Below are 288358 nucleotides of genomic sequence, written 5' to 3'. Positions count from 1 at the left end.
CCCAAGATGGCCACCAGACATAAAAGAGCCTAAATGCAGCACAAATATCACCCAGATGTAGCCCACATGTAGCCCAATGACAGAAGTGTGCAAAACACTTAATTTTTGTGTATTTGCAGTTTTATATAGTGCAGACTAGTCAGGTATTGGAATGCTTTACATGAGCATTGGTTACATCACACAAGATCAAATTCATTTTGGTTGTAGACATGGGGAGATTAAGTGATTTGACCACAATCACAGAATGTTGAGCTGAAGCAGAAACTCCAACCTGGTTCCCCAGTTGCAACGTCTGCAGCTCTGGAAGTAACACCCCATCCTCTCGCCAAGGTGCAACATTTAATCAAGTGGTCAACTGGATAAAAAAACATAAAGATTACAAATAATTTAAAAGTTCTTTGTCGCTATTTGAAAACTCAGAAAATATGTCCTCATTTTAGTTTTTTAGAGCACTAACCATAATTTTTATGCAAATAAGACCCTCTCATATATGTAATTTCTAAAGGAAATACTCTAGGTATTACAGTTTTGATTACATCAAGATGACGTCAGGCGTTCCACACTTTTGTAATAAATATAGAATGTTAGCAATCTAGTTGTTCATTGGGATACTGTTGAGAGGCAGAGGCCAGGGGCACGGACTCTGAAAATTGAAGGCAGGTAGGAGAGTGCAGAGGCAACAATTTGACCACACTGGGCAGGCAGGAAGGGCAGTGGCAGCACAACAGACTATGGAGGGCAGTGGAAAGGGGGGCGGGGGCAACAAACCAACAATACAGGACTGGCAAGAGAGGCTGTGGCAATATAATAGACCATTGTGGGCAGAAGGAAGAGGCAGTGGTAGTACAACCATACATGCCAACAGACCCTTTTTAGCCAGGAAACGTCCAATATTTTTAAGCTCAAACGGGCTTTATTTGATCTGTCTCCTGTCTACAATCTCCTCTTTTTCAATGTTTGACCGTGCACTTTGAAAACATGAGAATCAAGCAATCAGTCTATTCTTACTTTACTTTGCTGCATACTGTTGTTACATGTGATGCACTCTACTACCAATATGGCAATCATGCTAAATAAAAATCTGTAAAGATATATTTGTATGTGAAATAAAAATGTTTGTTCCTCACAAATAAGAACAATGCCTGCTGCTTCAGTGGTGCAATAAGACTCTTATGAAGCTGTTTGTTCTCTTGAAACCCTTGGCAAATCCTTGACTACTGATTGGGAGGATAGGACACAGTATTTACCCTAGAATGCAACATGGTCAGAGCCATTACAGGAATGTTAGTTTCTCTAAAATTGGATGCTGAAAATTCACTAATCCTTGATTACCAGACATTCTTTCTCTTAATGATCAATCAAGAGTGAAGTCAACATCCTTGCAAAAGATTTGATATTTATAGTCAATAGAGGGCCCCAATGGATTTGTTTACACTGTAAGAACATGCAAATTTGTTTGCCAATATTTGTGATGTGCTGCAGCGCTCTGTTTCTAATACTAATATTGATTGCATGTTGATTGAGAATGATCCTGTAAATGTATATTCAAGAACAGCTAAACGATAATAATCATTGCCCACTGAAAATCTGAAAGCGTTATATTTTAGGTTCTGGCTGATCAGCGTTAAATATCTACTAGACTTCCTTTGTACAATATACAGAGAGTGAACTTTTGCTCATCCCCCTTCAGCCATTGACTGGATTGAGTTATCCTTGATAAACCAGTGCTTTGAGAGGCTGTCAATCACATCCTGAATCAGCTCTGAGGAGTAGTTATCTCTCATCATCATACTCTTGACTGTTGAGAGTATTATTCTGCCCACAGAGAATGCTTCCATTGCAATGTAGGAGGTCAATTATTTTCAGGGGAAGTATTAGACTAAGGGCCAGATGTATCAAGTGTTTTCCCATTCGCAAACGGGCTGATTCTAATCGTCCTGTTTGTGAACGGGAAAGAGCCTTTTGGGATGTATCATACCCAAAGGCATTTGCAAAATAGGTCATCACAATGTTTGTGATTACCCATTTTACGAATGCATTTAGGGAATTACAATTAGCAATTCCTTAAATGCAATGCAGGAAGCAAGAAAAAATTGCGACCTGGCTTTAGGGAATCACAAATTACCACAAACTTCTAGTTGGTGGTAATTGCAAATTCCTTTAAAAATGTACTTTTGAGCATTTTTCTAAGTGGCATGTGGTGCACATACATTCCCTTACGGCATGTATGTGCACCACATGTGCACACATGCATATTTCAGGGGTGCAACAGGGTGTCCTTTTGGCGCCCTTGAAATTGCATGCGCAAATTGCAAGTACCTATTTGGTACTCGCGAATTGCGAATGCAATCCTATTCATTCCTATGTGCCTCGAGGCCCATAGGAATGAATGAGGGGTCTTTCCTTAATAGCGAATTGCAATTTGCGATTAGCTATTAAGGAATATGTAGGATTCGCAATTTGTTTTGCAAATCTTACATACATTGCATTTTGCAATTCTTAAATAGCGAATCGGTAAAATTTGCTATTTAAGAATCGCAAAAGCAATTCTTGATACATCTGGCCCTAAGTCTTTTTGGTGAATTAAAAAGTAATCTTAGAAAGAAGGCTTCCTCGGCTATAGCAACACATTTACTAGATGAATGTGTTATTTAACTCTTGCTAAACAACTGATATTCCTCCCTCCTGGTCTACCTCTACGGTTGTGCCAATATTCAAAAAGGGTGATCGCCTGTCTCCAAAGTGCTATCGCCCTTTCTCTCTTATCGATAGCACAATCAAAGTTATTGGTAGAGTTATATACAATTGTTTAGGCCTTTGATTCAGTGAACAGAACCAAGTTGCTGGATCAAGGAGTGGACCCCCCGGTGATTTTTCTGTATTCTTTACTTGCAGATCTCTCAGATACAGTCAACTTAAATGGTCACGGCGAGCTCTCATCTGACTTCCCTTTGTAGAGTGGAGTGCGTCAGGGGTGCATATTGGCACCCCTGCTTTTCATTCTTTATATAAATTGGCTAACAGCCCTCCTGACTCCCCCTCAAGCAGACATCCCCAGAATAGCAGGCGCTTTGGTGCCTGCTTTACACGGACGATGCAGTCCTTTTAGCTCTTACCCCAAATGCACTGAGGCAGCAGGTGGACCGCTTTGCTCTTTTGATAACTTATGACTTAAAAACAATTAGACTAAGTTGCATAGTATGTCCTGTGAATCTGGTAAATCAAGGCTAAATAAAATCATCATTAAGGGGCAAGCACTTACGAGTGCTGATACTTTTGTTATCTGGGCCTGACCATTAGTTCCTCAGGATCTTGGAATTCCCAGCTCACTAACTCTAGTCTTAAACTTAGCAGCATTGCAGGGACAGTTTGCAACCTTATTAGACCAGGCCTTAGAGGGACTGTCTTGCTATGACTGAAGGTGTACAATTCTCAATGTATTAGTGCTGCTGCCTATGGTGCAGGTTTGTGGGGTTTTAATAAATGCTGCTCCCTACATTCAGTGGAAAATGGTTTTGTCTGTCAGTTGTTGAAATTACCACTTAATACCTCTAGTTTTACTATTAAACCAGGGTTTTATTTCTGACAAGGTCCTTTTGGCGACTCTTGTGCTATGGATTAGCATCTGGGCAAACCCGGCAGCTTCGCTATGTAGGGACATTATCCTTGATTGTCTCAACCTGGATAAGGCTTTTTCTATTCCATGGCTGAGATACATTCGGGACACTCTAGTAACCCTGGGATTGTCTTCTTTGTTAACTGAGCCTGGAAGCATCTCTAAAGCTGACAAGATAGAGGTGAAAGCAACTTTCCTGGAACACCATAAAGATCTAAGAACGAAAAACGATCTAGTAAAACCGTCACTGAATTATTATAGATCTCTAGTTACAGGTGAACCCCCTATGTATTTATCTTTAGGTCTTTTTAAATGCGAGCGTTCACTTCTTTTCCACTTCAGGGCTGGTTCAATACACTGGTCTCTGTGTTTTAAAAGTGTGCCAGATCTAGAGGGAAACACAGTATCATCTTGCCCATGTGACAATCTATCTGCACAATCACTTTTGCACTGTATGATTTTTTGCAATTTGCACAGTCAGCCACGCAAGCACTTTTTGAAACCCTTGTTATGCAAATTAGGATTCCAATGGTGTAGAGTAGCCTTGCTCTATTTACAGTTTTTAAGTTCACCTAAAATCTGTTATTACATTTGTGCCTTTTTGAAAGCCGCTATTCGAGCAAGAAAAACAATATTAGAGGAATTGCACTTTGGTCTCTTTACTTCTTTACATCTCTCTATTTGTAATTCTGAGCTGAATGTACACCTTAGGTTGTAGGAAGACTCTAATATAAACTTGTATTCATTGCAGAAGAGTGACTTTTTTGTGACAGAAATTATTTCCCTTTGTTTGCGTTCACCTTTAGGAAGTTACAACTCGACAGAGCTTGCCTTCCATAAGTGATGCTTGGCGGAGGCACTCTTTAACATGTAGCAGAACATAGCGGACCTTTTTAGGTCTCGCCTAGGCAGCGCATGCGCTGTCTCGTTGAGAGATGCTGTATACAGTATAGCGGGGAAGCTCCGCCCACTTTACGGCCCTAAATTTGATTGACTTCAATAATAAATTCTGCATTTTGATTGGTTTTGGGCTTCTTAGTCCCGCCTCCTTACTGCCATGGCGCCATTTTTGCTCTTCCGTGGCTATCAGCCCCTTTACTTGGAAAACCGTTTTGTTTCCCTGTTTCTTCCCATTCCCTCCCGCAGTCCATAACTTCTTGTACCACAACCACCCCCCACCCCCTCCCGTTTGTGCCATCTTTCATGCCAGCACTTCCATTTAAAATGCAATAGGTCCCAGGTAAATCCAAGTCCTATTGCATTTTCTATGCTTGTTTGCGGTGTGATTGGTGGGTGAAATCGCACTCTTTGTGTCGCATGCGCGCGATACCTTACATCGTACGCATGCACAACAAAACAGTGGCGTTCCTAATTCACGGCGAGAGGCAGAGACAGCACAAGCAACGAAGCAGGACAAGGTGAAGCGCGGCTGGTTCCACTCCATCCTCCCCACCCACAGATCACCCGCCTGACTACACAATGCTTGTTTTCATATCATTGTCAGGTTAGGGAACATTCTGTTTGTTCAGAGGGTTTGTGTCAGTTTTAGCAATTTCGGGAAATTTCTGAGCAAGTGTCCTAGATTCCTACCTCTTTACTGACATGTTCAAACCCTTCTGTGTTGGCCGCACGTCTTTTATGACACTCATACAGCCTGCTCGTTAAATTAATGAAATAAAACATTGCCACCCAATACAGTGAGGGGTTGGGACACTATACCTGCAACATATCATCCCTGGACCTAGACTTCGGTCCATGATGGGAACCTTGGAGCTCTGTGAAAGGCATCCCAGAGAGCCGAGAGCGCTATGAGGCACTCGAATGGAGGGGTTGGGACACTATACCTGCAACATATCATCCCTGGACCTAGACTTCGGTCCATGATGGGAACCTTGGAACTCTGTGAAAGGCATCCCAGAGAGCCGAGAGCGCTATGAGGCACTCGAATGCGAGTCTGTGCGCTACACAAATGCCAGGATCATAACTGAAGATACACTACTCACTAGGGGTAGATTTTAGAAGTGCAAAGTCTGAGTTCCTCGTTACAAGTGGGCTGGATGATTCCCCGTTTGCTCAGGGATTAGAATTATAAATCGTGAAACGTTTACCACCCCTGGTATGTACAAGATGCGATAAAGCCCGCCCCCTGTAATTATCCGCGGGTTGGTACTGGCTGCCCGAACCTGTTGATCTTTCTGGATGGAAAGTGGCCAGTAAATACCGGAGTGCCCAGATTTTGGAGTGGAAAGCACCAACATCGGGATGTTATACCGCATTCTGGCTACATTGCAGGCTGAAGTCTAAACACCAATGGCTGTGCTCCCTGGGGTTTGTACAAGCCTGGGAATTCCAAGCTGTGTGATAATTATTGCCCCCACTGGTGTCTCCTCCTGACAGATTTCAACAGGTCAAACATGCAGAAGTTTATCATGGCCAAAACAATTATCTCGGTGCTTTAAATGCCCATTCTGCATGTTATGCATCAGTTTCAAGTGAAAATCCTGAAACAGGAAGTATGTACTATACCCCGTGAATACCTCACCATATTTAACAATATTTAAGGTAGGATACGAGCCTCAGCCCCTTCCGCCCCCTTGTAACCCGGGCCCTAGAAGTGCAAAATATGTAATTAATTATTGCACTCAATGAATTCCATAAACCGGTATATTGAGTTTCACCAATTGCTTTAATTATCTCACCCTCCGCCTCTCAGCACTAGTAACCAGGCCCTTAGAGATACAGCATGGATCAGGGCGTTCCCTGCTTCTGGGAGTTCTCTGCAACTCACAACATTCCCGCACGTGGGTAGAGGGGCGCGCGCTGCTCTCAATTTCAAGTATCTTAAGTCATTCATCCAGGGTGGCGGATTTATCAAGACGGCGCTGTTGCAAAGTCACAAAGAGTGTCACAAACCAGCACAGACTCTTGATAAAATAGTCACTTTCCAGCAAAAAATCCCAATATTTGTGTTGGAAAGAAGCTTGTTAAATAATGTAAACAATCCTCTGAACTACTGTGCACCACTTTGCGTCTGTAGCACATCCCATGGGTGGTAGGTACATGGGCCTTTCCCGCTACCACCCTTGGTTTTTCACCCAAAGACCTAGCTACTAACAATGGTTGAAGGGCTTTGCAGCAAAGTAAGAACATCTCTAGGTTGGTGTTAAGTTGGTGAAATCTTTTAATTTCTCCTGAGTTTTCGAACACTGCATGTGTGATTTTAACAAATTAAGCACTGGCAGGGGGTGACGGGGAACTGCTTGATGCCAACACTCTCCATGACACAGCACACACAGAGGTGCGAGAGGGAATTCCTTGAGACACAGAGGGGCAGATTTACTACTTCTGGCGCATCTCTGCTAATAAGCAGGGATGAGCCAGAAGAGTTGCGACGCATCTGCCCACCCGTGTGCCACCACTGATGCGCCGCATTTACAATGCGGTGCACCGTGGCGCACGGATGGGCAGATGCGTGTCGCATCCCCCCGCGGAAAGGCGGTGCATTGCTGGAGTTGCGTCGCAAGCGCGATGCAGCTCCACAAAGTCTCGAGGTGCCTCTATCCCAAACATGCTGCGTCAATCCTTACGCCTCAAGCAGGCGCAGGGTTTTGACGCAGCATGGCCGTAAAAGTAACTGAGTGAAATCTTGTAGATAGATTTCACACAGCCACTTTTCGGAGGCGTTCCAGTGCCGGAACGCCCCCCCCCCTGTGCAGAAACGCCCACATGTGGCACAGAGCTTTACAACGTGACACATCTCCCTAGATGCGCCACGTTGTAAATAGCCTGCAGCATGGCGCTGGCTTTGCGCCGCCGCTGCGTCACAAAAGTGACACAACGGCGGCGCAAATCTGGCATAAGGGGCTTGTAAATTTGCCCCAGAGAGTTTACCGTAAGTGGTTACTATGCTACTTTAGGGGTTGGAGGGGGCACCCTACCCAGTGTCCGCCAAAGCTCACTGTCGCTGCATTCAGGCACAAGTGGGAGCTACCTGGTGTGCAGAGTTTACAGTAACTATATTCCTAGAAATGCAGGGAGTGACAGGTGCCCCCTGTCATTACAGTAACAAAGGACATACCACCTCATGATGTGGGGATGGGGTGGCTCGGTCACGTGTTCTCCCTTTCTCTAGCCCCGCCACTACGGTTCCACAGCCGTTCCACTGAAACTGCCACAGGTGGCATGACAAGGGCAGGGAGACCCCCAATCATCACAAGACTTTTCACGCACTATGGAGGTTCCAGAAGGGAGGGACTGTGGGGGCAGCCCCCATGGCCCTGCGTGCACGTGATAGCTCTGGCCAGGTGGATGCCGCACACGTGTCCTGACCACCCTGTGTGTACAGCAGACCACCTGCCTCTCACAGAACAGGCTCCATGTGAATACTAATGTGGGGTAGGAGTGGATACTGGATGTGCCAGGGGCATCTGTGGCACTGAGGGGACAGAAGGTGCCCAGAAGGCCGTCTATCTTTACTCTTCTCACTGGACCTCTAGAGATAGGAGCCAACCATGTGCCAACCAGCCTTAGTCCTGCTAAAAAGGAACTGCCCACTCTGAGATGACAGGCCACGCCCTCTCTGAAGGCAACCCCAGCACATGACCCCAAAGCACTGAGGAGAGAGTGGTGACATCAAAGGAGGGGTAGGGGCTGGAAAAGTGGTGAGAGCTGGACACATGTTGGCAGACATTGATAGAGGGCTACACAGTACTCCTGCGGCTGCGCTATAAGAAAATTGTTTTTGGGAACCTTTCAATAACAATTTGACAAGAACATTCCTCTGCAAAAATGAAGTGCCTTAACTCTCTGACACATGAAGCCTGTGGGCTTGTGTAACTTTTGAGTAAGTTTACACCTTTTAGTTAGTTTACTACTTTTTGATATTCACAAACTGCACCTTTGAGTAAATATACACTTTATAAAAAGGTTAGTACTTTTGGGTGTTCACAAACTGCACTTTTGTAGTAATTTACACTTTTGCAGTAACTTATTATTTTGTAGTAACTTACATTTTTGCAGTAAGTCCATCAGTACACATGGCCAACCACTGATACCGCAACAACCTACATTAGAAAATAATCAAGGTGGGTACTTAAAATAAAACCCCATAGGTAAATAATGTTTAATTAAATTAAATTATTTAAAATAGGTAAAAATATAAATACATATAAACAAATCTTTAAAATATATAAAATAGTATGTACTAATTTAATGTTAAAAGAGATAAAATTCATATTTTCTGTTTTTTGTTATAATTTATTTCTTTACAATACAGTAAAAGTAGTAAACTTACTCATAAGTGTAAACTTACTAAAAAGTGCAGTTTGTTAATTAGGCCCTGAGTTTCGGTGCCTGAATCACAATTATGTCCTGCAAGTGAGTAATAATGGAAGCAAACGTATTTGCACCCATATAATACATGCCATTTTATTATTAGGTCGAGCATTCGAGACGTCTTGTATATACTTTATTATATACTTATATGTGTATGTACTTTGTGTGCTCTGGCGATCAGCCCTAGGACTTGTCTGCTTCCGAATGGGAATTATTTTCTATTCAACTGCCTCTATTTAACTGTTTTGATAGAAAACGACCAGCAGAGGTCAGTAAAATACCAGCATTGCTTTCTGCTGAGGGACTTAATTTTTTGATTTTTCTGGCAACTGCCTCTATTTAACTTTCTTGATAGAAAACGACCAGCTGAGGTCAGTAAAATACCAGAATCCCTTTATTATTCTCTAGATTGCAGTCCATAGAAATTGTCTTCCATGAGCTCCCGTAGACAATAATATTTTTTCCAAATCTTGTATTTTCAGTAATATGACCACGAAGGCCCTGATATTTATATTAAAAACAGAGTTTTGGACTATACCATTTCGCGCTGAAAGGCAATATTTCTCTTCATGTTTTCCCATACCTGGTGTGTCGCGCAGTTTGGTGCTCACTTTTCCTCCATGTTAAAGAACAGTAGATGTTTCAGCACCCAGGCTAATTTGCTGCATAGCTAAATACAGATAAGGTCCCAAAGGCGAGACCGATTGCATTGCAAATGCTTGTTTTTGAGGTTATTATTCTCTTTTGTTAGCCTTGGTTGTTCGAGCAATGAGTATGTTGGTGCCTCAAATTTTGAACATGAATTGCATTCTCGATTGGTTATAAATTTGGTCACTTGTCGAAATATGGAGTTGTTAAGGCACTCTATTTTAATCATTTTAACATTCTAAGGAAGAAAGGAGTGATTGTGCAGGGAGGGGAACACACCTATGGAGGGGTCTGGTAGGGGCCGATACCCTTATCTGTTGGGTTTCTTCTGCCTCCCTACCCAGCCCGCAAACCGCCCTCGTACCTGTGATAGCCACGCTCCTTTGGGAGCGTGGCTGGGCGAAACGTGGTCCCGGTGGCCTCCTGGGTCTCGTGGCGTCTCCACACTTCTTCCGAACCCTCTGGCGCCTGATGTTATTCCCGCTACTCTCGCTTCCTCTCCTTGCTCCGCGTTCTCCGATTCTCCTCGCTCTCCTCACTTCTCCCTCGTCTCTCGTCCTCCGGTGTTGTAACACACTGCCTTCCGGGTCTCGTCAGTTCTTGTTGGCCCGCTCCACTCTGCGTCAGCATTGAGGGTGGAGTCATCCGGTTCTGAGTTCCAGTTAAAGGAACATAACCCCTTATCTGTCGGGCCTCCGAATGATGGGGAAGAGTGGTACATCCAGTCCTCCTGTTGCTGGAAAACAAGAGGTTGTTTTGTTGTTGGTGCATCGTACCATTGCATCGAGTGTCTTTTACCGTCCCCTGGCATGCCTGCCCCGTGACACACCTCCTCCCCTGAATTTTCCTGATCGGGGAAAGGGAACACCCTTGACAGGTAATCCGCACTCCCGTTATCTACCCCTTTACGGTGTTTCACCTCGAAGGTAAAAGGTTGTAGGGAGAGGAACCAACGGAGGACCCTTGGGTTGTTTGCCATGTTACGACTCATCCATATTAGGGGTGCATGGTCGGTGTACAGGGTAAAGGGATAGCCCTCTCAGTAATAACGTAACTCTCTCTCACTGGTAGGGTATTTCGTCTCCCTAGGGAACAACTTTCTACTGATATAAAGGATGGGATGGTCTACCCCATCAGGAGACACTTGAGAGAGGATAGCCCCTATCCCGTAATTTGAGGCATCAGTGTGCAGAAGAAAGGGTTTGGAAAAATCAGGTGAAGCTAACACAGGGCTGGTCATGATGGCTCTTTTTAGGGAATGGAACGCCTCTAGCATTGGCCCAGTGGGGTGCAGTAGGGCTCGAGTACTCAGTTCTTTCTGTAGGGTGCCAGTCAGTGGGGCTGCAACCTCTGAAAACAGGGGGATAAAACTCCTATAGTACCCTATCAGGCCAAGGAATTCTCTCATTTCCCGTTTGGTACTGGGAAAAGGGGTTTTGGTTATGGCTCTGTTCTTCTTGTCTTGAGGGGCAATCGACCCATGGCCCAGAACATACCCCAAGTATTTCTCCTTTTGGTACCCCACTAGGGACTTCTTGGCATTAACGTGCAGTCCGGCTTCTTGCAAGGCCCTCAAAATGGTCTGGAGGTGCTTCAGGTGTGTCTTCCATTCAGGGCTGTAAACGACCATTTCATCGAGATATGCAGAAGAAAATGATTGGTACTCCTGCAGGACAGTGTTCATTAGTCGCTGGAAGGTTGCAGGTGCCCCGTGCAACCCAAACGGGTACACCATGAAGTCATATAAACCGTCTGGGGCTGACAAGGCTGTCTTTTTCCTGTCTTCCTCTCATACTGGCACTTGCCAATACCCTTTGGTTAAGTACAATGCGGTGATGTACCTCGCATTACCAAGTTTTTCTATTAATTCTTCAATGCGTGGAATAGGGAAGGCATTGAAGGTAGAGATCTCATTGAGGGCCCTAAAGTCCATGCAGAATCATCTACTTCCATCGGGCTTAGGCACCACCACAATCCGGATTGACCAGTCACTCCTTGAGGGCCGGATTACTCCTAACTTCAGCATATCGTGTACCTCTTTTTGGATAGCGGCTCTTCTAGCGGCAGGGATCCGAAAGGGTCATTGTTCAATGATCTTCCCTACTGGAGTATCGATTCTATGTTCTGCCAGGGAGGTCCTCCCGGGATTGTCTGAATAGATAGGGGCAAACGGGGTCAGCGTCTGCTCCAAGGAATTCTTTTCTTCGAGTCCTAGCTCATCGTTGATCACTAGGTGTTCTAGAGTGCTGGGGTTTGAAGAAAGAGTGAGTAACATGAGGTGGGCAGTTTTGGGTAGAGGGCCCAACCACTTCTTCAGAAGGTTTATATGGTATAGCTGGCTATGACTGGGTGTTATCTGTACCTTATACGTGGTCTTTCCAATGGTGTCAACTATTTTATAGGGTCCTGTCCCCTCGGCTTGGAATTTCTTCGAGGAGGATGGAAGCAAAACCAATACCCAATCCTGTAGATCAAGCCTCCACCATTTCTTTCCTTTGTCGTAGATGCTTTTTTGTATTTCCTGCTTTCTTTCCAGATTGGAATAGGCCAGGTCCCTGAGTTTCCCTATCTTCGCCTTGAAGGCCTGGGTGTATTCGAGCATGTCCTGGGTCTCTGTTGCCTCCTCTTTCTCCCAGGCTTCCTTGGTTATCTCTAAGAGACTTTGCGGCTGTCGTCCATAAAGCATCTCAAATGCAGAACAGCCTAGACTGCTCTGTACTTGCCCTTGGATCACATAGAGGGCGAGAGACAATATCTGATCCCATTTACGGTCAGCATTTTCTTCAGTGTAGCTTTTAGTGTGCCGTTGTACCATTCAACGAGTCCGTCCGTTTGAGGGTGGTAGACAGAAGTCTTGATATGTCGTAGATCCAGCAGTTGACAGGCTTCCTTCATAAGGTGTGAAACGAATGGGGTACCCTGAAAGTCAGGATTTCTTCGGGAGAACACTTCCAGTAACTTCTCGGAGATGTTGCGAGTCGTGGCTGTCCTCAGGGGAAATGCCTCGGGGTACCGGGTCGAGTAGTCCGCTATCAATAAGGCATACAAATGTCCCTGTTTTGTATGGGGTAGAGGTCCAATCAGGTCCATCCCTATGCGCTCAAAGGGGGATCCAACTATGGGAAGGGGTTGTAAGGGTACTGCTGGGGGTCTGTGCGTGTTTCTTTTCTGGCAGACCTCTTAAGACTGGCAATAGATCTTTACATCCCGATAAATTCCTGGCCCAAAAAAATGCTGTGTCACGTTTTGGGTGGTCTTCTCAGCTCCGGTATGCCCTGCTGTGAGGTGTGAGTGTGAGAAGAAAAGTACTAGTTCTCGGAACGAAAGGGGGACTAATAGCTGTTGTGGTTCGTTGGGGCTGGCCTGTCAGTACAAGAGCCCTTCCTTAATGATAAATCTGGGAAACACTGGAGGGTTGGTGTCTTGGGTGGTATGTGCCTGCTCCCATGCATTAAATAAGGTAGCATCATTGGCCTGGGCGAATTTGAAGCTCCTATACCATAGCCATGGTTCTGCGGTTGTGAGAGCTGGAAGCAAACAATCCGCCTGCTTTCCTGAGTCAGTTTTTCTATCATGGGTTAGGGTAGCCTGATGGAATAGCTCTAAGAACTCAGGGATGTCAGTACCAAGTATCAATTCCTCAGGGAGACCCTCCAACACAACCACTTTGACCTGATAAGACAACCTGTTAGCCATGGTGAGTTTTATGGAGCTAGAGGGTAGGGCTTGACATCGCCGTGCACACACCTAACATGTACTATGGTATCTGGCAGTAACTGACTAGGAGGTAACAGGGCTCTCTGAATGACGGACTGCCTACATCCTGAATCTAATAGGGCTTTGACTTTTCTCCCATTCACCTGTGCACTTACATGAAAGGCGCTCCCCAATTCCGCGGTGCACAAAATGGACTTTGGCATATAACCCACTTCATTGGGCTCCTTCGTTGTTTTCTTCCTGGGGAAGAGGCGGGTAATGTGGCCCCAGTCCCCACAATCGAAGCACTGGGGTCCCTTAACACTTGGTAGGTCAGGTTTTACTGGCCTGTACTTTATGGACTCTGGGATGGGGAGGTATTTTCTTCAGTTTTTCGGTAGGATTACGAGGGTGGTTTTTATGGTGTCCCACATGGAGGGTCGGGGTTGTGCCTGTGAAAAGGAAGTAGCCATCTCAATAGCCTCTTCGGTGGTCAGGTGCGTATGTTGGCGCAGCCCTTTTTGGGTATGAAAAGGAAGGGCGTCCAAGTACTGCTCCAAGTACATTTTATCCATGATTTCTTCCTTGGAGGTCACTGCCGGGGACAACCATTTGTCGGCCGCCATCTTGAGCCTGAAGAACAGAGTTTTGGGGTTCTCCCCTGGCACACCCATCTCTTTACGAAACCGCACCCTGTACGCCTCCGCATCTAAGCCCAAGTGGTCGAGTATGATTGCTTTTATAACCTCATATGGTGTATCTCCGGTGGGGTTTGCCTCCTGGTATGCAGCTTGGGCCTCTCCGGTCAATAGCGGGGCCAGGAAGAATGGCCACTTCTCCATGGGCCACCCAGAAGCCCTGGCCGCCCGTTCAAAGTTTAGTAGGAACGCATCCGGGTCCTCACCGGTCACTTACTTTTGTAGGGATATTCCGGAGGGAGTAGGGGGTACAGTAAGGGGCTCTGGTATCAATGCAGTGGGCCGTTCAGCAATCATTTTCTGCAGACCGTCTATCTGGCCCGCGATGGTGTCTTTAAATATGTCGTGATTTGCCTGGGCTGACTTCATTTGCTGCTCTACAGCTCAGCTAAGTTTCTCCTGTCCCTTCACAATGTGTTGGATTAAGGCATCCATCTCGGTCATGCAGATGGTGTTGGGATATCCCACTTCTGACACCAGTTGTAGAGGGTTTGAAGGAAGGGGTAGGACAACAGGATGTTGCAAACAGGGTTTTATTTAATGCAGAAAGCGTCTCCTCTTAGAAGCCAGAGTTCAGGGTAAGGTCACGATGATATATGACGTTCCTTTTCTTCTAGTTGGGGGTCTGTCTGTAGAGGATGTCTTCGGGGTACCGCTGCCAGGTCTTTAGGGACGCCCGCTTCTTCCCATCTGGAGGTTGCTCTCAAGAGGATAAACAAAATGGGGAGAAAGTGTAACTGCCTTCCGGGTCTTGTCCGTTCTTGTTGGCCCGCTCCACTCTGCGTCAGCATTGAGGGCGGAGTCATCCGGTTCCGCGTTTCAGTTAAAGAAACATAGCCCCTTATCTGCCAGACCTCTGAATGATGGGGAAGAGCAGTAAATCTAGTCCTCCTGCTGCTGGAAAACAAGAGGTTGTTCGGTTGTTGGGGCATCGTACCATTGCATCGAGTGTCTTTTACCATCCCCTGGCACGCCTGCCCCGTGACATGGTTGCAGGACCCCTCTACCGCGAATGCTCCTGGTGATGAAATTCGATGCCTAAAGACACCTCTGAACCTGTCTCCGCTGGAGGAGAGGACAAAAGGCTTCCCCACATCCTCAAGCATTTTGAGGCTTGAGCCCCCTTGTTGGTTCAGGCTGACTGGTCCCCCGATCCAAGCCTGTGGCCTCTTTTCCAACAGACCGATCTGCATAGACTTGACTGGGGCACCCAACGCTGTAAGGCACCTCTGCACGTGGCCTCCCCAGTGCTGCCCCAAGTAAACTATTGGTGCTAGATTGAACCCTGTCCCATACTCACCTTAAGTCAAGAATGTGGTCCTGTAAATCGCTGTTACAAAGTGCTGTAATTACAATTAGAGTAGCAAAATCATCCGATGCTAAAAACACACCTCTGCACCTAAACGCCCCAGTGCCTTCCAAAGTGACCTATTGGTGCCGCCTTAGACTTTGCCCCGTGCTCACCTGAAGACCTGGGCAAAGGTCCCGTAATTCGTTGTTAAGTGACCATATGCAGTGTATGTTTTCTTATTAAGTTAACATTGTCGCGAAGTGCTTCAATTCTGATTTAAAATATCAAAAACCTGTTTTCTTCAAACCTGCTATTTTAAAAAGTGCTTACCTGATTTTGATGATATTGGGGCCTAAAGTTATAAAAAAGATAAGTGTTATTTTTATAAATTGGTGTGGATCTCCTTAGTCAGTGGTGTGTATCATTTATTGGCTGTGTGCATGTAGTGTATGTCTAGCACACCCCTCTAATAAGTCAAAGGCTGCTCAGCCCACACTACCCCTTAGAAGAGCACCTTGGGATTGCTAGAGCAAGCCCCTGTCCACTAGTAAGGGAATACCGGGACTCTGCACAGTATACCTGTTTTTGGTATACCATATAGAGAGCCACCTTCCTACATATATTATATGTTTTACATGTCCTGGCAGGGAAAAACCTCCAAGGTGGTTTTCCACTGGGGCATGGCTGGCTCTCCTATAGGGAAGCACTGTGTTACATTATAAACCTTATAACTTCAGTTTGGGAGTAGTTCGAAAACTGATTTAAGGATTCATTTTAATAATAATTTAAAAATCCAACTTAATTCCGGGTTGAATTTTATATACCTTATGAAAATGCCGTTTCCTGCCTAAGCTAAATGTCCCTTTCTGCCAGTGCTCAGTGTCACCCAGGAGCTGAATGGCTCCTTGATTAGGTGTGAAAAGGCTCCAACAGCTGAGACAAACGGAGATGGGTTTACCTTCCCCTGATAGGTTGGCCATCTGGGCTGTGCCCAGGATCTTAATTAGTTTCAAAGGATGCCACCCTGTCAATGGCAGATGTAGCTCAAACCTTAGCCTGCCTCCTCTATTATCCAGCAGGCTAGCCAGGCCCCACTTCCAGCAGGAGAGGATCTGCCCCCAGAACCAGTTTTAAGTTACCACAGGGGATGGTTTACTCATTTGCCTGGCCGCAGTTCTAGAGTGGTGACAGAAGCTCTGTACAGGGGAAGAATGGTTCTGCTGGACCGGTGGAGGACAGTAAAAGAACTGCACCTACTGTTATGACCTGTGAGGAGAACGTTAAATGCTGGACCTGCTCCTACGTATACTCCAGATAAAGAAGTGGAGTCTAGGGTGAGTTGGCTGACCTTTTGTTAAGCTACTGGGGCACAAATGCTGCAATAACACCACTTCCCTGAAAGAGCCCAGCTGATCATTTTTAACTGGACCTGGCCTGGACCCTGCTGATGGCTTCTGTTGGAGTGAGTGTTGACCCACATGTGCTGTTCATGAAGTCCTGGAACCCTGGCTGGTGTTAAGGTTTATTCCTCGTTCACAAACTGTAAAGCTGATACTCAGAAACTTTTTGCCACTGTCTCTTCTGAAAATCCAGTGGGAGACCGGGACACCTGTTGATCTGAACCTGTTGATGTGGAATTGTGGGTCGGATCCTACTTGCTGATCTCTCCTGCATAAGGAGATCTAACAGCAAAACACACAAGATGATGGACGGAATGTTGCACATTGGCAAAACATTCACCCCCAGTCACAGAACTGGGTTTAATCCATCGTTATTTTGCTCACCACGCCACCCCAGTTCAGACATGGCCATATGCAAATCAGTCTTGACCCTGTGTCTCATGGGAACAGTCCAGCCCGAACTGCCAAGCCATGACTTCCCTGGACCGGAATCAAGCATCCTAGGACCGGTTTCGGGGTTTCGCCCCTTTTCAGCCAGGATAGCTTGACTCCAGAGGCGTAGTGAACACGGGACCCAAGCATCACTCTGCACATGGGCTACAGCCCTACCAGCACAGCAGTAAGCTTCACAACTGTTCTTCTCAAACCTCACATCAGAGGCCCATTTGCCAGGATCTCTCACTGGACCTTGCTCCCTTCAGTGCTCTTCACTCCCTCACAGGACATAATGGTCTTGGAAAGCAGGCAGGCACTAGTGCTCCAGGCGTAGGTGATCTTGATTTCCCTGAGTGATGTCCCCTCACCCAGCTGGGAGACTGGCTGGCCTTGACCTCCAGTCCTGGTCACGAGCAGAAGTCTTGCAGAGCTTCTCCTCGCACAGCCCAACTGACTGCTTGACAGTTAACCATTTTTAGGGGCCTCAAACTCCCCTTCTTTTTCCAAACACCAAATGGGATTTAGAGTTATAGGGCTTTGCTATTCACAAATTATGAATTATTAGTAAGCTTATGACGGTTGAGACTCTGCAGTAGGGGTTGGAGAACTACGCACATACAAATTTAGGACAGGCCATTAGTAAATATACGTGAATACGAAAAGAATGTAAGCCTACAGTGTAAGAATACTTTTGTGAATCAGGCCCGAGTTTTTGAAGCAGTGGCTTACCTAGGGTGGGGGGTGGGGGTCAGTGAGGCAGTTGCCCCCGCAAAAATTCTTTGGGGCATTTTTAGGGGTGCAAAATGTTAAAAGAAAAGTGAAAGGATACTTGCCTGCCCCGGGCGCTGTCAACCCACGCTACGCTGCTGCTTTGAAGTTCATATTGGGAGTTTGCTTCTGTTTGAAATGCCCTCTCCTGTGCCCTGATCTTCCTCCAGAAAGCAGTCTGTCACAGCAGGAGTGACTCCACATTTTTTAGCCCCACTACACAGGCCATGGGATTGACTAGAGGCCTACACCTGGATGTAAGCCACAGTGATATGTGTATCAAAGGTTACCCCAGGGCCTCAGCTGTATAATTCACTTATCAGCCCCATCTCCTTCCTGAGATGTACCCAGGCCCCTTCCCAGTGACCTGTCTTTGAAACAAAGAGCACCATTTGAAGTACACTGGAGAGTATGGCTCCCTTCCTCCAGGGTATCACACCCTTCTCACAGGAATACAGACATCCACAAATATGTCTGGGGGATTCCTCTACCTGCTCATGCTCCTCCAGTTAGCCCTAGGTCTCCCAAAATGGAACCCAGAATCCTCCATATATTGTACCATTCACAGGCAGACATACACCCAGCACATGCATCCAGCATACGCGCACTGCACAGCACTACATATTCCATGTGTTGTACCTTTCACAAGTACACATACATCCAGCAGATGTATATAACACACACACACTGCCCAGTACTGCATCATCCCTGTATTGTTCCATTCAAAGGGACACATACACCGAGTTCATGTATATAACACACACACATGTGCAACACTACACCCCAATCTGATGTAGGTTAAGGGTGAGCTAAGCACACAGCAGCGTAACTTTAAATGACTGAGCCTGTAGGTCTCACTCCAGTGACACAGGTAAAAATGCTCGACCAAAACAATATGTTTGCAAGCACTTTAATTATTCCCAATGTTACTAATGTTTTACATCAGTGCAATATAATGGATTTGAACATCAGTGGATAATGTACTGCGTACCATTAGTGTTTAGGGAAGCCATCTCAACAAAACCATATTATATAATTTCCTTGGAGCCCTCTTATCAATAGCTTTGTGATCAATAGACATAATTTCCCATTAAGACATATATTTGCCAAATTTCCACAATGATACAGTAAAGTTCATATTTCGTATAGTCACCAGGGCTGCAATACAGAACATATTTTTCCAATGACATCAGAAATGTTTGATCTGTATGTCACCCATACTGACCTTCAGATAGGTGTTGCAAGCTGCATGCTTTTCGCGTGAGACAAGGAGGTGTGACAAGAATTGTATGTCTATAGTGACTTGCAGACAGGTTTTACAGGATCTGCATGTCAACTGCAACCCTCACAAGATCCGCACACTTTCAGTTGCCAGCAGAGTTTATATGGAGCTGTATGTCTGTATTCATTTACACATTTTCACAATTCTTCTAGCACTATAGAAGTGACATGTGAAGCACACTGTGATGTGTAATGATCATTATAGTACCCAACCGTCTTGCACACTATAACAGTGACTAATCACTAAAATAGCTGCTGCCCTGCACAATGTGACAGGGATTGTGTCACTAAAGTTGTAACCTGCTTACTGTAACGGACAAGCAACCCGCACTAGTGACTGAAATACTGTGACAGGGCTTATACTTTTAGTCTGTGACTTAATATGATTTCAGTAGTTGTGTAGGACATTCTAATTTTTCCAAGTTGTCTATCACAGGTAACTAGCAACAAAGATATAGGGAACGCTAGGTGGCGCACAGGTGAATGGCGGCTGCCGAGTAGGGCTCCCGCTGGACGGCGCTTCTTATCCGCCTATTTATCCTTGATAGCCTCACCCGGGGGCTGCAACTCAGCGAGGGGCAGCAGCGAGGTGTCCAGTGCATGCTGGCCAAGTCTGGCGGTAAACGGGCAGCAGGCGCCGGAGAACGACGCGCCGTTCGCAGAGGCGCGCGGACGGCGTGACAGAGCTGGGACGCCCTGCCGGATCGCGCTGGTAGGCAACGTCGCGGCTGCATTAACGGCTGCAGGCCGTGGAAGCTGTGACCGGGCCTGGCCAACTGAGGGACGCGGAGACGAAGCAAGGGCAGCGGAGCAAAGTAGATTTCTCATCTGAAGTCGTTGCTGGGGGTGCACTCCCCCCCCCCCCCCCTCTGAAGGTTAGACGAGCGCTGATATCGGTGTCCCCGGCTGGGGATTGGAGGCGAAGCGCTGCGAGGGAGCCAAGTGACATCGGGGCTCCACCGGGGTGAGAGGTGGTGGCCCCCCTGCCCCCCCCCTCATGCCCCCCTCTGCCTGTGGAATATCGACTGATCTGGAGCGGAGGCACCCCCCCACCGGACACCGCGTATAACCGGACCGGCTTGCGAGTGCAGGAGTGAGGAGGCACTGGGCTGGAACACGGGAACTGGGGGACCCGGATGAACCGTGAGTACAGCCGTGAACCCAGAAGGAGCTGCGAGGTGCGAACTGCTTCGCCGGGGACTGAAGAGGAGATCGGGGGAGTAGCGATGGACGGAGGCCCAGTCCCCACGTGGCTGGCGGCTCCGGTATGATGCCGGATGGTCGTGACGATTAATAGGAGTAAGAGGACGGTGTAGCGGGTGTCTGCTGGACTGTCATAAGGCGCTTGAATATAAGGTCAGCCTGGAATTGCGGAGCGCAGGGAGCCAGCAGCTTCTGGGGAGTGCGCAGAGAGTGTGGACGCTGCTGCTGGCCCTAGGGGGTTGTCTGCTGCTGCGGCCAGGTAGGACGGTCCGGAGGCCAGCATGGGCAGGACAGATGCGAAACAGCCCAAACTCTCGTTTGAGGCTAGCAAGAAGCCGCCCAAGGCAGTGGAGGAGACACGTGAACCGCCGGCGACAGCAGGAGGGTCAGCAGATGCGGCGCCCAATCTCCACGATGTCTTGCGCGAAATGCGTCAAGGGTTTGCAACGATTGCTGACAAAGTTGACAGAATGTCGTCCCGAATGGATGCGGTGGTACAAAAATTGGACGCCCAAGAAGAACGGATCACGGGGGCGGAACAGCGTATATCGGACACTGAAGATACTGTGACACGGCACACCTCGCAGCTATCCAGGATGGACAATCTGCTGCGCCTCATTGCTGCTAAGAATGAGGATTTGGAAGCGAGGAGTAGGCGTAACAACGTACGCATTGTAGGTATTCCTGAATCGACGAATGTGGGCAGAATGGAGGAATACGTGGAGAAGATGCTGGTGGCGGCGATCGGTTCGGAGATTTTTTCCCCTCAGTTTATTGTGGAGAGGGCACACCGGGCCCTGGGCCCCAGACCTAAGCCGGGAACGGCGCCCAGGCCGATCATCGCCAGGATACTCAATTATCGCGACCGTGACGCTGCCTTGAGAGCCGCACGCGGCACACGTACATTATCCTACGAGGGCAACTCCTTCACGCTGTACCCGGACTTCACACCAATGGTGCAAGAGGAACGGCGAAAATTTGTGGCAGTCAAAGCGAAACTATGAGACTTACAACTGGACTATGCACTGCTTTACCCGGCGCGCCTGCGGATCACGTATCAGGGGAGGCAGAAGTTTTTCACAAATCCTCAGATGGTGGAGGATTTCATCAAACAGTACAAGCGTTCCCGCAGGTCGGAGGATGGAGCTGAGAACGCTGAGAACCCTGTGCGCGAGGAGCTGGTGGACGGCGAACCGTGAGTGGGGTGCCTATAGATGGCATATTGGACTACATGTGCGGATGGGGGAGTACCCTGTGAACTGATGTTGGGGTAGCTGGCTCTGAGACAATATGATAGGGGATGGTTGGGCCATGTAGATGCAAGCACGGAGGGATGTTGGTGGGGGTGTGGGGAGCTCACACTGCAGAAGATTCCGCCACAGATTACTCACGTTGGGACACAGTACTGGCTACTTTTAAAGGAGGCAGGGATCAGTTTGTTGTGAGACCCGGGTGACATAAGTACTAGCGCCGGACACCTCCTCGTCTCGTTGCGCTGGACTGCACGTTGTGTGGTCGGGCTGGCGTTTCTGGGGGGGGAACTGGTGGAGCCACCTGGACTTGTTTCCTAACGGGAAATACCCTAGTATATGTTGGGAGTTTGGGGAATGTACTTGCCTTGCTGTTTGGGGCAATTGTGGGTGGGCAGGGGGGGGTACAGGACTGGCAGGTTGGGGTTTGCTTCAGTGGGAGGGGGGTGGGCAAGAGGGGTGTTGCGATGGTTTGTATGTTGGAAGTTCCAAAACGGGTGAGAGCGCGTAGGACCAGGAGAGAGTGGGTGGTTTATAGGGGAGTGAATAGGCTGGTTTCCAATACACTGTGGAACGGGTCACTTTTAAATATTCGACCTGCGGGGGTGGAGAGGGCGCTGATATTGGGTGGCACATACCCGGGGTGTGATTGGTGGAAGGATCCTGAGGATTGCCTTGGTGTTTGGGAAATTGACGACGCATGGCGGGTAGGATGAGTAAGTCACGTGTCACTGTTGCCTCCTGGAATGTTCGGGGGTTAAACGACGCCAGGAAATGTAGAAGGGTGGTGGCTTATTTGGAACAACATAAGGTGCAAATTGCATTACTACAGGAGACGCATCTTAGTCCCCGGGCCACTTACACCTTTGCAGGTAAATGGGCGGCGGTCCGGAGTTTCTCCTCGTATTCAGGATATGCCAGGGGTACGGCGATACTGATCAAGAAGGCGGTGCCGTTTGTGCTGCTGGGCGATCTTACGGATAAGGAGGGGAGGTTTGTTTTGTTGTGGGGCAGACTTGGTACGGATACAGTCACAATTGCGAACTGCTACGGGCCGAATGTGGATTCGCCTGCCTTCTTTACCATGCTCGGGGTAAAATACTGAACATTGGTTCCATGCATGTCATATGGGGGGGGGATTTCAATCTCACCATGTCCTCAGGGCTCGACAGATCGGATGGCAGCCCGCAATACCATAAGGGTGCGAGGGACGTCATGGAAGGTATAGTTGTAGAAGGAGGACTTGTGGACAGCTGGAGGTTTGTGCATCCTGGGGTCCGGGAAGGAACACATTTCACGACATACGCTAACTCTTGGGCCAGGCTGGATTACTGCTTTCTGTCTACAGGCTTGGCGGTTGATTTAGGTCGAGTGGCTCACTTACCACGGACGTACTCAGATCACTGTCCGGTAATTGTGGAGGTGGCGCTGCCGGGGCTCAGTGGGTCAGCACCTAGGTGGCGTATGCAACCCACGGCATTATTGGATCCGGTGTTCCAGGCGGAATTAGGAGACGAGATAGCGGAGTTTTTTCCCCGCAATAAGGGGTCAGTGGACAGTGTCGAGACCATTTGGGAGTCGTTTAAGGTGACGGTCCGGGGGTACTACATCTCTAAAAGCTTCGGTGTCCTGAAAACAATACGCGGTTCGCTCTCCAAGTTAGAGGCTGAACTAGCGGAGCTGGAAGCCAGGATGGCCCAGGAACCAATGGGTCCGGTCCATAAGGAATTCCGAGAACGGCTTACTCAGTACGAGCAGGAAGCGGATAGGGAGTCCAAATTTAGGGGCAAATATTGGCAGGCCCGTCGTTACTGTGAAGGAGAAAGACCAGGGCGTGCCTTAGCGGAAATTACTAGACATGCCCGGGGACCCACGCACGTTTTAGAGATCAGAGGGCAGGGTGGGACCCTACAGCAAGATACGAAGGGCATACTAGCTCAATTTACTGCGCATTATGAGGAATTATATGAAGCCCGCAGCGGAGGGGAGGTTGTATTTGGGGACTTTCTGGATGATGTGGCGTTATGTTGGTTAAGTGATGACCATCGGGAATTCCTTGGGGCCCCATTTGAACTTGATGAAATACGGGAAGCGATTATGTCCCTGAGTAATGGTAAGGCGGCGGGGATTGATGGCCTACCGGCGGAATTCTATAAAAGTTATATAGATGTCATGGCGCCGGTGCTGCGGGAGGTGTACGAGGAGTCACTGGAGGTAGGTGTGCTGCCTGGGACAATGCGGGAAGTACTGATCACCTCGCTGTTAAAACCCGGCAAAGACCCGGTAGAGTGTGACTCATATAGGCCGCTATCCCTAATTAATTGTGATGCGAAGATACTGGCAAAGGTATTGGCCACTAGACTTTCCCTGCTTATGACCAAAATTGCACTCCCAGATCAATCTGGGTTTGTCCCGGGCCGCTCAACTGCTTGTAACTTGCGTACGCTCTTCTCCTTGATAAACACGATAGCGCCGGAACTGCCTGTGGCGGCGGTGTTTCTGGATGCCACCAAGGCATTTGACTCGGTTGAGTGGAATTACTTGTTTGCCATCTTGTACAGGATGGGCTTTCCCAAAATATTCGTCGCCTGGATCAAATTGCTCTATACGGCTCCGACAGCGAGAGTGCTCATCAATGGTGAAGTGTCCGAGTCGTTTCTGCTCACTAGAGGTACCAGGCAGGGGTGCCCGCTCTCCCCATTGCTCTTCGCTATCGCGATTGAGCCTCTGGCATGCCGTATCCGGCAATTGCATAAACAAAGTGCTTTCAAATGTTACCAACGGCAGATAGATGTCTCTCTCTATGCTGACGACTTAACGTTGTACGTGGTAGATCCACAGGTTAACCTTAATCCATTACTCCGAGAATTTTTAGTGTTTGGGCGTCTGTCGGGCATTCAAATAAACTGGAAGAAGTCGCAATTTTTTCCCCTGACGCCTGCAGTGGGTCGCTTTCCTCTGGACTACCCGCTGGAATGGTGTGAATCGGATCTTAGATATTTGGGGGTCCAGATCTCCAAGGATCGAGAGGAGACGTTGAGGTTGAATTATGGTACGGCCATGACTCGGCTGACAGAGGATGTGACTCGTTGGGTGTCTCTCCCACTCTCCATGGCGGGCAGGGCTTCGCTTATCAAGATGGTGGTATTACCCCGTTTTTTATATTATTTCCAGAATATCCCGTATTATCCGGGGGCGTACTTCTTTCGCGCATTGCGTACAGAATTACTGCGGCTGTTCTGGGCTGGTAAGCAGCCAAGATTGGCGTGGTCGGTTATCACTCGGCCATACGAATCTGGAGGGTTTGATGTTCCCGATTTTCTCACGTATTATCTGAGCGCGCAGGCTCAATTTGCATACCATTGGTTTGCACCTGCGCCATTCCTACCACAGCTGGCGGTGGAGGACTGGCTATCGCGGCCTCTGCCACTGACGGGGGTCCTTCAGGGCTCCAGTCGCGCCTTTGATACACTATACACTACGGTGCCGTGCACGGTGGATGCGTGGCAGCGTATACTACGTCGCATGGCGCTCAGCTTCATGTATGCTCCGACGCTGCCACTGGTTTATCACCCGGACTTGTCGTTACTGCAGGAAGGAGGGTTTCAGGGGATGTGTGCCAGAATAAAAATACGGCACTGGGGTGATCTCTTCGCTAATGGACGGCTCAAAACGAAAGAACAATTATTTGAGGGCTATCAGCCTACCCCGTTGGATGTTTTTTACTATATCCAGCTGCGGCGGGGGCTGCGGAAGATACTACCAGGCTTCCCGGGGGAACCAGAAGTAGTGCGGCCTTTACAAATGCTGCTTACGTCTTCGGATGGTAGGCACTTAGTCTCCCAATTATACGGCAGTATTCGGGCACACAGTGGCAACATGGAATGTAGGGCACTCCAGCAATGGAGACTTGAGCTAGGCAGAGATATCACAGATAAGCAGTGGACGTATTGTTGCGAGCTCACCTCCCAGATCTCCTCCAGTAGCAGACTGCGTATTATCCATTACAAGTTTTTACAACGTATGTATTATACGCCAGCTAAGAAGTTTAAATTTCGTCTATCAGACAGTGACAGATGTGAGAGGTGTCAGGCGGAAGGGGCTGACTTCATGCACTTGGCATGGCTGTGTCCGAGAGTGGCGGATTTCTGGCTACAGGTACATTCGGCACTGAGGGTCATGTTGGGAGATGTAGTGGAACTAGATCCGCTGGTGATGCTGCTGGGCTACACGGTATCAATACCTAAGTTGACGCGCAAACTGGGGAACATTGCTCTATTGTTAGCGAAGCGGAGAATTGCGTGTCGCTGGGGTAGGGGGAGAGCACCGAAGTTCAAGGAATGGATAGGGGATCTTTTACACTGTCAGGAGCAGAGTGCTATCTACGCTGAGACGCAACCATTAACTAGCAGAGCCAGTGACATTTGGGACCCGTTCAAGGAGTATTTGGCGGCGTATACCGCCTCCACGGAGGGAGAGAACCAGGAATCGGTTGAGGGTGGCCCTGGAGCTGGTGAGTTTACCTAGTAGGGGGCTGCAGGATTGTCATTACTGAATGTCTTGCTGATGGAGTGTGTTGGGGGGTTGTGCTCCGGGATGTCTGCACCTAGGAATTCCAGGTAGCGCACCTAGGAGATACGCCAGAAGGTTGAGTTGCTCCGCAGCTTGCCCAGGGTCCATGGTACAGTGTATAACACTACTGATATATTGGAATGACAGGGATTTGCCGCCGGACCTCCGGGTTGTCGGCCTCAAGGCTGTGTACAGGGTGATGAACCGTAATGAGAAATGTCATCTGGAGCCGGCCCGTGAGGTTGTAGGCGCGTAATGTATGACTGTGTCAAATGCTAATAAAGGTTTTGGAACTTTAAAAAAAAAAAAAGAAAAAAAAAAAAAACTAGCAACAAAGATATAGTCCCAGATTTACAAATTTTTCAGACGATGCAGCCAAACAGACAAATCAGCTGCTCTGCATCACACAAGAGGAAAAACACAGCACAGAGCCTGGTGTGCTCCTGCTGTCACTTTCTGCACTGGGACTTTAACAAGGTAGCTCCTTTAACCGTTGGTGCAGAGGCGAGTGTGCGCTTCCAATACAATTTGAAAAGCCTAAACAAACTCGGAAGTATAATTGTAATTCATCTTTTTGAGGAATGAACACATTACCTGTTCTTTATGTCTACTTCAGGTAGGTTCTAGGTTTGATCAAACACTAGTCTGTCAATCTTGGTAGATTAGGCTTTGCATCAAAACCTATGGATGTTTGTGCTGATCCACCCAGTTACCTTCCCTTGACCAAAGTGAATAGAGGAGAACCGATTCTGTGCAGAGGCGAAAAGAGCACCTTTTCTGCACAACATACCCGCACTACACCCCTTTGTATTGTTGTGCGGTGGCTCAAAACCTTAGTAAATCTGGCCATACTGTAATCAGATGGGATCTTTCAAAATAATATGTAAACAAGATGCTGATGCTTCAGCACTGCAGAAACCACCACTATTTGAATACTGTTGTTCAGAGATATCCAAGCTCCAACAGGGAAATCGGATCTCCCCTGATCAAAACCTGTGTGATAAATGGCCTCATTCTTCAAATTGAAAGTCCAAACTATTTACAGGGAACTGGAATGCTTGGACTCCACTCCTCAAAACCCACTTTTGCGGGATATGGAGGAGGGATCAGTAGCCCCCAATCTCCTGACTAGCTTCTCGCTACTTACACCAGACTCTGTGAATGATCTCATATTGACCACCAAGTCTGGCTTGCCAGAGGACCCGTGCCCACTGAAAATCATTCACTGGGTCTTGGAACTAATCAGCACAATACTCACCCCTCCCTAAACACTACCATAAAGCTTGGGACTTTCCCATCAGTTTGTAAAATAGCGTGAATTAGACCCATTCTAAAGAAACTGTCCTTGGACCCAGGGGACGTCACAAGCTATCCGCCAATCTCCTGCCTGCCGCTAGCGGCTAAGGTGTTGGAGACAGCTATAAATCACAAACTGAATCTTTTTATAAACTCCAATAATGTGCTTGACAGCTAACAACTTGGCTTCCGCTCACACCATTCCGCTGAGTCGGCGCTGATAATAGCCACGGAGGAAGTCCGTTGGCAAATTGACAGAGGTGGCAGGGCTGTCCTGATCCTACTTGACCTATCAGCCACGTTCGACACGGTCGATCACTCAGTTCTTACGCAACGGCTTAAGGCAAGTGGGTTGCAAAACAGCGCACTGGCCCTCCTCACCTCTTTCCTGTTAGGCAGAGAACATAAGGTCAGCTGGGAGAATCTTAAATCGGACACATTTTACCTCCCTTGTGGAGTCCCTCAGTGATCGGTTCTTTCACCCACACTATTCAACATATACGTGACTCCACTAGCCAAACCAGTTAAAAACTATGGCTTCTCACTTGTGTCTTACGCCGACGACACACAAATCATAATTTCCATAGCTTCTAGGGAAGACGCGCTGTCGGCTAGAATCCATAGCTGGCTCGATCACATCATACAATTGATGCACCTTAATTACTTGCAACTAAACACTCAGAAGATGGAAGTCATGGAGTTTGGCACTGTCTCACCCATTTGGAACTCTGCGTGGTGGCCGGAAACAGCAGGAGCCTGTCCAACACCAGCGGTTAAAGTGAGAAACCTGGGCGTTGTTTGTGACACACAGCTCAGCTTCTCAGGTCAGATTAACCAGGTCACTTCAGCCTGCTACTTCACACTAAAGATACTGCAAAAGATTCTACTGTTTCTTCCAATGGAATTGAGGAAAACCATTGTGTTAGCACTCGTGCTGTCCCGGATTGACTACTGTAATGGCCTCTACCTAGGGGTTGACAAACGGCAGTTAACTAAACGGCAATCTCTGCAGAATGCGGCAGCCCATGCCTTATTGAATATCCCTAAATTCAATCGCATATCGGGGGCCACCAGGAACCTTCACTGGTTTTTATTCAAAGAGTGCATAGAATTCAAGGCAGTGTCTGATTCATAAAACCTTGTATGGAGGCAGTCCAACGGAATTCCATACATTTTTCCAATGGTACACCCCTAGACGCTCACTAAGATCAGCCAATCAGGCACTGGTAAATGTCCCTAAAATTAAGAAAGCTAAATGGGGAGGTGGATGCCTCTCTTCTCTAGCTCCCAAACTTTGGAACAAGTTGTCTCCACACATTAAATCCCAGCCAGTTCGGTCAAAATTCTGTGGCCTTCTGAAACCTGGCTCTTTCCCACTTAGTAACAATCTTAATTTCCCGGCTCTACGTCTTCTCCTTTGCTCTCTCCAGAGCCCAGACGCCTCGTCATTCGAGCGCTTTATAAACTTTTACTTACTTACTTACAGATAAATTATAGAATGTATCTCAAGTGAGACCATACTGTGTTTCAATAGTTAATGTAGTCCTGCTTATTTTCTTTGTATTCTGGTATATACCGTCTTGGATTGATGAAAAGAAAAGAAACAAAATGAATATTAGAATGGGGAGAATGTAAAGAAAAAGATCAGATATGGCACACTTCTACGTTGAGCAGTAAATCTATAAAACATACTTTACTGTCATTCAGTCTATGGGAGCAATTGTCAGGGAGAGCAACTGGAGGCAAGGCAAACCAGTGATACAGTCAGCCTGCAGAGTAGACATTCCAGATTAATAGGTATCCTTTCGCCACATCCTGTACTTGATTTGTCATGACACTCAGCAGAAACCCACCTTGTTGGTAGGTATTTTTATTAAAAGTTAAACAGAGATCTACACAGAACTCAAAGAGAACAATGTGATAACAGTGCCTTATGCAGGCAGGTTTATTTTTTGACATTCTAGGAATTGTAGTTTTTCTTTTATAATGGGGACATGAATATTTCAAATGTGCAAATGTGAGAATATAATAATTAATGGAGGCACCAAATCATCAGTTGACATCTAACAAGGAAAACCAAGAGATTTGTAACGGTTTGAAAAAGTGAAAATGAGTTTAGCAGCTCAGGTGAACCAAGCAAATATATTGTTGTAAGTTCATAAGAAAAAACCTGCATATATTTTTGAGGAAAGTCCTTCCATCAGATCAAAAGGTAACAGAGGCAGCTCCAGCCCGCCATGTCCTGCTGACAACTATTTATTTTTGAACATTGGTTTTGAGCAGTGGTGGAATAGTGAGGTATCCAGCTGAATCAAGAATCCAAGGGCTTGGGGGAGGAGCCTAGCGCTTGACCAAGATGGCCGCGTGAGCTTTGAGCTCCCGAGACCCTCGTGCCCTCCGTCGTCTATCCTGTATATAATCCTGTTTGTATGCATGGCATCGTGTAGATGACTTGTCAGGGAGGCGATCGATGCCACCCGAGGTCGAATCGCCCACCGGGAACCGGAGTTATGCATGGCGGAAGATTGAGGCCCATCTCCGAGGGATGCCAGGGGCTCGAGTTGGCTGGATGCCCGACCTCTAATTGAACAACAGCGGCCAGGCGAGTTGTGAACTGCCGGACGGAGGTCCCTATCCTTTCACTTTCACTTTCTCGCCCTTTGTCTGCCCAGCCCAGGGAGTGCTCGCGTCTGCTTTATTATCATTTGGACGCTCTGCATGCCACATTGGCGACCCATCGTAAGACAGAGCACTCCTGCTCTCTCTCGCTGAGAGAGGGCAGTCCTGTTTGACCCGACCTGCTCGAGCCCACCATGTCGGGCAAAGCAGAGGTGGATCGGCCGAAGCCCAAGGCCACCAGGCGGGGAGCCTACACTCAAGCCAATAACATGGACCGCTATGCCCAGCAGAAGGGGTCACCGGGTGCACCGAGCCAGTCCCCGGATACACAGAAGACTGCTTCACCCTTGGCCCCGGAGCTCTCACTGCAGGATGTCATGGGTGCACTTGACGGGCTGCAGACTTCGATTGGGAGACAGTTTGATGCCCTGGCGCACAAAGTGGATACCATCTTGGTGGATGTTAATCTGATCCGCGCGGATTTGGGCAAAACAAATGAACGGGTCAAATCCCTGGACATCAAGACCACGGGCCTCGCCGATGATGTCTCGGACCTGCAGACCGAGGTCCGTAAGTTGCGGACCGAGCATGATCTCGCAGCCCGTCGGCTGGAGGACTTCGAGAGCCGGGCCAGGTGCAACAACGTGCGCATTATCGGGGTCCCGGAGTCCTCGGACGAGATTTCAGTGGACCTGCTCGTGGAGGACTTGGTGCTCAATCATCTGCAGCCTAAGGGTCTAGGAAAGTTCTTTGCAGTTGAGCGGGCCCATAGAGTGCCTGGTGGGCGGCCCAAGGTGGGAGCCACACCGAGGCCGATCGTCGCCCGGCTCTTTCACTTTCGAGACCGGGACGCTATCCTGCAGGCCTCGAGGGTAACGGTCCCGGTCCCCTTCCAGAACGCGTCGGTGAATTTCTATCCTGACTTCACCCAGCAGGTACAGAGGCAGCGGCAGGGCTTCCTGGGGGTGAAGAGGAGGCTTCGGGAGAGGGATCTGAAATACGCCATGCTCTTCCCTGCCAGACTACGTGTGGTGTTTGAAGACCGAACATTCTTCTTTGAGTCACCTGCCATGGCGGATGAATGGCTGGACGCTCTGCCTCGACGACGCACGGAAGAGGACACTGCCGTAGACGGGGACAGTGGCCGGGATGAACAAGGTTGATGTATTCGGAACCGGACTGACTCGGACTGACTTTAGATAATGACTTGCAGTAAACACGGAGGTTGTGGGAGGACGAGGGGAGCTCTTTCCTCCCTTAGGGTACTTTTTGTAGATTTTGGGTTTGGTAGGGCGACAGGCACACTGCAAGTTGGGGGGGCTTTGTAAGCTGCAGCAGGGGTGCAGGGTGGGGGGGGGTTTCCGGGATTTTGGGGTTGTTGTTGGGGGGTTTGTTTCAGCAAGGCATAGTGATTATTTCCAGGACTGTTCCATGGGGGCTCTTCGGGTGTGGGGTGGGCCTCTTTACGTTTGGGGATGGGGGGTAGGGGTTTAAGTGTTATAAGCTGGAATGTGAATGGTTTGGGGGATCGCATTAAGCGTGGGATTGTTTTGCAATTCTTGAAACGGTCATTGCCGGATGTCGCCCTGCTGCAGGAGACGCATCTTATAGGTAATACGTGCTATGCCCTGAATAGGAAGGGTTATAAATTCATAGCTCATTCGGGATTCTCCTCTGGGTCCAGGGGTGTGGGCATCCTAGTCAGAGCCTCGCTACCATTTGAGGTGGACTCCACCATTGTTGATGATAGGGGGAGGTTTGTGGCGGTGGCGGGGCGGTGGGAAGGAAGAACTTTGGTTTTAGTTTCGGTTTATGTCCCGCCGGCCCTGCAGGCCTCCACTTTCACAGATCTGGGTAGGGCCCTGCTGGATCTCCCGGGGGGTATGCTTGTAGTGGGAGGTGATTTCAACGCTGTTGGCTCCGGCCTGCTGGATAGATACCCGCCCAGAGACACGGGGGGGGCTCAGAAGTGGCTTCCAGACTTTCTAGATACGCTTGGCCTGATAGACTGCTGGAGGCTCCGGCACCCCACACAGAGCCAATACACTTTCCACTCCGGGGCGCATGGTAGCCTTTCTAGGATTGACTACCTACTCACTCTGGCTGCGCATGCCTCATTGGTGTCTGAGGCCAGGCACATGGCGCGTGGTATATCTGACCATTCGCCGGTGTGCGTCAGGCTGGATCTGGGTCGAGAGGGAGGGGGAAGGGTGGCCCCTATCAACCCCTGGTATTTCCGAGACCCCAAGATGCGCAGCGCGCTGGTAAAGACAGTAGATCATTTTTTCAAGGACAATCAGGGATCCGTGGACTCGGCAGTGTCGCTGTGGGAAGCATTTAAGACCGTGCTGCGAGGGGAAGCCCTCTCCCTTGTAGTGGCTGCCAAGCGGCGGAGAGATGGCGAGGTTTTGCAGGTTGAGGAGGAGATCGCGGCTTTGGAGGGAGCGCTGGAGGAGGAGGTTACAGAGGCCTCACTGCATGAGCTGTGCTTGAAGCAATCCGAGTATAAGGACCTGGTGACGAATGCCGCTAAGACCCTCGGTAGGGAACAGCAGGGCCGTCTGTATGATGTTGGTGACAAGGCCGGGAAACTCCTGGCTTGGCTGGACAAAAAAGAACGGGTCAATAGAGTAGTGCCGGAGTTGACGGGAGAGGGGGGAGAGGTGATTGTGGAACCTGAGAGGATTGTGCAGTGTTTCTCGGACTATTACCGTATGGTTTATGCCTCAGTGTCGGACAGGCCGCCCGAGGACTCGCATGACCTCCTGCGTGATATTGCATTGCCCTGTCTCTCAGATATAGATAGGGACGATCTAGATGGTGACATAACGGTCGATGAGGTGGCGGGGGCTATCCGCGCGTTGAACTCGGGCAAGGCCTCGGGTCCGAACGGCTTGCCGGTCGACCTATACAAGCTATATCCGGATAGGGTTGCCCCTCACCTGCGCGCCATGTTCGTGGAGGCGCGGGGGAGTGGGGCCCTCCCGTTGGATCAGCGACTGGCGACGATTGTGGTTATACACAAAGAGGGCAAACCCCGAGATAAGTGCGCCTCATATAGGCCTATCTCACTCCTTAACGCAGAGCCGAAAATTCTGGCTAAAATCCTGGCGGCCCGTTTGATCAGGGTACTCGGTGACTTGGTCCATCCGGATCAATCCGGATTCATCCCGCACCGTAACACAGCGTTAAATCTTCGGCGCCTACATGGTGTAATCGCAAGGGCGGGCACGCTGCGTGAACCAGCTATTGTGGCGTCTTTCGATGCCACGATGGCCTTTGACACGGTGGAATGGGCATATTTGTGGGCCGTGTTGACCATGTTCGGCTTTGGCCACGGTTTTGTGAGCTGGGTGAAGTTGCTGTATGAGGGCCCTCTTGCGAGTGTGGTGGTAAATGGCCGGGCGTCGACTCCGTTTCAGCTTGGGAGGGGTACTCGGCAAGGTTGTCCCCTGTCGCCATTGCTGTTCGCCCTCGCCCTTGAGCCGCTGGCTGCGTGGATACGCTGGCACCCGGATATACGGGGACTTAGATGGTCGCCTGAGCACGAGGACCGTATATCGCTCTATGCTGATGACATCCTGTTGTATCTTGCCTCACCCAAAAATCACTTATAGTGGTCTGTGACATACTCACATCTTTCGGTAGGAACTCGGGTCTCGTTATCAACTGGAGTAAATCGTATTTATATGTTCTTAGTGGCGAGGTTCCACCGATCCCTCGAACTTGTTCGATCCAGGTTGCTCAGCAGGGCTTCGTGTATCTGGGGATCTTTATCTCCATGGATTCTGCCGTGCGATATGAGAGGAACCTGCTCCCCCCCCTAGCGCGCCTGAGGCGGGATGTGGAGGGCTGGCGGAGGCTGCCGCTCTCCCTCGTTGGGCGTGCGGCCCTGTTCAAAATGATGTCTCTTCCCCGGTTCCTCTACGCGCTGCAGAATACTTTGGATTGGGTACCGGCCAACTACTTTCGGGAGGTCGAAGGCCTCCAACGAGCTTTGCTGTGGGACGGGCGGCCGCGAATAGCTATTGCAAAGTTGACGCTCCCATGGTACGACGGGGGTATTGCGCTTCCAGACATCCGACGGTACTATTGGGCCACCCAGCTGAGTGCGATTAATCATGGGTTTTATGGCCCGGCCCTCAGCCCTGGGTATGCCATGGACAGGTGGTTGCTGCGTGATGGTAACTATTACAGGGCGTTGTATTCGCGGTCCCTGGACTCGTCCCTCACGGGGCCCACTGGTGTGGCGGTGCGTGTGTGGAAGATGGCAACTGACTCGGGCTGGAAGGATAGGCTCACCCTCGCTACCCCGCTGTTTGATTCTGAGAGATTGGGTAGGCTTTGGCACACAAAAGGCTTTGACAAATGGGACTTGATCGGCATCTCCAGGGTCGGAGATGTCCTGATTAAGGGGAGGGTGAAGTCCTTTGAAGAGTTGCAGAAGGAGTATGAACTGGGGCCATCTGAGTTTTTCCGCTATATTCAGGTGCGTCACGCCCTCCGATCAGTCCTCATAGAGGGTGAGAAGGTGCCTGAGTCCTCTCCTTTGGAGGACCGGGTCCTTGATGGTCATATGCCCGAGAGCACGATCTCGCTCATCTATAAGAAACTGATAAACGTCCGGGCGGATATGCTTCTGGGGTTGAGGGACCAGTGGTCTAGGAATGGCCTCGAGTTGGATGACGAGGATTGGCAGTCTGCTGTTTCCTCTCCTAAGGAGGTTGCGATCCCGTCGCGTCTGAGGCTGGTGCAGCTTAAAATACTGCATCGAGTGTACGTGACGGGGCCAAGGTTGGTTCACATGGGATTCTCGGAGGACGGCCTATGCAGGAGGGGATGTGGTATGGTGGGTACTTTCCTGCATATCATTTGGGAATGTAGTGTCATCACGGAATTCTGGCGGAGAGTCCATGCAGTGATGGGGGAGGTGACGGGCATTGCTATGCAGCCGGAAGCGCGGTGTTGTCTCCTGAATGTCTGGGGGCCCACTGATCACAATGCGGCGCAGACCCAATGGGTGACTCTGGGCAACATGGTCGCTAAGAGAGATATAGCGCGATTGTGGGGATCCGTGGGCCCCCCCACATTGACCGCGTGGAACGAAAATATGGACTGGAGTATGCTAAGGGAGAAGACGGTATATTGCGCTAGAGGCCGCCCTCGGAAGTGGCACGCCATCTGGGGGCGGTGGAACCAATACAGGGGGGGAATTTGTCTTGCCCCTGATCTGGATCCCCCCGAGGAACAGCTTTCCTCCTAACCTTCTTTCCAGCTCAGTATGGTTAATGGACTTCTTTGGCCCCTGCTGTCCCCCTTCTTCCTCTTTTCACGATACTGTAAATGGTAGATGATTGGGGTCCTGCCTCCCCTGGGGGGCTATCACCATGGGCATTCAGTGTTCTTGCCTTGCTGGGGGTTGTTGTGTGTTTTGTGTTTATTTAAAAAATGGAATCTTTGCACTCCTCCTTCACTGTACTGTGGATGCGTCTCTGTTCCTCTTTACCGAAGCTGCCGAACCTCCGGGTTGTCGGCTGAATAGCTGTGTCCAGACTTTTGAAAATAAAGGTTTTTAAAAAAAAAAAAAAAAAAAAAAAAAAAAAAGAATCCGAGGGCTTGTATTGAGCTGGATCTGGGATAGAGACTGCCACTAGTGCTGTGTCCCTGTGAAATTTGGTGCCACTGGGACACAATCAGAGCAACTGTATTGAGTGTGTTGTGTGGTGAAAGCAGAAATTGCAGGGGTAAGAGAGGTCATTTATTTTCAGTTCCAGCTGGGACCAACATGAATATTGTAAGTAATGGGCTTTCACCACTTCTTCTGTTCATGTCTCATCCTGGCTAGAGTCTAACACCTTATTAGAACATTGGAATGTAGAGCAATCCATTTAATTCAATGGAGTGCTCCCTGCTTCTACAGGCCGATAGTACACCCGCAGAGCAATATTCCAATGTTGTTTTTGCTCACAGCTGCTGCTGTGAACAAAGGCCTCTCGGAACCCGAGAGGATTTAAACCTCATCGGGCTCCGAAAGGTCTTTGTTTTTAATACCTAGTACATTCTGCCCTCTGGGGTGGAATGTTCTAATAGTCTTAGAGCCCTCCTTGCAGGCTCTACTGCCATTAAAGGCCTGCTCCCTTGTTAAAGGCCCTTGCCTTCGGCTCCGGCCTTTAACGCTTGAGCAGACCTTTAATGGCTAGTAGAGTCCGCTAGGTCGGGCTCAATGGCTATATTAGAACATTGGAATGCTGAGCACTCCATTGAAGACAATGGAGTGCTCTGGGCTTCTAATGGCTAGTAGAAGCCTGGAGCATCAACATTTCAATCTTTGCTCACAGCAATAGCTGTAAACAAAGGCATTACAGAGCCCAACAGGATTTCAACCCACTCAAGCTCTTTGAGGCCTTTGTTTTGGAAATTAGAACATTCTGCCCTCTAGGGACAAAATGTTCTAATAGCCTTAGAGCCACCCATTGCCAGCTCTTCCGGCCATTAAAGACCCACTCCCTTGTTAAAATCCTTTGCCTTCGGCTCAGGCCTTTAACACTGGAGTGGGCCTTCAATGGCCAGTACGGCCCCCTATAATAACAGTGCCATCAAGGAAACACAGACTATCAGCTTGTGGTCACTTTACAAGTATTTTAGAGGGTAGACAGAGTAGAGCACTTACCTTGTTCACCCTGGCAGGACGAGTGGGTATGGATTGAAACAGGACCAGCAGTGGTCAAAACTAAAAACCTGAAAAGAGAGAAAGCAAAAGTTAAGGGCAGGACATGGACAGGCAGACTGGAAGGACGGTGAAAAGGAAAGGGAAATTTGAGGGGAGGTCTTCAAGTTACAGAAAATAAAAAGAAGTAGAAATGCAGGAGAAGGGGGAAAGAAAGAAGGATAGGATGCCAAAGGCAAAGGGGGTAGAAAAGAAGGAAAGGGTACTTTGAGGGGGAAAAGCAAAATATAGGAAAGTGAGTAAAAGATGAGGATGCCAAAGAGAGGGAACACACTTTCCAGGCGAGGCAAGAAATGCCAAATGCAGAGAAGATGCCAAGGCAAAATGCAAACTGCCTATAGTAACTACAGCAACAAGGCAGCTTCTGACTGTAACACGGACACAGACAGAGACTTGTGGTTTACCACAGGAGAAGCCCAAGGACTTGATACCAAGACCTGAGGACAGTTTGTGGACAGATTCAGAGAGGCTCCTGATGAGCGTGCCCAGATGATCATGGTTGTGCTGTCCAGCTTGGCCAATAGGAATGGCAAGCCAGATTTCAAATGAATGAAAACATATCACAACTTCATTTTCTGTATTTCTATGAGCATACTTGTATTCATGTCTGTATTGTAATCTTCACTACAAAATGGCCAGAGCTTGCAAACATAAATAATAGTGAAAACAGCAATTAGAACAACAGAAAATTCCAAATATAGTTTCTTAGTATAGTACTGGGTGAAAGCTCTAATGACTTGCTTTAATGTGTTTGTTGTTGAATGCACAGTATAATAACTTGTGAGGTAAATTAAAGGGAAATACAGCATATCTCTTGAGCAAGGAATCTTCCATATGTCTTATATGATATGTTTTTTGTAGATACATATTAGGAATTATATCTAACACATATACAAATTCATATCAATTATTTAAAAAGATGACCCAAGGCACATCTTCCCTAAAGACAAGAGTTCCAAGTAAGGTTAGACATAAAATCCACTAAATATGATTTGCAATGCTATACAGCTAAGGAATTATCAAGAGAATTATAATTTTCAGTGTTATGCTGACATATAACTTTCTATTACCATTTTTCTGTTCGTCTGTTGATGGATGAATGCCTTCTCTCTGTCTGAGGGAATTCCTTTTAAAGCAATCTGTCTATCTGACTCTGTTTTGCCTACTTATCCAGGAAGGAGGGCTTTTGAATGCTTTATGATAAGTTAATTCACTCAGAAGGAAAAGAAAATGGGTTAAATAAAACGAGAAATATTATACTGAAGATTTATAAAATTACACAGATATCCCATGCTCTTTTAAATCATAGCACTTCGGTACGACTGATCTAAACATCATGGATGCGCCATATTTATGGTATGGCACACCTTGTCATAAGGTCTGAAGGTGCATCAAAAAAACAGACAAATTCGCAGGATTGGCTGCCACAGAGAAAGGTGCAGACTGTGCACCCAAAGTAGTGCTAGGCTGCTTTTTTCGGGTATTAAAGCAAAGCTTACGCCGCCAAAGCAGCTGTGCCCCGAATTGGAGTGCGTCATGTGCCAAAAATAACCTTTAACAAGTGATGCATTTGAAAAAACTGTTTTACCTATAACTCAAAAGGAAGAGATGGATCAGGTAGCAAGCAGAAGCAGCCAGGGTAACAACCCCAACACCAGACAGGGTGTCCAGACAAAACTCCAGGGGAAGAGAAACAGTAATTTCAGTGAGGAGGAGAGACAAATGACAAAGCATGAACTTGAACTCTTTTTCACCTCAAAACTGCCACAGTGAACTTGATTAACAGTGTAGGGCAAGCTGAATGGACAGTGCCGTAGTTCAAGAAGTGCTGGCATGATTATAAGCATGGGACTAAGGCAAAGCTGGCCAACAACCTGAGGAAAGCCAAGCGGGCTAGAGGAGGAGGATCTGAGGACCAGGAGGAGCTGGATGCCTTGGAGGAGCAGGTGCTATCAGTCATCCCAGCAGAGTTGGTGGCAGGAGTGCCAGGACAGTGCTGTTAGAGGACCAGGAAGATCTACAGGGTAAGTGGCATCAAGGGAGAATATAGGTCAAAACATCATTCTGTGCAGCACAGCAACCTACGTTCCTGTGATACACTGTGCTGTGTGCAAGGAAAAGTACAGGAATCTTTCTTTTATTAAATCATACATCACATAACTGTAAGTCATACTGCCTAGCTACATGTTTCACATCACAATATTGTTAATGAACAAAAATGAAGTGCAATCCATGTTTATGTTTTGCATTATGGATAAAGGTACATCCCAAAATGCAGATGGGGCATACATACATACCGACAGGTCCACCAATCTCATGTAATAGGAAGTAAATCCAGTGGCATAACAAAACTTGTGGGGGGGCCCCTTCAAAATGCATGGAGGGGGCCCCCCATGCTCCCGACCCAGCCAGGAACTCTCAGGCCTGTGCATAGTGTAGGCGGGCCCCCCTGGAGGTTAAGGCCCTCCCGCACTGTGGGGGCTACGGGGGCTATTGTTACACCACTGAGTCAATCACATCGCCTGCTCCTGAGATGGCATTTTGGCATCCTTGCTACAACACAAGCATTCTTGCATCATGGTGCAAGGGTGCCTGTGTTAGGTCTAGTTAGCCAATCCAGACCTGGCACAGGGCAAGAAGCGAAAATAGTAGGTGTTATATTATGCATTTTACATTTCTCGTAATCTGATTGCAAACATAGCTGTGGCTCAGGGAGACTATCTGACCTGCACTGTGTGACCATGACCATTATATGGCCCCCTGCTGAAACTCACAGGACATCATGTAGACTATACTGTCGCCACATATGTAAGACTGAAACCAACATCATAATGTGCAGGACAAACATACAGTCATTGCACACTATTTGGTACTACACTCACTTTGGTCTGTGTCAGAGGGTCTGTAGCTGAACACACTATAGCAGCACACACAATATCTGCAAGTGCACACTGTTACACATTCCTGACTTTCTGTTCTTTATATCTGCACAGGCACACAGGTTTGGCACATGGTGTTATCATGCAAAAAACTTTCTGAAAACATGATGTAGGTCTGGGGTGAGTGTGTCACACACCAATGGACTTGTGGAGGAGGTGAGTGCGCCATTAGTCATAGTCCATTTAACTTGTGATGTTTACTTAACATTATGCTTCCCATTCACACATGATTTCTGTCTTACTCCTATCAAAGTTAGGAGCAATACATCTACTCTAAGGGCAGACCTTTGTGTGTGCCACCTGGTCCAAGCATACTGCATTCCCTGACACAGGTATATGTAATGGCACACACTTAATTTACATTTGACCTTTGGGTGAATACATGATTTGTGATCGGCTCATATGTGCACTTGTACATTCAGGTCAGAGGTACATAACTCTTGCCATGACAGGAAAGTTCACATCACAATCCCTCTATCTGACCATGTGCCAATACAGTTTTGTTCGCCTCAACATCCCAGTATTCTTCAGGTGTTCAGATGTTTGCATATAACCTATTCAATGTCATACTGCTCTGGCTATTTACTCCCTGTATAACATCATCTGCTCATATTGTCTTTTTATAGGCCTTTGTTCCTCATAGCATTGCTGAGCAATGCATGGCAAATGTATACTTTATCTATTGATCGGGTATATGTGACAATGTAACAAGCAAATAGTTCACATGTGCTGTGTATTGTGGTAAGTCACTCATGCATGTATGCATTTTTAACAAGCTACATATTTTATATGTCTGCATTAAACTAGGCCTTTGCCCATGACACATATCACAAATGTTCTATGATGGTATCTTCCAGTACATTACTTACGCCAATATGCTGTCATTCTGCATGGTAACACATTATTGAGATTCAATACAAAGTGGAGTACTTCTCAGGTATGGCAATGGTGGATTGTGCTCCTAACTACACCGAGTACCAGCTGTTGTATTCTTTGCTGCTGCACAATACATCAAGACTGCTAGCTGTGCATTGCTCAAGTGCAAGGGAGAGTAATGAATAATTTGGAATAGCAAATGTGGCATGCCTGCCCTGTATTGTTGGTACAGCACACTGCTTCACATTGCATTTCTATATATGTGCAATTGAAAGGCGAGATACATGGCCCCATGTTGCTCAACAGGTCTGATTATTACAAATTGAGGCCTACTTCTATTTGAGGAGATGTTGGTGAGCTGAAGTATACTGGGACTGTGACATAAACACCAACACCAATAATGGATTCTAATATTTATTTCTATTTTGAACTTTCCTATTATGTTTGTACATTCTGTCCATCAAAGTACGTGTACTTTAAGAGAAGAAATTCCGCACAAAGTGAGTTTGTTGCTGGCTCCCAGCCACTGTATTTTGGATCTCCCCTCCATCCTCATCCTCCTCCTTTGGGTCCTGCTCATCATGGTCCACGTCCCATGGGACATTTGTCCAGTCACAGATGTTGTGAAGATTTGCACTTATTAGGATGATCTTGCTGACCATAGGGGGTGACTATAGCAATTCACCCGACATGTCCAGGAATCAGAACCGTGACTTCAGCACACCAAAGGTTCTCTCCACAATGTTGTGGGTCTTGACCAGTGCCTGGTTGTGGTGTCATTCCGGCTCAGTGTGGGGATGCGCTATTGGGGTCATGACCCATAGCTGGAGACCATTTGGTCAGCTGAAAGTTGAACAGAAATTAACACTTTCAACTCTTTTGTCCATGTGCGGTATGTGTACTGAATGACTCACACACATGTATCATGGTATTTCACAATATGTGTTACTTAGACAGTTGGCCATAGGTTTACACATGTCTCTTCTAGTTCTCTGTGTAATAGCACATGATGGGAAAGGCCTGATACATTGAACACTTTCACATCCTGACTTATCACGCTTCCTACTAAGATAGGTATTTGGATATATTCCTGATCAATCAATGTTATGTGCACACATTACATCTGTGAAGTGACAGATTGTTGATCAGACATTTGTTTAGTTGGTCCTCCCTAGGTAGGTTGAGTCATTGCAAACACATTAAACACTCACACTTACATATATCTATGTTAAACCACTGATTTGGTTTGTGGCCTACATGCGTTTCATAGTTCACTTCCTTTACCATGTGATTTTGATGCATACACTTGGACCAGTTTAAACATGTCAAATGGATTGTTATGCTATATCTTGTCAGCATTTGATGCGGAGATATAAGATATTCAGGCACAATGTAGCTTGTCAATAATACTCATTCAAGCAGATGTAACTGAAATGTTACTGGCTGTGCAATCGAAAAGCATGTAAGCAGATAATTAGTACTGGCTGCCAAATCTGAACACCAAAACACATTCCTATATAAACATTCCTACAAAACTCATTGAAAAAATGACAATAACTGAGACATACTCAGATGAAGGTAGTAAAATGAGTGGGAGCTAGTGGACCTACCCATAGAAAATTTAATGAGGGTCCAGATGAGTAATACCTAGTGTTCATTGGTACCGTAATAAGTCCTTGGTGCATCCTGTAAAAAGTATATCAGAAAACTTTCCTAACTAAGGTGCAACATTTCTTTTGTAAATATGAGTCTGAACTCAAGAATTGATGAGCATTAAATATTACTTGCATATGTTAATCTGGGAAATGACACTCAAAGGCTAAGAAGGAGACTGTGGTCCAAGAATATAAATAAATGACTCATTTTATTTATCCATATGTAACCACGTGCACACTCAAAAGGGATGTGACATGTAGAATGACATGCATTGTTTTCTATATGACAACCATTTATCAAACAGCCACATAAATATAAACAACCCTCTGTATGAGGAACCACAGCCCGGAGTGTTCAGGGGACCCTTGTCTATTGAATTGCATCTAAACCCTTCAGAATGCACTACCACAATCGTTCTATTCCCAAACAGGCCACGTGTTCAATAAAAGTAAATGCCCTTGTAGTTTTATGACTCCAAGTTAGATGTATTTTACGCCAGACATTAGCTGCCTCAACCTATTTAAAAGGCTCATGCAGTCACCAGGTAAATATAATCGTAACCAAAGCATTCCAAAATTGTTTTACATTCCAGCACATTTTGTGTTCTTCAAACATATGAATTCAATAATAGACAGAAAATCTAGTCACATTATGGAAGGTTTGTGTGTTCCACTTATTACAGACCATAGATAGCACATGGCAGTTCTACATTATAGAAAGCCTTTAGATCGTTTGCAGCTGGATATTACAAAATAAATGTGTGATATGTGATCAGAATGAGATTTTACCGATTTGAAAGACCTAATGCAATATATGAGCCACTGGAATCCTATAAATTACATGGAATCTATTAAAAAAGTTTACAACAAAATATGATCTTATCAATTCTTATGAAAAGTGGTTTATTGCCATTTCCACGGTTCTCAGTTTAATAATCTACTACACCCCATTTTTCCTTAATTCAGTACTGTTATTACCAACCCTTGGGTTGGATTTAGTCTGGCTAATTCCCATAAACTTAATTATGGGAGTTGCAGATGTTGAATGAATCTCCCTGATATTTTTCACTAAGAGGGAGGCCGGTTCATTGTTTCTCAATGAACACATGTGCTCTAGTATTCGTCCTTTTAGGGCTCGGATTGTGCTTACTACATAGATAACTCACATGCGTAAATCACCAGATAAACAACATATTTGCTATTACAGTTTATGAAAATCTCATTTGTGTAATTGCTACTTCAATTAAGACTGGAATTATACTTTCTATGCATCACTATATTGCACGTTACAAGTGCTGCATTTGGAATTACCTTGTGGCCTGGTGGATAGCCATGTGTTAGTCGTTTCAGTTATGGGTGGCAGATAGCTAGTGCATACTATGTCTCTACTAATTCTCCCCCTCTTTTGGATCATCTTGTGTTTAGATGCAAATATAAGTGTGAGTGAGTGTGCTGTCTGCGTATAGTATGTCATGATTTTTCAAAAGCATTTTGAAAATAGAAATGCTGTTCTGACCGTAGGGTGTATAGAAATAAATGGAGTTCTGTGCCACTTTCATTCTTGATTTTTTTTTTTTTTTTTAACAAGGATGTTCTGGATATTTTGCAATTCTATTTCTCGCACCTGCTAAGATCTTGTTTGAGTAGCTTCTTTGTAAAAACCTGTTTTGTAGATGGTCCAACTCAGTTTCGTATGATTCTGCTTCACTGCAAGTTATTTTAATCCAGGAAATTGCACCAAAGGGTATGGCCGACAATTGGATGGGTGGATAGGAATTGGTGGCATGTAGCAATGCGTTGCATGATGTGCGCTTACAATAGATCTTGGGCTGTACCCTGCTGTCCTTGATGTATATTTCTATATCAAGGAAATGAATATCCTGTTGGGAGTGCTCAAATGTCATTTGTATATTAAAATCCTTTGGGGCAGATTTACAAGCCCCATGCGTCACTTTTGCACCGTCATTGCGTCACTTTTGTGACGCAGCGGCAGCCTAAAAGTTGCGGCCCATTTACAACGTGACGCATCTAGGGAGATGCATCACGTTGTGAAGCCCTGTGCCACATTAAACCTGCGTCAAGTTTAATGTATGCAGTGTGGGCGTTCCGTCGCAGGAAGCCCCGTAAAAGTGACGCAGTGAAATCTACAAGATTTCACTGAGTCACTTTTACGTCCATGCTGCGTCAAAACCCTGCGCCTGCTTGAAGCAGGCGTAAGAATTGACGCAGCATATTAGGCATAGGGCGGTCCTGAGCATTGCTGGAGTTGCGTCATGCTTACGACACGACTCCAGAAATGCGTGACATTTCCGTCAACAGATGCGTCAGAATTTCTGACGCATCTGTCAATCCTTGCGCCATGGTGCGCCGTATTGTAAATACGGCGCATCCATGGTGACCCAAGGATTTGGCATGTTGGCGCAGGGAAAGTGACGCATCTCTACAGATGCATCACTTACTTGTAAATCTGCCCCTTTGTGTTAAGATAAGTGCAGAATTCAAGCAGCAGTGCTTCTGAAACTGTCCAGATAAACAGAACATCGTCAATAAATCTTCCCATCTTACCGGAAAGAAGATATGTTCAGTCAGATGGGGTGGACCCTTCTGCCATATGTTTTAGACTGAAAAAAAAGGTTTGCATATGATGGCGAAACCATCAGCCCATGGCTACTACCTGGGCTTTTTGAAACCATTACCCCTCATGGGTGAAAACATTATTTTCCAATGTGAAGTCAATCCTGGCAATCGACATGTTTGTGTGTTCTGTGTAGGAGGCTAATCATTTGGAAAGGAAGTGCCGAATCACCTCCAAACCTCTACATCTCGGTATACATGTACATAAAGAACTCATTTTCAGTGAGACCCATGTCCTTTCAGATGTCCACTGTACATCCTCAAATTTATTTAGGACAGCCTTAGTGTCCTGTAAATAGACGGGTATGTATTTTACAAAAGGCTGCAAGAATTTATCTATGTATTCCAACAGTTTTTCAGTCAGCGATCCCATCCAAGATATGATCAGTCTACCAGGAGGTGGTATCTTACTCTTGTGAATTCTCGGTAATGTATGCATACATGGTGATTTAGGATTCAAATTGAGTATATATTTATACTCCAAATCTGAGAATAGACAAAGGGGCATATTTACAAGCCCATATCGCCACAGGAAAGTAACATTTGCTGACATTCCTGTGGTGATAAGGGCTTCCCCTTATTTGCAAGGTGGCGTTAAGCCACTTAACATGGCTTAACGCCACCTTGTAAATAAGGCCACTTTCATGCTCACTTAGCATGAAAGGGGTGGACAATGGGTGTTGCGGTGGGCGTTCCACCACAGCACACATTGATTTTCATGCTGCTCCCTTTTTACAAGGGTGGCGTAAATAGGAGGAAGCCCCAAATTTAAAACCAGGGAAAACCTGGTCTTAACATGGATAAAAGAGAAGAAATGCTAAGTTTCTCCTTGTTTTTGTTGTTTCTATGTGTGCTGCATTGTGCAACACACATAGAAACAGCACAACATCATGAATTATTGTTTATGTGCAGCAAGGTGTCCCTTTCTGCACATAACTAATCATTACTGAAAAATGACGATTTGCAACTTCCATGTGTACTACCCAATGCAGCACACATAGAAATTGCAAATCGCCATTCGTGATTGTTTATGTGCATGAGTGGACACCTTCCTGCACATAAACAATCATTACCTCAACACAGGCACTCTTGCGCTATGGTGCAAGGTTGTCTGCATTGTCGCTAGGCAGCTTAATTTAATGCCAGCACTAGGGAAATTGCAAGGGTGCATGGTATCTTTATAAATATGGCGCATCCCTGCATTTTTGCAATGGCAGAGCTTGGTGTTAGCATTTTGTGATTTACATGGTTAGATTCTCAATCGATGTGTTACAATTTGAAGCAATATTGATAGTTGCACTCCCATCCTGAAGACACATTGTCCCTTGTTGTTCTGATTTTTAGACTTGCGTCTGGTTTGTAGTCTTGTGGGCCCTTTTGGTTCTGTTCTTCTATTGTTTCTTTTTATTCTCTTTGCAATTTTGGGGTGGTTTGTTGATTAAAGTTTATTTTGTTTCCCAAACTGAATCTTTTGGCCTCGTAAATAATGAGGGGATGCAGTTTCATTGACACTAGAGCCTATACTAGCTGTATCACTAAGTGAACCATCATCGCCAGGTTCAACAGATGTCATGGAAAACTCTCAGGTTCAGATCTACACATAGTGGCAACAGGTGTGTTATAGTGCTAGAGCGCCACTGTTGGATTTATATCAATCAATCAATCAAATTCTTTATTTCGGCCAATTAGGCCATAAAAGATACAAAAACAATGTCATTAAAATACATCCACATTAATATAAGAACATGATAAAATACATAAAACCATCATAATGTAAAAAGAATTTCTGATTGCAAGAAGCGTTAAGATTCATAGCCAAAGGGATCAGTCTTTAAGATATTTTGACCTTAACTGCCACATGGCCATTAACAATTTAGCAACTGCAAATACTATGTGGGGTGCCGTGCTCGTTTTCAATATTCTAAGCGAATGGAGATAGCTCCTTAAGCCCAAGTTTCTGCATAGAGGAGCTAACCAGAATTTTCTGAGTCGATTGTATGCAGGACAGAAAAACATAATATGGGATTCTTCCTCATCATGAATGCAACAGCCTGGGCAGATTTTATCCGTCCTTTTTGCCCACTTGTGAGTAAATATTTTAATGGGAAGAGTCCCTAGCCTCCATTGGATGAACAATTTTCTAGCTAGTATGGGGAAAATGATGTCCATAAACCCTTCGAATTGGTATGAATCCTTAAAATCCAAAAATCTAACAGTCAAAATACCTTTATTGGGGGCGGAAACAAGGGAGGCAAAACTTTTCTCCCTATAAATACCCACAAGGCGTTTGCGTAGCACCCTGAAGCAACCTTGTTCAGGGGAATCCCATAGTTCAGGAAGACCTAGTCGGTAAAGTTCTTTCTTTATAAAAACCAGCCACGGGATTTTATCACAGAGATTATAATTCATGACATGGGCGAGCTCTTGCCTGTAATGTTCGAGCTCAGCAGTGGACCAAAGCCTATGCCAGAATCTCAGTGGCATTAATTCCAGGTCTTCTCTTATGGAGGGTAGACCCAAGTCTAATCTTAGGGGGAGAAGGGGTGTGCCACAAGGAAGGGCCAAAAGGCGCCTTATAAAATTGTTCTCTACTTTTACAATTCCTAAACCCGCTTTGTACCCCCAAAGTTCTCCACCATAGGATGCAGCGGCTTTTTCTTGCGTTTTATACATCTCAACTGCCGGACTAATAGGTTTGTATGTAGAAGAATTTGCCACTTTCAGAATTCCCCCTGACAGTTGAGAAAGCTTGAGCCGGCTTCTAGTCACCTGAGGTTCCCAAGATAAATTCTCATGGAGAGTTACCCCCAGATACTGAAAGGTATTCACCCTCTCCAATCTTTCAGTGCTCAGAGAAGGATTAGGTCTGGTTTTAGATGATGGATTAAATATCATGAACTTGGTCTTTCCTGTATTAATTTCTAGACCATGTTGCTTGCAGAAAAGGCCAAATCCATCTAGGATCCGTTGGATCCCCATCGGAGATTTCGACAGCAGGAGGGTGTCATCCGCAAACATAATGGCGGGTACCCTCCTGCTGCCCAAACAGGGGGCATCATTGTCGACAACAGTGTCAAGATGTGCTATGACACTGTTAACGTAAAGACAGAACAGGGTTGGTGCAAGGACACAGCCCTGCCTGACCCCTCTGAGGACCGGGAATTTTGATGACAGTGCTCCCAACCTCCCATGCCTGACCTGTGCATAGTTATTCTCATGGAGCCTGATAATGGCATTTAATATGTGGGTCGGAACGCCTAACTCCTTTAAAGTCTGCCATAATTTTTTCCTGGGAACTAGGTTGAATGCTGACCTCAGGTCCACGAACACCATGTACAGCCTTCCCCTCTCGATGGTTACAGTTTTCCAGTAAAGGAGAACGAGGCGGAAGATCTGGTCCATGGTGGACGTTTTTTTCCTGAAGCCAGCCTGGAGAGGACTAAGAATTTTATTGTCCTCCATCCACTCCGAGAGGTGGTTCAAGAGGAGGCGAGAATATAATTTTTGAGGGACATCTATGAGACTTATTGGCCTGTAGTTGGCTGGGAGAAGAGGAGAGCCCTTTTTAAAAATAGGAACTATCTCCGCCCCCAGCCAAGTACAGGGAATCTCCATCCCACCCAGAATGGAATTAAAAAGTATGAGGAAATAAGGACCCCAAATGTCTGGATGAAGACGAAAAAGGTCGCCAGGCAACCTATCAAGACCCGGTGCCTTGCCCTTCGCCAAACCCCCGATTGCATTAGCCACCTCAACAAGAGTGAATTCCAGTTCAGATGTAGGGTCATGGACAATTGTAGAAGCCACATACCCCTCATCATCGCATCGAAACGGTTCTTGATAAAGCTGTCCAAAGTGGGCCTCCCATATAGATGCTGCAATGTTTGGCTCCACTGCAGCTTTGGGTTCTGCCGTGCCGGCATTTACCAGAGACCAAAATGTTCTCATATCCCTCGTTTCAAGTGCAAATGTGAAATCCTGCCATCTGTTCCAATCCCATTCTGACCGTGCCACTGCCATAACTCTCCTGTAGTTTCGTCTAAGCTCAGAAATTTTAGTTTTATCCAAACCTATTTTGACTGTATTTATTAATTCTGTCTTAATCTTTCTGCAGGATGAATTATACCATGTTGGGGTACGTGTTTTATTTTTCCTCTGCGGTAACACTGGGTAGAAAACCTCACCCAGTGCACCCACTAGGTCATCATGGATTAAGGCCAGCTTCTCGTTAAAATGCAGATCTTTAGGCTGCATAATTAGCAAATCCAGTTCTTGTAGCTTTGGGAGTGCTATCCTGTAGCTGTTACTTATAGACTCCTCTGAGTTCTCCAGTTTCCCCCACTTAACCCTGCGTCTGTTTGAGCTAAGTACCAGGTTCCCAGGATCATGACCAAGCTCAGCAGAGAGAGATCGCGCAGCAGCCACAGGATGCACCATCTCCATTATAAGTGCATTGTGGTCACTGTCCGATCTAACAGTGACTTTAAAGTCCAAGACCTTTGGCCATAGACTAATATCTACAAAAATATAGTCCAACCTGGATTCATGGTTCTTCCTGTTAAACGTGCATGCAGAAGGGGTATCAGAGATAGTGTGTCCGTTACATGCCCTTAGAGAGAAATGTAATGTTAGGGACATGATTTGCACAGCCAAGGGGGACCAGCATTTAACGTACGGGGATTGGCAAGGGGGGACACCCCAGAGATCATCTTCTGCCGTAAGTGCACCTTCCTTTAAGCCTTCCAAAGGCTCAAAGTGGCAATTAAAATCACCGCCCAGCACTATCTTATAGTTGTTAGGAAGGGATTCCAGAAAGCGCGCAAGATCATCTAGTAGTGGGGATTCCATAGTAACACCAATAGGGCGGGAGTACACATTAAGGACTGCTAATTTGGAACCATTAGGCCACTTGAGTAGAACACACTGTATGTCCGGCGAGAGAGTCGGTAGACTCTCCGCATTACACCCAATGTGACTAGCTACCCAAATCGCCAGTCCTCCAGATGGCCTCCCCCTGCCAGACCAAATTGCAGTTACTTCAAAGACTGCATGACCCGCTCTGGACAGAGGTTCCCTAGCCCAAGTCTCCTGAAAGAGACAAATATCACTATTACTTATTAAAGAGTCCCAGTCACTCGTATCTATTTTGTTGGTGATGCCAGCGACATTCCAAGAAAGAACCTTTAAGACGTTATCAGGCACTTCTAATCCATATCCGCCATTTTCCTCCATTATAACATCTATAGTTGGGGATGGAGGTGCATGCGATGATGTTTCAAGGGTCGATGGAGAAATAGTAGAAACATTAGGAGTGGGTGAGGTAATCGGACTTTGGTTATTATTGTTAGGACCCTGTGCACTCTTGGGTGAATGGATTGCTAGACCCTGGGAGTTAGTAGATGACAAAGACTCCCATCGTAATACGCGGGATTCTCGAAGAGTGGTCTCTATTTTGGCACTTACAGGCTCTTGTCGCAAATAGCGTCAATCTACCTGTTCAAGGCAACTATATCTATTGGGATGTATGTAGTTGGCATAATTGGGAGGAACATTGCGACTGGACCTAAGTCTGTGTCTGGGTCCATCAACGTCAGGACCAACCCTAGACCAACCGTCATCATTATTCAAATTTAAATTACTACTATTAGGATAAAAATATGACAGATGGACCACTTCAATAGATGTCAATCCTGTATTACCAGACCAGTTACAAATGTATGGTACAATGTTAGGGCTCCTAAAATTTACAATTATGCAGTCCCCAACATTATTCTTATCAGTATGACCAATCCATGGGACCCTTCTTACCAAGAGAATTTTGCCATCAAGCAAAATAAGTTACCTTATTATGCAGGGAGTCGTACGATTCCACCGCGTTTCCACATAGCATAGGGACCCCCTTCAAGACAACTGAATATACTGCCGCCTCTGGGGGGAGATTTACCACTTTGCACCAATTTTGGGAACTAGCTTGCCTAGCTGGAGGGTGGATTACATTATTTATTACTTTCTCCTCAGCCAGTGTGTATAACGGCCCGGCTGAGCTCAACTTACTAGCGTTTGCTGTCAGAGGTTGTTGTTGGCTGCACAGTGTTGTGGGGGGAGATTTTAGCAAGGGAGCTATAGTAGTATTATCTATTTGGGTAGCTATAGGTAATTGAGAAGACGAGATGACAGGGTTTGTGGGCAAATTGGAGGTACCAACAAAGTTCCCAACTACACCATGTTCGGCCATTCTTCGGCCTAAAGCTAAACCCAAGAGTCCCTTGCGCAGATCCATTAAACAAATTTCCATATTGGCCAAACGTTCTTCCAGGGGAATAAGCAGTTCCCTCAGTAGAGTACGGAGGGCCAAAAGAGTGACCTCCTCCCCCTCAGCTGAATTGTGCTGGCTTGGAAGAGTTTTAGCCGGAATTTGATGATGCAATACACCCGTTCTACATAATGGCTTTGACCCTTTGCTCGCTAATTCCTTTAGGATTCCCTTGGGCCTGGAGCTGGATTTGGCAGCTTTGACGTGTTTGCCCCCCGTTGAGTGGGCCCTTGCTTGATTTTTCGGAATTGCTCCCTCCCTCTCACCCTGGGCGTGTTGTTTCAACTCCCCATTACTACATGCTTTCTGTGTAGGAACCGTCCCTTTGGCAGAGGGCTGGGGTATTGAGGCCTTACAGGGCGGTAGAGGCAATATACTGAGCTCTGCATTTCCTGAATTATCACAATCAACGAAAGAAGTGGCAGAGCAATTTGTTGCAAGTGCAATTGGTATTCCATCCATACCATTTCCCCCCCTACTACTAGAGATGTACAATCTAGAGACTTATCAGGAGTCATAGCACGTGCAAGAGGACCCAAGGAAGATCTCCTCACCCAGTCAATTTCTTGAGAGATTCGCCTTTCCAAGATGGTGATCTTGTCGACAAGGAGGGAACCAGCTTTGGCAAAGTACGTGTCAAGAGTTCCAATGGTCCTCCCTGTCGCTAAGGTGCTCTTACTCCGGGTTTCTCTGGTTGACATGCTTACACACAGGTCCAGGTGTAGCGAGGGCGACAGACAGCTCAAAGGGGCCCAGGCCCTTGGTCGCCCTTGCTCGAACGGCCTTTGGCAACAGCTACAAGCGGCCAATATAATCCCACAGAGCTTTAAATTCCTTCCAGCCGAGTATTTTGTGGGAACATCTTCTCAAAGACCTGGCATACCCTCTTTCTCCCATCTAGTCACATCTCAAGTATGCTGTTTTACTGATGGTGCAGCCACTTTACCTTCATGAGCATGTGGTTCCATTCCCACAGAGCGCCCAGTGTCTCTGGATGGACGCGAGTCCCTGGCGACGCAGAGGAGCTGAAGCCACTGACCAGGGGATGGTGTGAAGGGTCTTCAACCTTTAGTCCCGGCTGAGTTCAGATCTTGACAGTCAGCAACCGGTGTGGGGAAGCTCTCTTCCTCTCTCGGCCCCTCCACAACGCACTCTGGGGTAGCTCCGCTCTGACCTGTCACACCGTGACCCAGAACCGATTTCCCGGCCAGTCCTCTCAGCAGATCAACTGCTGTTGGGCCGGCCGGTCGTCCCTTTGGTGCGGCCCGCCTATTCCTCTTTTCTCCACATTTGGATCGGCTGCTTGCCCCTAGCGCCCCTGCCTGGATGTCTGCACCGGTAATGCCGCTTTATATCACAAAGCTCGACTTGAAATGTATGTGCAACTAAGGAACCAGTGTCGCTATTTTGCTTCAAGACAAACATAGGCACACTTGCACCATGGTGCTGGGGTGCCTGCACTCCATGTGGATTGTCTGTGCAGGAGGAGGCACCCACCTGCACATGATGAACTCAAAAAGTCCTGATCGTCCATGTATGTGTGCCACAGAATGCAGCACACATAGGAAGTGGGAGTGACTTTGGTCACGTCAGTTGTTTTTCCTTGTTACACGTCACCTGGTGAGACCAATTTGTCACATTGCTAAGTTTAACTGGTGTTGGATACATGACATGCCTCATGAAACATGGGAGTTGCATGGACACACTCCAAATATGCCCATGCAACACCCCCTCTGCACATAGTGATGGTACACTGCATTTTGCCCAGTGTTGCATTGCTCTGTACCTTTAGGCCATTCAAAGGGACACAAAGTGGCCTTACATGTCTTCCCATGTGTGACTTTAGTGTTTCCATTACACGTGTTCCATGATGAATGATGCATGTATGAGCCACACCCCTCATACATATAGCCCAATCTCCATCAACAGACACAGAGATGTCTATTTTGTCATACATTACTTACTGCTAGTAGTTCTGTTATGTACTCCAGATTTGCTTACCAACAAGTTTGCCATTCTGAAATCACCAATTTTGGAAGCTCTCTGATGATGTTGTGCTTGAAGATGTAGGCATCATGCACACTTCCTGGGTATTTTGCAAGCACATTGGTGAACATCCCCCAATGGTCCATGATGACCTGGACTTTGATAGACTAGGTGTTCTTTCAGTTCCTATACAGGTGTGATTTGCTGCAGGAGGTACCTAGCACAGGCAGAAGATGGCATCCAGGAGACAAGGTAGGAAGGTAGAAAATGATGGCTGCAATATTCCTGCCACTCTGGCTGTTGTGATCTGGAATTAACCAGATGTCAGCATATGGAGGACAGCCATCATCTTGACCTGTGCAGGGATGTTGGTGGGCCTGGCAGTTGGCGGCAGATGATGGTGGGCCTGGCAGTTGGTGGCTGGAGCCTTGGCACTATTTGGTTCAGCAGTTCTATTATGGACTCCCTCCTGAGTTGGTAGTATGTGATGATCACATCCTCACTGAGGTCAATGAGCTCAACGTGCTCCCTTCTCCTGCACTGCTTACGTAGTGGGGGTGGGGGGGTAGGTGTCGCCTTACAACTCCTAGCTGCAAAATTAGCACCTCCATGGCATAGTTGATCTTGCCAAATGGTTTTATTTGGCTTGGCTTTATGTACCACAGCCAATACGTAATTTCCTATGCCTGGGTTGCCGGTGCCCCTGAATTATATTGCATTTCAAACTCAGCATGATGTATACGATGATGCGTCACACATTGACAATACCATAAATATCACTGTGTGGGGTTTATGGTGGATTTTACAGGGGAACACCTACCTTGAATATTGTAGTCTGCGTTGCGCCACCGGTTCTGGGGCAGGTATTTTCTGACATTAACCTACAAAAACCGATGCATTTGGCCATGTCTCTCTGTTTCTCAGTATGGAGTACTGCCTGCGGCACGTCAAAATTAGTGGCACAACAGCAGCGCAGGCCCTCATAAATAAGCTCCTGTGTGTTTTCCTATGAAAAAGTAGCAATAAATGTTTGGGGAGACTGTGAAACATTAAATTGTTAAAGTAGAAGATTATGTTACGACTGCCCTTAATTACATTTTGAACAGAGGTTCTAATAGTAATTTGAATCAAATATTATAGCCCGCTGCTAAGGGCTGTACCGGTCGACCTGAGGCCTTTAACAACCATTATAACCCAAGGCAGAAGGGCTATAAGGCTATTTCAAAATGCCACCCATTAAGGGTAGAATGTTCCAAATAAAAAAAGGGGGAAACATGAAGACAAACATTGAAATGTTGACGCTTCGGGCTTATACCAGCCATTATAAGCCCGGAGCCACGCTATTGTCTTCAATGGAGTTCACAACATTCCAATGTTCTAATATACCTTTATAAGCTATGTTCTAGCTTAAACTGTCAAAATGTATCTATTTGTTCTACGAAGGCTCTTTGCTACCTTTTAAACATCCTCATGTTCTCTGATGTAGATCAATGCTCCCCTGGCAGAGGTCAGTGGGAACACTGCTGCCTCCAAATCTGAAAGTAGAAGGAAAAGATTTTGGGCATCCGTGAGAAATATTTTGATTTGATTTCGCTCTTCTCCTGATGACTGTGTTTTAGAGAATCATTTGAGTATTAACTTTTGTTTGATCCCCTAATACCTCACAAAACAGTTTGGGGCATATTTACATACATTTCAAACAACACAGTAAGGCCTATTGCTGCGCAGCATTGCATGTAAGAGAGAAAGCAGAAATGTGTCTACTAGCGCTGGTGAACTGTGTCCTGGCGAGCTCGAATGCAGGCACCCTTGCAATAGCATGCAAGGGTGCCTGTATTACAAGCAGGATTGTTTTTGTGCAGGAAGGGATAATGTCTGGCACAAAAACAATCCTTAACAGCATTTGGGAATGCTCGTGATCCACCCATGAAAACCCTTCCCAATGCAAAGTAATGCAATGTAGTACTTTGCGCTGCCTTGCATTTCTTGGTATGTACTAAACCACGCAAAGTGGCTTTTTATGGCTTAGTAAATAAAAAAAGATTTTGTGCCAGCTCTGTGCCACATAAGTAATACAGCCTCAACACAAAATCTTAGTAAATCTTCTCCAATTAATCTATTTTGTAATGTGCGGGTCTTCTGCTTGCAATCACATGGGTGTTCTCTCTCCTCAATTTGGGAGATGGAAATTCCAGACCCAACAGGGAATTAAATTAACTCTTTATCCTTTTTTTTCTGAAAGTATTTGTGCACACACAGACATACACACACACACAGTGAAAACACTACAAAAGGACTCCACAACAGTTTAGAAAAATAGCTAATATATATCTGAATAAAAACAACAAAAAACAACATACAAAAAGCAAGATACACATTTTCAAAGATTAAATGCAGTTATTTTGCTTGGAAACACAATAACTCCAACTGAGGCTACATGATGTGCTTGATGAAGTTGAATCCAAGAGTTCGGTGCTGACCACGATGGAGTGCGAGCCTGCTACGGAGACACACAGAACCCTGTAACAGTACTTTGGAAAAAGATGAGAAACAAAGACGTTGCAATGTGCCGGGGAGGTGAGGTGTCCCTGAAACTGTTGCAATGTCGGTCCCTTACTGCTATTGGGGAGGTATTGCGTCATTTCCTTACTGTTGCAGGGGAGGTGATGTGGAGTTGACGGCAAGCCATCGGATCCTTATGGCAGTGTGTGGTCGATGAAGCTCAGACTGTCAAGCTGCTAGGTGTCGACTTCACGTGTCGATGTCACAGATACTGCAGTGGAGTCTGGTGTCACGGACATCAGTGACATGTCATTTGGGCTCTGGGGTGGCATCAGGGCCTGTGTCATACGTTGCAGTTGTTGCACTTGTGTTTGCGTTGTTGCACTCAGCAGGGACCACTGCTCCGGTGTAGGCAGCGGCGCTGTGTCGAAGAGTGGCGCTGGCTCCTGGGTCACACTTGGAGTCGATGTACCATTTTCTTCTTGATGAACACAACAAACTTACTTCCAAGGGACCAGGAACAGGGTTTGGCACCAGTTGGCAAGTTTGGACTCCCAGTCGAGGAGCCCAGATGCTGCACGTAAAGTCTTTGTTGGTGATCACAATGGATGGTATCAGTTCCTTCAAAGAAAAGGGAATACAGCAAGTAGATAGGCTGTAAATTACAGGGAATGTCTCCAGGGGGCCTCTGAATAAACTATTTAGGCCCTCCTGGCTCATTTTTAACTTGCACTCACTATCACCCACATACCCTCATACACAAATGCGGCAACTCCTGAAAAGATCTCCGCCAGAGAGCCCCTGAACAGGGCCCATGAGGGACTGCAGCGCCACCCCCACGAGGAGTAATTTGCCCAATGATGATGCTATACACTCGCAAGGGTGTGTGAGGGCACCACGAATCATACATAGGAGTACTTTCTCTCCTCTTTGCATACTCACCTATCCTATGGAGACATTCCCTGTAATTTACAGCCTATCTGCTTGCTGTATTCCCTTTTCTTTGAAGGAACTGATACCATCCATTGTGATCATGTGCTACTTTTAGGAGCATTGGTTCAGGACCTTTTTCTAATTAGCTCCTTGTCCCCCCTCTGATCTTTTATTTGAAAATCTTTGTTGGCCCTGAGACATCTTAACAGGAAGCAAGTGGACCTCAAGCCCTTCGAGAACCTTGAAAGCATGATGAAGAAAGCAAAGTCCAGTCCTTTCACTACCAGGAGCAGCAGGTAAGCACATCAAAGCAAACAGAAAAGTGACAGTTTCTCTTAACAGCAATTCAGTTTTTCTTCCTGACAGAATGTCCTCAAACCATAAGTGCTCTGAGTAGGCCTGAGCAGTAAACTCCCCTCCGCTTGCAGAGTTTGCGGAACTTGGACAATCTACACTCCATGGAGGAGCACGGAGTTCCTGAATTCCACCTTCCGTGTGCGAAGCAAAGCTTTCTTCTGTTTGCACACTCAAAATTTGTTTTGGAGCTCGCTCCCAATGCTTTGTCCATCTCCTGGTCACTTTTCATTTGGATTTGAAGCTGGAAGGATCACTCTCATTGTCTGCTGCATATATCCCCTTGGATTTAAGGACTTTCTATTTGGGATTACACAAGTACGTTAAAAAGAACCTCCTTTATAAGGGTGTTGTTTGTTTGATGCATGGTATGCACCAGCATTTATTTGTACTTTTATTCGATTTTTCAGAGTTATTGTGGTGGGTAGCCTGCATTTTCAGTAGGGGCCTAGTTATATATTTGCATTTCTTTTGTAAAGGAACAATGTTGCATAGTTCAGTACATGTTCTCCATGTTTGTTAAATTTTCCCTATTTATTTATTTTACTATGTGGCCTAGTCTGCACAGGGGCCATCTAGGAGGTCCATGTCACTGCTAGTCATGGGTGCATGAAACAACTGTTTACATGGTACATGTTGTTTTAAAACATTATTTAGGGCTGGCAGGGCATTGGGTTAAATACAAAAATGTGGTGCTTCTTTTGACATTTGATATTTCTTTTGTGTACAATAAGTGTATATGTGGAGTAATATTTGATGCTTTAGGAAGATGTGTGCTGTTGTAAAATTTGTATACCTCAGTTATTTTTTGTTTTTTGAATTGCTGAATTAATGTTGTGGTTTCTTCAGTGTTACCATGCCTCCTTTGTCTGTCAAGTGTGTGTGTGTTTGCCATAGCCCACCATTGATTTGTCTTTGTTCTCCATGCAATGTGGCCGGGGGGCATTTTGTGCAGTCTGTGCCCATAGGCTTGAATGTGTTCCCATTTTTTCCCCATGCTGATGAGCAGTGGTATTCAATTGGATGTGTTCCTTTCACAAAGTAGTGCCCAATTGTTGCAGGAAACAAAGCAAAGTGGACAGCAGCCACAGCCTGCAACAGTACATCTTCCTAATGTTGGAGCAGAACTGGAATTAGAGCATCCTGTCAAGCAAGAATTTTAGAATCATTAACTCCCAGACCTCCAGCAAGGAAAAAGGAGGGTAGTTATATCCCATCTTCTTCAAGCATGACTTCTGATGATGATGATAGGGATGTGGCGTGGACCCTGCCAGAGACCAGGAGATGCCAGGAGAGGCAAGGGAAAACAAAAGTTCATGAAGGCATTAGAATTATGGAAGGAGATGATGAGGAGGATGATGACAAGCAACTAGTTATTTTGGAAGGTGATACAGAGGAGTCCGACATTGCTATTGAACCTGCTCCAGTGGATGTGGCACAGGTAGCACCACCAGCTCCAATATTTGCAAAACCCCAGCTGAGACCTGCACTAACCACTATTTCAGGTAAAGTATGCACTGCAAAGGGGCAATCGATGACACTCCCACCTACCTTCAGTTCCTCTTCAGACTCAGACACTGGCCCAGTAAAAAAGCACTACTCTCCAGTTTGGGACTTTTTTATGATCAACAAAGATGAGGAGAACATTGCAATATGCACCATTTGCCACACGAGTTTTCATCTAGGTAAGCCATGTTCAAATGATGGTACTGGAGGCCAAACAACCCATTTGAAAAAACATCATGCAAACCGGAGGGAGGAGCACCTTAAAAAATTAGCTGAAAGTGGTTATTGTGGTAAAAGTGAGGTGAGCAAGGGAACATCAGCTACAAGTCCAATCATGATGGGAGGGGATGTTGAGGTAAAAGAGGGTGACATCCTCACGTCCTGTCCCAAGCAGTGCACCAGCAGAATCAACAGCCTCAGTGACTTCACAATGGCACAAGACTTAGAGTCAGATGGAGTCACCACTGCATACAGTGTCTGCCCCACCACAAGACGCACTGAGTACACCATCACCAACTTCTCAAAAGTCTCCTGCATCAGTGGCCCCAGAAAAGAACAGGTATTAGCATGTTGAGGCAGGAGGAGCCCTAATACCGCAACCATCCAATGGCATGCTTGTACAATGGTAAGCTTGCAAATATGTTAGCGCTGGACTTCCTCCCATTTTCTTTTGTGGAAGGAGTTGGATTCTTAGTATTTGTGACAGTCATCTGCCCGAAACGGAAGGTTCCAAGTTGAACCTATTTTGTCAGAGTTGCTGTTCCAGTGCTGCATCACCATGTGTTGCAATTAGTTGGACAAGGTTTGCAGCAAAGTGTTGTACACTATCCACCTGATGACAGACATGTGGACCAGTTGTCAGACAATTGATAACAAGTGCATCACTGCACAATGGATCTGTTTTGTGCTGGAAAAGCAACAGATATCTACAGGTCTTGGGACTGAAGCAAGTTTTAAGAGCGTTCGGCGGCATGCCACAGTGGTCATGTTCGCCCTGGCAAAATCACATACCGCTGCAAACATCTTGGACAAATGTATTAGCTAGGTGTATGAATGGCTGCAATCCAGATATCTCATAATTGGATTTGTTGCCACAGACAATGACTGTAACATAGTCAAGGCCATGGCAGGCGGTGGCTATTTCAGGGCCCATTGCATCAATCTGGTGGTGCCAGACTTTCTAAAAAAAGAAGGCATAGTTAGCAACATACTGACCACCTGCAGAGGAATCTGCACTAATTCCAGTCATTCTTTTCAAGGCCAGAAGCAGTTGCAGATTATTCAGTGTGCTAATAGAGAACCAGTTAAAGCCCTGATACAGGAGGCGCCAAAACGTTGGAACTCGACCTATTGCATGTTGCACTGTATGTTTGAGCAGTACAAACAGATCAATAACTATGTCATTTAAAAAGAATGGGAGGCAGTTGGGAAGGCTATGACCATGGGTGTGGAGAAATGGGGTCTAGTCAATCATCTGACACAGATGCTCTTGCCTTTTGATGTTTTCACATGGGAAGTTAGTATGGAGGACAGCATCATGGGCCAAGCTATCCCATTTTTGCATTTGCTACAGGACCTGCTAAAGAAGGTGTCCGAAAGGTTCAACCTCACAGGTGTGAACAAAAACAGAGAAGTGCAGGCCTTGGCTGAGAGCTTTCTACTGGCTTCTAATGCATGGCTACAAGTCAACATCATCTCATCCAAACAGTACGTCTGTGCCACAATACTTGACCCACTATGCAAAAGAATTGTGCCCATGTTCATTCCTTTTTCTAAAGGAGATATTTCAAAATACAACAGGTGATTGTTAAGGAGGCCAGAGACCTGGAAGAACAATGGTTAGAAATTAGAATCCCACCCCAAGGTTTTGGGGAACTGCCTTCAACTTCCAAAGATTGCAGTCTTGTCTCACATCTGCCAACCAACAACACCATCAACCAGATCTCTGGTAACAACAACAACAGAAGGACCAGACCCAAACTCTGCATTGTATTGATATTAATCAGCAGGGCTTATGTTCAGTGCATAGGGGAAGGCAAAAGAGGTGCAGCAAATGGCAGCACCAATGACCATCTGGATGATCCAAAAGAGGTCTATGTGGATGAAAACCCATTGATGTTTTGGTAGGGGAAGATGTGCCAATGGCCAGAGCTCAGCAGGCTGGCAATAAAGTATCTGGCTTGTCCTGTGGCCAGGGTGGCTGCTGGGCATGTGTTCAGTGCAGCTGGTGCAGTTGTTACAGTATCAAGGACCAGTCTCACCTCAAAATATGGAGAGATTGACTATGATAAAAATGAACCTAGATTTCATACCACAGAATTATACTGTTCCTGAGCAGCACAGGGGGAGGAGAAGAGGATTGGTCAGAATCAAGTATGTTAGCTGACCAACTTCTGGGTGAACACCCTGCGTTTGAGGACAAACTCTACTTCCCGGAATGAGTATGCTAGTGCCACAATAGAACTTTTTAATTATTTCTTGTTACACTTCTTTCTTTGCAAAAATAAAATAGCTAGTGGAACATTATGTTTGTGTCAGATTTATGCTCCCCCACTAATTTTTTAGTCACATATATTGCCACATTGCAGTTGGACCATTGTGCAGTGAAGAAGCTCCACAATTCGTTCATAACTTTGGAGACATGCCTATCCTTTTTTGAATCACTTAGCAGGGCTGACCCAGAAGATAGTTGATTTACAAGAGTGCCTATACCAAATCCCAATGTGTTGCCTGCATCAAAGATATAAGTGTGTGCCTACTCCATAACCTACCCGTGCTTGGATTGGAACACGTAACTACATATATTTTAACTGTGAGTGAGTGATTGTGAGTGATGATTGATGATTCATGGGGTGGCAGACAGTGAGAGAGTGTGTTCAACTGTAATCTGTAAACTTGTTTGTGATGATTTGCGAAGTTTGGGGCCTGAATAATGGGTGATAATGTTTCCTGGAGGTGATACTCCTTTAGAAATATACTTAGCAAAAATTAACCTGTACGGTCCACTCCTGTGATCCTGGCTTTTTCATCACCTAGAAGGGCTGCCCCAGAAGATCATTTTGTTTACAAGACTGCCAAATTCCAATCTGTTGCTTTCATCCTGAATGATAGGTGATCATTTTTCCTGGAGGTGTTTAGTCTTTACAAACTTACTTAGCAAAAATCAACAAATGAGGTCTACTGCTATTCCTCTTTTTTCATTACTTAGAAGGAATGGCTACCCCAGAAGATCATTTGATTTACAAGACTGCCAAATTCCTATCTGTTGCTTGTATCAGAAAGGAGATACAATTGTGTACCTACCATCATGCTTGGATTGAAAAAGGTAACCATTGAACCAATGAGTGATTGTGAGTGATGATTGATGATTCATGTCGTGGCGGACAGTGAGGGAGGGTGTTCAATAGGCCTGGGCAAAAATTTCGTTCCGTTCGCGGAAATTGCGATAATTTGACATTTTTGCGTTCCGCGGAGAGCGCGAAAATGTCAAAAATTCCGGTTTCCGCAGCTTGGCGATAATTTGTTTCTTGCTCGCGCTGTAAAATGATACATTCTCGCGCGCGCGCGATCGCCTTACCTGAATCCCTGCGTTCGCCGACAAGTTTTCTTGATCCGGTCGCGTTCTCCATGAGATGTTGTATTGTTTTTAGCCATTTGCGCTGTCTCGCGACAGTTCGCGCCCGCAGTGACGTCATGCGTCGCGCGATCACGTCTTTCTTCTCGCGATCATGCACCGCGAGAACAACTCAAAACAAGATGGCCGCGCCCGCAAGCAGCCACATGGGTAAGTTGGCGACCCGCAACCATGCAGAAAATCGCGCGAACATGCCGGAAAAAAACTTCCGCATCTTCGCGATATTTCTGCTTGTTTGCGATAATTTTAAACATTCTCGCGATAATTTGCGAAGGTTAATTCCGCAAATTCCGCCCACCCCTAGTGTTCAACTGTAATTTAGGAAATTGATTTAGATGATGGGTGATCATTTTTCCTGAGGGGGTTGGCCTTTACAAACGTACTTAGCGAAAATAAACTGTGAGGTCCACTACTATCCTTCCTTTTTTGATCACCTAGATGGGCTGCCCCAGGAGATCATTCGATTTACAAGACTGCTAATATCCAATCTGTCATTTGCATCAAAGAGGAGATATAATTGTGTACTGACCACTGTGCTTGGATTGGAACAGATAACCATTGCACCAATGAGTGATATATTATTAAGTGATTGTGAGCGATAGTTGATGACTCATGTGGTGATAGACAATGAGCGAGGACGTTCAAATGTAATTTGGAAAGGTTATTTATATGATTTGCAAAGTCTGGGACCTGAATTTTCCTGACAGTGATTTGCCCTTTCACATATTTACTTCCAGGGTCAACTCCTTTTTTTTCTTGTTCTTGAGAGATCAGACCTGTTACTTTAGTTAACAAACAAAAACCTATAAAAAATACTGCAATTTTGTTTCTGTTCTTGTTTTTCAGAAACAGTGCTCTACACGTCTATCCTGCTTGACTCTTGACTGGGACGGAGTTACTCAGATTCAAGAGGAGAATGGGAAAACTCAGGATGGGACTTCCTCATCAACAGCTAAAAGAAAGACGTTATCGACTTCAAAGGGAAACCATGACTCTCAGGCCTAGTACTCAGCTATGTGGAATGGAGAGAGGTGCCCTGATTTGTGAAATGCCGATGTGTGTGTATGTGTTGTACTGGTGACAAAAAGGAAAGTCTGAGTCCTCTTGTTCTTTGCTCTGCCTCCGAGTCTTCTTGGTACACTCCTCATGAAGCTTACCTTCCTTCTGTCCTTCTCCTTGACTCTACAACATAGTCTCTGTTTTACAATATGCAGGTATTTTCATCTCCTGCTAGAATGAAAGGTGAAAGCTGAGCTCAACACTCCTGCATACCTACCGGACCAGTCCAGACAGGCACCCAAGAGTGATGGACGTTCCAGGGAAGAATGAAAATGCACCACCTAATTTTGAAATACAGTATAATTTTTCTTTAAAAAATCATATTTTTAGAGCTGGGTAAGTTCACACCTTCATAATTTGACAGAACATTTAGATATCTGATAACCTGGGTCTCTGTGGCAGAAGTAGTATTCGCAATGCATTTAATTATACTGTGTCATACTCATTCCTTCATTTCCATCCACAACAGATTCATGACAATGATGTGCTGCTCCTCGCCCAGATGAATATTGTCCTTGTATAGTGTTTGTCTTTCTCATACCTTTCCCCAAATCCCCTTCCCTATATATTCATCAAAACCCTAACCCACATCCCCAAGCGTGTGTGATTTATTGAGGTGTGACTTAATTTATACCATAAATGAATCACACACATGGAGGGTTGATGTGGTGAAAGTGATACCAACTAACTGCAGGATCTTCTATTACCTAAGCAATAGCCCACACTGGCCCCATTTGCCCACACACACATAAAAGTGATCCACAATTTAGATATAAAAGAACATCAATTGCCAGCATCATCATTCAGTTCTTGACTTGCATAAACGCTTACCATTGTCCACTCCAGACTTTGAGTCCCTTTTTCATGACTCACGGATATTGTAATTTTACTTTTAATTAACTAAGAAGAAATTACTCTTAATATTTCTTGTTATTTCATTACTATCAGTTATTCCTTGCTGTGTCATGTAGAAGTCTGGTCTCAATTCTTTGTAAAGCTATGATATAATTTATAACCAAGTGTCAATCCACCTGAGTGGGACCTCACATATGAAGTTTTGATGCATTCCCTGTCATTGCTTCATCTATATTCAGGTAAGAGAACTATGGAGTGAAGTGAACTAGTTAAGTTAGTAAGTAAGCAAGTATCTGCCACTGCATAAATAATTGTGTTTCTAGGTTCTTGTAGGCCATATAGGTCATGGCAACATTCCCCCTAATGGTCAGGGTAGTCACAGAGGTATATAGCCAACTATAACTAATCAGCATACATTTTTATGAGCAGATTAGAAAAAACAGGCTGCCTAACTAAAACGGCCGTAGTGCAAAGTAAAAGTAAAAGACAAATAAACTACTTAATGCATAAAATTGTGAAGAAATAGAATGTTCTACAAAAGCAGCCCGCTCCACTCACAAGAGGACCACGCCTCTCCACATACAAATTGACCCATCTCCAATCCATAACCAATGTCCAAATGTCCAACAAATAACAAAACTCAGTCCCAATTTATTTCCCACCCTCTCAGACCACATGCCCCTTCAACCAAAACCAAAAAATTAAAAAAGGGTTAAAAGAGGGCATTGTCCATTTGAGTCCAGACCTGATCCAAGCTCCACTCTATCCTGTCCAGCCGGCTCTCCATATGCCTCTCCATGCGGTCCAGGCACCGCAGGCTGGGCTGCGGCAATGTCATGTCAGAGTGGAAGGGGGCAGCAGCAGTTCTAGTCAGGGTCCATGACAGCTGGCAGCAGCGCCGGAGATGGAATTGCAAGGAGGCTGAAGGCTGTGGCCACCAGCTGCTGATATTCCAGCTGGATAGTGTCCAGCCTCTGCCACCACCGCTGGGCCACTATCTCCTGCCTGTTGGGTGCTACAGGTGGTCCAGCAGGTAGAGCTATAGCAAGAGAAAGACAAATTGTAAATAATACTCTGTTCAAACAATTGTTTAGAATTAGTGGGTGGCTGTAGTACCATTGGAATTTGATAGGTTGATGTGATTATGATTAGGAGAGTCAAAAGGCCAATTTTATATTTTACCCACTCAGGCTTGTCATGAAAAGCACTGACTGTCTGGCAGAAACATATTAAGGCAGAATAGCACAGGATAAAAAAAATAGTGATATGTTTATTCTTATTTTATAGTCTTTTCTAGAAACTAAACGGCACTTTGAGTGGAATAACAAAAATAAATGACGTCTCATTAATGAGTAAGACATTATGCACTATGGAGTATGAGTTGTGCTATGCTAAATTAATGGAGGCATGCTAGCCAGCGCGTCTGGTACTTCCTACTGTCTGCTTCTGGGGTAGCTGTAGTTGACAATTATTTATCATTAATTCCAATGGCCCTGCTCTTCTCCAAATGCCTTTCACTTTCTACCATTACTCCAAAGAGTCAGATGAATAATAAATACTACGTCACACACTGAAGGAAGCTGGCTCTGTATATACTATAACAAAGTGAGTTATAGTGTGCACAGAGTCCAGTGGAACCCCAAAGGTAGGCAGAGGTAAAAGTAGATAGCACCTATCTCTCTATTTGTGGTAGTGTGGTCGAGCAGTAAGGCTGTATCAGAGGGTAGTGTTAAGCATTTGTTGTACACACTCAATCAGTAAATGCTGTCACACACTCAAAGACTGAACTTCAGACCAATTGGTTTTGTATAAAAATATTATTTTCGTTATTTTATTTTCTAGAACCAAGCAAGACTGGCACAGGTAAGCAATAAACACTTTACAGCGGCAATGCAGTAATGCAGTAATGCAGTTTGTAATTAGTTTGAATTGCAATTGTATATGCACTTTGTATGGATTACAGTATTTAATTATAATGCAATGCTTTTGAGAATACAGTACATATCCATTGTATAGGCTTTTTAGTAGAATGTCAAGTAGATTACTTTACAGATTACCTTTCTTACATAGTGCAGTATACCTGGCTACTGCACTGGGACATTCCCTATAAACAGGTAAATAAAAGCGTTTTTTTGTTATTTAGTTACAGTTTTAAAGGTTTTCATAGATTTCCCAACTCCACACTTATCTTATGGAGGAAAATAGTGTTATTGGTTAACAGGTAAGTCATTTGTTGTGGGAGTTGATATTCTGGGGTTAGACTCGGAGGTCCCCCAGGGTCTCTTCTTGTTACACCCTCAGCAGCGCTAGGGCGGCCGGGTGCAGAGTGCTGAGGCCCAATGTTATCCAATGGGGATAGGGGGCCTCCTGTTGGTGGCTGCTCTCTCTTACATGGTCCTGACAAAAACTGTGTTACCTCTTAGAGTCCTTGATGGCTGAAACATGAAGACCCCACTACGTCCACCACATGCAGGCATAATTTCCAACTGCAAGTGCTCTGTTTGTAACCCTGACATCAGGAACATATTAATAAAGTGTATTTCGCTCCTGTTAGTTTTAAACTTCACATTTCATATCACTATTATCTTTTGATTTGTGCTGAGCCTGTTACCCAACCAGCTTAAGTGACTTCTCATCAAGAGGATTTATTATTTCCTCAAACTTGTAGGAATAAAAAACATCCCTGAGCTCTTCCCTCAATGTGAGGGGGTTGTAGCCCCTGACAGGGCTAGAGTTCCCTGTCAAGAGGAGAATCCCAGATGCTCAAGCATGCCACCTCGGTGGGTGATAGGATTACATCCTAATTAAGGCACCCCTCCAGAGGTACACTGAAATCGGTTTCTTCTGTCTCTCTTTACGGACTAAGCGGTTCTTGGCAGATCCAAGGATTCTGGGTGTTTTTTACAGTATTGGTCAGGGAATAAATCCTTGCAGGTCTCAAAATGTCCCTAGGACCCCCCATAGCTTTTTGTTTTTCATTGGGATACATATCTGCCTCGTTTAACAGATACCGTGAGTCAAAGGAGTAGAACTAAAATACAAAAAATACCCCCCACTTTGAACCATATCTTTGATAACCATAAAACAAAGTAAGCAAAGTAGGTGAGCAGCATGCCCCTTTCCAGAGGAGCTCCTTTGCTTATTCATCCAAGCAATGCCATTATTCATTCACCCTTTCATTCTTCTATATTCACCCATTGCCATCATGATTTAAGTTTTACTTTCTCCCATCCGATCTTTCACCAAAATGTCCAATCTATTATCCATCCATTCACTATCCATCCTTTCTTTCAACCATTCTTTCACCCATCCATACCTTTGTCCAATACCCACCCACGTGCCCTTTCACCTACCCACACATCTTTTCACTCATATACCCTTTCACTAACACTTTCTTTTAACCTTCCGTTCTTTCCTGCTTCCCTCAAGCCATCATTTTTAACATTCATTATGTGAGCTGTTGCTGAGTTGCAGATAGAAGAGGCCATGAAGAAATCCCTGTTGCAGCTGGTAAAGCGAGGGGTTCACCGTCATGAGTAATGGCGCTGCCCTTGTAGCTCATAAGTATAGTAGTGATTGTCAATAAACCCGCAATGTGACTACCATCACCTGTCCCTGCTGCTGCTTCTCCCCCTCCAACTGACTCTCAGCACCACTGGTGGTCGGTGTGGCCAGAAAAAAAATTATACATCCATTAGATGCCAGAAAAGCCTTCCCTTATTTTTTTTAAATACAACTGCAATACATCACCACAGTTCTGTTAGCACTGTAACATGATCTAACGAAAATATCACTCTGGGCAAAGCCAGGTAGAGAAGCCAACGAAAACCTTTTCATAACAGAGGGGCAGAGCTATAGCCTATGATGATCATGATGACTCTGAGTCATCGAAGCACAATCAAGGGATAGAATATTGGTAAATGAAAAAACATATGGTGTTTGTTGGCAAATGCAATAGAACCTCACACTTTTCAACCATGCTGCACTGTCATGGACATTTCTAGTATACTGTATAGAATTACACAGCACAACATTGGGGGGGGGGTGCAGAGTGGTCCATGACCATGGCTGGTGACTCATAAACTGTTAGAGTATTAACTAGAAAAAGCCTCCTCAACAGACATACATGGTGAATATTATTTTTAAGACTAGCTTACTTGTTCATACAGTCTTCACAGTAGACAGTAGAGTACCAAAAACCTTTTTTTAGTGTTACAGTACCACAAGATATATAAAAGAGAGGGAAAGATTACCAACAAAGCAGAAGTTAAGTGAACTAGAGACTAGTACAGACTGAAAAAAGTCAGCTACAAAAAAAAAACATGAAGTACACGAAAAAAGAGAATGCAGGGATAACAGGAATGAAACAAACATTGGATAGGGGAGTTGGAAAAAAGAGGACAGTATAAAAAAATAACTAGGTAAAATGTACAAGCAGCATAGTGGACAGAGAAAAAAGAGCAAATCCATTGTGCTTTGCACGCGTGGGTTCGTATCCCATCCTCGTTGCCACAAAAAAGGAAGACAGCAGTTAAGGGTGTCAGAGCAACTTTATTTCTCTCCAGCAACACCAGACTCCGGGCAGCAGCTCTCATCCTGAAACCCAGCACCAACATTCCATAACCCCAAGATCCTACCCTAAGCCCACAACAATCATAAAACCCAACATTAGGGAAATAATAATAATAAATAATAGGACTTACTAGGCTCAGAGGAGCCCTCAGCGGTGGTGCTGGTGGTCATTGCCTCCTCCCCAGCTCTTCCTGGACCCTCCTCTGCACTGCCCCTCTTCTTGCCCTTGGGTGCTGATGTAAGAAATGAAGAAGATAAAAAAATGATTTGTGGTAGAGTTAATCTGCACAAAATTATTATGACAGGCACATGCAGCCACATAGTGCTTATCTGAAACAGATCACCTATAGTACTAGACTCAAGTTTATCAACTGTTGTTGCGTTGGCCGTGCTAGTCCTAACATCCCTATTCCAAAATTTCTTGATAAAACCTATATTTGGAAATAATGCATTGCAATGAATGATCTTTGTTTCTATTATCATTTCTCAACCCGTTTGATGGACCAACTCAGTCTCCCTTTTTTGCAATGCATAGATGCATACTACACATCACTGTGAAATAGCTCGGGACTGTACGAGCAATATAAAGAAAATCACTGAGAATGCTAACTCACTGATATCTCTGATTCACTATGATGACAGGAGGACAGAAGAACCTGCAATGGCTTCTTAATCAATAAGCCAAAGCAAGCGCCGATGAGTAAGATTAGGTATGTTCAAGCACCTGCCCACCTGAAACTGGGTCACATAATAATATTCTTATTTAAACTAAACATAACTTACCTCTGAATGTGAGCAGCATGCTATTCAGAAAAAAATCTTAGCTTTGTAGAACGCAAACACAACAAATAATTAATGCTCACTGGGTCCTGGAATCTCAACACCAAGCAGGTCCTGCTCCAGGTCAAGGATAGCCACCCAGCAGTGAGTCAGCTGATGGATGGTGCGCCAAACCCGGCTAGTGCATTGCACAAACCAGCGTATCCTCCCCAGTGCAGCCAACGCTACCACTGCCAGGCCTGCCGCCTGCTGCCAGCATGGAGGGAAGGTGGTGTTGCACAAAATAAACAGTACTGTCACCTCCACCTCACTGAAAATAGACCAGACATACACACCTGGGTGCCCGCCATCTATAGGGTAGACGGATGGTCAGGAATCTTGTGCTGCCGCTCCCATGTTCTAACATGGTGCTGGGTGGTGGAGGAAAGAAAAATAGGGGAAGGAAAGAAGGAAGGAAGGAAGGAAGGAAGGAAGGAAGGAAGGAAGGAAGGAAGGAAGGAAGGAAGGAAGGAAGGAAGGAAGGAAGGAAGGAAGGAAGGAAGGAAGGAAGGAAGGAAGGAAGGAAGGAAATGCAAAGGAAGTAAAGGGAAAAAAGTACAAAAAGTCACGCAAAACACGAAAAAAATGACAAAAATTCAAAAAACAACTATAATCATTTAATATTAGGGGTAGATTAATTAGGATGGCGGAGGATTGAATAGATTATCAGGGTATTCAAAAATAGGCCCAGCACCATTAACACAAAAGAGAAAACAAAATGGCCTCACCCATGTGAGCCTGCCATTTGCCTATGACTTCCAATGTGAGGACACACACTGCGTTGCGCTTGATGTGAAAAACACAACGTGAACAGGTGTGCCAGGAAACTATGCCTGATTGAGGAACTCTGCATAGCGCGGTACAATGCTTCGGTCACATCGCGGATTCCACGTTGCGCAACTCTGCGAACTGTGCCCACGCCTAGTTCTGAGTATGTGGTGTCACAGGTCGTGTACTTATACACATTTCAGCCTTTGTAGTGCGCAAAACCCTGCCTTTCCCTACCCTGGCTCCAGACACACTACAGGGGGTGAAGGCTTCTCTGTGTGCAGACAGACACAGCCCTATTCAGGTGTCAATGTCAACTCCTCCCATCGCTCTATCTCATGATGGCCTATCAGCCTGGTGATGGGCCATCAGGATATGCAGATGCAAAAAGAACAATTGATGAACAGAAAGCTGAACAATGTCATGCATTCTCCCCAGTACAGAGATCTGGGCCTAAATCAATCGTTCTTTTGCTCCCAACTCTATTCCAGTTTAGACACAGCCATGTACAGAGCAGTCTTGACCCTGTTCCCCATGGGAACAGTCCAGCCTGAGCTGCCAGACCAAGTCCTCCCTGGATTGGAAACACGCATCCTAGGACCAGTTTTAGGGTATCACCACTCATTTGCCAGGCTAGCTTGACTCCAGTGGCATGGAGAGCACAGGACCCACGTCTGGGCATACCCGCCCCGCTCGGGGTGATAAACGTAAAAAGAACAATTGATGGATAGAATGTTGAACAATTTCATGCATTCACCCCAGGGCAGAGATCTGGGCCTCAATCCATAGTTTTTTTGCTCTTTGTGCTATTCCATTTTAGACCCGGCCATTTGCAATTCAGTCTTGACCCTGTTCCCCATGGGAACAGTCTATTCCAAGCTGCCAGGCCAGGTCCTCCCTGGACAGGCAACATGCATTCTAGGACCAGTTTTGGGGTATCATCACACATCAGCCAGGCTAGCTTGACTCCAGTGGCACAGAGAGCAGGGGACCCATGTCTTGGTATACCCATCCCACTCCGGGTGACAAGTGCAAATAGAACAATTGATGGACTAAATGCTAAACAATGTCATGTATTCACCTCAGTACAGAGGACTGGGTTTAAATCCATATTTTTTTTTGCTCCGCATGCCATTCCAGTTTAGACCCAGCCATATGCAGATCAGTCTTGACCCTGTTCCCCATGGGAACAGTCTAGCCCAAACTGCCAGGCCAGGTCCTCCCTGGACAGGCAAGACACATTCTAGGACCTGTTTCAGGGTATCACCCCTCATCGCTCTTTTAAGGTGCGGGCAGCCGCACTCTGGAACGCTCTCCCTTTGAAACTCCGGACCCTTGGTGACCTGCTCTCCTTCCGCAAGGCCGCTAAAACTCATTTATTTTCTGAGCTTTGTTAAATCCTGCACTCCCCAATTTCTTAATAATTATTTCTGTTCCCCAGTTGTGTTGTGTTCGCCACCTTGTCGGTGCGCCGGGACGCTCCTTCGCTGGAGCAGCCGTGCGCAATACAAATAGCACTAACATAACATAACATAACATCAACCATGCTAGCTTCACTCCAGTAGCATGGAGAGCACAAGGTCCACATCTGAGCCTACCCGTCCTACTCAGGGTGACAAATGCAAAAAGAACAATTGATGGAAAGAATGCTGAATAATGTCATGCATTCACCCCAGTTCAGAGATCTGGGACTAAATTCATTGTTTTTTTGCTCACCATGCCATTCCAGTCTAGACCCAGCCATATTCCGCTGCACTACTCAATGTTCGCTCACTCAGGAAATATCATGTTGACGTCTTTGAGCTACTTGTCGACTGTCCTGTAGACCTTCTGTTTATTACAGAGACTTGGCTCGACTCTACGTCAGATACTATTGTCACTCTAGCCACGCCTGAGGGCTATAAGTTCACCAGAGCTGATCGCCCAGAGGGGAGGGGGGGAGGTGCATCATTCATAAGGATAAGTGGGACTTTCACACTGGTGATGTTACTTCCTGGGGTGATTGTGAGGCTCTCGATTTTAGTATTCATTTCTCAGCTCACTTCACTATGGGAGGCTCCTTGATTTATAGGCCCCCTGGTCCGGTGTGCCCCTTTTTGGAAACGTGGACGATGCTTGTTACTTCTAGAGCCTTGCAAGTCTCCCATTACATTGTGTTAGGAGACCTCAATATTCATTTTGATCAGGCAGATAACAAGGACTCACTTGACTGTCTGCACACCCTGCACCTGGCACAATTGTCTCAGTGGGTTATTCTTCCTACCCACCAGGCAGGTCATTTATTGGACCCTATTTGCGCCAATTTTCCTAGTTTGTTGGAGGATCCACATCCGGACTCATGGTCCGACCACTTCATAACATATTTTTCTTGGGAACTTATCAATGGCGAGCCCTTAGTGTGTTCGTATGGCAAACCAGCCTTTGGTAAAATTAACCCTCTTGTGTTCAGCCAGGCCTTGGAAGCTTCTAGGCCCACCCTTTCGGGGGATCTCGAGGGTCGGCTTGCGGATTTTACTGACTGGGTCTCCAGTGCAGTGGATTCGCTTGCCTTGCCAATCAATTCTCCAAACTGGGAACAAATGGCATTTGCAGTAATAGGCATTACGACCAATACAGACGGGTTGTTAGATACTGAGGAACATTGAATGCAATTTTTGTTCCCAGTTTGTAGAATTGATTTGTACTTATCAGTTGCAAAGAATTAATTTGTATTGACTAGTTGCAAATGATACATTGGCTAATGAATTATGCTGATGTTTTTGTTGTTTTTGTGACAAATGTATGTATATTGTGGTATATTGTGGTAAATGTTGTAAAAATAGGTGAATGGGTGTAAATTATAGAATTGTTTTGATATGTGTTGGATTGGAGAGACTAGAAGTCTTTTTGTATCTACGTTCTTCTTAATGTATATAAAAAGATAACAAAGTTATTAAAAAAGAAAAAAGAAAAAAGGTCAAATAAATTACCTAATCATATGAAGTAATTCATAGTGATTATTGCAGTAAGGAAGTTGCATGAATTATCCAGAATACCAGGTATCCCACCTTTTTTGAACTTCATAAAACTGGCATTTTCAGACCTTCAATTTAATAACGAACTTTACAAAAAGATTTGTTTTTAAACTGTGTGGAGACACCAAACTCCAATTTTCTATCAGCTCTCAATTGCCAGATACACTTGCAACAGGTAACAAGGCAGCTCCAACGCTAACCTAGGGGAGAGATAAGGAAATTAGCAGTATCATTATCAGGACATGTAAAACACAACAGTACATATCCTGCCTTTTAAATACACTGCACCCTTCCCATGGGGCTACCTTGAGCCTACCTGAGGTGTCCTTTACATGTAATAAAAGGGAATGTTCTGGCCTAGCAAGTGGATGCACTTGCCATGGCAGTTTAAAACTTCACAAACAGGCTCTGTAGTGGCTGGTCTGAGATATGTTTGAAGGGCAACTCATGTGGGTGGCACAATCAGTGCTGGAGTCCCTCTAGAAGCATTTGATTTACAAGCCCTGGGCACACATAGTGCACTGTACTAGGTAATTATTAGTAAATCAAATATACCAATAATGGAGAAACCAACCATACCATGGGCATTTTTTACAATCCCCTGACGCCACCGATGCATAGCTTTTTTGCAGCACAATCAGTGTGCCACACTTCGCCATATCAACAAACTGACACATTGGATTCATTTTGTCAGTTTGGAGAAACCTGCCTCACATTATACCTGTGCCAGGTATAATGTATGCAGAGTAGGCATTCTTCTGCTAAAAAAAACACTTAGAACTGGTGCAGTGAAGTTTACAACATATCACTGCATTAAAATCCTTACGCCACCAAGCGTAAGGAATGAAGCAGGGCTTTTACAATGGGACTCGCCTATGTGTCCGTTTTACTACCAACTCCAGCAATGAGTCACATTTTCTCCAACAGATGTGTCAGAATGTCTGACACATCTGTTAATCCTTGTGACATGGAGCCCTGTACTGTAAATACAATGCATCCATGGTGTCGCAAGGACATTTGGCGCAGGCGCAATTAAATTGTTGTATTGATGCTGATGCATCAGTTTCTTGTAAATGAGACCCCATGTTTCAGAGGAGAGAGAATATTCACTTTAATACTGGTTAGCAGTGGTAAAATGCCCAGAGTCCTAAACCAAGAAAATGAAGCTCTGAAAAATAGGAGGATGAAGGCAAAACGTTTGGGGATAACCGTGCAAAATGGGCCAGGTCCAACATATGGGTATATTGTTGTGAATCCTAGAATCATCCTTGAGGCTTTGTGATAATATTGCATGTTAAGGTTACCAAACCATAGCATATAATATTCCACTTTCCTACATTGGTGCTACTAGTAATTTGGAAATGTATTTGCTATTTATAGTACCCCATTTCTGCAGGCCTGTTAAATTCACGCTCCAGACGTAAAACAGCCATTAATCAGCTGTCCCCACCGACCCAGCCTGATTGGATATGTTTCCTCATACAGATTTAGGGGCAGATTTACAAGGCCCTTGCGTCACTGGGGGGTCACAAATACTTACAAAATGGTTTCCCTCCTCATCCATGTAGAAGACCATGCATCTGGCCAAGGTGACTGCAGCTCACAGTCAATGAATTGTCTGCATTTATATGGAGATGAAAATTTGAAGAACGTTTCAAACAATCCACTTCTTGTCATGTGACATTTTTTCTTTGTGACAACAATACAGCCATGACCCAATCACCATTTTAGAGCCTTGCTGACCCAATAGGAAACTGATTACTATTACATTTACCGGATGGCCTTTGAGCATGCAAGCAAGGATCAAAATGCTAAAAACAAAAAGTACAGTATGCCAAAAAACATACAGTATTACCTTGCTTTGTGAGAATAAGAAACAGTAAGCTAGCCTCACTACCCTTTCACCAACCCACGTGTCAGGAACCTGAAGTTAATTTTTGAATCTCATCTGTTCCACAAATGAATGCAAAGGAATCAACTTCCAGCTCTTCCTACTCCACAAAATAGTCCTTAACCCCTTCTGTGCCCATGACGAGCTGGACTCGTCATGGGCCGTGGTTGCGCTGTGCCCATGACGAGTCCAGCTCGTCATGAACCCCGCCCGCTAATGCAACGCCCGGCACAGGGCGGGGAAAGGGCGTGGCACACAAGGGGTTAATACCAAATGACCACGGAGCTCAACTGATTGGAGCTGTCATGTCCTGTCTGAACTACTATTACAACATTGATATTGGCCTCACAAAAATGCCCATATCAAGGCTGTAAAAGTTACAAAACCAAGCAGACAAAATGTGTCCGAGCAGGTGTGACTACAATAAACTTGTCCTAAAAGCACTCCAATGGCTACCTGATAAAGACAGGATCTAGTTCACAACTTTCTGCACTGTCCTCAAAACCTCCTGGGAAATGGATCCTAAATACTTGCAGAACCTGATACCATATTGAATCCTGGTGAGCAATGTATTTTTATTGACCTCTAAATTGATCCAATATCCATTGAAGTGGATGAGACATAGAGAAAGATCCGTAGGAATAGAGGAGCCAAGATTGTCAAATGGCCTCAGCCCCTCACTGACATCTAAAGATCTAAGGGGCATATTATCAAGAAGTTTTCTGCCGCTAAAGCAGCGATAATTGTAACGCCATGCTTGATAATATGCCCCCAAACTTCGTCACATGGGCCCCAGGAAAGTCCTGTTAAATTCACGTTAAATTCAGTAAAACCACACAGAGTAAAACCACACATCTGTTAATCCTTGTGACATTGAGCCCTGTACTGTAAATACAATGCAACCATGGTGTCGCAAGGACATTTGGCGCAGGCGCAATGAAATTGTTGTATTGATGCTGATGCATCAGTTTCTTGTAAATGAGACCCCATGTTTCAGAGGAGAGAAAATATTCACTTTAGTACTGGTTAGCAGTGGTAACATGCCCAGAGTCCAAAACCAAAAAAATGAAGTTCTGGTACCTCAGAGGCCTACCAGGGGCTGCAGAATGTATCATGCCACCCCTGGGAAGCACTCCAAAATGACACCACAGGTCTGCTACTGCAGCCTGGGTAAGGGTGTGCTTGCACCCCTTGCTGTGGTATAGGTAACCTATATCACTACCTTATACAGACACATATAAACCTATAAGCCACTCCTATGGCAGGCCTTGACAATCCTGAAGGCAGAGTGCTTGGTCTTATGTGAGAGGGTGCCCAAGCATGAGCTGAGCCCCTCTGCAGCTTTCAGAAATACTTCCTTATGGCTGTTCTGTGATACATCCATACCATATACTCTTAAGTGCATTATAACCTTGCGGTAAATGGTAACTTTGGGATGGCTGCATCAAAACATGTCGTGTTTGGTGTCAAATGCTTTGGAATGCTACCCCCTGCCAGTCCTGGCGGCGGGGGTAGCATTCCACCCTTCTGGAGGGAGAGACATGGTCACACTGGCTAAACCCGGTGGGACTTTCCTGAGCCCTGGCATCACAAAATGGATGCCTCTGCCACAGACACGGGTCTGGCCTCCTGCGGCTGACCGAAACTCCGGCAGGGGAGGCCTGGACAATAGGTTTCCTGTCGAGGGTAGGTGTCCCCACCTCCCCAGACAGGCTGATGTGTATTGGGGCTGGGCGGGAGCACTCTCTGGTGCTTTGAAGTCCTGCAGTGGGGCCACACTTGGTGTCTGTGTGCATACTCCAATTCAAACCGGTTGCACGGGCTACCTGCCCCTGCTCTGGTGCGAAACTGGACAAAGGAAATGGGAGTAACCACCCCTCATTCCTGGCCCACCAATAGGTGGGAACTTAGAGTTAGTCCATCCCCTAAACTTAGTATAAGTATAGGAATCCAGTCCCTGGGACTTTAGCTTAAACTGGACTAAACTCTGCAACATACATCTTGGACCTTCGACGTTCTATCCTGACTAGAAGAATGAAGAAATCTCCCTTGGGGTTAAGGAGTGACTCCCCTGCTTGGCAGGCACCACAGAAGCAACTGACCGGTCTGCAATTCTGAAGCTCCTGCCAGACGCCGAAGTCTCTGCATCCCCAGAAGAAGATTTCCAGACGTCCCCGAGGCTACCCTGAGACCACAGCAAAGCTGAGGCCCATGGCTATCGTGGATGACGTGGAACTGTGACCCCTGGACACCGTAAAGTTTTGCAGCAACACTATCTTCCTGGTCCTCCTTGAAGTTGTGCTTTGGGCTCCAAGTAGCCCCAGCCTTGAACACCTCCTGCACCAAAGATTGTTGGCCTGCACTCCACGAGTGACCCGTGGGCCAGCTTCAAGTGCGATCGCTCAAGGCTCCTTCGCGATCACTAGCCCGTTGGCTAGCAGGTCCCCACGAAGGCAACTCCTTTTCTGATTGGATTTACCTGGTTGCTCCAGATGTGCCCTGACTTACCCTCACTGGGTAAGGCCCTCAGACCTTGCTGGCATGCACCGCAGTCCTTTCTCTGTTTTACAGTGACTTACCGTTGCCAAGGCTTGTTGGGTCCTTTCTGGTCGCTGACACCGCAGCACTCGACAGACTTCTTGGGACAGCTGTAATCCGGCTCGTGGACTTTGTCAACGCCTCCTGAACTTCGTGGCTGAAGAGTCAAGACACCCATCAACTCACCTGAAGCACCCGACATCGGTGGGCATTGGTCTATCCTGCCCTTGGTCACTGGCTAGTGACCCAGACTCTGTCCCCTCTGCTTTCAGGTTCCTTACATCCCAGATCCAGGCTTTGATCTCTTCGGACACTTCTCCTCTTCACGGCAGCAGCAGTTCTTTGCAGGCTTCCATTGGAATCAACGACGCGACCCGACACCAAAAGACACTTATGCACACGGCTTGCCTGGGTGAGGTAACTCGAGTACTCCAGTGCTCTCATGGGTGCTAGCCCAAGAACTACTTAAGTCCAAAAGGGTTTGGTCCAGACTCGATTAGAAGTGTCCCTAATCTTTAAATTTCCATCCGCGACATTGCCCATAGAAGATAATAGGAACCCGCGGTTGTGTTTTCACACTGCATACAGCTCCCGTGGGTCCCCTGTGTCACTACCTTGGGTGGTTCCTTGGGGTCCCAATGATCCTAGAGGCAATAGGCCTAGTGACTATTCCAGTGGTGGTTCTTATACCACTTTTTTGGTATATGGTTTGGTACGCCCCTAGGGCCCAAACGTGTATTTGTGCTTTTACTGATGCTTAATCACTTGTAAATAAAGTACTTCGAACTCCAGTCTCATAAAGAGACTAGAGGGGTGTATGTTAACCTAAATACATATATTTTAAAAATATACCTGGTGTGGTTGTCCTTTCATTTGATCATTCAAGAGATTATAGACTGGTAAAACAAGCTGCTTTACATTCCTTCAAGACTTAGCCTGAAGGCTGCTCTCCATAGCTACCACTAGGATAGCTTTCATATAAGGTTGTCTTTAACCATTGACCATAAGTAGTTGTGTGGACTGATACAAGGTCCCAGTAGAAGTAGTGGACAGCATATATCAGGCCACCTTCTCACATTGGTGTGCAGCGTGTGGGATTCCAGCTTGCTATTGTTTTACCAGATAATCTCAATTGAATTGATCAACTGAAAACCACTAAAGATACATGAGGTACATATAATATCAAGTTTAGCTACAGTAAGTTCTACTGAACTTAGAGTTGTGTGTTAAGGGATAGCACACCCTTTCTACAACTCAAGAGAGTTTAGTAGGCCACACTAGTGTAGGTAGTGCAATACACCACACCACATTAGTAATGTCTAACCAGCCAGGAACCAGTGGGTCCCTACCAGGAACCAGTGAGCTCCTTCCCTATAAATATGAGGATCTCTCCGTTGCTCAGTTTAGGGCCTTATGTACAATTAGGAAGCTGAAGACAGGCAAAAGTCCATCCACCCAGCATCTCATAAAGATACTGAAACTTGATGATATCACAGGTCCTAGTGGGTCTGATGATGTAGACAGTGTGGGTGGGGCAGCACCTGAGGGTGGGTCCAGGGGTGGAAACTCCCCTGACCCTAACTCTAATGCTGACCAGACTGGTGACAATGACCAGATTCTGGTGAACACAGACCACCAGGATGAGGAGGATAACAATAATGCCACTTCCTTTATTCCTCCTGGTAGGCCTGACAACAGGGCTAGAAGGGATAGATCTCTGTCAAGGCGATCTGTCCAGTCTAACTCCTCTATTGGAACCTCTGTTTCTTCTCACAGAGGAGGAAAACCTTCCAGGAGAGGAGGGAGAGACTGCTGAAGTACGAGCAAGACAAGTTCAACCTCAGAAAGCAGCAGATGGCCTTAGATAGGGAAGCCCTGGAACGCTACAGAGCTACTAAAAAGGAGGGACTAGAGTCCCTTGGTGGCAGCAATTTCCCTAGAGATAGAGAGAGATCTTATGATCATAGAAACCTAAGTAAGATTGTCCCTCCCTACCAGAGTGGGGATGACATCCACAAATGGAGAGGGCCTGTAAAGTACAGAAGGTCCCTCAGAGTCAGTGGGCAGCAATCTTATGGCTCTCCTTTGCAGACATAGGCAGAGACAAGCTTCTCACTGTAAGAGAAGAGGATGCTGATGACTACCAAGTCTTGAAAAGTGCTCTAATAGATTGGTTTGGCCTAACCCACTGAACATTCCAGGTTAAAGTTCAGAGACACCCAAAAAGCACAAAAACAGCCTTGGGTTGACTGTGTTGACTGTGCTGCTATCGCTCTGGAAGGTTGGTTATTGGGCAGTAAAGTTTGTGACTTCATAGGATTGTACAATCTGATAATGAGGGAGCAGATTCTTAATAACTGTCAAAATCAGCTGTTGCACCAGTACTTGGTAGACTCTGATCTGTCCTCTCCCCAAGAATTGGGAAAGAAGGCAGGCAAATGGGTCAGAACCGGGGTGAGGCAGAAAGTACAGAACCAAGGTGGTGACCCTAAGAAGCAAGAGTCCAAAAACTCTTATAAGGGTGGGGACAAGGGTAAAGACCAGAAGTCTTCACAAGGGCCCCCAACATCTTCTTCGGGTGGGGATTCACAGGCTAACAGAGGGAAAGGACAAAAGAAACCGTGGTGCAAAATCTGTAAGCAGAAAACTCACTGGACTAGTGACTTCACCAAGGCCAAAGAGAATACTCCAACCACCACCAATGCCCCTAAGGCATCTGCTCCCCCTAGTGCAGTTACAATTGGCGGTGGGAATACACAGAATAAGGGTGTAGTAGGGTTGACCCTGGGTTCTGAGATGGGCTCTGGCCTAGTCAGAGTACCAACTCAGGCTGTGCTTGTCAGTGATGGGGGCATGGATTTGTCCCCCTTTGTGAGCCCCAGTAACCTGGGCAAATACAGACAGCAGCCTTTAATTAATGAAGTAGAAGCTTGGGCATTCAGGGACACAGGAGCAAGTGTCATAATGGAGACAAAAGATCTTGTGGATCCTGGGCAGATTATACTTGGTGAAATGTACCAAGTGAGCAATGCTAGCAATGTCAGAACAGACCATTCTCTGGCAGTTGTTAACTTCTCCTGGGGAGGGGTAACTGGCCTTAAGAAGGTAAGGTTGTGGTAAGTGTGAACCTACCAGTACAGTGTTTGCTTGGCAATGTTCTGGAAACTTCAGCTTGGGCTGAAGTGGAGTTCAGGACACATGCAGAAATGTTAGGGATCCCTGCACATGTCTTTGCTGTGACTAGGTCACAGGCAAAAATGTCAAAAGCTGGACAGGCCCTGGATTCTGGAATAATGGACCAGGTGCCTCACAAGAGGAGGAGCAGTAGGGTTAAGGCAGAGCCTTCCCACCTGACTCAGAATGCTGATCAGTCTCCTCAGGGAGATGATCTTGAGCCTGAAGAAGGAACTGTCCCAGAGGAGCTTGAACCTGACCAGGTTAAGTTTTTGGGGACAGGGGGCCCTTCCAGGTCTGATCTGAGCCCGGAGCAGAAAACCTGCCCCTCTCTTGAAACCCTCAGACAGTAAGCTGTTGATGAGGCTGCTGGGAATGCTAGTGGCACCCATAAGTTTATTGGGATGATCGACTCCTTTACTCAGAGAATAGAGACCCCAAGCCTGGTGCATCCAAGAGGTTGGTTATACCTCTGAAATTTAGGGGTTTCCTATTGACACTAGCCCATGATATTCCCCTAGCAGGAAACCTAGGCCACAATAAGACTTGGGACAGAATTGTTCCTCACTTTCACTGGCCTCACATGTCTGAAGACACAAAGGAGTTTTGTCGCTCCTGTGTAACCTGCCAAGTCAGTGGCAAAGCAGGTGGCACTACAAAGGCCCCCCTGATACCACTACCTGTGGTGGGGGTTCCCTTTGAGAGGGTTGGGATTGACATTGTTGGTCCCATGGATCCTCAAACAGCATCTGGGCACAGGTTTATACTTGTGGTAGTGGATCATGCCACCAGGTATACAGAAGCAATTCCCCTAAGGACCACTACAGCACCTGTAGTAGCAAGACCTCTCTTGAGTGTGTTTTCAAGAGTAGGCTTTCCTAAGGAGGTAGTATCTGACAGAGTGGCAAACTGTATGTCAAGTTACTTAACTGCTATGTGGAAGAAGTGTGGAGTGAATTACAAATTCACCACACCCTATCACCCACAATGCAATGGTTTAGTTGAGAGATTCAACAAAACCTTAAAGGGCATGATCAAAGGACTCTCAGAGAAGCTTAGGCGAAAATGGGACATGATCTTGCTCTGCCTTTTATTTGCATTCAGGGAGGTGCCTCAGAAGGGGGTTGGCTACAGCCCATTTGAACTTCTGTTTGGTCACCCTATCAGGGGTCCATTGTGTTTGGTGAAGGAAGGATGTGAGTTACCTCTCAAGCCCCCAAGCAAGACATAGTAGACTATGTACTTGGTCTCCGCTCCAGGATGGCCGAGTACATGAAAAAGGCAAACAAAAACCTTGAGGCTATCCAGGAACTGCAAAAAGCCTGGCATGACCAAAAGACTGTACTGACTGTTTACCAGCCAGAACAGAAAGTGTGGGTGTTGGAGCCTGTGGCCCCAGCAGCTCTCCATGACAAGTGAAGTGGACCTCACACTATTGTTGAACACAAGGGAGAGGTTACTTACTTAGTAGACCTAGGAACTCCCAGGAGTCCCCATAGGGTTCTCCATGTCAACAGGCTGAAGCCATATGTGGACAGGGCTGACAAGAGCTTGCTCATGGCAACTGATGAGGGACAGGAGGAAGAGAGTGACCCACTCCCTGACCTCTCACAGAACCCTGATGATGGGTCAGTTGATGGTGTAGCCTTGGCAGGCAGCCTCACTGCCCAGCAGCAAACTGATTGCAGACAGGTTCTCAATCAGTTCAGACACATGTTCTCACTGACTCCAAGTCAGACTACCTGGTGCACTCATGAAGTGGACACTGGGGACAGTCTGCCTATTAAAAATAAGATTTATAGGCATCCTGACCATGTCAGGGACTGTATCTGGACAGAAGTCCAGAAAATGTTGGATTTGGGAGTTATTGAACCCTCAGATAGCCCTTGGGCTAGTCCAGTGGTCCTTGTGCCAAAACCTTACACCAGTGGTGGGAAAAGAGAGATGAGGTTTTGTGTGGACTACAGGGGTCTCAATGCAGTCACTAGGACTGATGCCCATCCATTACCAAGGGCAAATGAGCTCATAGATACTTTGGCCACAGCCAAGTACCTCAGCACATTTGACTTGACAGCTGCCTACTGGCAGATCAGACTAGCTGATGATGCAAAGCCAAAAACAGCATTATCAACCCCTAGTGGGCACTATCAATTTGTGGTAATGCCCTTTAGTCTGAAAAATGCACCTGACACTTTCCAAAGGTTGGTGAATTCAGTTCTCGCAGGCCTGGAAGCCTTTAGTGCAGCATATCTAGATGATATTGCTGTCTTTAGCTCCACCTGGGAGGATCACCTGGTCCACATAAGGAATGTTTTGGAGGCCCTGCAACAAGCAGGCCTAACTATCAAGGCTACTAAGGGCCAGATAGGGCAGAGTCAGGTTGTGTACCTGGGCCACCTTGTAGGTGGAGGCCAGGTTCAACCATTGCAGAGCAAGATCCAGACCATAATGGAATGGACTGCTCCAACTACCCAGACTCAGGTGAGAGCCTTCTTAGGCCTGACTGGGTACTATAGGAGATTTATCAAAGGGTATGAATCAATAGTGACACCCTTGAATGACTTAACTTCCAAGAAAATGCCCAAAAAGGTTCAATGGACAGCTAGCTGTTAAAAGGCATTTGATGACCTGAAGCAGGCCACATGTACTGCTCCCATTCTGCAGAGTCCTGACTACTCCAAAAAGTTCATTGTTCAAACTGAGGCATCTGAATTGGGGGTTGGGGCTGTACTGTCAATGATTGAATGAAGAAGGTCAGGATCAGCCAGTAGCTTTCATAAGCAGAAGGCTGACCCCTAGAGAGAAACGTTGGTCAGCCATTGAGAGGGAGGCCTTTGCTGTGGTTTGGGCTCTGAAGAAGTTGAGGCCATACTTGTTTGGTACTCACTTCCTTGTTCAGACAGACCATAAGCCCCTCTTATGGCTAAAACAAATGAAGGATGAAAATCTCAAATTGCTTAGGTGGTCCATTTCCCTACAGGGGATGGACTTTAAAGTGGAAGTAACCATGCCAATGCAGATGGACTCTCTAGGTTTTTCCACTTAGAACATGAAGACACAACTGGTCAAGGTTAGTTTAATGTCCCTGCGTTTGGGGGGGTTGTGTAGGAGAGTAGGATCTGCTTCACATGGGTACCTCCACTTTTTGCTGGTGTTTCACTGTTGCTCGACCTTAGTCTGGCTGTGGCCCTGCTAATCAGGATCCCAGCCTAGCTGCTTCCTCTCTAAAATGGTTTCCATGTACATTAGGTACATATCTAATTGGATTCTGGAGTGCCTTATAAGCCCCTAGTATATGGTATACTATGTACCTAGGGCATAGGTACCACAGAGGCCTAGCAGGGGCTGCAGCATGTATCATGCCACCCCTGGGAAGCACTCCAAAATGACACCACAGGTCTGCTACTGCAGCCTGGGTAAGGGTGTGCTTGCACCCCTTGCTGTGGTATAGGTTACCTATATCACTAACTTAGACAGACACATATAAACCTATAGCCACTCCTATGGCAGGCCTTGACAATCCTGAAGGCAGAGTGCTTGGTTTTATGTGAGAGGGTACCCAAGCATGAGCTGAGCCCCTCTGCAGCTTTCAGAAATACTTCCTTATGGCTGTTCTGTGATACAGCCATACAATATACTCTTAAGTGCATTATAACCTTGCGGTAAATGCTAACTTTAGGATGGCTACCTCAAAACATGTCATGTTTGGTGTCAAGCGCTTTGGAATACTACCCCCCGCCTGTCCTGGCAGCGGGGGTAGCATTTCACCCTTCCAGAGGGAGAGACATGTTCACACTGGCTAAACCTGGTAGGACTTTCCTGAGCCCTGGCATCACAAAATGGATGCCTCTGCCACAGACACGGGTCTGGCCTCCTGCTGCTGACCGAAACTCCGGCAGGGGAGGCCTGGACAATAGGTTTCTTGTCGAGGGGAGGTGTCCCCACCTCCCCAGACAGGCTGATGTGTATTGGGGCTGGGCAGGAGCACTCTCTGGTGCTTTGAAGTTCTGCACTGGGGGCACACTTGGTGTCCCTGTGCATACTCCAGTTCAAACCAGTTGCAGGGGCTACCTGGACAAAGGAAATGGGTGTAACCACCCCTCTTTCCTGGCCCACCCATAGGTGGGGCCATAGAGTTAGTCCATCCCCTAAACTTAGTATAAGTATAGGAAGCCAGTCCCTAGGACTTTAGATTACCCTGGACGAAACTCTGCAATGTACATCCTGGACCTTCGACGTTCTATCCTGACTAGAAGACTAAAGAAATCTCCCTTGGGGTCAAGGAGTGACTCCCCTGCTTGGCAGGCACCAAAGAAGCAACTGACCTGTCTGCAATTCTGAAGCTCCCGCTCGACGCCGAAGTCTCTGCATCCCCAGAGGTGGATTTCCAGACTTCCCCGAGGCTACCCTGAGTCCACAGCAAAGCTGAGGCCCGTGGTTATCGTGAGTGACGTGGAACTGTGACCCCTGGACACCATGTACTTTTGCAGCAACACTATCTTCCTGGTCCTCCTTGAAGTTGTGCTTTGGGCTCCGAGTAGCCCCACCTTGAGCACTTCCTGTACCGATGATTGTTGGCCTCCACTCCATGAGTGACCCGTGGGCCAGCTTCAAGTGCAATTGCTCAAGGCTCCTTCGCAATCACTAGCCCATTGGCTAGCAGGTCCCCATGAAGGCGACTCCTTTTCTGATTGGGTTTACATGGTTGCTCCAGATGTGCCCTGCCTTATCCTCACTGGGGAGTCCCTCAGACCTTGCTGGCCTGCACCGCAGTCATTTCTTTGATTTCCAGTGACTTGCCGTTGCCAAGGCTTGTTGTGTCCTTTCTGGTCGCTGACACCGTATTACTCGACAGACTTCTTGGTTCAGCTCGAATCCGGCTCATGGACTTTTCAACTCCTCCTGGACCTCGTGGCTGAAGAGTCAAGACACCCATCAACTCACCTGAAGCACCTGACATCTGTGGGCATTGGTCCATCCTGCCCTCGGTCACTGGCTAGTGACCCAGACTCTGTCCCCTCTGCTTTCAGGTTCCTTACATCCAAGATCCAGGCTTGGATCTCCTCGGACACTTCCCCTCTTCACGGCAGCAGCAGTTCTTTGCAGGCTTCCATTGGAATCAACGCGACCCGACACCAAAAGACACCTATGCACCCGGCTTCCCTGGGTGAGGTAACTCGAGTACTCTGGTGCTCTCGTGGGTGCTAGCCCTAGAACTTCTTAAGTCCAAAAGGGTTTGGTCCAGACTCGATTAGAAGTGTCCCTAATCTTTAAATTTCCAACCGCTACATTGCCCATAGAAGATAATAGGAACCCGCTGCTGTGTTTTCACACTGCATACAGCTCCCGTGGGTCCCCTGTGTCACTAACTTGGGTGGTTCCTTGGGGTCCCAGCGATTCTAGAGGCAATAGGCCTAGTGCCTATTCCAGTCGTGGTTCTTATACCACTTTTTTGGTATATGGTTTGGTACGCCCCAGGGCCCATATGTGTATTTGTGCTTTCACTGATGCTTAATCACTTGTAACTAAGTACTTCGAACTCCAGTCTCATAAAGAGACTAGAGGGGTTTGTGTTAACCTAAATACATATATTTTAAATATATACCTGGTGTGGTTGTCCTTTCATTTGATCATTCAAGAGATTATAGACTGGTAAAACAAGCTGCTTTACATTCCTTCAAGACTTAGCCTAAAGGCTGCTCTCCATAGCTACCACTAGGATTGCTTTCATATAAGGTTATCTTTAACCATTCACCATAAGGGGTTGTTTGGACTGGTACAAGGTGCCCACTAGAACTAGTGGACAGCAAATATCAGGCCACCTTCTCACATTCACTTTGATCAGTAATCACTGTCAAAATTCTGAAACTAAGAAAGCATTTTAAAATTAGCATAACATGTGTCTGTGTGCTTTCGAACCATGAGTGCATCACATAACATGCCACCATGACTTAGCCCTTAGAAAGTGCTTTATTACATGTATCTTCCTTCTTCACCTTTGGGCCATAGAACCACTCCTAGAGGATGATGCACTCTCAGCTGTACAGGTAAAGATCCATCTTTGGAAGTGCTTTAAAAAATATTAAGCAAAACTCCTAATTTGTCATGGTTTTCTTAACCCCGCAAATGTAGGATTAGTTTTTAAGAAGTTCTTGAGAGGAGCTGCTGCCCTTCTGCAGCCCCCACCACACTGGCCAAGCTTGATGGTGGTGACCCTGTCTTCCCTTGTCTAAGTTAGACCTTCAGGGCATTATGAAGCGCTCCAGGCAGGAACAGTGCAAATCTAGTGAGCGGCTGTCCCACTGCACTGGTGAGAGACACTGACTGTTCTCTGGGCTTGTGGCCCAGTGCTGCATCTCTCTTTTCTTTTTGTTTTTTCTTTATACCGGGGTGGTACAGTCCCACCCAAGCACCCCTGCATGCCTCCTTCCTTGGGAGCTGCTCAGGGAGCTCACCTGTGGCCGTCCCGTCAGCTTCTGCACAGCAGCCTTTTCTCTGATGAGCCGGGAGCGCTCTTCTTTCTGGGCACTGGTGATGCTGGTGGATGCCTGCTCCCCCCAGACACAGGCATGGGGAGTGGGCAGGACCACCAGTGATGGGGGAGTACACTGGCACTCGCCCATCCTTCTCCTCACAGTTGGGGCCCACAGTTGGGGATCATGGGCCCCGCTCATCATCTTCAGGGAGCATGACAGCACTCTCTGCAGTCCTCCTCATGGTTTGGGTCCAACGTTGGGGTCTTGGGCCCCCCTTTAAATGAAAATCCAGCCCAGAGGTTGGCCCATGACATTGGAGCTCTAGAGAAGGGGCATGTCCCCTCCCAGGGTAAAATAAAGTGAATTCTCTGTGCAGCAAAGCCCGGTCCCTGGCCAACCCCAGTGGTATTTGAAGGGAATGCAGAGGAGCCCCACATGCTCTGTTCTGTGAAAAGGTCGAATGTCGGCAATCTTCAGAAAACCAAAAATCCACGCACACTGAATAGACAGAACCCAACTGCGTCATTGTTCTAATTTTATATACAATATTAATCATGCTTCATATGCACCATGCAATGCATTTTTTTAATCGTAACTAATAGAATTTCATTGAAATGGAGTGTGCAGGAAATTGTATTTGTAACTGTTGTTTTTTCCTGATATTCTCTGGACGTTTGGAATGCCTGAACATTGGGAGAATAGGAAGACCATAGCGGTGAGGGGATTGGAGACGGCTGGGAGGAGGTGCGGAGAGGAGCTGATTACTATCCTGTTGACTAAATATCTTGCCTTGCCTTGGCCTATGCGTCCTTACACTGGCAACGGGCTGCCAGTCAACAGGACCTTCAAGCGTGCGACGAGCGGTGTTCTTTCCTGCACGACTCCTCATCTGAGCCGGGACTTTTCCTTAACTGAGGACAGGGGTTCATCTGCACTGCTTCTGTGGATGTGTATCGGCTGCACTACTGTCAAAAAGGTACTTTACAATTTTATCTGGCTTTTCGCTGCTCTCTGTCTGCGTGCACGAGCCTCCCCTGCATACCGCTACATCACGCAGAAATCATTCTTCACATGCGTGGTTCACGGTGAACCACACACCGCATCACATCACCCCATCATACGTGGTGGCCATCTTTAATCCAGGCAACTTCATGTGCTGATCTCGGTGAGCCGTACACCGTATCATGTCACCGTGTCAATACGTCATACGTGGTGGCCATCTTCAATCCAGGCATCTTCATGGGCTGATCTCGGTGATCCGCTCACCGTTTTTGACTAATGCGTCTTTGTTTTCACCACACTCCACCTACGCATTCATAACGACCATTTCTGTAAATAATATGGCTCAGTTTCATGTGCTAATCTTGGCGATTTGCCCACCGTACTTAAGTTTCACTTTTGGCCTTCATTTCATTGTCACGCATTCCAAGCAATTGAAGCCACAATACCACCCTTGCACTTTTCTGTCATCATTTGGTATAGTGCTGAGCTTGGTGATCTGCTCACCTTTTCTTTACAAATATTACTTCTATGATCTGCACACCACATTCTTCATTGTGCTGATCTCGGTGATTCGCACACCATTATCATCAATTGCCTATTATTCTAGAACTCGACGGTTCATATCAGCAACAACCGGCGATAATTCTCACTAAGCGCACTTAGCGCTAGGATAATTACCGCCGGCTAGCGTGGATTTTTATCGCTGAGATATCGTGCTATTAGCAACGCTTATCTCAAAAGCGATAAAAATCCTAGCGCTAACTGCCAAACGTGTGATTAATTTATCGCTGGAAACCCAGCGATAATCCCATGAAGCTTGGTGATAGCTTGCTGATAGGGCCTCACATACTTCGCCATGATATCCACCTTCCGTAGGATATCATGGCTAAGTCAGTTTCAAAGCAGGCGTAAGGAAAGTAGTGATAGCAGAGGTTATCGCTACTTTTCTTGTCGCTATGCTGCTTTGCGTGAGGCTTGATAATAAGAGAAATGTTGCTTAGCAACATTTCTCCCATTATCCTGGGGAGGAACGCCCACTTTGCGTCTCATTAGAGATGCAAAGATGGGTGTTAGGAATTCAGGTGCTAAGGCAAGGTTTCACACGATAGCGGGACCTTGCTGATATAGCGATAAAATTATCATCGCTTTTCGGCCGAAAACGGCCGCAAAAGCGGCGATAATTTTCTATCGCCGCCTTGTAGATATGCCTCCACATTGCTTAATGTGCTACTCTCAGATTTGCACACCAAAATCAATATTGTCTACATTCCTGTGTGCTGATTTCTTAGTTTTACTGTTCCACTATCACATTATTTCTTATTTCTGCTTAATTACTTCCACATCATCCACCAGGCAATTTCACCACCTACGCCCTTCAGTCTCAATCCAGCGTCTTCTGAAATTGATTGGGAGATATGGAAAGGAGGGTTTGAAGCATACTTGGAAGCTCTTGATGGAGAATTGTTCACTAGCAAGAAGAAGTATGCTATTCTTAGACATTGTTTAGGCAAGGAAGGGTGTAACATATTAAAACACATTCCGAAGAAACCCATTATTTATCATACGTGAGGGAGAAGGTGATGGTGTAGAAGATGAGTATGCAACAGCCATCAAAGCTTTAAATACTCACTTCAAAGCTTGCAAAAACGTTGTTCTGGAAAGACATACATTTTACAAAAGGGTACAATAACAAGGTAAATCTGCGTCAAGTTACGTTGGCGCCTTGCGTATTCTTGCGGCTTCTTGAGAGTATAACGCGTTTGAAGAAGAAATGATTAAGGATCCACTAGTGGAAAAGAGAGTAACAACAAAAAAGTTCAAGAGGCACTTTTGTCTAAACCACATCTCACCATACAAAAAGGATTGGACATTGCCACAAGAATAGAAAGAACTAGTTCATATATGGAGAAGATGTCTCTATTTGATAGTAAATCTCAAGGTGTTCTAACAGTAAAACCTAAATATATGAAAACTAAAAAATACAAGGATCGGCCAAATAAAAGGGACACCAACTATAGCACCAACTAGAGTGTTATCAATCACTTAGCTCACGATAAACCGCGTCCCGCTGTGGACAAAGTATGTGCCAGATGTTCTAAGAGAGGACACTTTGCCAAAGTTTGCAAATCCTCTAGAAGAGAACCACCAAGATAGGTGCATAACATAGAATCTACAATGGAGGAAGCATCTTCAACCAGTGAAGAGGATAACATTTTAACTATTGTGCAAATGAATGACTCTAGTGGCATGTGGGGAGTCAATTCCCAAGGTCTAAGAAGACCCTTTGTATTGTAAAAGTGAATGATATTTGTGTCAAAGTATTAGCTGATTCAGACTCTCCTTTTACCTTGTAAAGTGAATCTGTTTGGAAGGAGATATCTTCCAAGCATATTTTGAAGCAATCCAATATATATCCCATAGGTATTACACTAATACGCCAGAGCACACCTTATCGTGACTGTTATCCAAAACATAGAAAACCAATCTTTAGAAAAAATTATTAATGATTCATCCTTCAGTGTTTCCCCTCTTTTTTTGGGTATAGGACTCTTGAATCAGATTCTTCTTGATAGCTTTATTCCATTTCACAATCAATAGAGAACAGCAGCAGCCGAAGTACGTTTTGCCCCCTCTGGGCTTTCTCAAGGCTGCAGAAAGACATATATATACTCTTTTCTATACACTGTGACCTAATATGGTCATAATAAAATACATAATAAACATGAATGCCCTTTTAGTATATTATTTAGACCTTTCCAAGAAAGGTTATGTTACACGACATATAGAGGCATTTATAATTAAAATCATTGGCGCCCTTATAAATGTCTGCCTTCTATGGTGTCTCATTTGTTTAAACTTTTGTTTATGACATCCATGCCATGGACACCCAATTTTAATAGTTCGCTGGATTTGTGCATTGTATTGAAATGTACTGCTAGTGGATATTGTGTGTTATTATTCCTAATGGCCCGAATGTGTTCTTGGATTCTCTCTTTTAGTGTTCTTATTGTGCTCCCAGTGTAGATTTTCCCACAAATGCATTTAATACAGTACACAACAAATTTAGTGTTACAATTGATGAAACTTCTGATAGTGTAACATCTGTCCGTGTTGTATTGGAATTTCTTGGTTTTGTGTATGTCAAAGCAGCAAATGCTGCAATAACCACACCTAAAAAAAACATTTGGTGCAATTGGTAACCAATTGAAGCTCCTGGGTGGTGGAATGAAACTGGGACATAGATGTTGTCTTAATGTACGCCCTCTTGCATGTACCATCATGGGTTTGGATCCAATTGTACCAATCGGCACTAATGCAGAGTAACTGTTGTATATTTTTCAACATTAATTGCGAAATACATGGGTGACACACTGTTTCAACAATTCATGCAAATAATTTTAAAAATGATTGGGACTTTACAGTAAAGTCCCTTTGTAAACGTAATCAAGGAGCCTTTATACTTCTACAATAATATAGTCATCATTCCAAGATGGCGTCCAAAGATGCATACAACAGATATCACTAATCGGCATAAACAAAAGCATATATTTTATTTTCAGTAATAGGTGAAAATTTGATATTGACGCCTCTAACTTAATGCATACAAAACAATTCATGTATTATCGTAACTTTACAGGTCATATGTCTCTGTTGCTTACGCACACAGACATATGATGAAGCGAACTATAGTCTGCTTTCTATTTTCATATATTCCTAAATCGAGGACCACAATAAAAATGGCGCTCGTGAACGGCCAGTTTGCTGGTGGCGTTCGCAGGAAGCGGTTACCACGACAAGACGGAGGTAAAAGGGGGCATCGGGACCTTTATTTATATTATTTTCCTGCTAGATGGATTTGTTCAGACATATAGGGTAGAAGATAGAGTTCGGTCAGTCACCCTTATTTTTCGTTCGTAACTTTGTTTACAGATAAGACTTATCAAGGTCTAATCCGAAAAGGTGACTCTGTAAAGCACGCATTGGATAAGAATCATACGCGCCTTGAAAGCAGTTCATATTTATGAACAATCGAAGTGACAGAATAACCTGTACATATGTACAGGTAAGATATTTCGTTTTTCTGTGTTTGTATTTCTTGATATGACACAATCCAAATTAAGTCTTGTAGTTCACTATCACTGTAAAAAGAATCTTTAAGACTAATCTATTTACTGGGCGCATCAATTACTTTTTATAGAGAACTTGATTATGGAAGTGATGCAACTACAGGTTGAAGCCTAAAGAATATTCGGCATCTATTCTTTTAAAGGTGAGGCTTGTGATACACGAGTGAGTCAGGTCGCCACACAGCATCTGAGGACTCTTACCGTTCATGGGCCGGGGCTATAAATGGTTAAGGAGGTTGTCATACATACCAACTAAACTAATTTCATATAACTCTTGAAACGACACTAAGAGGAAAATTCAAATATTGGTATTGTGATAGCGATCTGTCACCTTATGCTGGTGTGCTCTTTTCTTCTAACTTGCTCACCCTTTTCACAGTGATTTTTGACATGTACTTGTCACTTAGCTTTGGGCACGAGTGGCGCACTTATGTTTTAAGACACTCAAAATTAACTCACTTAAAAATATAAAAAGATTGAAAATCATAAACAAAAGTGTAAACAAATGAGACACCATAGTAGGCAGACATTTATAAGGGCACCAATGATTTTAATTATAAATGCCTCTATATGTTGTGTAACATAACCTTTCTTGGAAAGGTCTAAATAATATACTAAGAGGGCATTCATGTTTATTATGTATTTTATTATGACCATATTAGGTCACAGTGTATAAAAAAGAGTATATATATATATGTCTTTCTGCAACCTTGAGAAAGCCTAGAGGGAGCGAAACGTACGTCGGCTGCTGCTGTTCTCCATTGATTGTGAAATGGAATAAAGCTATCAAGAAGAATCTGATTCAAGAGTCTTATACCCAAAAAAAGAGGGGAAACACTGAAGGATGAATCATTAATAATTTTTTCTAAAGATTGGCTTTCTATGTTTTGGATAACAGTTACGATAAGGTGTGCTCTGGTGTATTAGTGTAATACATTGTTCTCAGCTGGTGGCCAGCTCTAGTGTAAACACACCCTGGTGGGTGGGTAGTGTAACACCATGGGAGCACCCACAAAATACCATATCTTTATCAACTTTGAGAATATGACTATGAATGGATGTGCTGATCGTAGAGCAGACCAACGAGATTTATGTATACATATATATCCTATAGGTTATGGCGGGAAGGCCATTGATGTTGTTGCTAAATTCAATGCTGATTTTGAGTTCAATGGCAACATGTCTAAAGTAACCCTGGGCGTAGTGGGCGTAGTGGGGCTACGTGGAGCATCGCGTAGTGTGGCCAAATCTACGCACACTCGCGCATTCTGCGTAGCCCCACAAAGCGCCGCCCGCTTCCCGCCCGCCCTCATTTTAAAATAAGTTAAAGTATTTTAAAAGTAAGAGAAAATGCATTACCTACGGTGCGGCGTCCCGGGGCTCCTCTTCCTGGTTGACGGCAACTTCTTCTCACAAATGCGCATGCACGGACGCCGACGCATTTGTGAGAAGAAATTGCCGTCAACCAGGAAGAGGGAGCCCCGGGATGCCGCACCGCAGGTAAGGCATTTTACTTACTTTAAAATTGTTTAAATTATTATAAAATGAGGGCGGGCAGCTCTGCTTTGCCGTGGCGTGTGCGTAGCCCTACCTGCTACGCCTACTTCGTAAACCGCGAAGCAGGCAGCGCTACGTACAATCTGTGGGCGGAGCAGAGCACTACGCCCGGGCTTAGTCTAAAGATATCAAGTATGTAGCTAAAGATGAGGCATTTCTTTTGGGTTGGAGAGGCCAAGGCAACCTTGGTATCATACCCGATCCTAACAATGCTCAACGAGTTGTGTTAAAGAAAGATTTGTTCCATGTACAAGCGATCGGAAGGAATTCATGGGAACAATCGTACCCAGATGTATTCAATAAAGATTTGGGTCTCTTCAAGGGTTTTCAACATAAAATCAAATTAACTAAAGGATCTCTACCTGTTTTACATACGGTCAGGAGAGTGCCCTTGGCATTGCAAGTTGCTTTAAAAAAAGAATTGGACAAAGTATGCTCATGTAATGTCATAGAACCTATTGAGTCCTCCAATTGGGTGTCCCCTGTGGTCCTAGCCAAAAAGTCCAATGGCAATCTGCGCATGTGTGGATTTGCGCTACCTTAATAAAAATATATGGATTGACCAACATCCCTTGCCCAGCATTACTCAGATGACGTCCACTTTCAAGGGTGCTAAATATTTCTGTTTACTTGACATGTCATCTGCGTATCATCAAATTGAGTTCCATGAGGAATCAAGACATCTTACTGCATTTATGACTCCGGAGGGCCTGTTTCAATTTAAGCGCATGCCCTTTGGTCTTGCCTCTGCTTTTTTTTAGAAAGAGAGCGGTGGAGAACATGTTTAAGGGAATGTCCGGGGTCGTGGCCTTCAAGATGATGTTTTGATATATACGGGGAGAACCAAATCCAACATAACGAAAGACTAAATTGTATTTTATCCTTGTTAAAGCAAAAGGGTGTAACTCTGGGTTGAGACAAATGCAGATTGAATGTAAGCACAGTAGACTACCTGGGATACAGGTTATTCTCTTAAGGGGTGCAGCCTAAGTAAAGCCTGGTAAAGGCTATTGAAGATTTCAGTATTCCTACAAACAAATATCAGTTGAGATCATTTATGGGTCTCATTGAATTCTATGCCAGATTTACTCCCAACTGTGTACCTAAAACCTTCCACATCAGCTCATTACTCAAGAAGAATGTTCGGTTCTGTTGGGATGATGAATTCACTAAGGAGTTTGATGCAATCAAACAAGAAGTAGCTCACACTATTCCCCTTAAGGCATTCAGTACTACAGATCAAACTGTAATAATGACTGATGCCAGTCAGAATGGCCTCGGTGCTGTGCTCATGCAACATAGAGATGGCAAGGACAAGGTGATTGTTTTCTCTTCTAGGTGTTTACATGGTGCAGAAGCCTCATATTCCGTGATTGAACGTGAAAGCTTGGCTTGTTGGTGGGGCATTACTCATTTCAAACATTACATGTATTGCTCTAAATTTGTGGTACATGTTGACCACAAACCCTTGGTAGAGTTATTCACCACAAGAGGTGGTGGTAGAGCAACTCCCAATATCGCAAGATGGCAGAATAGACTCATGGATCAGAATTTCAGAGCTGAGTATGTGCCGGGCAAGAGAAATCTCGTGGCTGATTGTTTGTCTCGTCTTTGCTCTAGTGACAATAATGCTATGGTAACAGAAAATGAGCATGATGATTTGGAACTGGTATTCAGTGTTTTGGGTCATTCTGAAGATGCCATATCTGAACAAGAGTGGAGAGAAGTCCCTGAGAGTGATTTAGAGTTTAAGGAGGTAATAAGGACGTTAAGCAAGGGGTGGTCGCTTGAGATTAACGAACTGTATTGTGTCAGCAAGTACAAGCATGTCTTCGACGAACTGTCTGTAGTGAATGGCTTGTTGTATGGATCAACCCAGTTAGTGGTACCGGATGTTATGAGAAACAAAGTACTCACCCTTGCCCACAAGGGTCACATCAGCATGCTTGCCATGAAGAGGAGAATAAGGGAAAAGTTTGGGTGGCCGGCTTTGGACAAGCAGGTGGAGCATTTTGTAAGGGATCGTATGGAGTGTGCTGTTAGTGACAAATTGCAAGTAACTACTCCTTGTCCTGTGGAGGCGAATGAGGTTCATGACAAACCATGGGTCAAATTAGGCATAGACATTATTGGTCTCATGATTATGTCTAGTATTGCGTCTGAATATGGTATAGTCCTCATGGATTTTCACAGTCGCTGGCCAGAAGTCAAATGGGTGAAATCGTCTGATTCCACCTCTGCCATCAAGTTCCTTGAGTCATTATTTGCCAGGGAAGGTGTACCTGAGGAATTACTTACCAACAATGTCCCCCAATTTGTTTCCTTATATTTGAAGAATTTTTACTGTCTTTAGATATTAAACATATCTAAACTTCCCTTTACCACCCTAGGAGTAATGGCCGTGTTGAGCGCTTTAACAGGGTTCTTAAACAAAATGTACAATTGTCAAAAGCAAGTATCTTGAATTGCAAGGCTGACGTGAGTCAACTATTGTGGGAGCGGTCAGCACTACTGTCAATACTGATATCGGTGTTTCCCCATTCGTACTGTTAAGTGTCAGGATCCCTAATGCGAGTTTCAAATTGAAGCGCAAGGGGTTAAACTCAAGTGGTGCTACAGGATTGACCAGGTATCAATGGTCGAGTTGGTGGCATGTCCGCAATTCCAAGATGGCCGCTAAGGCGCTGGGGTCGGCAGTCTAGTTGTTGCAATACGGAGAGGCTGATGTGACGCGCGCACGCCTGAAGTATTGCGCACTTCACTAAAGACTTTCCCTCAGAGAAGACTGTTTTCCGAGTGTTCCCAGTTTGAAGTGAATTACCTTAGAGTACGAAGTTTTCAGTGTCTTACCCTTCGAGACCAATCCCTTAGTCAAAGAAACTATACTTACCTGAAGAGAAAAGAAGACGCTTGGAGTTCGTGTTGAGAGACTTACCTGAGTAGAGATTGAAGACGCCCCGTTTCTTCAGTTCCGAGTGAAGAGTCTGCTACACCTGACAGCGAACAAGCAGAAAGCTAAGTGAATTACTGGAATGGTTTTCAGGCATATAAATGATGTCAAGTAATGCCAAGAGATGCAATACCGCTGAAAGTAATTAAAACTTAACGTATCTGCATTAATAAGATTCCCGGGTCCTGTAAAAGAAAAAAGAGAACTAAAACGATTATAGAGAAGTGAGTTAGAGAGGTGCAGAACCATAGCTAAATAAAAGTGGTAAAACGAGCAGGGAAAAGAGTTGTGAGGAGAAAGATTTTACAGAGCAATTCCACCACAGCATTAACCTGAGGAGAAAACGAGAACAGAGATAAAAGGGTTTAAACTCAGGAAGAAATAATCTAGAAGACAAGAGTTAGAGGATTTTAAGAACAGAAAAAGAAAAGACTACGAGATTAAAGAGAAAGCCCCAGTAAAAACCAACTGCTGGTAGGTTACACATATATATATATATATATATATATATATATATATATATATATATATATATATATATATATATATATATATATATATATATATATATATATATATATATATATATATATATATATATATATATATATATATAAAGGTAATTAGATAAACGCTCAGGAACTAAATAGGATATAATCAAAAGGTAACTGTTTTACAGATAAATAAAGACATCCATAACAACGAACGAAGAAAACAGAGTTGGTCAGGAAGAGAAGCACAGAGTTCAGGATTATGGGTAGGAAGCAAATCACAAGGGAAATGAAGAAACGAGATAGAATAGTGTAGAGGAAGGGAAAGAATAAAATTGTTGTGTGTTTAGTTTTCCTTAGGAGTCTTCGGTAGGCAGTGCGAAGGCTGAAGAAGATATCCAGATAGAAAACCAGAAGGTCCAGAACCAGTCTCTTCTTAAATTTATTATTTTATCCACTTTCCCCCTTCCCCCTCACTAATCAGTTAGCCCCCTAAGTATAACTTGGGGCTGAGTGGTTGGAAGTGGGAGTTGGGAAGCTAGCGACTTCTGTTCCTGTGCAAGACAACAGAAAATCAGCAAGAAGCTGAAGGTGAGCCCTGACAGAGTGAAGTGCCCACGTCCTAATCTTGCACCCGAACAGAAAAGAAATGCTTGAGGGAATTAATTTACAGACTTTAGGGTCGGTACTGGAGGCCATACAAAAGGAACTGGTAGGAGTTAAAGAAGAGAACCAAAGCCTAAGACAAGAGGTCATGAATTCTAGGAAGGAGACGGAAGAATTAGCACAGAGAATAAGACAACCGTATGCTGCTGGAAGGGAGGGTCCCACCACATCTATGGGAGACACAAAACAATTAACAACACAAGTAATACATTCCTTATCTCCAGTGATACCGTTGGCAGCGCCCGAGAGATTTAGTGGGGACCCACAAAAGGCGCAAGTGTTTATTACTCAATGCTCACTTCATTTCATGTGCCGCCCTTCTATTTTTCCTGATGCGCAATCTAAGGTAGCCTTCATTTTGTCATATTTAAGTGGAGATGCCACGGCATGGTCGATGCCGATAGTTTCACGAGATGATCCATTATTGCAGAATTTTTGAGAATATTTGACCGAAGACGGATCTCTCAAGCTGTAGATAACGATCTATTGGAGCTGAAGCAGGGAAATAGAGACTTGGTGGCTTACCTAGCCCAGTTCAACAAGTTAGTAATGGAAACTGATTGGCCGGAGAACAAGAGGACAGCAATATTCTATTGAGGCCTTCGAGATGAACTAAAAGATGGTTTGGCTCAAATACCAAACCGTCCAACTGAAATCTCCGCCCTAATAGATCTGGTTCTAGAATTGGATTTCCGGCAGGGGAGCGAAGAGGAGAGAGAAGACGAGAATTCAGAAGTACGGTCCCACGTTTCGACAGAGCTAAGACAGAAACAGGAAAGGGCACAGAAGGTGTCTCAGGATCTGAACCTATGCAAATAGGAATAATCCAGGGACCGCTCACTAAAGAAGAAAAGGAAAAAAGGCGAGTCAGCAACTTATGTATGTATTACGGGTCTAGTGGGCATTTTGTGCGAAATTGTCCAAAAAAGCCAAAGGATTCATTCAAACCGAAGGAAAACTCGCAGCACCACCTGTAGAAGGAGTTGTGCAGGTGGATGCGAATCCAAAATCAGCTCCCCAGGAACATCGATTGGCGAATACATTACAGTCGTCTTCACCCCATTTGATTTTATCTGTGACAATCCGATTTCGTCAAGAAACAATGAAAGGAGTAGCGGTGATGGTGGACTCAGGAGCCACAGGTAATTTCTGTGATCTGAAAGTCGCGGCAAAAATTGGGCTGCAAGCAATAGCCAAGACAAGAGAAGAACCAGTTAGAGCGATTGATGGTACCAACCTATCCTCAGTGCCTATCACGAGTCACACAGAATTGGTAGAGCTGATTCGAGAAGATGGGCATAGAGAAGCTATACACTTTAATTTAATTGATGCCCCGCAATTTCAACTGATATTGGGACTTCCATGGCTCACGGAGCATAATCCCTCAATTAATTGGAATGACAGAACAATCGAAATGAACTCAGACTATTGTAGAGAGAACTGTTTTGGAGCTCACAAGGAAACAAGTAAACAAAACCCAGTTCACGCCTTATGTTCAGCCGAAGTCTCCGTGTGCGTAATCAATACGCAATCAATACCACCAGAGTATCAGGACTTCGAGGATGTTTTCAACGAACAGGAAGCTGAACAACTGCCGCCTCATCGTGTTTACGACAGCAAGATAGACCTAGATCCAGGGTCGAATTTACCTTGCAGTCGGGTGTATCCCTTGACAGAACAAGAGAATCATCATCTGAAAGAATATATTGACAAATACCTGGCCAATGGATTTATACGTCCTTCCCAATCTCCAGTGTCTTCGCCACTATTTTTTGTGCCTAAGAAGGAGCAGAGCGAGTTGAGAAAATGCATTGATTATAGAGCCATAAATCGAATAACAAAGAAGAACAGGTATCCTCTCCCCCTTATCTCCGTCTTATTGGATCAGATCAAAGGAGCACAGATATTCACAAAGTTGGACTTGAGAGGGGCTTACCACCTTATTCGAGTTAGAGAAGGTGACGAGTGGAAAACGGCTTTCAGGACACGCTTTGGGCTATTTGAATACCAGGTTATGCCCTATTGATTGAGTAATGCGCCTGCAGCATTCCAACATTTTATAAATGATGTACTCAGTGAATTCATTGATCAATGCGCAATTGTATATATTGATGACATACTGATCTACTCTGAAGATACGCAGGAGCATCAGACGCAAGTTAAAGGAGTTTTACAAAAGCTGCGAGAGAATAAATTATTTGTCAAGTTGGAGAAATGCGCTTTTGGAGTTTCGCAGGTAGAATTCTTGGGCTTTGTGATCTCGCCAACAGGAATTCATATGGACAGATGGAAAATTCAGGCTATACTAGAATGGAAGTCACCCACCAGTGTCAAAGAAGTCCAAGCGTTTATTGGGTTTTCAAATTTCTATCGAAGGTTTATTGGAGAATTTTCTCGACGAATACTACCCTTGACGCGATTACTGAAGAAGGGAACACGATTCGAATGGTCAGAAGAAGCAGAGCTAGCCTTTAAGGATTTGAAGATTGAGTTCACCACTGCACCCATCCTCCTTCAGGCCGATCCGATGGAGCCCTTTTATGTTGAGACAGACGCCTCTGACTTTGCGGTAGGAGGAGTTCTTTCTCAGAGGAATAAGAAAACTGGCCAATTACACCCGGTGGCTTATCGATCTAGGAAGTTGACGCCGGCTGAAATTAACTATACAATTACTGAAAAGTAGTTGCTGGCTATTAAAGACGCTTTCAAGGAGTGGAGACATTATTTAATGGGCGCCCACCATGTGGTAACAGTTTACACGGACCATCGTAACTTAAAATTCTTGAAGTCAGCCAGAACTTTGACACCTCGCCAACTTCGTTGGTCATTGTATTTTGCTGATTATGATTTCGTGATAACCTATCGGCCGGGTACACAGAATGGGAAGGCGGATGCCTTGTCGAGGATGGGAACTGGAGAAGAAAGGAATCCGCTAAGTGCTCAAGTGATTATTCCAGATGCCAAGATCATTTGCGCCACAGATATACTGAACTTCAAGGAAAAAGTAATCCAAGTTTTGACCCCAGAAGAAATGCAGAAGTGGGCGCAACTAGAGCCTGGAAGAGAAGTTCGAGATGATCTACCATTTAAAGAAGGTGCATTGTATTTGCCGACTACAGCGTTGCAGAAGCAAGCCTTGCAGGAATGTCATGACCATTTGTTGGCTGGGCACAAAGGAGAGTACAAGACCGCAGATCTGATCAAAACAAAATTTTGGTGGCCACAGATGAGTAAAGATATAGAACAATATGTAAAGACTTGTGAGATATGCGCTCAGGGAAAATCAGAACGGCACGCACCTCAGGGACTGTTGCAGCCCTTGCCCATTCCTCCTCATCCTTGGCACACAATCACTCTAGATTTAATTACAGACTTACCATCCTGTCATGGGACAAATACAATCCTAGTAATAGTAGATGCATACACGAAAATGACACATTTCTTGGCCTTAAAGGGAATCCCTACAGCGAAACAGCTAGAAAGTCATTTTAGTGCACAGATTGTAAGGCTGCACGGAATACCCAAGGTCATAATATCAGACCGGGGAACCCAATTCATATCACATTTCTGGAAGGCATTTATGAAAGGGTTAGGAGTAGAAACTCGTTTTTCCACCAGTTTCCATCCAGAGACGGATGGACAAACGGAAAGAGTGAACCAAGAATTGGAGCAATATTTGCGATTGTTTTCGCTGAAACAGGATGGAGAATGGCCGGACTACTTGTGGACAGCTGAATTCGCTCATAATAACGCGAAGAATGTGTCCACTGGTTACTCTCCGTTCTATTTAAACTATGGTAGACATCCAAATTCCGCAGTACAAGATGTGGAGCTCTCAGTCCCAGCAGTCAAGGATTTGGTGACTCATTTGAATTCTGTACATGAATTAGCATCAAAGAATCTAGAACAGGCTAAGGAAAAGTATAAGAAGTATGCAGATAAGAAAAGAAAGAAACCTCCCCCTTTAGAAATTGGAGATGAAGTCTGGTTAAATACAAAAAATTTAAGACTAAAAGGGAACTGAAAATTCCAACCCCGATTCATTGGTCCTTTTTTTTTTTTTTTTTTTTTTTATTAGTCCTCATTTGGAAGTAGCATGCTCCAAGAAAAAGAAACAAGAAAAGCGAATCTCTAACCCAAGTTGGAGTCTGAAGGAATACACCTGTAATTACCGGCTTAAGGGCACCCCTCCGAAAAACCGAACCTTCAGCTCCTTATGTGGGTTTGCGTCTTTGTCTTGAGTCTACATTGGCCCATAATGCACGTTGCCCATATAAAGAGGCCTGCTCAGCCCATATGCCTGGGCTTTACCTTGGGCATACTGGGTAATCATCGGACCGAGAAAAAAAAAAAAAAAAAAAAAAGAGGGAAGATCAACAAGCTAAACAATTTAGACTCACTTCTCTTTCGAGTCTCCTCACCCCCTTCCCTTTCCCCTTAAGTGTACCTGGTCCCTAACTCTACCGAGTTATCCCATATTTCCCACATTCTGGCTTTTTTCTTATGAGTCCCTACTTGGTCTAACATAGCTATCCTTTGAATGGAATGTACCCAACCTACTTCCGTGGGAGAAGATGGAAGTATCCAGTTAATACATATTTCCCTTCGGGCTAGCAATATCAAAACAAAAAATAACGCTTTATGGTTTCTGGTTAATCTTCGCTCTTCAAACTCACTAGGTATTAGCCCGAAAAGAACCGAGACTATTGACAGCTTTATTTCAAAACCCATAATATTAGAAAGGGTCTTACCAATTTTATCCCAGAAGGGGGTTAAGGCCGGGCAACTCCAAAACATGTGTACCTCATTGGCCAATTCGTCTCCGCACTTGGGGCACTTCTTAATGGCTCGACTTCCCATCTTTGAGATTTTCTGAGGCGTCCAGTACGCCTTATGCACTGTAAAGATGTGATTCTTTTTTAAAGAAGCAGCATTTACATAGGACCATAGGTAGAACATAGATACTTGCCCGATGTTTTCAAGGTCTTCATCCGGAAGATCTTTTTTCCAAATTTCCATAAAGGCAGGCTGGTCATCCTCACCACCTTGAACAAGTAGCCAGTACCAGGCAGCCACTTCTTTTTCTTTACCACTGCGAGTGCATATCTTGTGCGCCAAATTTGAGTTGCCATTCACGTCATTGCCGGCAGATCTTATCCAACTAGACAGCTGATAGTATTTAAACTTAGAAATCGACCTTCCAGTTAAAGATGATAAATGAGGCCAGGAAATTATATCGCCTTCATATAGAATTTGTCCCCAAGTGTTGATCCCCGCTCTTCTTAACGGAACTGCCAAGCTGTCCATTAAGCATTCCGGAGTACCAGGAGAATCCCAAATTGGCGCAGCTTCATTATAGTATGGGATTTTTAGCAAACGTCTTACTTGCGTCCAAATTTTTATTGCCGCGCTTAAAATCTTAAGCTTTACCTTTTTGAAAAATTTGGGGTTCCCAAATTTGAAAAGAAACTTTCCAGCTTTTTTAGAGAAATCTTTTGTAAGGGCTTTAAATAGAGGAGAGAACATACAGTCCTCTAGCATTAGTTGACGAAAATTTTTTAATTGGAATGCACACATGTATAAATAGAGATCAGGACTTGTGATTCCTCCGTACTCCTTTTTTTTCCTAAGTTTGTTTCGTGCAATCCTCGGACATTTATCAGCCCATATAAACCTTGAGAGGAGCCCCTGAACTTTCCCAAACCACTTTTTTGGGAATTCTAGAGGGATAGCGTTGAACAAAAAAGTGAATTTTGGGATTATAGACATTTTTACAATATTGGATTTACCCAAAAAAGAGAGAGAGAGCACTCTCCATGATTGTAGCTGGGAGCCTATTTCTTTAGTTGTTTTATCAAAATTAACTTTTGGTATTTTATTGATGTCTTGCACGATCTGAATTCCTAAGTATCTTATCTCTTTTTTTTCGAAGGGGCTCTCAAAATCCATGTGCCACTTCATAAGTTCTGTTTTTTGTTGATTGAGAAGATAGCCTGAGACCTTTCCGAAGTTCTCTAATTCCTGCCATATCCCTCCGTATGATTTTTCCAGATTGCCGGTGAATATAATTAAGTCGTCCGCATACAGACCCAATCTTTTTTCCCACCCATTACAGTTGAAGGGAATGATGTTCTGAGATAATCTTAGATTGTGGGCTAGCGGTTCGATATACATATTAAAGAGCAACGGAGACAGGGGACAACCCTGTCTCGTTCCTCTCCCAATATGTATTGCTCTAGTCAGGTTCCCATTGATAAATATTTTAGCTGAGGGGTTCTTATATAATGCCTTTATTGCTGTTATACATCTGTCCCCAAGATCAAAACGTTGTAGAGTTTTGAATAGGAATGACCAGTCGACCCGGTCAAAAGCCTTGGCGGCATCGAATGTCATAACCGCCAAGGGAACCTTATATGTCTGCGCCAGGTCGACTGCCCCAATAAGATCATGGGTTAATTGGCTCAGCTGCCTCCCTTTCATGAAGCCCTTTTGGTCCTGATGGATAAGTGGATCTAACACTTTGTTTAATCTTTTTGTGATAATCTGTGAATAAATTTTATGGTCACAGTTTAAAAGTGATATTGGGCGATATGAATCGCACTCACGTGGATTTTTATTCGGTTTTAAAAGGAGTATGATAGTTGCTTCATCCCATGAAGAGGGAGTATTATCACCATTAAAAAAAATTGGTCCTTACCCAATTGTGGAGCAGATTAATCCAGTGACCTATAAATTGACTTTGCCCTCCAAATTCAAGATTCACCCAGTGTTTCACGTTTCTCTCTTGAAGAAGGCAGTTCCCAATTTGAGAAAAGAATCGATTCCAAACCCTATTCAGCTAGACACAGGAGTGGAGTTTGAGGTAAAAGAAATTCTGGACTCAAAATTAGTTAGAGGAAGACTGTATTTTCTGGTTGATTGGAAAGGTCATGGTCCAGTGGAACGGTCCTGGGAATTAGATTCAGATGTTCATGCTCCTCGACTAATAAAACTTTTTTATCAGCGCAATCCAACCAAACCTAGAATGGGAGGACCATCCTTGGTGGGGGGTACTGTTAGGATCCCTAATGCGAGTTTCAAAGTGAAGCGCAAGGGGTTAAACTCAAGTGGTGCTACAGGATTGACCAGGTATCAATGGTCGAGTTGGTGGCATGTCCACAATTCCAAGATGGCCGCTAAGGCGCTGGGGTCGGCGGTCTAGTTGTTGCAATCCGGAGAGGCTGATGTGACGCACGCACGCCTGAAGTATTGCGCACTTCACTAAAGACTTTCCCTCAGAGAAGACTGTTTTCCGAGTGTTTCCAGTTTGAAGTGAATTACCTTAGAGTACGAAGTTTTCAGTGTCTTACCCCTTCGAGACCAATCCCTTAGTCAAAGAAACTATACTTACCTGAAGAAAAAAGAAGACGCTTGGAGTTCATGTTGAGAGACTTACCTGAGTAGAGATTGGAGACGCCCCGTCTCTTCAGTTCCGAGTGAAGAGTCTGCTACACCTGACAGCGAACAAGCAGAAAGCTAAGTGAATTACTGGAATGGTTTTCAGGCATATAAATGATGTCAAGTAATGCCAAGAGATGCAATACCGCTGAAAGTAATTAAAACTTAACGTATCTGCATTAATAAGATTACTGGGTCCTGTAAAAGAAAAAAGAGAACTAAAACGATTATAGAGAAGTGAGTTAGAGAGGTGCAGAACCATAGCTAAATAAAAGTGGTAAAACGAGCAGGGAAAAGAGTTGTGAGGAGAAAGATTTTCAAGAGCAATTCCACCACAGCATTAACCTGAGGAGAAAACGAGAACAGAGATAAAAGGGTTTAAACTCAGGAAGAAATAATCTAGAAGACAAGAGTTAGAGGATTTTAAGAACAGAAAAAGAAAAGACTACGAGATTAAAGAGAAAGCCCCAGTAAAAACCAACTGCTGCTAGGTTACATATATATATATATATATATATATATATCTTGATTACCACATTCACCAGCCTCGATAATCCTTCCGGAGCTTGCGAAGTAAGTACACGAACCAGTTTAAAGTGCAAATTGATTTATTTGCCCAGAGCGACGGCCATAACGTTTCGGCTCCCTAGAGCCTTGCTCACATGACAGCGTTTAACCAATAGCGTCACATATTTAAAGTGTAGGTGCAAATTGCCCATAACGTCACATGGGGGGGTCCATCATAGACATTGAAAAGAATAACTGCAAATATAAACACAGTGTTAACATTTAAAACACACGGATATGCATTTATATTATACAAATCGTATTGGCTACTGTAAAATAAAGAACATACTCAAACCTAACGGCATGAATGCCCATTCGTCCCCACTATATAATATTCAAATAGTTGGACAGCATTTTGTTAAAAAATTACAGTGTGCCTTCAACAAGGTCAAAAATATAACCTGGTGACAATAGCTGGGGGTAGTCCAGAGACATCCCCTTGTTCAATGTGACGAAAAAAGTTTAATGTGCAAATTTAAAGTGTATCAGTGCCTGTGTTAATAAAAACAAAAATATCATAAACGCTCATATTCCAAATAGTCATAACCAACAGTGCATCACAAAAAGTTAAAATGATCTCAAAATATCATCATAATAACGGAATTTGCATAAAATTCAGGAGTCAGAGTCAGGTGGGGCATTCAAAATTATCACAATGATCTTAGTGATGATAGGATGATAGATTTTGACAAATTGGGGAACCATCATTGTCTACCCCAAAGCAATTCTAATGTTTAACGGAATGGTAGGTGAGTTCAAATGTGCAAATACGCAAAGATTTACATATACAGTACATCATGTCCATAATAAATAGTAAAATACTAAATATATAACCATAAATTAAATAGGTTTAAGACAAATGACTAAAAGGGTAAAAGTTGTCATATATATACAATAAATTCCAATTCCTGTTAGGAATATTGTAGATAAAATCCAATATAAAACAACAAAATATGTAGTCATCAACAAGTAGTATCATTGTACATGAAGGTTCAGACTAAACAGTGTTGATGAATCTAGCCCAAACATGTGTGTAAATCCTCCGTCATATTTAATCCCGATGGTGCCTTGGTATTGAGTTGTAAAATATAGCGTGTTTCCAATCTACGTAAATTAGTCTCACGGTCCCCTCCCCTTCTGCTAGGTTCAACAGCATCAATGACATAATAACTGAGTCCCCTAGTATCACTTTTATGGGTTTCCTTAAAATGCCTCACAACAGGGTAGGTGTTGTCTTGATTGGAAATAGCACGTAAATGTTGCAGTATACGCTTGTGCACTGCTAATTTTGTGCTGCCCACATAGCTGAGGTTGCATGGGCAAGTGAGGACATAAATCGCATATTCGGTTTTGCATGTCGACAATTTGTTAATTTTGTGTTGTCTGTTGCTGAATGGATCAGTAAAGGCTTTGGTATTAGTATCATGGGCACAAGCCTTACATGTCTTACACTTATAGAAACCACTATTGAGTTGTATCCAGGAAGTCTTGTCAATAGTTTCTGGATTTGTGTTGACCAAGGCTTCTCTCATTGTAGGGGCCCTACTGTAGGTGATCAAAGCTCGCTGAGGGAGCATAGGACCAATAATAGGATCACTCCGTACAATGGGCCAATTTCTGTTAATAATCCTACGAATATCTCCTTGTTGTTTACTATATCCCATGATAATTCTGAATGCATCAACAGAATTTTTGTCCTTCCTCATTTGATTGTTTTGTATTGTTGTATCACATGTAGTGCTAGTAGTGGATCTTAACAATTCATCTCGGTTGAGTTTATTAGTTCTTGCAATGGCACTATCAATAACACCAATAGAATAGCCTCTTTCTCTAAACCTTTGTTTGCTCAGAACCTGTGCTGCTTTGAGATCAGTAACATTGCTGCATACTCTCTTGAGACACAGCATCTCCCCATAAGGTATACTTCTAATGAGGTGGGGTGGATGGGCACTAGTAGCGTGTAGAGTAGAGTTGCCAGCAGTCGGTTTACGATATAATCTAGTCTCAATACTGCCTGCATGTATGTAAACTTCTGTGTCAAGAAATGTTACACTAGTTTGGCTACATGTTGCCTAAAATGGAGGTTAAGATTATTAACATTTAAAATATCAATAAAACCATTGGCCTCATCCGAAGAACCATTCCATATTACAAAAAGGTCGTCAATAAACCGTAACCAGACAATCACTTTGTCTTTGAGGTATTGGGCATGCTCTTTTTGAAGAACCATCTCCTCCCAAAAACCCATATGAAGACAGGCGTAGCTAGGGGAAAAACTGGCCCCCATAGCTACGCCTCTCAACTGCCGGTACAATAAGTTGTTGAACATAAAATTATTGTTAAGGAGGCAAAGCTCCAGCATCTCGATCAACATATCATTGTGGATCCCAAACTGCATTGGTTTACGTGACAGAAAGACTTTCCCTCAGAGAAGACTGTTTTCCGAGTGTTTCCAGTTTGAAGTGAATTACCTTAGAGTACAAAGTTTTCAGTGTCTTACCCCTTCGAGACCAATCCCTTAGTCAAAGAAACTATACTTACCTGAAGAAAAAAGAAGACGCTTGGAGTTCATTTTGAGAGTAGGGATTGGAGACGCCCCGTCTCTTCAGTTCCGAGTGAAGAGTCTGCTACACCTGACAGCGAACAAGCAGAAAGCTAAGTGAATTACTGGAATGGTTTTCAGGCATATAAATGATGTCAAGTAATGCCAAGAGATGCAATACCGCTGAAAGTAATTAAAACTTAACGTACCTGCATTAATAAGATTACTGGGTCCTGTAAAAGAAAAAAGAGAACTAAAACGATTATAGAGAAGTGAGTTAGAGAGGTGCAGAACCATAGCTAAATAAAAGCGGTAAAACGAGCAGGGAAAAGAGTTGTGAGGAGAAAGATTTTCCAGAGCAATTCCACCACAGCATTAACCTGAGGAGAAAACGAGAACAGAGATAAAAGGGTTTAAACTCAGGAAGAAATAATCTAGAAGACAAGAGTTAGAGGATTTTAAGAACAGAAAAAGAAAAGACTACGAGATTAAAGAGAAAGCCCCAGTAAAAACCAACTGCTGCTAGGTTCCATATATATATATATATATATATATATATATATATATATATATATATATATATATATATATATATATTATATATATATATATATATATATATATATATATATATATATATATAAAGGTAATTAGATAAACGCTCAGGAACTAAATAGGATATAATCAAAAGGTAACTGTTTTACAGATAAATAAGGACATCCATAACAAGGAACGAAGAAAACAGAGTTGGTCAGGAAGAGAAGCACAGAGTTCAGGATTATGGGTAGGTAGCAAATCACAAGGGAAATGAAGAAACGAGATAGAATAGTGTAGAGGAAGGGAAAGAGTAAAATTGTTGTGTGTTTAGTTTTCCTTAGGAGTCTTCGGTAGGCAGTGCGAAGGCTGAAGAAGATATCCAGATAGAAAACCAGAAGGTCCAGAACCAGTCTCTTCTTAAATTTATTATTTTATCCACTTTCCCCCTTCCCCCTCACTAATCAGTTAGCCCCCTAAGTATAACTTGGGGCTGAGTGGTTGGAAGTGGGAGTTGGGAAGCTAGCGACTTCTGTTCCTGTGCAAGACAACAGAAAATCAGCGAGAAGCTGAAGGTGAGCCCTGACATTAAGAGGGTGTGTTCCCACCTCCAAACTGTTGAGGGGATGGATGGGTGGTGGTGGTGGGTTCAGGTTGCCCAGGAAGAAAATTGAGGAGGTTGGTAAAAGGCGTGTTGAAGAACAAAACAAATATGATCATACAACAGTTGGGTTGAATCCTAGACAGTTGAATGTCGATGTGGGGGGTATGGTAAGAGTGAAGAGCTCCAGGATCTTACTCAAATGAGAATCCAAGTTTTCAGTTTTGCCAAAAGTTGTGGAGATCAACAAAAGCGCTGTCAAATTAGATGATGGTATGTGGTGGAACAAAGGGAAGATTGTTGCCTCAAAGGTGGGTCCGGTTGTTCTTTCCAAAGAACCAAGTCATGTGGAAGCTAAAAAAATCAATGTTATGACTCGTCCTTTGTCTTCTTGGTCCACTAAATTTCCTTCTACGATCCGAGACTATGTTATGTGATGCCTGTGCCATTCTCTTATCCTTCTAATAATTCCGTTGTTTCATTTATTCTTGGTTTTGTTGTTATTGCTCTCTTATTAGACTTTGAACTTGTCATTTATTTCCGTACATTTTCTTATGTATTGCATTGTGTAAAAGTGAGAGATGTATTGGGTTCTCCATCTATTCTCTGAAAGTTTGGAAGGCCTGGACATCAGGAGAATAGAAGGAACATAGCAGTTCCGGGGTTCGGGCAGAGACGGTTGGGAGGAGGTGCGGAGAGGAGCTGATTAATGTCCTGTTGACTTCTAATTAAGTATCTTACTGTACCTTGGTCTACATGTCTTTACAGTAATCTGCTTTTATCCTTTTGTGAGTGGCCTTTTTCCAGAAGTGCTGCACATAGTAGCATAGCGTTACATTTAAACATTAGTTTGGGGTGATAATGATAAGGTAATGAGATAAGATTGTGTTTGATCTATGTTGAACAAAACACATACTTCAACAAAACAAGATTGTAGTTGATTTACCTGTTCAAGGGGATTGTCAATAGAAGTTAAGTGATTGAGACAAGGGGAAATAGGTCTGAAATTTTACACAGACAGTGTTCTTTACTTTGTGGAAGAACCATTTCAAGTCTTGGCCAAATTATCGTACTGAAACATAACATCACTCATCCCTTATATTAATGTTGTGTGAAATGTGCTGTTTGTTTGTGTAACTAAGCAAAATTGTGTGAAAATTACATGAAATTATGCAAACTGCAAGCCAAGCAATTAGAACATGACACGAACAGTAGCTTCTCGATTTCTATTGCTTCACATTGTTAACATGCCCCTGTGATAGGATTTTTTCCTGAACAGACAGAAAATTGTGCAACTTTGCTTAATCGCATAATTTTCAGCATTTTGCTTAGCAAGCATCACTCGAAAAGCCCCAAATTATGCAAGACCACACCAGTGTAACAAAACTTTCCACTGGGCCTACTTACATATGAATCAATTTTTCAGTTTTTCAATTTATTAATTTAACTTTTAATATGAGTTGTTTCTGATAATGAATGCTCAGCACAATGTACTCAGTATCTAACCAATTCCATATTACATTCTGCAATAATGCTGGAGTTGTTTAGACTGCAATGCCTTGTGTCATGCATTCTCACTGCAGAAACATAAAGAAATTAGAAATCAGAATCTGACTTCTACCTAGATGTAGGAAGTAGTGCACATCAGCAATTATAATATAATTGACTGAATCAAAATTGTTCAGTCATTACGTAGAGCTTGTTTCTGTAAGGCATTATGTTGTATTTTAACATATCCGGACAATTTGTAGAACACTCGTTCTACAAGAAGGATTTTCTTAGCTTATTCACACATGGTGATGTTTATTGTTGTCCACAGAAAAAGAGCTAATTTTATCAACTTTGGTAGGATGAAGGTGTGAGTGGACCCCTGGGTATCAAATCTACAATCAGGACGTCAAACAAAAATCCCAAGAGTGGTTGTAATAGTCTGCTGAGCCACCAGACTGCCTTAACAAACCAAGACTATCGCCCAGTTTCAAATGTAAATGTAGTAGAATATCGGTGTGAATAAGATCTAATGACACTGCAATCATGGATTCCTAGGGCTCCATAACTTTTGTTCAACATAAAGTATCCACACCAATTTTGCATCCTTTTTTCCAACATCCTGGGGATTCTAAGGGTACCCAGGATTTGAGGATTCCCCTGGAGGGGACCCAAAAAACTGGCAAAATATAGCAATATTTCCTGATTTTTGAGAAAAATAGGGAAATAGTGCACCTGTTTTTTTCTCCTAAATATGGCATCAATGAACGGTTTGCTGTACTAAACTCACATTCTTCTCAGCTTTCAGGATCCTGCTGAGTTGAATTAAAGAACCTAATGTTGTAACATAGTTTTTCAAAGATGTAGCCCTTTTTCCTATTTTTGTACTCTCAACCTACTTCCATTTTGTGGTGGAAACCAGAGTAACACCCATGGGTGATCCAGGAAAGCTAGAGATTTCTTAAAAGTACATACAATTCCAAATTTAGCAAGGGTTCATATGTGTAGATCCCTCAAACTATTCCTAAGAAAAATAACTGCTGAAATAAAGAAATATTGAAAATGAGTAGGAAAAAACTGCCATTTGTGACAACATTTTCATCTATAACTTTTTGTCACGATATCTGATTTACAAAAGCAATATACCATTATGTCTGCTCGACAATTTCAGTTGCAGGCATATATTGGGTTTGTAGGTTCTCCAAGAACCTAAGGTACCCAGAACCAACAACTGAGCTGCACCATACAATGGTAGCTCTAGATTTTGGGACGCAGCTCAGCCAGCACCTAGGGAAATCTAGCAAACCTGTGCCTTCTTGAAAATTAAACACTTAGGGGTGACTTGCATGGCTTTCACCAAGTTTAATTTTTACCCAAAATGCCTTGCAAACCTCAAACCGGACTCAGAAAATGCATTTTCCTCAAATTTCTGCAATGGAAAGTTCTGGAATCTGCAGGGAGCCACAAACCTCCATCCACTCAGCATTCTCCCAAGTCTCCCGATAAAAATGGTACCTCACTTGTGTGGCTAAACCTAGTGCCTGTGGCAGAAAAGGATCAAACTAAGGTCAATGAGAGTCCCCCGGCAAGGGCTCCCATTGACCTTGTTTTGAGCTGTTCATGTAGCAGGCACTAGACCCAGCCACACACGTGGTGCGGTGTTTTTATCTACACAAGTGGGGTAATGCAGAGTGGTACAATATTTGTGGATTCCTGTGGAATCTGGAAGTTTTAATCACAGAAATTGAAGGAAAATGTGTACTTGTATTCAGAGCTTGTGGTTTGCAGAGCATTGTGGGTAAGAAACCCTTGTGGGATCCATGAAAGGCACACCACCCCTGACTCCCTTTAGTTTTCAAAAATGTCTGCTGTTTGTACATTTGCATGGGTGGTGCCACAGCATGGCCCAAATTACAGCACCTACCCCTATTGTTTATCTCTCAACATAGCGATTTAGGGCCTTTTGTATAGAATCAATTTAAGCAAAGATAATAGCGGTCCTGCACAAGCTGTCACCTACTTAACCGGTGCCCAACCAGGTCAGTATTTTTAAAAATATATCCATAGATAGCTACTGTAATTTCATTAATACTGTTGAACCTGGCCCTTTTGCAGGGTTATCCCCAAACCTTTTGCCTTCTTCCTACTATTTTTTCAGATCAGTTTTTGTTGGTTTTTGGACTCTGGGCACTTTACCACTGCTAACCAGTGCTAAAGAGCATATGCTCTCTGTCTAAATAGTATTTGTGATTAGTTTATTTATTATTGGTATTTTTGATTTACTAGTAACTCCCTAGTAAAGTGCACCAGGGCCTGTAAATCAAATGCTACAAGTGGGTCTGCAGCATTGATTGTGCCACCCACATGAGCAGCCTTGCGAAAGTGTCTCAGACCTGCCACTGTAATGTTTGTGTGTGCAGTTTTGAACTGCCATTTTGACCCTTTTACTACCTGTAAGGTACCACTAAGATAGGACCAAGCCAGCCCCATGGGCAGAGTGCAGTGTATTTAAAAGGTAGAACATGTGCTGGTGTGTTTTACATGTCCTAATAGTGAAATACTGCTAACTTCATTTTTCACTATTGCAAGGACTATCTATCCGTAGGGTAACATGGGGATTGCCTTGAACTGTCTTTTAAGTGTCATTTCCCATTTGGGAGCTGATAGAGATTTTGAGTTTAGGGTTTCTGGACTCACAATTTTTTGTAAAGATAGTTTTTAAATTGCATGTTTCAAAATGCCACTTTTAGAAAGTGGGCATTTTCGTGCTTAATCATTCTATGCCTCTGCCAGTCTGTAGAATCCATGTCTGGGTTAAGATTAAAGTAGAGCTCTTGTGCATTCACTCTAGACAGTCACACAAATGGAGCTCGGATGTGCCTTGCGTATCTTCATGGGCCATAACCAGGCATGTGGACCTTTCTAACTAGAGTGGGGGGAGGAGTTATCACTGGCACATGAATAGGGCTGTGACTGTCCTTACACAAAGATGTGTCTACCCCCCTGTAGTGTGTCTGGTGCCAGGTAAAGGAAAATCAGTGTCTTGTGCACTTCAAAGGCTTTCATTTGAAGTTTACCTACTCCAAAGGCAGAATGGTATGTGAGTATTGGACCTCTGACACTCTCAAATACTTCTGAACTAAAGGACATTCTACCAGGAAGAAGAACTGAATGCTGTAGGATGGACTGCCTCTCTGCGTGTTGCTTTGTTGTGCTGGCCTGGTGCTTGTGTCCTGGGAGTGAAAGGACTGAATTTTGCTTTCTATATCCTGCTTCCAAGGTTCACCAAGTGCTTTGTGGGCTTGTCTCGTATGAAGAAGGCTCAGGGCCATCAAAGTCTTCAACTTCCAGTGCCTGGGCTATTCTGCTGAGAGCCCTTCCTTGCCAAAATCATGGCAATTCCAGTTCCTGGGCCCATGGAAGTAGAATCTGGTGAACTGAAAGAGAAAATCCATACATCGACTCCCAGCATCTGTATTTATCAGACACATCACAGCAGCAGCACTGGAGCATGGTTCCCGATAGGTGCATTTACGAAGGCTTTTACCACAGGCCCCAGATATCCACTGCAGCATGTCAGAAGAACCACCACAGCTTGAGTTTTGAACACCACATCACCTAAGTCTGTGACGCACCGCTCCAAATCAGACTTCGCAGCTGTGGTATTGATGCAATGGGTCTGGATTTTCGAAACATTCTCCCCGGGTGCTGATTTCTTCATCGACATTGCCCAGCAGTAAGGAACCGAGGCCGTTTGTCCAGGGATAGATGCATCACCTCTCCTTCCAGTAAGGAACTGACGCATCACCTCCCCTGACAGTAAGGGACTGACGCATCACCACCCCAGCCCAGCAGTAAGTAACCGACGCATCACCTCCCCTGGCAATGATAAACCAATGCATCACCGCCCCTGGGAGTAAGGAACCGATGCATTAGTTTGCTTTTCCAGCGCCCCACCTAAATTGCGGCTAGCACCGTCTTCGACTTTTAACACATCTAAAGTACTTTGTGCTAAAAGTGACGCAACCATAGATTCCTATGGATTACATTTGCTTAACTTTTGAAAAGTGATATCTTTGCCTGTGTATGTTGGATGTTTGTCGTTTTGGTCTTGTTTTAGTCAGATAAATATTGGCTATTTTTCTAAACTGGTGTGGATTAATTTTGTAGTGTTTTTACTGTGTTACTGTGTGTGTATGTACAAATGCTTTACACATTGCTTCTGAGATATGCCTAACTGCTTGTGCCAAGCTACCAAGGGGGTGAGCAGGGGTTATCTTAGCTGTGTGACTCCCTTATCCTGACTAGAGTGAGGGTCCCTACTTGGACAGGGTGCAAATCACTGCCAGCTAGAGACCTCACTTCTAAAAAATACATGGAATAATCATACAACTCTCATAAGCTTAAATTCTTATTTATTTTCTTGAGATCATTATAATGAAAATAGTGATACAGATTATTGCTTTTAAACACCACTTTTTAATATTTTTCTATGATTACATAGTATCTAATTTACAACCACTGTAACATTCCATCCACATTCAGCCACACGTGTTTCACAGCAAAATGGACCACTTCGGCAGGGCAAAACTATTCTGCCTTCTACCTATGCAATAACCCAGTGAAAGCACACCAAAGCCAAGCTTTTCCTACCAGTTTATGTCTCTGTCCTCATCAAAGTCCTGACTTATCCCAAATACTTGTCAAGTGAACCTATACTAACACATTCCGTTGCTAGTTACTTGAAACTCAAGAAAACGCATCTTTCAACGAAAACCAACTCCTCCCAGTTTGTGAATACAAGTTAGGGATGTCTGAGAATGCTTTCGAGGCCTACAATCCTCAAAGTAAGTGAGCATATCTACTTTTAAAACTAGGGCAAACATTCTGGGAAGGTAATGCGAAAGTTCCCTAAAGCAATAAGCCAAACAAATGTCCATGGGACTCATTCACAACACTTCTGCTTTTGCTTTGAAAGTGTGAAAACTCAGTTAGTATACTTATATCATAACCAATGTTTTTGAAAAAAGGGTACACAATACAATATCTTCTATGATGATTGTTTTCACACCTTTAGTATAAGGACCATATAAATGTCATTATGTATACAAATTACTGCAGACGATGCAGTACTCAGCCAGTGAACAAGTATATGTAAAACAACATAGAACAAGACACTGAACAGAACCCAAGGTCGCATAGGATTTTATAACAAACAAAATTAAGTAGACATCCTGTCTGTTCATGTATAGTATTTCCTGGCAAATCATAACATGTTTTGAAAGCAACTATGGGAGGTGATGTCTTTCCTACGGGGCTCTGACAGGCTCATGTGGTGCCTGGCACTGCTGCTGGACTCTCCAGTTACACAGAGCTGTGCCCCAATTAGAGGCCGGGGGAGTCCAAGGTGGTGCCCATCAAGATCAGGGATAGTCTGAAGATAGTCTGAAGGAGTTATGGACCCCAGGGGCCAAGGGTTCCATGGCAGCAAGTTCACGTGCAGTGTCACTGTACTGCCCACTTACTGGCAGCACCATGCACCCGTGAAGTCGGCCTCTTCCCAACGGTGGTTATCGCTCACCTGCCATGGGATGCTGCTCCTGTCTCTCAGCCCTCTGCTTTATTCACCCCTATTCTCTCACATCTCCCTCCCTGCCACCAATCACTAGACTGTTCATCTGACTCCTCCTCCACTCTAACCTCTCCTCGAACTCTCCCACCCCGCTGGCAACCTTCAGACACACTGTTGTCCCCACTCCAGGCATTTTGCCCTCTGTAACCTGCAGAACAGACAAGCTTACTTTTCTGTCCCAAATTTCACTTCCCCGCCTCCACATTGTCCCTGTTCAGCACTGGTCATGGCGACTTACCTCTGTACTCATATTCAAACAAGTTTATTTTTGCCTTTACCTATGTTTCTGTAACTGCCCATTCACCACTTTCCTGCCTCTTATCCACTCTCCTGGCCATTCACAACTCTGACAATTATTAATACCTTTTTGCCCATATTTCAGTAACTGTCCATTCTCCAATCTCCCACCCCTTTTCCACTCTCTTTCTTATTCACCAATCTGACAATTATTTCTACATGTTGCTCATATTTCAGCAACTCCCCATTCTCCTCTCTCCAGCCCATTCACCCTCTCTTGCCCATTATCCACTCTTCTGCCCATTTACCACTTTGACACTCCTTTCTACTTTTTACCCATATTTCTGTGACAACCCATTCTCTATTCACCTACCCATTCACCACTCTCAAGCCCATTATCCGCCCTCATGCCCATTTATAAATCTCTTGCCCCTTCTCCACTCTAATGCTTACTTGTACTTATTGGCTCTATTCCAGTTCCTGCGCATTCTCCACTGTCCTACCCATTCACCACTCTCCTACCCTTTCTCCACTTTCCTGCCCATTCTCAACTCTGCTGCTTTTTTCTACTTCCTCACCCATACTACCGACACTAACTGTACATTCTCCTCTTTGCTACCCATTCACCATTCTTCTGCTCATTCTCCACTCTCCAGCCCATTATCCCCTCTCCTGTGCATTCACCACTTTGACTCATATTTCTACTTTTTGCCCACATTTCTCTAACTACCCATTTTCTCCTGCAGAATCACCACTCGCCTGCCCATTCTCAAATTTCCAACCCATTCTCTACTCTGTGACTTATTTGTACTTTTTGCCTCTATTGCAGTAATTGCTTTTTCTCCACTCTCCTACCAATTCACCAACCTTCTGCACATTCTCCACTCTTCAGGCCATTATCCACTCTCCTGTCCATTTTCAAGTCTCCTGCACATTCTCCACTTGGATGCTTTCTCCTACTTTTTGCCTCTATTCCAGTAACTGCCCATTCTCTACTCTCCTGATCATTCTCCAATCTCCTGCCCATTCTCAACTCTGCTGCTTCTATCCTCCTCCCTGTCCATACACCCTCAACTAACTGCCCATTTTTCTCTTTCCTGACCATCTACCACTCTCTGTGTCTACCTTATTAGTATGTAACACAGATACCCCTACTGCCACTCACACACCCACAAAACCACTCACACATCCATATAGCATTCACACACTCAGTCTCTGATCCATACAGTCACTCACACCCACTCACAGAACCATACTGCCACTCATACACCTGCTCACAGACCCATGCAGCCACTCACAAACCCACTCATGCACCCACACAGCTGTTTATGCATCAACCTGCAGACCCATACAGACACTCACACACCCACTCACAGACCCATATAGTACATGCATTCATCAACCCATCCGTCCTTTTATACATATCTACGCACAGATCCATAAAGCCACTCACACACAAACTCACAGACCCATTGAGCCGCTCAAATGCCCACTCACCAACCTATACAGCCACTCACGCACCATCTCTCAAACCTTATAAATTCACTGAAAAAAGGGATGTTATGTTTAGGTTCAGATTTTACTCATACAAAACCATAGAAATTCAGCAGTTATAATTTCCTAAGCTAACTATAACAAACGCCCTACAATGCACTACTTATGACCTTGCATATTAAATAACTCATGACATGGTCAGTGACATAACTGATGACATTACTTATGACATCTCAAATGACATCACCGATTACATCGTCCACAGAACCAATCACACACCCACTTGTACTCTGATAAAACCTCTCATTCAGTCACTGACACACCCACACAACCACTCATATACCAACTCAGAACCATACAATTACAAAACCCCACTCACTCACTCCTACAGCCATTCACATAACCACATACTCACCCATACAGCCACTTACCCAGCCACTCACTCACTCATACAGCTACTAACAGGTATACTCACTCACCCATATAGCCACTTACACATCCATTCGCTCATCTACAAAACCATTTCCATATCCATTCACACATCCATACAACCACTCGCATGCTCACCCACTTAACTGGAAATCCACTCACGCAAAATAGCCACTCACACACCCACTCACTTACCTATAAACCCACTAAAACAGCCACTCACTTACTCATACATTCACTTTTGTACCCAGTCACTCACCCATAGAGTCATTCACATAGACATTCAGTCACCCATACAGCCACTCCCATACCCACACACCCACCCATAGAGGCACTCACAAGGTCCATCAGTCACCAATGCAGCCACTCACACACATTCACCCACTCATACAGCCACTCACACACCCACTCATCAATACAGCCACTCACACAGCTACTTACTCACTCATACATCTACACACACACCCTTTTTCACCCATATAACCACTCACATACCCATAAAGCTACTCAGACAGTAGTCACACACAGATTCAGGCACTCAGATGACATATGTTAGAAATAGTATCACTCATAAGTAGTACAGAAAGAATAGTAATTTAACTTAGTGTATATCTTTAAGTCTCAAAAATGTCTTCAGAAACGCTTACACTCACAAGATGATGTAATGAACATCAGAAATCTGCCCTGATTAGGATGGGCCTTCCACTGTTCAGAAGCCACCGCTCTCTGGCTGCCACTCAAGAGGTTCACACATTTGCAAGAGAAGAGGAAAAAGGAGTTATCGTGATGGAGGCAGCTGAGGCTTCATCTTTGGAAACCTAGCAGTTTCTCAGGCTCAAAATGATATGTCAAAACAAAGTTTTTGGAGTGGGACATCCACTGGTTTATGTTGATGTCCTTGATACCAAACTGTAAATGAGCACTTTTGACTTGGACTAAAGACGTATATGTTACAATTTGGACTTTGCTAACATATTATGCACCAGATCTTGCAAATTTGCTTATCTATTTTAAAACTGTGCAATCTTAGTGAAATGCAAAGCTGGCAGAATTTGTTTTTAAAAGTAAGAAGGGGGCACAAATGATGCCCTGTGCTGCATTGGGAATATCCTTATTGCCACTCAGAGCCTCGAGTGTGCATTTCTGCAATTACTTAGCATTATTGTTATGTGGCACCAACTTTTCTAATTTTGTTGTTGCTGCAGCAAGAAAAGGCTGTAATGTGCTTCCAAGTGGCAGCTATTGTCTTTCCTATTCATCCACTTGGGCCTAATCACAAGTCTGGTGATCCGAGGACCACAAGACTCGTGGGGGTGTGGCGGTGGCAGTATAGTCACCCCCGCACAGGTGGTCTGACCACCCCATTACAAGATGGCCAGTCGGATCACCTTTGCACCCCGGCAGCTACCAGGGAATCGAAGATCCCTTGCAGTGGCTTGGCGGTCAGGGCCTCAGTAATATGCTGGTGGTGCCGCTGCAGCACCACCATGGATATTATGAGGTACAGGACTGCCAGCGGTGTCATGTAGCTCTTTTCTCCAAGAAAAGGCTGACAGCCATGAAACAAAGGTGTTGCCCACGTGCATGGGTATGTAACATGGGACCGCCTGTGTACATGCACCCCAGTTCTTGCACGATATGGACTTTACAGTCCATGCGATGTAGGAACTGTTTTTGACGTTCCCGTTTCGGTTCCTGTTTTCAGGAGCACCACCGAGGGACCGCCCAGAAAGCCTGCCAGCAAGAGGAACTTTGTAATCTGGAGGGCAGTGCGACCATAGGTTTGGCGTGCGGGAGTGGGCTGCCTGTGTGGCGGTCCACTCCAGCACCTCCAACCTCGTATCGGGGCCGTTATTGGTTGCGGGTCAGAATTCAATGCAACCTGAGCTTCTGTTCAGGATTCACCTGATATTGGGCTGCATGGAACCTTTCAGACAAAGTGGAACTATACCTGGGATGAAGTTTGCTCTGTGTGACATTACCAGACTTTGCAGACACATTTTTGTCACTTTTTCACTCTTACTTAAAATTGTATGGCAATTGAATAGCTGTTTGTGTTATTCTTTATGAAACAACACTCCTTACTGAGTTATAATCTCTATGGGGTCCATTAGGATGTAGGGTGGTGGGACCACCGTGGCGTTGGCGGTGTGGAAAAATGCCTTTTTCCGCCCACCAGCAGCAGACATCATGTCCGCCAAATCAGTATGGACAAACATAGGCCAATTCCCAACTGCTGTGGTGCGACGTGCACCACCATCAAAGTGTGCCCGCCACTGCGGTGGTGGGAGCCAATGGAGACTCACCGCCGTGCGGAATGACGTCCGCCCCGCTCCACAAATTAGGATGACTCAAGCAAGCAGATGCACTGCAGCGGAGACACCTCCCAACCAGAGACGGCAGAAGTTCGACAGCAGAGCGCGAAACCAGAGTCCTGGCCACGACCGCCAGCTCTACACGTCTTTTCGGTGCTGTACCTGCTACATCACCAGGAACTCATGGACCGCCACGGACGCCGCCACAGTTACGCAACAACACAACACACAACACACGGCCTGACACAGGGACCTAATCCACATCAGACACCCTAGGGGGAACAGGGACACATCCACAAGGGCACCCACACATCACCCACCTGCCACAAAGTCACCCTGCTGCAGCCTGGACACACAGCTACTGCCACCATGCAGCAATGTCCCGGTCACGTCACCGCAGCGGTGAACACAAGCAAATACATGCGCACAATGCAGAAGACAGGGCCTGTGCCAGACATGGGCAGGGCACAAAGACCACAGGGACACACCCACTCCCACCACACACTAGCACACCCCATGAAGGCACATGCCATATGCCCCTCCTGTGCACCCCTTGCACAACAACAAGCCAGGGCAATACACACCCTGCACCACACAACAAACAATCATGGAGACAGACACTGCAGGAGTGTGTGCACAGGAACACACAACACAGTAGCACAGGGCCAGGGAAACACACACAACACCACACTCAGGGAAATATCAATGAGGACAAGCAACAAATGAACACATACAAGGAATCAACTTCCAAATGGACACATAGCCTGCACAGTCACACATACATACAACTACCCAACAGGTGCACACCAGCAGGACTACACACAGGGTCCATCTACACACCTCAGGACTGACAAACACCACTAAGAATTTACACACATACCCCCCTCACACCAGCAACACACAACACCAGTGCCAAACACACTGAAGGCCGGCTGCACTTGACAGACAATACACACACAAACAACCACACACCCTATGCTCAGCCACAGACATCACACACACACACACACACACACAGGGATGCCACCACAAATGTGGAAACAAATACAACAGACAAACACATAGCCCAACAGAAACACACACATAGCCACAACAACAGACATGCCCTGTGCAGCTAAACTGGGTAAAGGCAATGGGAGCACGGACACAACAGGAGTGCACAACCCCATCACCCAGGAACAATGCACAGACATCATACCACAACACACACAAGAAGTGTATAATCACAGAACAACACAGCCAGAGCAACCAAACAACAGATGCACAGGCAGAACCATCACAAAGCAAACACAGCACAACATCAGGGGATGCACACCAGACAATCACAAGGCAACATACACACACAGCACTGCATGCACAACAAGCGGTGTGTGCACACCAATCCTACCAGAAACACACAGACATCAGTGAAAGAACAGCAACCCACACAACACCACACAGCACAGCACAAAGACAACAGCACACCCAGGAAGTGAAGTAAAAACACAAACAACACACATACATCCAACAAAAAACCCAATAGATGCACAAGTCTGGGACACAAAGGTGGAAACAACTTGACCACAGAACTGGGCATCACACACAGTTGAACTGCATAGGAGCAACCATAACTGACAAACAGCACCAGAACATCACACATGACCCATTGGGGAAATGCCCTGAGTGACACATTGGCCCTGGACAAAGAACAGCACCACAAAGCACAGTGGCACAAATGAAGTCATGGGGAGGCACACACACATACAAACCAAGGGGAAAGCTCACACCAAAGTGAAGTGTACTGCATGTCAGTAGGGGACATGGCAGGAGTGTACCATACACAAAGAGAGGGAGTGCAGACCCACAATGGGTAGGCAGCTGAAGCACAGATAGGAGATGGCATGGCAACACACAACATGCCATACTGGAGGCAAGAAGGCACCATGTGACAGCAAGGCATGAGAAAACACAACCACAATGGCAGTGTGGAGCAGCAGGTCTGCACAGTCCCCACAAACAGCCACCAGACACATGGATGTGCAACAAAACACAACACTGACTTGCCAGTAACACTCTCTGCATACTCACAAGTGACAAAAACAACAAGTAGGAGTCAGACAGAACTGCAAGGACACATAAACAAACTGACCAGTGCACAACACACAACTCACACATGGGCATAAAACCACATCCACAGGGATGAACAATCAAAACAACAGGCACACAACTCCTGGGTGACACATGTGTGTATTTGACATTGCAGAGGCATATACACATCAACACTCCCCACAAACTCACCCCCTTCATACTGCACATTACCTGGCCATCCAAGAGCACAAATGGAAAGTAAGCCATGGGACAAGGATGACTGGCCATCACGAGATGACCACACACATACAAAATTGGGCACACATAAAGGAAGAACACACATACATGATGACCCTGGACAGCCTGCCTGCAATACTGTGTGCAGAAACCCACTCTGTGCTGGAAGTGACCCGCCCTGACATGTGTACAATAGAGCCAACATGAACTAATACTGCTAACCATTCGAAATTTACACCATTGCCACCACAAGTATCTTGGTCCAGAAGAAATGAAGACCCTGCCAGCCCTATAAAAAAGAGAGTAAGTGAGCCCTAACATTGATGAAGTGCCACACAGACCATGTGGCACAGTAAACCATTTACACACAGCAAAATAACTTTATTCAGTAAGGACACTGACAAAATAGACAACAGGAGAAACTGTCTTTATTCATATATTGCACAGATAGGTACCATGAGAAGAGAACAGCAAGGCACAAGATGCAGAGCATGTCCATGAGAAGCTGCACAGGCAAAGGGCACACAGCAGTAAACAACAAGGCCAGTGGCCAGGACAAAGTGCAGATAGAGTTCATGAGAAGCTGCACAGGGAAGGGTCCAACACAGCAAAGAGCAACAGGGCCAGTGGCCAGTCCAGGGTGCAGACAGAGTCCATGAGAAGCTGCACAGGCATGGGGCACACGGCAATGAACGACAAGGCCAGTAGGCAGGACAAAGTGGAGACTGAGTCCATGAGAAGCTGCACAGGCAGGGGGCACACAGCAGTGAACGACAAGGCCACTTGCCAGTCCAGGGTGCAGACTGAGTCCATGAGAAGCTGCACAGGCAGGGGGCACACAGCAGTGAACGACAAGGCCAGTGGGCAGGACAAAGTGCAGACTGAGTCCATGAGAAGCTGCACAGGGAATGTGTGTGACTGTACCTTTCAATAGTCAGTAACACAGTCAGGGGGCAACAATTTGCAGTACAGGCCCACCTGTGTGAGACACAGGTGTGTGAGAGTGACTAACACTCAGACTTGGCTGTCAGGCATACTGGGAGCTGGCTGTGTCTCTGGGACTGTCGGGGCACTTGACGGGGGAGAGAGCGAAACAGCTGAGGTAGAGCTATCAGTGGCTTGGCAAGCTATAAGGTTGCTTGGACGATGTGGTGTAGTGGTACGTGGAGGTGGAGTCATGCAGATGTGAGTCACGGTGTGGCTGGGAGATTGTTGAGGGGGTGCCCTTCCACTTCTTCGGGATCCTAAATAGCTTGCCTGACTTTGGATCAATAGGAAGTGGTGTGGGCACAACAGGCACACTCACCACCACTGCTGCAGCAGGTGCAGGCACTGGCAGCTACTCTGGTGATGTGCTGGACCGAGCGGAACGCTTAGCCTTGCTTCGCCTCTGCCCCCCTTCCACTGTTTATTAGGTGTTACCCCTACAGTGCCCTCTGGCCCCTGCTTCACTGGGTTTGGAATGGGAGTCGAGGTGTTTGGTGATACTGCCTTGGAGCCCTTTCTAGGTGTACCCTTGGCATGCACCACCTCCTTGGTGGGCACAGACACTGTACGATTATCTTTGTGTGATGCTTTAGGGGCAGGAGAGTCCTTGGATGGGGATGCCACTGAGGCATGTGTGCCTGAGGTCTGCTGCTGCTTTGCTATTTGTCCACTGGTATCGCCTGACGGGCTTTTCTCCCTGTGCTCTGGTGTGCCGTTGGTCTTCTGTGGGGATGCTGTCTGTGCCAGGGACCGCTTGGGTTGCTGCTGCTGTGTGCTCCGTGTGCTGTATCGTGACTTTTATGTATGTGGACCGTGGTCACTATCGTCAGATGTGGCCACTGCCAGGGAGGTGGACAAAGGGACTGGAGCTGGACTGTGAGAATGTGCCTGTTGCAGGGCAGACGTCACTGTTGATGACAAAGCCTGGACTGGCCAGTGCAACCCACCCATGTTGGAATGTATGCCCTTCATGAAAGCAACCACCTGGGCAATTTTTTGTCTTGGTCAATGAAGGCATTGAGGAGAGCTGTCTGGCCTACACACAGCTGGCGCAAAAGGTCCACAGACTCAGCACTGATGGCAGCAGGGGGGACAGGGGCAGCGGTGCCAGGGGTGAAGGACACTCTACCCCTCTTACTGAGGTAGACACGGGCAGCACCAGAGGAAGTGGCTGGGAGGGTAGGCAATGGCCGCTGTGTGGTGGATGTCGATGCAGAGTCCCCGTTCCCTGTGCCCTCCAACATGGATGCATCTTCGCTAGCATCGGATTATGTGGTGCTTTGCATCTCAGGCAGGGACACCTCCAGCAGACTCCTGTACCCCTCTGAGGCGCTGGTAACATCTGTGTCATGGGCTCCTGGGCAGCTGTGGTGCTAGTTTTACCCCCACTGGTGTCCATCTCCTGTCCCTCTGTAACCACAGGTGATGCTGCATGGGAGAGAGAGATGTAGGGTCAGGTCAGTGGCAGCAACAGACCAAATATATGCAAGCAATGCATGACAAAAGTAGAACAAATCTACATGTGGCACACCACCCTGTGCAATCATATCGTGCAAACTCACTACATAGACTCAAGCAGTGCGTGGAAACAGGATACTCAGGCATGAGTGAGCCATGTGATGACCACACAGCACAACACCCTGCTTGTGGCTCTGTTCAAACAGACACACAACTAGTTCTGAGCACACCTAGGGACATGATGGGGGCACACTACTTGTTGCCAATGACAGAACTGGATGGAACAGGAGGGGACAACACAGACCCACACTACAACATGACAGTCCACAATGGACATTAGCCCATGCCACCCACCATGTCGTACCTTGGGGACAATATAATGCTGCACATTGCTGTAAGATGTGTAGGCCTCCCCAGTATGGGTGCATGCAATGAACGCATTGATAAACGCACAGTCAAATTGGCCACACTGCTGTTCCCTCCCATGGGATTCCCAAGACTACACCAATGAAGAAGAAACCTGAAGAGCACAACTCAGAATGTAATGTGAAGGCACAGCATCCAATTCACCTTTGTAAGTACTGGTAGAGCAAATGCATGCCACAGGCACTCAGGCCAGCAGCCACTTACATGCCACAGCATCACACTACCAACATCACAGAGGCCAGCACTGGCACAGGCTCTGTACACATGCAGGCACTCCCAGCCAAATTCAGACTCCTCAAATGCTCACCCCTGGCTTGCTGCTGATGCTCCTTCAAGCGTGCATCCAGCTCAGGCTGTGTCACCGCCAAGATGCGCCCCATTAGTGGTGTCATACTGCGCCGTGCCAGACGCCCAATGCGAGGAATCAGCCCCAAGTTCATCTCCGCCACATTCTTTGCAAGCTGGCTGATGTCGTCCCATCTCTTGTGGCAGTGGGTGCGTCGTCGGTTTGAGACCCCCAAGGTTCGCACCTTCGCTGCAATGGCCCTCCACAGGGCCTTACGCTGGTGTACCTTGAGCTGCAGGCATGAGAGACAAGAGTGGGAAATGATCAGTGACATAGTGCCATGTACCAACATCGATCAGTATAGCAGCAAGATACACAATCCTCACATATCCAACAAAATTGGCAATCAGAGACTATAGTATAGCTCACATGGGACACCTGCATGGAAAAAGCTGATGTTAAAGCATGCAGGTGTGAGGGGAACACAGTCCCTGCACATCTCACGCACATGCTGGATGCCAGCAATGAAACACCCATGTAGCCTGCCCACACTCCAGTCCATTTTTGGCTTGAGCAACACATACATCACATGTCAACCTGTGTTTGGGGGTGGACTCACTGTGTCCAAGACTGCACAGCCAGCAATGTCCCTGTCCTGTGAATAGTTTAATGTGTCATGGTGGTCACATTGAGGGACATGATCACACAAATACAAAATGCCATTCACAATGGCAGTTGTGTGCAAAATACAGTGCTGAGATGGCCCATAGCTGGAGTGCAATGTGAAAAGACTGATGTCATACTCTGTAAGTTGAGTGAGGTGTCATTGTCTTTGCAGGCAGGGACTGTGCAGGCCACCTGGGCTCACACTGAGAAGAACTACAGGGGCACACACAGCCATCCATCCAAGCAATCACTGTCCTGACTACAGCATGTACAACCTTCTGTGTCACTATATGGCTGAAAACACAACACAGGTCACTCATACATACATGTGCAGGGAGAAAAAGCTGTGGAATTGGGTACACATACCCTCCCACTGGAGACAGCATGTCAGGCAGTGCATGACACTACCCCAAACTCCCAGGCACCAACTGCATCAGTCCATCTACATGTGTGGCCCCACTGCCGTAGCCCACCACTGTTGAAGACTTACCACAACATTTGGGGCACCATATAGCCTTGGGTACTGTGTGAGCACCTCGTCCACCAGGACCTCCTGCTCCTCGCTCGTGAAGGGACTGGCACAGATCTTCTCTGTCCTTGCCATCACTGTGAACGTGAGACAACAGCGGCGGAATTGGGTGGTGAGGGTTCTCAGGCAGCAGTCCCTGGAGGCAGCAGCAGGTGAGGGGTCTCAAGCAGCAGGCTCTGGGAGCAGTGGAAATGTGAGGCTCACTCCCACACATATATAGCCCCCAAGGGTCGTTTCAAAGGTGCCAAGCTGCAGCAATTGGTGGTCCAGGTCTGCCTCTTTCAAATGCATCCAATGACCGCCTCCGCGGTGGCGGAGCACGCCTACCGTGATCTTCAAAATTGCATCATGCCACATCAATCATGGCTCCCATTGGCTGTATGGGCATGCTCCATGGCGGTGACACAACACAGGGGCCAGGGGTGCGCTACCGCGATGTTGCATCTTTCAAATGCATCCAATGACCGCCTCCGCGGTGGCAGAGCACGCCTACCGCGATCTTCAAAATTGCATCATGCCACCGCAATCATGGCTCCCATTGGCTGTACGGACATGCTCCATGGCGGTGTCCGGGGTGCACTACCGCGATTTCAGTGGCGGAGCATGCCAACCGCCATGTCCCCATGTCTCCATGTCTCTCACTACCGCACTTGTGTGAATGGGGGTGCTGGTGACACACTGCTGGGGCCAGACGGTCGATACCGCGATTTGGGTGCCATACATTGACACGAGGCTCCGCCATTCAGGCGGCGGAGTATGCCAACTGCCATTTCCCCGTGTCTCCATGCCTATCACTACCGCACATGTGTGAATGGGGGAGCTAGTGACACACCGCCGGGGCCAGGTGGTAGCTACCGCAATTTGGGTGCCATACAATGGCGATGGCCATCTGTCAAACATCAACAGTGCACAGTGGCAACATGTTTAATGGCACATCATTGTGCACACGATGCCAATGCTCAATTCACTCCACTGATGGCTAAACATGCCATGTTTGTGTGTGTGTAACAGATTTGCCTGTACCCACTCACATGTCACTTATGGATTTGATGTTGGTGTAGGCAGCACAGTGTTGTTCTGGACTGTACAATATGTACACATGTCAATGTGTTGAGGTCCAGTGACAATCACAGCGATGCTCGTCTCAATGAATGATGATCTATTTAGCATTGCCTCTCATGTCTGCTCATGAACACATTCGTCAATCCAGTGCCATCTGTGGTCATTGTGTGGTGGATGTGTGCCAGGTTGTAATGACACATTAAGGTGTGACAGGTACAGCAGCTAGGTATGAGACAGTGGTTTTGATTAGTTACACATATGCTGGATGCTCTACTCCCAGGTGTGCCCATGTGAACTGTGGCCATATCCCTATGTGCATTCACATTGACCAAGGTGGTGTTTGAGGTACTTGTCTTGTGGAAGTTGACACGTGTGCCCTTTGTGTAGCTGAAGGTGTCACTCCATGTAAGCTGGTCTGTTAGTCACTATAGATGTCAGTCATTGTTGTGGTTGTGTCATCCAGAACGTGATATGCTGTGCACATCTCATGATGTATTGCATTGACATGTGTTCACCATCATCTCAAATAGGAGGAGGCCAAATTTGACTCGTCACTTGACAGTGCTGGAGGACATGGAGGATGTTGCGATCATACTGAAAGGCCGCCTGGACAGAGCCACCCTGAAAACCCTTTGTGATCTGTTGGAGCCCCACCTACAGCCCCGCAGGGCATATCCAACAGCTTTCACCCCTGCTTATAAGGTGATGGCAGCCCTGCATTTTTTTGCCACTGGATCGTTCCAGGAGACTGTGGCCAGCGCTGGTGGGATGTCACAACCGATGTTCAGCATGGTGCTGCGTGATGTACTGTCCGCCATGATGCTATACAAGGACAGATACATTCATTTCTCCAGGGGTGCTGAATTGCCAGCTGTGAAGGAAAACTTTTATCCCCTTGGACACATCCCCAATGCTGTTGGGGCCATTGATTGCACCCATGTCGGTCTTGTGCCACCACAGGCAAGTGAGCACATATACTGCAATCGCAAGCATTACCACTCCATCAATGTGCAGGTGGTGTGCCTGGCAGATATGACCATCTCGCATGTGTGTGCCAAATTCCCAGGCTCAGCCCATGACTCCTACATCCTGTGGAACAGCATAGTGCCCCAGCTGATGGTTAGTCTTCTTCCCGAGTGTGCATGGATTGTGGGTGAGTATGCCTAGTCGTGTGGTGTGCTGTGTGTGTGACCTGCTGCCCTGAGCCTCAGCAACATTGCAATGTCTATTTGTGTTTGTCATACCTAGATGCCTCTGCATAGCCCAACCGTCCCTGGTTTTGAGCCCACTGCGGAATCCCAGGTCCCCGGCTGAAGTCCGCTACAATGAGGCCCATGGGAGGACACGTCGTGTGGTGGAGCGTACTTTTGATCTGCTCAAGTCATGTTTCCTCTGCCTGGACAAGATCGGAGGTGCACTGGCATACTCGCCTGGGAAGGTGTGTCAGATTGTAGTGCTGCATGCTCCACAACCTAGCCATTCGCAAGGATATTCCCCTGCTCCTGGATGATGGTGAGGACCCAAGGCCCCAGCCTGAAAACCAAGCCGTGTCCAGTGATGAGGACGGTAGAGAGGAGGAAGGTGTTGACCTGCGTGAACAGCTCATCACCCGCTACTTCACTTGACGGTGGGTGTCAATTTGCAACATACCCATTGTCTGCTGATATTGCTGTTGTTGTGAAGGGGCATGTGAGAATTGTAGCATCAGCCAGTTGTAGACTCAGTGATGGTTAAAAATGTTTCAGGGACATGTCATTTGGGAACATCAACAGGACGTGTATGTTGACACTTGTTGGCCATTGTGACATGTGCATGCTGGGTTATCCTGATGGAAGGGGTTGTGTGATGTCTGTGATGCCACACCCAGACCAGTGACATTTGTTCTGTTGTGTTTTCCTAGGTGCCTTCGACTTATCCTTGCCTACATACAGCCCATGCTCCTGGTACATTGTGATCATGTTGAAGACTGTACATCCTGCAATAAAGATGGAGCGAACACGCCAACATGTGTGTGAGGATATTTTATTTACAATGGTGATATGCAAGGGGGGTGCACATTTCCATTGGGGGGTGGGGTGGAGCAGTGAGTTGACAGTTGTGGTAGATGAGATAGTCAAGTAGTCACCATGTTGCTGGGGTGACCCAGTCCAACAGACAGATGCCATTCACAAGGCAGTGTGGGGAAGGACAGAACAAAAAAGTCAATGCAGTGGTGGAGAGGGTTGCCATCATGGCTGCCTCCGTGACTGGCCTCTGGCAGGTGCTTGGCCTCCAGATACTCCCAGGTTCTTCTTAGGATGGCCCCTTCGTTGTTTGGCGGGGGACCCGCTGCAGGGCCAGTGGGTCTGAGGACTCACCCCTCTCTGTGGGCGCTGGGGAGGATGGTGAACTGTCATTTTGAGGCCCACCAGAGGGAGGTGGAGGTGTTGTCTGTGGCGCATGCCTGTCCCTCAGTACCGCCACTTGCCGGCCCAAGAGGTCCACGACTTTTCCCATGCGGGTGTCGATGGACCTCATCAGCAGGATGAGCTCGTGCAACAGTTCGTCCGACTGGCCCGTTCGTCCCTGGGCCTGCTCGTATGCACCCAGGACTCTGGTGATGTGTTCCAGGGAGTGGGTCCCCGGGTGACCATGTGGCTCCCACCTGCCCTGCTGCCATGGGCCTGTTGCCTCACCATTGTGGGCACCCGCATCCTCTTCCTGCCCTCCTCCATTGGTGGTGTGTGCTGGTCATCCTCTGGGACAGGTAGGGTGTTGCAGGCAGCACTGGTGGTGGTGGTGGTGGCGGTGGCCGCACAGGCCGTGACAGCAGGGGTCTGCTGTGGAGTTGTTGTTGGCGCAGATGTGGTGGGGGGACGATGGGATCCTCGGACCTGTTTCTCCCTGGCACACCAGATGGGCCGACCTCCAGCTTATCGTCCATGGAATCCTGGGAGTCAACATCCGAGAGTCCTTGTACCGGGGGTGGAGACTGGCTCTGCAGGTTGCTGGTGTTGTCGTCTGCAGTGAGTTCTTGGTCACCTGTGGGTCAGATGTGAAATGGTCATTTCAGTGCACCTCGCAAGCTTTGTGTTAGCTGTGTGACATTCACTTTTTGTACACTGCACAATTGACATTTCATCACATTGTTGACTATGTGCAGTACTGTGCTTCCTGACATGATGCAGTGGTACAGGCATTACTTGTCCATGGTGTGAGGTGTCAAGGCATACCATGCGACCCCTGCACAATTGAGGTTTACAGGGACTTGTTGCCATCTAGGGCCTGGCACAACATGTGTTTAATTGAGAACTCATTGTTTGTTTGTCTAACCTAGCAGATGTCACATCTGGCCATCGACTGGCCATTGTCATCCCCTGCATCCGTTTGTCCTGTCATATGCATATCTTGATTTGTACCACCACACATGCTTTCTTATTTTTCTAATGGTCCTTGTTGCACTTGCCCCATGGCGATGCACATGTAACTAGGTGCTGTGCATGATTGTGGCCTGACTTTCTTCTAGTTGTGCATTGGTGTGTCACACTTTTGTGGCTGTGACAGTTTCCTTAGCTTACCTGTGTGCATACTGTGCTTGGCAATGGGGTAGGTATGCCTCTTTGTGCAATGAGAGGACTGGTGTCATATGGCACCATTTAATTTTTGAGAAATGGGTGGGTGCACATACTGGCTACTTACCTGTAAGTTTGTTTGGTGTACTGCAATGGCTTCCAACTGCTTCTGGGTGGGGGAGGGCGTCATCCTGCTCAGGTGTGGGACAAGGGGCATGGTGGGAGTAGTGGTGCAGGCCTCCCCCCACAAACAGCCTCATTGTGAAGATGGCTACTTACCTGTAAGTTTGTTTGGTGTACTGCAATGGCTTCCAACTGCTTCTGGGTGGGGTGGGGGAGGGCTCCATCCTGCTCAGGAGTGGGACATGGGGCATGGTGGGAGTAGTGGTGCAGGACTACCACCCACAGACACCCTCACTGTGAAGATGGCTACCTACCTGTGAGTTTGATGTGGGTTGTGTAATGGCTGACACATGCTTCTGGTTGGGGTGGGGTGAGGGATCCATCTTGTTGATGCTGTGCCAGGGGGCCTGGTGGGACATGTAGTGCTGTCTGTCTGTACACATACCCCTATGGTAATGTTGGTAGCTACGTTTGGGGTGAATGGGAGTGGGTGAATGTTGTATCTGTGAGCCATGTTTTTGTGAGTGTGTGGTGCAGATGGATGGTATGTGTCCTAGGTGATGTAGCTTTGTAGTTGTGCAAGACAGTACATAGCAGAGTGGTGGTAGTCATGTGTTTGTACTTACCAGCCTCCACTCCCCTGGGTACTCCTGTGAGACTCTCTGGATGCATTATGGCAGGCATATTCTCCTCCCATGGTGTGAATGGTTTTTGTGGAACGGGAGGGCCACCACCAGTCCTCTGAGCCAGCTCACGGTTCTTGCTCCTCCTCTCCCTGACCACCCTCTTCAGATCATGCCACCGCTTCATGATCTCCTTTTTTGATCCTGGGGTGGTCCCTACTGCATTGACCCTTTGGACTATCCTTGCCCACATTTGTGTCCTTGTGGCTAATGGTATCTGTTGGACCAGGGTACCAAAAAGCTGTGGTTCCACTCTGACTATCTCATCTACCATGACCTTCAACTCACTCTCAGTGAATTTGGGCATTTTCTGTGTGGCCATGGTGTGTGGTGTGCAAAGTGACTGTGGGTGCAGGAGTGTGAGTGGTGGTTGTAGTTGTGCTGTGTATGGTGTGTGTTGTGCAGGGGGTTAGTTGTGCTGGTGTGGAGGTGTTGGTGGTGCTGTGTGGTGTGGCTAGTGATATTGTGTCCTTTGCCTCTCCTGTCAGCTATGGTATGTGTCCCTTCTCTCCTGGAGTTTTGCAAGGGATTGTGGTCAGGGAAGGGGCTGGTTTTATACTCAGCTATGTGGGTGTGTCCAATTGGGGTGTTGCTGACAGGTGTGTTGTCCTGGCATTTGTATTTTTCGTTTTGCCATGTGGTTGTGTCATTGGGGTGTATTTTGTGTATTTGGGGGGCATGGCTAGTTTTCTGTGGGCACTTTTGGCCTTCTTGCAGGGTTTTTAGCTTCGTCCGCCATATCTTTTACGGTTCATCCACCACGGTGGCTGAGCTTCAGCTCTTCTGCTGGCTCTCCCATTCACCCCATTGTGTGGCCCCAGCTGTCGGTACATACCGCGGGAACGTCGGGGATATCCAAATTTACGGTGCGGTGTCTCCGCTATACTTGCGGTGGGTTGGTGGTATTCCGCCGCGATTCCGACCACCACGGATGGATTTTGCCCATCTCCGCCCGCTACGGCGGTTTTTCTTGGCCTCGTTCCACCGCGGTCGGATTATTTTGGCGGTTAATCCTAATTTGGACGTCGGTTTTCCCACAGTGCTGGCAGGTGGTTGTTTTCCGCTTCCATGGAGATCGGCATGTTTTTCCGCCCGCCATCCTAATGGACCTCTAGGGGTTTTCTTTGATTTTACAATACCTTCAACTTGCCACTTCCTTGATACTCTTAATGCCACATTTTTAATGACCATCTTATTGAGAATATTTTCATCCCCAATCAAGAAGTAAAATTGTAGAAAATTCCTCAGCTGTGTCTGATTTTCCTTTATTCAAAATATACGTTCCATGTGTGCAGGCTTGTCATTTTCCTTTTATAAATGGCAATTTGATATATTTACATACATTTCCTCTACACCCTTTTTAGTTCTGGAGATACTAGGCCCTGCTGTAAGGTAGGGTTTCATTGTAGTTGGAGTTTATTGGCACAGCAACTCCTTTACAGCCTCCCTTCATTTTGTGCTGAATATGTAATACCAACCATTGAAATCTCCAATTTCCCATTTTTACTGAGTCACAAAATCTCATGCTTCATAAATATAGAGAAATGTTAATAACACTTCTGAATAGCTGCACAGCAGACTTCCATAACTGCAAGTGCATTGACTCAATGTTTACCAATATGTTTTTGCAACAACCAACAAGATGATCAGTACTAATCTTGCTTCTCGTGGAAGCAGTCTGTCCCAAACTTCCAGGCTAGGCCTCCTCTAGCAGACAAAGACCCATTTTGCCCTATCTTGGGCTTGTCAGTAGAGTGTAGTTTGAGTCCTGTGGTACAGTGAGCATAGAATTTATATCAGGGCATACCCATCACACTTAGGGCATCAACTGCTACAAACAGCAAGGTGATGGATAGAATTCTTGAATTAATCTCAGCCACTGGCAATCGCTTGGACAGCATTCCAGTCCATCATTTGTTACCCATCATGCCACTCTCAACAAGGGCTCCTTTTATGCAAATCAATCTTGAGCCTTTGTCCAAATGAGAACAATCTGTCCTAAACTACCAGTCGAGAACCACTTCAGAAGGAAACACAATCAACCTCAGATCGTTTTACCCTAGTAGCTGAGATTAATGCAAGCATTTCATCCATCTCTTCTTAGTATTTTTCATTGTGGCACCGTAAGTGCAACAGGTGTGCTCAGACATGGGCCTGGTGCTCACTGTGCCACTGGCACGGCCTTTCAACCAACTGAAGAGGCACAAATAGGCCAAAATCTGTCTTGAGTTGCTTATGTTCAGGTTCAGAGAAGAGCTGTCTTGGCAGCTCAGGCTCGACTGTTCTTATTGAAGCAGGATCAAAGGTAATTTGAATATGGCTGGCTCTAATCTGAGGTGGCATGGTGGGCAAAAACAGTGGACTGGGATGTGATTCTGATTAATTGCCAGTGGCTGAGATTAATTCAAGTGTTCCATCAGTCACTGTTTTTAACTCTTCATTGTGATGTTCTAAGTGCAACAGGTATCCCCAGACGTGGGTCCCGTTCTCGCTGTGTCACTGGCACCAAATTTAACCTGGCTGAAGAGCCCCAAATTGGCCAAAACCAGCCTTGAATTGTTTATGTTTGGATTCAGAAAGGACATGACGTGGCATGTTTCTATTTGAGCAGATTACAATTGGATAGGGCAATCTAAGGTGGCATGGTGGGCATAAAAATGATGGACTGGTAGTGGTCCTGATCAATTAACAGTAACCTTGGGAGGATAACTACGCTACGCTCACGTAGTTTGCGTAGTTTGTGCTACTTTGCACTACGCGAATTGCACATAGCACAGTGCAAAAATGCGTAGCATAGCGCAGTTGGCATTTTTGCTCGCTCGTGGTCCTCAACTTCAAGTTGGCAGTTGCCGATCGCGAGCATGGAAAATAAACCTCCTGGCGAGATATTCAATGTGGGGAGGTCAGGTTTCTCATTGGGAGTGGTCACGTATGCTCGTGACCGCTCGCGATGAGAAACTACCAGTCCGCGTTGAGAAAGCTGCCGCTCGAGTAAACATCTACTCGAGCGGCAGAAAACGACAGCTCACATTGTGCAAGATGCACAGTGCGGACAAGCAACAGGCACTGTGCAATCATCGCGAACAGCGCACAACGCAGTTCGTGTAGTGCTATGCGTAACTCGCGTAGCTACGCATAGCGCTACTACGCGAACTACGCCCAGGGTTAATTAACAGCAGCTGAGATTAATTCAAGCATTCCTTCTATCACTTTTTTGCATACTTCAATATTTTTGTAAGCAGGCCCTGTCCCTTAAAGGAACAGGGACTTCTTTCAAAAATAGACGTTGTCATTCAGTAATGCATTTGGGACAGCATGCAGTGGTTTCTTGGATTACTGTCTGCTGCTCCCAATGTCTTCAGCCACCAGTCACGAGGTGAAAGCTGTCCATTGTGAATAGCTTTCACTTTGCAAATACCTTACAACTCCCCCTTTTTGATTCAGTAACAAAGCAATGTTTTGCAACTGCAATTGCATTCCCAGACTCAAAGCAATGATTCCCTTCATAAGGAAGTGCAAATGAGACAAGGGCCCATGAAAGACTGCACTTTGCAAGCTCAAAATACATTTTGTCAAGCTCTGTGGCTTTTTTTTAATGTTTGCAGTCACAAAGTCAACGATTTTGCGACTTCAAAAATGTGTTGTGCTATGTACCCAATCCTCCTATATTTGCTTTGGAACTTTCCAAGATTAGTAGGGCTTCACCTATTGAAAGCGATCCATTTCCCTCATTCGAAATATTGCATCTCTTCAATAAAGCTCGTTGGCCTTAACCTTTGACCAGCAGAGGCCTTGAGGCTATTGATGGACCCAATAAAGATACATTTCTGTATATTGTTGCTATCCTTCTGACTTAACTTGTGCGTTCCAAGAACCTCAGCGTACTAGCATTTAGCGGTTTATTTAAAAAAAGAGTTTATTAGGCAAACATAAACTTTAATGAAAAAACGAATTCTTAATATCCTGGGTAAAAACAGTGTTACTTACTGCGGGGCTGCTGTTTCTATATAGATCTGTTTTAATGCTTATCATATCTGAAATAATTACATCTGCAATGTGTTATAATAGGACCTGGTTTAGCGCAATGTCGTATGTACTGTCATCTCACTTTTTTCAGACGTCGCAAGTTGGTAGAGTTGTTACTGCCACTTGCTGACATAAAACGCACTATGCTCTAAATATTTTCCCGAGTGCCTTCACAGTTTTACACGTGATGATGCGGTGTGCAGGTTTCAGTCAGCCGTTAGGTGTCTCGTGCAAGCTTTACGGAAGTAGCAATGCGATCATGTTCCTTCGGCGGACGTCAACGCGATGTTCATGGAGTCTTTAGGCTTCCACAGCCCCTCAGTATTTTCTTGTTTTCCTTTATGCATAACCTCCAAGTTTTCAGTTTGCTTATGTGTGACACTTCCCTCTTTTCAGCACATTTATGTGTAACATTTCAAAGCCTTATGTGTGACTAAGTGAGCTACACTTTATAGTGAGAAGAACAAGTTATATTCTTATAGTAGGATAAATATCACATATTCCTCCTTTATTGCGTGCAGTAGTTTATAAGCCTCCTTAAAACAGCTGCAAACATGCATTAACAGCGATCGATCCCTCTTATAATAAAACCCAGGTCCTTTGCCTCTTCTTCCCACTGTGTACCTCTGGGACCCATTCTAATAAATAATTTCAGACCCAGTCGGGTGATAGGTGACTGTGAATACCAGCAGCCATCAGTGACTGCCTGCTGTCGTGAACCATTCCCCAGAAACTGCCTGGGGATGGGGTGAGGATGGGCAGGTGGGGAAGAGAGAGAAAGAGAGTATTTCCTTTTCAACTCTAGCACTGGAGGTGAGTGTCTACATCAACAACCTCAATTAGCAAACCCCCTGAGGCAGATTTACAAGGAACTGACGCATCTGCATGGATGTGCCAGTTTCCTTGCGCTAACGCCAAATATCCTTGCACCACTATGGATGCGCTGTATTTACAATACAGTGCTCCATGGCGCAAGGATTAACAGATGCGTCAGAAATTCTGACACATCTGGTGGCCCAAAAGTGACGCAGTGCTGGAGTTGCTCATGAAAGTGACTCAACTCCAGCACAGCGCCACAACAGATAGGTGAGTCCCATTCAAAAAGCCCTGCGTCATTCCTTATGCCTGGTCTGAGCAGGCGTAGGGATTTTGACGCAGTGAAGGTGCAGAGTGACACAGTGAAATGTTGTAAATATCACTGCATCAGTTCTGCATGGCTTTTTGCGTAGGAATGCCTATCCTGCATACATTATCCCTGGCGCAGGTAGAATGTGATGGAGGGCTTTACACAGTGACACATCTCCCTAGATGCGTCACGTTGTATATTGGCCACATTGTTTGCGCCACCGTTGCATCAAAAAAGTGACGCAATGGAGGCGCAAAGGGCTTGTAAATCATCCCCCAAGATCAAGAAAACAGTACATTTCTCTAAATTAGGGTTTGGGTGAGATGTGGGGGTAGAAACAAATCAGTTCAATGCTTGGATCACTACCTGTTCCATCTGAGCAAGAAAGTGGTGAAAACTGTCATCAGAAGCTTATGGTGTAGCTGTTATTAAATGTAATGTCACTGCTCAGCTTCAAGAAAATGGGACATCTCAAAATCTTAGATTTTTTTATTTTCAAAAAATAAGTATAAAACACACATATGGCATTTAGAAGTGCAGAAAATCACACATACTTTCCTTGAGAGTTCTGTGCCCGCTGCACTGCATCTGTTGCCTGTACGCCTAGCTGGGGTGGGTCCCCCAGAGCACCACAAGCCCAGAGGGGTGGACCAGCCTTCAAATGGGCTAAAAGCGTACCCTGAAGTAGGCAGCGTTGGAAGTTTTCCTGGTGGGTTTTGTGCCTCCCGTACTTCCTGCATCTGTTGGCTGCACGCCTGGCTGGGGTGGGACTTGGTCCCCCAGCACACAGTGAGCCTAGCGGGTTGGGGACATCCTCCAAATGCGCTAAAAGCATTCTCTGTAGCCCGTAGCGCTGGATGGGCCCAGGAGTCTGCCTGTGTCAAGGCCAGGCAAAAGCTGGGCCTGTCTTTGACCGGAAGAGATTGGGCCATTCCCCAATCATCCATCATTTAAGCTGCTTCTCCATTTCCAGTATCGAGAACGAACAGAGGCAATATAAAGGGGAAACGCAAATCATCCCTTCCCGTCTCTACACCAGGTACAACTTTGGACAGTTTCCTGCAGCCAGCAGTTGGTGTGTTGAACAAAGAAATTGCATAAGCTGAGAGATGCCTAGCTCTGTCATCCCCACCTGCTGTTTATGTCCCCCAAGAATCAAATGATGCCATAATAGTCAACTAAGAGTTGGCTCAAACTCTTTCAATTAACCATCAGGATGTGGATCTTCCTCTAACTACTTCAGCTGTTACATCTGCAATAACACTTACTGATCAGTTAGAAGTCCGGCAACCCTAATCAAACTTTAGGCAAAGGGAAATCTCCAAGGAATCAATGTGGGAAAAAGAAAAAAGAAGACAGCTGGAGTCAATCTAAAAGACAGTGCCCTGCACCCTCAACATGCTCACCTACCTCAGAGCAAGTGGTAGACATGAACAACTTGCCTATCAGAGAAAGTCATATTGCATTGATAGCAGATGAACTTTCCAAGGGTGTTTGGACCTCAGTTCTGGCTGCTCTGAGTGCCATCTTAACTCGATTACAGAAAATAAATGGAAATCTTGCGAACTTGAACTTAGCTCTTGCAGAAAGGAGACATGCCGGGCCAGTTTCTTTGAGTCCGGTCAATACCTCTAGGTGGGTCACAAGTATTAGGTCAACAAATGCAAACTGTATGGGGAGAACTTCTCACCCCACCCAAGTTGCGCTGAGGGAACCTAGGAAGAGCTCCAATAGGTATAGCTTACAAAGACCCCTAAGTGGGAGAGAAGGGGTCCAGCTCCCAAAACTCCCAATACTGCAAATTCCCTCTTAAGCATCCCCCTTTTAAAGGTGCTGAGAGGATTTCTCTCATTGAGGCATAATGTAACCGAGCACCATTATCAACTGATCAACGAAGTGGTGCGCTGGGTCAATGGAAGGCTGTAGGGCAGATAGTCAAATTATTCACATCCAAAGAGCTGCATGGGTTGGTAACATTATAAAACCAGACAATAACAATTGATTCTCAACTTTAATGATAAACTAGTAGCTAAAGACATCCTGACCAGTCTCTAGTTCGCTGGTTTTCGGTTGAAGACAATTGAGATGCTCCTGTAAGGCTTTTTTGACAGGCCTCCATATACAACGTTCCCAGCTCTTCTGATTTCCAACGAGCCTGTCCCCACCATTAACATATTCCTGCCCATTGCTCATTTGGACCAACAGGATTAACATTTAGATCAAATCCCCTCCTCTGGTCAATCTCCCATGCTATACCTTGTCTCTGTAGTGGAGGGGGGAAATGCTTGGATCTTGCCAAGGAGGACCAAGAACTTGTCATCATCTCCTAGAATATTGCAGGTCTGGCAAACTGAGCTATAGGACTGGGCAAGGTATGTTACAAAAGCCCACATCATCTGTATTCAAGAAACCTGGCTGATGAACCTGATGGATTATGATGGCTTTATGTCCATTTATACATCTTCAATACCTTCTAACATGGACAGGAATAAGAGGGTGTGGTCACATTATTTTCCAATAAACTTGCATTAAAAGCTGTGAAAATCCGTTTTCATCCTCTTATTGGGCCCGATTCACAGAACTAACTTAAGATAAAATCCTAAACTTACTACAATTTTGGTATTCACAGAAGGCACTTACTCATTTTGGTATTCACAGAAGGAACTTACTAATTTCGGTATTCAGAGAAGTTAGGAGTCCTAACTTTAGGACACCTAAATGCCTTCTGTGAATACCAAAAGTCTTAAAGTTAGGATTTTTCTCAGTTTTGGAGTAGTAAAGTTAGGACTCCTAACTTTAGGACTTCTAAATGACTTCTGTGAATACCAAAATGAGTAAGTGCCTTCTGTGAATACCAAAATGGTAGTAAGATTAAGATCTTGTCTTAAGTTAGTTATTTGAATGGGGCCCTCGGTATTAACAGAAGGCATTTAGGAGTCCTAAAGTTAGGCCTCCTAACTTCTGTGAATACCGAAATGAGTAAGGGCCTTCTGTGACTACCAAAATGAGTAAGTGCCTTTGTGAATATCAAAATGGTAGTAAGTTTAGGATTTTGTCTTAAGTTAGTTCTGTTAATCGGGGCCACTATCAATTTGTTGTGTTTACTTCTGAGGACAATCTGGTTATTCTGGCTATACATTTGTATAACAACAACTTTGATTCTTCACTGGATAATATCGTGAAAGCCCTTGATCTAGATTTGGCCCATTTTATTGACAATCCAGCAGGGACTATTAGGTTGTTTGTGCAGGGGATATTAACATGTCACCTTGTCCTATTCCGTCTAGGCAATTGTGGGGGCTTACTGATTGAAGGGGGGATGATATGGCTCATTTTAATCACTGCCCTCATGGTACAGCACTAAATGACCTTATATTAATATATAACTTGAAAATGGTAGAACCCTGCAGGTTGAACTTCCACTTCCAGCCACCAACCTTCATCGGGAGATGTTGCAACAGCATCATTGACCACTTCCTTATTTTGGATAGTGATAGAATACCTCTACAGGACTTCCAGGTGGGAGTAAATTGTATAAGTGACCTTAACTCACTCATTTTAATATTCAAAATGAGATTACCCCTTAAATCCTGAGGTCATTAAAATCAATAACATTGCTTCTATTGGCTTGAATGGCATTAAAATGAAATGGGAAGGGCTTGACCCCTCCAGTTTTTTAAATGTTTTATTAGCCAGGAACATGGAGCATTTTATAACAGGCCCGGCACCAGTCAATAATCATAAGGCGACAATGGAAGCAAATAACACCATCTCGCTATCCATTAGCCAATTAGTGACCTAGAAATCAAGAGGAAAAAGGAGGGAAAAACACGTTGGTTCAATCATCGATGCACCAAGGCACGAAAATCTCTTATCAAACTCTTACACCAGCGTTCTAGGAATCCTATAGCAGTCCAAGAAGCTAGATCAAAATAAAAGTTGGCAATAAGAGATAGGAAGAGAAAGCATAGGAGGACCTAGTACAAGCCACCAAAACTGGGGATAGCTCTATGTTTTGAAGAACCATAAATGCCCCCTTATTCTCCAAAGGTATAGGACCACATTTAGAATCATCTATTACTGCCTTACAATGGGTGGAGCACTTTGGCTTGATTTTCTTTCAGACTAATAACTACAGAAGTAGCTATGCGAATGCCTGAGGTGGCAAGGGCATTATATAAATGCCCTAGGGGGAAGGCATCTGGCCCTGATGGGGTCCCAGTGGACATCTACAAGTCTGAGAGGGTCATCTGGGCCCCGTTTATGACCAAGATTTTAAATGCATCGGGAAAAGGACAAGTACCACAATCCTGGGTCTGCTTACATATTATACCAATTTTCAAAAAGGAATCAAGGCAGGACCTGAAAGTTTATCAACCAATATCTCTACTCGACTCCTCTGCCAAATTATTGGGGAGGGTTCTCTTAGAGAGATTGGAAGAGTATACTGATGCAAATGACATTTTAACGAACGCCCAATATGGCTTTAGAAATGGGCTGGGGACTGTTGAGCAGCCACTTAACCTAAATCTGTTTATGAGGAAATACACCCAAGTGAAAAAGGGTTTTTTATATTTGTTTTATGTATTTAAGCTGTGCATTTGATTTGGTAAATCACAATAAACTCTGGGCCTGCATGCAACAACTGGAGGTGCCTAGGGAAATTATTTTACTCCTCTCTTATTTGTATAGCAATCTAACTGCTAAAGTTCGCTTTAGGACTGAGGGTGAATTAACCACACCTTTAATGTAGGAAGAGGAGTCCGGCAGGGGTACAAGTTGGCGCCCTTCCTCTTCTCTTTATATATAAATGGGGCAGAAGAAACACTTCAGCGGGAAGGCCCAGATACCCCTAGAATTGGAAGATGAGCAATACCACTGCTTTTGTATGCAGATGATGAGGCAATTTTGGTGGTTACACCTATAAATCTGCAAAAACTCATCAACTCCTTTACAGATTACATGGAAGATCGAGACTTAAAAATAAATACAGTAAAAACTTTCACCATGAGCTGTAGTCAAACAAGGGAAAGGGTAACACCTTTGTTATTAAGGGTAGCAAAATATAAAACACAACAACTTTTAATTAACTAGAAATCTGGTTATCTTCTTCAGGGGTCTGGAAGCCTTATATGGAAAGCTGCATATGGAATTTGGCAAGAAACAATGAAGGCCTCTTTAGATTTGCCTCTAAATTAGGTTCCCAACCTATTAGAAAGCTGCTTATTTTATACAACGCCAAATTAATCTCAGCTGCTGTATATGGAGCAGGAGGCTGGGGGGTGGAGCACAATTGAATGATGCAAATACAAGAAAATAAGTTCCTAAGAAGACTCCTAGCAGTACTCCAATCCACATCAGAAACTATCCTTCATACTGAATTAGGTGTTGGGTTTGTTTTAGACTTATTGAAACCAAACCAAACCACTACTATTATGGCATTCTGCTTGGTCTAAAGCAGAGACACACTTCATTAGATCTATCATTAAAGATTGCATGAGTCTCGATCAGGAAAATAAGATCCCCTGTCTAAAGCATATAAAGCACATCCTGGGAGGGCGTGGTCAGACAGTTGGGGACCTTTGGGTCCTCCCAGAGGATATTACTGGCTACCCAAAAAAGAAATGCCTTAAGGAGCACATCCATACAATTTGCCATAAGGCAAGGGCTCTGTGGAATTATTACAAGGCCTCTGTTAGAAGATACTTGGCAATGAATCTTCTGTCCAGATGTTAAAAGCATCTTACGGTAGTCCATTTACTCAACACACGTGTCTTTTACCCAATTTTGACTCCTTATCTTTCACCGAATGGTCTCCCTTCCAAGGATTAAAGTGGGGGGCTCTCTAAACTAAAAATGCCCCTGTGATAAAAGATCTGACCACTGGACCCTGCATATCGAACGTTTTTGTAAATTTTACCAGTCATATAGAACCAAAAATCTGTAAACGCCTTTTTTGAATGAAATAGTTTTGCACTATCAGGGGGCCTTTCAATTTTTGTATGAGCTCAACAATGGATTCATTTGTTACCGGGAAGAGTTTTTCTCTCCATGATGCTGGGTAATAGGGACACAGGAGCTAATATAAAAACAAACATGTCATAGTTTATTAGACCACGGTCCCCCATGGAGGATGATTTCTGAGTGTTATTTGTTTAGATTTAGTAGCTTAGTGTCATCATCCTGAATATGGCAGGTTCCATTTACACAGGACTGTGGTTCTTTTCTTTTAATATGAATATTTTCCGTAAATCTTTAAAAGTCTGTTAAAAGCCTTTTTTATATGAAATGTTATATGTATTCATATTTTAATATTGTACAACTATCATGATGCTTTTATGGTTTTAACATGGTACGCAATTAAGTTTATTTAATCTAATCTAATAAACACATACTATTATTGCCAAATTTATTGTAGACAATTTGCCAACTTTGGAAGGATGGAAGGCTGAGTCACAACATAAGTAATACCACATTTGTCATCAGGGAGCGTTCAGCCCACTAAACCATCATGTGAGCATTTACTATTGTCATCTGTTAATTTAGTTCAAATGACACAATTGCAGTAATCCAAAACGACATTTTGCATAATACAATTGTTTGGTAAATGGCATCCTGGGAAAAATGGCATGTAGGTGCACTTTTCCTATCTTGCCTGATTAACCTGGTAGAAACCTGACTTGGAAATATGAAAAGTATTTTATGGTGTCAACCTGGTTGGAACATGTCTCACATCCTTTGTAGTTCCCATTCTAACACTGCGCAGCATCAGCAGGATCAGGATCTTTGATTTATTCACTATCCACAATACGGAATGTGTGTGCCGCTCTGTAATTATTCAATTTAAATGTAATAGCGACTGCACACTCAGAGCACAGGGAAGAACCTGTGGAAATATGGATTTTTCTGGTCAGTTATGTCCCCTATCTTGGACCCCAACAGTTCTATGTGCATATCACAAGTACATATATGTTCCCTCCAGTTCCAGTTATGAAGACGCAAATACATGTGCGTCCAACGTCAACATGTCCTCTGTCAGATCCGCCATGAATAGGCCGGATATTCCATTCCTAAATATGAAAGGCCACCGGCTTTATATGGTTCACTTATGCCATTTTACAGTCCAGGCAAGTAGGCCCTGATTCTGTCATCAAAACTCTTCTTGCTTTCTGCCTCTGAAAGCTCCAGTCTGAGCCTGCATCTGTGACCATGAACTTTGTCTCATTCTCTGCGCGGCTCACGAAGCCTGACATCAGCCTATTCTCTGCCAAGAACTGTATTTCACCTTCGAATTATCTGCTTCCCCCTCAGCCGATGCATTCCTGCCTAGTAGTTTAAGTAAACATTCTTCCAGTTACCAAGCAAAAGGCCCGGCTTCTCTGCCCTTATGCAAGTAATTCATAGCCCTGTTACCATGGAATATTCCTACCCCCTCGCATTCAGTGTAGACACTTAGACGCTTGTACACGCACGCACAGTCAGTATAGAATAGATTCTGTCCGAGAGTCCTTCTTTCTTGGATAACATAGTTCTTTAAACATAGGATGTTAGATATGATTTGGGATTAGGTTGACTTGACCCCCCAGACTTTTTGTCTCCACATGTAGAGCTAAATGTCAAGTCCCCTTCACCCCCTAGTTACACGTCAATTACACGTCATACTGCTGCGCGCGCATCTATGCCAAGTATTATCTTATAGATGACATCATAACCAATTATGTTCCTTTTTACTCCTTGTTCCACCCATTTTCGGTTACGCAGACAACTCGTCATTTTCCTTATCAATTGTTACGCCTATTGCATTCGCTTCATTGTAATGTATGTACTATAAAAGTCATTTCATGTCAATAATGTATGTACTTCACTTCCTGAACCCCCGTGGTGATGGAACTTGGAGCAACCGATTATAATCGATCACTGGAATAAAGCCCATTCCGAAACTCTAATATCACGGATTCTGCCTCTCATTTTACTGAGCTATTTTATAATGTTTCTGTATCAAATTCAGTCCTGGTAAAGGAATTTTATTTACCACATGATGGCGCCCGAATAGGGACACTTTCTCATCTCACGCGCCGGCGGTGAGTTGCAGGCCCGGTCTCCTGCCACAGCTGGACGGACAATAACGCGTACCAGCAGGATTTCCTGTATCTCCCTCCGGTCAAGCGGGGGCGACTGAGACTGCGATCAACACCCAGACGAGGCGGTGAGAAGTGCGAAGTATCCCGACCAGAGCCTAGCTGAGAGAGCAAGATCCGAGGTATACAGAGACCCACCAGTTCGAAGTCAAGCCCAGTGTCCGACGAGTCGAGTCGAGTCCAGTCCGGTTCAAGTTCAAGTTACCGAGGCCTTCCGTTTCCGAAGCTACCCGGTGAGTACCATTACTGGGGAGGCATTTCTGACGTGCACATAGGTTGTGCCGGTCAAGACGGGTTTGGGTACACAAATCCGGTCTGCACTGTTTTAGCAGTGTATCTGTACTGTTTAGCAGTATATCAAGTATTCCGAAGTATCTAGTTAGTGTCAAGAGTTATGCTTGGTGATTAGTTATGCAGACGATCATCATTGTTGTTTATTTTAAAAGTTAAAAAATGTTTAATGTTTAATGTTTAATGTGTTAAACGTCCTGCATATTGTGGTATGAATGGTTGTTCATTATTGTGCTTTTGTATTAAGTGTGTTCAAGATTAAGTGTCAGATCAGTTGGCAATATGCCGCTCTTTTCGAAATTAAGACAGATCACTACTAGAAAAGGGGTACTCGAAGAAGCCGTCCCTATTCCTCCTAGGGATACTCCAGGGCACTTCATGTATCACAAACATGGCTTAGACGCTATATTATTTCTTGATTTATGGGTAGACTATACCCAGGGATTACCAGAAAGTCAGAGGTGGCCCGCAGCGGGGACCTGGGATGCAGAGTGCATCATGAAAGTCGAGGAAGAGTTATGGAAAAGGAAAGTCAGACAGTCACAGAAGGACGCCGTTGAGTTATGGCGTAAAGAATCTCATAGACGTACAGAAAAAGCACGTAGACAGGAAGAAAGGAATAAAGAAAGTTCAAATAAAGTTCAAGGAAATCTATTAATTGAGGAAGGTATCCGAGTGAAATCAGAACAAGTAGACAGACAAAGAAATGCCCTTATGAATGGTATGTATCCCCTTCTGGCCGAAGGATTACCTAAGGCTACTCCAGAGATACCGAAAGACTTGCCACCCCCATTATTCCCAATCAAGGTACATCCTAAGGGGCATCCTAGAACCGCAGAAGATGTTTTTCTTTCCTCATATTTAGATGACGCAGCTCCCGAGTATGCTAATTCCGCTCCACATAGACCGCATATCAGGGAGGTCCTACGCCAAGATCCAGCACCCGTATCCCTACAGCAACAAATCGAGTCACAAGTTCCGGCAAGCACATCTGTTTCTGTATCTGTTCCTACAGCTACTTCTATAGCTGTGTCCACACCTATAGTTGCTGTGTCACGTTCAACGAATCCTTTCACACCCGACGCCCCAGATGGGGCCACGGGAGGTGCTACCAATATCTTTTCTACGCCACCCAGAATAAATAAACTTACTTTTCAAGAGTCAGCACATTCACGTACACCCAAATTCGTAAGTGCCCGTGCACTTAAAGAGCTTCTCGTAGATTGTAGATATGACCCGGTGCCCGGTATAGAGGACGAAATGATCCTGGCATCATTGCGTATCAGACGAGCCGCAGTGTATTTAGCGAAGTTACCAGGAATGACTGCGCATCTAGACGAAATATATCATTTTGTCCAAACAGGGCGAGATCCAGAATGTATTAACAGAGCTATGGAATACCAGAAAGTAGAGATACAGGGGGAACTGTTACGTTTCCTCATAAACTGTGTGATCAGAAATGTAGACCGACCGGGGGTAGACCCGGAAGCAATGCAAATTCTTACCAGATGGAGTCAGAATATATCAGAAGGGAGACATGACAAGCAAAATTGTATAATAGCCATGTGCCGAAAGATCCGTAAAGAAATAGAACGCCTACACGAAGAGAGATTAGAGGCAGACGAGTTCGAACAAAGCGAGGAAGAAGGGTCAGGACTGCCCGCAGGACAGTCAGACACCATAGCCTATGTAGGTAGAGGAAGATCTTGTAATAAGAATCAGACTAGATGTTTTACTGACTCGATACGTCCGATATGTCCAGATAATAACAGGAATTTCCAAATACCTATAATTAATATAAGGTCTAACGAGCATTCGTTCCAAACCGCCGACAAACTACTCCGAGAACGAAGGGGTTATCATTTTCTCGATTCTATGGACGAACAAGATTTAGCCAGGGCAGCTGTCCATTGGGTGGACAGTCCCGGAAAATATAGTGATGATACAGTAGTACGCACATTTTTGAATCTCACCCCAGATGAACAGAGGTTAGCTGGGATTTATATGATTCAACAACTCATTATACTATATCGGAGTCAGCATTCGGACCCTGGTCCCTTACCTGACATACTGACTGAATTGCTTATGAATAAATGGAGAGGTCCAGGTACTAAATTAATTAAAGAAATTCTAGAATCAAGAAAGCAGTATATTCTTTTTGTATGCTCAGAGCAGGTCTCAGTGCCCGTCAAGGAAAGAACCACGTATCACATGGATAGACAGAATCCGTTACGAGAAGTGCACCCAATAAAGGGCGAGGACAACGAGTTTAAGCGCGTATTTGTATATACGCCCATATCAAAAATAGAATTGTTACAAATGAAGAAAGTGGTACCCAGTCATGACAAAGATCCAGCGGGTTTTCACCGAGAAATTAAAGACATGTTACTCATGGGAGAGTATACCTATCCCGACATTATGACAATATTAAAGGTATTGATGCCTGCTGGCATTTATGAAAAACTCAAGGAAAAAGAGTGGGAGGTAGGAGACCAAAAGATAGAGTGGTCAGTGTTAGAAGCGGAAGAAAAGGCCCGAACTGCAGGAGCAGGACTTGGGGATAAAACTAAAGCATTACCAGGTTTACTAGTACAGGTACTGCCACGTTTATTAACTACGAAAAAGGAAGATTGGGGAACGATCTCAGCCTGTAAGCAGAAGCAAGATGAAGACACTAGTGATTACTATGCCCGATTTGAAAAATGTTTTGGTATAAATAGTGGCATAAAAGCCAGTAGCGAATCATACCCGCATCTGTTTGTAACAAAATTAGTAGAAAATGCCCTGCCCCCAGTAAAGAATAGAGTATTAAAATTCGAGAGTACCTGGCAAGGTAACACTCCATCACAAATGTTACAAATGCTACAGTACCATCACAATAGAATTAGAGAGGAACAAGAACATGAACACAGACGCATGAAAGACACGAAAATGAAAATGCTAGTTTCCCAGACAGTTCCAGCGGAAGGACATAAAAAGGGTATGACACATTCCGATTCAGCAGGACCTGTAAAAGGGACATGCAATTATTGTAAAAAGCCAGGTCATTACGTACACGATTGTCCAGTTTTAAAACATAATATCGCCATAGGTAAAACACAAGAAAGATCACGGCCACTCAGACAAGATCAGAATGAACAAGGAGCTATGCAGCATGCCCAGGCCATGCCAGCCGCACAACAGCCAATACAGTTTGTGCCAGCTGCACCACCGTTGCCTGCTGCTGCCACACAGACAACAACACGACAAATGTATCAGACCGCACAGTATGAATATCCTGAGTATCAGCGTTACGCATGAACTAGCCTAGAGAGGGAAATTGACTTACCCCTTATCGAGATTCCTGTAGATCAAGAAGGACCTTATGTACATAGTGAATTATTAGGCCAAGATAGGAAATTTTTACTCGATACAGGGGCAAGTCGAACAACTATAAAACGTAGTGAAGTTCCAGGGGCACCCCTCTCAGGCTCTCAGAATATTTCCCTTGGTTTTTCAGGAAAACCTATTGTTAATGAAGTGTCACAACCACTGCCACTTACGATAGGACCTCTGACCCGAACTACAGATTTATTGCTTACTAAATCATGTCCAGAAAATCTGTTAGGAATTAAAACCCTGAAAGCTCTAGGAGCCATAATATGTTGTTCTCCGGAAGGTGTAAGGTTGTTTTTGCGTGATTTTAAAGGTCACTATGTGTCTAGAGACATGGATCCCCGACTGCAGATTTTACCTACACATCTATGGGCACAAGGCCCTACTGATGTTGGTTGCATGAATATTACACCATATCGAGTCACATTAAAGGCAGGAGTGGTGCTACCACGAATGCGACAATACAAGTTACCACCAGATGCTGTAGTGGCTTTACTACAAATCATTGACGAGCTCATTGCCCAAGGAGTAGTTGTGGAAACAGACTCCAATGTATGTAATTCACCGATAATTCCGATTCTTAAACGAACGGATCCAAAGGCCCCGCCAGTATATCGATTGGTTATTGATCTGCGCGAATTAAACAAGTGCATTGTGCCACAATTTCCTGTGGTCCCAGATATCTCGTCATTACTGACAGCCATTGATTCCGAAGCAGCATTCTTTACTGTAATTGATCTCAAGAATGCCTTTTTCAGCGTCCCAATAGATCCGGAAAGCCAATATTTGTTCGGATTTAGTTTAAATGGACGTAGCTTTAAATTCTCACGCGCACCTCAAGGATTTACAGAAAGCCCCAGCATCTATAGCCAAGCACTGAAACGAGAACTCGATAGTATCCACATGCCAGTTAACACTGCTCTGCTTCAATACGTCGATGATCTGCTGATCACCGCAAGAAGCGAACCGGAATGTGAAAAAGCATCACTGACAGTTTTACAATTTCTAGCCGAAAAGGGGCACAAGGTGTCCCCTTCTAAGCTGCAATTCTGTGTCCAGCGAGTTGTTTATCTTGGACACTCGCTGTCCAAGGAGGGAAGGCAGCTTACACCCGACCGCATTCAGTTAATAGCTAACATGCCTATACCTAAGACACAAAAGGAGGTACGAGCTTTCATAGGCCTCACTTCATATTGTAGGCAGTGGATCCCTCAGTATGCATTTCTAGCAAAACCACTCATTCAGTTAACCACACAGGAGGCAGCCACATCGACTGTTCTCCCTTGGACTCAAGAACATACACAAGTTTTTGAAAGCCTAAAGAAAGCTTTATGCCAAGCACCTGTTTTAGCAACACCATGTTACAGAAAACAGTTTACACTCTTTGTTACAGAACGCGAAGGTACTGCCTTGTCAGTACTCACACAGGATCAAGCAGGAGCACACAAACCATGTGCTTATTTTTCTAGTACATTAGATCCCGTAGCTCAGGCTTTGCCTGCATGCCTGAAATCAGTGGCAGCGACAGCTTTAGCAATCAGACAAAGCGATGCCATAGTGTTAGGACATGCATTGACAGTTCAAGTACCACACGCAGTAGAGGTTCTTGTAAATAGAACACAAACACAACACTTGACTATAGCGCGACTTACAGGGTACGAACTTACATTGTTTCAGCCACATATAGAAATCAGACGCTGTAACACATTGAATCCTGCCACACTTTTGCCAGTAACCGGAACAGACCCACTAGCTCATGACTGTATTGAAGTTATTACTATAACGACAAAACCCAGACAAGACCTGACAGATGTTCCATTGTCCGATCCAGACCTGACGTTGTATGTAGATGGTTCATGTATGAGAACAAGTACAGGAGAGTTAGTGGCTGCTTACGCAGTCACCACGGATACTGAAGTCATTGAAACTAATCGTATAAATACTTTGTCAGCTCAAGCCGCAGAGCTCATCGCTCTGACACAAGCCTGTATTCAAGCCACAGATAAAAAAGTCAACATATACACTGATTCACGTTATGCATTCGGAGTTGTACACGACTTCGGCGTACTGTGGCGAGAGAGAGGTTATTTAACTTCCCACGGTGCCCACATTCAGAACGGACCCCTCATTCATGCCTTATTAGATGCGATACATCTACCCACTGCAATATCTATTATGAAATGTAAGGCTCATACAAAGATTGCTGATATCATTTCCCAAGGCAATGATCTAGCCGACAGAACAGCTAAACAGACTGCTCAAACTCAAACCCCCGACATGACAAAGACAATAGTCCCGATACCGACACATTGTATGACAGTTAAAGATCCTACCCTTGACGTAATTGACATACAGACACATGCTACACCAGACGAAATAAAGACATGGACTGAATTAGGAGGGATCCAAACGGACCAAGGATGGATGATGAAGGAAAAGTCTGTATGGTTCCTTCCTGATTCAATGGTCCAAGTTATAATTAACACTATACATAGTCCAGCACATCTAGGAGAAAAAGCTATGCTAGACAGCATTCAACACATTTGGTTCAATAAACATTTACGAGCAGCAGCCAAACAAAAGGTCCGTACCTGTATGATCTGTTGCCAGTTTAACCCAGGAAAAAGCGTTCCCGTAGAACAGGGTGGATTTCATCCTCCTAATAATCCTTTTGAAGTACTCCAGATGGACTATATCCAGATGGAACGATGTCGAGGATTCAAATATGTTCTCGTAGTTGTCTGCGCTCTGTCCCGTTGGACAGAGGCGTACCCGGTTTCAGATTACACTGCCCCGACTACTGCCAAACAGTTGGTTCGAGAATTCTTCCCACGATACGGTTTACCACGTGTTGTTCACTCAGATAACGGCCAGCCGTTCTCATCCGAATTAATGAAACACGTTTCACTTCTGTTAGGTTATCAGTGGAAATTCCACTGTGTCCGACACCCCGAGGCAGCAGGTCTCGTAGAAAGACATAATCAGATACTGAAAATCAGATTGTCCAAAATATGCAGAGAGAAAGGTGTCGACTGGATAGTAGCGTTACCAGTTGCACTCTTTTACATGAGAATGGTAGCACACTCTCGAACAGGGCTATCCCCGTATGAGGTGATCTTCGGTAGACCACCAAATATGTGGGGGACGCCCGTACCACGCAAAATAACTGATATTGACTGTAATATGCTGACAGATTACTTGGCTTCCTTGATGTCTGCACTACAATCTTGTCGTTCACAGGTAGCTGCAGCCTTTCCCGACAACACCGAGGTGAAACCCCATGACGTGGTTCCGGGGGACCTGGTCTTTGTGAGGAATTTCGACCGAAAGACTCAGCTGGAGCCCAGGTGGAAGACACCCAAGTTGGTTCTGCTAACCACAAGGACAGCCGTGAAGATCGAGGGCCGCAAGGGCTGGATTCATTCAAGTCATATCAAGAAATTTCATGGACTATCCTCGGATATAGACATTGTGCCCTGCACTCCCTCACAGACTGATTCAAAACTTCCTTTGGTTGAAAAGACTGAAACCGAACTTTACAAACTAAAGCTTAGGCCCAACAAGTCGAGCAATTTGATTGTTTAAGTCCTCTCCGAGGTGAAGCGGTTGAATTGTCTCTGACATGTATCCCTTGGACCTGAGTAGAGAAAATACCCGGAAAATGTTGAAACGACAGGCGTATTGTAAATCACTGCGTAGCCACTGCATAGTGACATTATTAATTCTGCTTTTATTAAGTCTTTTAATAATTATTACAAGTATGTTGTTGCACATATATTACCCTATTTCTAGACATGTTTATAATGTTGCTGCTGAACATTCTTTTAGTGACTTACCTCCACATGAATTGTCTTATAGACTTGCGCTGCGCAATAACACTTTCATTAGTATGTTACATCATTCCCATCAGACTAGTAATGCTACTAATTGTTGGGTGTGTGGTCGGCTCCCTCCCTATCAGAATTATGAAGGAGTCCTGCCATTCTTTCCACACCCATTTACACACAATGGCTCCTGTGGAGCATGGTTTAGTTTAATCAATTCCATAGACTCAGACACAGCAGTTTACCAAGATCATTGGGTATGGGGAAACCTGAACCTAGTTTTACTCAAGGTCTGTTACCGCGACAAGGAGGGTCGCCCCAAAAGAACAGGAACTGATCTAGAAAATGAAGTATATGGATTAGGTAATTTTACACCTAACCTCATGATTCTAAATGTCGTATCCGAAATTGAACTAGTCTTGCCCACCATGTCAGTATTTCCAGCGAAGGGTGAATTATGTGTAAGAAAAGTTGGTTCCATACATATGGGCCATAGTAAATGCACCACTACAGTAGAATTCAGTGATCAAGGCAAATCTTTATTTAGAGCTTCTCACCACTCCTACTTTATATGTGGTCAGACTGCATATATGCGTCTGCCTCTAGACTGGGATGGTACCTGCTACATTGCATTCCTTTTGCCACCTGTTTTTCTAGCTCCTCCTGATTATTACAGAAATATTCATTTAGTACACAACAGAGAGCGGAGAGATCTCCCCATTGTCGATTACACTGAGACGGCATGGGACAAGTATGTAGATTTTAATAAAGGCATCTTTCCCTACATTGGTACTGTTACTAATAGTAAGCTGATACGTAGATTAACTAGAACCCTTGAAGCAGTAGTGAATGAGACTATTTCCGCCTTAGGCAATTTAACAGAAGAGCAGTCTGCTATGCGGATTGTTGTGCTTCAAAATCGTCTTGTCCTTGACGTCATCCTGGCTGATAGGGGCGGAGCTTGTAGGGTCATCGGATCAAGCTGCTGCGTATTCATACCAGAAAATTCGCCATCTGTATATAAAGCCATCACTCGCCTTCATAAGATTGTAAGCCAGATACACCAGAACCCAGGCACTTGGACTTGGTCCAGTTGGTTTTGGAATGTGATATCAGCCTGGGGATGGAGAGTTTTATCCTTCCTAGGTATTGGCCTTCTCATACTATTCAGTTGCTGTCTATGTCTACAATGTGGACCAGCGATCTGTGGTCTGTGTGCCACATCGTGTATTCCACCACCAAGATTTCATTCGTCACGGAAGAAGAAAGAAGAACAAATGATGCTATATGAACAGATCAATGGATTAATGAAGATTGATATCTCTTGAAGGGCAAGTAGGGGACAAGGAGGGAATGTGGAAATATGGATTTTTCTGGTCAGTTATGTCCCCTATCTTGGACCCCAACAGTTCTATGTGCATATCACAAGTACATATATGTTCCCTCCAGTTCCAGTTATGAAGACGCAAATACATGTGCGTCCAACGTCAACATGTCCTCTGTCAGATCCGCCATGAATAGGCCGGATATTCCATTCCTAAATATGAAAGGCCACCGGCTTTATATGGTTCACTTATGCCATTTTACAGTCCAGGCAAGTAGGCCCTGATTCTGTCATCAAAACTCTTCTTGCTTTCTGCCTCTGAAAGCTCCAGTCTGAGCCTGCATCTGTGACCATGAACTTTGTCTCATTTTCTGCGCGGCTCACGAAGCCTGACATCAGCCTATTCTCTGCCAAGAACTGTATTTCACCTTCGAATTATCTGCTTCCCCCTCAGCCGATGCATTCCTGCCTAGTAGTTTAAGTAAACATTCTTCCAGTTACCAAGCAAAAGGCCCGGCTTCTCTGCCCTTATGCAAGTAATTCATAGCCCTGTTACCATGGAATATTCCTACCCCCTCGCATTCAGTGTAGACACTTAGACGCTTGTACACGCACGCACAGTCAGTATAGAATAGATTCTGTCCGAGAGTCCTTCTTTCTTGGATAACATAGTTCTTTAAACATAGGATGTTAGATATGATTTGGGATTAGGTTGACTTGACCCCCCAGACTTTTTGTCTCCACATGTAGAGCTAAATGTCAAGTCCCCTTCACCCCCTAGTTACACGTCAATTACACGTCATACTGCTGCGCGCGCATCTATGCCAAGTATTATCTTATAGATGACATCATAACCAATTATGTTCCTTTTTACTCCTTGTTCCACCCATTTTCGGTTACGCAGACAACTCGTCATTTTCCTTATCAATTGTTACGCCTATTGCATTCGCTTCATTGTAATGTATGTACTATAAAAGTCATTTCATGTCAATAATGTATGTACTTCACTTCCTGAACCCCCGTGGTGATGGAACTTGGAGCAACCGATTATAATCGATCACTGGAATAAAGCCCATTCCGAAACTCTAATATCACGGATTCTGCCTCTCATTTTACTGAGCTATTTTATAATGTTTCTGTATCAAATTCAGTCCCGGTAAAGACACTCGGGTAGTGGGTCACAGGGGCGGTTTTATTATTCCCTCTGACCCCATGCCTAGATGTGTGTATGGCATACGTGCTCCCTCCTCCCTCTTATGTCACGTGACCCATTACAGAAGGGGCTATGACCGGCTCTTCTTAAACTTCTGTGTTCTGCACTTGTTTGTTGGCTATGCATCTAATCACACATACGTGGGCTGTTTTAACTTGAGCAGGGTAACAGCATGCTCTTGCCATTTGGCAGTTCTCCCTTTCTAAGTGTCATGCAGCCTTCTGCAAATGCAAAATCTGACCCTCTCTCGCTTGATGGACCCACCTTTCCTCAATCAGCCCATTAACGTTAACACACCAAAATGCAAGGGGTAGCGGAATGAGGTCCGACACATTGACCCTCCCCCTTATTATATCACAGGAAGTTACCTCACTCAGGCTTTGGCGTTTATGACATCAAAGCAAGTTATGTCTCATGACCCTAGGTCCTGATAAAATAACTGGAAGTGATATTTTAAAGATATACCATGAAAGTTAGACAAAATAAAAGAAACATTCTACTGTACTTAAAACTGTTGAAATTCCACCCATACTTCAACCTAAGTGCAGCAATAGTAAAACAGTGGTGCAACCAAACTATGCCAAAGGAAAAGCGATTATAGGCTACGGGCAGACACATTATAGATGAGGCCGAGATCTATGACATTCCTGGGTAAAGCCATCATATTTCCAGGTGCAGCCTCAAATGCCCTAGAAATAACATCTATATGCTCCATCACAACCATCATATGGCTAGGTATAGCAATACAAGACAACAGTTATTGTTTAGAGACTGACCTGGATGGTCCCCGTGTCTGAGATGCTTTCTCAGAACCAGTATGCGGACATACTACAAAATGAGTCTGTGTTCCACCCTTAACAACTGAATGTGTGTTCTGGAAATTATGATGTTATAGCTATCACAGGAGAAGGCAAGGCTGAGTCTAGAAATGTAACTTGTGACTTCATGTTCTACACAGTATCTTCAGCAGCACTTTCAATGCTAATGTCACAAATGTCTGCTTTTCACACCAGGAGGGATCACACATTGACATCAGTATCATTCAGCCCTGACCCCAGGCTCAAATAGTTACACACAGACAATGCAGATAAATATACTAAAACTGCTAGACTTATAAACCACAATGAATTATTAAGAACTATATAAAAACTGGCCAATACAACTTAACACAACTCCCAATTGTATCCGTCCTTTATCAGTTTCGCACTAGCTGCTTCCAAGAAAGGTGTGACAGGTGTATCACTGTGAACAAACCTTTTAATGAATCACACGTTTGTTAAGCGCTACTACTCACCCGTGAGGGTCTCAAGGTGCTGGAGGAGGGGGGTTTTGCAGGTTCCAGTCCATCAAGGAAGGGGTCTGTCGAAGAGCCAGGTTTTGAGGTTTCTTGTGAAGATGGAGCGAGATCTTGTCTGTCTGAGGTGGAGAGGGAGGGCGTTCCAGGCTCTGTCCTCAAGGAAGGAGAAGAAGCGGCCGCCTGATCTGGTCTTTCTGGTGCGGGGGACCATGACGTAGGAGAACTGGGATGATCGTAGGGTCCTTTGGGGTGCATGGAATTTGAGTCAGCTGTTCAGGTATGCTGGTCCGGTGTTGTGGAGGGCCTTGTGAGCGTGGGTGAGCATTTTGAAGGTGACTCTAGCTTCGATGGGGAGCCAGTGGAGTGTGTGCAGGTGCTGGGAGATGTGGCAGTTTCTTGGCAGGTTGAGGACCAGTCTTGCTGCGGCATTCTGGATGTTCTGTAACTTGCGTGTGAGGTTTTTGTTTATTCCAGCGTGGAGTGCATTGCCGTAGTCGATTCTGCTGGTGACCAGTGCGTGAGTGACGGTCTTTCTGTATTCAAGGGGCATCCATTTGAAGGTATAGCATAGGAGCGGAGGGGGTGGAAGCAGGAGGACGAGACAGCATTGATCTGGCAGTCCATTTTGAGTTCAGAGTCCAGGATGATTGCCAGGTTGCGTGTGTGGTCCGTGGGGATGGGCGGACTTCCGATGGCGGGGGGCCACCAGGTGTCATTCCAGGTGTCGGGGTGTGGGCACATGATGAGTACTTCTGTTTTGTTGGTGTTTAGTTGAAGGCAGCTGTTTTTCATTTGGCGACGGCTTCCATGTCTTGTCGAAAATTGTGTCTGGCGGTGTTGAGTCGTTGCATAGGGAGAGGATGAGTTGGGTGTCATCTGCGTATGACACAATGTTGAGTCCGTAGGTTCTGACGATGGGGGCGAGCGGAGCCATGTAGACGTTGAAGAGCTGAGGGATGACCCCTGGGGGACTCTGCAGGTGGTTGGTGTAGGGTCCGAGAGGAAAGGGGGGAGTCTGACCCGCTGCGTTCTGCCGGAGAGGAAGGAGCGGATCCAGTCGAGGGCCTTGTCTTGAATCCCTGCGTCATGGAGTCTAAGTATTAGAGTGTGGTGAGAGACTGTGTCGAACGCCGCTGAGAGGTCGAGGAGGATGAGCGCTGCTGTTTCTCCTTTGTCCAGCAGGGTGCAGCTGTCGTTTGTTGCGGTGAGGAGGGTGGTTTCTGTGCTGTGTTTTTTTCTGAAGCCGGATTGGGAGGAGTCGAGGATGTTGTGCTCTTCGATGAATGTGGCGAGTTGACTTTTGTTAGGAATGGAATTTCTGGTTGGCTGAGGCTTGCGCCAATGCCAGGAAGAAACCACCACTCTAGTCAGGATAAGGAGGAAACACACACTGTTGATAACCCCTGCTCACCCCCTGGTAGCTTGGCACGAGCAGACAGGCTTATCCCCAAGTCAATGTGTAAAGTATTTGCACCAACACCCACAATAACACTGTGAAACACCACAAATGGATACCACACAGGTAGTTATAAAAATAGATATCTTTATATTGCTTAGGTCATATCATAAAGCCCAAAAAATGCACACACATATATTACTCCTTCATTAGAAATGGTCTCTTGAAAAACGTTCACTTTGGTAATGTTCGTTCAGTAGTTTTCCTTAGTAAAGCAAACTGGTAGGTTTCTGTTGTTAAAAGTTCACTTCTGTAGCACTCTTTGCTATTAACCCAATTCCCTTCAGAATAGTGAAACTGGTGCTCTGTAACAACACAATAATGCCGCCTTCTCAGCGCGAGGAGTGTGCCGCTGGTTGACTCCGGGGTTAACAATGCAGAAATCACCAACTCCCCCAGTGTCACAAAGGCGCGAGTGCGCGCTGATGCTGCCAGTTCAAGACTCGGTTTACCCCCGTGTCACCAATGCATGAGTTACCTTCGTTATGGTGGAGGGAAGAGGGCAAGGCAGACTGCATGGTCTCTTGCAGAGGCAGCTTCCTCCATGCGGGGCTCTCCCGGCTTCCGAGGCTGTCCTGTTCACGTTAAAGGAGTGGGGAATCCTCATTGTTAGGAGACGCCCCGCGCCTCCTCCGGCCTCTGCGCAGCTCTCCTCAGTCCAGCCCCTCAGTTGTTAGGGGCCATTCCCTTCCCTCGTTCCCAGTGCGGCGCTGCAAGACCAAGCCTCCGGGTCACTGGGAGGCTCGCGGGAACCAATCCCTGCGTGGCCTTGGTGATAACGCTACGACCCCTCGGCCAGCGGCGGTGATGCCGGCTAGGGACTTCCGTGGTTCTACTCTTCGGCGAACCCGGCCTTTGGCGTACAGCTTGAGGTGCGGCGGTGATTTTCAGTTAAAGGGGGCAATAATCTCCAGCAATCGGGGGCCGTGGGAAAGAGACACCGGTCCTCGCTACTTCGTTCTGCTCACGGGTCGGCGGCGGTGATGGACGCGGCGCTCTCAGTATCGGTGGAGAGCAGCCAAGCGCGTTCACATGCCGGGCAGCAGGTATACCACTCTGGGGGCAGGCAATTAGCCCCAGGACCCCGCAGGAAACAGCAGTAGGCGATGCAAGGCAGATTACAGCATTTATTGGCAACTGTGAGAAGTTGGCCTGGCATATGCTGGTCACTAGTTATAGTGGCCACCTTGCACCTGTCCAATTCGACTCTTATGGTAGATAGGTTTAAGACAACCTTTTAAAGAAAGCTATCCTAGTGGTAGCTGTGGAGAGCAGCCTTCAGGCTAAGTCTCAGAGGAATATAAAGCAGCTTGTTTTACCTTATAATCTCTTGAATTACCAAATGAAAGGACATCACACAGGTATATATATCTCAAATATATATGTATTTATTACTAGACACACTCTTCTAATCTCTTTATGAGATTAGAAACCAGGTACACATTCAAATGTCAACGTTTCACAATAAATTAAGCACAAATATGGCTGGGGCCCTAGGGGTGTACCAGACCATATACTAAAAAAGTGGCATAAGGATGTTGACTTGCAAAATGACAGGGCCTAGGGCCTGGGGGATCGCTGGGGCTTCACTACTGTAGTGTTAGCAGGTAAGTAACAGGCCCACGGGAGACGCGTACAGTGTGTGAACACAGCCACGGGTTCCCTATTGATTATAATGGTGCAAGTCGCGGTTTGATTTTTAAAGTTTTAGGGTACTTTGAGGAAGTCTACAAGCAAGCCACTTACAAGGTAAGTACTTCGAGGGCCGACACACACTAGGGCACCGGAGTGCACGAGTTACCTCACCCAGGGAAGCCGGGTGCATAGGTGTCTTTTGGTGTCGGGTCGTGCCGCTGTTTTCTCTGGAGACCAAAGAAGACTTGCTGCTTGCGTCGACTGAAGAAGTGTCCGGTGGAATCCGAAGGTGGATTCAAGATGCTGAAGACCTGAAAATTGAAGGGCCAGTATTCAAAGTCACTTGCCAGTGACCGGTGGGCAGCAAGATGGATGACCACAGATGTCGCGTCGATTCAGGTCATCGATTGTGTTTTGACTCTTTGCTCACGAGGTCCAGGAGGGATCAACGATGACCAGCAGCTGGATTTGGAGTGCTCCACGACGTCGACAGCTGATGACAGTGTCAGCAACCGGATTGGAGCCAACAAGCCTTGGCAACTGCAAGTCTTGTGTAGACTGAAGAAAGTCGATGGTGCAGACCAGCAAGGTTTGATGGACTCACCCAGCAAGGGTAAGGGAGGGCAGGCCTGAAGCAACCAGAAGAGCCCTGTGAGTTGTTGAGAATGTCTTTGGGGGATCCACTAGCCAACGGGCAAGTGATCGCAAAGACGCCGCCTCAGGAAATGCTTCACAGGAGCCCACAGTCACTCGGGATGGGGTAGGCAGCTGATTGTAGGTGCAATACCTGCTGGAGGCTTGGGCCACAAATGGTCCAATGCAGAAGTTCATAGAACGTTGTTTAGGGTTTGCACTCGACAACAGTGCACGGTCCCCGGGTATTGCTGTTCCTCGTCACTGGTGGGGTCCACTCACCACAGCTCTGCTGGGGACTCACAATGGCCATCGAGAAGTCAGGAAACCCACTTCCAGGGCAGCAGGGACTTCGAACTCCAGCGGGAGCGGGAAAGTTTGCAACCGTTGATTAAGGTTTTTGGTGCCTGCCAAGCAGGGGAGTCACTCCTTGACTCCAAGGGAGATTCTTCTGTCTTCCAACGGTAGTGGAACGTCGAAGGGCCAGTATTCTTCTTTGTAGAGCGTCGTCCAGGGTTATCTGAATTGCATTGGCAATGCTTGCTATCTTATAGTGAAGATAGGGGAGGGACTATCTCTATGACCACTCCTCTAGGAGGGTCAGGGGAGGAGGGGTTACACCCACCTCCCTTTGTCCAGTTTTGTGCCAGAGCAGGGACAGGTAGCCCCTGAACCGGTTTGAGCTGGCATACGCACAGAGTAGCCTACTGCTCCCCCAGTGCAGGACTTCAAAGCACTAAATCCTGTCTGGAAGGTGGTGACACCTCCTTGTGACAGGATGCCTTTTGTTGGGCCTCCTCCACTGTGAGTTTCAGTCAGCAGCAGGAGGGAAGCCCAGTGTCTGTGCTGGTGGCATCCATTTTGTGATGCCAGGGCTCTATAGGATTTCTGTCGTTTATTACAGTGGGTACATGTCATCCCCTCTAGAAGGGTGGGATCATACTCCCACACCAGTTACTGGTGTGGGGGTATGATTCCAAGTTGTTTGACACCAAACACGACATGTTTTGATGCAGTCATTCCAAAGTTAGCATTTACCAGGAGGTTATAGTGCACTTAAGAGTATATGGTTTAACCGCATCCACAAACAGATATAGAGAATAGACTCTGGTAGCTGCAGAGGGGCCCTGCTCATGCAGAGGCACCCCCTCACATAGTAAACCAAGCACCCTGCCCTCAGGATTGATAGGGCCTGCCATAGGGGTGGCTGATAGGTTTATATGTGTGTGTATGGTGAGATATAGAAACCTATACCTCAGTGAGGAGTGCTAACACTACCTCACACAGGCTGCAGTAGCAGGTCTGTGGTGTCAGATTGAGAATGCTTCCCAGGGGTGGCATAATACATGCTGCAGCCCCTGGTAGGCCTGTGAAGTACCAATGCCCTAGGTACCTAAGGTACCATAGACTAGGGGCTCATAAGGTACCACAGTATCCAATCACTAGTGCATTTATTATGCACACCAAGTTGTTTAGAGAGAACAGGCAGACTGGGGCCCTGATTACCAGGGACCCAGCCAGACTAGGCCAGAAACCAGTGTATACATCAGAAAAAAAGTGGGGGCAACATAAGTGCAGATCCTACTCTCCTACAGCAACCTTTTATATCCCTGAGTCGCAAACAGGAGGCCAGCTCTCCTCTGACCCTTGGAGACTCTCAGGACACAGCACACAGCAAAATCCTTTGTGATTAAGCAGGGGACACACAGCCCACAGTAAAGTCCTTCAGCCCCACCCTCAGCAGAGTATTATGGTCCTATGACCCTATTGCCAACATGTTTCAGTCCTTGGTCGGCCGTAAAGGTCCTGGACTTCTTCAGGGCAAGGATCTTCCACCCTGGGGTAGGAAGAGGAAGGGGAGTCCCTATCCTATGAATCTAATAAGGAATGTGGAAACTACAGATATATGAATCTGTCATATTTGGTTCTCCATCCAAGATACACAAACAGGCAGAGGCACACAGAAAGGTTGAACAGGAAAATAGCCACTTTCCAAAAGTGCTATTTTCAAACACGGAATTTAAAACCCATCTTTCCTAAAAGATACGTTATCAAATTCTGAGTTCAGGGATACCAGACTTCAGCTTCCCATCTTGCTCCTATGGGGAGTTACGCAGGTACACATGGGACACAGCATTCCCCATTCTATCCTATTGGCAAGATGGCTGTTCAATAGTGAAAAACGAAATTGACAGTATATCACTATCAGGACATGTCACCCACACTGGGTCATGTCCTACCTTTCACCTACACTGCACACCGCCTTGACCTTGGGCTTACCATAGGGGTGTCCAATGTGTAAGAAAAGGGAAGGGTCAGGCCTGGTCAGTGTGTACACTGGCCAGGACAACATGACAGTTCACAGACTGCGCAGAGGCACTGCAGTGGCAGGCCTGAGACACCATTTTAGGGCTACTCATGTGGGTGGCACAATCAGTGCTGCAGGCCCAATAGTAGCATTCAAATTACCAGCCCTGGCACACTCAGTGCACTTTACCAGGGACCTACTGGTAAAGCAAATATGCCAATCATGGATAACCAATCGCAATAACAATTTACAGGGAGAGCATATGCACTTTAGCACTGATCAGCAGTGGTAAAGTGCTCAGAGTCCTACTGCCAACAACCACAGGTCAGGAAAAACAAGGGAGGAAGAAGCAAAAAGTTTGGGGATAACCCTGCAGAAAGGGCCATTTACAACAGCTGTTGATGGCTTTCTCGATGACTTTCGCTGGGAAGGGGGGGGGGGGGGCAGGGAGAGGAGTCTGTAGTTTTTGAGGTCAGTGGGGTCTGCCGAAGGTTTCTTGAGGAGGGGGTTGATCTTGGCGTGTTTTCGGTCGTCGGGCAACGATGTGGTTGCCAGGGAGTGGTTGATGGTGTGGCGGAGCATGGGTGCGATGGTGTCGGTGGTTCTGTTGAAAATGTGGTGGGGGCAGGGGTCAGTGAGGCCCCCAGAGTGGATAGAGTTCATCATCTTCAGTGTGTCTTCGGTGGTGAGGGCTGTCCAGTTGTCGATCGTTGGCTTCATGGTGTCGGGGTGGTTGGTGAGGGTTCAGTGTGTTGGTTGTCTTCATCGAAGTTGTCGTAGATGCTCTTGATTTTGTGGTGGAAAAAGGTGCTGAGTTTGTCGCAGAGGTCTTGTGAGGGTGGGATGTTGGTGGACTGGCTGGTAGGTTGGGCAAACTCCTTGATGATGTTGAAGAGTTCTTTGCTGTTGTGTGCGTGGGTTGAGATTCTGTCTTCGATCTCTTTTTTCCTATTTTTTCTGATGAGTTGGTGGCGGACTTTGGTGGCGGCTCTGAAGTTTTTGTGGGCTTCTGTGGATTTAGTGTTCCTCCAGTCCTTTTCGAGGTGGCGGCAAGTGCGTCGGGACTCTCGAAGTTCAGTGGTAAACCATCTAGCTTTCTTGGCGTGGGTGTTGTTGTTTTTCTTGAGGGGGGCTAAGGTGTTGGCGCTGTCGGTGATCCATCTGTGCAGGGATCGTGCTCCGCCATTGGGGTCGTCGTTTTCTGCGACGGTCGGGGTGGAGTTGCTGAGTGAGGAGGTTAGCCGGTCGTCAGTGATTCTGGTCCAATTTCTTCATGGGAGCAGGTGCTGGTGTCTGTGGATGGTGGGTGTTCTGAAGGTGAAGTGGACGCATCGATGGTCAGTCCATGGGAGTTCGGTGATGTGGCTGAAGGTGATGGAGTTTCCTGTTGTGAAGAGGGGGTCGAGGGTGTGTCCTGCTGAGTGCGAGGGTTCGGTCAAGATCTGGTGGAGTCCAATGTTGTGGAGGTTGTCCAGGAGGGATGTGGTGCCAGGGTCCCGTTGGTTGTCGAGGTGGAAGTTGAGGTCTCCCAGCAGGGTGTAGTTAGTGGATGCGATGGCCTGCCGAGAGATGATGTCCCTGATGGATTCTGCAAAAGGTCCGCAGGGTCCAGGGTGTCGGTAGATGAGGGTTCCTCAGAGGGTGGTGGTGGGGCTGGCCAGTATCTTGAAAATAAGGTGTTCCATGAGGTCTGTGGGCTCGTCGGGGAGTGTGCTCAGGTAGAGAGTGGATTTGTGGATGATGGCGATTCCTCCTCTCGGGCAGTTGGGGAGGTCCTTCCTGGAGATCTTGTATCCTTAGGGGATGGCGATGGCGATGTCCGGTCCCGAGGAGGTGTTGGTCCATGTTTCGGTCAGGAATGCTACCTCCGGGTGCTGCTGTCGAGGAGGTCCCAGATTTCAGTGGCATGTTTGTGGAGGGATCGGACGTTGAGGAGGATGCATTGCAGGGTCTTCAGTTCAGGTGTGTTCTTGTGGGTGGGTTGCGCTGGGTCCGTGGTCTTGATGGTGCTGCAGATGTGCCGGCAGCGGTGACAGCTGAAGTGTCCGTGGGTGTCGGACGGTTTCGCTAGCTTGCAGTTGTTGTTGCTGCCTGGGTTGAGGGTGTGGAGTGCCGCCGGGTTGTAGCGTTGGCAGTGCGAAGATGCAGGGTTCCTGGCGCTGGTCTTGATCGGGTCGCGGACGGGTGCAGACGGGCTTACCTTTGGCACGCCTTCGGCACTCCAGCGGCGCGGCCGTGCTGTGGCCGCCATTAAGTAGGGGTCGGTGAGGGCTGGACAGCTGGGAGGTGGGAGTGGGGCAGGATAAGTCCCGCTGGTCATGCTGGGTGGAGGTTCCGCGGGGGCAGCAGAAGCGGGGAAAAATGGGCGGGAAAGGAAGAATAAGACGGGAAACAAGAGAAAACGAGTAAAATAAGGCAGAGAGCAGGGAAAGCACAGAAAGTAGAAAAGTGCAGAAACGATTTGAAAAAGGGTGAAAAATGAGTGAAAAATGGACTGGACAGCGAAGCGAGACAAAGGAGGTCTACTGGACCATCAGGGAGGCTAAGGGAAATAAGGAAATATGTGGAAAAATGAGAGAAGGCAGAAAAAGTGCAGAACAGAAAAAGACAGCAGGAGAACTAAAAACTAGTGAAAAAACGGAAAAGAGAGCAGAGCGAGGCAAAGGAAAACATGGGTCTACTGGACCACCAGGGATGAGGCGCAGGTGATCCTCGGGTGTAAGAGGGCCTCAAACACCAGCACACACAAGAGTGCAAGTGCAGGGGCAGGCCTCACTAATAGTGGTGCCGCGAGGGATCAATTTCACTGACAATAAGTCAGTGGTCTTGCTCGCCTGTTCCCTCCTCGGCTGCCATTAAGTAGAGGTCAGGGAGGGCTGGACAGCTGGGAGGCGGGAGCAGGGAGGGGAGCAGGATTGGTTGCGCTGGTCGTGCTGGGGGGAGGTGCCGCGGGGGCAGCGGCGGCTGAGAAAAACAGGCGGGAAAGGAGGAATAAGAGGGCAAAAAAGAGTGAAATAAGGCAAAGAGCAGGGAAAGCACAGAAAGCAGAAAAGTGCAGAAACGATTTGGTAAAGGGTGAAAAACGAGTGAAAAACGGACCAGACAGCGGAGCGAGACAAAGGAGAACAGACGTCCACTGGGCCACCAGGAAGGCTAAGGTAAATAAGGACATAAGTGGAACAATGAGAGAAGGCAGAAAAAGTGCAGAACAGAAAAAGACAAAGGGAGAAGCAAAAACGAGTGAAAAAAACGGAAAGGTGAGCGGAGCGAGGCAAAGGAGAACAGGGGTCCACTGGACCACCAGGGATGAGTCGCAGGTGATCCTGCGGGTGGAAGAGGTCCTCGAACACCAGCACACACAAGAGTGAAAGTGCAGGGGCATGCCTTACTTAATGGTGGTGCTGTGTGGGAGGGGGAGCAATTTCACTGACAATGAGTCAGTGGTCTTGCTCGCCTGTCCCCGCAGCGGCCGCCATTAAGTAGGGGTCGGGGAGGGCTGGACAGCTGGGAGGCGGGAGGGGAGAGGGGAGCAGGATTAGTCGTGGTTGTCATGCTGGGGGGGCCGCTGGGGCAGCAGCGGCAGGGAAAAATGGGTGGGAAAGGAGGAATAGGGGGGGAAAAAGGAGAAAAAGAGTGAAATAAGGCAGAGAGCAGGGAAAGCACAGAAAGCAGAGAAGTGCAGAAACGATTTGAAAAAAGGGTAAAAAACGAGTGAAAAACGGACCAGACGGCGGAGCGAGACAAAGGAGAACAGAGGTCCACTGGCCCTCCAGTGAGGCTAAGGGAAATAAGTGGAAAATGAGAGAAGACAGAAAAAGTGCAGAACAGGAAAAGACAGAGGGAGAAGCAAAACGAGTGAAAAAAACGTAAAGGAGAGCGGAGCGAGGCAAAGGAGAACAGGGGTCCACTGGACCACCAGGGATGAGGCGCAGGTGATGCTGCGGGTGGAGGAGGGCCACGAACACCAGCACACACAAGAATGAAAGTGCAGGGGCAGGCCTCACTTAATGGTGGTGCTGCGAGGGAGGGGGAGCAATTTCATCGAGTCAGTGGTCTTTCTTCCTTTCAGTTGTACAAAGGTACCATTTAATTGCATCGCAGTAGAAGGAGCCGCTGCCTGAAAAAGCTGACTGTTATAATACATGACAGCTGAACCAGAATTGTACCAGAAACCATTTATAACTGGTCAACTGGAATTCACACATAACTGTGATTTCTTAAAGCTTTTTCCTATTCTGTTACAGCTCAATATTTCCACCGTAAATAAATAGCAAATACATTCTAACCTTACCAGACTATTTGATGCTTCCAAAAATGTATGATCGGTATGCACCTCAAGTTTCATTTTTCAAAGTCTCTCATAGGCCATGATAGCTGGCATAAAAATGACCGCCCCACTTGAGATATGATTTTCTTTTTCAGAGACTGGATTAGGCTGCCAGTGTGACAAACACAATACCTGTGGTCTGTCCAGTGTTTGGCATCTTGGTGTAGTTGGCATTGGCATGTCACTTCTCATGTCTTTGCAGCTACTATTGTTGGCACATAGTAATTTATAGGGCACGTCATTACTGTCATCTATCACAGGTAGGTAGCACTCTCTGTAGCACACACGTCTATATGACCCCAGAATGACAATATCAGTCTTAAATGCTATGCACTGTACATAAATGTCTTCTTGGGAAACACACAGCAAAGAGAGCCAGATCTGAGACATTGTGCAATTTGTTACATGCTTCTTGCTTAAACTCTTAACCTCTTTTTTTCCAGTACTGTTGCAATGTGGCTGAAAATGAAACTGGAAGCTAGGCCTTGATCACAGCAAAGAGGTTCAATTTCTCTCTCATGTGATAACATTTTGCTATAACAGTTAAAAAAATCATGAATTTGGCTAAGAGCCATATCCAGTTCTTTGCTGATGCTTTCACTTATATTTTTGTTGAGCACTTGCCAAAATCTTTGGAAAAGAAACATCACTGACCCAAGTTCGCTTTCCGATCCTGGTGGTGCCCATGTCTCTTTTGATCTAGGGGTTGCAGTAGAGGTCCCAGGGGTAGCAAAAAACAAGCCAGGGAGGTCACAGATGCGACCTCTGGGGACCCCTAATTAAGGCCCATGAATTAGCCTCCACTAAAACCTCCCTTCTCTCCCCTCAGTCTCTGCCTCACCTCTGGCTTTCTGAGTAAAAATTATTTTGACTGATGCAGTGGCTTGTCTCGATTCGTAGGGAGCCTCTTATGCCCTGTAAGGATGTTATGTTTAGTTTAGTTTTTTTTTGGAACCCTTCTTGTGGAACATTGGTCCCATCATTCTAGCAGTATGTCAGCGGCTCTTGGCAGTTAATGAGAACCTGGATGGAAGGCAGGAGTGGCTGTGTGCTGTCCGTTTCCATTAAAGACACTTACAGCTTATCCATTAGTTTTGGGTTGTTCTTCACAACCTGTTTTGGCGGTGAGAGAAACGTTACCCTTGGGTGCATGGACGGCACCAGTAACACCTTAACTGACTGCATACATGTCCGCGGTGGGCCACAATGAAGATTTATGGATTGTGAGGATTTTGAGTACTTGAGCACCACGCAACAAGCGTTAGTCTGCAGCTTTCAGACTCGGTAGTGAGGGAGCATTATTGCGCATTTTGTGCAGCCTGAAGACTTCACCTTGCATTTATATGCACTTTACCCTGGAGAAGCGCCCATACAACACTTCATACTGCTGCCCGGCGATGTTCCAGCATTATATGAAATCAGCATTTCGTGTCAAGTGAGACGAGTCAAGCGTCAGCTTCTAGTCATGCTCTATTGTCTCTTTCCTCATAAAACAGATGCATGCGCTCTACACTAGCAGTAAAAGCCCCATCTCCTGCAGAAATCGTGTTCTTCATGTTTGGCGGCCATCTTTTGGGATGAGAAGTTAGCCTATCTGTTTTCTGTGATAGACACACCCTTGGCAGTAATTAGTTTGCTGTCTGTGATTTCTTTCAGCTACTGGCAAGCTATGATCTGTTATTGATTGCCAGTTGACCAGTGAGCTCACTGACAGGCATTCATCTTTTATTGATTGCCCTGCCAAGTACCACACATCAGGCATTAGACTAATGCATTTTAGTGTGGTTGTCCGCATCACTGCACTGAACTGTGAAGACACGCATTATAGTGCCTCCTCAGCTGTCAAGTTGGAGGCTGCTATATTGAACCATGACTGAGCTGTGGTGTGGCACAGCGCAGTGCGCGCTGCTCCCAGCAGGCTGGCTTGTGATCTGCTTACAGCTTTCTCTACTATAATATATTCTACCTGACACAGGACACACACCCCGGCCGGGCCCAAAACCAAAGATGTGGCATTAGTGATGGCACAGGAGTTATCGACCAATGACTTGGCTCCTAACTAAGACTGCTAACTGTGAGAATCACTTTAATAGGCGGGGATAAGTCACAGGGTCATTCCTGCTGCTTCCCGTGGTGTGAGTGGCATTTCAAAACATTTTTCCTGCAGTTGTGTCCGTGTGGGCAAATGAATGACAATGCAGCTCTTTCTTGATGTCACCACGATGTCAAGGATGAGGCGTGATTCCCACAACCCCATGCCATATCATGACAAAGGAATCATTGGCCACCACGTAGGGGGTCCAGCTGTTTCCTCTGCGCTGGCTCGCCTCAAGAAATAACAAGCATTTGCAATGCAATAGGTCTCACATTTACACGAGTTTAAGATATTGGTATTGTAAATGACGATTCCTTTTATTTATGTATTAAAAACCAAAACATAACTAAAAGGCAGTGTCATTTACAATGCCAATAGCTCAAACTCATGCAAATGCAAGACCTATTGCCTGGTGGCCATCTCCTTGTCCCCTGATATGCTGCGATGCAAGGTCACTGACCTATTGCATAGAGACGTTCATAACTTGTTACAATGACTTATTTTATCTAGCAAGAACTAGATGCTGAGGTGACCTTACTGGGAGCTCTAAGATATGGATAACATGAGGGCTAGCTCTGCTGTCACAAGCTTTAAGTAGCAACGCTGATCGGGGGACCTGTCACCTTTTGGAAAGAAGGCCTAAAAACCGAGACACTTATGTGTGGGTGAAGGGTGGGAGGAGGGCCCGGTGAGCTCATAAAGGAGGTGTCCAAGAGAGCCCCTGCCTGGGCTCTCTTGGATTATAGGACCACACTGCCGACGGATCTTCTCTGTAAACAAAACAGCCAGGTGGCAATTAGGATAGCAATGTTATTTCGGTGGTCACTAAATGTGCAGTGCAGGAAAAAGGTGGCTCCTTGCCACACGTATGAAAGACGATGGAGTAATTTTCCTCTATCCACGTCCATCCTGCCACCTCACTGGATGATGATAGAAGGACTGGCATGGATGGCCCCTAAAAGATGGCGGGGGCCTCGAGAGTGGCGGAGCTGCGAAATGGAACGCCGCGAGGCCTGAGAGGAAGGACACCTATGGGTGAAGCCTGGGCCCTCTCTGAGGGCGGAACAGCGCTGGCTTGAGTGATGTCGGGCCTGTGTTCTGTGATAGCAGGGACGACAGGGCACCAGCAGTTATGGCGCTACCCGGGCCAGTGATGCAGGGGCTCCCCGCAACTGCTGACCCCAAATCTCAGAGAGGCACGAGTTGCCTTGTATGATCACTATGACACTGCCAGGCCCGGCCATCTTTGTGTGTAAGACTAATTCAGCATACTGTAGAACACATTAAGCACAGGAAAGACACTCCGGGGGGTGAAATGGCCCACGGTGCGGCTGTAGCATCAACACGGACTATGACTGCTGCCTACACTTTACATTGCAGCTACTGGGAATCCGGCGCAATGAGGAAAGCGCATTGGAGTGTATAGATCACTTGTTCTCCACAAACATCTGTATACAGACACACGCACACAAACAAACACATCTGCATACTGAAAAAACGCACACAAACACTTCTGGACACGGACACAGACAGGCTCACGCAAACACATCAGTATACAGACATACGCACACAAACATATCTGTATACGGACACAGACACGCTCACACGGATTAACAGACGTACACATGCGCACATCAACACGTTCACTCTGACACATAAGCACATCTGTACCACTTCCAAACCAGCATCCATGCACAATGAAACACTGTTCCAGACGTATTAGGCCAGTAACATGAGCAAAAAAAAAAAATGTCTACAATAAGCCACCCTCAGCAGACCCGTCACTATGGAAATGCGAAGCGGCACTGCGGGTAGAAGATTTTTACCTGGGGAGCTATTCTGCTACTGCAGCCCCTGCCGGGGTGATGGGCAGATGGGACTTCTCCTCCCTTGAAGGTGCCTCATGGAGGGGTCGGGCAGCCTTCCCAACTTTGAGCGGAGCTCCTCTTCTGGTTGTTGACGTCCTGCTGGGCGGGGTGCAAAGCTGATGCCGCTTCCTCGCTGAGGCGTCCTTGGTTACCCAGCAACGGCACGGCTTCTCCAGTGACACGGTCCTCCTCCTGGAACTCGGGCCAGAGCGGTGATCGGCAGACAAAAGCTGTGTGCCTACAAGCGCACCGAGCCGTATAGGTGATCCGTGGGGTCAATTAGGTGCAGGCAAAGCCGCCTCCGTGACAGACACCAGCTGGGCCCAGGTTAAAACATACATCGTCACAGGGCCGCTTAGTACAGCACTTAATATGGTGTAGAACATGCATGCCCGGCTGCCATGTTTACGTCAGGCAGAGATGCGCGACACACAAAAAAAGTGCAAACAGTGCGGACGAAAACTGTAGTTGGTGGCCGCTGCTTCCAGACTACACAGAAGTCAGTTTGCCATCAACAGCCAGTAAAAACCAAGCTAACAAAAGCTATACAAACATTCAGAAAATGGCAAGCGGCAGGAGAAACTACCGTCCGCTTGCCAACATATAGAGATTACTTTAAGTCTCGCTGCCAAGGCGAGACCTAGAAAGTGCCTGTGAGAGAGTGACCCGGTATTAATCGGTCCTAAAGTAAACTTGCAGTTTGCCAGTAATGTTAGGGACAGGAATAAGCAGCCTGGTAGGGAGCTGTTTCGATGTCCATTTATAATCACTAAATAGTTCTGAGACCCGGGGGAACGTAGCCAACTTAAAGCCCTGCCTGGCATTGTCTTTCCCCTCTGTGTCCCAAGCGCATCACGCTGTACAATAGTCCACAAGTTCCTTTGTAGCCAAAGAGTTCGACTTATGAGTCCGTGTACCCCGCGTCTCCAGACCTCTTTGTCCATTTACTTTAACACCTCACCTTGTCTGCATGACCAAAGTGCCTCTCTCATTGCCTTTACAAGCTCATCCCTAGCCAGAATGGCCTAGAAGAAGACTGTTCGGAGATCGCTGAAAGATTAACGTGATCTCTCTGACTAGAAGGTAGAGGATGGAATCAGGGGTCTGGCTCTGTGCTTAGGTTAGCATTTTATGTTGGCGAGGTTTCAAAGAACGCACACAATAAAAACACTACTTGCCTGCTCTCCATCCGACTGCCTGTGCAATGTATGACAGAAATGACACAGACTAATTTTGAAAGTGAAATAAGTTATGATCTCCTACTGTTGCACTGACCTGCTATACTATGAAAATTAGCTTTTGCTGGCGCAGTCACGTGCTCAAATGGGGGTAACTTCTGATATTACACTTAAATTAAGAAAATGTCACACATAGCAATCTAAAACATTGGTAGCTATGAATTGATTGCCTGTCGACCAACGAGCTTTGTGGTGGTTCATACTCAGCAACATGCACGCTTTCTTCGGTATCCTGTTCTACATTTAACAGCCTGGACAGCGAGAGGTTCACTAGTTTTATAGCATGTGTCTTTCAGCAACAGCCACGCTTTTTTTCCCCTGGTTTTAATCCTTTAGAAAGTACATTTTCTTATTGAAACCAGTACATTTTCTGTTGTTTTTCCTTGTCCTTTTAATTCATCTAAACTCAATGGGCTCGATTCACAGAACTAACTTGAGACAAAATCCTAAACTTACTACCATTTTGGTATTCACAGAGGGCACTTACTCATTTTGGTATTCACAGAAGGCACTTACTCATTTCGGTATTCACCGAAGTTAGGAGTCCTAACTTTAGGACTCCTAAATGCCTTCTGTGAATACCGAAAGTCTTAAAGTTAGGATTTTTCTCAGTTTAGGAGTAGTACAGTTAGGACTCGAGCCCAATGTGAGCTGTGAGTAAGTGTGGCTGATATAGGTAATTGTAAACAATCATGCAAAATGCTGATATCCCCACGCATTTTATGTCCGAGCCTGGAATACAAAAGTATAAGTGGAAGCAGCAGTGCTTAATTTGAGCCGGAGCTTTCCGGTGCTGAGCACCGGCACTTAATGGGTTTCCGGTGCTCGGCACCGGCGCCTAATTGTCAACACCACACTTAAGGCAGTCTGACACAAGGTGGCGCTGCTCATGTAATTTAGAGATGAGCAGTATACCAGTTGTTTAGGAAAACAATATACATTAAAAAAAAAGTACTAATACCTGCCTCCCCAGCCATTCCTTTAGCTCTGAGGACCTGAAATAATCGGAACTGTCGCATTTACAAGGGAGAGAGATGGTTAGTAGTTGTCTTGGCAGCGATGACAGGGGTGATGGGTGGTACAAGCTGCAGTGGCCTCCTGGTCAGAGCCCTGGCACTTAATATTTTAAAAATTAAGCAATGGGAAGCAGTGGTAAAAAAATTTAAACAGCTAGCTACATAATAGCCATTGATGGAGACAAGTTTAATGTGAGAAGGAAATTAGCATTACTCTATAACTCTTTAGGTGCAGAAGGGCAACACATATTTGATAATTTACCTACAGCCATTCAACCCCCTGACACAGAATGGGATGTCTACACTGAAGCTATCAAGAGACTTAAGAATCACTCGATCTACTTCTCTGCATGGCTAGAAAGGCATGCACAGTGGATGCAAAGTAGGCGTGTCTGTGGAAACAACATGGGTAAATATCACGAAGGCAGCTTCGCGATATTTACAATGCGGGGAAGCGATTATCTAAATCGCGCTAAGTATGCCTTAACGCAGGAATTTGGGGGCATATCAACAAGCAGGCGATAAAAAATTATCGCCGCTTTTGCGGCCATTTTTGGCCGAAAAGCGGCGATAATTTTATCGCCTAATCAGCAAGGTCACGCTAACGCGTGAAACCTTGCTTCAACCTCAGGATTCCTAACGCCCAGCTTTGCATCTCTAATGAGATGCAAAGTGGGCGTTCCTGACCTGGCATGACAGGAGAAATGTTGCTAAGCGACATTTCTCCTATCAGCAAGCCTAACGCTATGAAGCATAGCGTCAGGAAAAGTAGCGATAACCCCTGTTATCGCTACTTTCCTTACGCCTGCTTCAGGACTCACTTAGCCATGATATCCTATGGAAGGTGGATATCATGGCTAAGTTTGTAAGTCCCTATCAACTAGTTAACGTGAGATTGTCGCTGGGTTTCCAGCGATAATCTCACGTTAGCCAGTTAGCGCTAGGATTTTTATCGCTGATGAGATAAGCGTTGCTAATAGCACGCTATATCAGCGATAAAAATCGGCGCTAGCCGGCGATAATTATCCTAGCGCCAAGTGCGCTCAGCGATAATTAGCGCCGGTTGTTGTTGATATGCCCCTTAACATCTGTTAAATTCCTGACTAAGGCATACTTAACATGGGGGGTGGATTGTGTGGCCACAGGCCCCTATTATCAAGGGTATCTCTGTTTTCCATGGAACATCGCTGGAAAACCAGCGATGTTCCATGGAAAACATTGCTATTGCTAAGATAATTATCGCCATTGCGCTGAGCGTTGTTAATACAGCGCTAGCATGGCGATAATTATTTGCGATAGCCGGCGTTAAACATTTTAACGCTAAGAGCGACCAGCGATAATTATCGCTGGTCGTTGATGATATGCCCCCAAATGCGTAATCTTAACCCTAGATGTGAGCATGTGTGGCACTTGGCAGTGATGTTTATGTTGGAAAGGATACATTAAGAATGGCAATATTCACACTTTAAAGTTCTGCAGCCATTGCAGTGTGTGACAAGAATCACTCTGCCTTCTTGGGCTTGTTGCACTGCCGTGGAATAAAATGCCAGGCTTCTTGGATAATGCCATGTAGATATCACTAAACATCCTTCCGTAATAGAGCTTCACTGAACTTGCAGAGTATTGTGTAGCTGAATGGTAGCTACGATTTCTGAAATACTGCTGCCAAAGTGGGAACACAGTGCTGCCCTTTTGTTGTGATTTTGCGCATTATCCCTAATGTTTTTCTGAACAGAGCCAAAGTTTAAACGCTCTCGAAACCAGTTGTTCTGATGGGTGTTTTCTCTGTGATCAAATCTTACTTAAAGGAGCTGCAAGATACAATGCTTGTAATTAGCTCCAGCCCATCACCCTGGCTCTGTGCCCACCTCTTTATTTGGATTTTAGACTCCTTTCAAGTGGAAGTTTGTGTTTGTCTGAAATACTCCTCAGGGTGCCACATGATCATATCCAAAGCTTACAGTAGATGCCTGTGTTTCAACTTGTGTTTTTTCATTGGTACAAATGTCCAAAAACAGAAGCTCTAATCGTTGGAGGTTCATAGTACCACAGCAATTTCCCCCTGCCGTGCAACACAAGTAAATACGGTTTTGATTTTCGAATTAAAAGATTTCCCCAGAAGAGAATCTGCTGACAGGGCTGTCAGCCGCCTGCACGATCTATGTAGGTATGATGTGATCTATGATGTGTTCACTCACACATCAGAAAAATTGCAATGGATGTGATTAGAATTTTTACTGCAGCTGAACATGGCTGTAATGGTAATAAGGACTTGGGGAATGTTTAGTTAGGGAGTACTTAGCCAAGTTTATTTCAATTCTAACTGGCAATCTGGCCAAGATGGTTTGATCTACACCCATTTCACAAATTATGTTTAACCCAAATGTAACGACATCAGACAAGCGTTTATAGGAATGTGCAGTGACACGTGAATATTTTGTGGAAACAATATTGACTTGGAAGACAATTAATTGACACATGTAAAGCTTTAAGACGTTTATTTGATGGTACCAGTACTGAAAAAAAAATCAGCAAAAAACATGTTGGTATGGTGTAAAGTATGTGAGTGGCTGTGGGGTCATTTGACTGTATTCCCATAACCTCAAAAATTAGCCATTCAATATAGAAGCATCTGCGTATACCACATGAAAAAAAGTCACTATTGATATTACATGAAAATCAATATGCTCTACCTATTGATAATCATTTCACACATCACCTGGATCATCAATGAAAAACTCACACCAGAACATTAATTAAAAAAAATAATAATCATTATTTTGAACAAAAAAAGAATACATTCTAAGCTCTTCGAAAACAGTACAAGTATTGAAAGTCAGTTTTTGACAGTTGGATTAAACATTTAATGAAAAAACACTATAGTTACCTAGGTAACTGTTAGAACCGGCGGTCTCTAGTTGGCAGAGGTATACACTTCTGACAAATAGAGACCAACCAACTCTAGTCAGGGAAAGGGGATTACACACTCAGATAACCCCTGCTACCCCCTTGGTAGCTTGGCAGAGCAGACAGGCTTATCTCAGAGGCAGTGTGTTAAGCATTTATGACCACATACAGTAATAAAGTGAATACACTACAGATGGACACGACACAAAAGTTATTATAAAAATAGTATTTTTATATAAGGCTTAGCACAAGACCAAATAACGACAAAAATATACCACAGTCTTAATAAATACTCTTTGGAAGGAAAAATAAATAGTTCAAGTAAGGTTTCTTCTTGGTAAATAGTTCTTTAGCAAAGTATTCTTCTGAGCACAGTTCTTTGGCAACAATGTAACCCCCACGGGAGTCACACGACGTCGAGTCTACAGGATTCCCAAGGTTCGGCGTCGACCGCGAGGAGCGCTACGTCGAGCCTGGAGTTGCAACAGACCCCACAAGTACAGTACCTTGAGAAACGAAGAAAACGATGATCCACGGCGTCGAGATGTCGGCGTCGAGGTCGTGCCTCGGAGTCGGGTCAATCCGCAGCGGCGTCGAGGGATGTCGGGCCGGAGCAGCGCTCACGGCGTCGAGACGGGCGTCGAGTCGATGCGATCAGCAGCGGCGTCGGGACGGGGTCGCTTGGAGGTAGAGCCGATACTCACTCCTCACTGGCGTCGATACCGGCGTCGAGACGGGGTCACTTGGAGCCGGGGCCGATACCCACTGCTCACTGGCGTTGCTGCTGGCGTCGAGACTGCAGATTTTCCCTCGTGTACTGGAAACAACACTTTCCAGCAGTTCAGCAATTCAGTAGATGGTGAAGTCCTTTGGCCCTGTGACTTCAACAGGAGACTGGCACTCTTCCAGTCCTTGGAGATTTCCTAGCAAGTGTTCAGAGAGTACACACCAAGTTCCTCTCTCCTTGTTCCTTGGCAAAAATAAAGAAGCAGCTTTCAGGTTCCTCCACAGCAAAACAGCACTCTGGCAGAAAGGGGAGGCAAGTCCTTAGATCAGCAGGCTTCTTGTCCTTGGTACAGGTTTCCTTGTCAGAAGTGATCTGAGTTCTTGGTTCAGGGGTCCTTCTCTTATACCCCTTTTTCCCTTTGTTCCCTTTGTCCAAGCAGGGCGATTCCCACCATCTCAGGTTTGTTGTGGGTGTTGCCAGGCAGAGGCACCTGGCCTATTCACTGAGCAGGGCAGAGTCCTCAGCCGCCCAGCAGGAGGCGGAGCCAGTATTGTCACTGGCAGGAGCAGGGCTATCAGTCGCCCAGCAGGAGGCGGAGCCAGTATTGTGTCAGGCAGGGCAGGCTACTCTTCCCTCACTCTACGTGTAAACGCCCCATTCACCCCACACTGACTCACTCAGACCTCTGGAGCCCCCCAGCCCCTGACACACACACCAAACCAGCAGAGACCGGTAGATAGTTGGACAAGAAAATAGCCACTTTCTAAAAGTGCTATTTTCAAACATAGAATTTAAAAACCATCCATCCTAAAGGGTGTGTTATTAAATTCTGAGTTCAGGGATACTAAACTCGACTTGCTACCATGCTCCCTGGGTCAGATAGATTATAATGGAGTTAATAATCAGTCTGCCCAGTCTGGCCTATTGGAGGCAGGTAGCCCTTCAATAGTGAAACACGAAAATGGCTGTAATTCACTATTAGGTCATGCCACACACGTCAGGGCATGACCTACCTTTTACCACAATGCACCCTGCCCTAGGGCCTACCATAGAGGTGTCTGAAATGTGGCAAAGTGAAGGTTTAGAGACTGGTAAGTAGGTTTCCTTACCAAGTCGACATGGCAGTCAGGGACTGCACGCAGGCGCCGCGGTGGCAGGCCTGAGACACATTCTGCACGCTGCTTCTGTGGGTGGCACAACCAGGGCTGCAAGCCCACCAGCAGCAGTTAACTTACACGCCCTTGGCACACGCAGTGCACTAGACTAGGGTCTGAACAGTAAGTCAACCAAGCCAATCATGGTAACACCAATCAATGTAACAATTTAACATAGGGAGCACTTGCACTGTGGCACTGATCAGCAGTGGCACAGTGCCCAAAGCAATAATCCAGCAAAAACATCGTAAACAGAGGAGGCAAACAGAAAAAAATGGAGGAGAGACTCATGCCAATGATGCCAGGTCTAACACGTGTCCCCTCCAGCTGAAATGTGGGGAGAACTACCCTTCACCCAGGGAGTCCTCATCACTAAGGCGGAAAAATCTGGACAGACCATCAGCATTGGCGTGATCTGTACCAGGGCGGTGTTACACCGTAAAGTCCATCCCCTGTAGGGAAATGGACCACCTCAACAGCTTTGGGTTCTCACCCCTCATCTGCATTAACCATCTGAGGGGCCTGTGGTCTGTCTGAACCCGGAAGTGAGTCCCAAACAGGTAGGGTCTTAGCTTCTTCAGCGCCCAGACCACAGCAAATGCCTCACGCTCTATCGCACTCCACCTTTGTTCCCTGGGAAGTAACCTCCGGCTGATGAAGGCTACAGGTAAGTCTCGGCCCTCCTCATTCATCTGTGCTAGAACAGCCCCCACACCATGCTCTGAAGCGTCTGTCTGGACAATGAATTCTTTTGAAAAGTCGGGTGCCTGGAGGACCGGTGCTGTACACATTGCAGTTTTCAGGGTGTCAAAGGCGTTCTGACAGGCGTCAGTCCAGATCACAAGTCTCGGCTGCTTCCTGGAAGTCAGCGAGGTCAAGGGGTGCACAATGTTGCCATACCCCTTGACAAACCTCCTGTAGTAACCCGTGAGACCCAAGAAGGCTCTCACCTGAGTCTGGGTTTTGGGCGGTTCCCAAGCCAGGATGGTATCTATCTTGGGTTGCAGGGGGGCCACCTTGCCGCTCCCTACTTGGTGCCCCAAGTACACCACTGAACCCTGCCCAATCTGGCACTTACTAGCCTTGATTGTGAGGCCTGCTCTGCGCAGGGCCAACAACACTTCCTGGAGGTGGCGCAAGTGTTCCTCCCAGCTGGCGCTGAACACTGCTATATCGTCCAGGTAGGCGGCGCTGAAATCTTCCAGCCCGGCCAGTACCTGGTTAACCAACCTCTGGAATGTGGCAGGGGCATTCTTCATCCCAAAGGGCATCACACGGAACTGGTAGTGCCCATCTGGTGTGGAGAATGCAGACCTCTCTTTTGCCCCATCAGTCAAGGCGATCTGCCAGTACCCCGACGTTAGATCAAACGTACTAAGGTACCGGGCAGCCCCCAACCGATCGATGAGCTCATCAGCTCTGGGGATGGGGTGCGCGTCAGTCTTGGTGACCGAATTGAGTCCTCGGTAATCCACACAGAACCGAAGTTCTGGTGAAGCACCAGGCGCTGCAGCCTTTGGGACCAAGACCACTGGGCTGGCCCAAGGACTGCTAGAGGACTCAACCACCCCTAAGGCAAACATCTTGGAGACCTCCTCCTTGATATATGCTCTGACCTTTTCAGTCACCCTGTAGGCCTTGTGCCTCACAGGAGTGCTGTCCCCAGTGTCCACATCATGGACACACCACTGAGTGACACCAGGGATTAAGGAGAACAGATCAGGGAATTGTACCAACAGATGGCGACAATCTTGCTGCTGCTCAGGGGTCAGTGTGTCAGAGAGGACAACACCATCCACTGACCCATCTTTTTCTTTTGCACACAGGAGGTCAGGAAGAGGCTCACTCTCCTCCTCCATCCCAGCATCTGTGGCAAGGAGCATGCCCACTTCGGACCTTTCTAAGTGGGGCTTTAACCGGTTGACATGCAGGACCCTTAAGGGGTTCCTGGGAGATTTCAAGTCCACCAAGTAGGTGACATCGCTCTTCTTCTCCACAACCTCAAATGGTCCAGTCCACCTGTCCTTGAGCGCACAAGGTTCCACAGGGGCCATGACCCAAACTTTCTGACCAGGTTGAAGCTCAACCAGAGTGGCATTCTGATCGTACCACCGCTTCATCTCTTCCTGGCTGGCCTCCAGATTTGCCTGAGCAAGATCTCTGAAGCGCCGAGTCTGGTTCCTAAAGGCCAGCATGTAACTATATACATCCTGGGGAGGTTTCCTGGGAGATTGCTCCCAGCCTTCTTTGACCAGACTCAAAGGTCCTCTTACCGGGTGACCATACAAAAGCTCAAAGGGGCTGAACCCTAGAGACTTCTGTGGCACCTCACGGTAAGCAAACAGCAGGCATGGCAAGAGGACGTCCCATTTACGCCTCATTGGTTCTTCAAGACCCATGATCATGCCTTTTAGGGTCCGGTTGAATCTCTCAACCAGCCCATTACCTTGAGGGTGGTAAGGAGTGGTAAACTTGTAGGTTACCCCACACTCCTTCCACAGAGACTTCATATAATTCGAAATGAAGTTGGTGCCCCGGTCTGACACCACCTCTCTGGGGAACCCCATGCGGGAGAAAACACCCATCAGTGCCCGTCCCACCACGGGGGCCGTCACTGTTCGGAGAGGGATGGCTTCCGGGTACCGGGTGGCATGGTCCACCAAGACCAGGATAAACCTGTTGCCCATGGCTGTCTTGGGGTCCAGTGGCCCCACAATGTCAATTCCCACTCGCTCAAAGGGGGTACTGACGACGGGAAAAGGTTGGAGGGGAGCCTTCTGCTTCCGCCCACTTTTCCCACTTGCCTGGCAAGTTTGACATGTCCTACAATGGATATCTGAATCCCTTCTCATCTGGGGCCAATAAAAATGGGTGACAAGCCTGTCATAGGTCTTGTCCTGCCCCAGATGTCCAGCTAACGGAACGTCATGAGCCAACCCCAGTAGGAAGGCTCTGAAGCGCTGGGGTACCACCAGCACACGGGCTGACCCAGGTTCAGCAGCCTTAGGCTCGCTATACAGGAGATCGTTCTCCCAGTAGACCCAATGTGATCCTGACTGATCACCTGTCGTTTGGGCTGAGGCCTGCTGCCTCATACCCACAAGAGAAGGGCACACTTTCTGTTCAGCACAAAATTCCTCCCTGGAGGGACCACCATCCTGCTGCCAATGGGTCAGCTCGGGCAGGTCTCCCAGTTCGGCCACTTGTTCTCCTGTCGGTTCCAGGGCATCCCCCTCAGGGTCTGCTCCCTCCTGGACCGCGGGAACGATGGGGGACGGTTTCCCGCGCCCCCTGCCTCTTCTCTTCACGGTTGGGACCTGGGCCATACTTTCAGGCTCCGGGCCCCCATCAACACCCTTACTGACTGACATGGACCGGGTGGTCGCACACACCCACTCAGGCAGACCCAACATTTCCAGATGCGCTTTTCTCTCCACCTTAGCCCAAGGGGAGTCCTCCAAATCATTGCCCAAGAGACAATCAACAGGCATGGCGGGCCTCACAGCAACCTGAAGAGTACCTGAGACCCCCCCCCACTCAAAAGGAACTTGAGCTACCTCACACTTACTCTGTGAGTTGTCAGCAGCTACAACGGGGTAGAATGCATGAGGGACCACCTGCTCTCTGGACACCAAGTGACACTTGACAGCTGTCACACTCGCTCCGGTGTCTCTGAGAGCTTCCACCCTATGGCCATTAATGGTCACCCACTGCCTATATTTCTTAGTGTTACTAGGCAGAGGGGTTGGAGGGACCATTTCCACGTCTCCTAAAGAGACCAGGGACATTTCTGCGGGCCCCCACCCACCGGGGGCACCCATCTCCTCCCCTCCCAGGGCTACACTCGCTACCTGACGAGGGGGTGCACGCGGCGGTGCATTCGAATCCTTCATGGGACACTGGGAATCATAATAACGGTGTCCCACCTGCTTACAGGCATAGCAGGTCATGGGGCCCCTGTGAACAGGTTTACCTGTCGGGGCCTCTGGCTTCTTTACAGGGGGAGGCTGGGAACCCTTCCCTTGGTTCCCTTGGGGACTACTTTGGGGCCCTTTCTGAAACTCCCTCTGTTTACCCCTGTCCCCCCCACTCTTCTGCTGGGGACCCTGCCCACCTTTGGCTGAGTCTCCCACTGGACCCTTGTGGACCCTGGTACTGACCCAGCGGTCCGCCTCCTCAGCAAGTTTTCTAGGGTTAGATAGCTTGCTGTCAACAAGGTGCTGGCGTAGCTCTGGAAAACAGTTATTAGACAAGTGCTCCCAAGCAAACAAATCATAAAGAGCATCATAACTATCAACCTTGCTACCCTTTATCCAACCATCCATGGTTCTGCAGAAAAAAGACACATATTCAACCCACGTAGTACCAGGCAACTTCTTACATTCTCTAAAGGTTTGTCTGTACTTTTCTGGAGTTAAGCCATATCTCAGCATTAAAGCATCTTTCATATGAGTATAAGACATCCTATCCTCAGCAGGAAGGCTCAACAAGGTATCTCTCCCTTCATTTGTAAAGCGGCTCCACAACCCCGTCCCCCAATCTTTCTCAGGGACCCGGTGGGCCAACAATGCTAACTCATACGCTTTAAACCATTGGCTAATATCTTCATTCTTACTGTAATCTTTGATCACATCCTTAGGAAAATAAAACCTACTTTCTGCAGGCACAGATGGAGTGCTGCCACCAGAGGGATTCAACTCTAAACTCTTAGTTTTAAGCTCCATCTCCCTCACCATCTTCTCACGTTCAAACGCTAATTTCTCTCTCTCAAAATCTAATCTTTTGCTCTCCATTTCAGCTTCTCTCTTGCTTCTTGCATTCTCTAATTCCAACTGCCCTCCTAATTTAAGTTTTGCCATTTCTAACTTGTACCCCCTCTCCTTCTCCCTGTCTTCTAATTCTTCGGGGGAAAGGCTCCTAGAGGACGCACTACTGCCTGGAGATGACACTGGCCCACCTGTGGGCTCTTCCTCTTCCTCTTCTTCTTCCTCTTCCGGTACCACCACCGGATCAGAGGGATTTCTGGCCTCTAACCAGGCCTTCAGCGCTTTGAGGAAGCCCTCTTTCTTTGAGACACCTGTGGTAGGAACTTTAAACTGCTTGCAAAATCCTTTTAGATCTTTTAGCGTGTAGGAATCTATCTTCTCCTTATCGAATTCCCCCACAACATTCTCCACAGGTATAGCAGCTCCGGCATTTTCCATGGTCAAAACTGGCAGTGTTTAAGACAATAAGCTCCAGGAAAGCGGAGAACAAAAATAGGATATCCTACCAAACAGACTGTGGCTGCGTTATGGTCTGCTTTCACTATGTAGCGTACACTAATCACTGCACATGAGTCATAAATGCAAAGTTCAAATCCCACCGCTGCCACCAATGTTAGAACCGGCGGTCTCTAGTTGGCAGAGGTATACACTTCTGACAAATAGAGACCAACCAACTCTAGTCAGGGAAAGGGGATTACACACTCAGATAACCCCTGCTACCCCCTTGGTAGCTTGGCAGAGCAGACAGGCTTATCTCAGAGGCAGTGTGTTAAGCATTTATGACCACATACAGTAATAAAGTGAATACACTACAGATGGACACGACACAAAAGTTATTATAAAAATAGTATTTTTATATAAGGCTTAGCACAAGACCAAATAACGACAAAAATATACCACAGTCTTAATAAATACTCTTTGGAAGGAAAAATAAATAGTTCAAGTAAGGTTTCTTCTTGGTAAATAGTTCTTTAGCAAAGTATTCTTCTGAGCACAGTTCTTTGGCAACAATGTAACCCCCACAGGAGTCACACGACGTCGAGTCTACAGGATTCCCAAGGTTCGGCGTCGACCGCGAGGAGCGCTACGTCGAGCCTGGAGTTGCAACAGACCCCACAAGTACAGTACCTTGAGAAACGAAGAAAACGATGATCCACGGCGTCGAGATGTCGGCGTCGAGGTCGTGCCTCGGAGTCGGGTCAATCCGCAGCGGCGTCGAGGGATGTCGGGCCGGAGCAGCGCTCACGGCGTCGAGACGGGCGTCGAGTCGATGCGATCAGCAGCGGCGTCGGGACGGGGTCGCTTGGAGGTAGAGCCGATACTCACTCCTCACTGGCGTCGATACCGGCGTCGAGACGGGGTCACTTGGAGCCGGGGCCGATACCCACTGCTCACTGGCGTTGCTGCTGGCGTCGAGACTGCAGATTTTCCCTCGTGTACTGGAAACAACACTTTCCAGCAGTTCAGCAATTCAGTAGATGGTGAAGTCCTTTGGCCCTGTGACTTCAACAGGAGACTGGCACTCTTCCAGTCCTTGGAGATTTCCTAGCAAGTGTTCAGAGAGTACACACCAAGTTCCTCTCTCCTTGTTCCTTGGCAAAAAATAAAGAAGCAGCTTTCAGGTTCCTCCACAGCAAAACAGCACTCTGGCAGAAAGGGGAGGCAAGTCCTTAGATCAGCAGGCTTCTTGTCCTTGGTACAGGTTTCCTTGTCAGAAGTGATCTGAGTTCTTGGTTCAGGGGTCCTTCTCTTATACCCCTTTTTCCCTTTGTTCCCTTTGTCCAAGCAGGGCGATTCCCACCATCTCAGGTTTGTTGTGGGTGTTGCCAGGCAGAGGCACCTGGCCTATTCACTGAGCAGGGCAGAGTCCTCAGCCGCCCAGCAGGAGGCGGAGCCAGTATTGTCACTGGCAGGAGCAGGGCTATCAGTCGCCCAGCAGGAGGCGGAGCCAGTATTGTGTCAGGCAGGGCAGGCTACTCTTCCCTCACTCTACGTGTAAACGCCCCATTCACCCCACACTGACTCACTCAGACCTCTGGAGCCCCCCAGCCCCTGACACACACACCAAACCAGCAGAGACCGGTAGATAGTTGGACAAGAAAATAGCCACTTTCTAAAAGTGCTATTTTCAAACATAGAATTTAAAAACCATCCATCCTAAAGGGTGTGTTATTAAATTCTGAGTTCAGGGATACTAAACTCGACTTGCTACCATGCTCCCTGGGTCAGATAGATTATAATGGAGTTAATAATCAGTCTGCCCAGTCTGGCCTATTGGAGGCAGGTAGCCCTTCAATAGTGAAACACGAAAATGGCTGTAATTCACTATTAGGTCATGCCACACACGTCAGGGCATGACCTACCTTTTACCACAATGCACCCTGCCCTAGGGCCTACCATAGAGGTGTCTGAAATGTGGCAAAGTGAAGGTTTAGAGACTGGTAAGTAGGTTTCCTTACCAAGTCGACATGGCAGTCAGGGACTGCACGCAGGCGCCGCGGTGGCAGGCCTGAGACACATTCTGCACGCTGCTTCTGTGGGTGGCACAACCAGGGCTGCAAGCCCACCAGCAGCAGTTAACTTACACGCCCTTGGCACACGCAGTGCACTAGACTAGGGTCTGAACAGTAAGTCAACCAAGCCAATCATGGTAACACCAATCAATGTAACAATTTAACATAGGGAGCACTTGCACTGTGGCACTGATCAGCAGTGGCACAGTGCCCAAAGCAATAATCCAGCAAAAACATCGTAAACAGAGGAGGCAAACAGAAAAAAATGGAGGAGAGACTCATGCCAATGATGCCAGGTCTAACAGTAACGAAGTGTAATACAATCAATCGTAAACATCAGTGCCAATGACCAATTATTACTTTCCTAATATGTTGTGCGATAATCAAGCCATTTTCTCTTGCTGATCTCACCTAAAGTGAATGTATTATCATCCAAGAAAACCTTAAGTGCGTGTCAGCCATTGGCTGTCACATGCACTACCTCCCTATTGCGTAGGACGGCCATTGGCTGACACCAGGGAGGCCTTCACAAAATCCTCCGGTGCAAAGTACCGGAGGTTTCTTAAAAAAAAGAGAAAAAAAAACAGCAGGGATGCGGAATCGCTTCCTCATCACACTCCGCCCCCCTCTTCCCCATCTGTGACATCAGCGCGCTGCCAGGCGCACTGACATCACAAACCCTCACCAGTGACGGAGAAGACTCCAGGGAAAAGCATGCTCCATTGTCGGTGGGATTTGGGGTACCCCAATGCCTCCCCAGATGTCAGTAAGGCATCGTTAGAAAGGGAAGAGTCTCCCGCCTCCAACAATGTCTTCCTGCCACTGTTACTAGCTGTGGATCACAGCGTGGCTGCGTCCCAAGGCCAGGAAATGTCCCTAGACACCAGGGAATACTACTGGGTGTCGGCTCTCATGCAAGTGCATATATATGCTTTTTTTACAATCAATGTTTTTCCCTTGGGGCGGTGCAATCAACCCACAAGGGGAGAAATTAAAAAACAAATGCAAAACTAGAAGATGAATCTGATGAGGGTAGGCCCTCCTGGTCACAGGCTAACCCCCTGTGGGGGTCTAATTTATTTTTCATACATGTGTAGTTTCCCTGAGGGCTGAGATTCCCTAAAGGGTGGGGGAAATGCAGAATTGTTTCAGCTTCTGCCCCGCCACTCCTGCTCATTTGTGACGTTAGCATGTCGCAAAGCACGCTGACATCACAAACCCCCACCGTAGTAGAGAAGCAGACAGGTAAGCATCCTGCTGCTGTGTACAGTGGGGTTTCCACCTCTTAGGATGCCTCTCCATGTCTGTGGGAGGCAGCAATGCCTCCCACAAACCTATTTCTGCTTGTGTATTGTGCTTGTGGCGTGATCCGTGAGCGGGAATACCACTAGGTCACCAGGAAACAGTGTCTGGGGGTTCAGCGCCCGTGGTCAATGGGTCACCCCCCGGGGCATATTTTAAAAAAAGAAGGTGTTTTTCCTCTGGGGTACGATCGTGCCTCCAGGAGAGGATAAAAATTATAAAAAATTTAAAATGTGATGGCAGTGTGTGTGAACTGGCTTTTAACTAGCAGTGTGCATGGACTAACGATTGGCTGCCAGTGTGTGTCAACTAGTGCATGCCTGGCTGTGTGTGTGGACTGACGCTTGCCTGGCAGTGTGTGTGGACTGGCACTTGGCTGGCAGTGTGCATGGACTGGCAATTCACTGGTGGTGTGTGTTGACTGGCGTTTGGCTGGTGGTGTGTGTGGACTAATGTTTGGCTTGCAGTGTGCATGAACTGACGCTTGCCTGGCAGTGTGCATGGACTGGCAATTGGCTGGTGATGTGCATGATTGTCACTTGGCTGGCGGTGTGTGTGCACTTATGCTTGGCTGGCTGTGTGTGTGGAATGATGCTTAACTGGTGGTGTGTGGAGACAGATGTTTGGCTGGCGGTGTGTGTGGACTGATACTTGGCTGGTGATGTGTGTGGACTGACGCTTGGCTTGAAGTGTGCATGGACTGACCCCTAGCTTGCAGATTGTGTGGATATGCGCTTGGCTGTTGATGTGCGTTGACTGGTGTTTGGTTGGTGGAGTGTGTTGACTAGCACTGGACTGGTGGTGTGCGAGGACTGATGCTTGGCTGGGTGTGTGCATTTACTGGTGCTTGGCTGGCGGTGTGCATTGACGAGTTTGACTGGTGGTGTGTGTGGATTAGCACTTGGCTGGCAGTGTGTGTGGACTGACACGTCTGGCAGTGTGCATGGACTGGCACTTTGCTGGCATTGTGTGAGGACTGGGGCTTGGCTGTTGGTGTGCTTAGACTGGCGATTGGCTAATGGTGTGCGTAGACTGGCGCTTCACTGGTGGAGTGCGCTGATTAGTGTTTGGCAGGTGGTCTGTGTGGACTAGCATCTGGCTGGAGGTGTGTGCAAAATGGTGCTTGGCTGGCAGTGTGCGTGGACTGACACTTGGTTGGCGATGTGCGCTGACTGGCATTTGGCTGGTGGTGTGTGTGGGTTAGTGCTTGGCTAGCGGTGTGTTTGGACTGGCAGTGTGTTGTTGGCTGGTAGCAACTATGTGTACTGACATGCTTGTGGTGAATTTGTTAGCTGTTTGATATTTCAGTGCTTGATGGAGTGATTGGTGTATTAGTCCCGTTAGAATGAGAGTGATGGGTCATTGAATAGCGCTGTTTGTAAATTTAATTGTTGTATTATGCTGGGCCCGCAGCTTGCAGTATGAATGGTTTTCTGTGTGTAACACAAGAAAGGCGTGTGAATGGACTGTAAAGTGGTTAGTGCCTTGCTATGACTTTACAGCTCACAAATTGCAAGTCAGCGGTTCTCTGATATGATGTTGATATTATTGGCACTGACTTTTCCAGATTTTATTTTGTAAAGTAATTGGTGAATACATTTTTTTTTTAAAGAGCCATTTACTTACCTTTGTGCCAAATCCAACCATTATGTCTGTTATTGACTAATGGATGGGTGTGCAATAATGTTTTGGTGTTTTTTTGCTTTTTACCATCCGTGCATACTCGCTCTTTAGTGAACACCTTTTGCCCACACATCTTTTTGAAAACTGGTCACTAAGGGAATAATATGCGGTTTTTGTGTGGATTCTACAAGGTTTCCTTACCTAGAAGCCCTGTAAATTGGGTTCATTGACAAAAGCATATTTTTTCCTCACATTTCTGTATTGGACTGTTGTGGGATGACCAGGCCGGCACAAATGTCCTGAAAACTAGACACCAGGGAGGTGTGGCTTATGTGAATCCCCCAAAAGTTTCTCACCAAGAATCCCCTGCAACCCCACGTTTTGCTATAAAAACTCATTTTCCTCACATTATGGACACATCAAAATGAACTATCATAAAACAGCCTGTTTTTGCAAGGGAGCACCTGCATTTTTGGGCCGAGGCTCAACGGCCATCTAGGGAAAACTACAAAACCCAGACATTTCTAAAAACGAAACATCCGGGAGTCCAGAGAGGTGTGGCTTGTGTGGATCCCCTAACCTTTTCTTATCCAGAATCTCCTGCAAACCTCACATTTAGCTCCAAAATCAAATTTTCCTCACAGTTCTGTGTGGGAAAGTTGTGGGATCACCAGGCTGGCACAAATTTTCCACCACGCAACATTTCCTCAGGTCTCCCAATAAAATTGGCACCTCACTTGTGTGGGTGGGCCAAGTTCACAGAAGGCCCCAAAACGTATTGTGGAGACATCAAAATGATCTATTACAAAACGCCCTGGTTGAGCAAGGTGTACAGTTGTGTTTTTGGTTGCAGGCTCGACGGGTATCTAGGAAAACTTACCAAATCCAGCCAGTTCCAAAAACTAGACACCTGAGGGAGTCCCAGGAGATGTGGCTTGTGTGGATCCCCTAATGTTTTCTTACCCATAATCCTCTGCAAACCTCAAATTTAGCTAAAAAACATCACATTTTCTTCACATTTCTCTGTGGGATCACTGTGCTGGCACACATTTTCAGCCAGATACCGATAAACATGATACCTCACTTGTGTGGATGGGCTAAGTGCCTGCACCAGGAAAGGGCCAAAAACATGTAGAAATTGAGGATGAACGAAAGTGGATCCAAAAGAGCAGTTTTATTTTTAGACGGCATTAGGCTGAGACTGGACTGGTGCAGTGATCCCTTACAGAAATGTGGAGAAAATTCTATTTTTTTTAGGTAAATTTGAAGTTTGCAGGGGTTGGCTAGTAAATCTGCAAATGAAGGCCAGTGGTCTCAAAGTCTCTGCCACCTTTGATATACAACCTCGGCTTCCCCAAGACCTGGGAGATGCCAACTCATGCCATGAGGCCCATTGGCACCAGGACAGGTGGGAAATTAGCTAGGCAAGGACGTGTGGTGCACTACCAGACTAATCACACCCCTAAGGTGAGCTGCCTAATGTGCCCCATGAAAGAAGGATTCCACCATCTTGATTTTTGTGGAATTAGAAACTCTGGGAATGAGTTATGCACACTCCCCACAGGAAGTGGTCATATAGGGGGTGTAGTGACCACAAGGGTTAGTAGCCCCTTGTCTACACCCTTCACTCCCCTTAATTCCCCAAAATTCAGTATTTAAGTAGACCCCTGACACCAGGTACACAAATTCCTCTGACAAAAGAAGAAGACGAACCAAGAAGAGCCAAAGAAGCGAGAACTGCGATATACTGGTGGACTTTGATGCCAAACTCTGCCTGCATGCCTGCTACTGCCCCAACAATAACAACAATCCGACTCGCCCTGCAGCTGTGCATCCACTAAAAGCCTCAGAGGACCTCCAGAACTTTGGTAAGCTATCAGAATCTATCTTGAAGAAGAGAAGCCACTTCCCTGCAACTTACAGGTACTGACCACAACGTCTGGTTCACCGTTCTGCTGACCACCGAGCCCACCAATACAGCAAAGTAACCTTGCTCCAGGTGGTTAGATCCATCTCTCCACCACGTGTGAAGATGCCAGGACCAACTGGAACCGTCCAACACCTATACAATGCGTACTGCACCCTTTGCAGCAGCCAAAGCTTCTTTTGCAATACAATCCAGACTCCAATGCTGAAACTACTGACCAACTGATGAGGAATATCAGCATCACAGAGGCCAGTACCGAGAGCTACCCAGCTGTCCTGTTTTGACCCCCCCCTTGGAGGTGTAAATGAGAACCGTGAGTGCCTTTGATGCACAGACCGAGCTGACCTAAACCCTCTGCACCTGAGCTCCCCGGCCTGGGTCCACAACAACCGATTGTGCTTCCTGCTCTCATGACCCTCACAAACTGAACCTCCCATTAGGAGCTTCCGGACTAGTCCCCAAGTCCCCCTTTGCAGCCTGTCTCCAAGTGACCCCTCGCTTTGCCTACAGTTTAGAGAGTAAAGCTACCAACCCATCCAGCACCTCTGCGACCAGACACGCCAGGGCAGGTAAACTCAAACTGCTGATGGTACTTTGGACCTTGGCCCCCTAGCACCTTAAGTCCTAAAGGAAACCCTCGAAATACGCTTACAAGTAACTGTGTGCAATATATGTTTCTTTCTCCATAGGAAAGCATTACCACATCCGCGGTCCCTGCAGTTTTCGCCAAACTGGCCGCTGTTCTGACCTTTGCTTCTCTCACGAGTTTGGGATGCATTGAGTCCGTGAGACAGTATGCTGTAGGGGGTCAACCACAAAGTGTCTGCGTCCAACGCAGCAGCCAGCCGTGTGCGAGTCAAGTACCACTGCCAACTCATGCTGTTTACACCAAAGCTGCTGGATGCCCAGAGTCCATACAATGGGGGGGTTTATGGCAAGATGTGTGTCAGCTTGCATGGCCTCCGTAGCGCCATCTTGCCTCGTTAATCCGAGCTTCACAAGGATCCATGGACAATGCTCAAAAGGACTGCCCTGCGGGTCACGGTAAGAATACTTTTCCCGCATTGTTTCAAGCCCAAAATGCTAAGACTAAAAAAGGGAATGATCTTGAGACCGGTATGGGCAGAGTACATGGTACGTTAAACCCTGTGCTTGGCCCCCAGATGAGTCAGGATGAGATACTTCAACTACCCCCTCAGTACTCTCCTCCAAGTAAGCGGGCAAGCCAAGGAAGTGAGTGTGGAGGACACAGGATTTTGGGGATGATGGGAAAAGGTCCTGATGACTCAGGCATGGTCTGTGCGGGAGGGGCACAAGAGGAGGCTCCAGTTATGGGGCCCCTGGGCCATGAGTCTAAGGAGACTATGGAGACTACTGGAAAAGATTTAGGTATGTCTCAAACAGTGAGAGCTGAGGAGGCTGATGTTAAAAAAAAGAAAACAAGGAATAAATCGAAATATATTCCCCACACCCTAAAATGGGATCAAACCACTTGGCTGGATAATATGTGTGCCCCACAGGAAGTGGACTCTGGGACAACTTCTTCTCACTTCTGGGTCCCTCTAACTCCTCAGGGGGCGAAAGTTTGGGAGGCATAAAGGATTGGGCTGGCAGAGAAATCACACATAGTGATGGTAGCGATTTAAGCAGTTTGTGTCTGGAGGATGAAAATAATGGTGCAGCAGGGGGTGTCAGCCCCTCCACGGTGCAGAGGCTGAGGGAACAGGGAGATGTGACCAGTCTCAAGGCAAAGGGAGGTGCAGGGTTCTTGGTATGGGACTACTCCTTTTCTCCTGGCCTAGAGGGGGGCATCGATGTGGATAGTGTACCTGTCGCTGAAGGGGAAGGAGAAAGCTCGCCAGAGATTTCGCTGTCGGTAATATACCAGAGCATTATGGCTCATAGGGAGGAGACTCTAATGGGGAGTCAAAGAACCCAGGGGGCATGCCGTAAGCTTCAGAATTCAATCCGTCGTGTTGCGAAATCCAGCACAGAATTCGAAATCCCTTACAGACTCTTTAAAGTCGCAGAAGGATAATACACTATGGAAATTGACTGACCTAGCGAATCACCTTAGGAGGAATAGTCTGAGAGTTGTAGGTATTCCTGAAGGCATGGAGGGAACTGCAGCCCGGAAATGTATTGTCAAACTGTTTACAGAAGCATTTCCTGATCTTACATGGTGGTCCTGGGATCTGGAGGGACCATCGATTTCCCTTCAAACCGCGTGGTACTCCGGGACAGCTAGTGACTAAACCAAGAGCTATTCTGATCTGTTTGTGTAATTTTCTGCCTCAAGAGACTACTTATGATCTGGCGCGCCTAGACAGAAAAAGGGCAGGGAAGGGGGTTGAGTTCTTTGTAAGACCCAACTTCTGTCGTGTGACAGTAGAGAAGCAATGGCAACTGCACCAATTAATCCCAATGTTTCAGGCAAATGGGGCACAGGTTTTTTTGCTTAACCCCGCCAAGTTGAAAGTTATAATTAGGGTCCAAACACAGTTTTTCATTTTGGAGACCCAAGCAAAGGAGTATTTACAAACAATATAGAAATAGTTTGATATGACAGTTAAACTAGATTTGTATGACATGTTTTGGGAATGATTTCTTGGGGGGATGACCAGGGGGAACTGTGTCAGTTTTCTCCATCACTAAAGGACCATAAGCCCTACTGCCTCATTAGGTGAAGGAGGAGAAGGGGAGGGGTTAGGAGAGGATGATTCACAGGGAGGGGGCTGGGGGAGAAAAGTTAAAAAATCATGGTGGATGAGGCAGGAGCTATTTTTTTGTTCGAAATATCTATATATAGATATGGTAAGCTGAATATGGATGAAGTAATCCTGATTCAATGGGGGATGGGTTGAGGGCTGGGAGGCGACGGGTATGTACGATTAATGTGTCAGGTTTAAATGATAGGGCAAAATGACAGAGAGTAGCTATGGAGCTGAGAGTCATTAGATCCCGAGGGGTGGCTATTTTGGCAAAAAGAACAATACGTTTACAGGGCAGGGCTGTTGCAGATAAACATGGGCGTTGGGCTATTGCTGAATGTACTGCTGGGGGTTATGAATTTGTTGTATGTTTAGTGTATAGGTCAAATATGGATGAGACACAAACTTTGGATTTTCTTAACATCGAGTTGGCCTCCTGGCCAACCTCCCTGATATTTTGCGGGGACCTAAATATACATTTTGATTTCCCAGAATTTAAGGATGGTCAGTATTGGGGTAGCAAACCTAAGGTGTTTCGGCCATTACAACAGCTGGCATCCGAGCATGGTTTGATAGACCTCTGGTTTAGAAATTGATATCCTGAGGTGGGTTTTACTTATTTTCCTGCCCACATAATAAGTGGGTTAGGCTGGACAATTTTTTTATATCTCCGGGCATGGCCACAATGGCTAAAATGCAGCTATTTCCTAGGCTGAAATATGATCATAGTCCAGTAGTAATGGATATTCCAGTCCAGGGTCTTAGTCGGCCTTTAAGAACTTTTTCTTTTGATAGAAAATTATTATTAGACACTGTTTTTGTGGTGCATATTAAAAGTTGGATTATTCAGTTCTTGGAGATCAATAGGAATACTGTCCCCCTGGGCATAGTCTGTGATGCTTTGAAGGCAGGGTTAGGAGGGGTGATCCTGAGCTTTGGTGTGCACAAGCAGAGACAGTATAATACCCTGGTTCTGGGAATGCTTGAGGAACTCAGAAGGGTTGAATGCAGTCTGATACAATGTGTGGCAGACAATGGGCCTAGTACTCTAGCACAAGCTGAAGTCGCCCGCTGTAAGGCCAAGATTAACATATTATGGTCTAAGGATATTGCCTCTAGATCAAATTTATATGAGAAATTGTTACAGATTTGGGGAGGCTGCTGGCAGGTGCCTTGCCAAATGTAATCGGAATAAGGAGGCTGAGCACGGGATAGAGGCTTTAGAAGACTCAATGGAGAATTTAGTCAGCACCCCCCTGAGATTTTAGCAATACTTAGAACTTATTATCAGGATCTGTATACCGAAGATAATATAGCAGGGAGCTCTTTGTCTGGTCCATCACTTCAAGATTTATTTAGGCACCAGCTCAGCAGTGAAGAATCTGCATGCCTATATCTACCAATTACTAAGGGAGAGGTTGAGGATGCTATCAAATCATTAGCGGCTGGGAAAGCATCAGGGCCTGATAAATTACCTTTGGAATTTTAAGTTGCTTTTTTTCACTGAAAATGGATATGCTTTTAGCATGCCAGGCAGCGCAGGGGGGGCAGGCCCCATCATCTTGGGACGCTGCTAATATTATTGTTTTTTAAGAAAAGGGAAAACCTCCAACCCTGCCCGGGTGATATAGACCCATCTCACTATTAAATAGTCACAACAAAATGTATGCAAATATTCTGGCATCACGTCTCGCAAGGTCACAATATGTCAATATGGCTTTATCCCAGGGAGGGGCACGGTTAATCATGTTAATCAGGTGGTGAGTCTGTTTGAAATAACAAGGGTGCAGCAGAGTCCGCTGGGGCTGATACTCCTGGATGCCGAAAAGGCATTTGACCATGTCTCCTGGGGGTATCTCTGATCAGTGATGTTATGTGCTGGTTTTGGCATGGGCATTATTAACACAGTTAAAATAATGTATAGATTTCCTATTCCCATGACATGCGTGATGGGCTTAGAGTCAGAACAGGTTATTTTTACCCGAGGGACAAAATTGGGATGCCCGTGCTCCCCTATATCGTTTGCACTATTAATTAATCCCTATTTGGCACAGTTAGAACAGAGCATTATTATTCAACCGGTGCAAATTCAGCATGAAGTATATAAGGTACTGGCCTATGCTGATGATGTGACCATTATCACTACATCACCAGCTGCAGCAATGCCTAAAATGCAACATCTGGCTGATATCTTCGGTTGTATGTCAGGGTATAAACTAAATGCTGGAAAAACACAGATCATCTGCACTACTCAGGCCAGCTTCGATGATATCATAGTCGTGCAAGAGGCAGTTTATTTAGGCATTAAAATTAGAGGCTGCCTGGATGATTTAGTGGCTGCTAATTGGGGCACTATGTTGGTTGGATTTAGCAAGGAATTGGTGAGATTAGAGGGCCTATATTTGTCACTGGTCGGGTGATGTTATGTTTTAAAAATGAATATTCTACCAAAAATGCTCTATTTTTTTAGGTCGGGCCCTCTGGAGCTTAGCAGAGTTCAGCTGCAACAACTACAAGCAATTTGTGGCAGATTTATTTGGGGGCAGAAACAAGCCAGCAGGGCAATTAAGTTTATCCCGGGGTGGTTGGGCAGTTCCCAATGTCTTACTCTATTATTATGCTTGCCTTTTGCAGAATATGAGGATTTTAATGACAGGAGAAGCTTGCAGTGATGTAGCCGATGCCCCCTCTATTTATAAGATGATGTTGGGTTTGGACGCAGGTAGATGATTTCTTAGGGTGATCTAACCCAGTTATTATAAAAAGACCTGATTCAAGGTTCTCTTGGCCGCGGTTAAAGTGTGGAAACAGATTTGCAGAAGATTAAAAATGGGAAGAATACGTTATTATACACCCATGTCTACTGCACAGCTATTACCCTCTATATTTTGGGATAATATCATGGCTAGATGGAAGTCAAAAGGGATCACAATTATTGGGGACTTTTATGAGAAGGAATATGTTTATACGTTTGCTGCACTTAGGGCTAAATATGATCTATCAAATATAAACGTCTTAAAGTATTTACAGATACCTTCTCAAAAAGGTGCAAACAGGGGCTATAGAAAGAAAGGGCCTTATTGAAGAAATCATAAGCAGAGAGAAAATTGGCTGTATTTACAAGTGCCTTTTGGAGCTGCAGGAGGATGATCTCGAAACGCAGAATGAGAAGTGGAGTGTTATATTGGGCCAAGGTGGTGGACTGCTTCAGGAGTCCATTGAAATGTCAGAGGAAATACTAATCTCTTTAAGCCTCTGAGTACAACATTATAAAACCATTTTTTATCTTTATCATACACCTGCAAAAATGCTGAAATGGGGAGGTGTTAATGATTCAAATGTTTTCGATGCTAAGCTGAATATGCTGATAGTCTTCATGTTTTTATTTACTTGTATTAAGCTGAATCAATTCTTGTCAGGGATAGAGGCCTTTTTAACTACTCTGGGATAAAAATTAAGGTCACTCCTACTGCTATGTTATTAGGTATCAAGTATGGCGCTCCAACTGGGCAGGCCAAGTCACACATGGTTTACCTTATATTTATGGCTACAGCGGTGGTCCGGCTGTGCTTCAAAAATAATCACCTACATTAAAAATGTGGAGATCCAGATTATTTTTGTTTTTTCGTTTAGAGCATTTTCTCTATACACTTAAAGAGCCACGAAGGAAGAAACTCGGGTTAAAGGTTTGGGGAACTGTACTTGATTATATGAATGCCTGAATGTGAGGCCCCTTGATTATCTCATGCAGTCTCACTTGCTGGTTGATGGTGACTTTTGTCTGTGTGTATTTATCAATTTTGTTATTGCCCTCCAGTCTTTATCTTTATTTATTTATTAATGTTCATTATTTAATATGTGATATTAATATTGAATGTTTTAATGTGAAATATGAATATTATGTAGGTAAAATATGTGCTCTCACTGATATGTGGTATCAATTTTTGTTGCTCCATCATGAGAAAAAAAAGAAAAAGGAAAGCATTACCACATGAAATTGAATATGTGTTACTTTTTTACTTACCTGTACAAATTAATATTTTTACTCAATTACAATGTTCTTGGTGTTACAATATATATAAAAATACCTGTTATTTTTCTAAATTGGTCCCAGGATTCTTCTTGAGTGTGTGTCTGATTTACTGACTCTGTGTGTTCAACAAATGCCTAACACTATCCTCTGATAAACCTAAACAGCTCCCCCACACTACCACCAAAGAGAACATTTAGGATTTTTAATTAAGCCCTGTAAGCCAATAAGGGTCATCTGGGTTTTCTACATAGTGTACCTTTTTTTGATAAATTACATAAAGAGCCAGCTTCCTACACTCCTGATGCTAGAGGCCTTGCTTGGTGAGCACAAAACAATCTTTCTTGTGTGGACACAGTGTCTGAAAGTGTCCCTTAGAAGCTTGTCTTTCTCACCTCTTAACTCAATGGGTCCTTATTAGAGGCCAGTTGAAATGTTCGTAGAGAGCCACATATTATGTCCATTTTCTTTTCAGGTTTTGAACATTTGTCTCTCAGAATACCACATCAGCAAGACAGAGGTGTAACTGAAGCCCCCACAGCCCCTGCAGTGTTGGGTGGCTTTCTGGCTTCCTTATTTCAGGGGCTCCCTCAACCCTCTACCAATGACATAGCAAGCTCTACAGAACACATGAAATTGCATGTAACGTGAAGTAGTCAAATGTTTGGGAAGAGTCACTCTGCTTTCCGGAGGAAAACGAAACAGATTTTCAACGTTGTTGTTGATTAAATAATGTTGTAGAATATATCAGTGGTCGTGGTAGTAATTTCTTGGAAAGAACAACCAAAATTAGAAAAGCGCAATCCACACTATATAGTTGTTAGTTGCCTTAATCAAATTTAATAGTATCTCCAAAGGCATTTAAATGCGTTTCAAATTCAAAGCATTTCATATTTGGCAACACAGTTGCTCCAGTACGTTGCGATGCAGAAATATACAGTGCTCTTAGTGATTAAAGAAAGAGGGAGGAGAAGTGGGTAGAAAGTGGTGGATGAGTGAGTGAAGGACAAGGAAAGGATGTTGTGACATATATACATCATTTGTAAATAGTATAGGATCTTTCGGGCCTAACACAGGTCAATTGTTCCTGGATAAACACATAGCTCTAATGTACATGCGTATTTCACAATTTAGTCTTTGGAGGTTGTGTAAACGTTTGGGCTGTCTACATTTTGACCCCTGTGGCAGAGGGTAAATTAGTCCTTACGGTGGGGTCTTCATCAGGACAAGTTCATGAAGAGTACCTGCGAATAATCAAAATGTGTGTGTAAGAAAAAGAACTGTAAGTAAAAGGATTGGCGCTAAAAGAAATTAGTAGAGTAAATATTACCTACTTGGGATAACAGCAGTATGACTGTGCTGTATGTTCAAGGATGCGAGTGGCTCATATGCGGCTGTTGAAGTCAGAGGGAAAACACATAGTCAATGCTCCCGAATTATGGGTTTCCTTAGAAACGAAGGAAGACACTCAGTGTAACACTTACTCAAGAAAGAAACTGTTGGGGATAAATCATTTGCAGTAAGGGATTAAATCCACTTGAGATCTAAGACACGGAGGAAATACAACAGGCGAGCGTCAAAGAAATGATGACCAAGGACCTAGATCCATGAGAAATCTGACAAATAGGGCAATTACATCGCAAAATAGCTCATGCTTAGGCGACTTAGTAAATGTTATACAACCGGTAAGCGAACGGAGTGCCGCTGTACACTCAGGCCGCCAGGGGTAGTTATGTGATAGACAAAGAAGTTAATCCACTTAGGACCAAATAAACGAAAGGGAATTTAAAACGGGGGTTCAAAAATGAACGGCATAGTCAAAGCTGTCAAACGGAAAATGCGCACATATGGTCTTGTACAAGCAAACGCTAGAAAAAACAAACAAAGTGGTGTCGTCTGTGTGTTGAAAAGGGTGGCATGGGACCTACAACCCGTGTTGAAAATGTTAAGCCCGTGATTATGGCAACCGCTGCGCTGGCTACATGGGTGCTGGTACTTATAAATTTGATTAAGGCACCTAACTACTATATAGTGTGGATTGCGCTTTTCTAATTTTGGTTGTTCTTTCCAAGAAATTACTACCACTGATATATTGTACTGCATTACTGACCCAGGTCGTGTAGTTTTTGTGGGCAACCCCATTGAAACTCAACACTCTCAGAGCAAGTGCACACTTGCAAGGGTTTTTTTCTTGTTTTTAAATAACTGAGACATACCATGTCAGATAGGGAAACGCTCGCTTACACCGAGGAATACATCACCAGATCAGTACAAGGTGACTCTGGGGCTTCCTTTCTATCATCTAATACTCCCAACATTGATTTTTCCCTAAATGAAAAAATAAATAAACTAGAGCATTTAGAGAAAAAATTGATCCGGACTCGTCTCCACGGACATCTCTTAACCAAATATCTGCAAGCGAACATCATACCAACGGGCTTGCAGGTCCGCAATGAACCTGCAATCTTCGTAGATAACCCGAAATTTAAGGAAGGGTTCAGCTTTGTGGCAAACAATTGTTCACACCAATGGATGGTCAACGCAAAGGAAGCACTTGAGCAACTAGAAAAACTCATTAAGGAATTTGACATTAATACACAAGTGAAGAAACTTGATAAACTCGCTAAAGACGTTCACTACTATGACAAAAAGATAACATACCCCTATTTGCAGGAAGATTACTTCAAACAAGACAATCAAGGACGTTTCTTCTACAGAGGTAGAGGAGGCTATAGAGGTAACCGAAGGTTCACTAATTTCTCTGATTCATCATGCAGCACCAGCAGTGACAGCGAGCAAGCAGGACCCAGCGGCAACCACCAATACCAGGATCCATGGTACCAACCACCACAGGGGCAGCAAACGGGTAGACAGCATTTTTTAGAGGACACCCATTGGAGACCCCCCAGGGGTCGAGGATACAACTGGAACAGAGGAGGACGTAGAGGACAGAACCAGCAAAATTGGGACACGGGACGTAGAGAAGGGCAGAACCCCAAACAAGTCCACTTCCAATCGGAGAATCACGGGTAAATCAACACTCGGCGGAGAACATACAGATGGTAACACAGTTGGAAGAAAACATCCAGATGTTAAACCAACAGGAAAGCCCTATTATCAACCTAACCTATCCTCACATTCACTATCTGCTAACAAAACCAGCATCCTCAGCAAGGGGCTTTCATTTGTACCCACATCGCATCCCAAATGCTTTAATGTGAAATCCAAACTACACTGCTTCTTCAGGAAAGTTCGTTCAAGGCATTTCTTCAGACATTCAGCCGATATCCTCCACATCGATCACTGGAATGCGACCACCGTCCACCTTCATGCCACCGGCTCACATAATGCCACACAAGATCTTAACTTTTGAAAGTGTGGTGCTTTGTGATGTCATGCGAGCATGCTCCACCAAAAGCTATGTGAAATATAACATCACAAAAGGTGAACGTGAAGCATTGAGCACATTGAAGGAGAATAAAAACATTGTAATCAAACCGGCAGAAAAAGGGGGAGCGATTGTGGTGCAGAACACCGAAGACTACAAAACCGAAATATAATGTAAGTTACACCACTGCCAACAGTGACTCTACAGATGGAGTCCGAAGAAAGATAAGCTCAATCACGGAAGAGGGTAAGGAGGCTGGCTTCCTCTCAGAGAAGGAGTTTGAGTACCTTAATACCGAACACCCACGCCTTCTGACCATATATACCTTGCCCAAGGTACACAAAAGTCTGCAGAAACCACCAGGAAGACCTTTTATCTCTGGCTGTGGATCCCTTCTGGAACCAATATGTAAATATATTGACTTTTACCTCAAACCCCTGGCCGAAAAGAACATACCTTTGAGATACCATGCAGGTTATCAATCTAGTTGACAAAATGAAATTTGATCCGGAATAACAGATACTAGCGACGTTAGACATCGTCTCGCTCTATAAGAGTATCCCACAACAGCCAGCATTGGATGCTATGAGAAGAGCCCTCGACAAAAGACCACAACCGGCCAATGTACCCACAGAGTTTATAGTGGACCTTTTGGAAGTAGCCATGATGTCTAACTATTTTATCTTCCAGAATGAATTTTTTATCCAGACTAAAGGAGTAGCGATGGGGGCGGCCTTTGCCCATGATCTAGCGATCCTTTTTATGGATAATTTTGAAAACAACTACATCCATTCTGATGCCAATCCATTCAGTATATACATCACTGAATGGCGAAGATACATTGATGACGTCCTCCTAATTTGGACAGGTAATAACGTCGAACTGAGAAACTTTTTCGAATGGCTCAACACTTGCTCAAACGACATTAAGTTTACCATCCACTGGGACAGACAAACTATTGACTTCCTAGACATCAGCATCAAGACTGCAGAAGACCACTTCTACACCACTCTCTACAGATAACCAGCCGAATGCAATACACTGTTGAGATATACCAGTCATCACACACGAGGCCTCCGAGACAATCTACCATTTGGCCAATTCCTTCGTATACGGAGGAATTGTACATTGAAGGAGGATTTCTTCAAAGAATCTGAGGATTTAATCCTACGCCTCATGGAGCGCGGTTATCCGAAAAGACTTGTAAAAAGAGCACGAAAAAGAGCATCGTATAACAACAGAGAAACATTATTGACACCCAAGGAACGTCCCAGCGACATTAGTAGAATGATTTGCGTGACTACGTACTGCACCAAGAGCAATGAAATAAAGAGAGTAGCGAATGGACTTTGGGGTCTAATCTCAGATGTCATGAAAGCTCAAGACCCACTGATGCATGCTTTTAAGAAATCTAAGAACGTCAGAGACCATGTGGTCCACTCACTTCTGGACATGCCCCCCAAGCAAACCATCCAAAGGATGTGGAACCTACCCGAAGTGGTGGGCCACTACAAGTATACCAAATACAAGGCATGCAAAACAACTATTGAAACCAAGACCTTTATCCACAATCATCACACCATTGAATTGAAAGCACACACTAATTGCAACTCCAGTGATGTGATTTATGCAATCCTATGCCCATGCAACCAACTATACATTGGCCAAACAAAACAGAAAGTCAAGACACGGATCCTACAACATTGCAGTAGAATCAGATGCAACACAATAGGGGCACCACTTGTGGAAATCTCAGAAACCAGACACACACAGCTTACTCTATGAAGTGGGTGGTACTTGAGAAAGTGTCATTAGGTCAACAGGGAGGAGATCTGGGACCCATCCTTAACATAAGGGAATGTAAATAGATGCATTTGCTGGACACTGTTAATAATGGACTCAATGAACTAGATGGCACAAACTCACAACTGGCTGGTCTGTCCATTGAATAAGTCATAGAGATATGAGATGTTGTGCCTTCTGGACACACCGCTATGAACTCTATCAGACATTGTGCACCTTGACAACTCCTTACACCAGGGCTACTTATGTGACACTACAGATATAAATATGCAGCCAAACAGCCTTCAGGGTTCTAGGCCAAATCTGTATATCCGATCATGCTATGTACTATGTAATAATGCATATATAGTATATTTCTCAAGACCCTTTCTCCCCTCCGTGATTTTGGAACGTAATGTGTATCCAATAATGTCACAAGTGAATGTCTTTTATAATATGCACACCTGTTATAATATGTGAGTATTCTTTTCCTTTTGTATACCGATCAAGTTGACACCGTTTAAATGTATCAATACTTTGAACAGTGCGTATGTTAAATGGAATTGTTCTCAACATTCCTGTGCTTCACACCGCTAAACCAAAGTTTTTTAATCTTCAGTACAGAGCACCTCATACATCAGATTTAGGTTTTCTTCATTAGCAAGGGACACATGCTCATACATATGCCGCCTTACACTTCCCCCTTTGTTAGCTCTTTTATACTATCCCTTAAACAGCAAGCACCCATGATCTTTGACATCAGTTCTTTACATCCACCAGCAACCCGTTGATTGGCCAACAGAAGACGAGCCCCCCCAGCAGCATCTCGCTGCTGCACGCGCGCCACGCTGTCATTACTATTTAAACGCGCACTATGACAGCCGCTATCATTTCAGAGCCCACCGACCGTTTAGGAGGTAAGCGTGCACGTAGTGATCTGCCACACAGGAGGTAAGCACGTTCGCAAGGCTTCGGCTGTTGATATTGTTTGGCGGTTTACAGGCGCAGATACTACAAATATAAAGGTGTCTATATTGAATGTAACCGGGCTTTGCGGCTTTGACACGTTTAGTTTTCCTGATGTTTCATTGTCTTAGAAACCACCGGAGAGAGCGCATCAGCGGTATGGGTTCTATACACTCTTAAAGCGCCACATACCATTTCATTTGTAAATGCTAAGTGCCTAACGTTTGACCAGCACCCATGTAGCCAGTGCAGCGGTTGCAATAATCACTGGCTTAACGCTTTCAACATGGGTTGTAGGTCCCATGCCACCCTTTTCAACAGCTTTTTTTTAGCGTTTGATTGTACGAGACCATATGTGCGCATTCTCCGTTTGACAGCTTTGACTATGCCGTTCATTGTTGAACCCCCGTTTTAAATTCCCTTTTGTTTATTTGGTCCTAAGTGGATTAACTTCTTTGTCTATCACATAACTACCCCTGGCGGCCTGAGTGTACAGCGGCACTCCGTTCGCTTACCGGTTGTATAACATTTACTAAATCGCCTAAGCATGAGCTATTTTGCGATGTAATTGCCCTATTTGTCAGATTTCTCATGGATCTAGGTCCTTGGTCATCATTTCTTTGACGCTCGCCTGTTGTATTTCCTCCGTGTCCTCAAGTGGATTTAATCCCTTACTGCAAATGATTTATCCCCAACAGTTTCTTTCTTGAGTAAGTGTTACACTGAGTGTCTTCCTTCGTTTCTAAGGAAACCCATAATTCGGGAGCATTGACTATGTGTTTTCCCTCTGACTTCAACAGCCGCACATGAGCCACTCGCATCCTTGAACATACAGCACAGTCATACTGCTGTTATCCCAAGTAGGTAATATTTACTCTACTAATTTCTTTTAGCGCCAATCCTTTTACTTACAGTTCTTTTTCTTACACATACATTTTGATTATTCACAGGTACTCTTCATGAACTTGTCCTGATGAAGACCCCACCGTAAGGACTAATTTACCCTCTGCCACAGGGGTCGAAACGTAGACAGACCAAACTTTTACACAAACTCTAAAGACTAAATTGTGAAATACGCATGTACATTAGAGCTATGTGTTTATCCAGGAACAATTGACCTGTGTTAGGCCGGAAAGGTCCTATACTATTTACAAATGATGTATATATGTCACAACATCCTTTCCTTGTCCTTCACTCACTCATCCACCACTTACTACCCACTTCTCCTCCCTCTTTCTTTAATCACTAAGAGCACTGTATATTGCTGCATCGCAACGTACTGGAGCAACTGTGTTGCCAAATATGAAATGCTTTGAATTTGAATTGCATTTAAATGCCTTTGGAGATACTATTAAATCTGATTAAGGCATCTAACAACTATATAGTGTGGATTGAGCTTTTCTAATTATGGTTGTTCTTTCCAAGAAATTACTACCACGATCACTGATATATTGTACTGAATTACTGACCCAGGTCGTGTAGTTTTTGTGGGCTACCCCATTGAAACTCAACGCGATTAAATAATGTTGGCAGATACGGGCTCCGAGAGGCCTCCTTAACTCCTGGTCGCAGCCAGTCCTTGGAAGCCAAGGCAAGTGGCTCTCAGGAGTTGGTTTCCAGGGGACATTCAATGCTTTTCTCTACCCCACCATACCTGCCATTTCCCCTTCTAATTTCCCTCCCCCCGACCTCCACATTTTTCCTACACTGAGGCAATAGCATACATTTACCACCTGCTGAAAGCACTGATTTACCACACAGCAACATTATATTTTCATGCGAATTAACCGCCCAGCCAGTACCGTGAGTCAGGGACTAATTGCATGTTCACGTATGTTTAACATTAAAAACTGGGCATAAGGTGGGGGTATAATGGCCCTATTTCCCAATAAATCTGTCAACATTTTTCAGCCCCCACCTTACCCTCACTTTTGAATTTTAATCATACATGAAAACACATTATTTAATGGATAGCTGTTCAAGATATTTTTACTCCTTGAAGGCCCCAGGCGGAATTCATATTCAAAATGCTCCCTGGTATACAGCTGAGCCCATCCTGGTGTTGTGGCTGATATATAGGAGGAATGTATCCTCTAGCTGTAGAAATGTCTCACTCCCTTCCCGGTGGGACAGTCTGGTGCCTCCCCACTGGGCCCCTTGATTGATGATTGAAGAATGTCATTTCTAAGACCTTCACTTACCTCCAGCACAACTCCACTCACTTAATCACATGTTTGCCCTGCTTTTGATTTCTCATTCATTAAACCCTGAATTGATCCAGAAAATATGCTACTGTGATACGAAAACTGCTTTCCTTTTAGGAGTGAGAGGCAGAATAGCATAAGTTGCCCTAATATTAAAATGTCAAAACTTTTGATTAGCAGATCCTACAGACAATACAGGGTTTTCTGGAAAAGGTTTACACCACCAAATTCTAATATCCCCATCATCATCACATCCCCTTTACAGACAAAGAAGAATCCCTAGAATCTCAAGAAATAAATGAACTTTTAAATAAAAGAATTAGATAATTCCAATGAACCTGACAATGGGTGTGCAAATCTGCATCGTTTTTTTGCGTAGTTATGCGCCATTAGACAAATGCATCTCTGTGCTTTATTAAAATTGTTTGTTACTTTCTGACTGCCTTTTTGCTCCTCTTTTGTGTAGTTTATCTATCTTCCTTTTTTCTTTAGGCATCCCTATTCCCAGCTATCACCAACACAGGCAGCATCACTATCTCTGAGCCCTGGACCACCTTTTGTGTGACAAAAGCTCAAAGGGTTAAGGGCCAACTAATGAGACGGCAGTCGAAGTGCTGATTTTCTTTGTGTAGGACCACCCCCTTCATGCTTGCCGCAGGTGAAAACAACGTGGGCTTCCACACTTGGGTATCCCACACCCAGTGGTAGGTGACCCACCTCTGAGCTGATGTCATAGACCGGGAGCAGAACCTTCCCCACTTGCTTGTCATGGAAGTGATGGCAGTAGGTAAGTGGTGTTGTTTAAAAATGTTTTTATTTTATATTTATTACATTTATGGAGGTATTATATACTACTGGTAAGTTTTTGATATGTTTATCCTTTAAGGAATTGATACAGAAAAAACGAATTTGTTGGAAATTTGCACCTTTACTTAAATCTTTATTCAGAAAGTGCGCTTTTTGCAATTTGGGTAAAGCTGTTCATCGTTTAAAAAAAAAAAATAAAGCTTGAAATACATAATGAAATCTGGGCAGTTAAGATTTTTGGTCAGGGACCAGTCCCAAGTGTTTGAAGTATCTGATTTGCTGGCAGTAACGGTTATAAGTACATAAATATAAATATGGCAGTAGATTTCAGATGTCATCTGTGCAGTCATAAGCAATGCATCATAGCTGTGCAAGTTATACTTATGTCAGTTACCTATAACTGGTCAATGTCAGTGTTTTTCTGATATGAAAATGGTATTTAATTATTAGAAGACCTGAGTATAACTTCACTTTAACCTTTGGGTTCTCAATAAATTTCCAAGGTATTTTTAACTTACGTTAAAATCCTACTACCTTACTTAGATATACTCCACTATATACTTTGTTTTTTTTCAGAGAATTTACATGTTTTTTTAATATAGATTAATATCGTATTAGGACACATCTGCGGCCATCCCTTGCCACACATGGGTTTTTGCCACAGCGCCTGGCCAAGCTCCCGCCAATGCCCAACCCCACTCCTCACACAGCCTTTAATCACAGGGCCAGGCTTGGCTGTCTCACCCCCCTTTTGTTACTGTGACCTTTCCTTTCTATGCCTTCTGGTAGTGGAAGATTGTTGGTAATTTGAACAGGAATGCTGGCTCACAAAATGCGGGTTGACAGGACACTATATTGATCTAGCAGTTAATAGTACAAGTGCACAAATGGTCCTGAACCTAAACAGGATGTTGTATGCAGTTTATCCCAAGTCTAATTCGCAAAAGGCTAACTTTGTGAAAGCTCCCATCATGCAAGGTTTCATGATGTCGTGAAAGAGCAGCATGGAAGGATAGCAATACAATATGTCCTTTCCATTCCCTTATCCAATTTACATCATTGTTTTTGACCCTTTCTAAGCCAATTCCCCATTTATTTTTATTTATAGCTTTGACTGCTTGATTTTTAAAATGTCAAGTAAACCTTTCAAAATTATACTTTTGGTAGCTACACCTTAACTTTTGTTGTTTGCTATTGTTTTTTATGTGCACATAGTGTACTTGGTGCTAATATTTGCAATACATTTGTAATGTTTTTGTCTGAGTCCTGCATTACTTTACGCCGCACAGGAGGTCACAGATTATTGAATTGAGGAAAAGCATGAAGCAACTCCTGGGACAAGTAGTAAGTCACTTTCCTTCTCATTGAGAGCAGCTGGATTTGTTAAGGTATTCCTTTTTTTGCTTCCAAGCCTAGATACCCACTCTTTTATAAATTAGCCAGCCTTCTATGTTTCTGTCCCAGACTCACTAGCCTTGAAAGTAAGCAGCAGGAGAAAGGGTTATTGCCCAGTGTTCAATCATGCCTGCCACCACTCCCATTCGGTCCCTGTCAGCCCAAAAATTACAATCTCATCTCAGCATGTCACATTTCTCCCACAGTTTCTTTCTAACTGTCTAATTGTAATTGATTATATTACTGTTCTGCCTTCTACCTTCAAATAACCAAGCAACTAAGCCTATCACATCATGGGCCATATGTAGGTAGGGACACATTTACCACTTCATAAATACCGAATTTTACCGATTCGGTATTTATGAAGTGGTAAATGATATGTAGGTAATTGGTCGGTAAATATTACCGATTCGGAATAATTCGGTAATTACCGAATCGGTATTTACCGATTCGGTAATGAGGCATACCTTCCCATTGATGGGAAGGTATGCCTCATTACCGAATCGGTAAATACCGATTCGGTAATGGGGGGAACACATGCAAGGGTGGCAGGGTGTCACATTGACACCCTGTTGCACCCCTGAAACGGCCATGTGTGCACATGTGGCACACATACATGCCCTAAGGGCATGTATGTCTGCCACATTGCACACTTCTAAGCGCTTTAAAACGCTTAAACACATCCATTCATTATTTACCACCAACTAATAGTTGGTGGTAAATACCGACTCCAAAACACACCCACACACTCCCCCTACATCTCATTTCTGTATTCGGAATTTACCGAATCGGTAAAATTACCGATTCGGTAATTTTACCGATTCGGTAAATTACCGAATGCAGAAATGAGCCCCCTACATCTCAAAAGCCAAAATACCGGTCGGTAACGGTATAATTACCGAAAATCGGCCGTTACCGACTGGTATTCGGCTACCTACATGAGGCCCCATATGTCTTAACCTGTTCATATCCAAACCTTAACCTAGCACAAGTCCTGACATTTTACTAATACATACCTTGCCCAACACTTTCTTGCTGCATAGGCTGGAAATACTATATCTGCTATACAATTAATGAATTTGATGTGTAGAATGCAGTGTGGTACTCAGTCTATTCTTAAGGCAGGACTCAGGAGGGAGAAGTATAAAAGTAGGGCCATTGGGATTTCTGATGTGCAATTAGCTCCATCAATGTTGCATTGTAGGTGTCTCTTTTTGCATGGCTAGCCCCCATTTGTTGCCTAATATCTGATGTAATTTCGAACTGCAAGTGCCCTAGGTCCCTGCTGACAATGTCTTCAGTTCCATATCTCTTACCCAAAACACTGCACCACGATTGGAACAACTTCAACTACCTGTAAGTCCCTAGTCAATGGTACCCCTAGTACATGGGTACTGAAGAGGGCCCTCTGGGGCTGCAGCACTTGTTGTGCCACCCCAGGGCCCCCTCACCAAGGCTATGTACTCTGTCATTGCAGGCTACGTGTCTTGGTGCAGAAAAATCCGAAGTAAGAGTCAAAATAGCACAGACCCCTGTGTGCCATGCCACCCATACAAGGAAAAAGATATAAGTAAGTCACTCCTACTGCAGGCCTTAAGACCTAAGGCAGGGTGCACTTTATCCTATGTGTGGGCATATTATCATGAGCTGGTGTGTACCTACAATGTCCAGTCCATTCTGTGCTGTTGTAAGTGAACAGGAAAGCCATAAAGTGTACATGGGCTGGATACATGTCAACACAAGTTTCCTAGCTCCATGATGCGTTCACTGATTGCTAAGATGTTTGGTACCAAGCATCTTATCATAATAAATCCTCAGTGATGCCAGTGGTGAATATATTATTAAATTCACAGAGGTGACCTTTTTAGAGGGTTCCCTGAAACCTAACCAAACACTAGTGCGGTCTCTTGTCGGTTTCCACCAGCCTGCCACCACAGACATGTTTCTGACCTCATGGGGTGAAAGCCAGCAATCTAAGAGGATAGAGACAATACCTGCTTTGAGTGAGGGGGGGGGGGGTGTTCACACCTCCTCCAGGATAGGATGGCCTTCCCTAGGGGGAAGCTTCAAGGTCTCTGGCACCTTTTTAATCCAACCCAGGAACCTCCAGATAGCGGAGGCCAAGCCTCTTTTCCTGCTCCACTTTTAATGGGAGGAAAGGCAGGAAAATTAGTTAGATGAGGAGGAGGGTCCCCCCTCAGCCTGCACCACCCCTGAAATTCCACCATCTTCAAATGGTGAGAAAACGTCCAATCAAGGCTAGGGTAGTGCCCCTTCCCACTGGAAGTGATCACTAGAAGAAGTAGACACCTAAAAAGGTAAGTTGCCCATTGGCTAATACATGATTCCCCCTGCAATGCCCCATAATTCAGTATTTAGGAGGCTCCCTGAGATCTGAACCTCAGATGTATCGGATCAAAGGAGACCAGGACAAAAAAGAACTGCTACACAAAAACAGAAGCACTGCTGCAGAAAGAAAAGGTGCCAAACCATGTCAGCTGCAAGAAGGACTCAACAATTACTGCTGCTGTGTCCTCTTGAAGCCTGAAAGGGCTGCAAGAACCCCGTAGCACCTACAGCTTTCGAGAAATCACTGAGAAGCTCCGTTGGAGTGAAGGCATTACTCCCCTGCACAACGCATGAACCAATCCTGTGAATCCCAGTTTTTTGACTTGCTGCTCCCCAATACCTCAATGCCGCATCAAAGCAAGAAGAGGTACAACAGCTTCGGAGGGTCATATCTGTCTCTTCACCAAGTTTGGAGGCACCAAGACCTACCAGAGCTGTGGCGTAACAAAATTCAGGGTACTGGATCCCCAATGGTAAAAACCAAGAAGATAAGTCCACTATGGACTCCAAAGCACCAGAAGTAAGCACAAATAACGGGTCGTCAAGACATCCGAGACCACATTCCTGAGTGACCCAGCTGCTTTGAGATCGCCTCTCCTAGTTGCCTGCTCCTGACAGCGAGGACCCTAAATATGCACAACGCCCAGCTGATCTGATTGCTCTGCACCTGGCCCTACCAGTCCCAGCACTGAGTAACCAGTTCTGCTCCTATGGTTCCCAGGCCCTTGCCTCCTCCTGCCTCCAAGGAGATTCACCGGACTTTGTGCACCAGTTTCCAGGACCCTAAGCACTGTAGTCCTGCCCGATCAGGATGCTCTTAAACTTCTCCTGGTGGAACTGGTCCGGAGAGCAACATAAAACACGAATGTGAACTTTGTGGAAGCACAGCCTGATTATATATGCATTTTTTCTCTTTTTCCCCATTGATTCCCATGGTGCATAATTGCGCACAAAAGTGATATATTTTCCGCAGTTTATAAAATCATAACTCCGAAAGTGCTTACCTTAGAAATGTGTTCTTGGTCTTAAAAGATACATAAAAATCTACTTTATTTTTTGCAAAAATTAGTCTTGGATTTATTTTTGAGTGTGTGTCTCATTTATTGCGTCTGTGAGTACAGCAAACGCTTAGCACTATCCTCTGATAAGTACAACTGCTTGCCTACACTACCACAAAAAGAGCATTATAAATATCTACTTTTACCTCTGTCTACCATTTGGGGATTGTCTGCACAGTATACTTCTTTTTAGTACTCTATATAGAGAGCCGGCTTCCTAGATGCATGATATGTATTGTGAAATAAATTCTGCAGCATAAATATAATGTACTGTATTTTTAAATGGTTAAACTCTGCAGCATAATAATTTTTTTTAATAACGCATTTGGTGGTATATTCACAAGAACGTGTGATAACTACCAAAAGAGTAGCGTAACGCTCAATATCACAGCCCATCGCAGGAAAATAACCCCATGTCAACTAGGAATTCACAACACAGCGGTACCATGCGATAGTCTGCCGAAATCGCGGACAATGTTTGCGATAGAACCACCTCGATGGAGATAAAAACAAAAACCACAACACAAAAAAACATGCAATGGGCCAAAGCGCATTGAGGAAATCAGCGATAAGCAGCACCAGGCCAGCAAAACACACACCTGGCAGGCGGGAAAAAACACCATGAAAACTGAAAAAACAAACAAACACAAGCTGACCAACACCCAAGCACCAGGGAGGCAGCCGGAGCAGGCGCAGAGGATGAGTGCAACCCCACAAGCACCCCGGACGACCAGCCCAGGACCTCGGGGACAGGGAAGGGCAAGGACAAGAAGACGAGGAAGAAGAAGTTCAGTCCGCAGGCAAACAGGATCATAGTCACGGAGGTGATGGAACACCATCAACAACTCAACGTCACCTAAAACGTCTCATTGGGCCCCAAAACTGGAATATGGCGAGACATCGTCGACAAGGTGAATGCAGTCAGAGAGCACAAGAGGACAATGGACAAAGGTCAAGAGGCGATGGAATGACATCAAGCGGAAGACCAAGGAGAAACTCTCCGCCAACCAGAAGGCAGCAACGCTGACTGGAGGTGGGTGCCCAGTGCAACAGCTGGAGCTGGAAGACATGGAGGAGCTGGTGTTGACAGTCATCAGTGTGGAGACTGTGGCCGGAGTCGGGGGACCGGACACTGCTCGACAGGACACAACACAACTGCAACAGGGTGAGTGACCAACAGGTACTGGGGAGACAGATGGAGATGGCCACAATGGTACACATGCACAATCAAGCAGAGCACAGTGCACACCCACATTGACCCTGGGTCATCACCCCGATCTATAGACTGTCACAATGTACAAAGTCATGCTGTCTGAATGTCAACATGTACCATGCGGCTACATACATGTGGACACATTGTAATACACCATCTCCCAGTCACATCGCAGGACCACCGTCAACCTCCTCTGCAGAGCAGTCCCAGACACTCTTCACTGATGGCGAGGAGGACAACACCAGCATCGACAATCACCACCAGGATCAAGGCAGCCTAGCTACATCGATGAGACCCCACCCACCACCCAAACCTCCAGCAGGAGGTACCAACAGCCCCGGCACTCGCCCAAGACCCCCAGGAACAACACATGGCCTTCCAATGCCTTGTGCTGGAGGGCCAGAGGGAGACGGCTGAGCAGTTGCGGGTGGCTTCCACCTCATGGCTACCAAACTGGACGCCATCCTTGGGTGTCTAGGCTCAATCCATGGTCTCCAATGAGCCATGATTGACATTGCTGGAGTCACGACGTGGAGGGAAGAACACCTGTCTGCTCAGAGTGGCTCAAGCGATGCCAGCCATGAGCTGACACACATACGGAGGCTCATGGAGGGCATGGTGCGGATGGAGGCGAAAAGGATGGCAGCCACCGCTGCACATCAGCAAAATATAGCTGGGATCTATCATGCCCTGCAGGTCTACATCATGGCATCGCCACCACAAGGCCTGGCGCTGATGAATGCTGCTGCCCCCACACCATCCACATCTCAGCCCCCTGGTGTGTCAGTGTCTCCCACTGCGGCAGGCATATCCACCCAGGCACCTGATGTGTCAGTGGCACACAGTGCCGCAGCCGGAACAGCAACACTCGCAGGTGGGGCATGCAGCACTTCTGTTGACGAGGACGTGGATGGGTTTGTAATCAGAAGGAAGCAATAGCATTCATTCCCGCCAATGGGCCTGTTGCTGCTTGGTCCCACACATCACCTTATGACCTTCTACTGTCCCCCGATACACTCAGATGCACTCACCTTGGACATGGACTGACACATCCTGTCTGGCGAACATGACAAGGCGGACAGACTGTGGACTGTATCCTTCCTCTACTGCAGTACATGTCATCCCAGGCTGGACTCTGGCTGGCCCTCCACAGGCCCATATTGTGTGGTGTGCTTGGCATTGCCATTTACCGCTCCAGCTGCAGAACTGCACTGGATGTGCCAATAAACATCAAGTGACACACTGCTGTCTCATGTCTTACATCATTCATGTATGGATGTGTGGATGGATGTGTGGACAGTGCCTTCCCTTGCGTCACTGATGTTCAACCTGCAGGATGCGAGTCAGAGGGTGCGGCATTGCGTTTTGTGTACATGGTCCCGTGGACACTACAACAGAGACACATGCATCAGTCACTTTCTTGTTCGGACATGGACTGAACCACACCCAGAGCCCACGAGTCATTGTTGCAAGCCCTGCGCTGGTCTGGCGTACGGCAGGACAGACCACTCTGCTAATGCTCCGGGGGGGAAGCCCTCATTGCTCCCCGTCGCAGGCGTACTCGCTGGTGGTATGCAAGTCACTGTTCTAGTCATCAGCATGTCACAGCCACTCCTTGAGGGCAGGTTTTCACACACACCACACCCATCCGGCACAGGCATCACTGGCCATGTGACTGCTCCAACATAAGGGGCCAACAGCTTCATATCCTCCTCTTTCGGTGCTGACTGGATGACGGACGCTCCACCCTTCTCATTCATAATGGGCACATTAGATGTTGCGCACAGGGTTGGTGGCATCCGAGGCCTGGCGGACGGCATGGGCCTAACGCCACGTGATGCTGACTGGGGTGGCACAGGCTTAGTGGGACCTGAGGCCTTGCGGCCGTAATGGGCCTGCCACCACGTGGCGCTGACTGGGGTTGCACAGAGTTAGTGGCATTGGAGGCCCTGAAGACGGCACAGGCACCCTGCCACAGGATGGTGGCTTCGGGTGCATTGAGTCAGTGGCACCTTAAGCTGCTGAGCGGGTGTGCAGCCTGCGATGATACCCCGTCCCGGCAGTCTGGCCAGCTCAGGTAATGTGTGCCCTGCTGGACCGCAGTGTGGGCTAGAGCCAGCGGCCGGTGCGGCCCTACTGTCATGTGGCGTTGCCTCCTGAATCACAGAGTTAGTGGCACCCATAGGGCTGAGTGGGTGTGCAGCCTGCGATGGTGCCGGGTGCACTGGTATGTCACATGCCATGGAGTAATCAGGACCCAGCACCACACGTGAGACCTGGTGGCCTGTGGAGCGTGGCTGCATGGTGTGGAGGGTGCCATGTACGCTGGTGCTGGGCTTGTGTCTTGCAGAGACACGTGGTGGGACCTCCCATTTACGCGCCGGTGACAGAAAGTGAGCATTGAGGCCTGGGTGTGCATGGGTGGCCCAGCTCCGATGGGCGTCGGGAGGGGCTGGTGTGCCTCTTCTTGGGTGTGCATGGGCGGGCAGGCGATGTTGTCTTGTGCAATTGTGTGTACTGTGCCAATCGTGTATCTGGACTCTGTTTCAGATGATGGCTCTCTGTCAGATGTGTGACCTGGGGTACTGCTATCCATGCCAGCAAGTGGTTGGAGACACACCAGTGGCAGCAGGTGAGCAGTGTACCCTGGGTGCGCAGGGGCAGCTCTCCCTCTCCTTCTCTTCTTCTCCCTCTCTCCTTCTCTCTCCCTCACTCTCTCTCCCTCTCTTCTTCTCCCTCTCTCCTTCTCTCTCCCTCACTCTCTCTCCCTCTCCCTATCTTCTTCTCTCTCTCTCCTTCTCTCTCCCTCACTCTCTCTCCCTCTCCCTCTCTTCTTCTCTCTCTCTCCTTCTCTCTCACTCTCGCTCTCTCTCCCTCTCTTCCTCTCTCTCTCCTTCGCTCTGTCTGTCCTTTGATGTGCGCAGGACACAACTTCTCATCATGTTTTTTGTCTTGCAGGCTGGGACCTGCGGATTGTCCAGAGGAGAGCAGACATTTGTCATCATTTCATTTCTGTGTTTTTTTTAATAAAGTTAGATTTGTTGCTTCGGAAGTGGATTTGCGGAGCTTGTTGAGGTGAAGCTAGTCATTTGTGTTGACCTTTCTCTAGGGCTGGCTGTGACTGCAGTAGGGGAGGTAATAGTTGCTGCAAGTAGTTGAGGGTCTTCTTGAAAAGATGGAAGCATTTGTTGTTGGTGAAGCTACATAACTAAGAGCAGGTTGAATAGAGATAAGCCATAGTTCCTATGAATCACGCTCCTCACAAACTATCACTGGCTTATCATCACCTTTCTCAATACCAATGCTTTTGGAAAACGTACTTTTCCCTTATCCCTCTTGGGTGATTTTGGTCGGGTTCCAATTCATGTTAAGTTCATTGGTTGGAGGGCTTGAAGAAGATGGTATAGTGCTCTTTCTTTTCCTTGCTGAAGATTGTGAAATTGATATTTGCAATTGAAGAAAAGTCACAACATACTGCTGTGTAGCAACCTCAGCTTCCTGCTCTGCTCCTAGTTCTTGAAGATCAGGTGCAATGCTTGTTCCTGTTGTTGATTTTCCTGCGAAGGCTCGGATTGCTGCTGGGACAAATCAATTTCAGACTCACTACTAGACCCCATGACTTAACTCATTGAGGGGCTGAGAGACATGGGCTTAGATTTGGTACCATTGATTCAAGAATTATTCTCTTCTTCTGCCTCTTCTTTCTCAGAGGAGGGTGCAGCAGGAGTTAAGTTTTTGGAAAAAGGAAAAGGTCTTGATGTCAGTTCTGGCACTGAAAACAGACTTCTTCTTCTCCTAGCTCTTCATTATCTTGGCAGGAACCTCCTTCTTTGGGGCCATATTAGGACTAGCAGTTAGCATTTAGCATGAGCCTAAAAACTCCACAGATGACTCTGGAGTTACCTTCAGTTAATTTGCAAACTTCTGTCCATCTTAGTATTGTGTGTAATGCCTTGTGCACCTTCAGGCTACTCAAAAGTAAGCATAACGTCAGTGGAAATTGTACAATCTAGTCATTGTAATGTAAGTCACGATCCACGTCACAAATGCTTAATGATAATGTACCTATGCATAAACTATGCTTTGCTGGACATTATGCTAGAAAAGCTAACTTGGTGTTTCTCCAGGCCCAATTGGAATGCCTATGGAAGGTGGGAGGAGGCAAAAACTGAATTGAATTAAATAATTGCTGGCATCCCTGCACGGCCTATGGGACCCCTGTGGACCCTTATGGAAGGGGGCAGGCAAAACTCTAACAAAAATATTTAAATATTTGCTCATCTCTCCATGGCACATTGAAGGCCTTGCGGGCAGGGTACAATTAAAAAACAAATAAATGTACGTAATAGTTGATGGTGTCTGCCTAGGTCCCATGCCCTCCTGGGCCTGTCTCTGTCTTTTATTAGAGACAGGGAGCAGGCAAGCATAGCATACATGGATTAAGTAATGGCTTGTGCCCCTCCTGGGCACATGGGACACCTATGGGAGGCAGGCGGAGCAGGCAAAAGTCTAATAAATTATTCAAAAACAATAACTGTATACTACATATAGTCAGTCATAAGCATAAGCAATATATGAGGGAAAAATAAAATAATGAACAAAAATGTCATGGACTTCTTCTATCAATATTCCCGGAAAATAGATGTTAAACGTGGAATAAAATGATTAAAATACATATACACACTGTACAAAATGGTGGCAGCTATCTTATCCACATCATTGCCAGCGAAGAAGGAGCCATGGAAAGTAAAGACCCTAGGGCATATTTATGAGGGCCTTCCGTCATACTTGCACCATGCAACATGGTACATGCACGATGCAAAACCCCAAGTCATATTGGTGAAGACAGGCAAAGCCCCCTTGCATGGCTTTGAATGGCTTCACAAATATTGAGCAATGCAACACAGGACAAATCGCTGCGTTGCCAGACTCTGCACAAGGGAGGCTTTCCTCGGGCGTTGCAGTGGGTGTTCCCATGAAACTCCCATTACTTTTAACACATTCCGAGATTTACAAGAATTTGTAAACCTGGGAATGTGCCAACATCTTATGCCTCCTGGGGTGAGGCCTAACGAGGAGAAGTGCCTGTGTTGGTTCCAGGCTGCCAAAATGGCTCCAGCACAGGGGCACAGGTTAGGAATGCACTGTATTGGATGAATGCAGTGTATTCCTGCCCTTTCAATGTGATGCAGGACAGCAGAGTAAGCTAACTTGCTGCACTGCGCCTCAGTTCCCGTAAATATGCTCCAAAATGTCCACCACACACTCACTGGCTCCAAGAAATAGTGGTCACCACATGGCTATCAAAGAAGGAGGCATAAAGAACAAAGACAAAGATTCCAATCGTGTAAATGCAGCAGATATTGCAGACAGAGAGTGTTCTGTTCCTTCCAAAATCCAAATCCAAAATGACTAAGCAGATGGCGGAAGTCTTCAGGAAAGGAAGAGGAAGTTGTGTTAAAAGAACTTCTGCTCTTGTTCGGAATTGTACTCTCGCACTGAAAAATCATCTGAAGAGTCCATTCATATTAAAAAAATCGACGTGCTTCTTTCATTACCATTTTTACCCACACAACAATTTTGTTATGCTACGTGGTGTAATCTGGGTAATTATGCATACATTTCGCTATGCTACATGATCAAAATTACACAAATTATGCCTATGTCATTCAAATTTCACCCAAGGGTAGTCCTGAATATAGTCATTGCTTATCTTTATTCATGAAAGTAATGTAATTCCAAACAATATAATTCAATCAGTGCTCATTTTTAACTGTACCTTAAAAAGAACAGCTTCAACAGTCTCTCAGTTGTAAAGTTAGAATGTGATTTTAAAATAAAATGCACAGGGTGCTTGTTGGGGAACAAATTTCACCTGCATGGTGTACAGTTGTGTTTTCCTGCCCAGAGAGCCCGGCTGCACGTGTCAGGAATCCAGATTTTTTTACCTTCACCGTGATGTCACACTAACGCAACATGTGAGCAGCTTGTCTCTTGACGAGTATCATCTTGGAATTGCCCTGTGACCTGGTGAGGACGCACTAAGTGTGCTATTATTGACAGACAGTGGACTAATATTTCTCTCAAGGGTGGCACATAGAGTAATAGTGGTATCATATCTTGTTTTGTGAATCCATAGTTGTGATCAGACCATTTTATATGAGCCATAGGCGCAGAGGCCTACTTTTATGAGATTACCTAGTTCCTAGTGCATTGCAAGTGTATGTTTTGCATGTTTATGTGAGTACCATGCATGGTACATGCATGGTGCATGGAAGTGAGCCAGAGTAATTGAGCCCTTCGGGATCCATTTTGGCAATAGGTGGATGGTATGAGAGAGGGGTTGGACTGCAGACTCTGTTGTGCAAAGTGAGGAAACTTTTAGGGGAGACCAGCCCTTTTTTCTCTCCTTGATAACTTCTTCACGTTGACTGATAACAGCCAGATGCAGAAACCTCACACCTCTTTGATCCCATGTAATGGGTGCTCTAGGTGGAAGATTACCTTGCTGTGAGAAGCATCACTGTACACAAGGCTGTGTCTGGAGAGCAGCCTGGAAGGACACTTCATTGGAGAACCACCTCAAACTGGTTCAATAGTTGCAGACAGGGGATACACAACCCCTATATGATGTTGGCATATAAATGTGGGGCCCCACTACCCCACTTGTGGTTTCAGTCCCACACCCTTTACTACCAAGGACGGGAGTGCTTAGCAGAGTACTCAGAGGACTTCTGAGGCAGCAGGGCTTTAGGTTTTCCTGACATCCAGTCTTCCAGAAGTGAAGGGATATCAACTGAATCTCCTGCTGGAAGTGCTAAGTGCCTATTATGAAGCACCTATAAACCTTCTTACTTGCTGAGAGAGCGAAGAAGTCTGACAAGCCCACAGGAGGAGTGACTATCTAGGAGAAGGAATTGTAGGGTGCCCCGATCTCCTTAGGGTACCCAGCCTCTTTGCTCGGGTTCCTGCCAGGAAGTGCAAACCTTTGACCCCAATATTTGAGACCTGAGTGCAGTTCAGATTTAGTATGTGCATTGCACAACTGCCAGCTGAAGATATGGTTCATGCATAGCTGTGCCTGCTCAAGTTAGGAGTGACCCATGTGTGGCTGCAACTGCACAGTGATGTGATCAGCCTGAGTGTAGCCGCAATTGCCCAGAGTAACCGGCCTATCCGGAAGCTGCACTTACTCATTCTACCTGGCACATGGAGGGCTGCATATGCCAAAGTCAAGACCAGTCATGAGAGGCTGCACCTGCCTGGTGTTGTCTGGATTGGTTGTGGACATGGCAAGGACCTACTGGTTTTGGTGTGGCCCTGTCACCAAAACTCTGAGTTCAGAAACACTCGGTCTGGGACTAGGTCAAGACCGGGCTGCTGCTTCTGATTGTCGCATGCTGCCAGTTGGTACACAACTTCTCCTGCAAGCGGGAGTGAGCATGGCCGAGAGCTGGGCAAAGGAGCTGATCCAATGGGACTAATCCACTGCTGAGAGGTAAGACTGCGAGCTGTGACTGCAAGAGATTGCACCTGAGCTTTATTTGTGCTGCTACTTTATAACCCACAGTGGGACCTAATCCCAGGGAAGAGAATCTAGGTATGAGTTAGGGAGAACATCTACAGTGGTGCAACACTGCTTGAATAATGGGGAGAGACACTAAAATGCATCCTGTTTGAGTGATATGTAATAATATTGGGGTTTGGCAGTGCTTTTTTCTAAAAGAAACTACAGTATTAGCTATGTGATTAATTATTTATCTCTTCCTTTTTAGGTCGAGCCTACAGCTTTTGTGCAGCAGGATCATCTGTTGTATGTAATTTGGGGCTCTGGAGTATTTCCGCAGAGTTTATCTGCTTCTGCTGTTTTGCTTTCTGCTTAGGGACTTTTTTTCACCATTTTATCAGTGGCTACGTGCATGTGAGCCTTTATTTTTTGCTCTCTGCTTGACAAGCACTGACAGCATAGCTGTAAAGAAAGGGACACATTTACCTGCCGGTGTCTGTGGCATCACTGCACCATCCGCGCCCCTCCCAAGTCCCGGTATGTGCTCTGTGGCTCTCTCCCTGGCTCAATGCACCTGCAGGCCACTCGTTGTGGCCCGAGCCCGGCTCCCAACCTCCAATCCTAGCATCAGCAGTGTGGATACCTCGCTGCCCATTCCTTGCTATTCCCTAGCCCATTATGTCACCGATTTGACTGAACATCGGGGCTTTTAACAAGCCTTGCGTTGTTGTTGGAGCCATGTTCTCACTGGCACCGCCACGGAGGATCACAGAGGAGGGGGCTGGAGCCCAGGAGCGGCAGCAGGCGGCAGAATAACAGGGCTCAGCTAACTCTCGCACACCCTGCTTCAGCAGCCGCTTCTTCCCTGCTCCTCTCACTTTAAAATATGCGTGAAGGCTGCATAATAATGACAGTGTCCACTTCTCCAGCTCTGCCTCTGGCTGCTGTCACCCACTCTCTTTTTCTTTTTTGCTCTTCCTCGAATTTCCTCGAATTTCCTCACTTTCTGTCTCTGTCTCGCTCCTCCTCATTTACTGAAAACCGTGACTTCAAGAAGTGGCTCTTTCCCACTCTTTCCTCTCCTTTCCTTCATTTGTTCCCCTGTGAAATGGATCCAAAATAACAAAAGCAACACTTTTGCTCGAAATGTAGTCTTTTTCTGTCATTTTTCTCACCATAGTCTAGCCTCGAGATAGAGAGGAAAAAAGTTTCAAAATACGACAAGTAACTAAATATCTAAATAAAGCAAGACATAGTGGTCCCAAAGTGAACAGATTGGTTTTATTCACACCCAAACACATTAACTCCACTTTACAGAGTTTGCCAGTGAAGAGCTACTTTCGTTTTCTCATCTTTCTGTGAACAACACTGTTTTCCCTGGGTGGGAAAGTGCACCATTCCTGGCGGTCCTGCAATACCTGGTTGATATATGGAGTAGAAAAAAATTCATGTGATTCTTTTTAGCTGTTTTCCTTATTTTAGTGTATAAAATGTGTACCGCTGCTGTGTGCTCAGTGATGTGATCTTTCTAAGCTATACTGCTTACTTTTTGTAAGGATATAAGCAATAGACATTGAAATGGGTCCCTTCCAGGCAAGAACGCTAACTGATTTCTGAATAATGAGTGTAAAAGCATTCAGGTAACCATGTTGCTCCTGCTTACCTTTCACATGCCTTACTTAATCTTGCATTCCCTATGAGTGTCTTGTTTTTCCAGGATATAACTTTTTTTTCCATCCAGTATATTACTCTTGTCTAGTGCATAATTTGAATTGAGTCGCATCCAGGTGTTTATGGCGGAGCAGACTTGGGTTGTAGCTGAAGGCAGTGTGAGTTTCTCTCAGTGGGGCAGTATGGTGTTCAGTAGGGGAGACAATGTAGTACTATTGCCAGAGCTGCCAAATTTAGTACTGGGGAACCATAATTAGCCTTCACGACCAGTCCAACAGACCACTAGCCTGAGGGAGCCCATTTTCATGCTAGGCCTCCGAAGGCCCGCTAAACCTTAGAAACCCTGATCTCATAGCACCTGCAGGCAGACCCTCGCTGTGGCAAGTGAGGATTAGCCTTGAAGGCCTGTCCACCACAACACATACTAAAGTTCATCTCCAGTCTTGTGGGCAGGCCTACGAAGCAGCACACCCTAGAGCCACAGTGACTCTGTCACTATAGTCACAGGACCCTCGAGGCCAGTCCGCCTCACCCATTGGTCTTGTTTCAGCAGTAGTAGTGCAATTGACCAGGGATCGGCAATGCAGGATTTGGATGCACACCAAACTAAGTTTGTAAACTTCACTGTCTCTCTGCTTCATGCACAAGCACTTTTAACATGTGGTGCCTGCTCCGGGTCTACTGGAATTATGCAGCAATGGAGGACAAAATTATGTCACAGTGTTGACTAAATTACACATAAAAAAGAGACTGCAGCATAATGCGGTACATTTTCTGATACTTTATTATTTTGACATTTTTACACATACTAACAGTCTCTGCAAAGATTTTGCCTCATTAGTGGTAGTGTAACATACAAATGCAGCAGTGAGAAAGTTGACCAGTCAACCTTTGCAAAGGGCCCTCCATTTCGCAGGAACACAAGTCACATTTTTTTGTAACCTTTGATCCGTTTGATTGAGCTACAAACAATTTTGTTGTTAAAATCGTCAGATTATGAATGAATGAAAATATTCTTATATAGCGCATGGCTACCCGGAGGCATCCCAGCGCTGCAGCTGTGCGTCGAGGAGCAGGTGGAATTATGGGATTATGCAGCGGATGATGTGTCAAATACAGCAGAACTATAATTATGTGTAAAACATTTGCAAATTAGGATATTGGACTGCTCTTGTGGAAAAAGGGAAGAGAAGTGTTGATGATGGAAACTGCATGGCTCAGAGACAGATGGCTTGTGATTACATTTTTAAGTGCATTTGAGACATTCTGTGATTGGAAACATATCCCACTTTCTGAATGCATTTTAAATTCAATAACTCATATTAAACCTTAAAAAAAAATGTGTATCCATTTGTTGAATTAAATAACGTAGTAAGCTGTAACTGGTCAGTGAAATGCCAAACAAATAAGAAATATTCGCTATTTCTGGCCACACCTTTGACTACGCCCACTGACCCAATCCTCAAGTTATTCCCGATTCCCTGCCCACAGTTCCCCTACTTCCCCCCCACCCCCCCGGGTTCAACCTCATACCCCTCCCAGTCACCGGGGACTCTGGCACGCAGCGTGTCTTTATTTAAGTAAGCCCAGCTCCTCCTCCACTCATGGAACACTCCCTGGATTCATGCATGCTGGATATTTTTTTAAGAAGTATCTCATGATATTATGCAGCACCGCCTAAGCCTCAGGCTTTAGACACCATGCACTGGGGCTTCAAATCCTGACTTTTCCTTCAGAGCAAGTTGGCTGCTCCTTGGCAGATATCCTTATGTCGCTCTACCTTGGTTACATTAGATTATAAACCAAAACACAAGAGTGCTGTGTTTTAGAGGGCAGGCGCTAAATTATCGATAGTGGTGCAGGCCTCCCATACTGCTGTCCACCCCCCCCTTCATACCTGCCCGTGAGGCGGTAACTTATAAGTGAACTTCTGTTTTTCCTTAGCATAACTCTTCTGTTTAGACTGTGTTCTTCATATAGCGTAGGAATGGGTGCCAAGTTTATTGATCAATTGTGCTTATCCCAAACAATACTGGTATATTACTGGTAGGCATAGGAGAATCTTATCTCTGAAGTGTTTAATGGCTAAAATGTATTTCAGTTGACGTGCCAACCCGCAGTCAGCCTTCCGAGTATACAACAACATTTTAACCAAGTTGCATCTACTTATCATGGTTGCAACATGGTGCTCAGTTTTATGCGCTATATGAAGCACTACTAAACAGGTTCATTGCCATGCTGTCTAAGGTGCAAGCCTTTAACTCCAAGGCATCCTGAAGCATAGCTCTCCTCTCACTGGCACCTGCTGTATCATCTAAGTAACCTGAGAGACAGCCCAAGTATCTGGTTGTTTATTTAAATGTGTCTCTCTTTCATTTTTTAAATTCGCTGGTTTGAAAGGAACGTGGGCCATCAGTTCACCCTGTGTACACATTAGCAGGGAGACAGTAGCATTAACATTGCTGCAGCTAAATAACCAGACAGGCAGCAAGACAAGCAGAGAGCCATAAAGTATGTTGATTATGGCCAAGGAACGGTGTGTTGCCAGGTATGTGTACATGTGTATACCAATCAATCAAAACAGTCTTTATTTCGACTTCATGTCATAAAAGACAATATTAAAAACAAAGCACACCAATCATTTACAAATATCACATTTAAAAACATTTCATCATCAAGTGTTTCCAATTTGGACTATACATATAAGATTCATGGTACTAAGGCTAGGAGCAACATGATTAGTTTTGCTACATGAGTGGTATTCCTAGTCGACCAGATAAAAAAATAAATAACTGACTTTCATAAAAACAAGCTAAAAGAGTACAAGAGATTCCACCGTTATACTGGATTACTTTTAGGGCTGCTGGAGGGCTTTCAGTTTCCCAGCTCTAATTAGCCACATCCGTTTCAGAAATTAAGCTATGGCTATCACTATCGTTTCAGAAGTATCGGATTGAAATATTCTTAGTGCAGTGATCCCCGTCCTAATACCCTTCTGAATACAGACTGCTCTTATCCATCTTAGGCGGGGGGCCTTATATACTGGGCAAATAAGCAAAATATGTGCTATGGTTTCACGATATATTTTACAAAAAGGGCACATTTGATCGTTTTTACTGGAAGCCCAATTACAGGTGACCGTGTTCAGTGGAAGAGTACCTACCCTGAACTGATGATATAATTTCCTATCTAGAGGCAATGTGATCAAATCCCAGTACATCTCATACCCAGTAGAATGTTTCAGCTCCAAAAAAACCTTGGTATGTGATCGATTTGTGTGTGACTGGAACTTCACCTGGGATATATGTGACCAGTAAGCCTCTTTCAACTCTTGTTTAGTAGGAATTATTGTCCCCTGTGGATTGTCCCATAGATCCCCCATTCCTAAGGACTTTAAAAGGATTTTTACCTTTCTGAACCAAGGAATTTTTTCCCCAGTATCCATATTACGCGTCTCCAAAAGTGCTAACGCATAGTGGTTCAATTCAGGGGTAACCCACAGTCTTCTCCAGTAGGCAATTGGTCTAAATCTACAAATATTTTCTAGACTCTGACACCCCAAATCCATGCGAAGAGGTATTAATGGTGTAGATTGTGGGAGGCCTGTGATACAGCGAAGAAACCTATTATGTGCTTTTTGTAAGCCTGCTATTTCAGACGACCCCCATAATTCAGCTCCATACAGCATGGAAGATCTTACTCTCGAGTCATAGATTTTTAATACTGGGGCTATGGGTTTGGTGGCTGATAGCTTAAATTCTCTTAACAATGCGCCAGAAAGTTGCGCATGCTTGGAGACTAAATGGGCCACATGAGGCTTCCACTGTAACCTGGAGCCCAATGTGATACCCAAATAGTTAAAGCTGTCAGTCTGCTCTAACAATTCCCCATTCATATAAACTCTGCCCCTGATGTTCCGATGCCTGTGCATTGTCATAAATTTAGTTTTGGAGACATTAACAGAGAGGCCAAAATCGTTACAAAACTTTTCAAAGCAGTCTATTGCCTTCTGTAGCCCTTCCTGTGTCTTGGATAGTAGGAGGGTGTCATCGGCAAACATCAAAAGGGGGACGGGGATGCCATTCTGTTTGGGCGGATCAGTTATAGAGTCCTTATAATATTCGATAACTCTATTTATATACAGTGTGAATAGTGTGGGTGCCAGCACACAACCTTGCCGGACACCCCTATCCGTTGGGAAACTGTCAGTCACTTGGCTCTGGTTACCCCACCTGACCTGTGCATAATTATTTTCATGTAGTGTAATCAAAATTGCAAGTAGTTCAGGTGGGATGCCCTGGTCATGGAGCGCTCTCCACAGCCTGTCTCTCGGTACTAAGTCAAATGCAGCCTTTAAATCAACAAAGGCTGCATAGAGTGTGCCTCCCCCCAGAACCACCCATTTCCAGTATATTGTGGAAAATCTAAAAACTTGGTCCACCGTGCTGGTCAGGGGTCGAAAACCAGCCTGTAAAGTGGACATAATTCCCGATTCCTCAATCCAGGTCTGGACCCTGAGAAGAACCATTCTAGCCACAACTTTTTGAATGCAAGCTATTAGGCTAATTGGCCTGTAGTTTCCCGGGTCAGCTCGATCACCCTTCTTATAAATTGGTATGATTTCGGCTCCCCGCCATATATCTGGCACCGTGGTGCCTTTAGCCAGAGTGTTCGCCAATAATTCGATGTAAGGGACTGATCTACTATGCAAGAACAAGTCTGCAGGAATTTTGTCTAGGCCCGGGGCCCTGCCTTTAGGAATTAGATTGAGGGCACATTCGACGTCCTTTTTGGTGAACACTAGCGTAGTAGCTGGCAAAAAGGGGCTAAGAGAAGCTAGGGCGGGTGGCGGGACATTATTTACGTTGGCAAACTGGGACTTAAAGTGCATTACCCATTGTTCTGGTGGGACATGATTGACCGGGGCTGGTTTTTGGTTCCCCATGCCCCACCTCACAAGATGCCAGAAGTCCGTTAAATCTCTAGACTGACTGGCTGCCAGTAGTTCATCCCAGAATTTAGTGTCCCAAGTTTTTTTCGCCACATTTTGTGTCTTTTTATAGTGGATCCTTGCCGCCCTTATAACTTCCCTATCAGTGGATCGCACAGCATCAGCTAAGGATTTATATGCGAGCCTACAGTTTTTATCATACCATGATGCTTGTTTTTTTTTCCCCTTGGCAGGGTGCTTTTTCCTGGAGGTATTAAAAAAAGTACTAAGTTTAAGAAAAAGGGTCAAGTGAATATGAATTACCCTACTGCAGCAATCCTCAAAATTCGACTGCCCCAGCATTTCGATTGTTGCTTCATTTACCATGTCATTCATTATGTTAATAGATTCAGGCTTACCCAGACACTCAGCCCATCTAAGCCGCCGGGTATCATTTGTCATGATGATGTCATTTATCAAGTCAGCATGTAATGACCCCTGCCCTTTATATAACTGCAACTCAAGGCTTAGAGGATTATGGTCACTTTCGATACGCTGTATAACAGTCATATCAAGTATGGCGGACCAAAATTCGAGGTTGACCAGTATATAGTCGATTCTACTGGTGCACAATCCGTTGTTAAAAGTTGGATTACCCTGCCTATCACCTCGTGTCCTACCATTCACTGCTCTCAGTCCATACTCAAGACTAAAAGTCTTAAGTTGTAGGGCAGCCTGGGTCCACCGTTTGATAGGGGTAAGGTTGAGGGTGGGGATTTGCCAGCAGATGTCCTCTGCCTCCGTGAGCTCCAAGTCTGTTTGATCCAGGGGCTCGTAGGAGCAGTTGAAATCACCACAAAATAGCAAATTGGCCCGACCCCTCCAAATACTAGCATAGTGTCCCAACATCGTCACAACTTCTGAAGGTTTCCCTCCTGGCTTTCCTCTTGCATACACGTTAAAAATAATAAGCTCACCAAACAATGGAGATTTCAGCTTAACCGCCAGGATATCCCTTGAATTAATTTCAAGTTGTGAAATAGTGAAGCCATCATCCTGCTTTACCCAGGTAGTCAGTCCCCCCTTGGGTCTCCCTCTATTTGTTTTCATTGCAGGTATTGCAAAGTGGAGATACCCTGTTCTGTGTTGGGGCTCTAAAGCCCATGTTTCTTGCATGTTAACTATCATAAAGTTATCAATAAAGGTAGCCCAGTCGCTGGAAATCAGCTTATTTTTTAGACCAGCCACATTCCATGAGACCAGAAACTGGGTCTCCGCATTGCAGGTTATATTATTTGGGACAGTTGCAGAGACTCCTATACCATTAGTATCCAACTTTTCACCAGACTCAATTTCGCTACCATCTCCCGGGCGGTCAGTGTGAATTGACCTCCCTGGAAGGTTGCTTGGCTTGGAAGAGCCTGTGGCCCCAGCATATATCTCATAATTATTTAGACCGTAATTAGAAGTATCGTATATACGATCTCCTTGTGTAATTACTTTTATGCTGCGCGCAAAATTAATTGGGACATTGATAGTAACACCAATCAAATTGAGATCTCTATCAGGTGTATTTAAATCGGTGGGAGAAGTCCTATCCAAGGCCTCTGCCATACCCACTAGCTCCTCCCCGGGTAGCTGTAAGCTTCAATCACAAGCATCCAAACCACTAAAGATGTCAAACCGGTTAGATACTTCCAGTGGAGTGAAATGTGCCGGGTAATCCCGGCTCCTATGTGCAGGGAAACCCGGCCTAGTAGGTACCGTATTCCACCCAAAGAATTCTGACATTTTGGCTGGGTTCCTGATATTCAACGTGTCGGGAAATTTAGTGCTAGATAAGGTATAACCCCTAGTCTGATGGGAAAATACTGCAGAGCGTGGGTAGAAATAAGTCAGAGGACGTGGGATAATGCTGCTATCTGAATTGACCCCATGCCAATTCAGGATATGGCGTACTGCATTTTGATCTCTAAAATTTATCACAACCACATCCCCCCCAGTATCTTTGGGTCTACCCCCCAACCACTGGAGCCGGCGTACATAGATTATTTCGCCATCGATATTACTGGCGATTGGCCTATATAGTGCCAGCCAGTGTGTTATTTTATTCTTTAGTTGGGAGAAACCCTCTTTCTTATTCACTGGGAGCTCAGGAACGCCCATTAGGATCACAACATAGGGAGCGGCCTCAGGTGGGAGATCCGGTAAGGGTCCCCTAGACTGATTCCCTCGAGGCTGCCTCATGCCTCCCTCCTCATGTCTCTGTGGCCCGTCCGAACAATTACCCATGTCATTAGTATTATTGTTTACAGGGATTATAGGATGACAAATAGTATTGGCTAACACATTGCGCACAGGAGCGTTTGACTGGTTGGAGGTGAAGTTGCTCACAGTAAGATTAGAGGCTGGGGCTGGCCCTCTTGTTAAATTGCTACTAGAGGACGGGTCACCTAATGATAGATTGGTTAGAGCTGTGTTTGCAGCTAGCCCATTTTCAATCAATAATGGTCGGGATTTATCAATAAGATTTCCCCCAGAGGGGTGGGCTTGGGCCTGGTTGGGCTCCGAGTGGGCTTCTAATTGTGTAGGACTAGACTTCCTATTCAGGTCTGCTTCAATTTTCCCTAGTCGATTCTCAATTTTTTCCAGTCTCTCCACAATTGCAAGAGTATAAGAACGCAATATCAGCTCAAAAGTGTCCAAAAGATTACTAGTAAGTTTAATGTTAGACCCATTGTCTTTGGGGCAGTGTTCAGTACTATGTTCCCCCTCGATATGTGCAGGGGTCGACGCTGGTATGGGAACAATGACTGATCTGGTCGCGTCCTTAGTAATTACAGTGGATTTAACTTTAGAACTGGAGGGTATTGCCTTTATCCCGAATTCAGTGTGGCTCATCCTCTGTTTAGTGAGTTCCATCCCTTTGCGTCTCCTCTTAGCAGGTGGTGGAACTTGCTTGGCGGATTGTACAACTTTCTTAGTTTTTTTTGACTTGTGAGGGGTAGGTGACACTATTTTCGAAATTCCTGGGGAGCTAGGTAGTTCAAGTAACGAGTTGGTAATAACTATTCCAGTGGGAAGAGCACTGGGTACTACACAGTCTCTCAACAGGAGTGGTACACCTTCTGTACTTAGAGTATCATCGACAGGGGCTGGTACAGGAATATACTCATTTAAAGGAGTAGCTGTGGGATTAAGCTCGAGCAATGCCCTGGTTTTGATGCTTTCAATAGAGCGTCTACGCTCAAGTCTACGCTCTGCTAGGGAAGACTCGGCTGTTCCAGCAAGTAGGGTCTTGATAAGATAATTGTCCAAAGTGCCATTCATTGTAGTTCCCAGTCTGTCAGCCACTACGGAAAACGTGCTCGTCACACAGGTGGTCATAATAGTAGCTGTGTCAAGTATTCAGATAACTACAATGAAGTGTAGATGCAACTTACAGTGAGACGTATTCCTAAGGCAGTCCGTCTGATCAGAGTGCTGTGCCTGGCGCGGTCTCGTCGGTCCACGGGCTTAGCCCGGCGCCGTCCCGCGTCGCGGGGGCGAGATTCAAATTTAAGCGCCTCCGTGCGCGCTGACTGCGTTGGCGGACTTCCGCCGCTGAGGCTCCTGGGGGCTGTGGTCCTGCACTCTGCGGCCGCGGTGCGATGGAGTTGCGGCGGCGGCAGGAGGGCTCAGCGGGACACCAGGAGAAGCGCCGGGAATCAGGTAAGAGTTAGGTGCATTTGCAAGGTTCACGGTAGGTCAATAAACAATGGCAGCCAGGAACGAAGCGGGACCAATCCAAACAAACTGATGACCCTTTGAAGTCTGCGGTAAGGGCAGCCGTGGAATTAAGGGGCGTGAGGAAATATGAATTTTTATGGTCAATTGTGTCCCCTATCTAGACCCCAACGGCTCCATGTACATGCTACAAGTACATGTATGTTCCCTCCACTTCAAGCTATGAAGACGCAAATACAATTGTGTCCAACGTTAATATGTCCTCTTTCAGATCTGCCATGAATGGGTCAGATATTCCGTTCCTAAGTATGCCTTGCCACCGTCTTTATATGGTATACTTTTCACGTTTTCCAGCTCTGGCAAGGTAGGCCCTGAATTCTGCCATCGAGCTTTTCCTGCTTCTGCCTCTGAATGCTCCAGCCTGGACCTGCATCTGTATCCATGAACTTTGTCTTACTTCCTGCGCGGCTAACGGTGCCTAGCCCGGCCTGTTGCCTGCCAAAACTGTATTCAGCCTTCAAGTTATCTGCTCCGCTCCTCAAGAAATGCATTCCTGTCTAGTAGCTTAGGTAAACATCCCTCCAGCTGCAGAGCAAAGGGCCCGGCCTTACTGTCCCCGTGCAAGTAATTCATGACTTTCGTTACCATGGTAGGCCCATGCCCCCTCGCATCTCATGTAGACACTTAGACGCTTGTACACGCACTAGCAGTCAGTATAGAATAGACTCTGTCCGAAAAGACCTTTCCTTCCAGATAATATAGTTCCTTAAACACAAGATATTAGATATGATTTAGGATTAGGTTGTCCTGACATCCCAGACTTCTGTCTCCTCATGTAGGGCTAAATGTCAAGTTCCCTTCACCCTCTAGTTACACGTCAATCACACGTCATGCGGCTGCGCGCGCATCTCTGCCATATATTTTTGCTGACTTTGCAGGATTCTCTTATGGATCCACCCACTTGTGTCATCATCATAATGACGTTTCTAGTATACACCTTTATGCACGCCTATTGTAATGCCTTTTTCATTACGTATGTGTATGCTTATCAGCTGTTACGCCTCCTGCATCTGTCTTTACTGTAATGCATTTACTATATATATTATAACCTGTCAATAATGTATTGCTGATCCCTTCCTGAACCTTCGTGGTGACGGAACTCGATTGCCTGGTTCGAACCATCATTCCTTTGTAAGGAATAAATTCCCTATTATACCCTCGAATACCACGGATTCTGCCTCTTATTTTTACTGAGTTATTCGTATTGAATTTTACCGCATAAATTAAGTCTAGGTAATTTAAATTTACCACATAATTGACGCCCGAACAGGGACACCTCTCACACCCCACGCGCCGGAGGTGCGTTGCAGACCCGGTCTCCTGCCACAGCCGGACGGACAATTACGCGTACCCGCAGGATTTCCTGTATCTCCCTCAGGCCAACGGGGGCGACTGAGGCTGCGATCAACACCCAGACGAGGGGCTGAGGAGTGCGGAGAATCCCGACCAGAGCCTAGCTGAGAGAGCAAGATCCGAGGTATACAGAGGCCCACCAGATTCCGAAGTTCCGAAGTATCTAAGTCACGAGTCGAGTCCAGTCCAGTTTGGTCGGTCTAGTCCAGTCCAGACTTCCGAGGCCTTCCGTTCCGTGCTTCCCGGTGAGTACCGTTGCTGGGGACGCATCTAGACGTGCACATTAGTTTGTGCCGGTCAAGACGGGTTTGGGTACACAGTCCTGGTCTGCACTGTTTTAGCAGTGTATCTGTACTGTTTAGCAGTACATACAGTATATTTAGTATTATGCAGTTAACTAGTTTTATTCTAATTATTATTGTCCGTTTCTAAAAAAGTTTGTGATATGTTTTAAATGTCGTGGTATGAGTGATTGTTCGATCTTCATTATTGTGTTTATTGTAATTATTGTGTTCAAGACCGAGTAAGAATTAAGTAGCAAGGTTCAAGATGCCGTTATTTTCAAAATTAAGACAGATAAAAACTAGAAAAGGGATACTCGAGGAAGCTGTTCCCATTCCACCTAGGGACACTCCGGGGTACTTTATGTACCATAAACATGGCCTAGATGCCGTATTATATCTTGATCTATGGGTGGACTACACCAAGGATTTAGCAGAGAGTCAGAGATGGCCCGCTACTGGAACATGGGATGCAGATTGCATCATGAGAGTAGAAGAAGTATTATGGAAAAAGAAAGCCAGACAGTCACAGAAAGATGCCATTGAACTATGGCGTAAAGAATCGCATAGACGCACAGAGAAAGCGCTCAGAAAGGAAGAGAAAAGTAGGGAAGAATCAGAACGAGCCTGAGAAAACATATTAATTGACGAAGGTATCCGAGTAAAAACAGAACAAGTAGACAGACAACGAAACACTCTTATGAATGGTATGTATCCCCTTCTGGCCGAGGGTTTGCCTAAGGCCACCTTGGAGGTACCAAAAGATCTGCCACCTCCATTACTCCCGATTAAAGTACATCCCAAGACCGCAAAGGACATTTTCCTTTCTTCCTATTTAGATGATGCAGCCCCCGAATATGCTAATGGTGCGCAGCCACGCACACCACCTGTTAACGACGCTCAACCCCAAGATCAGCTGCACCCGCCTCCGCAGCAACAAACTCCTCCTCACGTTCGGAACATTCCATCTGTTTCTACAGTCCTTCCTGCACCCACACTCTCTACCCTACACCCAACAAATCCTTTTGGACTTGGCACCTCAGGAGGTGCGACAGGAGGTTTTTCCACGCCACCGCCAGCAACTAGATTGACTTATAGGGATTTAGCACACCAACGTACACCCCAAAGAGCTAATGACAATATATTACATGAGCCTCTTACAGATTGTAGATATGATCCAGTGCCAGGTAAACACGACACAACAGATGTACCAGTATGCACAAAATGACTATCCAGATTATCAACGCTACACATGAAATAGCCTAGAGAGGGAAGTTGGCTTACCCCTTATTGAGGTTCCTGTAGATCAAGAGGGTCCGTATGTACAGAGTCAAGTATTAGGGAAAGACAGAAAGTTTCTACTTGATACAGGGGCAAGCAGAACAACTATAAGTCACGACGAAGTCCCAGGGGCACCCCTCTCAGGCTCACAAAATATTTCCCTTGGTTTCTCAGGAAAGCCTACTATTAACGAAGTATCGCAACCGCTTGCATTTACAGTTGGTCCATTGACACGGACTACAGATCTATTGCTTACAAAATCATGCCCAGAAAACTTGTTAGGTATAAAAACATTGAAAGCTCTAGGAGCTATAATATGTTGTTCTCCGGACGGAGTACGACTATTTTTGCGTGACTTTAAAGGTCACTACGTGTCTAGAGACATGGATCACCGGTTACAGAATCTACCTGCACATTTATGGGCAAAAGGCCCCACTGATGTAGGTTGTATGCACATTACACCATATCGAGTCACACTCAAAGCAGGAGTGGTATTACCATGAATGTGACAATACAAGTTACCTCCAGATGCTGTAGTGGCTTTACTGCAAATCATTGACGAGCTCATTGCACAAGGAGTGGTTGTAGAAACCGACTCCAATGTATGTAATTCTCCGATCATTCCGATTCTTAAACGAACGGATCCAAAAGCACCCCCAGTATATCGATTAGTTATTGATCTGCGCGAATTGAATAAATGCATTGTACCACAATATCCCGTGGTCCCAGATATCTCTTCATTACTGACAGCTATTGATTCAGAGGCAACGTTCTTTACTGTAATTGACCTCAAGAACGCCTTCTTTAGCGTCCCAATCGATCCGGAAAGTCAATATTTGTTCGGATTTAGTTTAAATGGACGAAGCTTTAAATTCGCACGCGCACCTCAAGGATTTACAGAAAGTCCTAGCATCTACAGCCAAGCACTGAAAAGACAACTTGACAGTATCCACATGCCAGTTAACACTGCACTGCTTCAGTATGTCGATGATCTGCTGATCACCGCCCGAAGCGAACCCGAATGTGAAAAAGCATCACTGACGGTTTTACATTTTCTGGCCGACAAGGGGCACAAGGTGTCCCCTTCGAAGCTGCAATTCTGTGCCCAGCAAGTTGTGTACCTAGGGCACTTGCTGTCCAAATGGGGGAGACAGCTCACACCTGACCGCATCCAGTTAATTGTAAACATGCCACCACCCAAGACACAAAAGGAAGTACGGGCCTTTATAGGCCTCACTTCGTACTGCAGGCAGTGGATTCCCCAATATGCATTTTTAGCAAAACCACTCATTCAGTTGACAACCCAGGAGGCAGCGATATCGACTGTCCTCCCTTGGACTCCAGAACATACACAAGCATTTGAAGACTTAAAGAAAGCTTTATGCCAAGCACCTGTTTTAGCGACACCATGTTACAGTAAGCCTTTTACACTCTTTATTACAGAACGTGAAGGTACTGCTTTGTCAGTACTCACTCAGGAACAAGCAGGATCACACAAGCCATGTGCTTACTTTTCTAGCACATTAGATCCCGTAGCTCAAGCTCTTCCTGCGTGTCTGAAATCAGTTGCAGCAACAGCTCTAGCGATCAGACAAAGCGAGTCCATAGTGTTAGGACATCAATTGACAGTACAAGTACCACACGCAGTAGAGGTTCTCTTGAACCGGACACAAACACAACACTTGACTATAGCACGACTGACAGGTTACGAACTCACATTGTTTCAGCCACACATAGAAATCAGACGTTGTAGTACATTAAATCCTGCCACACTTTTGCCATTAAGTGGAACAGACCCACTGGCACATGATTGTATTGAAATCATTACTATTACAACGAAACCCAGACAAGACTTGACAGACGTCCCATTACCAGACCCAGACCTGACACTTTATGTGGATGGTTCATGTATGAGAACAAGTACAGGAGAGTTAGTGGCCGCTTATGCAGTCATGACAGACACCGAAGTCATTGAAACAAATTGTATTGACACATTATCAGCTCAAGCAGCAGAGCTTATTGCTCTGACACAAGCCTGCATTCAAGCCAAGAATAGAAAAGTTAACATATACACAGATTCACGTTATGCATTCGGAGTTGTACACGACTTCGGAGTCCTTTGGCGAGAGAGAGGTTATTTGACTTCTCACGGTGCCAACATTCAACACGGTCCCCTTATTCAAGCTCTATTAGATGCAATACATCTACCTACTTCGATATCTATCATGAAGTGCAAAGCCCATACAAAAGTCACCGATATTATTTCCCAGGGTAACAACCTAGCAGACCGAACAGCTAAGCAAACAGCACAGAATAGGACTCATGCAACTGACTTGACAAAAACAATAGTTCCGACACCGACACACTGCATGACAGTTAGGGATCCCGCCCTTGATGTAATTGACATACAGACACATGCTACACCAGAGGAAATAAAGAAATGGACGGAATTAGGAGGGATCCAAACAGATCAGGGATGGATGACGAAGGGAAAATCTATATGGTTTCTCCCCGACTCAATGGTTCAAGTTATCATTAACACAATACATAGTCCAGCACATCTAGGAGAAAAAGCTATGTTAGACAGTATTCAACACATTTGGTTCAACAAACACTTACGAGCTGCAGCCAAACAGAAAGTCCGAACTTGTAGGATTTGTTGTCAGTTCAATCCAGGTAAAGGCGTACCTGTAGAGCAGGGTGGATTTCAACCTCCCGATCATCCTTTTGAAGTCCTCCAGATGGATTATATCCAGATGGAACGATGTCGAGGATTCAAATATGTCCTCGTAGTTGTATGCGCTCTTTCCCGTTGGACAGAGGCATATCCCGTCTCAGATTACACTGCCCCGACTACTGCCAAACAATTAGTTCGTGAATTCTTCCCACGGTATGGTTTGCCCCGTATCGTGTACTCAGATAATGGCCAGCCGTTCTCATCCGAGCTAATGAAACACATTTCACTCTTGTTAGGCTATCAATGGAAATTCCACTGTGTCCGACATCCCGAGGCAGCAGGTCTCGTGGAACGCCATAATCAGACCCTGAAAATTCGACTTTCAAAAATCTGTAGAGAGAAAGGCGTCGACTGGATAGTAGCCTTACCAGTTGCACTATTTTACATGAGAATGGTAGCACATTCTCGCACAGGGCTATCCCCATACGAGGTGGTCTTCGGTAGGCCACCAAATATGTGGGGGACGCCTATACCTCGTAAAATCACTGATGTTGATTGTAATATGCTGACAGATTACCTTGCTTCCTTGATGTCTGCACTACAATCTTGCCGTTCACAGGTAGCTGCAGCCTTTCCCGACAACACCGAGGTAAAGCCCCATGAAGTGGTTCCTGGAGACCTAGTTTTCATACGAAACTTCGACAGGAGGAGCCCGTTGGAGCCTCGCTGGCAAACACCAAAGCTGGTACTTCTAACGACGAGGACAGCAGTAAAGGTCGAGGGTCGCAAGGGTTAGTTACACTCGAGCCATATCAAGAAATTTCATGGACTACCGTCTGATTTGAACCCTCAGCCCTGCCCCCTTCCAGAGACTGATTCAAAACTCCCCCTGGTTGAAAAGACTGAATCTCAAAACTATAAACTGAAACTAAGGTCTAGCAAGTCAGACAATTCGATTGTTTAAGTCCTCTACAAGGTGAATCGGTTGAATTTAGTCTTTGACATGTATCCTCTAGACCGAATTAGAGAGAGAAATAGACAGAAACAGCTCAAGAAACATGCATACTGTAAATCACTTCATAGTCACTGTATAGTGACATTGTTGATTATGTTTTTTCTAAGTCTTTTTATTATTGCTGCAAGTATACTGTTGCACATGTACTATCCTATTTTCAAGCGTGCTTATTCTGCTTACAATGTTACAGCCGAACATTCTTTTAGTGAACTACCTCCACATGAGTTGTCCTATAGATTTGCGCTGCGCAACACCACATTCATTAGTATGTTACATCATTCCCATCAGACCAGCAATGCTACAAATTGTTGGATATGTGGCCGACTCCCTCCCTATCAGAAATACAAAGGAGTTCTGCCTCTCTTTCCGTACCCGTTCACACACAATGGTTCCTGTGGAGCATGGTTTAGTTTTATTAACTCTTTAGATTCAAACACTGTAGTTTACCAGAGCAACTGGGTATGGGGAAACCTGAACTTAGTTTTGCTTAAAGCATGTTATCCTAACAAGGAGGGACTTCCCAAAAGAACAGGAACTGATCTAGAAAATGAAGTATATGGATTAGGTAATTTTACACTTAACCTCATGATTCTGAATGTTGAATCCGAAGCTGCACTAGTCTTGCCTGCTATGTCCGTATTACCAGTCAAAGGTGAATTATGTGTAAGAAAGAATGGTTCAGTACACCTGGGTCATAGTAAATGTACTACTGTGATCGAATTCAGTGATAAAGGCAAGTCTACATTTAGAGCTTCCCGTCATTCCTACTTCATATGTGGTCATACCTCATATATACGCCTACCTCTAGATTGGGATGGTACCTGTTACATTGCATTCCTTCTGCCACCTGTTTTCCTAGCCCCTCCTGATTCTCATAGAAATACCAATCTAGTACACCATAGACCCCAGAGAGATATCCCGATTGTAGACTACACTGAAACAGCATGGGAACAATATACAGACTTCAATAAAGGTCTCTTTCCCTACATAGGTGTTGTCTCTAATAGTAAACTGATACGCAGATTAACCAGAACCCTTGAAGCAGTAGTGAATGAAACTACTTCTGCCCTAGGCAACTTAACAGAGGAGCAGTCTGCGATGCGGATTGTTGTTCTCCAAAATCGTCTTGTCCTTGACGTCATCCTAGCCGATAGGGGCGGAGCTTGTAGGGTCATCGGATCAAGTTGCTGTGTTTTCATCCCAGAAAACACGCCATCCGTATATAAAGCCATAACTCGTCTTCACAAGATTGCAAACCAGATACATCAGAATCCAGGCACCTGGACATGGTCCGGTTGGTTCTGGAGCGTGTTGTCAGCCTGGGGATGGAAAGTCCTATCCTTCCTAGGTATTGGCCTTCTCATAGTATTCAGTTGCTGCCTGTGTCTACAATGTGGACCAGCGATTTGCGGCCTGTGTGCCACATCGTGTATTCCACGTTCAAGTTTTCATTCAAGATCCCGGAAGAAGAAAGAAGAGCAAATGATGTTACATGAACAGATTGATGGATTCCTGAAGATCGATATTTCATGAAGGGTCCGTAGGGGACAAGGAGGGAATGAGGAAATATGAATTTATATGGTCAATTGTGTCCCCTATCTAGACCCCAACGGCTCCATGTACATGCTACAAGTACATGTATGTTCCCTCCACTTCAAGCTATGAAGACGCAAATACAATTGTGTCCAACGTTAATATGTCCTCTTTCAGATCTGCCATGAATGGGTCAGATATTCCGTTCCTAAGTATGCCTTGCCACCGTCTTTATATGGTATACTTTTCACGTTTTCCAGCTCTGGCAAGGTAGGCCCTGAATTCTGCCATCGAGCTTTTCCTGCTTCTGCCTCTGAATGCTCCAGCCTGGACCTGCATCTGTATCCATGAACTTTGTCTTACTTCCTGCGCGGCTAACGGTGCCTAGCCCGGCCTGTTGCCTTCCAAAACTGTATTCAGCCTTCAAGTTATCTGCTCCGCTTCTCAAGAAATGCATTCCTGTCTAGTAGCTTAGGTAAACATCCCTCCAGCTGCAGAGCAAAGGGCCCGGCCTTACTGTCCCCGTGCAAGTAATTCATGACTTTCGTTACCATGGTAGGCCCATGCCCCCTCGCATCTCATGTAGACACTTAGACGCTTGTACACGCACTAGCAGTCAGTATAGAATAGACTCTGTCCGAAAAGACCTTTCCTTCCAGATAATATAGTTCCTTAAACACAAGATATTAGATATGATTTAGGATTAGGTTGTCCTGACATCCCAGACTTCTGTCTCCTCATGTAGGGCTAAATGTCAAGTTCCCTTCACCCTCTAGTTACACGTCAATCACACGTCATGCGGCTGCGCGCGCATCTCTGCCATATATTTTTGCTGACTTTGCAGGATTCTCTTATGGATCCACCCACTTGTGTCATCATCATAATGACGTTTCTAGTATACGCCTTTATGCACGCCTATTGTAACGCCTTTTTCATTACGTATGTGTATTCTTATCAGCTGTTACGCCTCCTGCATCTGTCTTTACTGTAATGCATTTACTATATATATTATAACCCGTCAATAATGTATTGCTGATCCCTTCCTGAACCTTCGTGGTGACGGAACTCGATTGCCTGGTTCGAACCATCATTCCTTTGTAAGGAATAAATTCCCTATTATACCCTCGAATACCACGGATTCTGCCTCTTATTTTTACTGAGTTATTCGTATTGAATTTTACCGCATAAATTAAGTCTAGGTAATTTAAATTTACCACAGGCGCTGTGCTCTTTTAAATGTAATTTTTAGTTGGTGAAAATTGCAAATACTCTGTACAAAGCGCTCGAAAGTAGCACCATATTTAGTCTGCAATCGAACAGGCAAACGATCTTATATCAGCTACTTGAGTCCGGCTTCCCCTATCTCCACACAACCTCCAGGGAGATTTTCACCATCAGCGGGAGCTTGCTACTTTACGCCCAGCACTAGGCGTCTGTGCTCGCAGATCAAAGGGGCTGCCGCCGCCGCTCGAAACAGCCTCCCTCTCCTCACCTACTGCGGGTACCATCCGAACCCGCCCTGGGAGCCTTACCGTCACAAATGGCTAAACAGGGGAAAAGACACCCTGAGAAGCGAGAAACGAGAAACGCTCCGCGGCAGGTCCGAGGCAAATTTCAACACGAAAGCCGCACTCGCTCAACAGGACTCAGGAATCATGAAACGCCAGCCTGCTGTACGCCGGGAACGATCCACCATTGCTGGGGGTGCATGTGTATACATTTAGTGTGTGTGACCAGTGTGCCATGTTTATGTATGCAAGTGAATTGCCACTTGTGTAGCTAAATGAGATTCTTGTGTTTGTATTTATCATGTACGCGCACTGTTTGTGCACAAATATAACATTTGTTGCCATGAGTGCGTCTGTATTATGTGTACATCTCAACTAAACTGATTAACTTAGGAACATTTACATTATGTGTTCCAATTCAAGCAGGATTTATGTTTGATTGAATTTTTTTTTGTTGTTGAATGCCCATTGCCCATCCTCCCTTACCCGCCCTACCATCCTCTCTTCTCAGTGAAGGTGCAGGCACACTTTAGCCAAGCTGCTGGTTATTTAATTACACTTTGCGTCGCATCAGTGCAACACGACCTCAGCAGCAAATCAGCGCCACCTCAGCATCAGCGCAGCACCAGTCAGCGTCATTCAGCACCACTTCTACATCACTTAGCAGCACCGACACAGCATCACCTGAGCATTACTCAGCAGCACTTGCGCAACCCCACATTATCACTCAGCTCCAGAGCAGCACCATCTCAGCACCATCTGAGCACCACATTAGCACCTGCGCAGCACCATCTGAGCACCACCTCAGCACCAGTGCAGCATCAACTCCGCACATGCGCAGTACCAGCTCTGCACCAGTGCAGCACCACCTCACTACCAACACTGTTTATGGTTGTGCTTCCCCCACACGCATAACAAAAAAAAGCTATAAACACAAGCATTAGAACAGGCAGGAAATATTTGCCAGCTTTGCAAGAACATAAAAACTATAAGACATTTTTTATGTTACATTTTTTTAACAGGGTTGTTCAATTCTATATAATATTTTCTTGGTTAAATATAAAATAACAAAAACACTTACACCACTTTTTTATTATACCTTTTCAACCTGCTGTCCAGCAGTCACACTGCTCTACACCATAACTTAACTACATCGGCAAAGCCAATAGCTCTGGCTTAACACTTATAAGGGTCGAAGGCGGGAAGTATTGGTTATGCCAATGCTTGTTTCTTCTCTAACTGTTTTCCAAAAATATTTCCTTGTTTGAAAAGAACACATTTTTCAAACTAACTAACCCAAAATAAACACGTACTACAAAAATACATGTTTAACATGTGTAATCATGTCCTATAATGCCATCCTGGGATTCTGGTTACCTGAAAAACACACTGCCCCTTCAACCTAGTGGTTTATGTGGCTGCCAGAACCCCTCAAAGGAAACATTGCACCTTATTACACTGTTACCCATTATGTTTCCATTATATGAATAAATTGGCATTTTTTTTTAAAACCTCTCCATTAATATGTTCAATACCAAGTAAATTTGAGATAGAACACTAATGAATATGTATATAAACCTGGAAGGAAAGGGGAGTGAAATCTTTCTAATGGGAATTTCCATGGAGGTACACTAAAGCATCATTCTAAAATCAAGGCTGAGGGGCCTATTTATGAAAAAGTCCTGCATGACAGGGAAAGGGCAGGTAATTCTGGAAATGCATAAAGAACTATGGGGCATATTATCAAGGGCCTTATCTCCGCTTTTTTGGCTTAAAAAGCCAAAGAAGCGGAGATAATGTATTCGCCCTATTTACAAGGCAGTGCTAACATGCATTTGCGCATGTTAGCAGCCTTTTTACCTACGCCTCGCTTTGCATCTCTAATGAGATGCAAAGTGGGCGTTTCCTACTAACACAACACAGGAATCAAAGAGTTACAGCACTACTCCCTATCAACAAGCTGGCAATACCTATGTTAGAATCAGCGCTAACCGCGGATAACGCTGATAGCTAACGTCTGCTAAAAAGCAGACTTAGCTATACATATTATGGGAGGTGGATTCTATGGCTGAATCCACATCTCCCTATCAGCAAGGCTTGCCTTATCGCTTCCGTTGTACCGCTGGATTTCCAGCGATGTGCGCGGATTTCACCGCTATCGCCGGATTTGATATCGCCGTGGAGATATGCGTTGTAAATAACGCGATATCTCGGCGATTAAATCCGGCGATAGCCGGCGTTATGCTAAACCCGCTCAGCGATGTTTATCGCTATTCTTTGTTGATATGCTCCAAAGGGAGTTGCATGGGAACACCCATGCAACGCCCATGGAACTTGCCCTCTCAGGGCAGAGTAAGGCAATGCAGCGATTTGCACTGTGTTGCCTTACTATAGATTCATGGAGCCACTCAGAGCCTCATAAAGCGGCCTTGCATGGGTTCATTAATCCAAGGATTGCGTCACTCTTCCACCGCGTTGCAGGGTGCATGAACAATGCAAACCAGCTTCCTAATAATAGGCCCTACAATTTACAAGGGTCGAGCGCCTTATATGATGGTCTCAGTCAGGTCCAGGTTATGGCGCTGCTCGAGCACCAGGTTTACAAACCGTCCCTGCCCAGCTTTTTTGAACTAAGGCAGAGATTGAACAATCATCAGTTGCAGTGGCAGGAAGGCCTCTTGCAGGAGGAAAAGCCAGGAAGATAACAGGAATGTTGATGACACATGCATGCTCTCCGGGTGGTTACGTGGCGGTGGGTATAAACATGGAAATTACTAGAACACTATTCCCTTTTATACAAGGCATGAAAAATTGCAAACTGAACAGAATATTTTGCATTCCTGAACTAGCGTCTTTTACCTAGCCCCCCCCTTGTTGCTGCTTTGTGTGAGCAATTCAAAATACATTTAGCAAGAATAATTCACAGGATGATTCTTTTTGTGTCTGTTTTATACCTCCTAGTTGAAAACAGCCAGCTTCTCTCGACCTACAGGAGTCACATTATACACTGCTATTGTACCCTCTATGCAAAGCAGTCAGCTAATTATTACTTGATAAGTAGGTCGCCATCAACACTGCTCCCATACGGTGTTTGTTTGCTGCCGACATCTGCTTTAATGCAGGCACAGTTTGTTAATATGTTTTCGGAGATAGAGAATATCTCCTTGAGACGAAGAAAGCAGGAATGAAAGCAAACTCTAGGCTTTTGTGTGTGGTCTGCTCTCATTAGCTTTGTACCACAGCAATAATTGCAATATTTAGAACTGCGATTTACGTCAAGGAAGACTCATTTATACATTAAAACTCCCCCAATCATTAATGACTGCCCTTAACTCTGGATTAACTAGATACTGCATTTTATATAACTGCGTGATTACTAAGGCTCCGATTAAATCAATTAAAAGTTGAAATCTTCGGAAATCAGGTTGTTCCATAGTAACCTAATGGGTTATGAGCACTTCATCTTACGTCATCGTGGAGCTTTGTATGCCCACGTTCTCTTCAATTAGTTTCTAAATTATAAACATTTACGGTCATACTTATCGAAGCTTTGATTCACCCCTGCACCACGCAAGGTAAAACAAGGGTGAGGCAAAACCTAGATGAGATTTACCAAGATACACAAGCCCACCTATCTTGGCACTGTCGTGTTTGGTAAATCTGGAGCAACGCATAACAGCGCAAGTCGCAGCCTTCTGTTACTCTGCCACGGGGATCCGCTCCATTGGTGGAGCGTGGGTGTTCCAACGCATCCACCCATGGATTTTGGTGCATTCCCAGATTTACCATGAGTGGTAGACCCGGGAATGCATCAAAATGCTAGTCCTTCTCAGGGGAGGCTAAACGAGCAGAAATATTTATATTTCTCCTCATTTTCCCTCTTTCAACATGTGCTACATTCGGCAGCAAACATAGGGGCATATTATCAAGAATGGCTTTAAAATTATCGCTGCTTTAGTGGCAGGAAACTGCCGCTAAAACTGCGATAATGGGCTTGATGATATGCCCTTGAGAATTCCAATAGAAGCCCAGGTTCACACCAGAGCATGGGCTTCTATAGGAATTCTCAAGGACATATTGTCAAGCCCATTATCGCCGCTTTGGCGGCAGTTTCCTGCAGCTAAAGTGGCGATAATTTAACTCCGTTCTTGATAATATGCCCCTTAGAGAGGGGAAAAATCCTCAGTGGATTGTTTTTGTGCTGGAAGGTGTCCTTTCTTGCACAATAACAATCCTTCCTGCAATGCAGGTGGCCTTGCACCATTGTACAAGGATGCCTTCATTGATGCTCGGCAGCACATAGTGCCCCAGCGCAATCGGAGGACAGGAATGCACTACATAATGTTACATATGGCATTCTCGCCCTCTCACTGTCATGCAGTGCAATAAGTTGTCTTCCTGCGCTGTGTTGCATGACGTTTTTATAAATATGTCCCCCATTTTGCAGCATTGTGTTGACACGCACTCTCGGTGCTATTTTACCTGCTGCAGGTGTGAAAGTTATGGTAATACATCAAGTTTCTTAGAATCAGGTAGACTATATTCACAGCTCTTGCACAAATTGCTGCCTTAATGCAAGGCTCAATTTTCCACTGAGCATCATCCCTGCCTAGTGGTGTGAGAGCCAACCCTCTCTGAGGGTTAAACCTCACTGCACAGAAAAAGCATTTGTTTATCGGATGTGCTAGAACAGTGAATGTGGCGCGTTATGATGACCGTGGCTGTCAAAAGCTTTTCCTCTTGATAGCTATCTGGTAAATTCAGTCCTTTTGTCAATGACCCTATGTCTCTCAGATATTATCAAAAGATCATGAAATAAGAGCATTGCGGCATGTTCTTGACATTTGTTTAGCACACTGTCTGGAATGGGTATAGCCTAGTACATCTGTTGCTTCCAGGTGTAGGGCCCATGCCATTGTAACATTACCCTTGCAAACTGTTGTCTAACAGTTAATGTGAAATGTTTATTGAGTTATGTCACATGTATAGATCCGTGTCTTGTGGCAGGCTCGGTGTGAGGTTGTTTGGTGTGTCTATTAGGACTCTTTTGAATAGTCTGGCAGGGATAGTAAAGTACTGGGCCATATGGGTAATTGATATGTTATCAAAGGTTTCACAAATGATTTCGGACCATGGTTTTACTCATTGACGGCTCCTCCATTATGGTGGAGGAGCGTCAACCCACCTACTACGAGCGCAGCAGGCACACACATTAATAAAATGGCAATAAATGTCTTTTTTTTTTGGTTGCAGGCTCACGCTGTAACATCGCGAGGGCAGGGGGCGGGCTGATTCATGCAATTGCACTATTACTGAAGCCCCTGCCAGTGCGCAAGTCAGATTGTCCGGCTGCTTATAGCCAGCCAATCTGACGTGCACACTTTAGAATGCACAATCCCAGGGCTGAGAAACAGCTGAGGGTATTGCAGCCACAGGCCCCCAGTAGCAAAATGAGAGCTGGATTAGTATACTCCAACCAATTGGTTGGAATCATGTTTCACAAGGGAAGAAGTCCTTCCTTTCCTGCTGCCTGCTGAAGTCACCGCTAAGGAGAGAGACACCGGATGTGACTCCTTGCTACATATATGGTGAGTTTTTTAGGCTTCACGGCCACCATATTTAATGTTGCCGGCCGCTACTGGTTTTACTACTAGGATACTGCCAAAATAGCATGACAAAAATGTAGTGAAAGTAACTGCATGTAAGTAAATATTTATTTACTGAATTCCACACATGTGTACCTTGACGATATACATATTTTCAATATTTGCAGATGTTTAAGAAAAGTAAATATGTTCTTGCCATTATAAACTTCATTTCATGATGTTCTGGTATTTGATATTTTTGCAATCTTATTTTGACTGCTCCATATTTTTGTACTCCATATTCCGACATACAGCCATATAGGTTTGTTGAATTACATACTTATTTTCACATATTTCATACAAACAATCTTCTTTCCAGAATTAAAATGTAGCGCTGGGTGAGTTCTACACAGGCTAAGTGACTGTTTTCTTGGATTCAACGATGGGGGATACTGGAAAGAACACATATTAGTTTTGACAAATTAAGTGTAATAATGATAGAATTATGAAAAGTGATGATGACAATGTGGCAGGGAAAAAGTCTGATTAAACAGGGACATAGTAAGAGAGAAAAAGAAATATGGGAACATAGTGAAAAACTAAACAAAAGATAGACAAGAAGACATCAAGGAAGAAAGATTGACAGCAAATGTCACAAATTAAAAGAACAATATAATTGTGTGTTTCATGATGGAATTGGAATTTGCAAAGGAAACTTCCGCCATTAGAAAATGGACCAACTACAGTCTGCGAGGACCAAAATCCACTTGAAATGCATTCCTCTTTTTCTCCAGCTGCCTTGAAGCAGACCTCACCAATGAGGAGCTAGACGTTGCAGCTACTATGGGTCTCATTTACATTTGTTGGAAAACTGAAAACCCTCAAAGTTCCAAAGGAGTATAACCCATAGGCTGTAAATTCTCCACTATAGAAAAACAGTCAGCACCATTTATCTGATTACATGTGTATCTCTATGAAAAATAATGTGGACCCGCCTATACCTCAAGTTTCATCGTCACGGCCATGAAAGCTTCTTCATAACTATGTAAGCGATACAGTTGGTAAAGAGAATTGGGATGCTTCTGAAGTTTGTGTGGGATCTTCCTAATGGACAAAGTTAAAGTTTTCTTACATCTCTCTTGCATATTGCTTATTGTTAGTCGGAGATCATTGTCTGCATACATAAAAATACATAAAATTTCATTCAACTGCGATCTACCATTTGAAAATTGAAATGCATAAATAGTTGTTGACACAGGTATTTTGTAATGGCTTGTATTTGTAAAAAAAAGCTTTTCTAGCAGGCAAATAGGCAAACCTGCAAATGGACCAACAAATATCATGTTTGTATTGTCCTGTTTATCTGGGAGCATTTTCTGCACAGCTCTGGAGATGCTAATGAGATTTATTCCTGTTCTTGTTTCTAAAGCACACCTGAGCAGCTGCCAATAAGTTTCTTATTTTTCCTCATGTATTTGCTTCGAGGCCATTAATAGTCTCTCAGTATATACACTAGATTGTAATACCTTAATTTGTAAGTCGTTGTCTTGTATTTATTCATTTGGCTTTTTGTGATTGATTCAGGTAGTTCACAATTATTTTTACTTCCAATTTTTCATGATGATTTTTTATCTTCTTAAAACCAATCCATTCACCTAAATTAATACTTGTTTGACTGTCCTTTTCACGTATAATCTTTCAAAGGCATGCGCAAGATAAACTAATCTTTCTGCCTTTTTTATCTCTTCTCAAATTCTGGATCGCTGTACCCTGAATTGCAGGACGTTATTGTCTAGAGGATCCAAACCATTGGAAGGATTTGGGGCACCAGACAACCTGGAGACCCACCGTCAACCCACCAACGCTGTCATAATGCCAATCATGCACTTTGGCTTGGGTGTGGCTTAAACAGGGCTGCGCCCAAGATAAGAGCCACGCCTTGAGTTCACCTGAAAAAAAACTACAAAGCCTCCTTGCAAACATTTTCCTGTGTGACACTAAAATCACTGTACCACACGAAAGGTACTGAAAGCAGTCATCGCTTGTTTGTGGGGGATTTTCCGACACAAGATGCATTAATCCCAAAGGAGGTTACAAGATTCAAGGAACCGAATCAGGAGTTCAAAAGGAATAATTCCTCGGTCCTTTCTCTTGGATTACAAATTGTGCACATCATCACATAAAGTGATGTATAACAAATACAGGTAGTGGGTTCAATTCATTTTTAGAGTTACCTCCAGAAATTAGAGGCTTTTCAATAGGGCATAGGGGAAGTTTAATTAATCCAGCATAATTGACTTAATTTTGGTACTTTTGCATAACAAAATGTATGTGACAATACAGCAATTAGGTCAATTTGTTACCTTCGGTATTTCAGTGAGAAATATTATTGTAATGTGTACTGTTCAAGTACTTTGCAGGTGGAATCTTGACCTGAATGGACCGTTTGGATAATTTCTGAGCGCAAAACTTTAAATTCGAAGGCAAACTGCAATGGTTTGAACAGAAGCGGCAGTTCCTTTAACATGATTGAACACCAAACATTTCAGGTAGATTTTTTTTCCCAAATGAACCATTCAGATACTTTCTGAGCGCTAAACTACAAATTCAGAGACAAGCAGCATTTGTTTTAACGCGAACAACCAGAAAAAAACTCAAAATTACCTTTCTGAGTTGGATATTTGGAGTGTGAGAGGTACTTTATGTAATGGCAGGTAAATTCACATCATTAAGCATAGTTTCACATAATTAAGAATGCTTTTATATCATTTTGTTGTAAATTGGCTACACCAAATTATGCAAGTTTCTCACACTGCTAATTTTCACCACCTTCCAAACTAAATGAGGTCCTGTGTGTGACCACGGTTTCTTTTCCATGAGGCCTGTTTATTAAACAAACATATATTAATATGTATTTACTTTAGAGAATGAGAAAAAAAATACAGAATTGATGCAAAAATATTAAAGACTCACAATAGGTCTGCAACAAATTACGTCCCTGGTGTATTTTAGACTTTTGCCCATATTTTGAGTTTGGTAAAGAGGGTTTCCAACAAAAAGAGGATGTCTCATTCGCCATACAACAAGTGCATGTTTGCCAAGACCAACTAAAAACAGCAGATGGGACACTGGATTTTTATCATTGTAGAATATCTAAATATTGATATTTTCACTCATTCAGTATACGTTCCAAGATGGCGGCAAAATTAACGCTAGATACTCGTAGTCCCTTTTTGCTCTTACTAGCAAGCAAACAACGGGATTTTACATAAGCGAGACGACAAGATCTCGTTTCTAACTTGAAATACGGAGACTGCCAAGCACATACTAGCGTACTCGACTACGGGCATTATCTACAGGCATTAAGAATAATCTTGCACTGCGGTGGAATAAGGTAAGCACCCTGTTAGATTTCACCTCCTATTTACTAAAGTCGTAGAGAGTAGACAAGTTAACTTATGCTGACTGAGGTATTACGTGTGGGGCTCTTTTATTAGCTCAACGAACTATGGGAGTTACTATTATATACCATGAGGGAGACCTGGGTCGTTCCGTTATGTGTTATTTACATAATGACTTGTTAATCAGGATATAGCCAACAGAACGGTATATTATCCAAATATTCTTACTATTATCGGAATATTAATCTGTCCTCACAGACGGTGGTCAAAACACCACCTTCTTTATGAACATAATTTACGAAGTATGAGCACCTGCCCATTTGGAATTTATAGTTTCTCACGCAGATATGCCTTATATTACTCTACAAATGGGCCGTCTCTTTGTGTTTCTTCTTAGCACTGAGTGAAGACGATGTGAGCATTATAAAGAAACGCCGAGATTACTGAAAACATCTGCGGTTTGGAAGTATCACCGCTTACTAAGTATGTGAACTTTTAGATATCAACACCATCCTATATAAAGACAGATGATACCTATAGTATTTCTCTACTTACGGTTCTCCTTTTTGTGCTTCTTATGATTTCAGATGATTCATTAAATCTGAAACTAGGTAGATATATATCCATTTTTATTATGTGTTGCACAATCAATGGGAAGGATGGTCTCACTTGACTATATTTGTTTAGTAACTCACTTCGGGCCATTTATATACATATAAATGTGGCACTTAACCCGGTAGTGTTACCTTAAATGACTCACTACTCATCACTCCAAATGACGCTTAGAACACAATACCTCACTTCACAACCACTACTACCAGCTCTCTCCATCTCTATTAGGATCATAGACCGAATTTACTTGTTCATGGTATTTCAACGTGTGCTTTGTCGTTCTACCCTAACAGTTTGAAAAACTGTTTGCAACATGACAAGTTATAATCTTACACATCCCACCTGGTTTTAAGGTTGTATTTTCATCACTTGGGTACTGTGAACTTCTGTTTATAGTACACAACGTTGAACATTACAAATATTATTTTGTTTCTTTATTTTATTTCATGTAAAACAGCCTTGAAAAAGTCGCGGGACTACTTTTCCCTCATGCGACGAAACACGTGTTGGCTTGTGGCTGAAACAGACTGACTAAGGAGAAGCGCATATAAATAAAAGAACTACTGACAAGAAGAAAGGACTAATTTCTGCTCTATGTATATGTCTATTTGTGTTAACATACTATACGTACCAGCTGTTCAGAATCATTACGTGTGCTAAGGATTGATTTCTATTGTTCAGGGCTTTGCCCATAATTCTAGGAAGTCCGGTGGTTCTTCCTACCTTTTAGCACCGTTAGAATAAGTAACTCAGATTACTATACATGTGAATTTTCTCTTGGCGCCATATACCTATAACCAATTCCACCAAACAGGTTTTAATCTGAACGTCTAGGTGGCAGCCTGAGAAGCATTATGACTACCTTTTCTAATGAAATAGGTAAGAGAGACAGAGAGGCAGAAGACCTCTTTAATAACATAGCCAATCAGGGTCCCAATATTACATCATCACACAATGGTCACTCTTCCAGAAAGGAAGGTATGAAAGAAAAATTCATGAAATTGGAAAAGTTGAGACTTAACGAAATGTCCAGGTGGTGGGACGCAGCAACCTTAAAACAGTATATAAAAGTAAAACGGGTACCTAGGGGCTTAAGATCCCAAATCATCCCTACCTATGAAGATCTAGAGGCAGACCTACTAGCAGACTGGGAGAAAGAACTTAACAACAATTCTAATAAACTAATGGGAATATTGATAGAGAACTGCGAGAGGAAGGTTGCCCAAGTACAAAAAGACATTGAAAAGCTAGAAACGGAAATCAAAGACTTGAATCTTCCAGAAATCATGGAAAAGAACTATGTAATCCTAAATGACATTATACAAAAACATGTAGCAGATATCAAGCAGCGTAAGATGAGGAAGCTTAAAAGAGATGAACGAGATTACTCCAGTGGCAGGGTATTTACTTTTGCCAAAAAGTATGATCACTTGGTGCCCAAAATAATGCCTCCTAAAACAGGAGATGGTAAATCTACCAACTCTAGTACAACCTCATTAGACACTGTGCACACCAGTGATAGTGACTTAGATAGAACAGATGGCGCTACTAATATTTCCAGCAATGAAAGTAGTTTTTTAATGGAGGTCAGGAGAATAAAGAAGGGAAATATAGAAAGTCGCAGACCTATACAAGGAGAAAAACAAGGAGGGGAAAATGAGGGGGCAAGAGAAACGGACGTCCCGGAGTGAGAACCAGATCATGGAACATGAGAAAATAAATGATGTTTCTGTTATGAATCTTACTGATGTTGATTTAACTGATGAAATGTTGTCTGTGTTATCCAAGGGAATGAATTTCTGTCTCAGTAGCCCTGGTGACATCTGTGAAACAAAAATAGATTTATTTAAGTTCATTAGACGCATTAAACTAAAAAAACATTTTGAAATGAACAAATGTATGAATAAAAATACTCAGCAAAATCTTGGCTTACTGGTATCTAGCGAACAATCTATACAGGATATACTAGACACTAAGTTATTGATATCCCTAACAGACAGTGAAGATGAAGTCATAACATCTGATTTAATCATGAGAGACCTTAACATAAATATTGACTATAGTATCTCGAGCAACTTAAAAGAAAAATCCAAATGGACCCCAACACTCTCAGCAGGTGACAATATAGATCTTTTCTATAAACTGGTAATTTCTGAGTTAGATAAACATGACAACAAAAATACCGCCTCTAGAATGAAAAAAAGATATCACACATAAAGAAAGGGCAGCACTTAGAACACTTAGTGACAACAGGGACTTAACTATCAGAGAGGCGGACAAAGGGGGCAATATGGTGATTATGCGTAGCACAGACTACGAACAAGAGATATTATCACAACTTAATGAGGTGGACTGCTATGAGATTCTAACAGGTAATCCTATTTGGACGCTAACCAACTAAATCAACAACCAACTGAGACGATGGCATGAACAGGGACTACTAGATGACAATGAGTTAATGTACCTAAAAGTAGATCGACCAAGATATCCCTGTATTTACACGGTACCTAAGGTACACAAAAATCTTCCCTTTCCCCCTGGTAGACCCATCATAACAGGAATAGACGGACCAACAGAGAGGATATCAGAAAACGTGGATATCTTTTTAAAACCATTAGTGACAAATCTACCATCTTATATTAGAGACACAAAACACATCTTGGGCCCCCTAGCTGATTTGAGCTGGGAAGAAAGCATGACAATCGTGACACTGGATGTAACAGCACTTTATACCAGTATTAAAAGAGACATTGGCATAACAGCAGTCAGGAGGATGCTAAACAGAAGGGCAGCTAGCTCCTGGAATCACACCGAAATGCTAATAGAGATGGTCGAATTAATACTTGATAACAATGTGTTCCTTTACAAGGAACAATGGTACAGACAAAAACAAGGAGTAGCGATGGGCTCCAGATTTTCACCCTCGTATGCCAACCTGTTCATGGGTTGGTTCGAGGAGATGGAGATCTGGGGCCCATCGGGCTCAAAATGGAATGACTCAATTTTGTTCTGGGGTCGTTACATAGACGATTGCATCATGATATGGACAGGTACACAGTCGAAACTGTTGGGCTTTTTGGAATTCCTCAACCATAATATATATAACATAAGATTCACTATGGAATCCAGCAAAACTAACATCTCCTTTCTAGACGTGGAATTCTATATACATGATAACAAGATACATAGCAGACTATATAGAAAAGCAACAGCATGCAACGCCTTGCTGCATGCTAGTAGTGCACACCCATATCATCAAATACGCTCAATCCCATACGGAGAACTAACAAGAACCAGACGTAATTGCAGCAATGAAGAAGAATTCCAAATCTACAAAAAAGGGGTTTTGACCAGATTTGAGAAAAGAGGTTATAGCAAAAAATTACTTACCAAAGCTGAGCAGAGGATTGACAAAGTAACACACAAAGATACACTAAAAGAAAAACCTAAACAGACAAAACAAGATGAGAAAATTAGACTAGTCACGGGCTATAACAACTGGTCTGTGATTCTGAGAAAGAGCCTGAACAAGCACTGGCATTTACTCAAGTCTGACAGCACTCTCAAAGAATTTATAATGGATAAACCTCACATAACATACAGAAGAGGGGTTTCTTTGAGGAACATACTCAGCCCCAGTTACCCTAAGCCTGTTAAGAAAACCAACTGGTTGAGCAAACACACTGAGGGTTTCTACATATGTGGACATTGCAGCTCATGCAAATGGGCGGATGACAAGAAGACAGAGTTTGAAGGACCAGGGAATAAAAAATTCGCAATTAAAACTAACATCAACTGCCAGACCAAATTTGTAATATACATAATTGAATGCAAATGCCATAAACAATACATTGGAAGCACGATTAGACCACTAAAGGAAAGAATAGGTGAACACATAAGAGCGGTCAAACAAAGTGACATGAGATATCCACTAGCAGCACACATCTCAATCTGCTCGGCTCAATCTACAATTCGCAATTTCAAATTTTATGGAATAGAACATGTCCCTAGTAACCCGAGGGGAGGCAACAGGGAACTTACATTGAGACAGAAAGAGGCCCTTTGGATTCTCAAACTTCACAGTGTGGAACAGGGACTTAACATAGACCATGAGCTACATTTTTTTTTGGGGAGGTAATATGATTTGTATTATAACTGTCTGACAAGAGTAACACATTATAACACACTGATTCCTTTTCTGTAGGAAAGGGGAGAAAAAACAGGCTTTAATATTTAATACACTGTATTCGAATATTTTGAAATAATCACCAAAAATAACTTTTAACTATGAGTTACAGATGGATATACTTAGAGACACTTAAGGTTTTGAACTATGACCCATGATAGGGTTCATAATTTTATTTAACCCAGTAAACAGACTTTGAGTCAAACCTATACTGTAAAATAGGACCAGATGACAATATTCTGTCCAAATCATATTGTGATGTGCTATGTCTTTTGAAATGGTAAACATTTTCACTCGCATTTTTCTCTTTCAAGGTTACATGATTAAGATACGACGAGTAGTTTTTAATTACTAATACAGTATGATAATGTTAAAGTTCGTTTTGTAATGAATCTAATCGATGGAGAGACTGGTCGATTTAAGTATTCCATTCACGGCACCGATAGTAGTGTTACACTGGATCTTTATCATTGTAGAATATCTAAATATTGATATTTTCACTCATTCAGTATACGTTCCAAGATGGCGGCCAAATTAACGCTAGATACTCGTAGTCCCTTTTTGCTCTTACTAGCAAGCAAACAACGGGATTTTACATAAGCGAGACGACAAGATCTTGTTTCTAACTTGAAATACGGAGACTGCCAAGCGCATACTAGCGTACTCGACTACGGGCATTATCTACGGGCGTTAAGAATAATCTTGCACTGCGGTGGAATAAGGTAAGCACCCTGTTAGATTTCACCTCCTATTTACTAAAGTCGTAGAGAGTAGACAAGTTAACTTATACTGACTGAGGTATTACGTGTGGGGCTCTTTTATTAGCTCAACGAACTATGGGAGTTACTATTATATGCCATGAGGGAGACCTGGGTCGTTCCGTTATGTGTTATTTACATAACGACTTGTTAATCAGGATATAGCCAACAGAACGGTATATTATCCAAATATTCTTACTATTATCGGAACATTAATCTGTCCTCACGGACGGTGGTCAAAACACCACCTTCTTTATGAACATAATTTACGAAGTATGAGCACCTGCCCATTTGGAATTTATAGTTTCTCACGCAGATATGCCTTATATTACTCTACAAATGGGCCGTCTCTTTGTGTTTATTCTTAGCACTGAGTGAAGACGACGTGAGCATCATAAAGAAACGCCGAGATTACTGAAACCATCTGCGGTTTGGAAGTATCACCGCTTACTAAGTATGTGAACTTTTAGATATCAACACCACAACACCATCCTATATAAAGACAGATGATACCTATAGTATTTCTCTACTTCCGGTTCTCCTTTTTGTGCTTCTTATGATTTCAGATGATTCATTAAATCTGAAACTAGGTAGATATATATCCAGTTTTATTATGTGTTGCACAATCAATGGGAAGGATAGTCTCACTTGACTATATTTGTTTAATAACTCACTTCGGGCCATATATACACATATAAATGTGTCACTTCACCCGGTAGTGTTACCTTAAATGACTCACTGCTCATCACTCCAAATGACGCTTAGAACACAATACCTCACTTCACAACCACTACTACCAGCTCTCTCCATCTCTATTAGGATAATAGACCGAATTTACTTGTTCATGGTATTTCAACGTGTGCTTTGTCGTTCTACCCTAACAATTTGGAAAACTGTTCGCAACATGACAAGTTATAATCTTACACATCCCACCTGGTTTTAAGGTTGTATTTCCATCACTTGGGTACTATGAACTTTCTGTTTATAGTACACAACGTTGAACATTACAAATATTATTTTGTTTCTTTATTTTATTTCATGTAAAACAGCCTTAAAAAAGTCGCGGGACTACTTTTCCCTCATGCGACGAAACACGTGTTGGCTTGTGGCTGAAACAGACTGACTAAGGAGAAGCGCATATAAATAAAAGAACTACTGACAAGAAGAAAGGACTAATTTCTGCTCTATGTATATGTCTATTTGTGTTAACATACTATACGTACCAGCTGTTCAGAATCATTACGTGTGCTAAGGATTGATTTCTATTGTTCAGGGCTTTGCCCATAATTCTAGGAAGTCCGGTGGTTCTTCCTACCTTTTAGCACCGTTAGAATAAGTAACTCAGATTACTATACATGTGAATTTTCTCTTGGCGCCATATACCTATAACCAATTCCACCAAACAGGTTTTAAGCATTCAAATGTGCCTCACATTGTCAGATATATAGAATGTTGGGCACTCTAGTTGTTCGAGAGAACTCTGAGATCAACTGCAATAAAGCAGTGGGTAGCCCACTGACAGTCTGCTGCTTGCTGTTGAAAGTATATGTTTTACTCAGTATGTCAGACTTTTTTTTAGCATCTGGGGCTCTTTCTCTAATTTTTATGAGAAAATCTCTCAAACACGGCTCATCAGTTTCCAGCACAGTATCAGCATTTTTCACAGGGTAAAATCATCTTGGAACTCATGACAATTCATAAAATTAGTATGATTCCACCAGCAAATAATTGATATTGTGACGAAACCCTTTGTTTGTTTTTATGACCCTCAAAGCTAGGCATTCACTACAATGCATTTGAATGGGACAAAAAGTGAGGAACTTTATCACCAAAAACCATCCACCAGGCATGCTTCCTGTAACATTCAACCTAAACAGTCCGATGAAAGACATACAATCTAACAAGCAACTTTGTGAATGTTACCCCACAATTTAAGGATCTGATTTACGGTAATTATATCATGCTAGTCGGAGGGCACTCCAAGTTAGTTATTGACCATGGTGGGGTAGGGCTCTCAGTTTCGCCTCAGGAACCTCTGTTGTCCACTCCAGTCAATAACTACCTGGGATTGCCTTTTCCCTAGGATAATATTGCTAAATTATTACCACTAGTCATATCACCTTCCTGAACATCCTTCCACCTACAGATGCCCCACAGCAGAATATCACAGATAAAGCAATACAAAACAGACATCAGCAGAGCCAGTTCAATTTCCACCTACACTCAAGCCAACTTACTTAAGATCGAACTCCTGGTCAGTCCCATAAAGTATTGGCTCCGCTACAACTCCTTGTGTTGAAATAACCATACTGCACATTGAGATGTGGGGATCAGACTTCACACCGCTTTGAATGGACGACCAATTAAAAGAAAAAAGAAAGGGACTACGCTGGGAGTAGGGTATACTTACAAATAGGATGAGAGACGAAAAGTCACCACACTGCCAGATGGATTTACAATGTTTGAGTCTTTACCAGTTGTTATTGCCCTAAAAAGAAGCATTCTAGTTCTATTTTGCTGCACTGATTTCAGTGATCAATTTTAGGTGCTAATAATTGATCGATGTGTCTGTAGATACTTTTGGTTCAAGTGAATGAGTACTTTGTTTTGTACACAAATTAACTCATTTAAAATAGAATACCCTTGTGATTCACACATACCATATCTGTTGCTCTCCATGATTGAGGTATGTGAATATAGTAGACAAAGCGCCTGATTCTGAGTTTGGCTGTGTGGGTGCAGACCTCCCCATGATGCAAGGGTGCCTGCATTGGCACTGGGCTGCCAAAATGGTGCCAGCCAAGGGGAACTGACAGGAATGTGTTATATTGGATAAATACAGTGCATTCCTGCCCTTTTTCAGTGACGCAGGGCAGCACAGCAAGGTGACTTACTCTACTGCCCTGCTCCACAAGGGTTATGAAGGTGGCCTCTAGTGTTTGTGTTGACCTTGCTTTTATTGTAGGCAGAGCCTTCCCCTGTGATCAATACAGTCTTACCACTTACAACGATTTAATGAAATTCTAAACTATTGTTATGTTATGTGTATTTGCAAACCACACTATCACCGCAAGGGTATCCTGCACTAAACAGGTGTCCGTGCCTAGCCCTAGCTATGGTAGGTTGTTTAATTGAAAATCTAGCTCATCAGCTTCTTGTGCAATTTAGGGAGAGAGGAGGAGGCACTGATGGGAAGTGGGAGTTTTTTTTCACACTTTTGAAATAATGTAAGATAAATATTTATCCTTAGAATATTTAGGTTTCACAGCTGCATAATCAACTGCATATTGAACCAATGAAACAGCCTTTACATGAGTTGCACAAAAATCTCTACTGAACAAATTGTACTGCTTGAAAATGTAGCTACAGAACCAGTGTGCTGTACTATGAAAGAGGATCACATTTCTCAAGGTCCGTGGCTACCCAACTGACTGCTCATAAATGAGAGGGATGTTTTTAATTGGTATGGACCTACAGTATACAGATATTTGCAGAAGTTGCTGTCTTATTTATTGACAAACAATTTTCTACACACTCAATGAGTTGGGCTTGGCAATAGTCCAATGAAAAATCCAAATTTGATTACCACTTGAAATTAAACCATTATCTGTGCTTTCTACAAAACTAGGCAGCTCTATTTATATTTTAACAAAATAGAACTCACTCTACCTTGAGATTTCTTCCACTTTCATATATTTACAGTTCAGAATATCCTTCTGGCAACATTGTTTGCTCCTAAAAAATTTGAACTCAAATTTTAGGCATTCTTTCCCTGTAAGGCAATTATAACAAACACCTAGATGCCAATGAAGAATGAATGAAATTGTCATTAAAATCTTGGGGCCCAATTCACAACTTACATATTTGAGTATATTTACTACTTTTTGGTATTCACAAAAGTCAACTTAGACCAAAAGTCTAACTTATCTACTTTTCAGGGTTCACATAGGTAAACTTAGACCAAAGTCTAACTTTACTACTTTTGGCATTTCATAAGCAAACACATTCACCACAAGAGTATTTGGTGATACAATTAGCCAATGCTAACAGAAAGAATCGTCAGTTATTTATCTAAGGGATGAGGGAAAAACAAGGTCTTCAAAGCTGCTCTGAGTTGCAGATTGGATGATTGGGATCTGAAGGATTGGGGAAGCAAATTCAATTTATTAGGATCCACAAGTGAGAATGCACTCTTCCACCAATTGTGAAGCTCTAAAACTTTGGATTTGCAAAAGGAATATATCATTAGATGTTAAACCGCAACAAAGTTTATACTAAGTGAATTTGTGTGGCAGAGTGTTTGGTTAGAGGTCATAGACATCTTTGTGTACAGGGCAGAGTGATTTAAGCATAACTCTTTCTTTTACAGGTAACCACCCTTAAGAGACCAACGCCAAAAAAATGATCAGTTCTCCTCAAAACATGTACTAGTCTTTCTGCTGCATTCTGCACTAGTTGCAACGTATATAGAGCATAGATAGACAGATACAAGTACAGCACAATACAATAGCCAGTAAGAGTGACAAAAAATGCATTCATGATTTGAACTTGTGGGGAAATGACAATAAATAAATTAAACATTTTAAAATCCAGAGTTGAAACATGCAACGTAGGCTGAAACTGGTCTTAGGTTGATTGTGTTCTGGATCAGGGAGGACCTGACCTGGCAGTTTGGGCTGGACTGTTCTGACTGGAGCAGGGTCAAGACTGATTTGCCTATGGATGGGTCCAAACTGAGGTGGCATCATGGGCAAAAAACAATGGTGTGGAATGCTACTGCAAGCGATTGCCAGTTGGTCGACATATTGCAAGCATTCATGCCATCAGCTTTTGTGTGTACAAAGTGAGCACTGCAAGTGCTAATTTAAGACATGCCTTCTTGCAACAGTTGTTTCTGTGCCACAAATTGTACCTGCATAGTGTCCAGTTGAAGAGGTGAAGCAACAATATTTTATGAACATAAGAGTTGATAAATGGTTGCTTGTCAGTGGAACTTTAAAATATTGTGCTCCTTTTGGCTGGAAATGTACCAGCTTTTCTTGACATATTTAAAGTTAACAAAGAACATAACACAATAGAATACACAACACATCATAGCTACACAATTAAAACAACAGGGAAAACAGAACAAAACAGTCAAAATAGAATGCATCACGAAAAACACAGTACAAAATAACATCATATCACATTACAGCATCACAAAACACAACAGCATAAAAAACAGCAGGACACACCATCCCAGAAAAATCGCACATGACAAATATGCACAAACATTCTTATAACACGTTACCAACTCCAGGAAATTCCTTTCATAACACAGGGTCTAATGGTGTTTTGCACCAACCATTACCTTAACTTGCCACCAATGACATGAAAAAATATATATATGCCCTCCCTATCACATGCTACTCTGACAGGTCCTCATTTAATATGCATGTGCGAAAAATGTTTGTCACACTCAATAATCCCCACCTTGAGCAACCACATTAGGTTTTTGTGATTTGTAACAAAGTGGCAAATTCTCTGCTTAAGAGAGTCTCCACTGGCAGTAATTCCTGTGGAAAAGGTATCTCACGACTAATCAAAAGATAATTCTGCTGGATATTATTTCACCAGCAGCTGATCCTCCAGAGGAGAATTTATCATTTTGTCCACAAGTTTGTTTCCATTCACAGCCAACAGTAAATCTGTCACTTATAGGTTGTCTATGGAACTGCTGTCCCATTACCGGTGGATTAGTGTGGGTCCATTCCAACATACTCCACGACCTATCAGATTGAATTGTGCAAATGCACCTGTACTTTTTAGGTCTATGCTTAGCTTGATAGATAGAGAAGAGTGATGTGAGAGCCACCTGAGTACAGAATATAGTGGGGTGCATTATACATAGGGCTCCCGGTTTTATGGTATTTATTTTTTTGCCATTTCCGTCTGTATTTATCCATATTTATTTTTTGGGCATTTTATCTGTATTTATCCACATTTATTTTTGCCACAAGCAGAAGGCAACGCTGCAGCTAGTATTTTTCCACATTTATTTAAATTGAAAATGCACACATGCATTTGGTTCTTCTTATTCAACGCAATACATTCATCTGAAAACTTTGCCATTCGCAGAATGTCCCAAATACGCTTAAAAGTGCTATCACAAGCCACTTGTCTCAGAGCCTTGCAGTTTCTGTCATTGGCACAGAGTGCTACATCCTCTCCCCCACTGAACACTGAACACCGTACTGCCCCACTGAGATAAACTCACACTCCCTTCAGCTACAACCCAATTGTGCCCCACTATAAACACCTAGAAGCAGCTCAATTCAAACTATGCACTAGACAAGAGTAATTTGCTGCCTGAAAAAAGTAACAACATTCTGGAAAAATCAAACACTCATAGGGAATACAACTAAAAGCTTTTACACTCATTATTCAGAAAGCTAAGGACATGAAAAGAAAAGTAGCGCTTGACTGGCAAACTCTGTAAGATGGCGCTAATGTGTTTGGGTGTGAATAAAATCAATCTGGCCACTTTGCGACTACTCTGTCTTGTTTTATTCAGGTATGTATTTGTTGTTCGTATTTTAAAACCTTTTTTCTCTCCTCCTGAGGACGCATTTTGGAATAGAAAAATGTCAGAAAAAGCCTTTTGTAAGACAAGTGTCCTCTTTTTTTGGATCCATTTCACTGGGGAACGAATTACATAAAGGAGAGGAAAGAACAGTCACGGTTTTCTGCAAGTGAGAAGGAGCGCGACAAAGAGAGGGAGTAAGAGGGAGAAAGAGGGGGGGCAGCAGAATTGGACACTGTCATTGTCTTGTTCGGGCAAGAAGGAAGAGACAGCAATGGTTATGGGCTATGCAGTCCGGTCACAAACACTGCAAATACTTTGTTTCTGAGTCTCACTTACACCCTCTTCCCTGTGTGTGTCTGACTGAGCCCTGCCTTCCAGCGCAGCCCGGGCTGAAAATACAAGGATTGGGTTTCTTCTCTCCGCTGGCCACTCCCCAGGCGTGTCTGCAAGAGTGAGAACGCAGCCCGAGCCAAGGGAGGGGGGCTGAATGTGCTGTGTGTGAGAGTGATTCACCTCGCAGAGGTGGGGCGCTATGAACAATGCAGGCCTCCTGGCGCTAGCAGCCACAGATCATCCAGGAGCTCAGGGATCTGATCCTCCTGCCACTACCCCCCATTGTGCAGGAACTTACTGAGCGCGAAAACAATGTACCAGACATTGTGAGGGTGAGACGGTGGGAGGGGGGCTGCACACAGCACAATATGACGAGCTGAACAGAACAAACAGCAGCGCAACAGTGAAATACTTAGAAGTGACCCATGTGATTACACTCGAATCTATGTGCCTCGGGCTCAGCTCTATGCGCTACCTATTGCTACATAGAGAAGGGGGTGGTGCTGCATAGATTACTGGGCTTGTGTTGTTTCAGCTGGCCGATCAGTGTTGGGTCTGTACAGGCGCGCAACACCCATTGGACTCACAGGGCTTCAGCCCCCCCCGTCGTGTGTGGCAGCCCGGGATGAGACACCTTCCCGGGCAAAAAAGCAGCCGCACCCGAGCACTTCACAGGTCTTTAAAAGACCATTTGCATGTTAATGAGGCCTCGCTGTTATTTCACCCCTTCTAAGAGCCCCTGCAGCCCCACTCTGCCTATTGCTCACCCCTTCTAAGAGCCCCTGCAGCTCCACTCTGCCTATTGCTTAAAGTTCAGCCCCCCCCGAAAGTTTTGCTCAGCCCCCCCCGAAATTTGGCTCTAGTTGCGCCTCTGGGTCTGTAGGTTCTCAAGCCCTCTGTGTTCTAGGGCCCAGAAGTGAACCGGAATATAGGCGCCTGGGTAGTCTAAGACAGGCCGCTATGGCTCGGGCAGTGTCAGTCACCTTGGGTGCATGTTGCAGGAACCAGCAGACCTCTCTGTTGTGGCCAGTGGCAGAGCAAGGCTTTGCCGAGTTTGTGGTCGGACTGTTCTTGCAGCACACGCACCCAGTGTAAAGTGCTCTGCAGTTCGGCCACAAACTCAACAATCTCTACACTGACGTAGCTAGGCTGTGCAGTCCAACGGCGGGGGGGGGGAGGGAGCTGGCATCCGATTCCTGCTTTTGCCGCCCGCAAAACTCCATACACTACTGTCTCCGGCCCCCGTACTTACCGTTCTTTTGAAATGGCTGGCAAGGCTCACTCGAGGGGCGGAGCAGAGCCCCGGACATGGCTGGGGCAGCTAACAAAAGGCCGACAGGAGCGCAAAATAGCCCCTCATTGAAAGAAATTTCCAGCAAAACTGAAGCTGGTGTTTCGTGTTACTTAAGGCAGCCACAGCCCTAGAATCAGCAAGAGGGCGTGGCGAGGCAACTCTGCTGGAGCACAGCAGCACGGCAAAATGTGCTAGTATTTTCCCGTTTTTACATATAAATACAGACAAAGGAAAACTTGTTTTACGTCTGTATTTATATGTAAAAATCTGTTTAAACAGAAAACCGGGAGCCCTAATTATACATTAAGTGGATTGTGCAGATTATGCTTTATGCAAATACTCCATCTGCTAGCTCAGTATGATGAATTTAGTGATGTCACAAGGCAGCACATCATCAACCATCACCTCATCTATCTACTTGTTTAAGTCTCACTATGGTCCAAACCTTTACTGAGAAATGCTTACAAATTGTCAGTCCAGCATTTTCTCACACGCAGGAATGACAAAAATTGGTAACAAGTTAAAATGTCTTTTTACATCAGTACAGGGGCACACATCCTAATGTGACGGATCATGGTTTATCCATTCAAATGGATGCAGTCAAAGGCTTGGGTCAAGTTGAAAAATTACAGTCAATGGCCGGTAGCAAGTTGTCAATCTTGCACACTTTCTATTCTCAGTTTACATAAGAAAGTTGGCAGACATACTTAAAAAGTGCATGTTTTCCTTTCCACAGATGGCAAAGTATAGATTATATATATTTCCACGTGCATTTGAGATAAAAAAAAAATTTTGACCACTATAAGCCTGCAGAAATAGTTGACTCAATTAATAGATTATTCTTTTTCTGATAATCTACAAATAACTGGGGAAAACAACTTAATATTTTTAACTGTGTGAAGAAAGTCAGTTCTACCTTGCATCTGAGAAATATGCAGTTGGGTGTGGAAAGTAAGTATACCTATTTGGGAATGGTTATCATCAATAATATGTGCATCATTTGGAACGTTTTACAACAAACTAGCATTGCAATTCCAAACGTGCAGATGTTTCTTATTTTTATAAATCAATGGGGAGAAGGCACTTATGGACTGATCTTGAGTTTGGCGGATGTGATATTACAAGTGCAGTATATCCCATGGCCCTTATAATGTGGTGACCGAGATATCACATTTGGTAAACAGCATCCCATCCACTAATCTCTAAATAAGGCTCTTAATTATAATAAAACAAGTTTGCATGGTGGATGTTCCCGCTGCACTGTTGTATGCGGTTGCATTGAATGACTTCACTGAGGGGAAAAAATGAAAATGAAATTGCTGAGTCTGCAGATTTGTTTATCACTTCTGACCAGAAGCCTAGAAATAGGATTAACAATAAAATGTCTGTGCACTTGGAGACTATATGAAAGTGTGGTATCAACTAGTGCATGAAAGCTCCTTGAAAACTATAGAAGCTAGAGAAACATATACATATATTAATTCTAAATATTTTCAGTGTGAATTTTAAGTTTGCCTTATTTGTGTTATCTATCACTAAAGAACATGCTTTGAATTGCTCTAATAAATATACAATGAAAACGGTACTGCAAACATCGGGAAAATGTAAGTGCACTTTGAATTAGTGTTAGCCGCAATGTTCAGAGAATGTACTTTAAACTGTGCACAAGGGGCTTACTTTGACAGGTTCACTTTAGTAAGTGGAGCACTGATCCTTATAGCAAAAATGTCACTGTGACCTGTACTCTTAAGATCCAGGACATTAAACATATGGTATTTGTTTGACCTTTTTTTTAAACTCTTCTGGACACAATATTTTTGGAAAAACATTAGAGGTGCCAAAGCAGTAATGTTCTTTTACTGCAACCTCCATCCGCTAAAGACGCATACATGTTTTTAAATATTTTCAATATTTTATCATTTTAACCTGCATGTTGTTTGTATTTATGTATTTTATATACTAACTTATTGGCATTTGTAAAGGTCTGTATAAATACTGAATACTAAATACTTTCTGAATGCAACAAAAGATGGAGTTGGAGCAATTTGGTTTGATAGGGTTCTAAATCTATATGACTGGTTGATTTAGTGTCTTGCCTTTTTTGGCTTTGGGAATATTTATTCTTTTTTGTTTTAAGTTTATTAAAGCATTTAAAAGCAGTTACATATATGAAAACAAAAAGCTAATAATGAAATATAAACAGCATTTAAGAATATGACAAAGTGAAAGTGCAATAAGTAAAAGGACTCAAAATGTTGACTATAATGATAAGAATATACATTGCCTGCAGTGGAACAAATATGAATAAATACAACAGTAAGGGACAATATAAAATGGAAAAGAAGGGGGAGAGTTAATTTATGGAAATATATAATCAAGTACCGTTGTACAGCAGATAATATTAACTTAATTGTAAAGGTGAAGATGCGGTCCATAGTACAATAATAAACTCTATAAATAAAGACAGAGGGAAATCATACGTACTAATTTAAGGCAATTTCTGTACCTTAGCCAAAGCAAGCTAGATTCAAATTAAAAATTATAATTGGAAGCCATTGTAGGTCTCTTTTTATAGCTAAGGTGAGTGGAGAAACATAATTAGTATCAAGTCTATGGCTGAAGTATACAGCTTAGCACCAGGATTGAAAAGTAACATTATGAGTATTTTTTCAAATTAGATGTTATTAACTGAAAAGCAACAACTAAAAGTAAATCTATCAATTTGTGGACTTAAGCTAGTACAGACCATTCTGGGACGATACCACCTAACAAAAGGTTAGAAAATGAAAAAGATCCATAGACTTTAAGAATCTTGTTCATTTGGTACCATATATGCAACCAAAATATGTAGATAGCAAGACCATCGAACAGCATATAGTTTAAATCGGCCTTTGAACAATTGCAGGATCAACAAGATGAGTCTAAATCCTTAGAGAAATGTTTCAGGCTTATGGAAGTAATTAATAGATGATGGTAAAAAAATAGAGAGTTTGTGTTGTGTTTGAAGTTCTAGTAGATTTATGAATTTTAAACCAAATTTTGTTCCACAGACTAATAGGCCAATGTTCCAATAAGTCTGTTTTCCACACCAACTCAGTTTTAGCTGTTGGTCGATTGTTAGAGGAGTGCAATCATTTGTAAATCGAAGAGGCCTTGGGATTAGTAGATAAAAGTGGGAATAAAACAGAAGATTTGGATGTAGGTGTAGCAGTGTGTGGTACACCTGATATTTAGTTAGTAAGAGAATAGCAGAGGAGCATATTTTATTTTCAAGATGAGGAGGGTAAGGAGAATTATCTTGACGGACATTATCAAAAAGATGAGATAACCAACTGATCCCTTTTCCCCTCCAAGTCCGGATATTACAGCTGTGCTAGACTGATTGCTGTTGAAAATATGTAACAGAAATATGAGTATGTGGAAGGCAACAGAATATGATGTAACAGAGTTACGTAATTGGGAGATATTCGTTGAAAATGATTGTAATTCTACAAAGTCAAAATGATCAGTCGGGGATTTTTATAAGGTAAGCCATAAAGGAGTCTGGGAGGAGTGAGTAAAATTTAGCCCATGCGTAGATATTTTTAGAGAGAAAGCATAATCATATTCCATAAAATTTGGGAAATTAAGGCCTCCCTCAGATGTGGTTGTTTTTAAGGTTGACAAAGCTATTCGGGAAGGTTTGCAAGTTTGATTCATAGAGATAATGTATAATATTATAGGTGACAACATCATCTTAATTAAGTCCTTTCTGCCCCATAAAGCAGGGAATAGCAGGTTCCATCTTAAAATTATGTCATTCAAGAACTTGGTAATTTGATCAAAATTTTATTTGATAGCGTCTTTCATATTCTTTGTGAAAAATAAGACAAGATTTTTTATTTTAACAAGCTGCCATTTGAAGTCTACACATTTGAAAAATTGTTTAGTACAGTGAATATATAAAGTTAGTATTTTAGATTCCCCAGTATTTAACCGATAAACGGACAGTTAGAAAAACAGAAGCATGTTCTAAGTAAGGTGGGAGGGATTGGGTTGAATGAATGCAGAATAAGAGGATGTCATCAACATAGACCGACATTATTTTATGCTGACTTCTAATTTCGAATCCAGCGATGCTTGGATCTTGCCAGATTTTGGTCAAAAAGGGTTCTAGCTGTATGTTAAATAGAAGTAGGGATAAAGGACAACCCTGACACACTCCTCTAGATAAGGAGAAATAATCTGATAGTATACCATTAACACATTTGGTTTCTCTGGGACCAGTGTATAATGAGTACATTTAATTTCATAATTTTAGGAGGTTAACCAATCCATTTTAGTGCAGCAAACATGAAATCTCATCCAATTCTGTCAAAAGCTTTTTCGGCATCTAAAGCAATAGCAGCTAAAGGATAGGTGCAGTACATATGATGTTTAAAAATAGACGGGTATTGTCAGAGATCGAGCGACCTTTAATAAAACTGGATTGTTCTGGGCCAATGAGGTCAGGTAAGATAGGATCTATACAGAGAGCTAGCAATTTTGCAGAAAACTTATAATCAGTATTTACTAAAGATATGGGGAGATATTTCTTACAATATTTATTGTCCCTGTTCACTTGTGGAATTAGACAAATCATCACTGTCTGAAAAGTGCCTTGAGATGCATAATTTTTATGAAGAAATTGTATAAAAGTAAAAGATCTGGTGCCTGAATCTGTTCTTGCTAGGAAAGCCCTCCATATGACTCGGATACGGAGGGATTTCCAAGCGAAACGTGCTCTGGGAGTCCGCAAGAGCAAATACAATGCAGCCATATGCTTACAGACTTGGTTTGCTCGGACTCCCATTAAACTCTATGGAAGCCTGTGTACAGACGCGTACAAAAGCTCCCATAGCAAAAACGAGTGGGTGGGGAAAAGCGTACACCCTATGGCGGGTACCCCATGGTGCCCGCCACACTGTGCATGCCTGGATCGGGGGGACCCTTGGGCACACCACTGTGACAGATTTGAAGGGCCCCGAAGTACGATTACAACAGCCGTTTTGTCTCGCTGAGAACGAGGTGAAGCGGCTGTACGAATCTTGCATGGTACTCACGCGGTCAGAATCGGCTCCATTGCACGGCACGATTCCCCTATGAATGAGCCGTACTGACAGTTTCGGGTCCTGGAAACGATTCGGTCGACGTGTACACGATTTTCTCATCGTACTTGGTCGTTCGGACCTGTGTACGATTCGGTCGGAAACAAGGGCTACGGATCCAATCCAGGAAAGCCAAATCTGATTCGGAGGCTTTCCGAACATCGGAATCGGGCCCTTAGAAGGCAAATATTTGCATAATGGCAGTACAATCCAATAGGTAAGCCATCAGGGCCAGGGGCTTTTCCTTTCTTTATGACAGAGATTGATTTATTGCTCTCGACTACTGAAATATCCTTTTCCAAAGAGGTAAAGTCAATACGTCGTCTTGGGGAGGTTCAATAGATTGAAAAAAGTTAGATATATCTAATGTGTAAGTCGTGATTCTGAAGTGTATACGTTTGTATAAAAGTTACCAAATTCATTTAAGATGTCTTTTTGTCAAAGAAGTATATGACTATTGTCGTTAATCAAAAATTCAATTTTAGTGCAGTCTTTCTTAAATTTCAAATAATTGGCAAGCAGTTTGCCCATCTTATTTGGACTCCATAATATGTTGTGCTACTTTTAACAAATATGTAGAACCTGCTTTAGCAGTTACATTTTTAAATGTAAGTTTAGCATCTATTAGTTCGTGAAAAGATACGTAAATCCTGGAGTTGTAAAACTTGAACTCAACTATTTTAATTTTATCAAGAAGAAGGCTTGCTTGTTTCGTTTTATGTGAGACAAAATTAATGAAAATACTGCAAGCCTCTGCCTTAGAGGAATCTCATTTCATTGGAAAAAAAGTGTCATTAGTATTATTAAGAACAGAGAATTGTTGAGTAAATTCTTGAAACTGAGATAAGCATCTAATGGTAGGGAATTATTAAAGTGCCATCTACCTGAGTGGGTGAAAAAGGTATAGGTGGGTCTGTGTATGTTGGGGCATTGTCTGAGATTAATAGAGATCCTATAATCAGAATGGGAAGTATGCTGAAGTATATTTTTACAAAAAAAAAGATAATCTGTACATTAGTGAGAGTGATGAGGTGTGTAATAAAAAATGTATTCACAGAGGTCATGGTGAGATAATCTCCAAACATCTACAAGAGATTTACCTTCAACAGCTGATTTGAAATGTGTATGCATTGTACAGTGCTTCTGTCTAAAATAGGGTCCATAACATGATTACATTAACCTCCAAGGATAATATTGGACCAAAATACTTGTCAACAGAAGCTGGACCATAATTTTTTTTTAAAATACAGCGGGAACATTATTAATCATCAATATGACTACAATCCATCTGCCATCTGAATCATGTTCTTGATTTATGACTAAGATTTGTAGCTTCTTCTGACATAGAATTAACACACCATTCTTTTTACCCATAGCAGGTGAAAAAAACACATTGCCAACCAAACATGTTTTCAATTTATGATCTTCTAATTCAGACAAATGAGATTTCTGAAGCAGTGCAACATCTGTTTTAAGTTTAGCTGAATGAGATAAAACCCACTGCCATTTAATAGGGTTACCTATACCCTATACCTTAATATTCCATATAGTAACTTGGAATTTAAGTCAAGAGTGAAAACGAACAAATTGTATGTCTACATTACCAATTGAAAAACTACATTGAAATATATGAATGAACAGAAAGCAAAATGACTTAGGAGAAAGGAGTTGGATTGAATTGGGGCATAAAGGTGAATTAAATAGGGCCGTGAATGAGATAGAAAGGTAGAAGGTTCACAGAGTGAGGAGAAAAAATTATTGTAAAAAGAAAATCACAAAAAAGAGAAACAATTGTCAGTACAAATCATATGAATGACGACTGAGAAACATACCTAAGAATTTGAATAATACAAAGGGGAAGTTGGTAACACAAGAAGATGACAGTGCCAACGTCTTCTCTCCAAAAGACGGACAGGGAAATTAGGGTATGAATTGAAGTAGCATACGGAATAGGACCATGTGGAACAAGACGAACTGACTCACACCTGTATAAGGAAAGAGAAAATATGTAAGCGGAACATGTCACACAAGATTAATGAAGGTTATCAGAACATAATACAGATGAAACATGAACAAAAAATTGTTACTATGAAACACCAGAATGCATATAAGATGAACAATTATATAATTCTTGAAGACTTAATTGCTTCTCCTCCATGTTGTTGAACAAATTACTTAAAAGCAGCAGGATCCTCCTAAGCAGTAGTTTTGTCCTTGTAAGTCACCTTAAATAAATAAGGATGGAGAAGACCAAATCTGGCGTTTATGGCTTTTAATGGAGGTTGCATATCCAAAAACTACTTCGGATTGTCTATTGTGACCTTTGCTACATCTTGAGAGAATTAAAGCTTACAACCTGACCATATTATTTGTTTCCTGGATTTGACAGCAATCATTATCTTTAGTAGGTCATAATATTGCAAGAAGTTAAAACAACTCCTCTTGGTTTATTGTAAATTCTTCAACCAAGTCTGTGCTCCCTTTGGATGTTAAATAGGGTATAAGACTAAGAAGGCATATCTAAAAGCTTGGGAAGAAAGGATTAAAAGTAGGAGATTGGAAGGACCATCAATATGGAGATTGTTCCTGCAATTACGGTTTTCAAGGCCCTCATTATATTGTTTAAGCTTTGATATTTCTTATTCTAGATGTGCAATATGTGAGGAATGTGTTGTAGGCCATCAATCCTTTACTCAACCATTGAAATTTGTGTATCCAGCGAGGACTATTTAACATCTAGATATTGTAGAGTATTGTTAGTTTGTCCCATTAAAGGTTTCAAAGAACAAATGTAATCAAGTATCACTTCCATCAAGATAGGAGGTGATTTAACTGCAGAAGGCAGATCCTTTTTAGGCCTTTTGTTAGAAACCAGGTGCACCTTACCTGTTGCCTAGTTCTTTGAAGTCATCGCCGGGGAAGTGTCTGCTTTTTGAACTGTAGTGTCTTCCATGTCTTGTCGATTGCAGTCTGAACCCAAGAAGGAAAAAGTAGTTTGTCAACTAATAAGTTTAAGTTTCCATGTTTTTCCCATGCACCATGTAACACTGTCAATTGGAGGAGTGTCCAAAAATGAGTTTTGCAAAGCTAGTGTATAAAGTAGACCTCAGAGTGACTTTGCAAAAATGAATAGTAGTGGTTTCGTCCATTAACTGAAAGTGCATTACAAGAAGCAAAGTTCATGCACAGAACGCTATAAGATGCAGAATTATATTAATGTAGAGGGGTATCTTTTCAACTGAAAACTGTATACAGTGTTGCAACTACAGAGATAAAAGTGTTTAAAATGGTTAGCCGAAAGAAAAATTATGAAAATTGATGAAATAGGACTCATGAATGAAATCTGTTCCCCAAGAGCACCAGCTCCATGAAGAAACGCATAAGCAGAGAATGCCTCATAGAAAGGTGAGCATGGCCCCTCATAATTCAATGGTAGGGAACAAAGAACAAGTCCCTGGGGCCGGCAATGTGTGGGGAATAATTCCTGCAGGACTCTATGGAAGCCTACCTTCAGTCAAACACGAGCGCAAAACACCATTCACAGTGGCGGGTGTGACTCAAAAATAGAGCTCTTATCCCCCAGGTCGGCTGCAGAAGAGTATGCAGGATTGCGGTCGGTTCGCATGTAGTCCAAATTAATCACCCGCCTCTTTGGGGATGATGCCCTCACGGAGTTCATGGTGTCACTCTACGCAGAACTCCGCAAAGTGTAAAAAAACATCAGTTTCACAGATTTATGCAAGTGGGTAGAGCTGTTTGCCTGTTTACTTGACGTTTTATGTGATACGCAGCACAAAGGGGCATATTATCAAGAAAAGGCGTTAAAATTATTGCGGCGATAATGGGCTTGATAATATATACTACTACTAAACTGAGAAAAATCCTAATTTTGAGACTTTCGGTATTCACAGAAGGCATTTAGGAGTCTTAAAGTTAGGACTCCTAACTTCTGTGAATACTGAAATGAGTAAGTGCCTTCTGTGAATACCAAAATGAGTAAGTGCCTTCTGTGAATACCAAAATGGTAGTAAGTTTAGGATTTTGTCTGAAGTTAGTTCTGTGAATCGGGCCCTAAGTTTCCGTACTTAACTTCATACTGACTGTACTAGTCTGTCTGTAGCTTTCTTTCTTGTGCTTTGACAGTAAGCTTTCACTCTCCCCATATATATCTTGTTGACTGGAACCCATTTTAGGTCAGTTACTCTACTGTGAATATTGCATGCCCAAGTAAGGTTTTCTATGCATGTTTGTAGCGAAGGCTTTATTTTTCTTGCTCATGCTCAAACAGTAAAATGAGAAAATGGACATGGTCATGGTGGACTCCCCAATGTTGTGTATGTGTTATTATCATCATAGTATACCAGCAGTTGATGACTGGAAGTATGAGGATGGCTCCATTGCATTTGCCAACCAAGACCATATGTCCTTCATTGACCAAATATTCCACCCCTTCATTTCGCTTCAATGCCCAGATTCATCATACCTCTGCCCCTGAATTACAAAACGTTTTTCGTTGGATTGATTACCTGGCTTTTCAAACATTGGCAACCAAAAAATGCCCAAAGTGATATTTTGATAGAAGATATTGTAAACGAACTGCAGTGATATATTTTGGTTGTATTTTGTTGAAAAAATATATTAGCGTGAGGGGTATCTGGCATCTACAATGTACAATGTTTTGTCTAGCCACACCGACCACCAGTGTCAGGGCCGGTAACGAGAGCGCCAGCAGGGCAGACATGGCAGTGCTCAATTGGGAGTCCCAGCGTTGACTCGTGAACACCCTGCTTTCATAGGTACAATGGGGGATAAGTAGTTAATAGCCTCTTCTATCTGCAACTCAGCAGACAGAAGTTCATAATGAACTGTACCAATGATGGGTTGATGGAAAAGGAAAAAGGATGGAAGGAGAAAGGATGGGTTAAATGCAATATAAGTAAAATGATGCAAGGGTGAAAGAATGCATTGGTGGATGATAAGATGCCTGAGTGAGTGAAAGATGGATGAAAAGGTATATGGGTGAAATTGCTTGGAAGAAGAAACAAGGGAGCTCTTCTAAGTACCTACTTCACTTGGTTGGGATGGTTTTTATCAAAACTTTGATTCAAAGGGGTGTGGTGGTATTTATGTCAAGGAAGACAGATATTATGCATCTCCCCATTATCAACATTCATCACCTCCCTTCCTACCCATGGTATTTTGCCAGTACCACCCATGATGACTTAACAATTGCATGGTTCAATTTGGCACAACAGTGTTAGCTGTGCAATGTGCATCTGCTTCAGTTAATGTGGCATTTACAGGGTTTTCAAAGCATGGCAATGCAAAAACAAGGTGTGTTTCCCTTCACTTCAGTACCACTCAGTCACTTCCTAATACTTCACTCCATTATTGTTTCCTAAGTTCTCTCCCAGCCTGCTCAAACATTTTTTTAAAAAATTCTTGGCAATTGCCAGATTGTTCTTGCCAAGTGATATATTTAATCATGACTTCCATGGCAAATTTACACCTGTTCGAATTTTACCCTTTCAAGTTCAACATTTGTCTACCACTGTGACTTACTGCTAGCCAAAGCTTAGGCACATGATGATGATCAGTGGCACACCACTATACTGTAGTAAGACATCCACTATTTATTTGGCCTAATCCATCTAATTTACCCTGCAGTAGAGTAAGTTAAGCTTCCTTTCCTTACTTCCAGGAGAATGTGTTTGTTGCGAATAATTATAAAGTCTGGTGGAGGGTGAGACCAGGGAGTAAAGTGGGACTAAGTGCCTTGACTTTTGTGAATGGGATAGTCTGTGATGAACGTGCCAAATACAATCTATATCTTTTTTTTAATTCCTTTCCCTGTTCTGCAGTGCACTGTTCTTCCCACCGTCCACTTATGGCACACAGGATATCTGCATTATTTTATATGTAACATGTACCATTCATTATTATTCATCTGCCTTGTAGTCAGGGTATAATTGAAAGGTATTTCGGAGAAAAGCAGGGCCGTTGGAATAAGATAAATGTCCATTACATCTGCCCCAGCTGCAGACTGCAGAGAGTAGCACATTATGACTAATGAATGGGTGCCAGCTAGAATGCCTCCATTATTTGGCACAACAAGAATACTTGTACTCTATAGTGTATAATGGCTGTGACTCTAATCACATCAAAATCAAATGGCCCTGGGGGACCCGCAATGTACTACTACTGTGCCACTATATAATTTTAACAAGTTCTTTACACAGAGCAGAGTTTACAATTTGTCTTTTTTCTTTCTTGATATAGTTACTCCTTCTGGTCATCCTTCAATGCATGATGAAGGAGCCCGGCTGCAGGAGCAGAAGCTATAGGCCATACGGGTCAAATATCAGTGTCTGGTGGCCCAGGAGGAGGCTGCTGCCCAGGGTTCAAGGCAGCCACCTGCACCTCCAGCTTCCCAGCAACAATGCCGGTGCCGCATTCCGTAGCACAACCACTGCTTTGCCCCCTTTATTACAGACTGCACTTTCCAGCGCCACATTCTCCTGAGACTGGCATGCATTGAATGCAGGCAGGCATGGATGGAAGAGGACTTCAAAAAGATTCTGGTCCTTATCTAGTGCCATCTTCTTTACCCCCTTTTTAAATATTTATTTTGGTTGTGGGACTTGTTATGGGTGGAGAGGGTGAGACTGATGGGAGTTTGGATCAGGAATGTTATTTGGACTTTATTGCCGGACATTTCGGACATTGGCTGGGGTCAGGAGAATTGTTTGGGATGAGGGGTATGTTTCATTATATCGTTAAAAAGGGAAATAAATATTTATTTTACTTTATTTATGCCTCACATTTTTTGGGGGATGTTTTACTTTATACTGCTGCCTTTTTGCGGAGCCTGCTTTTAAAATCTGCTAAAACAAAGTGTAGAACAATTAGTTATATGGGACACTTGTCCTACTGTTTTCTAGTATCTGCAGTCTGCAACTATATTCACCACTGGGGGCATTGCTATTGCCTAAATTGCCTACAACAGTGCTCCATAGTTCATTTACCTGAATAGATGAAGTGAGGGCTGCAACCTCTCTCAGACTTCTTACTGCAGTGCTGTCCAAGGTGCCATTCAATGGTGATGATAGTGTTAGCAGGATAGCACATTAACAGTGAAGGGATTAAAAGGGAGGTCCCACTCCTACCTAGGTGAACTCCAACTGTACGATTAATTGGAAGGATTATTCATAGCAGGCAACTAAATTGACATAAAAAGCACTGAGTTAGTGGATTATTTTATCATAGCTTTACAAAGAATTGAGACCAGACTGTACAAAACAAAGAATACCTGATAGTGATGATATAACAAAAAATATTAATAATTGCTTCTTCTGAGCAATGATGAGCTAGTATTTTCATTAAAAGTAAAGTTACAAAATCCTTGAGTCATTTAGTGGACTCAAAGTCTGGAGTGGACAAGGTTAAGCATTTACGCAACACAATGCCTGAATGATGATGCTGATGAATGATGTTCTTCTATATCTAAAATATGGATCACTTTTTATGTATAGGTGGGTACATTTGGCCAGTGTGGGATATTGTTTAGGTAAAAGGACATCCTCTACAGAGTTGGTGTTGCTTTCACCACATCCCTTCCTCCAAGAGTGTGATTAGTTTATGGTTTCATTTACTCACACCTCAATAAATCACTCAGTCTGGCGGAAGAGGGTAAGAGGTTTGATAAATGAATGGGAAAGGGGATTTGGGTAAAGGTGTGACGAATACAAACACGAGACAAAGACAATTTTAACCAGGGCAATGAGCAGCACGCCATCATCAATTCGTTGTGGAAGGAAATGAAGAAATGAGTATTACATAGTTGCGTTGAATGCATTTCAAACAGTCCATCATCCCCATAGACCCAAGGTACTGTATATATCTAAAAGTTCTGTCACCTAGGTGTGATAAATAGTAAATACAAATTATAGTGAAGTGAACCCACACATTTAAAAAAAATATATTCTTAAAAGGAAAATCATACTGCATTGCTAAATTAGGTGGTTCATCTGCATTCTTCTTGGATGGCTTGTTGATCTTGATTATCAAAACACAAATGTGGAGAGTAGAGTGTGGTAAAGCAGGAAACTGTCGTCCACTGCACTATATAGATAATCAAGAGAGGTCCTCTCCATAGGAAGAAGGGAAAAAGGGGGGTATTTTATTTGCTTGCAGAAACACAATGAAAAGAAAGAGATTTTTTATTTTCATAAAACACTCACCCACCCAGGTTTCCCCTTGGTGGCATGCTTCATCATTGGGTCCATCCCTGCCCTCTATGGACAGGAGCATGCTACTACCAACGGATACGCGGGAGCACTTAGTTGTAAAATACAGGGGTGTCCCTATACACCTAACCACCTATGTTAAATCAGAAGGGAGTGGGTTATGCAAAAGTGAAGAAAAAGGTTTAAAAATACCAAATTAGTGGGTCCAAAAACTATTTTATTTCCTACCCCCAAAATGGTATGCTAATATCTGGGGACGTGTAGGAAAACCCTAGGTGTGAATACCTATTGTTTCCCTTATTGGTCAACTAATTTCATGCCTTTCCCCAAGGCATTTCGCCAGGACCTATAAAGGAGAAATGATGTTCCCACTCCAGGTGTCACAATAAACACAATAATAATGAAAAATGCTAAATAAACATACAGCACCTAATTGGCCTGTGTTAAATATAAAAAAAGACGAAAAATGCGATCATCATTGGGCCCCATGAGTCCTTCAAGGAGTTAAAGGAGGGATGACTGTAGTCAAACCTCTGTCAAGGCCACTCCCTCTCCGTAGACCTGTCCGCGCTCACTCGAGGCACCGATGTTGACATTGGAGCCTCGAGCGAGTGCAGATAGGCATTAAACTAGTTAGCACATTTCTTTGGGGCCATCTTGAAGCTGTCAGTTGGCAGTTGCACTTAGCTTCACAAGCTGAAATGATTTGAGTACTGATATCATGTGTTGTGTGGTCACACATCACATGCACAGGTCTTCTGTTTGGCAATACAATACTGTGAAAATTGCTAAAAAAGTGTATTGTAATATAAAACACTGTACATACAGTACATTTACTATGAGCATAGAGCAGCAACTAGGTCTCAAGCATATTATTAAATTGATATCAGGGAAAAGTAACAAAATAGAATAAAGCACAAACAAAATGGCTTAAGCCTCTACATACATAATGGCTTTGAAAACTGAAAAGCGAATGGTTGCAAAAAATGGCTACATGGTCAAAAAACAAGCAAGGAGGCATGGAAAACAAAGAACACATGCAGGCATATAGCAAAAGCACACTGGGTGCCTACGCAAAATGGTCACCAGCCACATGGTCAAACAACAATAATTAGCAAGGAGGGATGGCCACAACAAAAAAGGCATGCATGTTACACAAATTTGCTGCCAGCCACATGGCCAAACAAGGAGGTATTGAAAACAAAGAACACATGCAGGCCTATAGCCACTGACTATACAAAATGGCCCTGGCCACATGGCTTGTGCAACAAGAACAGATGGCGGCCTATGGTAAACACGCTCACAACCTGGCCAAACAAAGGAGGCATGGTAATACAGGAGAAAACAGCATTAATTCAGCAATGGCAAAAACAAAATTAACTGGGATATAAAACTTTACAACCCACATCCCCCAAAGGCATCAAATATATATTATTTCACCTATACACTTTTTGCAGAAATAAAATTGCAATACCCTCCAGAAAAACAAACCGTTTGTAATTTAATCAAATTCCAACTGTGGCCTAAATGATGTTTCAATTCAACAGACAACACAGAAACAGTTGTTTCATGCACCCATGACTAGTACTGGGCCTATTGGCTGGAATGCCCATTGGCAGACTAGGCCATATGGGTGAATTCATTGAATATTGCAAATTTATTAAAAACATGGATAAAATGTACTATATTGTAGGGGTGGGCGGAATTTGCGTAATTGCGTTACGCAAATCTCCGCGAAACGGTAAAAAATCTCCGCGAACACGCAGAAATTCCGCGAACACGCGGAATTGCTTGTTCGCGATGCTTTTTGTCCTGTTCACAATTGCTGTTTGCGTGCTCGGGGAGAAAGATCTCGCGAACACGCATTTTGAGAACGCGAACAAGCAAAAATTTCGCGAAATCGCGGAAAGCAGACTTTTGAGCAATTTCGCGTTCTCCGCGGAACGCGAAATTACGCGAATTCCGCAAATTCCGCGAGCGGAACGGAATTTGCCGCCCAGGCCTACTATATTGTGAAACATTTTCCTTTGCAGAAGAAGAAAAATGACATGCAAAAAATAACTATGCCCCTACTGAAACTGCAGGCCACCCACCACAATAATTTTTTTTTAAATCGAATAAAAGTACAAATACATTCTGGTGCATGTCCTCTATCAAACAAACAACACCCTTATGCAGCCGTTTGTGAACTGACTTGTGATAGCAGTGAAACCAAGGGGCATATCAGCAACAACCGGCGATAATTATCGCTAAGCGCACTTAGCGCTAGGATAATTATCGCCGGTTAGCGTGGATTTTTATCGCTGAGATAGCGTGCTATTAGCAACGCTTATCTCAAAAGCGATAAAAATCCTAGCTCTAACTGCCAAATGTGTGATTATCGCTGGAAACCCAGCGATAATCCCACGAAGTTTGGCGATAGCTTGCTGATAGGGCCTCACATACTTAGCCATGATATCCACCTTCCATAGGATATCATGGCTAAGTCAGTTTCAAAGCAGGTCTAAGGAAAGTAGCGATAACAGAGGTTATCGCTACTTTTCTTGTCGCTATGCTGCTTTGCATGAGGTTTGATAATAGGAGAAATTAGCGACATTTCTCCCGTTATCCTGGGGAGGAACGCCCATTTTGCATCTCATAAGAGATGCAGAGATGGGCATTAAGGGAAATGGAGATAAGGCAAGGTTTCACACGATAGCGTGACCTTGCAGATAAGGCGATAAAATTATCGCCGCTTTTCGTCCGAAAACGGGCGCAAAAGAGGCGATAATTTTCCAACGCCTGCTTGCTGATATGCCCCCATGTCCTCTAATCCAATGTTCTACATGCAGAAAACAGAGTGATCCTTCAGCTCCAAATACAAATGAAAAGTGACCAGGAGGTGGACAAATCATTAGGAGGAGCCTGCTGGACAGGAACAGGAACATGGAGTCTCTCGAGTGCTTCCTCACTGTTGAAAAAAGAAGATAAATTAAAAAAGGGATCCTAGAACCAAAAAAACCCAATGCGAATGGTCCATTTGAGAAGTTTATCAACTCCAAATTTTCTTTTGAGGAAATTTAGCTGCTTCTCTAGGAGGGATTCTTCTCTAGGTTGCAGCTGCAGCCACTCATGCTCATTAACACTCGATCGCGCTCGCCTACGGTGCAATAGAAGTGCCAGCAGTCACTAGCATGGCCTAAAGCTGTGTTAGCAGCTGCAAAAGGACGTAGGCCCTCACAGGGGGCTAGAAAATGATGTGGGCCCTTGCTTGCACCCGTCAAGTCTTGTCGCACAGGCAATATTCAAGAAATAATGTGACAAGTGTGGCAACAGAATGCAAAAATCAGCTCCGTTGGGAAGTGCAGGGTTTACCTGTAACACGGTATTCTGCTCAGAACATAGAGTTGCCATATTCCACAAACTCCACGAGCAGAGCAGAAGTTCACACCCAAGCCTAATTTAAAGAATACCCCGGTTCATCACAGAGAGTTAACACAACACCACCATATTGAAACCACACCCCTGGGAAAATGTATTCTTAATAATTTACTTCTGTTACTCTTTTTTCCACTGAGATGGTTGGATGGCCTGTAAGAGTTTATTGCATTCCATGTTAGGCAGCATATTTTTAATGTAATATGTATCTGCGCCACATTTCTAGTGTTGAACTGTATGGGGTGCCACATGACACTTTTTCTGTGCATCATGCGATCCACCCTTTTTGTCTCAATGATGAAAAAGGCATCAGTGTGGATGATGGTCTATAATCAGAGCTTGGTGCAATATGGAGGCAGCCATTGGATATCTGACAATAGTATATATGTCTCGTTCCTTTGCTTGATCTCTCTTCAGCCATTGACACTATCCACTATCATACTTGGTATTTACTTTCTGCAGTGGTTTGTATTGTACATGAAGAACACCGTCATCTCACTAAGAGACATGAAATTAACTTAACAGTGACAGACGTCCATCACGCATATATCTCAAAATATATGGAAAACAGTAAGTTCTGTCACAGCTTTACAATTAATGAGAGCAATATAATAATGTTATTAGTTCATTTTTCATCTCACAAGAGTGGTTTGTGAAGATAATGAGGGACATCACACTACGATGTATTCTTGCATACATATTGCTAAGAAGCAAAATAAATATGCCTGTTTAATAAACAGAATTAAAATATATATATATGCTTGTGACAGGTCCTGGCTTGATAGCATCTGTCCCTGTATGTAGCTGGCACAACTGGTGGTAAGGAGCCGGGTATCCACAAGAGCTTTGTTAGTCACGTTATTGACAGAGCCTCTATAGAATGAGACTCTTAGAGGAACCCTTGAGCTCATGTGGCTGACAAAGATAGTGATGTGGGAGGTGGAGTGGATGGCATGGTGTGAAGAAAGAGGATGTAGTGGGGAAAATGAACACCCAAAAAAGGAATCCTACAACCAAGAAAAAGAGAATCCCAGAATGGAGTTATCTGAATGCAAGAACATCAAGCCACAGGAGCTACAACTCCAAAAGAGATTTAATGATTCCACAAACCTTCTTGGGCTCTTTCTTAACCCACCTGATGTTTGTGCATTTTGTCAGGACTGATATTTGTCTAACATTTCTACTTTTATAGCAGGACAGTCTAAGATTTCTTTAGCCAGCCACCTATTTGCTGGAAGCAGAGGAATTTTACAAAAGAGTCAAATAAACTTTATTCAAATACCGATTGCTCCAACTGTGAACTGCCTTAACCCCTAACATAACTACTTTTCATTTACTATTAGATGTTTTCCCTTGCTATGGCATTGTGGTAAATGGTGTTAGAAGTGGGATTTCACAGAAGTCTCACCATAGTTGGGGTAATGCAACACCTTTCAGAAGAGCTAAGGAGCATATCAACAAAGAGTTGCGATAAACATCGCTGAGCGGGTTTAGCATAACGCCGGCTATCGCCGGATTTAATCGCCGAGATATCGCGTTATTTACAACGCATATCTCCATGGCAATATTAAATCCGGCGATAGCGGTGAAATCCGCGCACATCGCTGGAAATCCAGCGATACAACGGAAGCGATAAGGCAAGCCTTGCTAATAGGGAGATGTGGATTCAGCCATAGAATCCACCTCCCATAATATGTATAGCTAAGTCTGCTTTTTAGCAGACGTTAGCTATCGGCGTTATCCGCGGTTAGCGCGGATTCTAACGTAGGTATTGCCAGCTTGTTGATAGGGAGTAGTGCTGTAACTCCTTGATTCGTGTGTTGTGTTAGTAGGAAACGCCCACTTTGCATCTCATTAGAGATGCAAAGCGAGGCATGGGTAAAAAGGCTGCTAACATGCACTAATGCATGTTAGCACTGCCTTGTAAATAGGGCGAATACATTATCTCTGCTTCTTTGGCTTTTTAAGCCAAAAAAGATAAGGCCCTTGATAATATGCCCCAAAGATACTTACAAATAGCATTGAAACAGCAAGCCTAACTGACACAAACTAATAGGGAAATCTTCCAAAAGGCCCTAATAGCCCAAGCACAACAGGTTGCTACCAATCAACAGGTGCAAGATAGGGCTATGACACATCATGCAATTATTATCCCAAGATAAATCATAATGTAACAGCAGACCAGTGATGATTGGATGGAAAGTTCCTTGCATTGCAACTGGCCACAAGAAAAGTGGGTTAATATATCACTCTTCTTTCCTCTGAAGATCTTTATGCACTATATTTGAGGAAATCAAACTCCAGTATTGATACCCCCTTTAAAACACAATAAAGGCTATTTTAGAGACGAACTGATGTTGGCATTGAAAATCACGGACTTAAATTTAGACAAAAAGGGTTCATGGAGAGATTTACAGATCACGTTTTTTTCGATTGAAATACTTGGAAGATAAATGGAGTCAATCGGCCTCGGAATCAGTAGCAGACATTACTAATGCCCTTTATTTTGGAACTTTTTTAGCACTGCTTCCCTAAAATACTAAGAGCCCAATTAAGAGTCGAGTGGAGAAATTTCACCGGGTGGGATGCTGCTATGCCTGATCATGACTGGCCTGGTTTTCAAGGATGAAGGAAAAGTGGACCTATATTGCTGGCAGCAAACACAAGCCAGCAACTTTTGTTTAGGTTTGGGTTGCAATAGGAACTAGGCCTCAGCTCTTAGCCCTACCTGATCTCCAGCAGCAAATGGAGGACCATGCAATGCTACTCCTTCCATGAGACCTCTACCGCTTACTTCCCCTTCCCTCCTGATTCACTTACCTTCCCTCTTATTCACACCAACCCCCTCACACATATTTAGCACCTGCACAAAGCAGGTGGTACATATGTGTATTAAACCCCTAAAAAAAGTAAATATATTGTGGAATTTCACCAGGTAATTTCCGGTACACAGCTATTTACCATTCCAAGAAGGTTAACTTGTAATTGATGGTACGGGAGGGCTGTTACCCCATTATACTGGTACTTATAGGTGTAGGGTTTTGCACCCTGCTAGTAATGTGCAACTTATAATAGAGCCAAAACGGTAACTGATATTGCATCTGAAAGTGACTCTCACTAATGCTATTGAGTTATCATGCTCTTTTCATACAGCATTATAATTCAAATCATAAAGGGATTAAAAAGGGATACCATGACTTGCCCATGCTGATCCATCGTTAACAAACGAATGACAAGTAAAATTAATGAGATAAACAAAGGTATGGCCCTAGATTTAAACTAACCCCCTATGATGCAACTAGGATTTCCCACGCGCAACAATACTACGAGTCGGGTGATTATGGACACTTTGTTGGCATCTATTTTAGGAAAAAAAGGCTCTGAACCAGTGGAGTCCAGCACATTGGTAAATATGACTATTATAGTGAGGGATCAACCTTGCCATTTACAACAGTCATGAAAGTTAATAGACACTCCTTTTTGGACACCAAATGATACAGAATGTTGGCACAACCCTCCCTACCAGTATGAGATCCAGGGAAAAATGACCATAAAGTGAGTCCATGGAGACGGAGACAGTAAGGTTCCAGCTAAGGCACTAACACCCTTATGCATCAAGCCAAAATCCAGTCGGTAAAATACCGATTCCTTATTAGCTCCCGGTATTAAGTAGAAAATACCCAATCCCAATGCATCAACCCAAAAGCAGAAATCGTTATTTAAGGAATCCTTAAATAGCGATTCTTTAAATAGGGATTCCTTAAATACCGATTCCTTAAATAGCTCTTGCATTTAAGGAATCCCAAAGTGAGATTCCTTAAATGCAATGCATCAAAGTTAAAAAATTAGCGATTTCGCTAATAAGGGGAGCAAATTACCATGAAGATGAACTGCATGGTAATTTGCAAAAACTTTGAAAAATGCACTTTTGTGCATTTTTCAAAGTGTCATGTTGCGCACACACATGCCCTTAGAGCATGTGTGTGTGCAACATATGTGCACATATCATTTTCAGGGGTGCAACAGGGTGTCCTTTTGACACCCTGGCACCCTTGAAAGTGCTCCAGCTATTAGCGATTCGGTAATACCGAATCGCTAATACAGAATGGCTTTACATTCATTCCTATGGGCCTCCAAGCCCATAGGAATGAATGGGTAGGTATTCCTTATTACCGATTTGGTATTACCGATTCGGTAATAAGGAATGTTAAGGAATCGCTATTTGAATAGCGATTCCTACATGCATAGCCTTTTGCTATTCCTTATTAGCGATTCCTTATTTTTCGCTAATAAGGAATCGCAAATGCTAATGTTGATGCATATGCCCCTAAGAGCCTAATTCTCAAACTGCACTTTGTACTATGTTTTGTGGTATTACAAAATGTACTCCAAAAAGCAAGCTACACCTATACCTATATGTGCAGAGTTCTACTGACTGAGGAGTCTCCACACTTGTAAGTATAGAATTTAATAGTAAATGTGGGAGGGACATAGGGGAGTGGGTAGGAAAAAGAGCAGAATTATTGATGAAGGGGATGTGATTGGGGAGGAGTAAGAGGGATTTGATAAACAGTCTGGGAGATGTTTAGGGAAGGACATCAAACATCAATGCATTACTCTGTATGTGTATATGTGTCCTGTATTTGTAAAGCTCAAAGTAATCACCCATAGGGGTCTCAAGGAACTGGCGGCCATCAGGGAGAATAAGCGAGGTATTTCCCAGAGTCACATGGTGCTGAGCTGAGTGCTGCCAGCACTGGGGATCAAACCATGAGCCCTGTGCTTCGGAGTCAGCAGCTCTGGCCTCAGCACCATAACTCTTGGGTGGAAATGTGTAACTTATACTTTTATGGAAGATTTACCCTTGGAGTTTGTGAATATTGAAAATAGTAAACATTCTACCAAGTGTAAACTCTATCAAAAGTGTGACTTACCTTTGGGAAACAGGCCTTCAATTCTCAGTGGCCTCTCCCCTTCAAAATACCAACAAGTACATTATTGTAAATTGTTTAGTAGTGTTATTCTCCCAAATAAATTTTAACAGATCAAGGTACACAATTCATATCTAAGAAAATAGCCCGAAGCTGTAGTCAACTAGAAAAGCATCAGATAAGAATGTCTCCTTAACTTGTACAGATGAACAGTTTCCGTGGATGGTGTCATCAGTGATGTCGCTAACTATGTGATTAGTTTTATAATATGTGAGTTCATAAACAGTGCATTTTGGGGGCATAAGTATAGTTAGCTGTGGAAAATATAACTATTGAATTTCTAGGGTTTTGTATGAGTGAAATCTGAGCCTAACTATAATGTCCCATAACCTTTGTTTTTTTTTCAGTGAATTTCTAAGGTTTTTAAAAAAAATCTGTTTCCTAACTATAACGTCTCTCTAATCTTTATTTTTTTTAAGTGGATTGCTTAGGTTTCTTTACTATTTTCTTTCCTAACTATAACGACCCTGTAAGCTTTGTTTTTTTCAGTGAATTTCTTCATTTTTTAAGAGAAAATTCCAAAGTGTAACCTCTAAAATGTAAGAATGGGTGTGCGAGTGGCTGTATAGGTCAGTTACTGAGTACATGAGTAACTATATGGCTCTGTGAGTGGGTGTATGAGTGGCTTTATGGGTCTGCATGTTGATCTGTGAGTGGAGCTATGGGTTTGTGAGTGGCTGTGTCAGTGGCTGAGTAGATCTGTGAGTGGATTTTTGTTGGTTCTATGCCTGGGACTCTGAATAGTGCTATTGGTCTGTGAGTGGGTGTGTGAATGTATGTGCTTGTCTGTGAATGGGTATATGAGTGCTGCTCTGGGTCTATGGGTGAGTGCGTTAGTCCTGCTATGGATCTGTGAGTGTGTGTGTTTGAGTTGTCAAATGTTTTTTGGACATTTGCATACTTAGGATATTTAAACTGGAGAGCTATGCACCCTGATCTTACGCGGGCACATTAGTAAAGAAACCACTCATCACAGTCATCCAAGTTGCCATTGTGCTCCACTAGATTAACAATGCAATAATTTCCATTAAAGTGCCAAGGTAATTTTTCAATGTAGAATAGTAGAAGAAACATATTTGGTTGCATTTGCCAAAACCAAGACTGAGGATCGCTTCCATTACACTCAATTGGAGTTTCACATGGGTTATCTGCTGTGTTCATAATATATATATATATATATTATAAGTGCTTCACGTTCGCGTTCAATTGATCTGAAATATGGAGCAGTGTTATAATAGAACACTATTTTTTTGAAGCAGAGTACAGTTTTGTAAAAAGATGTCTACTGAAGTGGAGTACTTACTACAGGTGAATTAATAAATGCTTTCTCGTTGTGTAAATGCGTACTTTTTATAGTACGTTACAGCTGTGCACTGGACCACTTGCATTGGCATGTCGCTGTGCCTCTCTTTACCACTTGTACAACGCATTAATAACTAAGTAGTTTGGTTATAATTTGTCACAACATCGTCGTGAATTATCGTGAAACGTAATTTCTAGATTCGCAGAAAAATAGTGAAGATCACATGTTTTTGATCAAGTGTAAAACACATATATTGACCTTTTGTAATTATTGTTTGACAACAGCTGTTTACTAATATAGAATTTGAATTTGTATTTCTGTTCATAATATCAATATACAGCAATTTTAAATTGTATTTTGCATCATCATGATGATGTCAGTCTTCATGATGATATCGGTGATATAATTGGAGGAGACACTTTTCATTAACCTGTATAGGAAGTTCCCAATTATTTATTTTTTCTTGAAGGTTCCAGTAGGTTTTTACTAGTTTCTCAGAGGTGTGCTGTACTGTTTGTGCAGAACTGAGCTCAGGACAGTTTTTTTGGCATTTTCTAAAATCAAAATGGCAACTGGAGGATGTGATCAAGACCAGGTGCCACAGCAAGCGGAGGAGCACTAAGGAAAGCTACAACAAGAAGACTCTGGTAATAAAGGACCACCACCTAAAAAACAAAGCATTGCATGGAATTTCTTTATGATTACATCTCGGGAATCCAAAGCAGTGGTGAAATTTGTCCAATGCAGTTTATGTGATAAGACCGTTTGAAGTGGCACCACCAAAAAGTTTTCATGCGGAACAACAAGCATGTTATGCCACCTGAAAATGTCACACAGGATGGATCTCAAAAGGGCACAGAAGGAGAGAGCTAGAGAGGGACCATCTACCTCCAGGCTTAAACGACCTGCTCCCAGAGAGATAGTGTCAACAGAAGTGAAGAGATGACATACAGAAATTGGTCCCAAATTAAGATGTGTTGGCTCATATTGTCTAGACTTCAGTACTACTCTCACAGCTGGTGAGCAGTCTCTCAAAGTTATTCTGGAGACAGCAAGGAAACAAACATCCTATTTTTTTTAATTTACTTTAGTATTTGTACATTTTTTTATTTGTGATTAGACTTTTTTTCTCCCCTCGTTGCCATTTTGTTAGAAGAAAAATACAAAAAAATAACAAATTGTTAGAAAAGAAATACAAAACATGATTCCAAAAAAACAAGAACTTCTTTCATGGTTAAAAAAAACTGTATGTCTCTGTATATATAAAGAGGAGCTAGTGGCTGTATGGGTGACTGATTTGGTATGTAAGCATCTATATAGGTAAGTAACTGGTACAGTGAGTGAATGGGTGGATGAGTACCTATATTAGTGTGTAAGTTACTGTATGCGTGATTGAGTATATGAGTAGTTTAGGAGTGAACAAGTGGGTGTATGAGCAGCTGTGTGAGTGAGATAGTGTGTAAGTGGCAGTATGAGTGTGTGAGTGACTTTGTGAGTATTTGAGTGAGTGA

The 288358-nt window shown here is 44.7% G+C and overlaps 1 long non-coding RNA gene across 4 annotated transcripts; it reads left to right on the top strand.

The window, feature by feature from the left end:
- Nucleotides 1-92066: 92066 nt before the first annotated feature.
- LOC146831415 (uncharacterized) lies at nucleotides 92067-218016 on the top strand. 4 transcript variants are annotated; one of them, XR_014961279.1, is made up of 8 exons: nucleotides 92067-92138; nucleotides 92265-92397; nucleotides 92533-92604; nucleotides 205263-205322; nucleotides 205413-205449; nucleotides 207159-207453; nucleotides 216039-216120; nucleotides 216447-218016. It is a non-coding gene; the product is annotated as an uncharacterized LOC146831415 (long non-coding RNA). The 4 variants fall into 4 exon arrangements; XR_014961281.1 differs by lacking the exon at nucleotides 92533-92604; XR_014961282.1 differs by lacking the exons at nucleotides 205263-205322; nucleotides 205413-205449.
- Nucleotides 218017-288358: the final 70342 nt, after the last annotated feature.

Source organism: Triturus cristatus, chromosome 5_1 (assembly GCF_964204655.1).
Source record: "Triturus cristatus chromosome 5_1, aTriCri1.1, whole genome shotgun sequence".
Taxonomy (NCBI): domain Eukaryota; kingdom Metazoa; phylum Chordata; class Amphibia; order Caudata; family Salamandridae; genus Triturus; species Triturus cristatus.
The sequence above is the reverse complement of the archived record's forward strand: the minus strand, read 5'-3'. Positions and strand labels throughout refer to the sequence as shown.